Source organism: Sebastes fasciatus, chromosome 8 (assembly GCF_043250625.1).
Source record: "Sebastes fasciatus isolate fSebFas1 chromosome 8, fSebFas1.pri, whole genome shotgun sequence".
Classification (NCBI taxonomy): Eukaryota; Metazoa; Chordata; class Actinopteri; order Perciformes; family Sebastidae; genus Sebastes; species Sebastes fasciatus.
In genome coordinates, this window is record NC_133802.1 from 24,598,941 (window position 1) to 24,841,635 (window position 242,695).

The following is a 242,695-nucleotide window of genomic DNA, read 5'->3' on the forward strand; positions in this document are numbered from 1 at the left end:
GTATAAACCTTCAGAATATAGAGAGGAATGAAACTGGAAAGTTTGGTGTATGTAGGTGCTACTGAAGTGCAGATTTCAGGCTCAGAGTATGAGAGAAGATCATGGGCATATTTCACAATAAATCCAGGCTGTTGGTGCAAATGACAAAGAGCAATAGCCCCCCCTGTGGGACACCAGCTAGAACTGTCATTACCATGTCCTACTGTCACATAACATGGTGTTTGTGTCTCTTTTCAATGTATCTTGTTTTTCCATCGTCAACCCTCTTGAGATTGTGGCTGCCAACAACAACACTAGTAGGTTCTCTGAATGAGAGACTATTTTTAGATAGAGGTGCTCAAGCACATCTAAATTTCATCTCAGCACCCCTAACAAAACAATTCCTCTGAGACCCCCGTGATCGCCGGTGGCCAACATTACTGTCTTTAAGAGGCTGTAACGGGCTCAGTCTCAAAATACTGTTATCATATGAAGCTAGAAAACCTAAGGAATCCATCGGTACCAACCATGTCATGCTAGGGGGTCTAAATAATGCTCACAAGTTAGGGGGTTCAAAGGGGTCCGTTGACCTCTGACCTCAAGATTTTGAGGTTTGTGAATTTAAAGTATGAGGCAAGCTTTGATTGACAGTAACAACTGGCAACGTGGTGGAAAGTAACTAAGTGCATTTACTCAAGTGCGTTTTGATGGCACTTAATTGTGTATTTGCAGTATATGCTACTTTGTACTTCTATTCCACTCCTTTACTAGTAGCAGTACCACAGTGTACAATACTAATTAAGAGCCTTTACTTCAATAAAAGTAGTTCTTCCACCACTGATGGACAATGATTGATTGATAATAAAGACTGTAAGCATTGTTGGTTCAAGTCAAGACTGTGTGATTCAGTGTCCTACTTTAGCTGGAGGAACCCAGATGTACATGTATGCTGTATGATACAACAGCTTTTAGCCTCTAGGGGGCAGTAAGATCCCAAAATAAAGTCACAACATAATGTTTTGAAGTACCTATAGACATCTGACAGAAACAGAGCTGCCCACAGTTTTATATGAACCAGTATTGTTTTAGTTTTGTCATTAAAGGTACTATATGTAACAATTTACATGTATTAATGCTCTGTATTACCATTGTGTGAACAGATTGTAACTTATAAACTGAGACCTTCCCTGATTTTCTCGGTTGCCTATAACCGCCTGTGGACTGATTTCTGTGTAAAGAACTCGGGACGGTTTTGCTTCGTAACGTTAGCTGATGAAGTAATCTGCAAATGGCGAGCTAGTCAGTATCATGGAGATTAGACATTACAGAGAGTAACAGTGATATATGATTGTAATGTAATGTCACGTCAATGTTTTGGCCGATGCCCAGGATGATCGATCACGCCTACGGAGCAACAGGAGGCTGACTGCAGTTCACTTAACTGCCACGGATGTCATTAATAACAAGGACCTAATGAAAGTTACTTATAGTACCTTTAAAGGGGCGCTGCAGCAATTTTATTATATTGCATTTCCATAAAGTTATGAGAGACAGATTAATAAAAACAATGGTTAATATTTGGACCCAACATTTAACATTATGAATAGTAATACCCATACCTGAGTCATAGTCTTCAAGCCCAACCTTGATGACATCACTATGACGCCATCAGGATTAAGACATATGCTGCAATCCATTGTACTTGGAATTCGGAAAAAAACTACCTCCAAAAAGTACGGAAAAGTACAAAGGAACAGCCATTCAAGTTGGAGTCAAACTCGGGCAAAATGTATCTAGCCGGAGTTCAGCTAGATACATTTTGCCATTCAGTCTTTGCGAGCATGCGGTTCTAGTCTACTACTTGCGGGCGGCTGTGGCTCAGAGGGTAAAGCAGGTCGTCCACCAATTGGAACGTCGGTGGTTTGGGTCACATACCGATGTGTCCTTTAGCAAGACACTTAACCCCAAATGACTCCCGAAGGCATAGCCATCGGTGTGTGAATGAGTATTTAGATTAGATCCTGATGGGCAAAGTTGGCACCTTGCATGGCAGCTTCTGCCATCACTGTATGAATGTGTGTGTGTGAATGCTCACGTAGTGTAAAGCGCTTTGCGTGGTCGGAAGACTAGAATAAAAGCGCTATATAACGCAAGTCCGTTTACCATTTACTTCCTGCAGATTCTTAAAAAGTCTTAAATGAGATTTTTAGAAATATATTCTTGTTTAATTCAAAGTTGGCTACTTTATATGCCGTTACTCTTCGCTATCTATGCTTGTGTATGTATACTTGCCATACAAACATCAATTTACGACGTGCTGCATGTTTTCCCGAGCAGATGTACTGGGATGCATTTAGATTGGAAGTCAGGAATACCGACTATAATTGAATATGCTTTGATAAAAAACAGACTTTGTGTATTGGTTGCACCTGGAACCACATCCAACAGTGATGTCACAGGGTCCAGGAGTACACTTTTACATCACTGCAGTAAGGTGAGAAGTTAAAGCGAAAACAAGTTCAGTTACTCTTTTTCTATTTTCTATTTTCTATTTGAAGCTGTTGTTTTAGCTTGTATTCAAAATTGAAGGCCTGCTGTCATACTATTGTATCAGAAGTTCCATTTTTCCAATATGCTGTGAATGCAGCACTGTTTCTCATATACTGTATATACATTTTGTCAATAAGAAAAGAGCTATTTTTTGCCCTTTTTTGGCAAAAATCTGACACATTTACAACATATTGATGTTTTTTAATGTGTGTTGTTCCCAATAAATAAATTAATAAAATAAAGAAAAACAATGGGAACACCCCTTATAAAGAGAAAATAAATGCAGGATCTTCGGTTTCGTCTCTCGAGGACTCTACTTGGCGCTTGAGAACAATGTAAAGAATGTGTTATAGAAATATTTCCATCAGTTTCTCCCAAATATTAGCTTTAACATCTGGACATTTTCAAAACTTTGACCCAGATAATTGAGTCTCTCCAATCTATCTGCACGCATAAATGTTTCATTTTGAAATAGAAATGTGTCTTTACATGATAACTGTACAATTGTATACAGAATAGTAGGTGGATGTATTGTGCTTGACAGACGTATCGCTGGCTTTATCTCATGCTCAATGCACAGAAAATAATCTCCAAGAATAGCAAACCACCCTAGATAGAGAAGTAGGACGTGTGGTGGTGTGATTCTACAAAGGATCATGTTTCCTCCTTCGTTTTCTGCAAGGCCCTCATTTCATATTACGCATGAACAAATGGGATATTCTATGCTGTTACCTTGGAAACAGGCATGTATCTGGTCTCTGTGTTGCGAAGCAGGAGAAAAACCATCCTTTATGTGCCTTGTAATGGCAGAAAAGCAGCATGACTTTAATATGCTCTAATGTGTAATTTCTGTTCCACTGCAGAGGGGATTCTCAGTGCATACGAGCATAAAGCCTCAAACTGAATCAGTAAAACACAGTAACCTGTTTGTGATGATTCAGAGGGACCCTCAGTGCAGCACCCAAGGCTTCAGGAGTGACTGTGCAGAAGTCTTAATGAGTTACACAACTGATTTAGTGTCACACTTCAGCCATCCTGGCAGACCAATGGAGCACGCTTCTTCTTATAAATATTTGTTCTAGATGAATCTCTTTCATTTAGGCTCCATATTCTGCAGCTTCTCTGAGGCCTGGACAGAAAATGACTATCCTTTAAAGGGTGACTTCGCTATTTTTCAACCAATATTATCTTAAATTGGTCCAGTATTGAGGGAGAACGCTTTAGATGGCGGCTGCTCACGGGCTACAATATGGTGCTATTTACGTCCATGGTGGAAACGCGAGCTCCAGCCGGGCAGTTTGTTGTGTTGGAGTACAGAAAATGTAGCTCAGTGTTATCTAATAGATTTTCAATGTCATGGCTAAATATTTGGATGATTTTGCTTTCATTCCTCGCTCCAGCCTCGGTCTGGGTCTCATTCACATGAACAGAGGAAGAGAAATAACTCTGGATTCAGCTATTAGTGCATTTAATAATAATAATAATAATAATAAGGGTTATTCAAGTGTTCATGCTGGGAAGTTGATTTACCTAATAAAAAAAACAACCCACTGATTTACAGACTTCTCTTTCCCAATGTAAGTCTATGGGAAAAAGTATTTTTGGGCCCAATGGCATCACGTGACAGACACAGAAGTTGTAATTCCACCGTTTGGCTTTTGTTTGAAAGCCTGGCGCTCTTTCTGCTGGCTTGGGTCCAGTAGCCTAAATATTACACATGCTAACATCAGCATGTTAGCATTATCATATGCTAGTGTTAGCCTGTAAAAATACATCATTACAAAAAAAAGTCCTGCATTCAAAATCTTACTTAAGTAAAAGTAAGTATTATTGTCAAAGTATTATTGTAAGTATTATTGGCAAAATGTACTTAAGTACCAAAAGTAGAAATACCCATAATGCATAGTGACTCCTTTCATGGTTTAAAGGTGCTATACGGGATTGGGAGCATTTCTATTGCCTCTCAATGGCTCTCAACATGGCGACGGCGAGCAGTGCAAACAACGACGCAATTGCTGACGGAGCTAACATTGTTTACCACAGGGGGAACTGAAGGGTGACGTTATCAGCTGTAACGTATGAGAGCAGGGCGGAGCGGCGGCCATGGGGCATGCTCACATGCACGAACATGCACTAAAATCATGTGAGGCCGGCCTGGCGGTGACTTCGTTCTCTGCTCAGGTAGACATTACTCCTCTATATTTTGACATAGACAATAGTTGTTTGCTGCTATATTAATGCTCTGGGTATCGAATTTAGCACTTTTAAAGTATCCCATCTATTATTATAATTATTAATAGTATAATTACCGATACATTAACATTTAGGCAGCATTTAAATGCAGAAGTCTACTGTATAAACTGTTGCTCAGTTTGATCAACAGCTATTTATCATGTTTTATAAGATGATCATATGTTTTATAGGTAAAATATAAATTTGTAAAGTAAGTCTGTTGCTGTTAAATAAAAGTAGTGGTACAGTAGTACAATATTTCCTGTAGTGCAGTAGAGATAGCATAAAATGAAAGTAGGCTACAACAACCTCAAAGTTGTACTTAAGCACAGTAGCCTATAAATGTACTTAGTTATTTTCCACCACTGGTTATCTAACTTCTGTTGTTTGTGTTTGTGTGTGCTGCCTGTCTTGAAACACTCAATGACGATTTCCTGGTTAAATAAGGGTAATTTTAAGAAATCTCACATCATCATCATCATAATCATTATTCTCATCTTTGTCTCCTTATCATCATCATCATCATCATCATCAAAAGCAGCATCATTCAAATTCATCACAAATACCTAAAAAGAACACACCCAACAGCCGTTGTTATATTAATATATGTTTAATTCTTCTCCATTTTTATTATCATTATGTTTTATTTTCATATTTGCAAATCTTACAGGTCCTTTGTGCATGGACCTATCATCACGGCACACACATTGGCACAACAAGATTGTTCAGAAATAGATAAATTCTAATCACACTTTAATAGCACACCATTTCATGACTTTTGCAAGGACTTGGGAAAGACATAACAAATAAACAAATTTGATCATTTTTTCCTCTACTGAAATCAGAATTTGTAGTATGATGTGCCAAAAATAAAACATAATAGTAACATGGACATTCTCGATTCTCAAATAAACAAAGCATAAATAAAAAGGAAATTAAAAACATGAGATATAACCATAAGATGTGCAGCAGTTGAATAGAGCTCTGATGAATGTGATGAGTTTTGCCATAAAGGTGCCTTTAAAGCACAACACTTCCCCTAACATGAAATAAAATAATCTCTGTCTTTAAATAAGAAACTGCTGACAATATAAAAATACATGGCATTGTACTGTAGTTCATTAAATAAACCAACAATTCATATATAAAATATTATATTGACGTGTATAAAAATATGCCTTACAACTTTTTGAAAAGGGTAACAGCCGTAAGCTTTTTGTCTGCCACTTCAGAACACACAGTCGACCACAAAAATCCAACATATGTACAAACAATCAACTAATAAGCAGTCAGAACGCCATTTTGACAAATAAAATGAACAGAAGCATCCAGGATCATATTCGTATGACTATTTTTTTCTGACTTGACATATATATAAGATACTGTAAGATTCAAGCAGTACTTGATGGAAACACATACTCAAAAATAAATTAATAGAAAAGAAATATTCTGTCAATTAGGTATGTTGATATCAGTGTATCTTTGGAGAGAGGGAGAGAGGACGGTGAGGGAGACACATTTTTCAAACATTTGTGTCACATCACCTGCGTTAACAGTATATCAGCCCACTGAGATCAGAACAAACACAGGCAGTGTCAGCTATCCTAAAGTAAAAAGTAAAATAAAAATCTACCAGAAAGCCAGGACAAGAGCCAGGGAATATAGAGATCATTCGGAGTAATACCGCTTGGATCACTGAGGCAGTTCACAGAGCATTAATGTGAGCATGCAGCATGTCGCCAGACGACGCAGAGGACGTTGCTGCAACTGTTGAACATTCAGGCAGATGTTATTGTTGCTGCTGCTGGACTGTGAGAGTGTGTGTGTCTTGCTTCTAGAGAGGACATGAACGTTAACTGGTGTGTATTTTCCATAGGAAGTGGTTTATCCCTGCTACCTCCTGTCCAGGCAGTGTCTAGCACATGCTAAAGCCACCCCCTCTCCCTGTGCTCCTGCTTCTCCACCACCACCTCCTCCTCCTCCTCCTCCTCCACCTTCTTCCTCCAGGCTCAGAGCAATAGGACAGACCCATCCCTCACTCCCCATCGCACGGTAAAGTACCATCTTCGCTGGCACGTGATGGCACGGGCGTGCCGAGTTCATCCACGCACCAGCAGTGGCCACGCTGCATGCCCTTGGAGGAGCGGCACTGTGTGACATTAAGAGACAGAGAGGGAGATTTTGAAATGGAAGGAGGGTGGAGATTGAGTGGGAGAGTGGGGGAAAGGTGGTGAGAGAGGAAGAGAGAGAAAATGATATGTCATCATAGCGCAGTACTGATTCTCTGAGCTCACAGCTGAGAGGCTCAGAGAGAGAGAGAGAGAGAGAAGTGTCAGTTATTCTCAGCCCCATATGGTCACAGACAAATCTGTGGATGCACCGAACAGAAAGCTGCAGTGGAGTGCAGCAAAGACACATTTTCACATCACAGAAAAGTTCCCATCATGATGTTTCAGTTACCTGCTTTTTTCTGTAGAAGCCACGGGTGTCACAGTTGGGTATATAGATGTCACGGTCAGACTGGAAGATTGTCAGCTCGAGACCCCTCAGGACACTATTGAGCAGCTTGCGGCAGGGTGCCTGAAAACAGCAACAACGCAGAGTGTGAATTCAAACATCACCAGAGGACCTGTCTTCATCTAAAGAGTGGCAGTGGCAAGCTGCTATCTCCCCCTCAGGTGATTGTGTTGGCAGAAATCCTCTTTGATCACAACACATGTCGATGTGAATCACAAAGGATTCGCCACAGTGATGCAGCATTAGAGCCAGAAGCAGGGAATATGTATATTTATATCAGATGTCACATATTGTATAACATTATATAACCATATTGTTACACAATGCTTTAGCTTTTCAGGTCACTGAATGGTTTGAAGTGACTGTGCGTTTTTTTGTGTCACTTTGTGAAATTAATCTGTGTCATCTTCATCAATTATGTGAGTATTGTTGTTCCCATGATGATATACATATTAGTCCAAATGCTGCAGCTCGCAAAGTGAGAAATCTGTGGCGTCTGCGGCCGACTTGAAACTTTCCTGATTCACATCATGCTCAATTAGTTCTGCCGCATAGCAGCACACACATCATGCACCATAATGCATGGCTTCAGGGCAGTGTGTGTACATGCCACTGCAACACCCCAAACAGCAGAGAATCTATGGCAATAACTCTCTATAACATAACGCAGCTCGATGTACAACCCTCTCCATCACATATGATGTGCATTAACGCAATCTTGTTATATAAAATGCTTTATACATCTCCGTTTTTTGCTCACGCTCCGTCAGCTTCACTCATTAAAGACTGTAAATTAAGAGCATGAACTTACTTTTTCAATGTCACCACTGTGTGAGGGATGGGGACCTGAGAGGAAACGACACACCGGCATGAGAATGTGACATTAAAAACCATTGCAGCCGTTAACATCAAACCACATCCAATGTCACATTTTACAATATGGGCTGCATATATATAATATTTAGACATCTATCTTTTTTTTTTGCACAAGACATTACTGAGCAGATGGGATCTATATCTGGGTTGGTCATTCAATGAGAGACCTAATTTCCATCAGTATGTTTCCTTTTCAGATAGTTCATCGCAGTATCCCAGTTTGAACAGTAGATGGAGATCACTGCAATAAAAAGCAGCTTGATCAGGATGTAGGTGACTCTGTGACAGTTTCACATCCATTCTGATTTCTCTACAGAGAGGCTGACTTGTAGAACAGATCATTGTCATGCACCCTGTCATTCAAATGGATGAAATATAGAACACTATACAAATCGTATAAACGCAGGGATATGCATCTTCATTTATACACTGTTGCAACACCCCGAGACTAAATAAAAGCTCCTTGTTTTATGTGATCTGCCATAATTTCTTATAAACAAATCACAGCCCTTTTACAATAATGACAAATTAAATTTTTTATCACAGTGACTCCAGAGGCACTGCTGAGCAGTATTGGATGCTTGAGGTCTGCAAATTCATCTGTGGTGTACACAAATGCATCCGGGCTTAAATGTCACACACTAATTGGCCTTTCTTTTTTTGTTGGTGAGTGACACAGCATCACATGCAATTCACAGCAATACAGGAGGTAAATGTGTGGCGGATATGCCTCTGCACTGCAATAGCTGTACCTGCAATCTCCATGCATGTGTGCATCTAGGTGCATGCATACATGATATCATGCACATGTGTGTGTGTGTGTGTGTGTGTGTGTGTACAGTATCTTACCTGTGGGGTGGGGCCTCTCAGTGGGACTAGTCCTGCTGTGCTTGGCGCAAATGCCCCTTCCCTGCAACAGAGCCTGGAGGGGGCTGTGCTCCCTTGGTGGGGGAACACAGCGGAGCCCCTTGGCACAGCTCAGGGTGTACACACCACAGGGCTCTCCCTGGGCCAACACTGACGTGCTACCGGCAACATTATGGTCCCTGGGGGGCCGACCTGCCCCCAGTGGATCCCTGCAGGAGGGACAGACCTTGAAGGGGCCCAAGCGGTTTGCCCCGGTCCATGATCCGCAGTGTGCAATCAGCAACAAAACAACGGTTGTTAAGTTAGAAAGGATAGGCATTTTCTGTCCAGGTCTCAGGTTCTCCACTCTGTCACTCTCTGTCAGTTAAATGTGGCTGATGCTATTTCTGGATATATATTTCTCTCTCTCTCTCTCTCTCCCTCTCTCACTCTCTCTCTCACTCTCTCTCTCTCTCTCTCTCTCTCTCTCTCTCTCTTTCCCTTTCTCTCCCCTTTCCTCAGTCTTCTTCCCGTTTCTATACAGTAGCTCTCCTTGGTGCTTTGCCGGTTGAGTCCCCTGCAGTGCCAGAGGAGACAAATGGAGATCGAGAGAGACACAGCAAAGCACCAGCTTTTAAAGATCTGAAAGGCGGTGATAGAGAGTGAGTGAGTGAGAGAGAGAGAGAGAGAGAGAGAGAGAGGGAGAGAGAGAGAGAGAGAGAGAGAGAGAGAGAGAGCAGTTATGACACCTTCAGGGGCTGGGACTCAGAGAGAGAGAGAGAGAGAGAGAGAGAGAGAGAGAGAGAGAGAGAGAGAGAGAGAGAGGGAGGAGGGAGGTAGCAGGGAGGGACAGAGCAAGTGGGGGGTGGATTATGTTCCTTTCAGAAATTATCAAAATCTCTCCACCCTTTCCTGTTATATACTCACACATACATCCAACCCTTCTTCTCATGCTCAACATTACACAAATGCTTAAACAGTAGCAGTCACGTCCAGCTTTTTGCACTTTCTTTCCAGTGTCAGAGACCTTTCTGGAATAACATTTGCCATGGTAACAAATACAAATGTATATGTGCCTCCATCAGCCTCGCCACTGCAATGCCATTTGCGACAATAAACGCACAGCTGTGTGATTCCTTCTCGCTTGGATTCAGAATATTTCCAGGACAAATATCGACAGCTTTTTTGTCAAATTACAGACACACAACAAGTTTTGAGCATGTTGAATTCAAGAGTTGTATGCAAAATAAACCCAACGGGAAATACTTGTGGAGCATACACTAACTGAAACTGTGCCTCAGCAAAATCAAATCACTGCTGAGTCAGATTTGTAATGCCTCCACAAGAAGCCTTTAATAAACTTTTAGGTTATCTTTCAGCAGCTATCAGATATTAACTGACTTTATGGACTATATAACATGTTGAAGTGTGAGGGCAGTGAAGGATTTTGCTCACCAGTTGTTTGAATTGGAAGAGTAATCATCTGGATAATTAGGAGGAGGAGGAGGAGGAGGGCTCACTTTTGCAGGAATGCACATCGACCAACCCGAGCCAAACTGCTAATAATGCAATCCATCGCTCCACTCAGCCAGTTAGGATTTTCTACCCGGGTGCCATCTTCAAAAGATCACTACTGAACATCTACTCAACACACAACACTTGATCCGTCATGTCTGCGCTGTTCTGCGAGGTATTCTGAGGAATAAAAACAGGTTATTTGTTGTGTATAAATGATGATGTTATACTCAAATATACATATTTTACTATTCTTTTAACAACTTTGCAACTACCGCAGTTAAAATACTTCAGAAGTATTCTCCAACCTCCAGTTCTGAGTACTTTATAAAGTCTGTACTTTTATGTGAGCTAAGTCTTCTGTTATAACCACAATACAATTTAATTATATTTGAGCAAAGTATTTTATTAATTGTTCTACTTTTCCACTGCGTATTGATGCTATTATCCACACAGCACATTATGGCACTGCAAGAATATATGAAATTGAAAGCAAAGTCAAGGATCTGCACATGAAGATCATTGGTAGAGTGTTGAGGAATTCCTTTCTTATCTGGAGTCTCATTGTCTCCTGTGTTATCTGACATTGCTTTGCTGCTCTGTGGCGCTCTGTGGACAGATGCAACGTGAACACGACGCCAAAGAAATGACAGAATTTGGATATCAATATAACAATGCTGACTTGTAATGATGCCCTTAAAATAAACAGGACATGTATGTGCACACACACTAAATGTGCTGTGTGGAGTTTGCCTGGCACTGGGTCATTTGCTCCAGCAGTAGTAGTGCAGATATTAGCACACATACAGACATACCCAGTAAGCTGTGCTTCCCACTGGAATGCGGGGCTACATGAGGCCAATCTGCCTTGCCATCAGCAGCCTGTTGTTCTGATTAATCTTGGCAAGGAGGGCAGAAATCACCTGCCGTCTTGTGTTCCCATCAGCTCTGTTTCCACATATCAGGAGAATGTTCCAAGACACACGCCAGACCAACGGGGGCCCTCTTTTCCACACTGCCCTTGGGTTATTCATTTTTCCTCCTCTCTGCCTCCCCGGCTCAGGTCTATCCCAGCTGGCTCAGAGAGTCCCTCTGCTGCCACTTCAACATAGCAACCAGAATCCACACAAAACCCTGTGGTGGGACGCTGCTCTGCCCTGTTGGGATGTATCCCCCTGACCTTCTGTTAAACTGTCAACATTTCAGTTTAGGATTATGAAACCAGTGGTGGAATGTCACTATAAGTACATACTCAAGTACTGTACTTAAGTACAATTTCGAGGTACTTGTACTTTACTTGAGTATTTCCATCTTATGCTATTATATACACTATATCTTGGAGGCAAATATTGTACTATTAACTCCACTACATCTTGGAGTTTTGCAGATTGAGATTATTTATACAAAATATAAATCAACTAATAAATGATTATGTATTATTATAGATTAAGCCACCCAGCAGTATATAAAATAATAACAATTAGCTCCACCTTTACCAGCTACAACATTACACATGAATGCATCACTAATTAGAATCCAGTGATTATAATATATGATGCTGAAATGAGCCATTCTGCATAATGAGTATTAACTTTTGATACTAAGACTTTTAAAAACTTACTTGTAGCAGAGTATGTTTTTTAGCTTGTCACCATTTCTTTGGACTCGATGCTATTTGCGGGCGTTTCTAGAAGGTAACCCGCAAATTGCGAAATCTGATCTGAGATCTGCGAAAAACTTGCAAAAGTTCTCGCGAGACTTGCTGCCCCGACGACATATCCTAACCTTAAATATTCTCGGTCAATGCCTAAACTTAACTGTTTTGAGGTCAATGCCTAACATTAACTATTCGAGATCTGATGTGGAAACCGTTCATACATTTAATGAACGGCCTGACTGTAGATCCCAGTGATCGGATAAGGATTGGTGATACCACCGTCTCTCCAAGGTAGCTTGTAATTTGTATCATTGCTGGAGCAGGACGATTGTGAATAGGGGGATAGAATAGGATGATGACTGAATTGTACACTGATTTTTTTTAATTGATTATATGTATATGTGTTTTTGAATGTGTATATACTGCGTGTGTGTATATGTGTATGTATGTATATATGTATATATAAATAGATTTTATTTTATTTTATTGTTTTAATTTTATTTCTTTTACTTGTGTATATTCATTTTACTTATATATCTATTTTTTGTATATATTTTTTTTCTGTATCTATACTGGCTTATTTTTTTATTAATATTAGGTTTATGAAGTTTCTTCGTACCGAGAATGTTATTATTGGGGACGTTTGTGAATGTTTGTTCTGTTGTTTCAAAATGAACAAAAAAGGAATAAATATAATATTAAAGAAAAAAACTAAAAAACACGTATTCGAGATCAATGCCTAACCTTAATTATTCGAGATAAATGCCTAACCTTAATAATCTCGCGAGAGTTTCCCCAATTTGCTGGTTCCCCTTCTAGAAACGACCAATGATTGGCTACCTCAGAACGAGGGTGTGAGGTCACTAGGAAGCGCCGAGCTCTAGTTCCTAAAGTTGTTGTTGTTTATGAGGCGCTATGGAGAGCTGATCTGTCGTATCAGCCGCCTAGAGAACAGGTAAGCGATTGACTCATCGATAACGATACCTTTTAATAAATCCTTGTTCTGTGCTCGTCTTTTAGGGAGAATCTCATCCTCTTTGCTGTAAAACACCGAGAACCTCAGCTACAGAGCTAAGAAGCTAACACAATAGCTGCTAATGTTGCTAACCCATGTTGAGCTTTGACACTAAATTAACCCCCCTTGTCACTAAACTGACGAATAGATAATTATCTTTATTAAATGTTCTTTAAGTAATACTAAGTTATTAAATGACAATTGTCAGTTAACTGCCCGAACATTGCTAGATTAACTGAAGTTAGCTTCATCGTTAGCATCAGGTTTCTGGCTAGCAGAGCTTGGCAGCTCAGATGTAAACATTGGCACGCCCACCACCTCGCTGCGGCAGTGTGACGTTTTCTCTTTTGTTTGTTTTAATATTGGATTGATTTATTTTATTTGAATCATGGGGGGGGGGACATATCTGAATCTATATTTCTGATCTTCTGCTATGTTCTGAACCATCCAGACCTCTCAGGTCATCTGGATCAGGTCTGCTTGGTGTCCCCAGAGTCACAACTAAACATGCAGAAGAAGCAGCGTTCAGTTTTTATGCACCAAATATTTGGTACAAACTCCCAGAAACCTGCAGGACCAACTCCAACTCTGAGTTATTTTAAATCAAAGCTTAAGATTTCCTGTTTGCTGCTGCCTTTTATTAAACCAGATAATGATCTTATATACTGCACTACAGCTTTTACTCTTATGTTATATTCTCTTTTAGGTAAGATAAGATAAGATATTCCTTTATTAGTCCCGCAGTGGGGAAATTTGCAGTGTACAGCAGCAAAGGCGATAGTGCAAAAAACAAGATGCATCAGCTAACACAGTAAAAAAAAAAGATCTAAACAAAGTAACAAAATATGAACCATTTAAATAGAAGGAAGTATACAAATAGGAGCAGTATATACAGTATTGACAATAAACAGACTATTAACAAAATTCCACAAGTGGAAAATGATATTGCACTGTAATAATAATAATAATAATAATAATACATTTTATTTAGTGGCGCCTTTCTGGACACCCAAGGACACCTTACAGAAATCAATTAAAACATTGACAGATAAAACAATATAAAAACAACATGACATGACAGAGACATAATTGTACAGACACATATGATGGGTGATGATGAGTACTAGAGAGAGTAGGCCAGTTTAAACAGGTGGGTTTTGAGGAGGGATTTGAATGATGTGATATTGTCAGACTGCCGGATGTGTGGGGGGAGTGAGTTCCATAACCTGGGAGCAGAGCAGCTGAATGCCCTGGCTCCCAGTGAGAATGAATGAATGAATGAATGAATGAATGAAATTCCACTTGAAAATATCAGGTTATTGTCAGTTTTTTGGTGTGTAAGTGGTCTACTGGAGCAGTGCTGGTTGTGGAGTCTGACAGCTGCAGGAAGGAAGGACCTGCGTTATATGTTTCAATGACACATATTATATATATATAACCTTTATTTAACTAGGAAGTCACATTGAGATTAAAACCTCTTTTACAAGTGAGACCTAGCCAAGACGGTCAAATAGCAGCATCCAACAAATAAAGACAGCATTGAATCACGACCGCAACAATAGGTACGACAAAATACATTGCATCATTATACAGTGCATTAACAATGCAGCATGTTGGTCATGTGTTTGCTATTAATTGAAACAACTGCAGCTTGCAGTGACCACTTCCTTTATTCTATGTTTCAAATAATTTAAAGAGATAAGGGTCTCAAGTTTAAGCTTGGCCTGCAGATCGTTTCCAGGACCAAGGACCGTAGTGGAACAGGCTTGTTTTGCCAGCCTCTGTACTGATAGAAGGCACTTTAAACTGAAGCCATTTATGTGTCCTTAGATTATAACTGTTGTGGAGAATTACAAACTTCCGGCTTAAGTAAGTCGGAAGTTTGCCAGAGATGATCTTAGAGACTAAAATGTACCAGAGTGAGGGATGACCATCCTACCATGCTGTGTAAGGTACAATAATGGGTCCTGAAGCCAGAATTAGTGACATACCTCATGGCTGAGTGATACAGGGGTAAAGTTTAGACAAGGTGGAAGGTGAGCTTATATCAACCCCTCCTATCGTTTTTTTATGTTATATTGACAAACAGCATGTTAACTATATAACATACATAAACCGAAACTGAAAGAAATCACAAATCAGTTCATAACAATATTATTCATAGATTGAAGGTATTAAAGGAACATTGTATCGCAATTCAGGGGATCTTTTAGCAGAAATTTAATATAATATTCGTTTCTATGTTTTCATTAGTGAATATTCACCTGACACTAAGAATTTTAGTTTTTTCGTTATCTTAGAATGAGCTCTTCATATCTACATGGGGAGCGGTTCCTCCATGTCCACCATGTTGCTCTAGTATTGTCATTCAGTTTCCTCCTTTCTGTGTCTTCCTTCTTTCATGACAGCAAATATTGCACACAGACTGCTGAACTTGTGGTAATGTACTAAATATGTCTCCCACTGTCCCATTTTCTTCATTCAGATGGATGACATCAACGTACTACACCACAGATGCCTCCTGAATCTGAGGCGTCGAATCAGAGATATTGGGGACGGGCGCCCAGCACAGGAACGATACATGAGGTTGCAGAAGGATGGAGACGCACTCAGGTCAGCCTGTTCTTGAACTGAAGTGTTTTATGTGGCTTTGTTGGTTTGGGTTTATCTCAAAAGATGCTTCTGTGTTAAATTGTGTTGGTTTCTCTGCCTACTCATTGGCAGCCTTTTTATAATGAGTGGCAAAACGTTTGTGTGCTATGTTGGGTTAATTACACATTTTAAAATATTTTCTGTATTGTGTAGGTTTTGCCTGGCAAGAAGTGTTTCCTTATTTTATAACCATTCTTACTTTATTGTGTTTTTCATTTAAAGGGATAGTGTTGGCGATTTGAAGTGGGGTTGTATGAGGTACTTATCAATAGTCAGTGTATTATCTACAGTATATGACGGTCGGCACGCCCCCAGTTTGGAGAAGCAGACAGGAGTTACTGCACGGAAGCAAAGCAATGTAGAAAGTCCCCCCTATAAAAATCAATATCAGTTTAGGTGTACGCAATATTTAGAATATCTTCACAGTCTATGTTTCAGACGGGGAACTGAAGCCGTTATCTATGCTATCGCCAAAGCAACCAACACAACCAAAACAGTAATTTTACCTTGCAGAACACAGTAGTCGATCAGTTAGTTTATTAGTCTAAATGCGCAACTTCAGTAGACCAGCAACCCCCCGTGTTCTGTGAGGTTAAGTAACAGGTTTTTTCAATGGAGTCTTGTGGTTTTAGCGAGAGCATAAATGGATACAATGGCTTTAGTTCCCCGTCGGAAAGGGCTGTCTGACGGCAAGGTAAAGCTGTGAAAATATTCAAAATAGCATACACTTAAACTGATATTGATTTTTTTTTAGGTGAGCCTTTCTCTTGGGTGGCTAAAATAAGATTTTCTACAGCATTACATTGTTTTGGTTCCGTGTGGTAACTCCTGTCTGCTTCTCCGAGCTGGGTGCGTGCCGATCATCATCTACTGAAGGTAATCTGCGCTGCTACGACAGTTCAGATCGGTGCATTTCTAGCTAGGAGGTATTTGGCCTATGAGAGGATTTTACTAGTTTCTACTACCCGTCTCAAAACTTTTAATGTTTGTATTAGAGGAAAGAGTAGTGTATTAATGTCACTGATTCACAGCGGAGGTAGAAGATGGAAGACAGACAGCTTGAGGGCCATAGATAGTATGTGTTAGCATTTGTTTTGCCTTTCACATTAATAAACCCAAACAGGTCTACTGCTTACCTCAGAACCAGCGTCAATGGCGGCTTGTTTCTAGGTCAGCATAGCATGAAAGGCACAGTATGTTTCTAAAACATCAAAGCTATCCCAATAGAAAAAAGTTTCTGTAAGTAGTTCAGTTTGAATTTAGTTTCTTGTTTGACTGTAAACCTCAGAGAGACATACTGTACCTACGTATCATACAGTTTAGTTCTGTAGCTGTGAATGTTCCTTATTCTAAAGATGTTGGCATTTGATCTAGCTGCTGTAAAACACAACACATGACATTGCTGATACAAAGCCTCAGAAGCTTCCGTAGTTCTCAGGAACATCTGTATTTGTCCTTCTACATTTCCCTTCCTTAACAAAACATCCCATCCCTTCTTATATAAAGCTGGTTGACATCATGTGCATGTCATTTGGTATATCCTCCTCTAACCATTCCTGCTAAAGAGCAGTTCTAAATCATTTAATTGTCCTATAACTGTTAATAATGGGTATATATTTTAGTATCATTTTTGTTGCACGTGTGGTGCATGTGATTATACTGAAAGTCAGTCTTTCGATGAAAAGATGAGGTTGTTCTTCGAGATGTGTTTTTGATTATGCATACAGCACTTGGACCTATTAGAAGTCACCTATTGTTAACCTGTAATTTCTTCCCTTTAGTTACCAAGGGAACTCTGAAGAGGTGGGTTGCTATGTGGCTGGCCATCCTTTATCAAAGGGAAATTGCTACTTTGAGGTAAGGCTCATTGATAGTGATGCTGTAAGTCAGCGGTTGTATTCGAAACTGCCTACTGCATACTGCGTTCCTCAGGAAACAAAATTGTACCTCTATTGCAATATTGTTGAAAAATACAACGTATTGAGCTTTGATTTTTTTATGTTTATGACCAGTGTTTGTTTACTCTATAAGAGACTGCATGGTTTAGCTCCACCACCCCTTAAACAATTTATTCTAACAGCTCATAGTGAAGTAAGACAAACAGGATCATCTATGATGCGAGACGGAAAATATAAACATTTCTAGACAAAATTTACTCAAACTGCTTTTTCAGTTACAGCAACTAAACAGTGGACTGCTCTCCCTACAAAAATTAAAGTAATGTTAAAAAGGGTCATGTTGTCTTGGCAGGTATCTCTCTGCCCCGTCAGAGGCTGCTCTTTGCCTCGCCACTGCCTGCTGCTCTGTAGTCGGTCTGTGAACGTCACTGGCTGGCTCTTGAGCGAGCTACGCCTAAAAAATTCTCAGAAGTGAATTTAGTGATGAAATAGCTTTGAAAAATTAAAAAAAAGTTGCCACTGTTGTGACCATAGATATATATAAATATTTATTACACGGCTGTATTGAATACTCGATTCCGATAGGTCAATCACGCCGTTCTGCGGTCTGTAATTTCTGTATAACAGACCGTTGCTATGGGCGCAGTTCTGATGTCGGACTCTGGCGGACCGTTTTTGTGTCAAAATATTGATTTCTTCAGTAAGTAGCGGTGTAATAAGCGGGATAATGTACAGCGAACGGGTCATAGTTGTGAAAGAATCCCCTTCAGGGTGATTCTTTCACAACATTGACTGACTCGCTGTACATTACCCCTAAATATATATCAATGCTTGTGACCATAGCCTGTGCCGTTACAGCGCTTTCCATTGCGGGATACAGTAGGCGAGGTAGACTGGTCCAATGCATACTGGAGATTTTCAGTACGTACTAGTATAGTATGCAGTTTTGAATACAGCCATTGTTATTATAACGGAGCAAGACCTGACCTTTTGCTCTCCAAGATGTTTTTTGTGCATCAATAGATCAACTGCTATCTCTGTTGCTTTTTGATTATCTACTTTTTGGGGATATGTGGTAATCATTAGAAAATAAGTAGACTGTTTTTTTTTGGGTTTTTTTTTGCACAATCATTCATTTTGAAATGTTGGGGTGGGGGATTATTCACAATATGATAGGCTTACCACATACCATCGTCCCTGTGTGTGCCCAAGATTGCTTTACCATCCGGCCAGCAATTTTATCCCCTGGAATCCCATTGCTGACAATTTTCTCAACTTCATATTAAATTCTGAGTGCCCCCCTACAGTCCCAGTTCACCAGTGCAAAACCACTACCTCAAGAATGTCCGAGCTGCATTGGAATGAGGGATAGGGTGTGGGTTAGGTGGTATCTTTGAGCACAAAGATTAGTCTAACACACAGTGTTTTTCAGCAGGCAGACTGGCAGCAGGAGAAACTATTGGACATTTATTTAGTGAATCTGCATCAGGCCGTTCTAATAGTTCTCATACATACAGAAGAGGAAAAAAGTATTTTGGTGATTTAGCACAGGAAAGTTGCAAGAGTTCAGTCATAAATAAGGTGCAGAGGGCTGCAGTGTGTTATTTATGAGGCAGCGTGTTTGTTGATAGTGCACGTCAGACCTTGTGACGTGTGGTTATGAGACGGCAGGTGAGGCAGACGTACTTCCTCGTCTGGCTTTTTAGGCTTCAGGAGGAAACATTAGGGCTATACATTATCCTGTGAACCTACGTCATTCTGCTGTGCTGCAAATAGAGCCAGACAGGAGGACCATGCAGCATCAGCGTAAATGATTTACTTCTTCCGCTATTCTTTTCAGATTTGTTTTTCTTTTTTTTTGAGGCGAGAAGCACCACTTCCAAAGTGGATTTTAAACAGGCTGATGATGTGCTTTGACGTTATTTATCGTGGCTGAGAGTTGTGCCAGATGTGACATTTCTATTAAATGTGAAATGTGTGATGTCAAACTCTCATCTGACCTCCAGATCGCTCCCTCTCCTCCCCCTAGCAAGAAAATCTGAACAATAACAACGTTTATATTGAAATGAGAATCACATATAGAGCCTGATATATCTCTCTGACATTTAAACAAGTGGATTTTCAGTGTGGTCATTACCCAGAGTTTTATGCTACATTATTCTCCACCGTGTGACGCACATGCTGTCAGTTTCGCAGATATCTCGAAAATTTGGGAACATTTATTCTGATAAAGGTCAGGCTGCTGTTGAAGTATGCGTCACTGGTGTCCTCGTGTTTCTCCTCGTTCTGCTTTCACAAGGAATCCATTTCACCTCTCTGTCACTACCGCTGCACTTTCTCCAGTTTTCATCTGTCTTCTTGAAGTCGAGCTGAACATCTGCAGCATTCCACTTGTTTTAATAGATTTATTAAAAAAAAAATCACATCAACATAACTTAACGGCTCACCAGTGAGAACATTCCTGCTCTTTCCTCATCTCACATGTTTCTGTGACTTTTATTAATATCATTCAGACACAAATGGTATTTTAACAGTTTACGTGTGTGGAAGTGAGGACCTGCCAAGAATTTAGCTCTTTAACAATGCACGGGTAAATAGTATTATCCTTAAAGTACCCGGCTGAAAAGGATTTGGGCCTGGAATTTTTAGTAAGAGAAACCCAAGAAGTTTGGTTTCACGTACTGTCATACAGGAGCAGCGATTTGGGGGTCTGGGCTGAAGAGGGAGGTAGAGAATGAGGGAGGCAGATAAGTGGGGAAGGGGAGAAAAGACATGGAAGGAATAATCGAGAGGAAGGAAATTTAGAGGGGTGGGAAATTACTTAGAGAGGTGACGGATGGGGCTGTTCTCCTGTGTTTGCCTGCATTACCTTTCACCTAATTCTGCTTGGTAGTGTGTCATTTCGCTCTGATTGTGCTTAACTAACAGGCTGGGGTCATGCAGAGGGGAGGAGGTGATTGTGGAGGTTTTCCTCTGCTTCCACCGGGGCTCTGGACGAGGAATGTGCAGGCATAGTCAAGTCAATTTTATTTATATAGCTCAATATCACAAATTACAAATTAGCCTCAGGGGTTTAACAATCTGTCCCTTACAGTACAACCCTCGCATCAGTTGAGGAAAAACTTAACCAAAATGATCCAACCCACCTGTCTATAAAGGCCCAGACACACCAAACCGACATCAGACAACTAGCCCCGACAGAGGCCGCCTGTTGCATCGCCTCACGTCGCCTGTGACTTGGCTAAAAAGTCACGTTCGAACACACCGCAAAGACTACAGCCAACAGCCAACTACCATGTACGTTCTGTGCCTGCATGAGAGGAAATAACTCTCCCTACCAGTAGGTAGCGGTAGTCTGTATTCGTCAATAGGAAACCGTAAGACCTAGGGTGGCGGATATACAAGCTGTTTGCCGACCATTTTCACACACCGCTCTCACTGAGGCTTCTGTGTTTGCCCTCTTGACTTTACTCGTTGGCTTGATTTCCTCCTCCCTTTCGTTTCTCTCCTCGTGCACTAATTCGCTTGAGCTGAATCAGAGGGATTTCTCTCACCGACGGACTCCGCCGCCAATTCAACATGCTGAATCAGCTAAAAAATTTCAGACATAGGCAGATTAGAGCCAACGGTGTGAGACACAGCGCAAAAACTAGGCCGACGGCCGACTGTCGGCTTGGTGTGTCAGGGCCTGAAGACTTCTGGGGTGCAAGAACATTGTTGTAAGGGTTTCCTGCTGGGTGTTAATAGTTAAAAGGCAGAACGTTAGAACATAATAGCGATGGACTGTGGCACAGTTGTATTGTGTTGTGTTCACGGTGCCCTCTGAAAACAGTGTTAATCACAGTAATGACAGCAATAGAAATAGTTGGCGGTATGTAGTAAAAACTCTGGCCACCTGTCCACCCGCACAGGGAGAGAGACCGACACCGACCAGACAGACTGAAGGCTGAGAGAGGCAGAGATTTACTAGGGGGCTTATGTTCCTGAGTCTAGATTTTCATTGAAGGTGAAGTTTCTCACAATATAAGACCTGTGTTTTGATTTTGGCTCTCTGCTGTTTTTTTTGCTTTTTTTAATACCTTTTCATTTAACCCACATAAGTGAGTAAGGTCTATAAAGGCCTGCTCCAAGTGTGGCAGTCAGAAAATAGCTCAGTGGGGCCACAGTTGTAGTTACAGTGCTTTGTGTGTGTGTGTGTGTGTGTGTGTGTGTGTGTGTTTGTGTGTGTGTGTAGGTGACAATAGTGGACACAGGGGTGAGGGGGACCATTGCTGTGGGCCTGGTGCCTAAATTCTACAGGCTGGACCACCAGCCTGGCTGGCTGCCATACTCTGTAGCTTACCACGCTGACAACGGCAAGTAAGTCAAACCACAGACATCTTTTCACTACGGTACACAGCGTTGGTTTCTTGCATGGTTTGAGAAAATGGATTGCGGGCTGTTGGTGCTGCATGCACACATAACTGCAGCAGTCATTCCCTATATGATTCTCCTTAGCTCTTACTTTTTCTTTGCATTTTTCACCGGCATAAAACTTGTCGCTCAGAGAAATAGAATTTGTCGGAGTATTGATATGCCTAGTTATTGTTTTTAGGGCTTAAACCGAATTTTTTTGTTGCTGGATTTAGTCTGTAGATTAGGGCTGTCAAATGTACGGAATAATAACGCGCTAACGCAAATTTGTTTTAATGCCACTAATTTCTTTAACGCATTAACGGATCGATCTTTGTAGCGGGCTCAGTTTTAAAGTTAGAGTGAAGATACTAGCACCAATAAGCATTAAACTAGAGAAATCTAAGGAATCCATTGGTACTAACCATGTCATAGTAGCTTGTCGCGACGGAGGTTAAATAACGCACCAAACATAAGCTAAATTTTGACGAAGAAAAACTGGCATGGCCATTTTCATAGGGGTTGAGGATTTCAGTGGTACATCTTTCGCGATTGAATATTTTAATCGATTGACAGCCCCACTATAGATACAGTATATATAATGATTTTCAAATTCTTGAATTGTCATTAAATTATAAAAAATCAAATAGTTTAAGCAAATTTCTGGTCTTAAAAAATATATTTTCCATTGTCTTTACCGTCGCAGGCGCTGCCTTGTAAAACGTGTGTGGCACGTTCAGTTTGTCTCTTTTCCATCGGCGCAGATGTGTGTGCATGGGTGCGGTGCGGCGCCCCTCATAGTTTCAGCTGGGAGATTTGTTCGAGCGGCGGAGCATCGTAAAACACGCTTCAACTCGACAGAAACAAAATAAAACTCGCCAAAACCGCCTCGGTTAGTCTTTACACTGTTACAACAACTTGAACGTTGTTAGATTTGAAAGTGTGCCGACTCTACACACATCGAATAGTTCCCAGCGATTATCGAATAGTACTTTTGCTTGAAATGCCCACCTCTAGTAGAAAATAGAGAAAAATGCATATTACAATTTCTCACAGCTCAAGATGACATCTTTAAATTGCTTGTTTTGTCTGACCAATAGTCCAAAAGCCAAAGAACCTAAAGAAAGCAGCAAATCCTCATAACTGGAACTCGTGAGTGTTAGGCTTGATAAATGACTTGTGTGTTACTCTACTGGTATCGTAAACTTGCAGGAGAGAATACAAGCAGGAAGCTGACCAATGACTCAGCAATCACTCTGTCAATTCACAAGCAAATCATCGGAGTTATAAAAAGAGTAAAGATTGAATGGTTGTTGTTTTTTGCAGTAACTTTTATATTCTATTTCTTCTTAGGTTATACAATGGTAACCCTGTGGGACAGCAGTTTGGGCCAAAGTGTGCTCGCGGTGACCGCATTGGCTGTGGAATACACTCAGAAAATATTGAAGCAGGTTTTATTATAGTCTTTTTCACCAAAAATGGCAAAGAGGTAGGTGTTTTTAATCTGAATGACAATCTGTAATGCTGTATTTCAAGCATGCACCAGCACTAGTTTTGCACTGGCACAACTGTCTGTTTGTATATTGTTGTCTGTTGTTTCTTCACCTATCGTTTCTTTACATCCCTCTCCTGTGCAGGTCGGTTCAGTGGAGGTTCCCGTTTCTGCGGAGGGGCTGTTCCCTGCCGTAGGGATGCACTCCATGGGGGAGGAGGTCAAGGTCGACCTGCAGGCGGAGTGGTTCCTGGAGGAAGATGATAGTATGATGATGGTGGACAGCCATGAAGATGACTGGGGGCGGCTTTACGACGTCAGGGTCAGCGGCACGGTAAGAAGTAGAATAGGTCCCTCCCTGTTGTTGGGAATAGAGATACATGTTGTGTGCAATGTCGAGCCTAGCTTAGTGCAAAGATTGACTCTTTGGTTGAGTGAGCTGTCAGCAGCTCGCCAGGAGAGACGTTCTGTGGGGCGCTAGTGATTTTATAACTGAACTATGACCGGGACGCACAGTGAAGTGTTGCAGGTAAAACAGACTCATAGGAGTTTAGTGTGGGGCTAAACTGCACTGAGACTTGGTAGAGGCCATGAATAATACATTATAGGCTGAAGAAATAACATCAACACCCCTTTCAGCGCTGTCAACTCATATTCAGGTACAGCCGTAGAATCTGTTGACTTTTTCATTTTTTAATTATTGTTTATATGAAATGTGAAAAATGACAATTACATTAGCAGAGCCCAAAGTGAACTTCTTACCCAATTCTGACTTGTAGCCAAACAAACTACAAACCACTCATTCATATGAGACAGAAAAGCAAACAGATCTTACTCAATTTTGAGGCTGTACCACTTTAAGATCAAGGCTACATATCATATATAATCTATATCATTTTCTCAGTTCACTAAATGATTTATCACTTAAAACACTATTTTCAGAAATAATGGCGTTGCATACTAGTATATGAGTGGTTATTTGCATTCCTTGTGCTGTGAACACAGAGACAATGTATGTGAAAACACATCACATATATTTACTGTGTTTTTTTTTTAGCATGTCTTCTAAATGGGACAGATTATAGTGTGTCTCTTCTGCGTGGTCGTTGCCGGTTCCTCTGGTTTGTTTTGTGCTCTTACAAGATCCTTCAACTGCCTGTTCTTTAGCAAATCCCTCTTTGTTGACAACTGTACCTAATGATTTAAGTAAGAAATTTGCATAATTGAAAGTGCCACATTAGCTATATTTCATGTTCCTGAAAGGCTTTTTTTGCCTTTATTGGATAGAACAGTCTAAGAGAGAGAGGAACGGGGGAGAGAGAGGGGAAGACGTGCAGCAAAGGGTCGGTTTCGAACCTGGACCGCTGCGGTAAAGACTCAGCCTGCACACACGCTGCTCACTCCAGCAGCGTGGCCCAGGCGTCCTTCTTCCAGGATGGACAGACGTGCAGTAGATGTCACATTTTGTGTTTTCTGCAAATTAACAAATAGCTTGTTAATACGCTAAACTGAACATGGTAAACAATATGCCTGTAAATAAAAATGTTGAGCTCTGAGCTCATCACTATTGTACTTTACCTTTAAACCATCACTTTACTCTTATGTACTTTTATTATACATATACAATTACTACATTCCTGTTTGCATTCAGTTTATTCATTTGCAATACTGTCTATACAAATTTATATTACTTGTTTTATATTTTATTTGTTTATATTTTAGAACTTAGATTTTGCTTTTACTTGTGTGATTTCCTTTTTTATAGATATTTAAAGAGCATTGTTGGAGGGAGCCTGAGGCCTAAGGTTTTCATTGCCAACGACTGCTTCCCTGTAATTGTCACGCGTATGATAATAATAAAGCTCAAAGCACTTCTGTGCCCGAGTACAGATTCTTAGTCTCTCTTTGTAAGAGGGTAAAGGCAAGTGTTACACAGTTATGAATACTAACTGATTGTGTTCGAATGGTGGCTTTTGTGGGAGCCCCCTAGGGCTCCAAGCGCATGCTTGAATACGCCTGCCTACGTGCAAAAATACACTATCAATACATTCCCTGGAGTGAACATGAGCAGTGTATTTTACTGGTATGACCGTGAGTAATCCACGGATGTGTTTTCCCGTGTGAGTAAGACGATATTTCCCTAGTGTCAGACTTGATACTAAATTATAACACTGACGACGTTATCGCCAGCAAAATACCTCCGGTAATTAAATCTATGCTCTACTTTATAACCGCAGTGTTTATGTCAAAGCAAGCCACTAATGCATCTATTTGGAAATTACCTCCTCTGTAAGTGAATTTCACCTGAATTTCTCACCGCGATAAGCTGCAACCTGGGTTTGTTTTTCCAATGAACCAGAGTGTATATCACTGGTGTTTCTGACTGTTAGTGGTTGCGACGTGGGTGTGTGTGACTCAACTATGTCATGGCAGGTGTATTGCTGAGGACCCAAGGAAGCGCATTGTGAACTGTGAAGTTGTTCGTATGAGCGGTTCTTGAGAAAGCTGCAAGCAGCAACATCTCAGCTCAAGCGTTCAGCCCGTTCTGAACAGGCACTGCACTAGTTTCTCAAATCAGGATTTCTGGGGAGCTCATGTCTCTTTCAGGGGAGTCGAGCTCCTCGTAGCTCCCCCTGATATTTGGCCTTGTTGGTGGTAGAGGGTTAGAGTTCAGCTTCAGGGCTGTTTTCCCTGACACAGACTAAACTATGATTCAAGTAGCTGTTGTGAGCCACTCGAATGGAATTCATTGTTGGCAACAGCCGTGTTATCAGCGGTATCACAATGCTCTATTCCTACCACTTTACAGTAGTGAAACTGTAGCACCTTTGTTCTGTGTGAAGGTGTGAGCTCTCATCACCGCCCCCTCCTCCAACTTCAAAACCACAAGACTACAGGCAGGTCTCTCATTGACACAGGAGCGATGGAGGCCAGGCTGTGTGTGGGTCCCATATGTGGTTACGTGATAAACATATCTGTCCACGGTGGTACACTCTATCTGCCACACACACACACACACACACACAAATGTAATACAGAGGCCATCATCGTTTCTGAAAGTAGACAGAGGTCATAAAAGCAGAGAGCAGTGGGTGAGAGGATGTTTCAACCAGCTGCTCTCTGTCTTTCTGCCTCTCCCTTTTCTGGACCGAGGAGTGGCAATGGCACGAAACGTGTTGGTGGAGCCAAGTGCCTGGCAGTCCACCAGGTTGTAAAAATTCAATAAGTGGAGTAACGGGACACTTAGGAATCTTTTACTCTTTCTCATGTGGCTGGAGGTTTTCACAGCTGGGGTGCCGGGCAAGCGGCAAACTCTAGTGCGGAGAAATGAGGCCAAGTGCCAAATAAACTGTAGTTTTTTGAATGGTCACTTGAGGCTGGCTCCAAAAGAGAGTCAATCCCCGTAGACCACCATGTTAAAATGCCCAACTTAACAGCAGAGATAAACATGTTTACCGCCTGGTACAAAAAACGGTTTTGGTCTCTATATTAATTTCCGAGTTCATAACAAGTGTATGGGGTGAATTTTCATATAACTAACCTGGCATAATTGGGGGCATGGCCGCTTTGAGTGACAGGTGGGTGCCGTCTTTGGCCGCTAGCTGCTAGCTGTCTGCTCTGCTGCGTCACCCGGCCCGCCTCAGCTCCACCGACGATCCACCTCTTTGCCCGTTTTTGCATGAGCCGGGAGAAAAGGCCAAAGAGTGCAGAAGCAAACAAAACTTTTTTCACAATAGCAGCTACATGGCGCTGCGGTAGCGCTGTCGCCATTTTGGACTGAAAACATCAATGAGTGTGTGGTCATGGATGTATAAAGAGACGTCTGTAAATCAGAGGATACTTTTTTTTTTAGGTAAATCAACTTCCCAGTACGAACACTTAAATATCCCTCATTTAAATCATTATGTCCTAAAAATTATAAAATTAACTAATAGCTGAATCCAGAGTTATTTTCCTCGGCATAATGAACGTGCATCAGACCCACAGGACTGCACCGCCCTGCACATTCATATGACGTATCCGGTTCTGCCAGCTTCCTGCTGTATACAGCTGTAATGCGACTGTTAGCCTTCTAGATCCATGATGCAGTCATCATTGAGAGGGTTTAAGCGGGTGATAATACTCATACTGATAAGGCTGTCAAGTTTTGACAAGTAAAAGGATTTAGTGTAGACACTGAAGACCGGGAAGGGTGTGGGACAACAGTAACAGTAGCTGATTCCTGGAAGGACAGGGAAAGTTTGGTTTGTAGAGCAACAAGAGAGAGAAAAGGAAAGTTTGGCAGAGGAAGTGAAAAGATACGAGGAGGCGGAGGAGGAGGAGAAGTAAAGGGAAACGAGGTTTGTTTTGAAGGCTAGAAGTCTTTGAGTAGCAGGTTTAGTGTGAGGTAAGATCATGCTTTAAGGGCAGAACATGTCAGATACAAGGTGGTCTCACTTAATCTCTTTCTTGGTTTTGACTTCTCACGGTCTCAACTTTTCCAAGTGTCTACTTTGAACACAAAACTCTCCTCTACTTGTTTCTCCTCTTCTATCCTTGTCTCCTCTCCTCTATTATCCTCTCTCCTCTACTTGTTTCTCCTCTTCTATCCTTGTATCCTCTCCCCTCTCCTTGTTTACTCCTCTTCTCTCCTTTCCTCTCCTTGTTCCTCCCTTTCTATCATTTTCTCCTATCTCCTCTCTTTTCTTCTCTCCTTGTTTCTCCTTTTCTATCCATGTCTACCCTCCTTTCTTCTCCTCTCTTCTCTTGTCTCCTTTCCTCTCCTTTATCCTTGTTTCATCTCCTCTCTTCTCCTTTATCCTCCTCTACCCTCGTCTCATCTCCTCTATCCTTGTTTCCTCTCCTGCTCCTCTCTCCCCTTGACTCCTCTCCTCTCCTCTCTTCTTGACTCCTCTCCTCTCCTCTCTCCTTGACTCCACTCCTCTCCTCTTTTCTCTCCTTGCCCTCTCCTGTCCCCTCCTCTCGTGTCCTTGTTTTTCCTATTCTATCCTTGTCTCCTCTCTTGTCTTGTTGTTTCTTCTCCTCTCCTTTATCCTCATCTTGCCTTGTCTCCTCTAACCTTGTTTCCTCATCTGCTCCCCTCTCCCCTTCCCTTGTCTTCTCCGGTATCTTTGTCTCTACACCTTCTCTGTATCCTAGTTTCCTTTCCACTCCTCTCTCCTTGACCTTTCTCCTTTCCTCTCCTCTCCTCTCTTGCTATTTGCTCCATCCAAACAAAACTCCTATGGATTTCAGTAACATTTCACTTGTCAAGTCCATTAATAGCTGTGAGCTATATTTTAAGGGGCATGGAAATATTTTTCCTCCTTTCTCAGATGTGCGGCTATGCAACAGATATTTCCATTCTTGGTGGTTTCCGATGATTTACACATCTATCGTTCGGTTGCCATAGATGAATTACACCTCCCCGGCTGCTCGGCGGTTTGTCTCACCTAACATCACCTCACGAACATTTGGTCAAAACCGGGAAGTCGTTTTCACTCGTTGCTATTTGACAAGCAGGGATAATAACTGTTCCGGATGATAGCTCCGATTGTTAAAGGGTGACGGAAAAAGATTGCTGCAAGATAAATGACTTTTCTGACTGGTATGCTTTTGATGAGGCGGTTCTGAGAAGTGCAAAGCCGCAGAATGCACAGTGCACAATGGTGACGGCAGTGACTTGTCTGCAGCTAAGTCTTTGCCTTTGTGAACTGCTTACATTACCGTCAGGGGGATGGCCACTCCTGTTTAGATAGGTGGGTATCTGATCCTGGATTTCTGCCCACTATCATCACATCTGCCTTGCCAAATATCCCCTTCTCTTGCTTCTGTTCTATGTACTCACGTGTTTCTCTGTTTTATAACTCTCTCTCTATTTCTTGTCATCAAATATTGCACTTGCATCACTAATCTTGGTTGTCCTTGAATCCGCTCTGATAAAGTTAGCATAAAAGGAAACTTTTCCTTTTCAGGGATGATACTGTTTCCACTCTGGCCTCTTTCATTTTATTTTGATCATCCTTTATTTTGCTACGCTCTTTGTTCCTTTTCAACTTTTGAATCACTCATCTGAAGGCCATTTGTTCAGGGTAATGAATACTCGGCCCTCATGGTTCTACTTCAGTGGAAAACCAAAGTAAATGGAGTGAATTTTAATTTGATGGCTGTGCCCTTGTTGGCTCTGTGTTGCCTTATAAAGAGTTTCACTGGCAGCTTGATATGCGATGAAAGCATGTTTTGTCATTATACAAAATGTACAAAAACATGAACTTGCCAAAGCAGCAGATATCCTCAATGTATTAACTCTCCTAAATAGCAACACCACTTGAAATAAAGGTATATCTCTCTGCAGTTTGAGGACCCTCAGTGTTAATTTAGGCTCTATTTGGTGATCAAATACCTTATTTAACAATAAATGAATGGTAATTAAGAGTAGAGGGTCAAAAATATACAACTATTACTACAAAAAAAGGGAGAACTACTGATTTTAACAATTTGAAACATGACATGTATACTTTGATTACATCCCTCTTTGGGGGTTCAAAAATATTGCATTAGATTAGATGTCACTGTATTTATATGTAGCAATATGTGCAGTACATAAATACTGCCAAAACTGTGAAACAAAAACTAATCTATTCAAACTTTACATTGTTTCATATAATGAACCTGTTTACATGACCATTGTGGTATTTGCACCAATTTGACCGCTGCACTGGTTTTGCAATCCCTGATTGTTTGGCCCTAAGAGCCAGTATGTTGATGACTGTACAAAAGTTAGCTGTAGCTAGCGAGCAACATGAGGTGTCACAATACCAGAAATATAGTATTTGATACCAATACCAGTAAAATACCACGACTTTTTTAATTCCAATTTGATACCACGGTGAAAAACAAAAAAATTATATTGCTGTGAAAACGTCTTCAAACATCTGTATTCATTCAAGTTTCTCACCAAAAACTACAATACACAAGATTACATTTGAACACATCATGATACCGTTATAATTGACCTTCGTCCAATACTCATTTACTGAATAGAACTTGAACGCATCATAATGTATATCAGTGGCACCTCCCATTAACGTTAGCCGTTAGCTCTGTGCTGCTCACCGGCTGCTAACAGCTAGCGTTAACTAGCTCTCGTCCTGCTAATTTCAAAACAGATTTGTTTTTCACAATGTAGCATTATCAGGGGGAAAATAGGGTGCGTCAGAAGTGAGTTTACTGTGCCCCAAATGCATTCTCTATATTCCTTGGGACGTCGTTAGTCTCAAGCCCTGACGGTACGTACTGTAGAAAAACGAGTACCGTCACGTTTTCACAATTTTGGCATTGACTTGGTACCGAAGTGTCAATTCTTGTGACATCCCTACTAGCAACACAAATGACTCAGATCTCACCTGAAACATCAGTTCTTTTATATGTTTTCTCTCCTCCTTTTTCCTCTTATCTCTCTACATTTACGAAGTCGAGTCATAAAGTCTCTAGCCAAAACATTTTTCAGAGCTGCTATTACACTTACAGAAATGATGTAAAACTCCCCCATCCCTTTAAAACATGTTAGAAAGTGATTTACAGCAACCAAAACTAGAAAGTTAGAGCTTTAAATGGTACCTCACGACAGCCCCCACCTGACCACGCCCAACAGGTTCAACAGACTTTTACCTTTCGACCAATAGATGTTAGTGCAGCAACGTTTTTTTATTTTAGCTTAGTTAACAATTTACTCTTTTAATAGAGGAAAGAAAATAATTTTGATCACATGCCATTAACAAACAGCAGTTTGGATCCTGAGCTCCTCTGACGACTCAAACCACTAACACTGTTCAAAAAGATTTGATTGAGCTGTTGGCTTTATTTTCCAAGGCTTTTGTTTAACACCAATAAATTAAATGTTCCTTTACAAGTGATCCGATTTGTATAAGGTTACCTCATCGCGCTTACATTGAAGTATTTATTTTCTCAACCAGCTGCCATGACTGTCAGCTGAAGGTGTTTTAGGCAAACACAACACGTTTGATAAAAATCCACATGCCACCATGCTCCTGCTCTGCTGTTTTTTCTTGAGAGGAGACAATGGCTGCCTTTCCACTGCGTACGTGCGGCTCAGTGCGAACACGAGCATCCAATCCTCTGCCTCCTGTTGTCACAGCAGTCACTGTGCCCACCAGCGTAATCCCCTCAGCTGCGGATGAGCGGGCCGACAAGTAAGTGGACGGCACCTGAGTCTGCAGTTATCAGTTTTCACAGCCCATATCTCACGTTCATGTGGAGATAAAACTTCAAGATGTATATATCATAACCCTCTGACACATCTTTTGTGCTGTAAAGGTGCACAAACATTTTTAATTCTTGGCTCCACATTGCAGTATCCTCTCCAGAGCATCTCCTTTTACGTAAGTTTGAAACACACCAATCATTGTCAAGTAATAATCGTCATTGCTCAGTGGCTTCCAATTGCCAGAGCCAGCTGTAGTACCAACGCCCCTCTAAAGTTGCCTGCTTCCTTCCTTCCTTCCTCTGGGAACAATAGTCAAGAATCCCAACATGACACTGCTCTTAGATGAAGTTCACAACTTTCCCATCGAGCTAGCAGTGGCACCATCACGTTTGACTGAGCAGCGTGAGAAAAGAGGAAACTACGAATAACTTAATCCAAGGAAAGTTGATGTACTGACTGTGTGGAGGCTGGCTGGCTGGTTGTGGCACAGGGGACCTGTGTCACACAAGATGACCGGAGTAAAACCTGTTTTATAGTCCAGGCTACGCGAGTCCCACCGTGATTTAAGTTCAGCAACCATAGACTGTATATAAAGATGGATGACACGTCCCCACTACCAAAATTTCCCGGACAAAGGAGCTGTCATCTTGAGATTTAGACGTCATTTGGAGCCAGTGTCTGCGCAGTAGTGATCGCCGTGGTATCGAGGTCCCGCCCACACACCCGCCTGAGCCAATCACGAGCTGAGCACGACCGCAGCTTGTTAGCGTGAGCCACCTAGCTGCTACGTTAGCACCACTGTAGATGTTTGGCTAGAAAGACACAAGCTGCCTTGTCGTCCATCTTTATATAGAGTCTATGCACTAGACGCATGTCTTGTACACGATGACGAAATCGCATACTAAAATACTATTCATACTAAGTATGACGTAAAATTTAGTATGCAGTGTGAACACACTGCATCACAATGTAAGTGTTCTCTTCAGCCTGCTGCTAATTTGTATCTTTTAAAAATAATTTTGTCATAGTATGTAATACTGTGTCATGCTGACATTGTTATGTAACGTCTGCTTTTACATTAACTTTCAGCAGTGGCTCAGTGTTTAGCACTAGAAGGTCCTGGGGTTGAACCTTTCTTTGTGAAGTTTGCATGTCCTCCCTTTTACTGAATGTGTTCAAGGAAAGAAATCAACACGCTTATCCGAGTATATCTATTTTCTGATTATTTTCCTTAAACATAACTCCAGCTGTCTGCATAGGCAGCCGTGTTCAAACAAGTACAGTCTGCGTGGACATTATGCATCGAACATCATGAGGACCCCCGCGGATATGCCGACATTGAAAATATAATTTGTGCTTGGCACATTCTGCACCTCGAGTCATGCATGTTATTCATCAAACCTGAGAATATACTGTACCTATTTTATTGAATAGCACACTTTTTTTCTCAGACTCAACTCAGTAAATGTTTTTGAATCTCTTAACTGAATGGATCCCTGTGGAGACTTGGGAGCGATTTTCTATGAATGGATCACCATTTTATTTATCACGTGCATGCGCACGATGCATGTGAGTGCATGCAGGTGACGCGATACACAGTCCTACCAATGGTGTCACACTATTCCACTGATCTACAGGGGAAGAAGACTGCTAGCAAATGACAATGGATGTAACAATACTGGATTATAAAAACGTGGCTTTACAAATGCTTTATGAGAAAGGAAATGCATTCAACGTGTTTGTTAGAGCTCAAGGATGCACACTATATGCTTTGGCAAGTAACACTGAATGTAAACATAACTTTGTTTGTTTACAAGAAAACCTCTTGGGGCACATCTCATTTCTATTTCAGCATCACAAACACCTTTTGTTTTTTTTACTTGGTGAGGTTTACGCTTAAAGACGTCTTCTTCACTTTTGCACCTCACATGTTCCTACATGGGAGGAACTGACTCCATCATGAGCTACTGTCTTAGTAAACCCGGTGGTAAATACTCACAGATTGTGAGTGCAGATTTGACCTGTGTCTTCATATTAGTAAAAAACCTCTGAGGGCGCTTTTACATGCCAACATTTAGTCCGTTTTAATTGAACTCTGGTGTGGTTCGTTTGGGCAGTTGTGAACGCAGTATTCATACTCTGGTGTGGACAAAAACAAACGGTCCAAGACCACTTGCGAAAGGTGGTCTCGGACAGTTTGTTTGGTCTCCGATGTTTGTTGACATCTGGGCTGAAGAGAACATACGGAACATGTTATTTAAAGTACACAAAAATAGTGACGTTTGTAAAGTCAGTCGAGATAAGCGGGAGGAGAAGGGATTCGTGCGCACAGTAGATCAGTGCCGAGTCAAAGTGAAAACACTTCGACAGTAGTATATCAAAGTCCACGTTCCCCTGCATAGAAGTGGGAGCTCTCGAGACGAAAAAGATACATTTGTTCCTTCGTACACGTCCCTCAGCAAATTATTTTTTTGAATTTGGTCTGCTTTGAATTATGCCGAACCAGACTAAATAGAAAACAAACCAAAAGTTTTAATTTCACTCTGATTCGGACTAGCCAAACGGACTATGGCTTGTGAAAGCACCCTGAGACTTTGTTGGCAAATTGCAGCTTTGGCTGAGGTGAAAGTTATTTTTAAGGTGTAGTCTGTGGACAATAGTATTGACTTGGATCCTAGAGGATTGTTATAAAACAACTTCCTCATCGCACTTAAAATAAATGACTGTGAATCTGTTATTCTATATCTATATGTCTTGCCATCTTTTTATGGCATCCCCTCTCTGGTGCTATTTAGCTCTCACCCCCGAGAGTAAAATGTTTTTCCGAAGGAGGCAACCTTCCTGTAAAACTAACTTTTTACGACTTTGTCCAAATAAATCAGCACTGGTGGCAATACGTGCTGGCATCGGAGCCGCAAGTTAATTTGGGCAACATCTTCCCAGCAGTGGTAATGGTGATAATAAATGGAGTGTATTAAAAGGTGTTGAAAAGCTCCACATGGCCAGTGAGTGATGAGGTGTCAGTGAAGGTCAACAATGTGGGTCCTTGGTTCTCACAGGTTTCAGAAATCTCAGAGGGACGATTGATTGATTAAACCTGCAGAGTGACTACGCATGTCTATTGTTTTAGGGCGTTGTTTCGTGAAATAACTTGTGGCGGTTGCGTAGTATTCAAATGTTATTGCCAGTGTGTCATACCAGATCAGAGTTTGAACACAAAGGCAGCCACTTGCTGTCTTGCAGAATTACAGTGTTGCTGCAGGTGGGGATGTTGCCGTAAGGCATGCTGCATGCATCAAGACAAATTCTATCTTGTCTTCTAACAGTAAATACTTGTTCACCTTACTCCACCTCACTTACTGTGTCAGTGCTATGGTAATTACAGGTTGTGTTTTGATTTTTTGCATAATGTTTTGGTGCTAAATGCCTCTTTGAACTTCCTAACTCAGTGAAACGAGGACAGAAAAGCAATTGTGACATCACACGAAACATTACACGCTTGAACAAGAAAGTTGTAAATAGTGAGTGATTTGTTTTGAATGCACTGACACCACAATTTGTACACATATAAAAATGAAATACATTTGAGGTTTTTGAGTTGAGTTTGAACATGTTATGCTGTTTCAATCAACCAGAACCTTTAATGAATAAGCGGTAGTAGAGTTATAGCGGTTTAGTTTAGGTGATTTATAGCTCCAAAGAACGAGCTGATGTCGGGTTTTTCAAGGTAATATAAACAAAGTTGTGACATGGATTAGGTAAGTAAGTAAGTCATTTTAACACCGTTCAGCACTAGTTGGTGTATTCAGTACAAACATCACCTGGTTGCTGCTTGCCCATTAAAAAAGCTGTAATGACAGAGTGGCTGTAACCATCTGTGGCATTATGGCATCCAGTCCATCAGGATATTCGTTTTAGTCTCCTTATGCACAAAAAAGTGACTGATGGACAGATTTAGCTACAGGAGGGCATCCAACCCAAGTGAGAGATGAATTAGCACAGCCTCTAGACAAGGACAAGGCCAGCTCATATAAACTGGAAAAACAAAGTTCGGAAACTTGTGTTTGGTGGATTATTTCTCTGTTGTTACAATGCTAATTGGCATTGTATTTTACATCGTTGGAAAGCCTGTTTATTTACCTTCGCAATGATGTCCAACTTGTAAGGATCATGCATTTGTGGGATGAGCAGCACAGCTGATTATGTGGGTAGCGCCCAAGAAAAATTTGCCAAAATGCTCCGTCAATGGTAAACAGTGTATTCTCCTGTTGGTGTTGACTCTTGTTTTGAGTTGTTTGGTGGATTGGATGATTGAACTCTCTATCAGTAACAAGGAACAAACAAGACATATTGGCAATTTTACACTTTATTCATTTAATACACCATCAGGAGCCTCAGTAGCGGTGGAAGATCCATACGCAGCCACAACAGCCTGGCACCTCCTCCTCATGCTGGTCACCAACCTGGTCACACGTTGCTGTGGGATGGCGTTCCATTCCTCAACCAGAATTGGTTGCAGGTCAGCCAACGAGGTTGTGTTGGTCACTCTAACACGTACAGCACGCCCAAGCTGATCCCACAAGTGTTGAATTGGGTTGAGGTCTGGACTCTTGGCAGGCCGTTCCATTCTCTCTACTCCCACATTGTGGAGGTAGTCTGTGATAACCCTGGCTCTGTGGGGGCGAGCGTTATCATCTTGAAGAATGAAGTTAGGTCCCAGATTGTGGAGATATGGGATCGCCACTGGCTGCAGAAACTCATCCCGATATCTCACTGCATTGAGATGGCCTTCAATGATGACAAGCCTTGTTTTGCCAGTGAGGGAGATGCCGCCCCACACCATGACACTGCCCCCACCAAAAGCTGTTACTCCATCGGTATTTTTCCAGTATAGTTTCCAAAATTAAAGTGGCACATTTGGCCCAAATCATTCACATTTTAATGTCCATATTTTAGTTTAAGAACATAAATTGTAAGGATTTATTTTGAGAGAAGAAATAACAGCGAAGAAAAAATGTGCAGGACCAGGAGATGAAAGAGAATTGGACAAAAAAGGACCACAATGGAAAACAATTAGAAATACATAATGAAATGAAAAATTAAAAGAATCAAATAGAAATGCAATAAAAACAAAAGTAAGTAGCTGCGTTATATGGACTCGACAGCTGTTGCGTGATGTCTAATCAGATCACAGTTTTGTTGACAAGTGTTTAACCACATAATAAAGAAGAGGTCTCCTAATTTCAGTTTCACCTTTCTTGAAGTTCCCCTATTAGGTGTGACAGGAAATTGGCAGGACCACTCTCTGGGCGTTACATCTGTTTCCCAGGCAGCCGCTCAACAAAACACGGCCTTGCACACCACCATTACCTTTCTCAGAACACTCAGAATTATAGGAGTGAGAGAGAGAAAGAGGGAGATTGTCAGCTATCTCAGTGAGGCATGCTTCGCTCAAGGCTACGTCTCTCTTGTTCCTGCCCTCTCGTCTCTCTCCTTCTTCCATTACTCAGCAGCGAGAAGCACAAAATAAAGGTGTGATTGAATGCTCATCGAACCGAAACTCTGTTCTCGGTATCCCAAAAGAGATGTTGTTGTCCAGGCATGAAAGTTCAGCAGGTTAAGGAGACTCAAGGTTACTCATGAAAGGGCAGTCTGTTATAAAGAACCGCCGAAGGCTCTGTATCCATGTGAACAATTAATCAGCAGATTACTATAAAGAAATATGATTTTGTCTCCGGGAATGTGAAGAGATTGTTTTTGTCTCCATTATTGTAAAAATGCACAGCAACGGCACTCTGCAGTAGGACGAAGCTGGCACTAAGTTTCATTGTGGTGAAATATCTTCAATTACAGAATGTTCAACTGTTCAACTGTATAAAAATGAACAGACATCAAGCAAAAGCTTTAACAGAATGAGTTAAGTTGAATGGCGCTAGTGTGAAGTTATTGGTGCAGAGGTGTGTGTACTCTGTGGTCCAGGCCCATTTATGACATTTTCAACAGCAGTATTTCTGCAGCTTTATGCAGCTAGACTGACAACTAGTAGCTGATGAAATTACGTAACCGTAGACACAAGCTTTAGTTTAGTAAGCCTGCAAGGCCAACTCACTGTTCAACTCATAGTTTTCATATTGTGTCACCGTGTGACCACCTCATATTGTCTCCCAGCACTTTAATTTTGAGAAATTGTTGAATCTAAAAAAAATAAATCCTGTGAGTACTCCCTTAAGTCCCTTTCACAAATGCAGTCCATCCCTGATTTGTTCATGGTTTGTTACACAGAATTACTGAGAAGCCGTCATTGGAAACTGTTTGGAAAAGTGAGTTTCCAGGGTGCTCTATAATAGTTATTATGTTAATGATGTCCATTAACAACTAGAGTTGTTCCGATACCGATACTAGTATCGGAAATGCGTCCGATACTGGACAAAATTCAGTATCGGGTATTGGCGAGTATGCCAGTCTATGCAACGATCCGATACCATAATTTATTAACCCAGAAAAAAACTTGTTTAACCGGAACGCAAATCTTCTTTGCCTCCCCAAAACAGTGGCCTTCACTGTGCTGTCGCCTTGGATGTATCATGGCTGCCACTGGCAACGACTGGTCTATAGCAGCGAAGAAGAACTGATTGCAGGTAGTTTGTCACGTGACAATAGCAAACAACAACAGTACGGTGCTTGTGGAGAGTGCAACAGTAGTCAGAGCGAGGAAATGCTTGCCATTTTGCAATATTTCACAGTGAAAAATCCAACAAGTAAAACGGTGATATGTTCAGTATGTAAGGCTTCTGTTTGGAGGGGTGACAGCACCCTAGTAGGGTGTGTGAATATTGCACCCTGCAGGACAAATTAGCAAACAGGCTGTCCACCGAGGAGACAGCTATTTATTCCTACCTTCATTTATTTATGTTCTTTGTAGCTGACAGACTTAATTACGAATTTTGATAACCATAATTATATATTTTTTTATCACGCTAGTATCGGATCGGTATCGAGGAAGAAAAAATGGTATTGTAACATCTCTTTTAACAACCTGGAATTAAATTGAGTTTTACAGTTTGCTGTGTATTCATTAATGTTTTTGAAGATTAACACCTGGAAAATATGTTCAATACAAAACAATACAAAATAAAAATGAGCTCATCGTGATGGTTCAATAAGGACACAAAGACCGTGCTCGTTTAACAGTGCATAAGTGTTGGCCCTTAATCTTGTACAATATATAGCAACACATCAACTATACAAGTACAGTTCTCAGCAACCAGTTTAACTTCTTATCAAGCTCAGAGACTGAAATGAAACTTTTTGACGGCCTCGGCTTCATTTCTGAGTTATTTTCGGTTTGATGTATCACTAAGCAACAGGGAAAATAACAAAAAGGGAAAATGGTAATAACTTAATTGAGACACTTGACTTTTTTTTATGTAGATGTTGAATAGCTGTTCCCACCAGGTGTGTCCTTCAAGTGGCTGGCTAGTGAAACACACACACACACACACACACACACATACACTTAAACACAAAGGCTTAATACAGAAGTGATTTTGTCCACCCCCACCTTGTCTGTCATTCTAGCCTTTCACACTGGGGGCGTATTCTTCTTTGTGCACGTGCTCACACAATCACACACATGCACTCACATGGCACGGAAACACTGCTCAGCCTAAAGGCTTTGTGGTTGCCTAGCTGCCCACCGTCTCACCTGTACCCGCCCAACTGCACCTGCTTAGATGCTTAACATCAAAATAGACCTGAAAGTAATTGCGTTATCATCGGTTACAATCTCAAGTGGCTGTTGATACTTGTAGGAGAGTCACCGTGGGCGGTTCAGTGAGGGTTTGACTGGGTTTTGAAGTGTCAATCTGTCATGGTGCCCACTCACTTAGGACACAGTTACAGAAGCTAGATGCGTAGTTAACTCCCTCACATCTGGAACAACATTGGGGATCCTGCCCAAGCTTGATCTGCTGTGACGTCGGTCTTTTGTCTCCATCTCAACTTTCCCACTTAAAAAGACTTGCATCACCGCCGGCCCTTTGGGCCCAGTCGCCAAATAAAGTAAACAGAGAAAGTCAACAGCAGTCAGCAGCAGTAAATGGGTTTACTGGGAAACTTGAGGCTGAGGTATGCTTGAAACAAACTATTTTGTACAACATGTCATCCCTCCACATCTGAGGGCAAAAGTGTTTATAGCTGTTTTGAATGGCCGATCTCAAAGACGGAGTAAAAATCCTGTCGTCATAGAGAGGGGCGAGACACTTTTGTGTTGTTCAGTTGGCGTCAAAACTCCTCTGAGCCATAACTCGGTCTAATCTGAACGCAAAAATGATACACACATTTCAGCTGCAACCAGCAGCTCTATAGACCATTTCAATACCATTCAGTTGCTAGGGCAACAGCTTTGGTCCAAGATTACTTCCTGTCAGCTACTGCATTAACAAACATTGCAACAGGAAATACAAAGGCCCATTTAGACGGTTTATGATGTCAAGTTTGAAAAGGTCTGTAGCTCGCTCAGTTGGTTTGTTGGTCGGTCGTTCCACAAAAATGTTTCCCCTCCATTTTGCAGCCACCGTTTTTTCCATAGGAGGCTGAAATTTGGAGTGGAGGTTGAGTGTTTGTGAGGTTGTGTGTGAATGCATGAACACTAGGGATGTCACGGTGAGGAGCACTGAATTATTGCCAAATAGGCACTTTTGCTTTTTGCTTTGACACCAAATCCGCCATTGTCTTGTCTGTCAACTCTCTCTCGTCCTGTGATAAGTGTGAAATCTGACTCCTGCTACTCTGTGCTCTGTACAGAACTGACACTGTCACTTTCAGTTTATAATTGTAGCGTCCATCGTCCGACTCTGTATTGATAACATGCTTAGTATTTTACAAATTTGAGTTTTTTTTATTTGATGAACACAGGCGCTGATACACAAAAATGAACTAAAGGAGTTTTATGTCTATAAATCATAGAAAAACGACAGGCGGGGCGGTGAGCAAGTAATGTAATCAGTGTATCCCCGAACACCGCGTAACACCGGTAACACAGACTACCGCGGCAAGCCTATTGAACGCGTTGATGCATGCGAGTACGTAGTCGCAGCCATTGCTAATTCACGCTTGATAGATTCAGTGTGAGTCACACTTTCCCAGGATATCATTATCTCTGATGTCCATTAATAAACTTAGAAATCATAGAAAAAAGACCCTCCAGAACTTGCCCTAGAATAATCACTTTTTTTCTTGCTCTAAAACTGAGCCCGCTATAACCTCCGAAATATCGATTGCGTTAATGCGTTTGAACAAAATTAGTGGCGTCAAAATGATTTTGCGTTAACGCGTTATTATCGCGTTAACTTTGACAGCCCTAATTAAAATCCCAAAAATGTCAACCTGATGGTGGCGCGAGAGGAAAAGTCGGGATCACCAAAGTCAGCAGGCTTCTTGATAAAAGGACCATGAATGTCTGTACGAAGTTTTCTAGCAATGCATCCTATATTTTTTTAGATATTTCAGTCTGGACCACAGCGGTGGACCGATACACGCTGCCATCCCTAGAACCATGCCGCTAGGTGGCTAATGAAAGGACATTTTGAGAGAGAAGTTCAAATCCTGCCTTTACTCGCCTCCGCACATCTGTGTGTGAAGTGGGTGTGCTTCTTGGATTGGTTTTGGAAAGTAATAAAAATTGTCAGACGCAGCATTTTCGATCCCAAAGTTGGAAAGGTGTGAGGGGAGGCGGTTTCAGATGAACCGACGATCACTTCGTTGGAGGCATGCTAACTCCTTTAGTGTGTTCTTTTATGAAAGTTTAACCAACAACATGTCACGATAGTGATCATCATTATCCGTTTAGGGGTGAATGAACCTTATGGTTGGAGTTTATTGGTCAATAACTCAGGTGGGAATGTGAGTCTGTATGTTAACATGTTTGTGTTTAATTAAACCCTTTTTTATATTGTTTATTTCTTAACATATTAACCCCCATCCTTCTATCTCTCTCTTTCTATTCATCCCTTTCCTCTCCAGCTCTTGGAGTATGTTGGCAAAGGAAAGAGCATCATGGACGTGGGTTTGGCTCAGGCCCGCCAGCCACTTACCACCCGCTGCCACTACTATGAAGTGGAGATCGTTGATGCTGGGGAGAAGTGCTACATTGCCCTGGGCCTGGCGAGAAGGGTGAGCTTTCTAAGAAAAAAAACAACTTTTGACAACTTCACACACACAGACACACACACGCAGACACACACACCTACACTCGGCAGTGAATTACGTTTTTTTGCTTTTGGCCCTTTCCCCCATTTTTCCACACTGTTATACAAAAGGCAGCGTAGCTCGATGAACTCAAGAGATGTGGACTCCAGGAATAAGCTTCCTATTTGCTGACTCTTCCACTCTCCCCCTTTGGTCCCCATAGTTCAACAAGTTGTTGAGCTCACAACATGCTAATGATGGAAAACTTTGACAAAAAACCTGAATTGGGAATAAGGCGGGTAATTAGCATCGGCAAAATGTTCCTCAGGCTCTGTCCTGGGAATGCTGTAAACTTGTCCTAATGGAGGAGAAGCAGCGCTCCTGTCATTTTAAATGTAGGATCACACACATACGTGTAAATCTCAGTGTGGCTTAAGGCCGATTAAGTATATTCTTTTGAACTTTTGTTTTTGTCATGAATACTTTCCCTTCACTTTCGGTCATTTTCAAAATGTACACCATAGTGTACAACAACATGGAGGCTCTGTAGTCCGGACCAAGACGGCAAACTTTATTCTTTTCAACCTTGACAAAGGCAGCGCAGATCCACTCCTTCTGTTCTTACCTTTTACAGTAAAAATCCCACACATACAGTATACACTGCGTAACTGTAGGCTGTACAACAATTTACTTCAGACAGACTGCCAGACGCTGCTCTTGGTCAGTAGTGTCCCGGTACTTGGTCCTCTACCTGCACAAATCTATTTGAATCCGTTACTGAAAAAACTGCCGGTATGAATCGTTTTGATGCGTAGTATTCACAGGTGAGTATTTGGCACTTTGGTGATGTTTATCCGTCACACTCCCGGTGTGTAAAGGCCTTTAGCCAGTAAAGCCATTTTTAGAGGACACAGTCTTTGTGAAATAGACTCTACTAGTAGTAAACAAAGTGGTACTGTGGAAAGCTTTGTTTTCTTTCCCATTATCCAGCAGCTCAGCCATTCTCTTTGGATCTAATGGCCTGCTTTTGGGTAGATTAAACACCTTCAAGAGGAAAATACAATTAGAGAAATTTTAACACCTCTCAATTTGAGCCTTTATTTCTTTTTCCAAAGAATGCACATGCGGTTCCCATTTCAGCCTTAGCACTGCAGCTCTGCGAGTGACTATTACCATGTTGAACTGCTTTGAAGAGTAGAACAGACAAACCTGTAGATGTTTGGCAACTGAGTGAGACTGATACACATTAAAGGAATACTTCACCCACAAAACAGCCAATTAAACTGTTGTCAGGCCATTAAATAGGCGTTATCGGTCGCTATAAGCATGATAGATGTGGGTAAATAGGGGCCTACTAGATCCAATATTAGGTTTTATCATCTATTCACATGGTAGATCATCGAAAGAAGGTATAAAACGACACAACAGCGACCTCTACGGACCGCAGTAATTATGACTTGATCAGCGCTGCTTAGTTTGACTGTTTGGTCGGAGTTTGCGAATGATGACAGCAGACCTCAGATCAGCTCTGACTGCTTGTTTTCCTCCCGTCTGTGAAATCTTGCAGATGCCGTTAGGAGCACCAGAGGACACAGAGGCACATGCTTTTTTTCAGGTTACCTGTTTCATGTACTATTGTCACGATATAGCGACCGTTTTATAAAAATAACTTTTTTTAAATCATATTTGCTCCAATCTCGCCTACTTCAGCTTTAAGCATAAACCGCGTCACGTTTGCGCAGGCTCGCTACTCGTCTGTGCGAGTACTGTAATAAATTGTAAGGTTTTAGAGAAAATGCATGTGTTAGGGAAGTAGTGAGCATACGACTGGATAAATGAGACTTGGATTAAACTGCACAAGTTGTGTTAGAGTTCTATAAACAGATGTTTTGCTGTTGTTAAACGCGGCCCCCAATTTACTTCAATGCATTAAAACTTTTCCCCATTTTTGGATTTTTCATTCGCCATGGAGGCATGAGAGAAAAACAAAGTTTTCTTCACACCCTGCTAAGCTTATTAAAGGCAGGATTAAACTTGCATAAATGTCAGCTTTCTGATAGATTGATTCTCTCATAAAACCTATTTGCATTACATTTTACCTAATATTATTCTTCTGACTCAGGAACTATTTCTTCGACAGTATGGGTTCATGATTTGTGAGTTTTTTACTCCCTGTAAGTTTAGCCTCGAAAGTGTTATGAATGTGAAATATTAGTGACTGCCAAAGCCAAGGCCTGTGGAGAGCTGCCAGCACCGTCTCTCCCAGGGTCAAAACTCTGCTCCTTTTAATAACAAAAAATAAAAGATGAAACTTGTACATCTCTCAAGGTCTCAGAGGCACTTTATATAAAACAGGAACAGAGGGATGCACGCTGAATTACATTAAGACAAAGACAGCTATAGATGCATACAGATAGGGGAGGCTGAGAAATATACTTACATTGTATGTGTGAGCTCTACTTACAGGTTTCCAGCCAAGTTGTGTCATGTTGTAAAATCTGAACATCCTTTTTGTGGACGGTCTCGTTAGGGTTGTTGGCTTTTGCAAAGTCGTTGATGTCTACCACCTGACATTGAAACAAGACATAATAAATCAGTAATGCTGGTGGTATTACCATCTTCATAGATGTGTTACTTGCGAAACCACCTGGAGAAGTTAGTGTTGCCCATATTTCACCCTTAAAGTCAAACTCTAATACTGCAGCTACTCTGCATATTTATTTTATTTTTCAAGAGAGGATAAAACTGTTTTGGACATATTTGTGGAAACGGCCTCTAAGCTTCAGGCTTCTGGGTGGGCGTTTCCCTTGGCAGCGGTTGACTGACATCTGAAAAGCCGGTGTTACTAGAAGACACACTACCAATATCCGTGCTGCACTACTGAAATCAGCACGTCATATTGTACTTCCTACGTATGTTGATACAAAACGTTTCAACAAACCCACAAAACAGTGATTATTAGGGGAGGGAATCTCCAGAAGCCCCACCATACGATATTATCATGTTACGATACGTTACGATACGTTACATTTTGCGATACGCTGAGTATTGTGATGATATATTGCGATTTATTACCTTATTTCGACGTCTGTTTTATCTAATAAAATACAGTTTTCACTCTGTTCATCTCAGAGTTCTTCCTGACAAGCTAACATGACATGGTTGGTACCAATAGATTCCTTAGGTTTTCTAGTTTAATATGAAACCATCTTCACTCTAGCTTTAAGATTTACCTGCCGTCGGATTGTTAAGATGTAAATAAGTTTATATAATAAAAGGTCGATACTTGACGTTAGTGTATCGATGTTATATTGCCACGCAAAATGTCGCGATACTATGCTGTATCGATTTTTCCCCCACCCCTAGTGATTGTGTACCGTTAGCGATTACAACATTAAACATTTGCGAGAACCGTCGTGCTGTTGTATTTGTAATGTATTCACGCGGAAAGTGGAAGCTAGCACACTAGGATAACTAAGTTGATGTTAATAAGCCTAGCTTCCTCAGATAAGCACTGATTCCCACTAGACTTTACGTTTTGTTCATGATTTTTTTAAACTTGACCTTACTGTATAAAATGACCTGTGGTGACCTCTAGGATAATCACAGTCTCATGAAACTTTACAGCCACAAACTAGAGACCTAGGGCATTCAGAGGATTGATGAGTTTCCTAGGTAGATTGACAATAAGGGGGTTTCTGAGCAGTTTCCATAACAGAAGTGCTCGCCCTCAGATCGCCAAAAAATGCAATTCTTGCAGAAATCTCCAATTGTCAAAAGTTTTTGATACCAAATCACAGCACGGCTTTTTTATGGTGTTCCTCAAGGTCTTGGTGTCTTAATGTGGTATTTTGGAGGGGATTATTGATCATTTTTTTATCAATTCTCGAGTGGTAAAAAATGGTTAAATTTAGCACCAAATCTGTGTAACAAATGGTATCAGCCCAAAAATTGCTGCAACAACTTATGAGACATTATAGAGCATGGGAATCGTCATCATATCCAGTATACTTCTATCATAATGTTCTAAACCTTTAGACACTTTTAAACTTTTACACATTTGAATGAATTGATTAATGTTTATTTCTTATTTAGACTAGATCAACTTGACACACAGTGCTCAAATTAAAGAGTACATGTGCACACACACATGCTCTCAGTTAAACACACGCAGACGATGCTCCCATGGGTGAGGAAGAAGTTGAGTGGTGATAACTCCAGTCCCATTACCTCCTCAGAGTTCCTCTCTCTGCTACTTCTCTCTCTGCATCTGGGTTTCATTATAAAGACATTAAGCTTAAGTCCAGGCGAGGTGATAAAGCAGCAAATTGAAGGGCTTGGGTAATGACTGTTTACTCAAGAGCAGTCGCAAGCTTGCATGCTGGTCTTTTTCACACAGCGTCCCGTGGTACGAAGGCCTGAATATAAACACAAGTCCACTCATTAATGCCCGACAGACTGCCAGATTCGGCCTGTCTGTCTCGTTCTTTCTGTTTGTTGTGGTTGCTGTCTTCAGGCTCAACTTTGTAGTCAATTTTCTTCACTTTACAAATCTCTTTCTCCTCCTTTGCCAACTCGCTCTCTCCTCCCATCTTAACATCCGCAGTAGCCGGTCACCGGTCAAGAAAAGTAACCATTTAATTAGCAGCATAGCTCCTGTGATGGCAATTGCTACGTTTACAGGGTCATGGGTCATGTAAACAACATATTCCATTTGTATATTCTGAATTAGGCCTTATTCCAAATGGAGCATTTTGGGTGCTGGAGAGGTGATTCGTAATGAACGGACACAGCAGCATCAAAACGCAGCCGTTTAGGGGGAGAGGGCCGGCAAATGTGACTTTGACTTACGTCTTCACTCGCACACACAGAGGGATGAGGAGACAATGAGCACAGACAGAGCGGTGGCGGTGATCTCTCTGGTCACGGCGCGCTGCAGGTTGAGCCCTGCCCCCATCGCCACACACACCGGGCCAAAGCTTTGAATATACGCTGTTGATAACTACCGAAGCTCCGGAGCCCCAAAAAATGGTACTCAGGATAGCCGTATTTCCGCACACGTAGTTGTTTTATGTGTATTGAAAATGTAATTTAATTTACACTTGTTTTCAATGTGGTCACACTGCGTCCCTGACCGACTCCGGAGGTGGTTTGGCCGATCGGATCACAATCCAAACACTATCCGATTGCGATCCGATCACCCAAAACCCATTTTAACACCAGGTGTAAAGGGGGTCTCCCATCAGCCTCAGTTGTGCTCTGTGTTTAGTTTACACTAAGATGGCGAACATGGTAAACATTATATTTACTAAGCATCACCATTGTCAGTACAAAAATGTTAGCATGCTGACGTTAACATTTGTCTCAAAGCACCACTGTGCGTAAGTACAGCCTCACAGAGCTGCTAGCATGGCTGCAGACTCTTAGTCGTGACTGCATGCCCAAACATTGTCCCATTTCACTGCACTTTGTTTTAATTCTGGTCAAAGTGCAAAGATAAAATGAATAAAATAAAGGTTGAGGTTTGAGATGTTAATATCAAATTGGCTGTTTAGAAAAAGGTGGAGGTACATTTTTGAATCCCCCTGTCCAACAGGGAAGTCAGAGGAATTTGTGCAATGTGATAAGTGTGAATGCTTTGTTGTGTGTTCGTAATCTTAGATCTGTTTTGACCCCACTGCAATTCCAAGACCTGGCATGACCTCGCGCTTCTCTCTCTCTCTCTCTCTCTCTCTCTCTCTCTCTCTCTCTCTCTCTCTCATTCCTCTGAAGATAAGGGTCTCCATGAATGTACAGCATGCATATGCACGGTTGTTTTTCATCCGGTACAAACAGCGGTTGCTAGGCTGTGGGACAAAGAGAGATCTATCCTTAGTTTAGGGTGGATGGAGCGTAGAGGGTAGATGGGAGTCTGGGGGGGGGGGCGGTTGCAAGGTAGAACGTCAGGAGGTAGAAAAATCAAGGGAAGCTATTCAGAATATGAAAAACACAGGAAAAAAGCAGGAAAACCCTCATGTCCTGAAAAACAAACAAAATCCGACAAAAAAGAAAAAGATCATAACCCCTCCGTGAGGACAGGGAAGTGAAGAAGCAGGTAGGGGAGAAAGGTTGAATATGGGAAGATGGATAGAGAGATGTTATAGTCGTGACTGAAGGGACAGACATGTGGTTCAGTGTCTGAATGAAACTGATGGCTTTCTCAGACCACCCGTGAACCATCTGTATCTGATGACTGTATTTCATTCACTCTCTGTTCATGTGCATAAATAAAGTCGTAAAGCCGCTCAGGCTGGAACGGCAGTGCTTCCTCTGTCCTGGTATGACCCGGGCCTGGGATCAGCTCTCTTCCTCTTCCTCCTGTGATGCAGCAGTCCTACTGACTGCTGCTGCTGTGAACCTGTTTATTCAAGCAGGGTCATTTTAGGATAAAACAAAAGACCGGTCACTGTGCCAAGGCCTGATCTGGAAGCTTAAGAAGACGCAGCACCACCAGCACTATAATATGCATGAGGTGTAACTTGTATTTAGAACGGCAACAATTTGACAGACAATTAATCTACTGTTTTCACATTTGCTGTTCCCGGCCTCTCCAATGTGAGAATTTGATAGTTTTCTTTGGCATACATGACATTAAACTATTTAAGATGGGTTTTGGACTGTTGGTCGGAAAAAGCAAGACGTTTGAGGACAATGGGGAAATTCTCACATGCATTCTTCACTATTTTCTAACATTTTTAATACAAAACATTTAATTTATTAATTGAGGAATTAATCAGTAGATTAATTGATGATGAAAATAAATGGTAGTTGCAGTCCTACTTAGGAGGGACTATGGACCACAGGACCTCACTGTCAGGGATTAAAGGGGCGTTCACAAGCCATAGTCCGTTTAGCTAGTCCGAATCAGAGTGAAATTGATACTTTTGGTTTGTTTTCTATTTAGTCTGGTTCTGTTTCACAGCGCACAAATTTAAGCAGACCAAAAGAAAAATTAATTTCCTGAGGGGCGTGTGCGAAGGAGCACGACCAGAGTTTGGCACTGATCTACTGTGAGCATGAATCCCTTCTTCTCCAATTTATCTGGAATGACTTCATAAATGTCACTATGTTTGCTGACTTTATTCAGCATGTTCTGGGTGTGCTCTTCAGCCCAGATGTCAAACAAACATTGGACTTCTGCAGAAGTCCAGGTCAGTCCTCTCCCACTCATGTTAACTTGTAGTTTATGTGTCCATCTCGACAAATGCCTATGCTGGCAGCCCGTAAACCCCTGCCGTTTGGTTCCCTTCTTAGAAGTGGATCGGATTATGTTCTGACTGCAATCGAACCGCAATAGGGTTCGCTTGGAAACGGTCAGAGACCATTTGCGAGGACTCGCACCAGAGGTTGAACCTCACCAGAGTTCCATTAAAATGGACTAAATGCTGGCTTGTAAAAGCACCCAAAAGTTTTCTTTATCACATTGGAGTTTGTGTTTTCACATTGGATACTGTTTTGGTTCACTCTCACCGCTATCATAGTGTCGTTTTCACCTTCAGCAATCAGCTGTTTCAGGCAACATGTGCAACATAGTCTGCTCTCTCTCTGACTCATGGATGTATTATAGAACACAAAGATGCTGTCTACACCGGCTCCGTCATGTCCGCGAATTTCAAAGTGTCGAGCAGCAAAGGCGCAGCCAAACTTTCGGTGCAGTTTTCCTTTGATGCGTAGCATTCCTGATCTATTTTTCCATCGACACCGTTGCATATGATTGTGTTATAAGAGTAGCGTGGCTCGATAGGGCAGCGCATAGTGTGTGTGCGTAGCGAGTGTGTGGTTGAAGAAGAGAGAGAGAGAGAGAGAGAGACGGTGCCTGCACTCAGGGCAGACAGCTGTTGGCAATCGGAGCAGAGGAGAAATTAGCAGTAAAGTTGTCAAGTGGGGTAGTAAACGTACAGTGTAGGTTACAGTTTGCCCATGAATAAACACTGCAGCTCCTCAATAGCCAAGAAGCTCCTGTGTCTTGCTTCCCAGCTGCTGGGCAAAAAGAAGGGAGAGTCTGTAGGATTAGAAACCAGAGAGCAGCACACTTTGCTCCGCTGCAAAATGTAGATAAATATATGTATTCAGTACCTTTTCATTGGGCAACAACCTTGCATTTATGCGTGTATTGTCAAAAAAATAGACCTGAAGCTTAAATAAAAGCGAGGAATCTTTCCGTATGTCCTTCGCATATCTTGAGAACCGCTCATCCGATGTACTTCACACTCGGCGGGTGTGTTGTGGGGACCCCGTGGAGTGCTTTGTAGAATTTGGACCCTCAACATGTTCAATACTAATAAACTTTTAATAAACAAGCGAACAGCGCTCTGTGCAGCCGAGGGGGCGGGGCTTCAGGGCTCTGCAGACTGAGACGAGCGTGTCGTCCACATCGGGCAGACTGCGGCTCATTGAGTGCATTTCAGTTTTGATGCTGGATATACTAACGTCACAACCAAACTGTTCTTCACTTCCCTGGAGACAACGAGCGATGAGGGCAGCTCGACAACGCTGCAAGTAGCACTTCCTTGGGGCCAAACAATCAGCCCGCTCAGAGCGGTTAGCGCTACGAACAACGCTGCAAACAGCAATATCGGTACGCCACCGGGAGCCAAACAGTCAACCCAATCCGAACTGCCACGCGTCCAAATGGGCACGCCACGAACGGGCACTGCACTAGTAGATAAAAAAGAGAGCGTACCGGTTGGCTTGCGTGGTGAAGAAATTGTCTTGCATGTTTTGCATCTTCTGATCAGACCACCGATCAAACTATTTAAAACGAATATCGGCCGATAACGATCAGTGGCCGATTGATCGGAGCACCGTTAGACGCACTTGGGCAAAAACTTGTATAATACGAGTAGAACACAACAAAGTGTGAACTCCGTCACGTCACCTTTTCTGACAGTCAGTCAATAACACAACAAACTTTATCCGTTTTATGTGTTTGTATCAAGAAAACATTTGCATATGAAACTTGCATCCATACAAAGTGATGAACATGCCCAAACACATGCACACAGATAGGCTGTTGTTGTCTTCACTAATGTCAGACGCTTTCTGTCATCGTGTGAGGAGCTGGAGGATTTAGCCCGATGACACGAGGTTAGACAAACAGACCTGCATTAGTTCCCTACACAGTCTCTGCCCAACCCCTATAGGTGAGGTTGTGTGGGCACGTACAAACAGAAACGCACTACTTTCCCTCCTTACAAACTGTACCTTCAGCACACACACTCACACACCCATACACTCACATCTGTGGTACTCCACATTTTTAGACAGCTCTGTGATATGCCAGAGTGATAGCTGCTGGAGATGATGGGTATCTGCTTCCACACGGTTCCCCACTCGGCCCGCACCTTTCCGCTCTTCCTTCTTTCAGACTTGTTTACTCTGCCACCGTGTGGAAATGCAGGCTGCTCTGATGACGCCGGTGTAGCAGCTGTGGATCTGATACTGCAGGGCTTTGCTCCGCCATGCCGTGGACACAACGCCAGTGTTTGTTGTTCTTAGAAGCAGCTTGCATTTCAATGACTGCTTCTGCAGGCCAACGGTTGGGTAGGGACCATGTTTTGAAAGTTTTACGGTACGTGAGAGCGGACTAGCTGGTTAACCTGGCGCTCTCTCTCTAAAATGCATTCCATCATATGTTGATAGAGAAGGAGTGTAGGTGTAATTTAGTGGCGCCACCACTGATTGAAAAACAGAAATCACAGCATTAGCTGTTGTAATTTCCAAACCACAATAGGTTGGAATGTTTCTTTTATCAGAGAAAGGAAAGCCGTTCCAAGTCCCACAAAACAATATCATCTGCGCTTAACAGAATTTATAGCTAAAAAAACACCTTTATTTTCACTCTGAAGATTGAAATCCTATTTTTACACCATCAAATTGTTTCTCAGGTATTTAGACATCCTGTATAAAAATATTATGCCCCTACGTACCACAATGAATGCAAACTATTTGGTTAAAAAAAAGAAAGATATCATGGTGATGTATTTTGATGGTGTTTCTGTTCTACGTTGTTGAAGCAGCTGCAGTTTGTCAAATTAATTTGAAGACAAAATTGTGTTGTTTTTTTGCCAGTTGATTGTTCAGCCCTGTCCGCCTTAGTTACTGTTGCTACACCTGTCAAGTAGGGCTGGACGATATGACGTTATACCGTTTCCACCGTGCAGCGGTAGAAATGTGTACACCGGTAGAGTTTTGGCAATACCGTTTCCACCGTGGTAGCAAGTCTCGCGTGATCTCATGGTTCTTGTGTGAATCCAGCTGCTTCGCAAGGTAACGTGATTTGGGCAGACATGGAGAAGGAGGAGAGTGAAGATGTAAACGCAGAGCAGGAGGAGACATCGCAACCAACCCAAGATGAGGAAGAACTCTGGTTACATGATTACCAGACATTTGCACACTAGTTTATTTTCTTTTGTCGGTTGTTTTAAATTAAAGATGAGCAAATCCTGCAGGAAAAGTCAAGTCCTTTTTTCTTTTGATATACTCCACAATACAAATTTGTGATTTTTTTTTATTTTGCACAATTTTAGTTTTACTGTTTTGAGTATTATTTTTTTTTTGTATCGTGATATAATATTACATATACCATGATAGAGGATTTTATCCATTTCGCACCTCCCTACTGTCAAGCTGTCCAGCATGGCACATATGCAGTTTGATGACAATGACAGATCTATGACTCAACATTTTTAGTAATTAAAAAAAAAACAATTGGTCCTTGATTTTAGAGGTAAGCTCGGCTGAAATGACGACTGTCACTAGCAGATTTTGCAGATTTCAGCTGTCACTAGCTGGCTGATTAATACTTAACATTCGCTCTGAGTCGGTTGAAAATGTTTTTTCCAGCTGACTTTATAATATTTCCAGCTGCCTCCTATTTATAACAAGAGTCTTGTGTAAATGTTCTTACATATGCACATGTTATGCTAAAAGCCAGCCTTACCAGCTAATGAATATGGATGTTCCTAACAACTAATTTCCCTGATGTTTAAACGTAAGTTTAAACTTAGAGTAGTCGACTGGTCTAAAAGTAAGAAAACACTCAGAAAACAGTCAAAATTGATAAAAATGTAATCAATAAGGTTAAACATTGTGTATAAGAGCCATTTAAAATCATTAATCATATTCTTAAATATCCAAATTGTATTTTAAATGCCGCTGAAGTCAATATTTCCCCAGTGTCCGCTCTGGTTGACCGGTTAGGAATGCGCCTCACAAACCTGGTGTGTGGTCTAATATTTGTTGAAACGCCAGCAGGGACTGTAGTCTACGAGGAGTCATGGTTTGGCATCGCTTATAGGCTACCATTAGTATCTTAGTGTGCAAGTTGTATTACCTTACATCTTCTCTTCCCTCTATCTCTCTCAAACACACACACACACATAGCTTGATCATCTTTGTAACTCAGTCCAAAAGTCAAAATCTACTGAAAAAAGGATAGATGTAATCATTTCCAAAATTCACAACATGTTTTTATGTAACAAAATATTCTGCTTCAATTCATATTTGTTGGCATTTAGCCTTTCGAAAACAAGTTTTTCACTGCGGTCAAAAAGCTGTTTACGTAAGAGGAGGTGTGGGCTGCAGGAAGAGCAGCAGCTCTCCACAGCAACGGCTGAGACAGCATATGGCAATATGTCATTTAAATGTGTACATATAATAAGTTTAACTGACTAGTATTTCTGGTACCGTTTAATCGACCAGTTGAATAATTGCCCACATCCCTACTAATGATCCATGTAGAAGACATGGAAGTAAAGGAACGGCATTGCTCTTGTATTGCAGTGTAGATATTGTTTCTTTGTCTCTCTCTTCCATAGCTCTTGAACTTCTGCGTCCGTTCTGCGCACACGCCGCCGAACCAAAACACGGAACCCGACATCCTTGTTTGTACAGAGTCGCTGTGATTGGCTAGTTACGTGTTAGCTAACCCTGATTGGTTGTTTGATTCAGACCGGACCTGTTTTTTGAAAAACTAAATACAAGGGGGCGGGCGCTCACAGACACAGACACATATTTTTTTTAAAGGAACCCTTCAATTAAATATTATTTGTGACATGCAATGGTCAAAATTTGTTATTTCAACCAAAATTATAATTAACTAATATCACCTACTCCAGCTTTAACTGTAATACATGTTTTCATATTTAGCATTACAAGAGAAAAGGCTCCTAAGATGAGGACTATATAACTAAATTTATATTTTGACGTGAAAATGGCGCTTATGATAATCCATCCAACAGTTTCAGTTCACTCTGAGACATATATGTGTAAGAGGAAAAGCTGGAGGATCACCAAAAGTCAGTCAGCTTGTCTTCTGGGGACCATGAATGTCTGTATGAAATTTTATTGCAATCCATCCAATAGCTGTCGAGGTATTTCAGTCTGGACCAAAGTGGTCGACTGACCAACATCGTCATCCCGCTCTTCATAAATAAGTGATACTGTAATGCTTCATTCTCAGCGTGTAGGGAAGGAAGTGCTGCTTCTGTTTTTCTCACTAACCCACCATGTCTATCTGCTGTGTAGAGCACACCGAGTAGATGTTTTGAATTAGAGATGATGGCCACAACAATTACCCAAGAAGATGGCTATGAAAACATGCATTTAACAGTTGATCCGGTCATCAGACACAAGTCTGCGGTTTACATTAAAACACCATAAATCTACCTGTTATTCGTTTAGCTGTTCCTAATGTTGTCTTATTTCAGAGTGTTCATCCAAATCACTGATCAGATCAGAGCCTGTGGGTCATCAATCAGGGAGCAAAACACCCAGACGTTACTCTCCACCTCGTGGAGCGTCAGCCCACACGCCAGTCAGCCAGAGGAATCCTCGGGCTTGTGGTTGAGACGAGGGGGAAGAGGAGCAGACTTGGCGGATCAAGGGGTTTCAGGCTTGGAGGAGTAGCTGCATTCCTCCATGTCTCTCTGTCTTCCTCTGCTGATGTCTCACTCTGTCCTACTCTCTCTCTCTCTCTCTCTCTCTCTCTCTCTTGCTTTCCCCCCATCCATCTCCATTTCCTGTTCCTCAAGCCCCAATGGGGTTGTCAGACAGGATCGTTGATGTTTCCCTGATGTCCTGTCTCTAAATGCTGCACTCTTGAATGCCTGGCCCGACCACTATGTCTGTCTGCAGTGTCCCGATTACTCATTCCTGCACACAGGTGCTAATAGTAATAATTTCATCGGCCCTGTTTTGTTTTTGAGTAATGTATCGCCTCTTCAGTCATCACTGGATGTTCTTTTGTTTGGATAGCTTCTCCCAGGCTGACGTTCTTTCCTTTTTTAGACGTCATCCTGGTCATATTTTGGATTCTTGCGACAAGCTGACAATGAAAGGTTGTCTTTTTTTGTGTGTTAATACAAGCTGAAAAGAAAAGCAGTAGGGAGAGTTCATCTGAGAGAGAACGTGAACAAGAAAGCATTTAAGATGTAGCCTACTGAGAGATGAAAGAGGAGCGTAATGTCATTGCCCTCCTCCTCCTCCTTCCTATCCTGTTCTGTAATGTGTTTCTACGGTAATGTAGGTGCAGTCAAGATGACAGATAAAGATCTCTGGTAATTACCTCTGAGTCATACTCTGATGTTATCCGAAAGTTGGCCCGCTAGTTATTTCTGTTGGCACGGTGAAACCTGGAGAAATGCATACATACTGTACATGCACACAGATGGAGAAAGAGTCAAACACTAGGTGCGTTCACATCCACCTGTTTTTATGCGCATTTTCAATTTGCGCGAGAAAAAAACGTCGGAAAAAAACTCAAAATGTCGCAAAAAAAGTTTTTACACTTTGCTGAGGTGCAAAAAAAACCCAAAATGCAACAATGGAAACAGATTTAGCGTATAAATTACGACGTACGTGAAGCATGTGACTTCCAACGTCCGCTGAAGAGATGAAAAATAGCGGCAGATTAAAACATCGCCCCTTCCTCACGTTAATACATGAAACAAACAGAAAAGTCATATTTCCATCCAGTTTTCTTTATTGTATTTCACTGTTTGAGGTTCGGCTGAGTTTATGGTCTCAATCGCTAGTTTCACATCTTCTTCAATACAGCATGATGTTCATTTAGTAAATGATGGTCCCATTTAGAGTCAAATAGACCATAAAGCAGGGGATGCTTTAGGGCGTGGCTACCTTGTGACTGACAGGTCGTTACCACGGCGTTGTCTGGTCTGGGAGTTGTCCGTGTTTTCATCTTACAACTTTAACCCTTTCACAGTGTGTCTTCAGTTCATGAAAGTTAATTGTATCATTTTGGTCGCCCTAAACATGTCTTATTCAGCGTTCGGTTGTACTTAGCTCCACCCTCTCGTGTCTCTTCTGGTTGCAAAAAAACAAAACAAGATGGCAACAGCCAAAATGACGAACTCAAGGCTTCAAACTGTAGTCCACAAACCAATGGGTGACGTCACAGTGACTACGTCCACTTCTTATATACAGTCTATGGCCATAACTCAAGAATTCATATGCTAAATTCTGTATGACCATTTCACACAAATGTCTAATAAAATAAAATGATGATAATGATGAAGTGATGACATTTTGGAGAAACATGGATGTAAACTGCAATTTGCCTGGTTGGCAGAGGCATACAACCGTGAGGCGGTCATTTTTAGTTTTTTTTCCTTATATTGATGTTAGGCTATATAAATGAAAATTGACTTGACTTGGTAGTCAGTGAAATTACCTGGTGCAGTTTTTATTCGAACAAAACCTGCAGACTCTCAATGGCACATTAGTTCAAATAAATCATATCCATGACTGTCAAAATGCGTATTTGTGTGACCTGTGTAACTTTGTGTGTGTGCAGGACTACCCCAGGAACAGACACCCGGGATGGAGCCGAGGGTCGGTGGCGTACCACGCTGGTGAGATATCAAATCCATTTTCTCTCTTTCACTTCTTCTCTCAGTCTTTAGAGTTATATTTCTCAGAAATAAGGTTGTTTATTTCCTTTTATGTGTGTGGAATTCCCCCTGTAGTCCTGCTCGGATTAAATAAATAAATCTACTTCCTCTAAAGCATCTATCTGCTGCTTTTAGATGCAAACATCACAGAGCGCCGCCTCAGCTGGATGTTAAGGTGCCTAGCACAAAGAGAGATCAAGGAGGATTAAAAGCACAGAGAGACGATAAAAGAGACGGTGACAGCATCAGAAAGAGGAGAAGGATCTTATCTCCATCTCTTTCTGTGGGAGTTTGGACATCTGAATATCTCTCTGAGCAACGAACCAAAAAAAACAAGACACAAAAAGTGTAGTTATCTTTATCTTCCCGAGCTCCCACAGACACATGTTAAGTCTTGGTTGTTTGCGACGACAGGCCTGTGAACATTATCTGTGCAGGCATCTGCTCAAAACCCCCACAGCTCCCATTCCAGGCCTCAGCACCCCTCACTATCAGCGCTAAGAGATTAAACGCTGCTGCCATGATATGAGGATAGCGGTGAGCTAGGTAGGTGGTTGTTATTACACCGTACAAGCTACAGTAGGTTCACCGGCACTTTATCTGACAATCCGCTGTCACAGTCATGATCTTGTTAGTCCTTATCAAACCGAAGCCGGCTTTTTTATCAACGTTATTTTGGTTTGAAGCATCCCATTGTTGATCTCTCTCACAGGGGATCTTACTCGAATGATTCACATGCCGCAAATGTCACTTTCTGTCGTATGATTTTCTCACCAGGGAACGTATATGATTTTTATTTTTAGAGGAAGGTTTATATACTTTCCTCCAGTTGACCTCCAAATCAGCTATCAAAACACATTTTCTTGTTCACTCCGCACATTCCATTCATGTTTCGAGGTGATGTTTATAGTCCTAAATCCCCGTATCCCTTCGCAGATTCCATTTATACTTTGGATACATTAATAATAATAACAGTTGATGCTGCGCGTCCTGCCGGGGTCTGTGGACGATACCTCACTGCTGAGTGACAGACGAGGCCGGTCATTCACAGAGGCTCACCATGTCAGTCCCAGAGGTCTAGCGCTGCGGTCTGCATGGTTTGGCTCCTGTGCGTCGGACACCACAGAAATGTGCACGCCCCAGCACAGCTCCCATTAATCTTATTTGTTAGAGACTAAAATGATGTATGTGGTTTTCCACGCTGTGCGTATGAGGTTTGCCTTCCCCATGCTTGGGTTAAGGTGCAGGCTCTGATCCAGCTACTTAAAATCAACAGCCGGGGCCTCTTCTTCATGTCTCCCCTCGCTCCTCCACGCAGCCCAGACTTTCACCCAACAGCTCAGGAACCTCAAGAATTGCACGCAGACGCTCTTTGGCAGAGTGACAGAAACTGAATGTATACACAGTATTGTATGCACTAGGTCATATAACCGCAGCAGAAATTGCTTAAAAAAGGAATGACTTTGTTACCTTGGTTTTCCTGCTCTGTGTGAGCCAAGAACGCCGTGAAGAGGTGCTTCTGTGACACATGGGACCTCTGTTTATTAACTTTTATGGTTCGTTTTTGTATTTGACCTCAGTATCTAAAGGGGCAAATGCCTGCCAGGATATTCTTGGCAGGGCTTAGCTTTGTATAGGCTCATTGTTATATACTTTTGGGTGCTTTAAGTGTAATTGCTTTGTGGTGGGAAAATGGTTTAAAGGTTTAAAAACAAAATAGAACAAATATTAGTATAAATACATTAATCAAACAATTATGTATGCTAAATATTATTCCAACCTGATATATAGTGCTCTCTTAAATTCTTCCTGTGCAAAAAATGGCACATTTTGAACGGGCACTGCATTAATATTTTACAAATACAATCCTGTCCAAGAGCAGTAACGCAACATCAGTTAGTCCCTTCTCTACTCTTAACGCTCTCCAACGAGGAAAAGCTACACCGATGGCGATCCGTGTGCGTCCTCGCAGTTGATCGCTTTCTTCCTCTGAATGTCAAGTTTCTTTTTTATCTGGAGCATCCACTCCAGAAAGTTTTCTTGGACGCTTCTTAGGATTTTCCGCCATAGCTTCCTCCATACTCCTAGCTGCTGCTCCGTTGGTCTCTCCCCCCTTCACCTCTGCCTGGTTGGCGTAAAACGCATGACTTCTGGTGTGCAACCGCGGGAAAGTCACCATAAATGCCAGACACCACAACTCCGGTATACTGTGAAATACAGAGAGCTTTCCCTGGTGGTGATGGGCTTAGTCAGCATTGTGTGAACTTGTTTGGCAAGGTCTTAAATACGTTCATTTATATGTAAAAGTCCCGCACTCTAGCTTAAACTTAGAACTTAAATTCCTTGATCTAAATAAAACATAATCCATGATAGATCAATTAAAAATGCATACAAACCTATAAAAAACTGTCATGAAAAGACGACATTTCAATGTCTTCTAAATGCTATAAACAAATAAAATGTGCAATTGCATTCAGCAACAACTATTTACACAGATAGATATCTCTAATAGAGCAGAAGTTTCCACACATTTCTAAAGCCTAACAAAGCGGCACACTGTACAGGTTGTAAAATGATGCAGATAGAATTCAGCTACGAAATGAAAGTTCAGTGTGATGCACGTGTACGTAGCGGCAGCGCTGCTCACGCTGGTCCGTAGTGCACTATAAGTCTTTATAATGTTTTTACCACTAGCTTGGAAGGAAACAGCTGCTGTACTTCAATGTTTTTTTTGACTTACCTAGTTGGGCAGGTGGGTCAGAAATCTACTTGCTCCAAGTCAGTTTTTACTTACCCCTACACAAATTGTTTTACTTATTAGCGGTTATCAAATATCAACAAAGACTAAAGTTAATTGTCATGTTTAATCCTTATTTAAGTAAATGAATCTGGAGATTTGCCCACATCCTCTCTAACGCCACCCAACTAAACTCCTGTTCCAAAGATTATGGAAATGCTGCCTTGCGCTTCAGCTCATAAACTTTGTCCTTACCCGCTGCCATTTTGCCCGATCGGTTCTGCACATGTGCAACTCTCAACAGAGATGAGAAGGAAGCGAGATGCCTCACTCCTTAGCTACTTCCATCATCAGCTCAGGAAAAAACTGTGTTAAATTACTTTTTACCACTTGCCCGAGTTGTATTTTGTATATACTAGCCAGACATGGCATTTTACTTGCCCCGGGCAAGTGGGCAATCCTTCTTGTTGAGCCCTGTGTAGATAGTCTTTTGATTTATATTATGCAGCCTACAGGCACATAACACAACATAAATTACATAATGATTCAATGCAACATTCCTTCTTTTCTTATTTGTACTTTGCATCTACAGTTTGACTCCTGAGCTCTATTTCTGTCATCCTGATTGATGGTGCGTTGTAATGGGCACGCGACCAGTGTTGACCTGGATCACATGTGATGTGTGTTATTGACTTTAAAGGTTGTGATTTTACTCCAGATATATTCCAGTTATATACACAAATGGCTGCCAACCATATCGCTGCTCCTTTGTATAGCTTGTATAGTTTGAGAGTTCTTTGGCCTGCGCTGGTGTTACCACGAGTGTTTGTGTTGGGAGCCGGCCCAGTGTGGACCTCCATCCTGTGTGTTGGCTCGGCTTGTCTCCGCAAGTTAATGGGCCGTGGGGCACTGCGGGCCCCTGTGGGCCCTATCAGGAGCAACCAGCCATCCAACCGGCGAGTGCTCCTCAGCAAGCCTCATTAACCCTGTCACCCCCTCCAAACCCCCCATCAGTGAGTCACACGTGCTATGACTCAACACCCGCAGCTGAAGGTTGTGCCCCACCACCACCGCCACCCTCTATCCCTCAAGACCAAGCCAACCTCACATAATAGGGCTCAGTCTAACTTCTGTGACGGGGTCTAATCTGATTCCAGCTCAGGTTCTGCAAAAACAATTATTCAACACCAACATGTTGTGTAGGGGGATTACATTACCTTCTTACCCAATGGGACAAAAATGGGTCTGGATGACAAACTTTCTATGACTCTAACAGGCTCAAACAAAGTCTGTTAAAAACACAAACCACTATCTAAAATCAACATGTACCTAGACCATGTGTGTCCGTACTGTTGATATCACCACACAACTACGGGAATTAAGGCTGCAACTAGCGATTCTTTTTCACTGTTGATTAATCTGCAGATTATTTTCTCAGGTATTTGTTAAATTAATTAATCGTTTGGTCATTATAATATCAGAAAATTACAATTACAATACATTACAATTGCAAAAAGTGCAGATTTTGTCCAAAACCCAAAGATATGCCATTAACTATCATAGAAAACAAAGAAGACAAGCAACTATTGACACTGGAGAAGCTGAGACTTTATAGTACTTTTTAAAACAATTGCTTAAACGATCATTCGATTATCAAAATCGTTGGGGATTAATTTCGACTAATAGTTTCAACTCTAAAAGGAATATATCTCTCACTCGCTTTGCTACGATGTTCGAACACGTAGTGTATCTGCATCACCTTTGTACAAGCAAGTTTGGCGATCAACCTGGTTGTAAACAAACCAACTGGGGGGCTGCAGCTAACAATTATTTTCATTAGTGATGATTCATCTGCTTATTATTTTCTCAGTGAATTGTTTTATCTATAAAATGTCAGATTTAGTGAAAAAAATAGTAAAAAATGTCCATTACAATTTCCCGAAGCCCGCGGTGATGATATTGTATTTTCCATCCAACTATTTAAAACCAAGAGATTTTCAGTTTATCATCACATAAGACAAAGAAAAGCAGCAAATCCTCAAGTTAGAGAAGCTGGAACCAGAGAATCTTTGAAAAAGTAACATAAAGAATTTATAAATTATCAAAATAGTTCGATCAGATAATCGTTTGAGCTCTAAAACCAACACAGTGTTGTACGTTACATCAGCACCGCCCAGGTGCCAACCTCCAGGTCTGAGAAGTGAAGCCAATGCTGAAGTGCCTTGAACTTGCATTCTTTCTGATATCCAGCAGGGGGCGAATCCTCTGGTTGCAAAAAGAAGTCTGATTGTATAGAAGTCTTTGAGAAAATGACCCTACTTCTCACTTGATTTATTACCTCAGTAAACATTGTAAACATGAGTTTATGGTCTCAATCGCTAGTTTCAAGTCTTCTTTAATACAGCATGATGTTCATTTAGTAAATTACGGTCCCATTTAGAGTCAAATAGACCATAAAGCAGGGTATGCTTTAGGGCGTGGCTACCTTGTGATTGACAGGTTGCTACCGTTGTCCAGTCTGGTAGTTGTCTTTATTTTGGTCTTAGAAAACTTAACCCTTTCACAGTGTGTTTTCATTTCATGAAAGTTAATTGTAACATGGTATGTATCAGCGTTCGGTTGTATTACCGACACCTTCACATGTCACTTCTGGTTCCAAAAGACCAGGATGGCGATAAATCGAAACCAACATGGCGATGGCCCAAATGCAGAACTCGAGGCTTCAAAACGGAAGTCCACAAACCAATGGGTGACGTCACGGTGACTACGTCCACTTCTCATATACAGTCTGTGGCATCGCCATAAAGCCTGGAGCTAAAACAGAAGACGGTAACCTGACCAGAGTCTCTGCTGCCTCATAGCCCAGTAACACTGCTCCTCATGCTGCACTACTTCATTCGGGAGAATGTCTAACCAGAGATTATTTGAATTTATTGTTCATAAATACTTGTGCTGTACATTCTTGCGGATTGGCCCAGGAAGTAAATTGTTTATTATATATCAACAGCTCAACACTTTGTGATAAACTCACATGGCAGCTGCAAATGGAATTTAGAATAAATTCTTAGGAACGTGTGCAAACTCACATGTGTGTGAAATCATGGAAGAATATAAATATTTTGTTTTAATTTTTCATGTTTTAGGAGTGTGTGAAGTCATTGTTCCCTGGGCAGGGAAGCCCAGTCTTTTCCAGACAAACTCTCATGTTACGAGAAAGTCTGTTTTCCTTTTTCCCAGCTGGTCTCAGTCCTCAGTCAGAGGGCCCGGCTCCAAACCCAGAACTCAGCTCCAGTTTTCACCTTCTGGTTGCTGCTAGGATCAACCTTACATCCAGCACCTGGTGGCGGTCACAGTAGCTAACATTGTTAGCTTTACCAACAACTTCCTTGGTTTATGATCTTGACTTTTGCATTAACACCATCACCGGTATTCTGCTCCATCAACAGCCTCGGAGCCAAACCGTGGTCAACACCTCTAGGCTAATTTTAAACTCTCTGGTCTCCAACACAAATTTTAATATTTTCCGCCACAGCCGAGCTCCAAGTTGAGCCGGCTTTCCGATCTTGAGAAAAGGTTTATGAGAAAAGCAATAGAACATATTAATTGTATATGCTCGAAAAACAAAGATAGACTCACACAACTGCCAGCTAAAAAAACTAATTTTACATGTTATATCATATGACTAGTTCATTTAGTGCTGTAATCAAATATTTATTTCTTCCAAATAATTGGTTAAATTGTAAAAATTCAGTTTACCTATCATGAGGGGATTGGGTCTAATGAAAAACGCTATTGAGTTGCATTATGGCGAATGTAGAATCCATGGAGTTTTATGGAGCTTGACCCATAAAAGTGACTAATTCAGGATATCTCGGCCTTTACGGCTGAAAATCTGTCTCTTGTGAGTCCCCCAACTTTATGGAAGTGCAATACGAGATTGCTGGAATACTCTTTTAATCTACGACTAAGGAAAATAGTGAAAAAGTGAAAAATGCCTGTCATATGTTCCCAGAGCCGTTGGCGATGTGTACAGGTTGCTTTTTATTGTCTAATCAACCAGCCCGTTCGCACGAAAAAACATTAAAACGCCACAATAATGCGCAAGGCATTTAGCATGCAGTAAGTATGCCTTTGATTGATTTTCGCGTGTCATTTGTACATCATGTATCCTGTACTGACTGCAATGTAAACGCATGCGCGTATAAATGCTACGGTGAGAGTTAGTGACGTAGAATAAAAAGCAAGAAGACCACTTATGGCGGGGCGGGACGGGTGGGGACACTTTTAACCTTTTAACCAGGAGACCCGTGTTCGAGATCGTTGTTGACCGGTGTTTTGTTTTGTAAGTTATGTTAGGGACGTTTATCACGTTTTTTATTGACGTTTGTGACGTGTTAGTGGTTTTCTTGCCTAAATTTACCTGCGGACGTTTGCGTGGCGTACAAATGACATGCAAAAAGCGACGTACAAATGACACGGGGAAAGGCTAAAATGCGTCTGTGTAATCTTCCCCTGAGACCGGGTTGAACCAATAGTCCAAACTCCAAAGAAATTCACTTTCCTGTAAATACAGACTATAAAGTGAAATATAAACATGATAAAAGCAGCAAATCTGAGAAGCTGGAAATGGAGAGTGTGTTGCATTTTTCACTCAATGAATGACTTGTATTGTTTATCAAAATTGTTGGAAATCCATCAGTGGTGTGTTTTAAGGATGATTTAGGGGCTCAACCCGTTGATTTAGTCGTAATGTATTTAAAATCGTTCAGGTAGTTGGAGCCAGTGAATCCATAAAAATAATCTAAATAAATCTGCGAAGAAACTGCGAGACTTTTGACTCCAGGAAACATCCCTAAGCGTCGACGCTCCGCCAGGCTTCTCCTGTCCCAGTGAACTAGCTCCATCCTTAGGCCCAAACCTGGACTTCCACCCCCCGGCTCACCTCCAGCGCCCTCCCGTGTCACTCTCCAAAGCCGCCATGCTCTGCTATTTTTAGCGGCGCTGCGCCTGTGCCGGCGTGGCTCCACTGTTTGCCTAGTGTGTGGTGTTGTGACAAGGGCCCGCATGGGAGCCGTAATGATACAGTGTCTCCGTCTCCCTCCCGGTGCTCAGATAGAGATTGTTTAAACAGTATCCTGAGCCGGGGACGGGTCCCATGACAACTCCATAAATATTTACCAGCAGCAGCCACGCCGCTTCGCTTGAGGAGAGCTCGTCTGCAGGCTACCTCTGCAATGTTTTTCTTTTGCCCTTTTTTTCCATTGTTGTCTCTCGCAACTGTAGTATGTGTTGTTTTGATGATTTCCTTTGGATGTTGTTGATGGGGTTTTTTTGCGGAGGTGTTTTTACTAGCGCTACTTTCGCCTTTCTTTCACATCATCATCTGACAGGAATGTCAGGACGTCCTGTATGTTAGCACTACATTGTATGTACATATGTTGCACGTCGTGGTAAACACATTAAAAAACGCAGTAAAGTCAAGTTCAGCAACGGGACACATAACAGAAGGACAAAGATGATCTATTTAAGGCTTTTTTAAGAGTTTTGAAGACGTGCCGTTTCCTTAAAAATATGTTGCTTTTTTGTAAATGTATGTATACAGTATATTTATTATTGGAAATCAATTAACAACACAAAGCAATGAAAAATATTGTCCAGAAACCCTCACAGGTACTGCATTTAGCATAAAGAATATGCTCAAATCATAACATGGCAAGTCCAACAGACAACAACAGCTGTCAGTGTGTCAGTGTGCTGACTTGACTATGACTTGCCCCAAACTGCATGTGATTATCATAAAGTGGGCATGTTTGTAAAGGGGAGACTTGTGGGTACCCAGAGAACCCATTTTCATTCACATATCTTGAGGTCAGAGGTCAAAGGACCCCTTGAAAATGGAGATGACATTTTTTTCCTCGCCAAAATTAAGTGCAAGTTTGGAGCGTTATTTAGCCTCCTTCCATGGTTGGTACCAATGGATTCCTTAGGTTTTCTAGTTTCATATGATACCAGTTCTTCACTCTAGCTCTAAAACTGAGCCCGCTACAACCTAAAAATTGCAAGTTTTGTTAATGCGTTAAAGAAATTAGTGGCGTTAAAATTAATTAACGTTAACGCGTTATCATCGTGTTCATTTTGACAGCCCTAACTATTATATATTATATCATTAGACTATCATTACTCTACTAATCATTATTTTCAGTATGGATTCATCTGTTGATTATTTTCTCCATTAATCAATTGATTAAAAGTCCAGTTTTTCCCTCTGAAATGTAGTGGAGTAAAAGTAGAAAGTGGCATGAGAAGAAAAGTACCTCAAATGTGTACTTAAGTGTACTTTCCGCAACTGGTGTTAAGTAATAAATGATCTAATAGTTGCAGAATTGAAAGTTTCTTCCTCCTCCTCTGACAGATGATGGCAAGATCTTTCACGGCAGCGGGGTTGGAGATGCTTTCGGTCCTCGCTGCTTCAAAGGTGACATCATGGGCTGCGGCATCATGTTCCCACGAGACTACATCCTGGACGGAGAAGGTGAGGGATGAGGGTTCAGGCGCGGCAATTACACTGTCACTCATTAAAGTGGTTGGTGCGTCCGTGGGTGGTTTCGCTCTTAAACCTGCTTATCGTGGTTTAGGATAAGGCAACATTCGGTCTTAACAGAGATCATTGTGTTGCACATGTGGGAAAGAAACTGGATGCAAACCAAGATCCCCCGCACAGCAAACAGAACAGACACTTAAAGCGGAAATTCTCATCCCCCGCTGCTCTCCAAGAGAGACAAATATAGGCTTTCCTGCTCTCAGGTGGTTTCAATATGTCCGTTTCAAATTACCAAACCTGTCTTAACAATTCAGAGATGCCAACTAATGTCATCTAACCTTTTAAGTGCCCACAAATAAAACAAAACATCTCAGGTTGTGCCATTAATTAACATGTTTTGCTGTCTTACTGCTCAGATCTGTGTTTCCTGGCCCGGTGTTTTGTCAACTCTGCTCTGCACGTGAAAGCCTTTATTCACACTGTGCTCCGTTTTGTCCTCAGGTGATGTGGACGACTGGGATCGGCTGGAGGTCCGTCCGGGTCACGCTGGCGTCCAGAACGTCCTGTACCTCAACGACGACGAAGAGGAGGAAGAGGAAGATGGGGAAGAGGTAGAGCAGGGACAGGAAGGCAGGAAAGTCACGGTGAGGAAAACACAACACATCTGTGTTAACCATTGCTACACATACGTAAACTATACATCTTATAGATTCATTAGCGTTTTATGATTTAAACAGGAATTCATATAAACCTGCAATGACTTGTGTTTCTTGTGGCCACTAGGGGGCAGCGTAACAAGCTGGAAATACATCACCTTTTAAATGTTTGTCCGGTGAACTTGTTGGCTAACAGTTGCTTGTTCAAGCATCCAGCAGAGACCGAGCAACATTATCATTTGAGTCGTGTTTATGTCCATCTGATGAATGTGACAATATTTAACTGAGGGAAATGTCTGTCTCTTTGGCTGCTAGATGCTTTGTTGTGTTCATAAGCTAGTCTCTAACTTTGTCTGTCTGTTGTTTGGTGCTGAGCTTGGTAGTGTACATACGGTTTTAAGAGCTTCTCTGCTGCGGCTGAAAATGATGCTGCGAGAGCGTTGAGAGTGAAAACAGTAAAGGTTTGGGCTGGAACAGCTAAACAATGATCTGAAACTCTCTATAAAGCTCCGTAAAGCTTACCTTGCACAGCAGCTTGGTTCTCGTGATATCACTAGCTCACGCGAAGATCACACGAAAAACCATCTCGTCAGACTTCAAGTAGTCTGACTCATAAAAAAAATTAATATTTGCCAGCCTATATCATACAATTATGTACAAATACATAGTAACAAAAAAAAAAAGCCCATCAAAAGTATCAGAGTCCAAGATGATGTCTTCAGATGTCTAAATTTGTCTGAGCAACAGTCCCAAAATCAAAGATATTCAGTTTACAATCATAGAAGAGTATAAAAACAATAAAGTATTTACATTTGAGAAGCCATAACCCATACATTCTGGCGTGAAAAATGACTTGGACAACTAATAAATTATCAAAATTGTTGGAAATACATTTTCTTTAGCTCAACTAATCGATTAATTGACTAATCTTTGTAGCGTTAAGCCTTTCAGCCATACATGGATACATCCTTACTGTATATAGAGTGTTTACAGCCTAAATAGTACAATACTGTTGCTCATTTTATTGTATATAGAATATAAGATTGAACAGAAGCTCAGCGACTTGCATCATAATGAGTACTTTAATATTCTGGGTCAGTGTTTCCGACAGGATTTAGTGAGACTGTGGAAGGTGGACCTTGAACCCTCTAGGGGGGTCTGGTTGGTATGCTACCCCGAAAGAAAATATAGTACATTTTAAAGTTAAATGCATCAATCTGGTGCACTTTGAGAACAAAATTAAAAGGCTAGATCTATGAAGAACTCTTGTAAACAGTTTTGTGCTCTAGTAAACAATTTAATTTAATCAATCAACACATTGGTTGTTTAGGTATGAATGGGGATGACACGGCAACAAAGTCACACCCATAAAGCATGGTAAACAAGACGGGGTCCGTGTTTCATGATGGGTCGGGTGGGTTGCCGACATGCGCAGTGAGCACTAAGTCCACGTGAAGCGGCGAGGTCATCCCTGGCGTTTCCAAGCTGACCTAGAGCCGGGGGCCATGGAAGAGGTCCCACGAGGAGATCCTCCCACAACGAGCTGCTGTCCCTGACCCAACAAATTAAATCCCCCAGGCAAACTGCACGGACGCCACCCGTTGATAGGTGTAAAAATATTTTTGGTTCATTATGAAACTGTGGCGGGACAAATTGGATGTCTCGGTAATTAAAGGAGCTATATGTGAGGATCAGAAATTGCTTGTTAACAGTGACGCCTGTGGCCGTTAAGTCAACGACAGTCAGCGTCCTGTTGCTCGCGCTTGTGCTCGCACTACGTAGACATGTGTGAGCATCGGTCAAAAGACTGAGGCTGAACTTGATTGACAGGCATCACGTTTATATACATTAGCAACATTAGCCAGCTAAAACCACAATATCACTATATATTTCACATGCTTGGCAGTAATGTTAGCTGACCTGTCCAATAGGAAGTTTTCCAGCTTGGGATCCGTTTTGATACACAAAACCAAATGAAGGTCCCTCCATGAATCAATGGACCGGTCAATGTTGATCCTAGTTTCCCCCCCCACATCGGTTACATTCCTGTTTTGCAAGACGGGCTTCACTAGATACAACTTTTCTTTTTGTGCTTCTGTGGAGTTTGTGTTCTGAGAGTCTGGGTTGTGGTGGGGGCTGGTCGTTTGTTGGCGGACTCCATTTCTTTTTTTGAGCTTTTAATGATAGTAACAGAGTTAGTATTGAAAGGGGGAGAGAGAGGGGATGACATGCAGCAAAGGGCCACAGGTCGGATTCGAACCCTGAGCCGCTGCAGTAAGGACTCGGTCTTGTACCTTGGTACATGACATCTACCAGGTGAGCTACAGCGGCGCCCCCGGACTCCATTTCTAACTGAATGTTAGGTATCGTTGCATACTGTTAGCCCTGTAGCGGAGGTGAAGAGAGTAAAGGTACTCGCGAGCGCGCATAACATCACATCCGTTGGATTTTCCCAGAAAAATAGCTCTCATTCTTCACATTAAAAGCAGCCTACAGGCTGATAGAGGAAACCCAGAAAGTCGCGGAAGGTCTCATCGTTTTAGGTTAGGTTACAACCTGTTCACGCATTGGCAATAAAAAACATTTATATGTGTAAAAACATACATACAGTCCCTTTAATGAGAAACACTGCTGGTGTGACATCACTGTGACCTTTATACATCAATCCAGCCCTCGCTGTAACGTCCTTCCAGGAAGTCACTTTACACTAATCATCATCCGTTTGTTTGTTTGTTATTGTTTTAATTACTTGCGGTTTCCACTTTGTTTTGACACATAACCGCTGGACTAATTCACCCACAAAGTTGTGCAAGTGAAGGCCGGGGGGTCACTGAGCGGGTGTGAGTGCACGCAGAACTGAAACCCAACTGGTTGAGAATAGAACAGGTCGAGTTGTAATCCAGGGATTTGTCAAAATGTATTCAGCAGGACACATTACCCTCAATGCACTGCTCCTTGACATCACAGAGGTCTCCGTGAGCTTGGCTGTGCGGGGTCGGGAGGTCGGGGGGTCGTTGGCGTTGTTCAAACTAATGAATCCTGTTGCAGCTTCACTCACCCTTCATCTGTAATTGAATAGCGGTTAAGCTTTTTCTTTTTTTTCGAGTGGGTGGCACAGTAAATGTTTGATAAGTGACTCAGCCTGATTTATCGAACACACACACTCCACAGTACTTCACTTGTTGTTTTAGTGTGTCGTATTTGCTCTCAGACTTGGAAGGAGGCCCTCGGTATTAGCATTGAAAAGCTTGTTGATGTTCCTTTGAGAACAGCTGGATAATGTTTGATCACTCGCTGATTTAGTAGAGACATGCACTGTAAACATTGACTTTTTTTCTCCCTCCAAGAACACAGACATTACACTGTCACCTATTTGTTTAACGATATTTCCTAACTGCACATAAGTCCTGTTTACAACTGGCACACTGTGTGCTCTCAAAAGAAGTTTGTGTTCCTATCAGTCATTATGAAAAGACATTTCTTTTATGAGTTATTGTGTATTTAACATCAGTGAAAGGTATGTGTGTGTTTTAACTCACCGTCGCCCCACTGTGGTCCTGCAGGTGTTCTTCACCAGGAACGGGAAGCTGATGGGCCGGAGGGAGATGGGGGTTCCTCCCGGCGGCCTCTACCCCACCGTGGGGATGCTGAGCAGCGGAGAGAAGGTCAAAGTGGATTTGCATCCCCTCAGTGGATGAGCTGAGTGCGTGGACTGGACTAGTGACGCCCTGCAAACAGCTGGCTGCACTGCAGAGCTCACCCACGGTAGCCTAGCATGCTGCTAACACTCGCCAGAGCAGTTCAGCTGCACACATGCACGTCTCGCTGTCCTCGACGCTGCCTCTGCTTTTATTTATAAGACCTGTACAGTTACACAATCTCACAACCAGATCATCCTCCTGGTTGTAAAGTAGCAGAGAGGTCGTACATGAGCTGCATGCAGGAGTAGACAGCTGCACCTCAAAGCTAAAAAATACTCCTGGAAGATAATTAACTGTTAATTCTATGCAATCTGTACTGCTATCATCCTCTCATCTAACCTCCCTCTGCATGCAGTGAAACACTGAGCTGTTAAGTCCCTCTCATGAGGTCTGGCACACTTAGTTTATTTCATTTGTCACGACCCCAAGCAAAGCAGAGCGAGGCCAACAGTTGTGCCGAGTCAGAGCTCGTTGGCGGTTTATGTTTCAGGGAATAGACCCTCTCTCTCTCTCTCACACACACACACACACACACACACACACACACACACACACACACACACACACACACACACACACACACACACACTCTTTCTCAACCTCCCTCTCCCTGTCCTCTCTCTGGGTGAGGCTGCCCTCCTGTGAGCGATCAGGGGACCTGCTGTTGCCCCACCTCGCTCGCTGCTCTCCCGGAGCTGGCTGGAAGTGAACCGAGGGATCTGTTGCAATATTTCAGAAATGCATCCACGCTCAGATTATCGTGGGAATATTATTACAGGTTTGGCAATCATAACCTCACATACGATGCTGTTACTGAGCAGCATCAGATCAGAGTGGATGAACACATTTCTGAGTGTTTTTATAGTTTCGTGTTGGAGCCAGACTAGAAATAAAAACACGTCAGGTATATTTTCTATAAGGGGGATCTGGAAAGTACACATTTAAAATGATCTACGTCAAAAGTTCAGGGAATGTGTTTTGTTTTTGCACTTTTGAGGAGGCTGAGGAGACATTTAGGGCCGACATGAATACAGTGGGTGGACAAGATATATAAAAAACACCTTCCAGTATAATGCAGTCCGATGCAACACCACAAACATCAGCCATAAAAAGTAAAGGTAGAGTTAGATTTCTTTTTTTGTTGCCTGTTTGTTTATGTCATCAAGGTGGCCGGCTTATTCGCCCCTGCTTTTCTTGTTTTGTTTTGTTTTTTTGTTAGGTAATATAATATCTTTATGACTACGATTATGATTATTATTAGTATTATCATTTTTCTTGTCCTTCATTGGCTACTAGTTTGAAAAAGAATAAAAACTAAGTAAATGAAGTCCTTCGAAGAGGAAAAAATATTTATCAGGGCTGTCAATCGATTAAATATTTAATCGTGAGTAATCGCATGATTGTCCATAGTTAACTGCGATTAATTGCAAATTAATCACACTTTTTATCTGTTCAAAATGTACCGTAAAGAGAGATTTGTCAAGTATTTCATGCTCTTATCAACATGGGGGTGGGAAAATATGCTGCTTTATGTAAATGTATGTATATTTGTTATTGGAAATCAATTAACAACACAAAACAATGACAAATATTGCCCAGAAACCCTCAAAGGTATTGTATTTAGTATAAAAAATATGATCAAATCATAACATGGTAAACTGCAGCCCAAGAGGCAACAACAGCTGTCAGTGTGTCAGTGTGCTGACTTGACTATGACTTGCCCCAAACTGCATGTGATTATCATAAAGTGGGCATGTCTGTAAAGGGGAGACTCGTGGGTACCCATAGAACCCATTTTCATTCACATATCTTGAGGTCAGAGGTCAAGGGACCGTTTTGAAAATGGCCGTGACAGTTTGAAGCGTTATTTAGGCTCCTTCACGACAAGCTAGCGTCATGACATGGTAAACGTTGGTACCAATGGATTCCTTAGGTTTTCTACTTTAATATGATCTTCACTCTAGCTTTAAAACTCTGAAAGTAAAATGTAACTTTCCAAACCTCACACAGAAGTATCAGTTACAGGGCTGTTGTATTGGATTGCATCATACTGTAATGTGTTACACTCTGTTTTAATATTTTGCCCTCCATTAGTTTTACTCGCTGGGCATGTTTGCCCTCAATATGAAGGATTATTTCCCATCTTACTTTTCTTTTTTTCCCCACATTTTAACCATAAAGTTAGAATAATGTGATATTTTTGAGAATGAAAAGATCCGCTCAACTTAATTTCTGGCTTTTGTAGTCAGAAGAAGTCCTCACCGTGTCGCCGTATGTGATGTAGAATTAACTGCTGGATGTGTTTTTTTGAAGATAAAGACAATGATGTTTGGTTGCTGCATGCATGTGTTTGTGTTTCTGCACAGCATTCGAAAGCAGCACCGGGGGTCTGTATCACAAAGCCACATTAATGTTTTAGCCGTTTATCTTTGGGCTTGACTCTGGCTTTCAGGTATCTCAATGCTGGCTCACTTTTAATTGGGTTAGATCACCATGGTAACCCATGCTCATGCACAAGCACAGGGCTGCAACAATTATTTTTCATTATCCATTAATCTGCTGATTATTTTCTTGATTAATAAATCGTTTTGTCTATAAAATGTAATGTTGAAAATACCAACCATATTTAGAAAGGCTTAAATGAGAATTCTAGACTTGAAACGGTTATCGATTAGTCGATTGACAGAAAAATAATCTACAACTATTTTGATAATTGTTGTTTCCAAGCAAAAACGGTGCCAAAAACAATCGAAAAAAGCCAAATATTTTCTGGTTCCAGCTTCTAAGATGTGAGGATTTCTTTATTTGTCATGTATCGCTGTAAACTGATTATTTTGTGGGTTTTGGAATTGGGAAGTTTGATGGGCATTTATGATGTTTGACAGACTAAATGATTAATCGTTGAATCAAAAATTGATAATAGGCAGATTAATCAATAATGAGAATAATTGTTAGTTGCAGCCCTAGATAATTCTCACATCTCACATCGATTAGTTGTCAACTATTAAATTAATTTGCAATTATTTTTTAGAATTGATGAATTTCTTCGAGTAATTTTTTATGAAAAAACTGTCTAAATTCTCTGATTCCAGCTTCTTAAATGTGAATATTTTCTGGTTTCTTTACTCCTCTATGACAGTAAACTGAATATCTCTGAGTTGTGGATAAAACAAGACATTTGAGGACGTCATCTCAGGCTTTCAAGTGTCTTGTTTTGTCCACAACTCAAAGACATTCAGTTTACTGTCATAGATGAGTAAAGAAACCAGAAAAGATGACACCAGTGTCAGGCTTAGTTAAACTATGTGTAGACTGAGTTGTTTTGTGATACAGACCTCAGAGTTGAAGCAATCTGTGCAGATGAATGATAAATACTGTAGAGTTTGAGTGTCAGTGGGAGCTGGTTTCCACACAAATTATTCAGAATGATATCAACATTATTATATTGTATCAGCTAAAAGTCCTTTGCATCCTCCCACATCTGTATTTGTCCATTACAACATCAGCAACTATAATGTACATTCCTCTGCACCTTCCTATGAGGTGCACACAGCAGGTTTCTGTAGTGTTTCATCACTCATACTGCAGACAGTGATGCTAGAAATATACCGTATACAGGGTCAACTATTAAATCACATATCTGCTGGAGACTGTATGTTCGTAGCTGTTGTCATGCATCTTGTTTTAGAGCCATTGGTGATGTGAAAACAAATATGTAAATCAGTTGTGTTTTTCTTCTCCTGCAGGGCTGGATATAGAGACTTAAGTTCGGGTTGATTCAGCCTGAACTGTTAAACTTATTATGCTAGACAGTGCAAAGATATTAATGAGACACTGATGTGGACATTTCGGACCACGTCTGAGTTCAGGGTATCACTTTTATTAAAGTTTACGCAGAATTTCAGTTTACAAAGTTTCACGGTTCAACCAAATTAGAGCTAAATATTAAAGTTTTTGTAGTGTCTCTGACTCCTGTAATAATTCCTCGCCTTGTTGACTTGCACTATAATGGCCTTGTTCAGTACATGTATGATCATCAATAAAGGTTTCAGTAATGTAACAAAGTGATGGTTTTGTTTGATATGCACTTTTAAGGAAATAATAGCTGTCTGACTGACTTTGGTACCACTTTCTGATAAGTCACCGAGTATAAAGGGTTTAGAAATGGTGCTATGTTAATGATTCCAAGCCAATAATAAAAGTTTTTGGTTGCCAGGTTGGGAAAAATCCCTCCCACTGCTTTTTAGTCTTTTTATTTTCTTTTATGTTATTTTTATTCTCTGCTTGTTTTTCCAAAAAGAAAGTGGTCCATCAGAGGGTTTTCTTAATGAATTAAAGCTTCAGTAGGCAGTATATTTTTGGCATCATTGGGCAAAAATTCTATAATAACCTTTCAGCATATTGTAATCCAAGTGCTCTGAGAGAAAACTAGACTTCTGCACCTCCTCATGGCTCTGTTTTCAGGCTTTTTAACAAATCGAGCCCATGACAGGAGACTTTGACTAATCGCAGGTCATTTCAGAGAGAACTCGGTACCGGGTTCGTCGGGTAAAAGAAGTTAATGGCTTTTTTTTGTTTTTAGCATTGGATCAGATGGTGCTATATTGTTTGAATTCATTAATAAAGTTCAGGAAAGTTGGCTTGGTCCCTGACCACTTTTTTTCTTCTGAATATGGAATATTCCAAAAATAATATATAATTGTATGATATACAGCATGTCATTTCCAATCTTATCTTGACTAAAATATAGCATTACATCAAACATATTCATTTCAACATTCAACATCTTCTTTTGTAGAAAGTTGGCCACATTAATCCAGAACATTCTTGTATATATGCAGTGTGAAGTACTCTCTTTTTCTAGTCCTCAGAAATCACACTTATAATAAATATCTAGCTTGAATTTTTCTAACACTAGTTTCACTTGATAAATTCTATGTAATATCTTGAAAGACACTTCATTGTTATTGTTATTGATACAGTATTTATCACAAATTAAATCCCTGCTAAACTAATGACACAGCACCTAAATCCTCTAAAGAACCCAGGGAAAACACTGCTATTGGTCCATTTGACCAGGCCACGATGAGTGCAGTACCACAATTCATCCACCAGAGGGAGACAGACGGTGTGCTAAAGCTCCTCCGTGCTGTCATCCAGCTAAATGAATATAGACGGCTGGAATCGAGTCTAAAATGACCCAGAGACATTGAACTAGCCCAGGGGTCAGCAACCTTTACTATCAAGAGACATTTTAGGCAAAAAAAAACAAAAAAAAATTTGTCTGGAGCCACAAAACATTTGATCATTGTGATGAAGGTAACAAAGTTTATAGTCTAAGTATATAGTATAAGTCTAATGTAGTGAGGGCCAAAGTGCAAATTTACCACAGAGTATTAGGTCCACACTGAGGGAAAAAAACATCTGAGATTTACAGAATAAAGTCATAATATTACAAGAATAAAGTCGTAATATTAAAAGAATAAAGTCATAACTTAACGAGAAAAAAGTTGTAATATTACGAGAATAAAGTCATAATATTACGAGAATAAAGTCATAACTTAACGAGAAAAAAAGTTGTAATATTACGAGAAAAAATCATAATATTACGAGAATAAAGTCATAACTTAACGCAAAAAAAAGTTGTAATATTACGAGAATAAAGTCATAACTTAACAAGAAAAAAAGTTGTAATATTACGAGAATAAAGTCAGAACTTAGCGAGAAAAAAAAGTTTTAATATTATGAGAACAAAGTCACAACTTAACGGAAAAAAAGTCATAATATTACGAGAAAAAAGTCATAACTTAACGAGAAAAAAAATGGTAATATTACGAAAATAAAGTCACAACTTAACGAGAAAAAAAAGTTTTATTATTGTAAGGCAGTAGCCTAAATCAGCCACCAGGTGTCGCTGGTGCGCTGTAATTCCCATCCAGAATTGCGCAATAGACATGTTTGTCCCTTACAGGACACCGTAGTCAAGAGTTACGTGGGGACGCCATCTTTTTTTCTGTTTACTTTTCCTTATTGCTTCGTAAGGTTGTGGACGAACAATGAGATGACAGCAGATGTTGTGGACAAATAAAGTCTTCCCGGTCTCAACCACAATCAAAAAGACTGTGCCGGTGTTTCCCTTAATCTGCACCACACCCTATAACACAACTATAAAACACAACGCAGAGTCCCAGGGTGTGCAGAGAGGCTCCAGCACGTGGGTTACATTATTATGAGAACATAGTCACAATTTAACGAAAAAAAAGTTGTAATATGAGAATAAAGTCACAGTTTAACGAAAAAAAAGGTCATAACTTTACGAGAAAAAAATAAAATAACTTGTAGAATTACTACTACTATACTACTATACATATATATATATATATACTAATATTATGACTTTATTCTCTTAATATTACGACTTTTTTCGACGTAAACTTTTTACTTTATTCTCATAATATTATGACTTTATTCTCTAAATCTCAGATTTATTTTTTTTCCTCAATGTGGCCCTTATTCTCCGTTGTACCGTCGTACCATACACCTACAACAATGATAAAAAAAAATGAAAATGTAAACAAAGAAACAGTTATTCATTTCCACTCATTTTAAAAAAGAGCCTCGTGAGGCTCCGGAGCTGCAGGTTGCTAAGCGACCCCTGAACTGCCATTAGCTGCGTTGATTTGCCCTCCAACGCAACTGTTGAGCACAAAACAGCAAAGGTAAGACATAAGTTATGGTTATGGCTGTAGCTAGAAAGTCAAGTTTATTTTGTTCTCTTCTTCGGCTACTAGTTCAGTGAGTTTTGTTCGTAGAGTGATAAAGACTACCGTTTGTGCGAGTAACGTTAGCATGAAGCTAGTTAGCATGAAGCTAGTTAGCATGTTTTTGCTGTGTGCTCAATTAGTTAGCTAGTTGCTTGGTGTTGGAGTTTCGTTTAGCTACTTAGGAAAAATGGTTATCATGAAGTTTTAGCAGAGTTCCTCCAGTTATGTGGGTATAAAGGATGCATAAGTTACTACATGTTTAACTGTCCCTACAGCAGGGGTCAGCAACCTGCAGCTCTTTAACTCCTCTCCAGTGGCTCTCTGTGGATTTATACAAATAGAAATGAATAACAAATATATTTTTTTAATATTCTTTTTTTCCCTTCATTTTTATTTATCATTGTTGTAGGTCTATGGTACGATGGTAGTATTAGGGCCACATTGAGGAAAAATAAATAAATCTGAGATTTCGAGAAAAAAGTCATATTACGAGAATAAAATCATAATATTATAAAGTAATTTTCCGTTATGACTTTAATATTAAAGTATTAATATTACGACTTTTCTCTTAAAGTTATGACTTTTTTCTCATATTACAAGTTTTTTTCTCGGAAAGTTTTGACTTTATTCTCGTAATATTACGACTTTTTTTCTCGGAAAGTTATGAATTGTTTCTCGTAAAGTTATGACTTTATTCTCGTAAAGTAATGACTTTGTTCTCGTAAAGTCATGACTTTATTCTGGTAATATTACGACTTTTTTTACTCGTAAAGTTATGAATTTGTTCTTGTAAAGTTATGACTTTTTTCTCGTAAAGTTATGACTTTATTCTGGTAATATTACGACTTTTTTTCTCGTAAAGTTACGACTTTTTTTCTTGTAATATGACTTTTCTCATAAAGTTATGACTTTATTCTGTAAATCTCAGATGTTTTTTCCCTCAATGTGGCCCTAATACTCCATAGTACATTTGCTCTTTGGCCCTCACTGCATTAGACTTACTGCATTAGACTTATATACTATATACTTAGACTATAAACTGTGTTGCCTTCATCACAATGCTCAAATGATTTGCGGCTCCAGACAGATTTTTATTTATTTTTTTTGCCTAAAATGGTTCTTTTGATAGTAAAGGTTGCTGACCCCTGGGCTATCTGGTGTTTTTTTGCAATGTGCCCTCAGTACAGGAGCGTTTGGGATTGTAAGCATGCTACGTTAGCATTTAAACTAGCTCAAGGCACCACTGTGCCGCCTTCAGGGCACATCAGCTTTGAGGTTAATTATGACCGGGAAACTCCGATAAATCAGACTTGGCACTTAATAACAAGAAACTATATACATGCCGACATCTCATATCAGCTAAAAGACCGACGTTCAATGTGATTGAACCCCGATTTAATAAATATGGTGTTTTATTATTGTCATTGTTCAGTATTTTAATCCTCATAAGACCAACTGTCATAAAAAACCCAGTTGTCCCCAGTTGACACAGGATTAGCTACTCAGACAAAACATTTTGTATAACAATTTATTTAAACAGTAGTAATCTAGGATATTTGGTCCCCTGATTTAAAAAAAACAAAAACAGTACATTTTTCAGATCCAGTTATAACTCCTGAAATTGTAAAACAGCAAGGAACATAAGTGTTTTTTTAACATGTACATACAGAATGGCTATTGAAAAGAAAGTGACAAATGTATTCTCTACAGAAATTGTCAAAAACTAACCAAACCTATTACTTAGAATAATGGTAACAGATGAAAGTGCTGGGCTTTATTTTCTAAAAACAGAATGGGATGTTTTCTTTTAGCTTACCTATTAAAAGTGACTCCATTCGGAAGCTACATTAGCTGTAATAATCCCATATTTTAGTATACTAATAACAGGATCATGTTATCATTTCAATCCAGATTAAGAGGCTTTCAATGAAAATAGAAAATTACACAAAAATAATTCTCTATATGTCATAACCTTTGGACATTTGGTGCTAAAAACATTCATTACATGGGGCGTAATTTTAAATATTGTACATTTTAAAACACGATGTCAGAGCGACACAGTCTTGTAAAAACTATCTTGTAGGAATGTTTGAAAAAGAGGCACAAATAAAGAGTTCAGTAGAGTTCACACTAGACACTGCAGCAACTCTCTTTTAAGAAGAGAAGAAGAATCTAAAAAAAAGAAGGAATGGCGAGAAGTCCTCCCAAGTGTCCATGGTTGTCATCTTGTTGATCAATCAGTTTATACATCCTCTTCCTCCTCTTCGTCCTCGTAGTATCGGTTTCGTTTGATCATTTCCTCCACCGTCAGCACCGCCTCCTCCTCCTTATCTTCCACCTCCTCGCTGTCCCAGAACCCCACATCCTGAGACGACCGGCTGGCCTCCACCTCACCTTCAGGAGACGGGATGTCTGCTGGTGTCTCCTCCTGTTTCAGAGGCGGCATCTCCTCCTCCAACACACCTCCGTCTTCCTCCTCCTCCTCCTCCTCCTCCTCCATCTTCTCCTCCTCCTCCTCCTCCTCCTCCTCTTCCTCGGGTTGTTCATCCGGGGTGTCTTCATCCTCTCTTGTGAAATGATTCTCCACCATGTTTTCAGCCTTCATCTCCCCCTCCTGCTCCTCCTCTCCTGAGCTGGTGTGAACGTCCACACAGCTGTCCTCAGTGGGTGTCTGGCTGTCTGTCCACGTGCCGCCGTGCTGCAGCTCCATATTGGAGGGCTCAGGATTGAGCTGCCTGTCGTCTACGGGAGGAGGTGGACTCTGTTTTCTGGCCTCAGGAGCAGGAGCTTGTCCTGCCAGTGTGAAGGGCATGCTGCGCTCCTTCAGGGAGGAGGTCCGGCGCAGGCAGGGCGTCTCTCTGGGCTGTTCAGGGGGTGAGGAGAGGGAGTCCTCCTCTGGGGGCCACTTGGCTCTGATGGGCTTACCGGCAGACCCCTCCTCTGCGGACGCACTGCGGCCGGGCGTGTCCCCCAGCTCGGTTCGTGGCGGCCAGGAGATTTTCAGCCTGCGGGTCTCAGTGGGTTTGTCGGACTTCTCCGATGATCCCTGTCCCAGAGCCTCCATAGTGGCCATCAGCACGTTGACTTTAGCCAGCGGGGAGTCCTCCACACTGGGGCTGTCCAGGTCTGAGGCCTGAGCCGGGGCTGGGGCCGGGGCCGGGCTCTGGGTCTTTGGCTTGGTCTGAGTGTTGGACTGTGGGGAGGTCTCACAGCTCTCCCCTTTGCTCTCCCACAGCTCTTTGTGGGGCCGGTGGCCGAAGCCCTCGTCGTAGTTTCCTTTGGCCTTGAAAAGCTGGCAGAAGTGCGGCTTGCAGTAGACGTTGTTGTGCAGGGAGGCGTAGTTCGCCAAACTATATTATAAAAAAAGGGAACCACAATTAGAAAATACAAATGGGTTAGAAATTATTTCAGCTCTCATGTAGGGCTGGGCGAAATGGCCAAAATCTTCTATTATGATGTAGGTAATTTCATATATTGATAAAGATATATATATATATATATATATATATATATATATATATAGCATGTTTTCTGGTAATTCAATAACTACATAGTCTATATGAAATAACCTCATGGTAAAGCCTATAGTAGAGTATTTTCTCATTTTAAGAACTTGAAATCAAATAACAGTATTATAAATTATATATATATATATTTATTAAATGAAATTATAGAGAAAAAAAAACTATAGGCCCAATACCCTCTTAAACCTACGACCTCTGTCTCTTTTAGAAACCGTCATGATGTTTGTGTCGTCCTCACCTCAGTTTGGTGTTGCAGTGCGAGCAGCGGAAGCAGGAGCTGTGGTAAACATGCTGATTGGCCACCAGCCTCTCCAGAGGATAAACTGTCTTCTCACAAGACACACAGGTCTCCCTCACAGGCGGGCGGAAGCTCTGCACACACAAGTTAATTCATTAATTCACAACATAACTTTAATGTGTATTTTTCTATCTTAAAGGTTGTTTCCTGTGAGGAGGACTCACTTTAGGAGTCTTGGCCTGAGAGGAGTCTCTCTGATTGGAGGATGCAGGAGAGCCGTTAGCGGAGCCTGTTGGGATCACAATATGACCAGTATGAGGAAAAAGGTAGGGACGTCATCTGAACACTAGGTGGAGCCGTTTTCATGTTTAATACAAGCCGAGTACTTGACTTTCATACATAAACTGACATGTTAGAGGCTCAGAAATCCCAAATAAAGCAGTGGCTATAGTACACTAAATGTACTGTATGTAGAAGATACATTTATCAAAAATAAATAAATGTAGATTTCTGAATAACTCTTACAGACTGGATTCTTTGGAATAATCAAATTTTCCATTAACTACACCCAAACATCCCCTCTAATGATGGGCCAATTGCCAAGTTCTCATTAGGGGAGAAAATTCCCGTCATCTGGAGTCATAATATGAAGACATGGAAAGTAAATTACCGTTGGTCTCCGAGGTAAAACCTTTCCTGCCGTTTGGTTCAGACTCTGGACTCTGACTCTGTAACAAGAGGAGAGAACAAAATCAATCCTGTTTATTTGCTAAATTATTCTACATCATAAACTGTGGTGTGGCAGGCTTTACAGATAAACCATGCAGCGAAACATCCACCATGTCTGAAATATGAAGTAATTTATAATCATTTAAAATCACATAAATAATAATAAGTCAGACTCCTCACCAAGTCCAGAGTGCACGGAGGAACGTTCTCCTTCTGCTTCCCACAGAAACTGTCCAGCTGATCACTCTGAGAGAAACAAGAAATGAAACCATTAAATCCACAGTGCTCCTTTAAACTAAGTTAGTTTGTGTGATTGGATTTGACAACGGGATAAACAGTCACCTTGAAAACTAGTAGAGTAGTTAGTTAATAGTTAAAGCAGCACTTATGGGATTTAGGGTTGCACGTGCAGGACATAATGAGACATTACATGCAATATTATGGACATAATCATTGAACCATTTACACTTACTAGTACTTAGGATCCTCACCTCTGACCTTGTATATATTTTGGATATCTGTTATATATTTTTATACTTGCACACTTTCGTACTTTGTATTGCAACTGCTGCACAATAATTTCCCACCCCCCACTGCTAATACTTTTGTTTAAAGGTGCTCTATTCAATATCCAGAGCATTAATATAGCAGCAAACAACTATTAGCCATGTAAAGATATAGAAGAGTAATACCTGAGCAGAGAATGATATCAATCTCCCTCAGTGTGTGTTGTAGTCAGTAGTAGTAGTCTTTTCCGTGTTGTGTTTACGTTACCGGGCCGGTGCCTGTTAGTGCAAGTTAGTGCACGTGAGCCTGCTCCACTGGCTAGCTCACGTACACTGCTCTGCACTGCTCTCATGTCGTCGCGGAAGCATAGCACCCACCATCCAGTTCCCCCCAGGTTAACACAGTTAGCTCTGTCAGCACTGTTGCCGTTGTTTTCACCATTAGCTGCGAGCTGCTGGCTCAGCTGTCGCCATGTTGAGAGCCGTGTGGAGGCTCAAGTAAAAGATCTGAGTACCTCCTCCACCACTGCCAAGGGTGTAAGCACGCGGTATCTCAGTAGTCGCCATAGCTTTGACGTGTAGTTATGCTTTTAAGAAAAAGCTTATCAACTGCAGCGGTTACACGTGGTGGCTCTATGGCTACACATAACCGTTCATCGAACATCAGGCTTAATTTTTTCAGACTTTAGAAAGCTCCTCCAGAGCCACAGAAGGCTTTATATAACCTATTTTCACAGACTGAGTAGTAATATGACCAGTAAACTGATCTTCATGTGTAAAATCAATGGACTTTCTCCCTAGATTCAGGGACTTTTGGATCTAGTGCTGCTAGCTACTTTTATTGGAAAAGAGTTGTCAACACTGGGCTGTGTTTTTCGGTTGGATTATTTCAAAATCAAGTGTACTCTTGCTAGTTTCTTCAATGTTACCGGCCCCAGCTTTAAGCAGAATATCGTAGTACTTTGTATACCACTGTTAATGGGTTAAAACATGTCCACAAAAAACCTGAGGACTACTGGATTGAAATGCATTGTCATGGAGGATGATTGGCAGGAGTACTCACACTGACTGAGGTGGGAGTGACTTCCTGTTTGGAAATGGCAGCTTGGTAGAGGGCCATCCTGTCCCGGAGAGGAGTCGACTCAGCGAGACTTCCATCTGGTACAACAACACACAATACTGATAATGTAAAACTGATGATTGATCATAATAATTAAACCACAAATCACACCCAGCAGCTTGTACTTCTTTAGAAAACTAATTTGAGGTTTTCGAGCACAGTTGACCTCGTTTGAAGCACATCATGGCTGAGATTTGTTCTTTCAAACTGGTAAGAAATATTTTTTAGCTTGCCAAATCATTAAATGTCCATTAATTGTTGGGAACGTTTTGTGAATTTTGTATCACAGGACAACCTGTTCCAGTTCAGGATATATATTTTTTCCACCCATCCCAGTTCAGACCGAGTGCAGACTGTGCTGGTTAGTCATGCAGGCTGTGGACAGGAACATGAGGTCAGGAGTCGTGTGCAGTGTGTGGAGGGAAATGGGGGGGTTCTGTCGGACTTCCTGTGCTCTCTGAAACAGTCTGCTGATTACAGTGGTTCTACAGCGTTCACTTCTGGGAAGGATGTAATCCATCCAGAGGAAGGCAGGACGACACAACGTGTTTTGTGGAGGACATTGTTTTTGTGACTAACTGAAAAGTCCAACAATACTGGAAGTTAAGATGAAGGCTTTGTGAATGTGAGACCATTAGAGCAGTGGATGTTTTGCCTTTAACAGAAAATATATATCCATTTGCCTTTACATTAATGAATATTTTGATGGTAACAATGGATCAGAGAGTCATTACTGGTGTCTGCAGCTTTACAGAGCGTTTTTAGCGTCTTTCAGCTCGTTTTTTAGATTTTCCTGCCCCAAACTTGACATTTTGTTTCCATCATGTTTACAGGCGCTGCTCAGCAGCAATCGACAAACAGACTCAGTTAGAGACTAGCTGGTGAACACAGTGGAGAATTTAATAGCTAAAGAGACAGTTTTCTTTCTGAGGTTGAGACCAAAACATAGGTAAAAGAGAGTGAAACATCTCAATATAGCGTACACTCTAAGAGATATTGATTTCTTTAGGTGGGCCTTTCTTTTAGGTGTCTAAAATATGTTTTGATGGCGGCCCCGTCCACAGCAGTACATTGCTTTTCCTTTCGTGTGGTAACTCCTGCATGCTTCTCCAAGCTGGGGGCGTACCGACCGTCATCTACTGTAGGTAATACACTGACTATGGATAAGTACCTCATACAACCCTACTTGAACTCAACACCTGAACTGTCCCTTTAAGTGCTATATGACCCTGGTTTGACTCTGGCCAGGGACATTTGTTGCATGTTGTTCACCATCTCTTTCTAACAAATTTTAGCTCCCTAACAAAAAGTGCCTTAAAAGTGAACAAAAATACAAAATATATACCTCCTAGTAACTGGTCCATGTTGGCAGTATTAGTGCTGTTTCCTCTGCTTGTTTGCTCCCTGGACACCTGCAAAAAACAAACAAACACATACAGTCAGACACAAGGCATTAAAACAGAAGTCAAAAAGACAAAAAACAACCGCTTCAATGTGTCCTACATGACCTCTGCAAACACACTACAGCACACTCACAGCCTGCTGATGCTCACATGTTTCAGCCAGTAGAGCAAACAGGCTAGAAGCAACAAGGTCCATCAGGAAGATCAAAGTGTAGAGGCAAACCAAAGACTAGAGAATCACAGAGGTAATGAGTGTGTGTGTGTGTGTGTGTGTGTGTCCAGTCCAAACCACTTTAATCCCCTTATGAGCTCAGAGAGACAGAGCCTCACACAGCCTGTCAACAACCGCCGGCCAGAAAACAAACTAAACTGATCATTTATCTCTTGTGGTTTTACACTAAAAGTTCAGATCTTCCATTTATAAACCTCAAAAACTATAAATAATAATATTAATATAATCATTAAACCAGGATCTTCTTCTTAAAACTCTGCCTCTGGACCTGATACGACTCATGGGTGTGTGTCCGGTCAGTCTCTAAAGAATCGGATAATTAAATTAGAGTACAAGCATGAGGGCTGTTGTGGTCAACCCCCTTTGTTATTAAAACGGAAAATATTTTGTTGATCTGGTGAAGTCACATTCAAGTCTGAATTCTCCAGCAGCAGTCAAACCGACAGTCATGCCAACATGAGAGCACACATCGTACGTCACCAATTACACAATAGGTCAGATTACGCCTACACATTTAGCCTTCTGTCCGTGAGAAACCTCTCAGGTCCAAACACCTGATCACCACTAGAACACCGCATGTCCAAAAGTTTTTAGTTCTCCCTTCTGTGTTTTCTACAGATTGAGTGCCAGTGGTGGAGGAAGTACTCTGATGTTTTACTTAAAAGGTCCATTATTTTTGGGTCATTTGAGGTTTTTATATCATTCTGTAGCTTCACAGTGGTGTTCCTTATGTATTCAAATCCAGGATTTCAAATTTTGGTTTTAGTATGTATGTTTTAGCGTCGAAATGCTATTTTCCCCAAGCCCTTCTAAAAAAGTTTTCCCACGTGACTTGACGTAGGTTTCTGCACGATGGCGCTGCTACATATACAGTATATATACATCCTTATAGTCAGTTTATTAATGTCACATACAGTAACTTAGATTGGCAAGCTCCCAGTTTGGAGAAGCAGACAGGAGTATATACTGTATATAAGTCATTTAAATTAAAATCTTACTTGCAGGGCCAGAAGTGTTATCAGCAAAAATCTTAAAAAGAAATCTTAATTTTATAATCAACTATAACTGACAAAATAAATGTAGTGAAGTAAAAAAGAAGTAAGTACATATATATACAATTACCTTTAAGGGCCAGTGTTTAGGATTTCAGGGAATCTATTAGCAGAAATGGAATATAATATTCATAACTGTTTTCATTAGTGTATAATCACCTGAAACTAAGAAAGGTTATGTTTTCGTTAGCTTAGAATGAGCCCTTCATATCTACATAGGGAGCGGGTCCTCTTCATGGAGTCCACCATGTTGATCCACCATGTTTGTACAGTAGGCCAGAACGGACAAACCAAACACTGGCTCTAGAGAGAGCCTTTCACGATTACATTACCTGAAAACCACCGTAGGTTATCCGACACGCTTGTAAAGGGAGGGGTGAGTGGAGGGGTATTCAGTTGTTTGCAATCTGAAAACTCACCGCTAGATGCCACTAAATCCTACACACTGCTCCTTTAAGTACAGGTCTCGAGTAAAAGCACTTGGTTATTTTCCACCACTGTTCAGTGCCAGGTTGTTTTCTAGCCTCATACACCTGATGAACACCTGAGCTAGGTGCCCACTGAGTCCTGACAGGCTCAGAGCACCTGCAGGCTGCAGCAAGTAAAAGTTGGGAAAGATTTCGCAAGGGGGAACAAAGCAGAGGTCGAGGTGAATACTGAAAAAAAACACATACGGTTCAGACAAGTTAATACTCATCATTATTACTAAGAAAAAAAACAAAAACAGTAAATCATGGTGCAGTATTGCGGCCTTTTTGACTTCTCTCGAACAAAACACCACACCGTCGCTCAGTGTTTTTAAACTACACCCAGTGCTCTATTTCTCTGTAAAATGACATTATCTACAGCAATTTTTGAAGGATAAGGTATATTTTATTCCTCTGTGCCATCGAGCTCCATTGTTGTCCAAACAAACTATGAAAAACATCAATGAGCCACACTGTTGCACTGGGTGACGGTTTATTTTGACTCCATCCCACTTACACCAAATACTCACTAGAACACCAAATGTGTATTAATCCACCGCTGAAAATAGTTCCCAACAAATGCACCATTTACTCCAGTTTGAGTAACATTTGTCAAAAAAAAAACAGCTGTTTTAGGAAATTATAGCATTAGAAAATTAAAGAAACTATATATTTGTGATTTAACGGTTTACGTCTTCAGGTAGGAACCAATGGGCTTGGGGATTTTTTTTGTTGGGTTTGGACTTTTCATGGGATTAGTTGACAATATGAAAAATGGAGAGATCTATCCTTTAAAAGGTCCAGTGTGCAGGATTTGGTGGCATCTAAATGTGAGGTTACAGATTGCAACCAACTGAAACTTCTCCTGTTTGCCAAGCGTGTAGAAAAATGCACGCTCCACTAAATGCTCCACTATGTTCACCAGCTAGTGTCTGCTATGTGTGTCAGCTTTGGTGCTTTTTACAGATTTTTCACTGAAAACAGACGTATTGAGTAGTGTTGCACGGTATACCAATACTAGAAAAGTATTGCAATACCCTGCCATCAAAAACAGTACAATTCCCCATTTTATTAGTACCAATACTTTAAGAATAACCGTTTTTTAATTCATGAAAAAAAGAAGAATTTTAAGTTCCATTTCTTGTCAACTGGTATTCCATTACTTTTCCTGAGGTTTTAGTTTTTTGCCGCAGTATCGTTTCAGTATCGGTATCAAGATACTTTAGGCAGGTATTGTATCAAAGTCAGAATTTATAATTTTGGTATCGTGACAATAGGACTTAAGAGTCGGGCGATTGAACCAGAATAGTAAAGTTGTGACCAAAAAAATCAACACAATTGGGTGAAAGACACTAAACACTTCGTAGAGCTGAGTGGATATGCTAATACTCTGTGGATTAGTCTATGAGTGACACAAACATGATCCATTTGATCCATTGTTGATAAATACCTTGATTATAGCAGCTTTAAGCTATATGATTTTTAAATCTTGAGAGCCTGGCACTAAACTTTTATCCTTTTACCAGGCGAGTAGTATGAGCATGAGGCTATCACAGACGATGTCATCTGAGGGCGGGTCTTTGCCAAATCTGAGCATCTGAGTCAGGAGTGAGTTAAACATTCAAGCACAGTCATAAATAATACATATGTGTGATAACACATGCTGACTCTGAATCACTCAAATGAGCACTCAGAGTTGTGTCTGGCACTGGAGAACAGAGTCAAATCCCAACAAAAGAAACCGTCATCATCATAATAATGGATCTATCCCCAAGGGTGGATTATCTTCCAGAGACTGAAGGTGCAGCTTTGTATGAGAGGGGGTGTCTGAGACTGGTTTGCATGTGTGTGTCTGTACACGAGGAGGGGGTGTAGACATGTGTGGGAGGGGGGCAGTGGGATGTAAACAAGCAGCCGGGCCATGCGAGGCCAGGTTGGGTCTCAGGAGGCTGGATCAGCGGGCTAGACAAAGAATCTGCCGCTAATCCTGATACTATTAAAGCTCTCTTACAGACTGACTTGCAGTAATAACCCCACCCTGTCCCTGAACCCACCTCTCACACACACACAGTTCACCAAAGACAATAACATGCTTACATTAAGCAAAACAAATGCAAAAGAGAAAGGTACCCACATCATGAGTTGATAGCCTTTAAACAAGGTAATATATCCAACCCAAGTCATGTAATAATATTGCTAAAAGTGAGCTGACACAGTTCAAAGGAGCTACTGATAAAGGCCTCTTTATGGGCTAACTTTGAGAGGCGGTTTTCATTACAGACACTTCTGCAGCCGTGTCGACTAAAAGGCGTCTTTCAGCTGCAGAGAAAACATCCTAATCTAACAGAGAAGTCAACAAAAAACAGACAGAAAAAGTAAAAGTAGACAGTGTGTCTATGGGTAATGAAGCCGGGCGCCTGTTCAGAGGCCAAACAAAGAAAGCAAGAAACCCCATATTGAACGGTCTGAATGGAAACACCATAGCTACCTCTAGCGAAGGCGACCGGAGAAAAAAGGCCACAAGGGATAAAAAAAGAGTCAGCAGAGAGCCGGGAGGTGAAGCCAGTTCGGAGGGATCGTATGACTGAATCCAGCGGACTTTTACAGCAGCAGTGAGGAGGTACAGACTGAGCAGAGCAGCCCCGATCTGGCTTATGACAGGGGAAATGGAGATGGGGAGGAGGAGGGACCGTAGACTGGGTGGGAATAGGAAAGGCGACGGGGAGCAGGTGTTCCAGGGGGGGCTGCTCAAAGGGGGGTGTGGCCGGATGAAGGTGGGGATGAAGACGGCAGGGGAGGCAAAGTGTGCCATAGTATTACAGATGGTTCAGGGGATGTGTGTGCAGTTTTTTTTTTTTTGTGTCACGGTCCCCCAGCCTCAGAATAAAGCGGCAGGCGTTTGGGGGGAGTCATTTGAGACAGAAGGGTGGTGAATGAGCAGCTGGTGCAGGGGCTGACAGTGGGAGTAAAGGCGGGAGGGAGGAGGATAGGTGGGGCTGAGCAGTGTGTAGGGGGGGGGGGGGGGGGGGGGGGGGCTGGTTTGCTAGAAGAGTAGGGTGAGGTTCAATTAATTTCAGAACGCCTCGTGCCTGCATGCTTCGCCCAGCCCAAGAAGGGGAGTGAGTGGGGAGGGTTTATGAAGATACGGCGTGGGGGAGGAGGGGATTGTTAATAACAAGAATCTACAACCATGCTAGCAGCTCTGTGAGGCTGTACCCTCAATGCTAATATAGCATGCTACTATTCTCACTATGGCAATGCATTGTGAGAAAAACATACTAATGTGTAGCATGTTCATTGTTTTAGTTTAGCATTTTAGCATGCTAACATTTGCTAATTAGCACTAAACGCAAAGTGCAGCTGAGGCTGATGGGAATAATGTCATTAGCTTAATAGCATGTATTTGGTCATAAACCAAAGTACTGGACTGATTAAAATTTTGACCTGATGATGGATCACCAAAATTATTACAGTTCATCCCGAGGGGGGCATGAATGGATGTACCAAATTGTATGGTAATCCATCAAATAGTTGTTGAGACAGAGTGCTCCAGGGATGATGTATTTTTGTTGGCCAACCGGGAAGTTAGCATCGCCCTGGTTCCCTCGACAAAAAGCCAAAGGGATTTTTCCATTGGGTTTTGGATTGTTGCAGAAAATAAGCTCTGTGGCAAAAAAAAGGTTTATGATACTTACACGTTTTGTTCAGCAAGATAATCTCCACAAATGAACACCACTTTTATGATTTTTGAAGTGTGAATACAATCGCCTGAAGTGAAAAGTTAACGTTAGGCTATAAACAAACTAAACCACGGTCGCATGAACGCGAGTATACCCAACGAGGCTGTAAAGGCGGACGAGATCACTAGTGGGGTATTTATTGATGTATTTTATGTCGTAGAACAAAACGTTAAAATCTCTTAAGCTTGTTTTAACCACAGAATTTATTTCATCTAACTAAAAACCCATTCAAAAAAAACATTGACTTCCAGAAAAGGGAACCAGAAGTGCTAAAATGCTAACTCATTTCCGGGTTTTAGGACTCATTCCTGTAGCACTTTACTTCCGTCAGGACCAAAGTTGTGGACCGACTGACCCCCTAGAGCCACGTAGTAAAAAAAAAAGGAGAGAGTGGAGGTCGAGGTCTAGAAGGAGGAGGGAGGGTTGAGAGAGAAAACAGGGAGGAGATGGACGGAGGGCTGAGGAGCAGAGAAGTGGACAACAAGGATGATTGATGAGGTGGGGAGGGGAAGAGTAGAGCTTTGATGGCTTGAGGGGGAAGACGGTCTGAAGAGGCTCAGAGTGCAGATCAGCTGTCTGCAGTCATGAGCCTGCCAGCCAGCACCATTACATCATCGGCCCTGATAAGAGGAGCTCAACAAAGAGAAGCAGAAGGCCTGGCCTCAGCTATACAGTGGACGCTATTGTACAAATCCTTCTACTGTGTCTACAGAACTGTATAGATCTTGTATTACTGCTGGAGGATTTCCCTAAGCAATCCCTCTTTTGGGAAGACTAACTATGCAGCATGCAGTGAAAGACTCTCAAACTCCCCGAAGCGCTCCTTGATCTCACTTTTTAAAAAGCCCACATACTGTAGGAGGTCAGTGTTGAGGTGAAAGCGGTGGAAAAACAAAGTCTTTGTTAGAACAGCACATTTTTCAATGTTTTCTGACTACAGGTCTCTTTTTTTGCCAAGAATCACTCCTTTGTTAGTACTGGATCCCATGAAACCTCCACAAAAACCATCTCAGGTTTAAAGTCTGGTGATATTCTGTATTTGTTACTCTCAATCCACACGCCTTCCTATAGCCCTAAATACTAATGAGAGCACCAAATGTGTATTAATCCGCATCTGAAAATAGTCCCTAACAAATGCACCATTTATGCCATTTCGTTTGTTAAAGGACATTTTGGGAAATACACTTTTCAGATTAGATGAGAAGGTGCTGTACAGTAAATATGAAGCTACAGCCAGCAGCCGGTTAGCTTAGCATAAAGACTGGAAATGGAGGAAACCACTAGCCTGGTTGACCAGTAGATAACTCCCAGTAAAACCACTACTCATCATTCTTACATCTTTTGACTGTTTTCTGAGGGTTTTCTTACGTTTAGATTCTTCAACTAGTCCAAGTTTAAACTTCCATTTAAACGTCAGGGAAATTAGTTGTTAGGAACATCCCTAAGACTAAAACGCATTGTTTGTTTTGGTCTCTTCGTGGGATTTGTTGACAAAATATGGAATAACATCACCCCTATCCTTTAAAGAAGATCCGTGCATGATTGGTGATGGGTAATGTTTGAGCCTGTTTGGCTGGCAGACCTGACTGAAAAAAAAACAAGCATGTTCCTGATCATAAGAAAAAAGATTTACAGGAATGGACAAGCATAAATTCTGTAGAGGAGTGGCTGTTTGCCCCGGGAAGTTGGCTTTGATTTACAGGAGGTGCTGCCTGCTCACTGAACTTCTCTAATGAAGCTACTCGTACCTCACAGCATCCAGTCAGGCAAAAAAGGAAATTCAAAGAGAGTCGAGTATGTTTGGTTTCACATTTCTTTTGTTTTTACGCCCTTCAGTGGAGTAAAGCTTGGAGGACATCAGATTTGAAACCTGCATTAACTGATTCAGTATTTGGCAACTTGGGGCAGCAGAAACAAGCTGTGAATACAACAAAAGACATATTTTAAGTTGAAATGGTAAGCGTGTTAGTGAACAGTTTTTGTTTGAGTCCAGCTGTTTGGGATATATATATTTGTGATCTGATTTTAAAGATTTAAGTCTTCAGTAGGAACGAATAGGCTTGAGGCTGTGAGACAAAAATTGAAAATTATTTAGAGATGGACTAACACATTTTTGGTTTCATAGGATTTGTTGACAATAAGAAAAAAATATAGAATATCACCAGCTTTGTCCTTTAAACTACACCCATTTGTATGTATACAGTAGATGTAAAGTGACATCTGTATATAGTTTTAAAAACTATGTGTGATCATTCATTTGGAGACGTGTTTGTGTCCACCTGATGATCATAAGTCAAATATTCTCTCTCTTTTAGATCCGTTTTTGGTTTCCACCAACTCCTGAGGGAAATATCTGTCTCTTTAGCCTCTAAATGCTCCACTATGTTAACCAGCTAGTCTCTAACTGTGTCTGTCTGTCGTTTGCTGCTGTGCAGGTAATGTACAGTGGGTTATCACAGCTTTTGTTGCTAAAAGAAACGCTGCTTGCTACAGACGAAAACAACTCTAATAGAGCGGCGAAAGTGAACCAAATAGAGTTGGGGTAAAACCAAAACCATGAGCTCATAGACTCAAAAACTCTGAAGCTGAATGAAACTGCAAAGTTGTGACGAACCCACAAAAAAATGCACCACCACAAGTGATCAAGTCATGCGATTCATTGTTAATATAAAGATCTTAACGATAGCAGCTTTAATTACTGTGGTGCCATATTCTCTAATCAATCATCTACAGTAAAGTGCAGAGGATAAAACACAAAGCACTGTAGTGTTTTGCGAGTTGTTCATTTTAAAACACACTGAATATTGACACACCAGTATGCTTCTTAACGCCTCATAATGGCCTGTAATGTTCTCTTCCTGTCGTAAATGGGCGCTCTGTTTTGAGGAAACACAGCACGGCCGTTGTTAATATGTCACACCTCAAGTATGAGCACTTTATATTTTACACGCCTCGAGTGAATGCATGACTGGATGTTAAATGACTTTTATGCTCCACAAATAACAATTAACTGCCCCGGGGTGCTTGAAGCTCTGGTCACTGATGCCTGCCGAGAGGATGTGCAAGTCAGCTGAGAGTGTGTGTGTGTGTGTGTGTTGAGAGAAGGGATGGTGAAGTGAAGCTGCACCATGTGACTAGCAGCATGACAGCACTGGAGGGATCTGACCTCTTTGAGAACAAGCAGACTTTTTTACTATAACAAATCGTGATCCTGTTCCGTCCGATGTGAAACTAAAAAAAATTCAGACTTTTAACTTTTGATTCCATATCAAAAATATTGTGATATTTTATTTTGCCCAGCCCTAAAACACTACTTAGTTAGGTTTAGGCAACAAAACTACTGGGTTAGGTTTACCAACGAAACATCATGATTTGGCCAAGACCTATGGAAAGGAGGCTGGGTCACGCGTCATATCCTCGGGGGTAGAACACGTGTGCATAAAATCTGGTCTGCACTCTCCGAAACTGAGCCAATCGCAACGCACGACCGCAGCTTCGTTACAGTGCGCATGTGCCATACCCCAAACCCCGAGACCTATGTCCGACCGTGACCCAGCCTCCTTTCCATAGGCCTTGGGTTTGGCTTAAAATGACAACGACATTGAAACAAAATGAAAACGCAACAAAGGACAACATTTCACACGGGACACGAGCAGCGGTTTCCTGGGGGAAAGTCCTGTGTGTTTTGGACCCATCCACCTCAACACCCGCCAGCCAGTAGTGGACTTTCTCGCCTGTTCTACTCGTTTCCACATACATTTCATTGATGGTTGCTTGATACACTACGTCACCTGCTCTGCGCGTCGCTCATTGCACTACGTCAGTTGCTGCGGCCGTCCGCGGACTTACAAACGTATTTGTGTTACGTCAAATACAAACCTAATCCGCGACAAAATACTTTTCCTTAAAAACGTAATTGAGAATGCAGTTCAGTTGTATGGGAACGTAATTTTATGGGAGACAGTGTTGCATGACCATGAGGTTTTGCACCATGACACTCACCTTGTCGGTGAGGTTCTCTCCCTTCTCAAACATCATCTTGAGGCTGTTGAGGGGAACACTGGGCTTCTCAGAGTCAGGTACTTCAGCTGCTGCTGCTCCCTCCTGCCCCTCTGAATCTCTGCTGGGCTTCTCCTCCATGTTGGTCAGATCCTCGGGTTGAGCTGACTGCAACTGGTTGGTCTCAGAGTGGACCTGTGTCTCCGGCTCAGTATCCTGGTCTTGTGAGAGTGTGGTTGTTTTTAGGGCGTTGGACTGGTTCTCGATTGGTGATGTGGGTCTACGTTTGGGGCCTGTTGGTTGACCTACGTGGGTCTGAGGTTTGGCAGGGATGCAGGCTTGAGGTTGGGCTCTGTAGCTGGACGGCTGCTGCTGCTGTTGTTGTTGTTCCCAGCGTTTCTTTAAAACACTCAGACTCAGTGTGGAGGGAAGAGGTTCTGTAACCTGCAGAGAAAAGTAAGCACTCGACTGTTATTTACACTGAGATCCAAAAAGATGAGGCTTGCAGTATTCTGTATTTTTTAAATTGTCACCAAATGTCATAAAAAGTCCAAAACCAACAATGTTTGCCCATTTCACAATAATTTCTGACACACCCAGTGTGTGGTTATCAGCTCCAAACACATTGGTGGCTACTGAGCCTAAATCTTTCAAAACAGCTGGTCACTGTAGCTTTTAGCAAACGTTACTCAAACAGGAGGAAATGGACTATTTTCAACAGCAGATTAACACACATTTGTTGCTCTGGTGATTATTTCTGGCAGCAGGACGGTGTAGATGTAGGACTGGAACTAACATTCATTTTATAATTATCTGCTGATTATGTTCACGATTAATCAGTTGTTTGTTGATAAAATGTGAGAAAACAGTGAAACACATCCATCACAATATCCCAGAAACACAAGATATTTAGTTGACTGTCACATAAGACAAAGAAAAACATCCCATTTTCACATTTGAGAAGCTGGAGTCATGAAATGTTTGCCATTTTTGTTTGAAAAATTACTTAATGGAAATAGTTTTCAGTCAATCGAAAAACAAAACAAAAATGAACTGAATCAACTAATCACTTCCAACTCAACAGGTTGTAGATCTAGAAGATGAAAGAGGCCTGTAACTTATTTTGTGTCAGTGTCAATGAATAAACGATTAAAGTTAGGGTTGGTAATGTTGAGAAACCAGCCAGAGTCCGCTAGATTTTTAAAATGATCCAACAGAAAAACCCAGCTCAGTGTTGCCAGCTCTTTTCCAATGAAAGTAGCTAGCAGCACTAGCTCCAAAAGTCCCTAAATCTAGCGAGAAAGTAGTCAAGTCGGCAACACTGACGGTCCGTCCCTTCCAAGTCCCCAGGAAGAGAAATTCTACATAGTGGCCAAACTGTGGTACTACAACTTCCGTGTCCGTCAAGTGATGCCATTGGGCCAAAAAAATACTTTTCCCCCATAGACTTACATTGGGAAAGAGACATTTGTAAATCAGTGAGATGAGGTAATCAACTTCCCAGTATGAACACTTGAATACCCCTTATTTAAATCATTAGGTCCTAAAAGTTGTAAAATGCACTAATAGCCGAATCAGTTATTTCTCTTCCTCTGTTCATGAGAATGAGACCCAGACTGAGGCTGGCGCGAGGGCTGGGAGGCGGGGTTAAAGAAAATGCTACTGCGCCTGCTCTGTGGGCCCAATGGACTCGGGAGATTGCCGGATGATCCGGGTAATTTTATACTCGGAAGTAAAACTTATTTGCTTCATGCAGCACTGAGTAACTTTCTTAGGAATGAATGGGGCCCCGCCTCCAACGCTGTATACAGGTACCAGGCAAGGCCTATGGAAAGGAGGCTGGGTCACGGGCGGACATGGGTCTTGGGGTATAACACATGCGCAGTGTTACTGAAGCTGCGGTCGTGCGTTACGATTGGCTCGATTTCGGCGAGTGCAGGCCAGATTTTATTGCACATGTGTTGTACCCCCTAAGATATGTTGGTTGATGACGCGTGACCCAGCCTCCTTTCCATAGGCCTTGGTACCAGGCAGGTAGGCCGTCCAATCATTTCATTCGGGCTGAATGAATGAAATGATTGGATGGGCTGCGACAGCCACAGATAACGTATTTTTCTTTTCTTTTTGTCAGCGCATATCATTTATTGATTGCTGACGGGGATGTAATGAAAATTTCAACAAATATAACAGAAAATGTTTTTGAAGAAAATTACCTAGCTTTAATTTAAGCATAAAAGTTGATTCATTGATTATTTGTCTGTAAATATTTCCGAAAAAAGTGGAAAACATCCATTACACATTTCCCTGAAACCAAGATATATCCAGTTAAGTTTCACATACTGTACATAATAGTAAAATAGTTATCTAATTGCTTAATCGATTAACAGCAATAGTCTGATGTTGTCTCATGCAGATGTGCAATATATGAGCATGTAAGAAAGACTTTGGAGTATTTAAACCGAACAGCGAGAAGTCTGAAGATAAACTGCCAGCAACACAAACAGTTACATACCAACACTTTAAAATAGGATGACTCACTATTTCTATTAAAGCTTTGGCGGTGAACACACACACACACACACACACTGAGGGATGTTAGCTGCTCTCTGAATCTGTTTTTAGTTTGTTCAATGAATTCCTTCAAAGTTGGACTGATGCCACCTGATCCTCCAACTTCTGAATGGAGCTAAAAACACTCAATATAACACTATCCACACACACACACGTTAAACTACATGTTAGCATTCATGCAAGCAAACACTTTCAGCTATGAAAGAAAGAAGGCAGGAGAAACAGAAAGACAAAAGACAAAGAGCTGCTCAGCATGCAAGTCTATAAACCTGAATCTGCTGGACACAGAAGAAAAACTCTGGAAAAAACACTAAAGTAAAGTAGAGAGTTAAAAACCTGAAAGAGACGCTGAAGACCCGGCTGTCCAGTTGGCGTTGTGTGTTAAAATGTGTGTGTGTGTGTTGAGTGTGTCGGCTGGTCGGCTACAAGCTGTCCCAGATGTGAGCGCCTTGAGAAGTGATCAGAGCAGCATGAAGTAACTATCCCACCCCCCTCCTACAACACAGAGGGGAGGAAGAAGTGAAGGAAACAGAGAGGGAGTGAAGGGGGCGAGGGGCGGGGAAGGAGAGAAAATCAGAAACAGAGACAGTCAGTGAGGGAAAGAGGGAAAATAAGTCCAGGAAATGAGAAAAAAGGTAAAAGGGGAGAGAGTCCTGGAAAGAAACCTTTTCACAAAGAATGCAGAGAGACTAAACCTGGATGAATAATAATCTTCTGATAAGCCTACTTGACTCGTGTCTCTATCAGATGTTTATTTTAGGGATTGGATTTCGACAGGAACACCTTTGACTACCTTCCTGTTTCACTGTCTCTTTAATTTTTCCCACTGAGACGGATGATGAATGCCAGAAAAATGCTAGAGAACATTCATTAATTTACAGGAGTGAAGACAAAGAAAAAACCTAGGTCAAAAACAAACATTAAAGAAAAGTTTCACATAATGTGCTGGGTTGAAAATAAGTGGGAAGCACGGTTTAGTTATCTAAAACAAAAATGAAAATAAGCAGTGAAAAATGTTTTTAGTGAACTGAAACTAAATAAAAACTACATCCTTTAAGCAAAACTAAACTGAAACTATATTGCCTGGGTAAAAAAACTAATAAAATAAAACAAAAATGTACGTAAATTCATTTTTTAAATCTATAATATATACCGAAAAAAGGAAGACGGCATCAATTCCCGTCAACTCTTAAAAATTAAACCACAGAAACTGAATGGACTTTGTATGTATATAGCTACATACTACTAAGACCTTATAGCTGGCACTAACAAAAACAAGCTAAAACTACTGTAAAACTGAATATACAAAAACAAACTAAATTAAAACTAGCAAACACACTTTGAAAACTAACTAAAAACTAAACTAAAATGAAATAGAAACTAATTGAATATTCAAAACTATTATAACCTTGCTGGGAAGTTACCAGCAACACAACAAGACCAACAGTAAATTTGTGTGCAAACATTTGCTAGTTAGCACTAAAGACATAGTACACAAGAGGCTGATGGGAATGTAATTAGTTAACCAAAGTATTGGACAAATTGAAATTTTGACCTGATGATGGCGGTAGAGGAAAAGTTAAGGTATGGAAAAAAAAGTCCTTGAGATTCATCCTGACGAAAACATGAATTTCTGAACCAAATTTCACGGCAATACATTCAATAGTTGTTGAGACATTTAACTCAAAACCACAACTGTCTACTTCATGGTGGCGCTGGAAGAAAAGTCAGGATCACCAAAGTAATTTATCCTCTGGGGAACATGACTTTCTGAACCAAATGTCAAGGCAATATATCAAATAGTTGTTGAGACATTTCAGTCTGGACCAAAGTTGTGAACGACTGACAGACATTTCTATCCCCAGAAAAATCAACATGACAGATCACCTTGTAAATGAAAATGTCCGCATAAACAGGCTGCATTAAGAATAACTGGGAGGTAAAAAAAAGAAAAGCAGGAAACTTATAAACTTTCATTAGAAAACAAAGCGAGTTTTAAATGTCCTTGAACATGAAAAGAACTATAAAAAAGAATCTGAAGAATGAGCACTGAATGCAACCAAGAAGGCAAAAAGCAAAAGCAATATTCGTACCTGAGATTGTAAAGAAGCGCTCTGACCCTGCACACCCTCCCTGCTGGACTCCATCTCTACAATGACAGCGTCTAACAAGCCTTCCCACACAGATCAGGTGGGATGGAGGCGTCACGTTACCGCCGCTGCATGACAGCACATGCTAATACGGCTCGCCTACTGTTGCTGCTGGCGTGTGTGGAGATGCTAAACAACAAACGTCTCACCTTAAGATTACATAAAGTTTTTTCTAGCCAGAGGCAACAGTATGAACGAGCAGTGGTGGAAAGATACTAAGTAAATTTACTTAAGTACTTATGTTTCGGCTACTTTATACTTGTATTTCACAACAATTCAGAGCGACATATTGTACTTTTCACTCCTCTACATTTATCTGAAAGCTATAGTTACCAGCTACTTTGATGATCAACTAATAAAATATGATGCATTATTATAAAACTACAGGCCCTGCATGCCCACACAGGTGTTTTGTTGCCGATTAGACGTCATCTGGTTGGACTTTGCTGGGATTACAAAACGCCATTCAGTAATAGGATTGATTAAGTTGTAACTTGTCTTGCAAAACACTAACAGGAGAGTGAGCAAGGTTGTTAATCAAGCCCTGTCTGTGCATGCCCGCACAGTCCTGAGAAAAAACACATCTCATAAGGTAAAAAAGTAAATTGAACAACAGCTGTCAGTGTGCTGACTTGACTATGACTTGCCCCAAACTGCATGTGATTATCATAAAGCGGGCATGTCTGTAAAGGGGAGACTCATGGGTACCCATAGAACCCATTTTCAGAGGTCAAGGTTCCCCTTTGAAAATGGCCATGATCGTTTTTCCAAGCCAAAATTTAGCTTAAGTTTGGACCGTTAGTTAGCCTCCTTCCCGACAAGATAGTATGACATGGTTGGTACCAATGGATTGGTGGAGCCCGCTACAACCTAAAAATCACAAGTTGTGTTACATCCGCCAAGGCCAAAGGCCTAGGAAGGAGGTTATGTTTTCACCGGCGTTAGTTTGTCAGTTTGGAGGATTACTCCAAAAGTCCACGATGGATCTGAATAAAACTTTTTGGAGGGGTGGGGTGTGGCACAATGAACAATCCGTTCGATTTTGGTGGCGATCCGGGGGTTGGGGGTAACACAAGTTACCGTGTTAACTTTGACAGGATTGAATCCAGACATATTTCATATTAGAGTAAGGTACTTACCGCTTTCTTCTTCTTCTCTGCATTTCCCTCCTCTGCTGCCATCTGGTACCTGAGGAGGAGGAAGACAAGTTAAGAGTGAATGAGAGATTTATGGTGATACCGTCATCACAAACTGATACTCTTGCGCTATCTTGCTGTACACACCCAGGAATATATCTGCTCCTCTCCAAAAACATTAGATGATTTCATGTTTCAGTTAATCTGGATGGAAAATCTTCGGCCCACATTAAGTCACACAGAGGCGGCACAGGAAGTGACAAATGGATTGTTTTGTTTCACCCCTGCTTCTAAACTAGAAGACAATCTAGACGCTGTTGTCTCACAGTCTCAAGTTTTCTCAAATAGTTTTATTGGAGAAGTTTCAAGAGACCTGGAGAGGCAAAACTATTCAGTGTTTAACAAGAAAGGAGCAGATTACAAAAATGTTAAAAGTCTAGAAACATTCTTTTCTTTCCTATAATCAGGGCTTCTGCTGTAACATGATCTGGGAGCAGCACCTATTTGATTGAATCCAGCACCTCCTTTGTCACTATCAAAATCTGTAAATACATTTTGTGTAATATTTAATGTTATCTGTCCTGCCTAACATGTTAAATGTAGGTATATTTTGAGAATGTGTAAAGATGTGGATCAGTGACAAAAGTCCTGTGTTGCTGTTCCTGAATGTTATTCCATGTGAAAAGTTATCTGGAAAAAGAAAAATTGGACCATTTCTTATAAAACATGGAGGAAATAATATACTAAGTGCTAAAATATTGTCCTCAAATAGAGCAATACTATCTCCTAGTGGTCAGATGGGGTAAGTGCAGAGAGAAAACATCCTACCCTGAAACCACCTCCTCCATTCACAAATGAGTAACTTGATATGTTTAACAGGTAAAAGAGGGAAAGCCCTGGATGGTGGTGCGCTTATATAATAATATAAAAGTCTGTGGACCAGAAAATGACACGAATGGAGTTACTGGTTGGAGCTGATGGTGTGATAACTTTACAAAAAAAGAGGAAACTAAAAAAAGCTGAGTGATGAGAAAATGTTGTGAGGAAGACCCATGACCTAATTTCTGAGGTGACAGATAAAAAAAGAGACTTATCTGCTGAGTGGCTGCTGGTGAATTATTCATTAAACTCATGGTCAAAGCCAGAGAGGCAGAGTGAGCGAAGGTTAGACTTACTTGGAGAAGCGCTCTGCGATGGCGGTGTTTTTACCCCGGGCAGAGACAATGGTCAGCTCCTTGGCGGTGACCCTCAGTGACTGGGACGCCCACTGTCTGCGGCTGAACGGAGCGGCGGAGGCCATCTTTGCTGCACGTCTGAGTGATCAATCTGTCTAGTCAGCTTGCCAGGAACACACGTCGTAACTCTTGAGGACACAAAAAGGAGCATGTTGAGCCAGACGAAAACGACAAATAAACACACCAGTGTACTGGTGGTAAACTCTTGATTTCACCTCCTTCTCTGCAGTTTTGCGGCTCTAAAACTGGAGAGTTAAAGCTGAAAGAAACACCCTTCCTGTACATTTACATTTTAATGACACTTCCCTTCTCACACTGCTAAATAAATGTCATACTAACCTCTTTTCTTCACACATGTGCGTGGTTAAACTTTAGATCAGATGTACCAGTTGGGCTTTTACATCAGTACAAAACCTCACCCAGAAATCAATACATTTTGCCAAACTCCACATTTGACTGTGTCACCGTCACTGCAGGATGGCCCCAGTATCTGAGTCAGTAAGTCAATAGAGCGTGTCACACAGCCATTGACCATCTGTTCCCTGTGTGACTATGCTCTTACTGAGAGCCTGGAGGGCGACTACCAGCAGACAAGACAACTGATACGCCTGCGTCACACAAACACCCTCTTGTATAAACACACTTTCACAACACACACATGTCTCTACCTGCTTCTGCTGCAACTTCACAGCCTGGAGGCCGACCGCAAGCAGACACAAGCAGTAGCACCGTCAGCTTACAATACATAACTGTCGTCTGTGAGTTATACACGCTCCGGATGAATTAAACAATGAGGTCGATGAGCGGGTCGGTAACGGCAGAGCCTCCAGGGGCTCGACTCATAGGCTCGACGTCACCCAGCAGGTGGACTATTGTGGGATGTCGGGGCTCGTTAATTTCTACAACACTGTTTCCTTTGTGTTAAGTATTCCTCCGCCATTGGGGTTGTTAAAATGACATTTATAACTGATAATGTGAGGTAGTATTTTTACATGAAATAACAGCATTAGACTTCAACAAAGGATTTTCTTGATAAATTGATTCATCTTTTGGTCTGAAACATCAGAAAATAGTGAAAAATGAGTTAAAGGTTTCTATTTTTGTCTGAATAACAGGTCGAATCCCAAAGACGTTACATTTTCTACAAGTTAAAAGACAAGAGATCAGCAAATTCTCTCGTGAGAAGCCAAAACCATCAAATGTTTGGTATTTTTGCTTGAAAAATGGTTTAAATGATTAATCAATTATCACACACTGTGGGATGTTGCCCAATTAGGATTTGTTGAGCCATATCTGCAACCACAAGAATTTGGGAAAGTTTCTTTTCTGATGATTCAGATGAGATGGGCTGCAACGATTTTCATTATCAATTACTACTATTAAGAGAATAGTGGGAATGCCCAGAGCCCAGTTTTCGGTCTTCAAATGTCTTGTTTTGTCCGACCAAAAGTCCAAATCCCAAAGACACTCAGTTTAAAATGACAGAAAAGCAGATCGCAAATGCAAATTATCACATTTGAGAGCCTGCAAACAGCGACCGTTTGGTAATTTAGCTTCATTGATGGCTTAAAATATGAATTGATTATCCAAATTGTTGTCGTTTTAATTTTGGCCGATCAACTGATTGATTATTTTACTAAATCATTTGAGCTCTAGCTGAATGTCCCTGCACTACAGTCATCTCAAACTCACCTCATCACCACACTCAGGATCACAAATTGTCTCCTACCAGGTCAAATACAAAATGAAGGATGCTAGTGATAGTGTCTCCTCTGTCACAAGGTTTAGATTACAAACAAAGCAGCATGTAAAACTGATGCAGACTCATGCAAAGTGTTAAAGTCATGTGTCAAAGACAACAAAAGGACCACAGTATCACCAACATTTAACCCTGAGGTTAAAACTTACAAGGTGCCTTAGACGCCTCATTTCAAATTTTAAAAAGATGCATGTATATTTGATTTCAAACTTCAAAGAAACACACAGTAAAAAAACTTTTTTTTCCACTTCATCAAGTCAAAAAGGTGAATACATTTTAAAACCGCCTACCTGTGTGACTATCACAGCTGTTTCTCTCCCTGATGTTTGTTTCAGATGTCCACTACTTGAATATTTCCTTCTCTTCTTCACTCCTCAGCTGCTGCCACCAGTGCTTTTGAGTAGACAGGGAAGAAGGAGGCGTTCCCTACACGCCCATTTAACTCCCACCAGCCAATGATGAAGCAGCATTCACATCCACCTGGCAGGTACGAGCTCTCTCCCTCCTCGTCCAATCAGCAGCGCTCGGTGTGAGCACAGAGAGGTAAGTGAGCCGAGCAGCCAGGGAGCAGGGAGGAGGGGGCAGAGGGAGGACTGAGAGGGGGAGGGGGGATCCCACACTGGATTCCTGGAAATTGAGAGTGAACTACAGAGACTGACTGCCCACTTTCTCACAAGGTCAAGACTTCAGAGGATGTGACTCATTCACAATCCTGGATGACTACACTGAAAGAAGGAGGGGGGTTGGAGAGAGAACACAAGATGTTCCTTTTAAAAAATAACCATCTAACCTGCGTAAAAATGAGATAAAAAGGATATGTTTGCGTGTTTTCAAGTCTTAAAGCAATACTGACGTGCCCATATGTTCACTGAAACAGGTTTTGCTTGCTGTAACCATTCCTCCGGTCCATACTGCCCATTAAAGGATTATTGGTGCCTTAGATCTTTGTTTACTTCCTGCAAAAAGAGTTACCTCACTCTGCTGGACTAATTGGATTAAAGAACAGTCTTTACCTCTACAATACCTCTGGAAAAGATCAATTACATTATTAAAAGGTAAACAATCGCTCTTTAAAAACATTTGGGGTCCTTTATAAAATATATGGAGATTGTTGATCCAAGCAGGGTTATTATAGTAAACTAAAATGAAAATAAGTAGTGAAAAATATTTTTAGTATCCTTTAAGAAAAACGAATAAAAATGAACTTAAATTCATTTCTGTTTTAGTTTTTAGCTCTAATATATCACTACCAAAAAAGGAGAGCATGTATTTCCATCAACTCTCGTGACATTGAACTACAGAAATTGAACAGACTTGACCTTCCAGGAGATGGCGCTATGCTGCAATTGCTTCAATAAAGTAGCACGAAGACTAAATATTAAACACTATCGCCATTCCTACACAGTTCTCCAACCATATATTTTGTATGTAAATATAGCTAAATAATTCTGCAACATTATACCTGGCCCTAACAAAAACAAACAAAAACTATTGTAAAACTAAATATATAATACTAAAACTACATTTCTGAAAAACTGAAACTAACACTAGCAAACGCACTCTGAAAACTAAAACTAAACTAAAAGCAAAATTGAAAAGTCCAAACTAAACTGAAATAAAAACTAATTGAAAATTCAAAACTATTATAACCTTGGTTAATAGTCTCTGGTTTTTGAGGTTTGGCTCCTCTTTTCATTGGTTGTTGCAGCCTGTGACTTTAGTATAAACATTATATATTTTTATATTGTGAATGTGATACCGAACAAAAAGTCCACGATCAAAACGTTGCATCTCTAATAAACTCAGTGCTGAAAGTGTGCAGGAATAACTCAATAGAAATTCAGTCATAAATACAATTTGAAGTGACTGTAATTGTAGTATTTTTACATGAAATAACTGCAATCCATTATTGATTAATCTGCTGATTATTTTTCTTGATTAATTGATTTTGGTCTGTGAAGGGTCATCAGAAAACAGTGAAAACACAATCATAACTTCCTAGACTCCAAAGTATCATCTTAATGTGTCTTATTTTGTCTGACCAACTGTCACATATGAGAAGCCAAAACCATCAAATATTTGGTATATTTGCTTGAAAGAAAAAAATTCTATTCAATTGTCAAATAGTTGCGGATTATTTTCTGTAAACTAATAGTTCTATACACAGTTGTCATTCATCATCTTAAAACAAATTCTTCTTCTATTCTCTCTTTTACCACCACGTTTGAGGTGGTTACATTGAGGCCCTGTGGGATAATTAAGACTTCAGCTTTGTGGTGGCCCTGAAGACTTTCAGCTCCATCAGTGTCACATTAACAGTGAGTCTAATCCCAAACACATGATGGCTGTGGAGGGAGAGGGACTGGCCTCATCTCCCTCTGGAAAATCCCATCAACTGCACTCAGGATTCCTGAGTATTTCCAAAGCGAACGTTAGTTTAATTTTCACCTACAGTATTTATGGCTGGGAGGAGGTGTAGATAGGAATTTGTCTTTCTTTTTTTCTCTCAAACATCAGCACTTAAACAAGAGAGCGTACAGTATAGAGACCTCTGTGTTTAAGAGCTACAACAATTAGTCTGCAACTATTTTGATGATCAGTTAATTGTTTGAGAACATTTTAAATAAAAAACTCCATTCAGTCTTTGATTCCTTTCCGGCTTCTTTATGTGAGAATATGACACATTTCTGTCTCATAAATGTTAGTAAACTGAATACGTTGAATTTTGGACTGTTTGTTAGACAAAAGAAGACATTTCAAGGTGCTATCTATCTTGGGCTTTGGGAAACTGGCGGACATTTTTCACTGTCTTCTTACATGAAATAATCTGTAGATTAATCGACAATGGAAATAATCGCCAGTTGCAGCCCTACTGTCTTTATTACAGACCGCGGTGGAAGAAGTACTCAGATCTTTTAAGTAAAAGTAGAAATACTCTGTGACAAGTAAAAAACAAGAAGACAAGTACAAGTCCTGCATTCAAAACTTAACTTATTATCAAGATATACTTAAAATACCAAAGTAAAGTACTTATTATGCAGAGTGGGAAAATAAATGTAGTGAAGAAAAAGTACAAATGACCTCCAAAATGTAGCGAAGTAGAAATTTAAAGTTTAAATTTAAAATAGAAATACTCATGTAAAGAACTAGTACCTCATAATTGTACTTAAGTACAGTACTTCAGTAAAATGTACTGAGTTACATCCCACCACTGTTTACAGAGCGCATGTGGTTGTATGTCTGTACACAATGAAACACAATACATCAGGCTCAATACATACAGTACATTATCCTTTATGACCCAGTTACCCATGTTATAGGCTAGACAATGAGCGAAACAGATAAATTACGCATGCCACGGTGCATGCTGGGACACGCTCCTCAGATATGAAATCATCGGCATAGATCAGCGTCTGTACCGTGACTCAATGTGTCATTAGGAAAGAGAAAGGATGAGTCTTCTCTTGTATTCACTCAGTCATCTGTTCAAGCACAGGAATCTGTTTCAATGTTCAGATAATCTGCTGACAGGTGTAAAACAAAAGATACAGGCTACTGGCATCTTCTCACACAAATATAAGTATTTTAATCTAGTAATCTGTCCGCTTTGTTGTTTGTTCTGATGATTACTATTTTCATTCTGTGCAATAACAAGACTTTTGTAATACCCAGTCGATGTTGTAATATCTACAGTATGACTTAGAGGGGAGTCCAGATTTCACAAATCAAGATCAAGATTATTAATCACAGGAAGTACCTATCAACAGTTGTACGATGTCTTCTGTGCCTTTAGAGGAGCTGAGATGAGTCAAAGTCGTCAGGGTTATCTGAGGGTTATCTCAGTTTGGGAGTCAGTGAGGGACCAATATTAGAGACTAAAAGTCAATATTTCTCAGCCTCTGCCGCTTTGATTTTGACAAGTATTTCCATAACCTTGCAAGTTGCCCAACTTTATAATACTAAATCACTGGAGTACCCCTTTAAAAACAGTTTATAGCCACGCTAGCTGCTCTATGAGGCTGTAATGCTCATTGTAAAAGAAAGTCAAACTGTTTTGATGGATAAAATCGCAGGTCAAAATGTGTATTTGTTTGGCCAGAGAGTGGTGTACTGTAAGAATCTACATCTGAAGGGTTTATCATGACGTGTGCATGAAAGTGTTAAGAGATGTTCGTGGCAGTGTTTATTTATATGAGGGCGGTGTAAAAAGAAAAGGTCAACACATGAAGACACTTGTGAAATTTTATGATCATAAGTAGAGAAGTGAAAGCGAGGTGAAGAGATGTAAACATACAAATGCAAAGTGGCACTAAACACAAGACACAGCTGAGGCTAAGTGGTGGAAGAAGTACTCAGATCTTCTACTTAAGCAAAAGTATCAATACCACAGTGTAAAAATACTCACATATATACTTTAAGTACCAAAAGTAAAAGTACTCATGCAGAGTGGCCCATTTCATGTATTAGTTGATTAATATTTTGTATTAATAATCTGAATCTGAGTAACTTAAGTTATATAAATAAATGTAGTGAAGTTAAAAGTACAATATTGTCTTCCAAAATGTAGTGGAGTAGAATTATAAAGTAGTATAAAATGGAAATACTTAAGTAAAGTACCAGGAAGTTAAGTTTATAGGCTCTAGTTGATCATTATAGGAGTGAGCAGCAGACAGGTTGTCCTCCAGACTGAGAGACAGGTACAACTCAGGTGAACTCTGACTCACCATCTTGTCTCGACAAGAAAGCTCTGAATTACGATAAGTCTTGATAACACCTGTTTCCTCGTCACACAATTACTTAATTTCTGTCTAAGTTGTACCTCATCATGGCTCATACTCACATGAGCTGCGACAGGTAGTTTCTCAGGGACTCACTCACTTCAGACAGTCATCATTCATCTAACAGGAGGTGCTGCGTTACAGCACGTAACACATGTAACAAAGTACAGATACTAAAATACTGCAGTGACGTACAAATTTGAGGTACTTGTATTTTGATTGTGTATATCCATTCTATGCCACTTATACTTCACTACCTTTATGTGGCAGCTATAGCTACTACTTCACCAATTAAGATTTTACTGTACATACAAAACATATGCGTTTATAAAACCATTTTTATAGATTAAACTACCGAAGGACATTATCATTATATATTACATTATGCCAAAAATGTGTTAGACAGAGAAAATGAGATTGAGTCAGGTCAGAGCAGTCTGAGTTTTGTGGTTAAGCTTTCCTCTTAATTTTCTTAACCTGGATTGGCAGCATTTCACATCTCACATCTCCTCCTCACTGCCCTGATTTCTTAAAAGTAGCAATCCTTGTATTTACATAAGCACACGTCAGCTGATGTTCCTCCCAGCAGATCTCTGATGACATGGTGTGGTAAAATAAGGAACTGCATACTAATTAAAATGCTGAATATAAAATCTTGTTATCCCAGTGAGAAAAAACATTTTGTCATGAAGTTTGACATTTTTTATTACTTTCTTGTCTGTACAACACGGTACATAACAGACACAAAACAAACAAAAACATTAAGAGGGAAAATAATAAAGGGCACAATCCAAACTTATGTTTACTGCACTTCTGAGGGCTTTTATACCGGACGTTTGTAGTCTTGTTTGTCTTACTACAGCAAGAAGTGACTAATGGTGAAACATTTTACCTCTCAAAAGCCATAAGAGTGACTTTACAAATATTTTTACAATCTCCAAGCTTTGATTTGTGGTGAAATGTCAGTGAACAGATGTTTGCTAACTGTGAAGAATGAGAAGATCAATGTCTATATTTCAATCATCAGAAAAAGACCTACGGATCACCTAAAATATCAAGTGAACCATTATGATTTGTCAAATAAAACTCATTTTACATTGTTAAACCCAAATGTTAAACTTCAAATTTAACACTTCAACTGGACCCAACATACAGACTATTTACAACTGAGGCAACAAAGAAAACACAAAAACATTTTTCTTCCGGCGATGAACTTCAAATGCACCGAAAAAGGCAGATTTCCATACATCAAATGGTAACATCTTCAAGCATGTCTGTGTAAAAGGCAACACAATAAATAAAACAAATGGCACAGAAGGTTTAGACAATCAAAACTCAGAAGCACAACGTCTTGTGAAATATTCACAGGAAACTAAACACTAAAGCAAGCACGCGAAAAATCTTCAGAGTCGACGTCCCTGCAGACGGCAACACAAGCTGGACTAAACAGAACTGAGATAAACAAAAAATCACAATCTAATTACAGTGAGAGGAATAAGAGAATGACATTTATAATTCAATATAGTATTTGTATTTACAAGCATTTATACAACTGAGGGCATCAAACGGGGGTTCAAGCTTATTACTACATTAGGACATGGAGCAGAACAATCAGATCATATAATGCACCAAAATATAAACCTTGTAAACATCTCACCTTTTATCTCAGATATCAGTCAGATTAAGTTTCTATTAGCCAGGTTCATAATATATGTGTCCTTACTTTAAGGCATAGGTATCAAGCTTAGGAGTGAGCCTCTTATACGATTTTATTTTAAATAAGCCAGATTTAATCTGAAGGTTTCACTCCAACGAGGAAATCTCTACTCGTCACGGCAAACCCCCTCCCAGGCAAAACGTCCCTTCTTGTCTCTGGATCAGCTCAGTTAGCTGTAAAGTTATAAGATCTCCTCCACTCCATGCGCAAAGATCATGACGAGGCCGGGCTCCAGGATCATGTCCTCCCCCATATGCTGATTCTCACAGGCCATCACCACCACTGCCTGCTTGCCAGGGATACGCTTGGCAACGTAGTTCTCATAGTAGCGCCTGTTCATCTGCCGCGTCTCGAGCGTGGCCAGTCCCTGAGGCCAGTTGCGCTCGTGGGCGTTCTCGATCAGGTCGTTCACAATTGAGAGAGGACAGCCGCTGTCGATGAGGGAGCGTTTGATGACGGCCTGGAGCACAGCATCGGGAGTGGAGATCATCCCGCCCCAGCGTGTCACCCTGGCAGGCTGCATGGAGTTCACCCACCTGAAGATGAGAGGAAGTGAAAACCACAAGAAAATTAGGGCCTGACCTGCCGCTCCCTGACAAAGTTAATGAGTAACTTTGGTATTGGTCAACCCTATTTTCTCATGTTTTTTGTGTGTAACTGACTAATGGGGAAAACTATTTCTGAAATTGGTCCAGTATTGAGGGAGAGCGCTGTAGACAGCAGCTGCTCATGAGCTGCAGTATGGTGCTATTGGGGCAAGCAGGCACTGTCATTTTGGAAAGAGTCTCGCTCAAGGAGAAGTCTCGTTCTGAAATCTGGCGAGGTGATGTGTTGCTGGAAGACAATAGTGGAAACACAAGAGTTTGTTGTGTTGGAGTACAGAAAGCGTAGCTTAGTGTTATCTAAAAGATTTCCAATGTCCTGGCTGAATATTTAGACGATTTCCACAATGTGGATGAGGTCTTGGAATTCGATGGCCGCCCGTATTTATTTGAGCCAGAGTATACGGATAGACTTCTCCTTGAGCGGGACTTGGACACAATAACAAACAGACCGGATCAAGAGAAAGGTAAGATAAATGTATCATTTCTCTGTAGGATATTTTCCATAATGTTGTCAAACACTGATAATAACAATCTGAGCCTTGTCAGTGGCAAAAACAAGCACTTTCAGTGAACGTAACGTTACATTGACGCTGCTCACTTGACCTCGCAGCTCGTTTCACGGCTGCTGGTTACAGCGTTCTCCCTCAAAACTGGACCAATTTCAAAAATTGTTGTCCGCATTTGTCACTTAGACTTAAACACATGGGAAAACAGGGTCCAGGTTGAAACATACAGAAGTTACCCTTTAATATTAGAAACCAAGCAGAAGAGAGGATGAAATTTCACTTACTCCAAGATCTCATTGTACTCTATGCTCTCCTCGAGGTTTTGCAGGTTGGGGTTAGCACTGCGGATTGCTCTCATGTAGGCTTTTAGCAGCTGAATGTCCCGTTTCTGGAAATTAAAAGCATCATCTTCAGTGATTGATTTCACAAAATCTCCTAAAGCTAAACCGGAATTTAGAAATGGCTAATTTACTACAGTAAAGTCTGGTGGCTGCCTCAAAAGCTGCACATATAAGGATGTAACACATTTCTCAATATCTTTGGATCCAGTATTCTGCCCTTAAATCACTTTTATTGGATTTTTGGCAAATACTGATCCTCAATCGTTTTAGCTTCAGATTCCAATCTAGCCATTAAGAATATATATTGTAATATAAGGCACTGCTTATAGAGTTAAGTGATAATTGTATATAATATTCTTCTTCTCCTCCTTTATATATTGTGACAAAACTGTCAGGTCTCATGTCCAAATGACAACACACACAACATTAGACCTTAAAAACTTGACTGCGTTCAACTAGGGTGCCAATTATACAGATATACACAGTACCAAACACAAATTAAACAGAACATATACAGAAACATGCACCCATACCATCCTGTACCACAAAGACATATCACACTCAAATTATTAATAAGACCCAGTCAAGCAAACATTCTACAAAACAATAATCATAATCTGTACCCAAATATGTTGAGCCCTTTATAAACCCAGATCCCAAAAAGCATTTTAGTAACTGAATAATAGTAAGTACTCAGTAGAAAACTCGGTCAATACAAAGTGGTTGTTATGGAAAATAAATATGCTCTTGGCTATTTCAAAACCTGTTCCACAGAAAACAAGAAAAACAATATTTTTCAGAACTAGGCTCATAAAGTCATTTTTAGTTTACACATCAGTGAGCAGGCAAATGTTCTTACTTGTTCCCCCAACTGGTGTTTATGCTCTGCAACAGTTTTCTCCAGATCTGAAATCTTAGTCTGTTGCTGCTGGACGACGCTCCGCAAGTGTTTGATGCAGTTATGGTTGGGCACCTCGTCTTTGGGCATCTCAAGCCTGCAAGAGTGGGGGAGATAGAATAATTGGAGATGGAATAATTGGAGAGAAAATAGAGGATTTAATACCATACCATACAGAGGACAGGTTATACATTTTTGTAAATCATTTATTTAGATTTTACAGCACAAACATTTAATGGTGATAATTATTATTATTCATTTTGGTTGAGCAACTGTTGTGTTTCGATTAGCTGTTACTTGACCTGTCTCTAGAGTTCAAAGGGTGACTAGAAATTCATAATCAATGCACAGTTACAATGCAGTGTACATATCTGCCAAATGAAAGCCACTCACCCACATCCCTCATCACAGTTGACGGGCCTTTTGGGGTTGTGCTCACAGTCCTTGAGGTGTGACTGCAGCTGGTCCAGCCGCAGAGTGGCTATGCAACCAAAACCCGCATTATCACAGCTGATCTGAAGCTTGGACAGCATGTTGCGCATGATGCGTGGCACAGGCCGGAGGTGAGCGAGCGTCACTACCGTGCGGTCAACAGGACATATCTGCTGCTGGGCGAACCACTGTGTTATACAGGCATTGCAGAAGGCATGCTCACAGTGTGGAGCCTGAAATGAAAAAAAAGGAGAACACAGAGCCCCAAAAATGAAAAATGCGAACGCTGATACGATTAAGGTTTGGGTAATCTTTCAGACAGGAACTTGCCTGCACTGGTTCTTCAAGCACTCCACTACATATAGGGCACAGCAGGTCTTCATCCACCTCCCCTTGGAACCTCGTAACGTCGTACCCCATGGTACATTACTGGGATCCACAACCTCCTGAGCAACACACAGCCAAAGCAAATTAGATTTTCAGACAACTTAAACATGTGACTGTAGATATTACACAAATATATACTTTGAGCCTACCTCACTCACAAAGGGCCTTAAATGCTTCCATTCAGCTCTTGATGTTAAGCTGATGCGTCACATCTGGCAGAAATAATCTGTCTGGTGAAAGACACAGACACTCCCTGCAAAACAATTATGATATTCACACTGATTATTTAGTTTTCAAAAGACTATTGGATAGCTGATTGTTGGAGCTGAGTTATGCTATATAATCTAAACCCACATGATAAACACAATATACATGCAGCTTATCTACAGACATATATTTAAATGGAAGGAAGATCAGTCAAGATCAAGCATTAGCAAACTATACTCTACTACTAGACTCTATAAAAAAAGGAAAAACGAGAGGAACATTGCTAATAAACATATATTATGATATTATTAAATCAATCAAAGCTATAAAAAGGTACAATGACTCAAGAAAGTTTAGTCATTTGAGCCAGGATGACTCTATAAAAAGGTAAAAACGAGGGAAACATTGCTAATAAACATATATTGTCATATTATTAAATCAATAAAAAGCTATAAAAGGTACAATGACTCAAGAAATTTGAGCACACAGCCATATTTAATACATCCCAGAGCTAAAAAGAGATGCCCTTGATCAGTGTGTGGTTTCCTAACATTATCCTCAAGCCGAGCTCCATCATCTTGAGGAGAGCATCCTGTTGTCCCAGGTGACTGCTGGCTGCAGGCTGACCCAATTTCAGAGAAAGCAGCAGCAGCACACCGGTCTGGAGGCGTTTTTACAGACAGATCCCTTTTTTCTCCCCATCGCACTCAGCATGCCTTTGCACACAAGCTAATGGTAGCTATGATGTATAAGGTTAGTTCACTGTTACAAATAACACTAAACAATACCTTTGGGTTTATAATGAGTTCAACTTCTTGACTAAACACTCCAATGCTTTGAGTTCAGATGTCAGTACAGCTTTGCTCGCCATGAATTAAATGTGGCTAACGCTTGCTAACAGGCTAGCAACTGGTACCGTTGGTTTCCTCTGGATGTTAGCCATCAAGCTAACCAGACAGACCTCAGTCCGGACCAACTACACCCACAAATGTCTCATTACAATCACACACATTTGAAGAAAACATCACAACGGACTGATATACTTACTTGAACATGTAGTAGAACAGATCCTTATCACGATGTTTGTGTATTTTCGGACGTCCTACTGTAACTAGTAGCTCGCTAGCCACGTCTCTGTGCTACATCCTCTCTACACCTTCTGTACAGCGGTTGCAGCCGAGTCTGAGACCGGAAGTGCCACTATAGTGATGTGTCGGTCAAGAACGAACCGGCTAAAAAGAGCCGGCTCCCATGGTTCACTTAAAGGGACTGTTTGTAACTTCTTGCACGTATGAATCTACCGGGTCGGTGTCCCATGCGCGCTCGCGTGTGGCTACGCTGTTCAGACTCAGACTCCAACACAAACTACACGGAAGCACCAAAACCGCAAAGTTCTATCAAGTGAAGCCCGTCTTGCAAAACAGTGTTGGCGGCAGTCGTAGTAAGCGGGGGAAACCGTAGCTTTGGTCTCCAGGGCCGGAGTCTCTGCTGTACTCTGCTCCTCTGCCTGCTTGCCTTCACTCACACACTGCGCGCGTTCTCGCTCCACTCTTACGTGCATGCGCGCACACTACACACTGCAGAAGAGTTAGTTTAGCTCTGAGAATATCTAGTAAATGGACAGTGGACGTTTGTGCAGAAATAAATGCTGCAACTCCTCCAGACCAACTGAGGTTTTCCGTGTCTTGTGAAGTGACGGGGCTCCGCAGAGAGAAACGTTATCGTCTCTGACTGGGTGTCGGAGGGAGACACCCAGGCACCCGGTCAGAAACGATAACGTTTCTCTTCCTGCTTCAGCCCCGGAGGCTGAGGCAGGAAAAGCCAACACTATGATCAGCAGTGATTCATGGAGAGACGTTCGTCTGGTCAGTTAACATTACTGTCAAGCAGGTGAAATATAGAGCGATATTGTGGTTTTAGCTGACGTTTGTCGCCTCACTGTGTTGAGCGATGCTCGTTCATGTCTATTTAGAGCGAGCACAAGCGTGAGCCTGACGCTGACTTTCGTTGACTTAACGGCCACAGGTGTCGCTGTTAACAAGCATTTCTGATTCTTACAAACAGTCTCTTGAATTCAAGGCAGAATGATAACATGATCTTCTCCGCGCCATGGGCACTCCATGCACTGATGGTACGTGTCCACAGCCTACGTGCTTTCCACGCTTCCCCATTCATTGTCTATGTAAGCAGCCACGCAATGCATTTCTGGTAGCGTCGCGTCACGATTCGTGAGACAGAACGTCACGATGCCCGCTCCTCATTTGCATGAAGTTGAGGGCCAGTCTACTTTATGTAAATCTCTGTGGTGTCCACCAAGCGTCCAATGTTGGGAAGCGTCGCGTCCCCTCGCGATAAAAAAACGCCCCTGTGGAGACATACCATTACTGGGATTGACATTGTGTTATTGACATCCGTGCGACCAATCAGGTGATGACAGACAAGGACCATACCATCAAGCAGGGAAGGGCGGGGTTGCGCGGCGTGCTGACGGTCTACAGGTACAGAGCAGGAGGGAGAGGAGAAGAAAAAGAGAGAGAGGAGTGCGGCGCGCGAACAGCAGACAAGATGAGTTACAGTCGGAAACGAAGCAGCATGTAAAATTACGGTATTCTGGAAATTATACGGTTTAGTATAATTATATTGAATAATTTAAGTGATATATGTGCACACATACTTATCATAGGTCAAAACAACTAAAGCTAAGTTTGTCTGAATTATAAAAGGCAGAAGTAAAATGAAGAGCCGTTTGGGAGCCGAAAGAGCCGGCTCCTCTTGGTGAGCTGAGCCAAATGATCTGGCTCACTAAAAAGAGCCGGAATTCCCATCACTAACCGGAAGTGCCACTGCTAGCTGACGCAGCCTCCATTTGAGCCAACCCTCTACTACTGCTGCTGGTTTATAGCTGAGAGACACAAATCAAACTAGACTAAACAATATATAGACTGATTCAAATGGCCGGGACGGCTTCAGTAGCTGGCGAAGTGTTCGTCGATGCGTTGCCGTATTTTGACCAAGGTTACGACGCAGCAGGAGTCCGAGAAGCGGTGAGTAAACAGAGCGCTAAGCTAACTGGAGCTAGCTGTTAGCTCACCATGCTTCACTCAGCTAATGGACAAGACACACTGTAGAAACACTTTAATGCCACACTTGGTGGTTAGAAACTACAACAATTAGTCTGCCCACAGTTAGATATGCTGATGTTTAGCATGCTCGTTTGTTTTAGTGAGTTATTTAGCCAACAGTAGGTAACTGTTAGTGTTTCAATTGTATGTTAGCTAGCTATCTGCTTCCTGTGAAGAGTGTAGTCTGTGTAGTAGCTGATACTTCTCACATTAAAATCCATTGAATATTAATGTGTTTTGGTTACTACAGAACTCCTCAGAGAACAAGACCTTTTATTAAGTGCTCAATTACCCATCATCACTCTTTCTCAGACAGATATGTTGACAGTTCATAGTAGAAGAATCACAGGTGTGACTTTATTCTCCTCCATTTAGACGTACCAATAAGTTACGCTAGTCAGCCAGCATTTACAAGCCCAGGGAAAATGGAAAATCTATCTCTTATTATGTGTTATTCCGATAAGTAATTAATAAGAAGCCAAATAACTTTCATTGACTTAACAAGCGCAGCATTTACACACTCCGATACAGTAGTCGGCGGTATTGTATTCACACTTTCTCCCCTGTAAGAGATCTCTGGCCCCCAAACAGTTTGAGGATCTCTGGTTTAAAGTACACCTTCTAAGCTATCACAATGGAATATTTCCACATGGTAGAAACTAGTATAATTTCTAGTGGTGTAAGTCAGGTATGAGAAATGATGTGTGCTTAAAAAGTCCCTTTCTTTTTCCATTTAAAGATGACATGACACTGATAAGTTTGCCTTCAGCCAGAGAGTGAAACTAGCTGTTGTAGTCTTTTTATTATGTTATTATATTTATGTTGGGTCTGAATACTTTTCTACTCTGCCAAAAGATAGGATTATGGGGAAACTGAAAAAAAATGTTTGGATATTTTTTTAGATATTCAGAAATCACCTGTCCCGGTGGATTCTCAAGCCATAGTAAAATCAAGGATTTCTTGGTAGATGTAGTGCTTTTACTCTGCAAAAAAATAACTTATTATCTTTTGTCCTCTAGGCTGCAGCGTTGGTGGAGGAGGAGACCAGAAGATACCGACCTACCAAGAACTACCTGAGCTACTTGCTCACACCTGACTTCACTACTTTTGAGGTGAGAAAACTCTTCAGACCTTCTGAAACCTTCTTCACATCTCAGCCAGTGCGACAGAAATAACAGCATTTCTTATTTATTCTCACCCATTAGACAGAAATTATGAGGAATGAATTTGAACGGCTGGCGGCTCGTCAACCCATGGATCTCCTGAGCATGAAGAGGTAAAAACCCCACGCACTGCAAGAGTCTGTGTTTATATGTAGAGCAACAGAATCATGTCTCTTTGGGCACTTAAAACATACACAGTCATGCAAAATAACTGCTGCATCCAACATGCTGATAAAGTTGTGCCTTTTCCTAATTTGCCTCAGAAAAAGAGTTATACATAACTTACTGAGTATTTGAAGGATATAATTTAAACGATTCTAGTTTATTCACTTTAGGAATACCCTGAAGTCAAACTACTGTTTGAAAAATAAACTTAATCCTGTAACGAACCAATGAGTGAGTTCAGTTAATGGAAACAGACCCAGAAGTTACAACATATATCACTAGGCAAACAGCAGGGTGCGGTGACTGAGTTTCAAAGACTTAGACACCCAGCCATCCTGTAACATCACACTAATAAACTAAATTAAAGCTGCAACTAATGATTATTTTCATTATCAATAAATATAACAATTTTTTCCTCGAGGCAATCATTTGGTTTAAAATGTCAGCAAATTGAAAAAAAAATGTGTGCTCATGTCTTGTTTTTTTATATTTCAACAAACAGTCCAAAAGTTAACTATCATGGCAGACTATGAAGAACAGAAACACGTTTGTGAGGATGGAACCTGTGAATTTTAGTTGGTTTTTTTGCCATTACTTTTCAGCAAAAAGTATTGACCGATTATCAAAATAGTTACCAAATAAATTTCTGAATATTGACTAATTGATTAATCCACTGATTGTTTCAGCTCTAAGCTAAATGTCTTTTTGTATGTGTGTGTTTTTTTGCAACCAGAAGTGACCCGAGAGGGTGGAGATAATACCTTTTAAGGCGACCAAAATGCTACAATTAACTTTCATGAACTGAAAATACACTGTGAAAGAGTTAACATTGTAAGACGAAAATGCAAACGACCTGTCAATCACAAGGTAGCCACACCCTAAAGCGTGCCCCTATTTATGGTCTATTTGACTCTAAATGGGACCGTAATTTACTAAATGAACATAATGCTGTATTGAAGAAGACTTGAAACTAGCGATCGAGGCCATAAACTCATGTTTACAATGTTTACTGAGGTAATAAATCAAGTGAGAAGTAGACTCATTTTCTCATAGACTTCTAGACAATCAGACTTCTTCTTGCAACCAGAGGAGTCGCCCCCTGCTGGCTATTAGAAAGAATGCAAGTTTAAGGCACTTCAGCATTGGCTTCACTTTTCAGACCCGGAGGTTTCCTGCTGTTTATAGTGTTTTTTTATACAAAAAATAATTGATAGATAATGCCAACATTTTAAATTAAGTCAACTTTTTTTATAATGATTTTTGCTCCGTGGCTTTAACTGTTATTTCATCTGACCTTTTCCTGTGTAGATATGAGCTGCCAGCGCCCTCATCAGGACAAAAGAATGACATCACAGCGTGGCAGGAGTGTGTTAACAACTCAATGGCCCAGCTAGAGCACCAGGCGGTCCGCATAGAGAACCTGGAGATCATGTCGCAGTATGGAACCAACGCATGGAAAGTCTACAACGAGTATGTGACAGCAGCCGTTTCTCACAGACATTAACTCAGTGTATAATTAGTCTAAAGACTTCTAACATGTTATCTTGTCTTCCTCCTTCAGTAACTTGGCCTTCATGATTGAGATGGCTCAAAAGGAACTTCAGAAATTCAGGTGACCGATCACTGGAACATTTGTGGTTTATAAAAGTGTCATTAAACAAGTGTCACATGTTTACCATTACATTTTCTTTGCCTCACAGGAAGCAAATACAAGACTTAAACTGGCAGCGTAAGAATGATCAGTTAGCAGGAGGAGCCAAACTGCGAGAGCTGGAGTCAAAGTATGTCGTTTGAAGTGTTTATATCACTCTACATGGGATATCAGATTTTCCGGTGTTGTAACATCTGTTTCTGTTCCTCAACAGCTGGGTGTCTCTGGTCAGTAAAAACTTTGAGATCGAGCGGGCCATCGTCCAGCTGGAGAACGAAGTGACTCAGCTCAGACAACAGCAGGGGGACGAGAACAAAGAGAACATCCGACAGGACTTCTAGAGCAGCAGCAGCAGCTTTCACCCTCGTAACACTGATCCAAAAACTGATGATCCCTCAATCAGAAAGATGTCATTTTGTTTCATTAGCTGACTGCACTAAGAAGCAACCTGATGGAGATTTCATGTGAAACTGTATCATCAGGTTACTTAGACATTCAGAAGGAGTGGTCCACAAACCTCAGTGACAACACACATTTTACGCCTCTATTCTAAAAGTGGTGGGATGTGGTATAATGCAACTTTTGGATCCTACCTTTCACAGATTTTTAAAGCGAGACTATGTATGGCTGATAGAAGACATTCATTTTACAAATGGAAAGTTGAATTCATAAGCAATAAGTCACAACTGCTCACCCAGTAGCTTATGGTGGCTAATGCTAGCAAGCTTTTCTTCTGTTATACTAGCATTTAACACACGTGACATTATTCAGAAGAAGTTACGTAATCTCGCTTTAAAGTTTGATTTATACCAGCATGTAGATTTCAGTCTACCACCAGGTGTGTTTAGAATTTATTGTACATAGTTTGTCAAGTCTGTCGGAGACATTATCTCTGTGAGCCCTGCCTTGACTTCATCTCCTTTTTTTTAATGCTGTTTTAATAAAATAAAAATTTCTTGTATTTCTTAGTGTGTGGACTGGACTTTTTTCATATTATATCAAATAGAAATGAGTGGGAATTATGAATTATGAATATTCACCAGTGCTCAGTAAATGCTAGACATAATCTGCAGGTAAACTATAGATGTATCCCAGTGGATCAGCTCTGTGTAACAAATGTAAGAATCAACCAATTCTGGACATGCCTCAACCTCCACACTGGGATGAATGATCAACAATAAGAACCATCTAATAGTGGTAGCTGTATATAGACGTCTACTTGGTTGTTTTATAATTTTTTTTAATCTCTTGTATAGCTCTCTTTGTTTGTGTTCTTGTTTACCAACATGAGTCTTGCTTTTTGATGTGTATAAAATTAATCAAATCATTTTAATTGTACGTTCTTTTACGCCACTATAAAGTTATTGGGAGAAAAATAACATTGCTTTCATTTACCAATGTAAATGAAAGCATTCATCGATAACCTGCAAAATATTCTTAAAAAAACTCCACTCTCAATATGATAACCAGGCAGCTTCTGAGCCGGCGGACAGCATCATGGAGTTGGCTCAAGCCTCTACTCCAAGTCCTCCCTTCTCATTTCCTGCATCACATTCAATTACGGCTCTAGTTTGTCAGAAATCATGTCTTTCTTCTTGTGTGCAAATTCTGAAACCCCATTTGTCAAATTATCAACATGCCAAGAACTGAAGAAACGCTGCTACTACACTGTATTGTGTGTTAAATCATCGGCACGCACACCAGACGGAGCTATCACACATATTGCTGGTGCGGGTATTCCCAATGTTGAGGCTTTTTATCATTCATCTACCTTAGTTAAATAATTACAATGAACTGTTTGACCACTCAAGTCCACCGTATCTGTAATTAGAATAACAGCCAGTCAAATACTTGATTATATGTTAACTGATAAGACTAGGCAACATTTGTACCCTGTAACACATTGACGGAGCGACTTTAGACATGAGGGGGGTAAAATCCCAAGAAATAGTTTTGACAAAGGGGTCGCCATGTTTGTTTTGTATGTAGTGACACCTCGGCTTCTTGCTAAAATGTGCCTTATGTCTGTTGAGCTCAAGTTTGTTGTATGTAGGTTATTTACTCCAACACCTGAGGAAATAAATAACTTCACTAAGATCTTTAAAGATGTCACAAGATGAAAATGTTTGACTCAGGTACCTGTAATTTGAGAAACACATGTCACCCTGGATAATATCTGATATATTATCTGGTGCACAAAAACAGAAAATTATCATTTATTATTATTTATTGCCACATTCCTTACACAGTGTTCATAACATTCATCCATCTGCCGCTCTTCCTTTATCTTCCTCCTCTGGTCAGATTGAACAAACAGAACCATCTGAAGGAACTCAATCTTGTGGCAAATGAAAAAGCCCAGCTGCATGAGATTATCTGTATGGTTGTCATGAAAAGCCTGATGTCCAGCATAGAAAGGGGGCTATAGGTAGCGTGGTAGGTAGATCTGTAGGTAGATCTGAGGAGGTTCTGCGTATGCCAACACCAACCAGGGATTGAACTGAATCAAAACCCAACAAAAAAACTGAAAGTCATGCTCTTTCACTCTGTCTTTTACAACTTTCACACATCTCTCACACACACAAGTTTGCAGGCACCGTTATACCGTTTGCAAAGAAACTATAGGAGTCTCTTTAGGAAAAGTCATCCACTGTGACTGAATCAAATTGGACTATGTGCAAAACAGCGTCAGCCACCGATAGCAAGAGTAGCAGTAGGTAATTTTGGCCATGCTCCAGTCTATATACTGAGAGTGTTTAGAGCTGGTACTAAAGTAACAGCCTCTGGCACGTTCTGGTTCTGGTCCTGACTTCCTTTACTCTGGAGGAACTTCTGCCGATGCCTGTCCTCCTGGCGCTTCTTCTTATCGTGCCGCTGCTGCTCTTTCCTCTGCTTGTTAGATACCTGAGAGTGAGGGAAACAAATAATGTTTTTAACTCAGTAATTTCACTTAAAAGGGACTGTTTGTAACTTCTTACACGTATAAATCAGTCCAGGTCAGTGTCCCATGCGCACTCGCGTGTGGCTACGCTGTTCAGACTCAGACTCCAACACAAACTACACAGAAGCACCAAAACTGCAAAGTTCTATCTAGTGAAGCCTGTCTTGCAAAACAGTGTTGGCCGCGGTCGGAGGACGCGGGGGAGACCGTAGCTTTGGTCTCCAGGGCCGGAGTCTCTGCTGTACTCTGCTCCTCTGCCTGCCTGCTTGCCTTCACTCAGACACCATACTCGTTCTCGCTATTTCGCTCCACTCCCACGTGCACTACACACTGCAGAAGAGTTAGTTTAGCTCTGAGAATATCTAGTAAATGTTCAGTGGATGTTTGCGCAGAAATATAAACTGCAGCTCCTTCAGACCAAACCAGGTTTCCTGTGTCTTACGAAGTGACGGGGCTCCGCAGCGAGAAACGTTACTGTCTCCGACCAAAACTCCGGTGTCTCCCCTGTTCCCTCCGACCGCAGTCGGGAAGCTGAAGCAGGAAAAGCCAAAACTAGGATCAGCAGTGATTCATGGAGAGACCTTCGTCTGGTCAGCTAACATTACTGCCAAGCAGGGGAAATATAGAGTGACATTGTGGTTTTAGCTGACGTGTGTCGCCTCACTGTTTTGAGCGATGCTCGTTTCATGTCTAGGTAGAGCGAGCACAAGCGCGAACTTGACGCTGACTTTCGTTGACTTAACGGCCACAGGTGTCGTTGTTAACAAGCATTTCTGATTCTTACAAACAGTCCCTTTAAACTGAGGTGTGTTTTGACCTGCTTCCCTACATTGTCACACATCTTGTTTAAGAGTAAGAAATGCTGCAGTCTGTCCATGATGCAGTGGTGTGAGGACTGGTCATTTTATGAGTGAGGAAAACGTTCAAGTCAAATAAAAAATGGACTTGGATTGCAAATGAATATGACAGTAATAAGTGAGTGTACCTTTGGTTTTTGTACGTTGCAGCCCTCTGCTGACTGTTTGTGCTCACTGCAGTCTGAGGCTGCAGATCTGCAGGAGGAGCAGGATCCTGAGGCACACTGGCCTTGGCACGACTGACCCAGCACGGAGCCTACAAGCCACTCAGCATTGATGGTCGCTGCACTCAGCTGGAGCAGGTTCTCCTCATCACCTGAGGCAGAAAATACACACACATGAACACATGAATAAGAGCCTGTGACTCCTGTGAAATGTTGAGCTATGTTACAACGAATTACTTCCCGCCTGAAACACATGAACACGACTCCCGGCCGCAGAAAACAATGTAATTATAGCAGCAGGCTGCACTTAGACGCTGCTTGGAGTGAACTACCTGTCGCACAATGCATTATGGGTGAAATAATACACGTTGCCACAGCGACACCACAGCGCACACAAGTACAGGTCAAAATAACAGAAAAGGTAACATAAACAGCATAAATGTGATGGTTAGACAGTTGAAATAGTTAGCTAAAAGTTAGTTAAAGTAAAGGATAAACAGTTGAAATAGTTAGCTAAAGTAATTGGTAAAGAGTTGGAAGAGTTTGATAATTTTTTTTTTTTTACTAAACTTAATGGGTAAACAGTGGAAATGGTTAATTAAAGGTTAGCTCAAAGTAATGGAAAAAACTGTTTGACATAGTTAGCTATAAGTCAGCTAAAGTAATGAATAAACAGTTGAAATAGTTAACTAAAGTAATGGGTTACAGTTGAAATGGTACTGACCTTCTAACAGATTGTTGTCATAGCAACAAAACTCTCACCTCAGGGAGAGGTGGCTAACTTTCCCACCTCAAATTAAGTCAGTCTTAATATTTATGAAACAGACAGACTTTAGAGACTAGTCTTAAACAAATGTTATGCAACTGCCCCCTAGTTGTTCCCTTTTGCACTGACGGTCTAATTCTTACGGCAGCTAATGAATCAAGTGTAGCTTCTGACCCTGGATTCCTCGATTCTTGATGGAACTCAGGATCACGTTGTCCTCCTCTGAGGCTGTGGGAGAAGGGTTTTTTCGTCTGTCCCTCTGACCGTCCCCAAACTCACGCTGCTGGCCTTGTGAATTCTGCAGATTCTGGAAACGGCAAGAGCGAGAAACCATCAGAGACACATGGGTAAAGGGTGCATCAATAGCTGTAAACATGACATGATGCACTCTTGACTATCTAAAGAGGTGGACCTGGAATTTACTAAATTGGGGATATATGTCCATTGTATATTACATACCTCTATGCGGAGCTGAGCAGGATTCTCAGAGTTGTCTCCAGTCCGCCTCACACTGTCGTAGTGATCTCCATAGCGGTAGGCAATGTGCAGTTCTCTGCATGTCTGCTTTTCTACACCATTTATCTGCAATGAGAACAGAACATTTAAACTGTGGTGTCCCAAAAGGGAAGATTTCATCATTAGATTATGCGACATCATTTCAAAGTCTTTGCCTCTGCCTCTGTCCCTACCTCCCACAGTGGCGTGTTGAGCTGATGGATGACCACTTTCACCTGTTGACTGCGAGCAAAAGCCACAATAGCGTCGTTGCCAGCAAACGTACCAGGTTGCGAGAGGTTGGACACTGGGTGGAAAGAAGAAAAGAAATGACTCTCAAGGTAATCTTTGATCACACAGTATTTTTTTCTCAAACTTTCTATGGTGCCATCACAGCTGATCTACAGTATATCTCCTAAAACACTATCATTATCGTTGTGACCAGTTTAACCAACGTTTTTTTTCCCCTTGTTTTATTTATTTTTTAGAATTTTTAGAGGCCTGAAAATGTTAAATAATCCCACAAGTAAAAAAAGCAAACATTAGAGGAGCATCTGGGAAAAAAACACAATATTGTGTGCAGCAGAAATGTTTTTCTTCTCTCCTATGTAGCAAACCTTCAGATTTGTCTTGCAACCCCTTATACAAGGTCTCCACCCACAGGTTGGAAAACACTGGTATACAGCATCTGTAACTCCATTGCAAACAAAACTGAGGACCACCAAGGGTCACTGCATTTCTGCTGGTCAAAATGATCTCCCACTCAATTCAATGGACTTCCCCATATACAGTAATATGACAGAATAGTTCATTGTGAATGAGGCATCAGTAAAAGTCTCCTATCTGATCACAGCATTTTATTGTTTTTACTTTGTAATTTCTTACAGTGCTGTGAAAAAGGAATGTCGTCCTCAACAAAGGGTTCAAAGTCTTGTCGATGGGACATCATAAACTGGACAGTCTCCTGTCTAAGCCGCAGATGACCCCGGGAGTGACCCTCTAACTGGTCACCTAGCGCTCTGAACAGGCAGTTCCTGCAAGAAACAAAGACAGTGACTGGTAAGTCCCCACACACACACACACACATGACTGCTTATAGTTAATGACTCAGTGTCAAGGTTCTTGGCAAGTATGAAGGTAAAGTTATGTTTAAATCAAAGGCTTATATTCCACTGGTGCATTCATTAGAGATGGCATTAGCTGGCAAGTTTCTGGGCTTTGGCCAATAACACTGACTGCACATCACAAGGCTTCCTGACCTTCTGCCCAGTAGTAAACATGATCGATAGATGCAAGACTGTATGGTAAATCAATTCCCATCTTTTCATTAAGCTAGAGAGATCTAAAGACATTTCTTTTGTTGTTTTTAGGGCTGGCCCCTCTTGGTCGATTAGAAAATGAATTGGTCGTTTTTGTGTTAGTCGACTAAGATTTCTTTTGTCGATTAGTCATTTTTAAAGTTTTTTTCATGCTGAATTACTCATTTCCAAGAAACTTATGAGCACATCTCTGGTAAACACAAGATTTAAAGTGGTGCTTTTGTGTGATTCTTTGTGGAGAAACTCATTTTTACAGATCTGTCGATTATATCAACTATTCGATTAGTTGACGAAATCCTAGGAGTGTTAGTCGACTAAGAATTTCTTTGAGGAGAGGACAGCCCTAGTTGTTTTCCTATCGTAATGGCACAATACTGCTCAGTTGGGGAAGACAAATGTTTCAGTATTGATGAGGATTATCAAATTATGGCTCGTGTCATTTGCTTCTACTACGTAGCCGTTATGCAGCTATAAACTGTACATTGTTATTGACTTTGGGCTGGGGAGATGTAGGCACAGAGGTTGAAGACATTATGTTCCTCTACCAAGGCATCCTGGTTACTCATGATGGGACAGTTGTGTCCAGCTTGAAGCTTTCTTTATTAGTGATGAGAATTACAGGTCTTTGAAGGGAGCCGGATCTTATGGCTCCGTTCCATTCCCCTCTCTGTCTGTTTGTCTGTCTGCTTTTGTGTGTGTCTGGCAGCGCGTTGCGGCGCTTCCACCTGTCTCCCGGCACTGTGGATCTAGGACAGGGAGTAAAATTTGGGCGTAATAAAATTTAATTTGTACCAAAGAGTCGTTCAAAAGATTTGGTTCGTTTGCGAACGTGACATGAGTTTTCTGTACATACTAAGACTTAAGAAAAATGTGTTGCAGTATCAGTGATGGTAAACAGGTAAAGGACAACACGGAGGGAGAGAAAGCACAGCTAGATCTCACAATCTTTTTCTGGCTCTTACCCATCTCCGGGGACTTCTCTCAGCTTGAGCCCCAGGGCCTGGAGCTGGTTGGAGAAACTGACAATTTCTGCTCCTTCATCGCCATCCTGAGGCCGGTTCTTGCGGTCCTTTACGATGGCCCTGCGTGCTGCCCGCTCATCCCTCTTGCGTTCCAGTTCGCTCTTCTTGTTGCTCCGTAAAGGTTTCGGCGTCTGCTTCCTAGACATGTTGGCTATAGTAGTTTTTGCGGGCCTACAACACCAAAGTATGTCTTCTTATAGGAATGAGCTGGCACTTGCATCAACCACTGCCAAACATCTGGAACCGATTTAAAAAGACACAGAAACAGAAATGAAGTTTTGTCATAATTTACCAAGGTTGTCATTTCAACCAGTTAGTCTTCTGTGAAGCTGTAATTTGAAAGAGATAAACATCCTGTCATAGTCTGTCCCTGATATAAAAAAGACATTATGCAAAACTCCATCAGGAACTGTGACACTTTTATGCGGAAATTTTTAGACTATACATATGGAGACATACATATGCTTTGTACAAAAGAGTGCTCAGGGTGCCGATTTCAGGCTACGATTCCCTTAATTTAGTGTTATTATTACCTCTAGTTCTTGATTGCCTGAGGAGCACTCCATCATTAACACAGACCAATATGATCATGTGGAGCACAAGAACCCGCCCTAGTAGTTACCGGCATTGTGTTGAGTACTGTTTCCCGTCGATATGCGTTTCCCCCTACCTAAACCTGAATCAACCCTTATCCCTATCACTACATGCGCTGCCACAAGAGGGCATTGTGAACTTGGTAATTATTCCTGTTTTAAGAAGGCAAGCTATTGAGGTGCCCATCATTCTAGCTTATTTACCATTGGTGCTGTGATATTGTTACTCTTGCTGTACATATTTATATCCTTCCCACTTTGTTATTATTATCAGTAATAATATTATTATTATATTCTAATTAGTTAGTGGACTTGTTGTCGTGACGAATCACAGTTTATAGTATTGTATTCTGCTTCCTATAAACCACACCTACCAATGATGCATCTTCCTGTAACCTTTACATACAAATTCTTGCAATAAATGTGAGAAAGTGTTTCCTAAGCCAGCTACCCAAACAAACCCATATTAAGCTTAACGTTACTACTAGCCATGCACTATGTATTTTGTATGATTCTCTGGTGCATACTGGCAAATCCCAGATATGAATAATATATTAAGCAACATTTTGTTCCAGTGTTATCTCAGGCTAACTGCTGCTATCCACTGTGTGATTTGATGAAAGCATATTGTCTGAGTATCAGGACAGCTTAGTAGGTAGGTAGGTAGGTAGGTAGGTAGGTAAGTAAGTAGGTAGGTAGGTAGGTAAGTAAGTAGGTAGGTAGGTAGGTAGGTAGGTAAGTAGGTAGGTAGGTAGGTAGGTAGGTAGGTAGGTAGGTAGGTAGGTAGGTAGGTAGGTAGGTAGGTAGGTAGGTAGGTAGGTAGGTAGGTAAGTAAGTAGGTAGGTAGGTAGGTAGGTAGGTAGGTAGGTAGGTAGGTAGGTAGGTAGGTAGGTAAGTAGGTAGGTAGGTAGGTAGGTAGGTAGGTAAGTAAGTAGGTAGGTAGGTAGGTAGGTAGGTAGGTACTTTATTAATCCCAGAGGGGAAATTTCTGAGTTACAGCAGCAGAAGATAGAACAAGCACACAACAAGATTAAGAATAGAATAAGAAAAAATAAGATAGAAAATAGGCATTAGCAGTAAATACTCTTAAAAGCTGGTTAGAAAGTGCAAGAGAAGTGGTGTATAGGGTAAAATGTTTAGCTAACAAATTGAAGACTGCATCCAACATAAAAGGAAAAAGTCTTATTTCGGATTTTCTCACACTTAAGGGATGATGTTTGAGATATTATGTGATGCTAAAACAATATTAGCGTTAACTGTATTAGGTTGTTGTTTATTACTGAAGCTACGTTAACTTAAATAACAATTAGACGAGTTTCGTTATGTAGCTAGCTAATGTTAACTAGTTAATAGTATTGACGTAAACTAATATATATTTTTTTTATTTCAAAACTACAGTATCCATAGTAACAGCAGAAAACATTAAAAACATTTACATACAAAAGAAGCATAGCGAAAACATAAACAAAGAGCTGTGCCAAACATAAAAGGACAACAAAAATGTAATAAACATAAAATAATAAAAACAAACAATAAAAAAAAATAATAAAAAAAGACCACGTGAGAGTATGATAATAATTTCACCTAAAGAATTTAAAGATATTGAATATATTCATTGTTTTCATTCAAGAAATTGTTGACAGATATAATTTAATTTCTTTCATAAATACAAAGAAATTAGGATTTTTTGGGGGGTAAATTTACAATTTGTGAATGTGAAACTTTGCGAGATTTAAAATTAAATTAATAAGAAAAAATGCATTACTGTCTATAGTACAGTGCAAAATCTGATAAAATGTTAACAAGTATAAAATTATTGACATCTTTCCACATTCACATGTAAATCAATTTACAGGACCAGAATAAATGAGAGTTTCAGGATGTGATTCGCAGAAGGAACAATTTACATCTATATGTCACTCTATAACTTGTGTAAGGAACGTTTCAGTGGATATAATCACGTTAACTAGTCACAAAGTACTGAGTACTAGCAGTATAGTGACTCCTCAGATGAGCTGTTAGCGATCATGACAGCTAACGTTAGCAGCTAGCTGATGTTACGTTACATAACAGATCACATCTCCCTGCTTGTAACACTCACTACAGAGTAAACAACTGGACAACTCAACAGGTAAATATACTAGATGCTTACCTTTAACGAGCTGCCTTCTACAATATATGAATATGATTCGTTTTCTTAGAAGATAAATGAATGTAGTAGTGTCCGCTTTTGTTTACAACTGAGCTTCCGCATACGTATGTCCGTGTACGTCACAACGTACGTAAGGCGGAATGGGCCAAACTGCAGACAGCGCGACTGACGTCTGCACGGTGTGTAATTACTAATTTACTAACTACACTAAAGCAATATATATAATCACGTCTTGAGGAGTTTTAAAGAAGGCTTTGGAGGATTTTTATGTAGATTATTACGGTATTAAGGTAATCAATTAAGCAATCACTGAAAAGATCATCATCAACAACTATCTATTTATCTATCTATCTATCTATCTATCTATCTATCTATCTATCTATTTATCTATCTATCTATCTATCTATCTATCTATCTATCTCTCTATCTATCTATCTATCTATCTATCTCTCTATCTATCTATCTATCTATCTATCTATCTATCTATCTATCTATCTATCTCAGAATCAGAATCGTGTTTATTGCCAGGTGTAAGAGGTATACACTAGGAATTTGCTTTGGTTTTGTTGGTGCAAATAAGCAGTATAATAACAAAAGAATAGATAAAAACTTTAGAATAAAATAATAATAATAAAAAAAGAATATATCTATCTAAAAAATAGATAATAGAAATATATATATATATATATTATATATATATAATAGATAGAAAAATGTATCTATCTATCTATCTATCTGATAGCTGTCCCAAGTCAAAAAGCTCTGAGTCATCATATATATATTGCAGACTGTGACTCAGGACAAAGTAGGAGGTTGAGTTACGGTTTTGAAAGAAATGTTGCTCCTGAAAATCACTCCACACACTCTGCTCTCTCCTCAACTCTTAGAAAATCTGCTCACCACCAACTCCTTCTGACTCCACACGGTTGGTGGAAATAATGTGGGGGAGGAGTGGGCTGAGAAGCAATAAACAGGATATTTGCTATGTAAAAAGAACAGCAGACACACTGAGACGAGAGAAAAAAAATAGCCTCGAGACATAAAACTGCATCAGAAAAACAGAAGGAAGCAGTAAGACTACTCTATTTCCTAAAACTAGAAAACACCAAACCAGCTGGTGTAACAGAAACCGGACATACATATGCAGTAGTCGGTTGGTTTGTGGTTTATTATGGACCTCAGTGAGTGATGGCATTGTGTGTTAACAGATGTAATAGCCTGAAGGCTCACCATGCATTTGTGCATGTGCAGCAATCAGCGTCAGTCACCTGAGTGGAACGGAGGAGCGGTCAGCCAAGCGTGGACAACAAATCATTTATACTGTAGGGCTATGACATTTACAGTATGTTTGTGTGTGAGAGAGAGAGACTCAGATCATACAGGAAGAACCTTATGACTTGATATCAGGCTAAAATAGTAAGCTACATTATGTCAACTGATTTCACAATGTTATATTTATGACTGAAGACATTTTTTAGAGACACTTGCAATCTTTGTCAGCTTTACTGACTGGCTTCACTGTGTTTTGGACTGAGATTTGTAGCGGGCTCTGTTTTAAAGCTAGAGTGAATATATTGCTATCATATGAAACAAGAAAACCTAAGGAATTGGTAGCCTACCAACCATGTCATACTAGCTTGTCAAGAAGGAGGCGAAATAACGCTCCTAACTTGCACTAAATTTTGGCGAGGAAAAATTGGCATGACCATATTCAAAGGAGTACTATGACCTCTGACCTCAAGATATGTGAATGAAAATGGGTTCTATGGGTACCCACGAGTCTCCCCTTTACAGACATGCCCACTTTATGATAATCACAAGCAGTTTGGGGCAAGTCATAGTCAAGTCAGCACACTGACACACTGCAAGCTGTTGATTTGAACATATTTTTATGCTAAATGCAGTACCTGTGAGGGTTTCTGGACAATATTTGTCATTGTTTTGTGATTTCCAGTAATAAATAATACATACATTTGCATAAAGCAAGCATATCTGCCCACTCCCATGTCGATAAGAGTATTAAATACTTGACAAATCTCTCTTTAAGGTACATTTTGAACTGATAAAAAATTTGAGATTAATTTGCGATTAACCGCAATTAAATATTTTAATCGATTGACAGCCCTACTTGGTACACTTGAAAGGCACTCCCAAACCAGCTAACTACTCCGCACATAGACAGACTGAACTGCATATTTTATACATTACGGCTTACAGCTGTTATGGTATCGGTGATGGTATGGTATGGTTGTTTATGGTTGTTTTTTTTAATGTAAGCATGTTTGGTCACATTTATCTGGAGCTTTGTTAGTTGTCTCATGTTGCTTCAGTGATTGGCTGGCCACTTTTGACAAAACTCTCATTCAACTTTGAGTTTGTAACTACACGAATAATTGTGATAGTTCTGGGTTCAAGTCATTTGACTGTTAAATGTTTACATTACCCCCATTCTACCTCCTGTAGATTTTAATTAGAGGCTGCTACACTGGCGCCCAGCTTGGCAGTGTTTCCTCACTGGGGGAGGTCGAAGTGAAGTAACACCAGCAGTGTGCCTGTGGGTGATGACAGCAGATGTTTTCAATTCTATACCAGCAAAGGTCACTTTATAAAGAATACCATAAGATTGGTTGTTGATTATTTTGCCAAAATGTTTCCTTTTTAATAGTTAGTACAACATGTTTTTACAACAATTCAGAAAATGTATTCTATTAAAGCAGCTGGTAAATGCAGGCTGCTGTGTGGTTGCTGTCCGCGGTGCTGAAACAATGTATGTCACTGCAGTGATTATTACACAGATGAACAAAAACATTTCTCTTGTTCACATTGTTTACTGAGGCTGGTTGGTTGGGCTGCTTGCTACATTTGGAGACTGTTGGTCTAGATTTTACCTTGACCTTTCTCCTCAGGTTCAAATTATATTGGATGCTTTGTAGTTTTGTCTGAATAAGGAATGGTTTGCATTTGTTTGTATTGTCCAAAAGTTTAACCTGACACACGTCCACATTTGATATTGCACTTTTTAAAACAATATTGCTTTCAGGACTGATATCTTCTCTAAGATAGGTTAGTGAGCTTTATCTCATAGTTGTCACAAGATAACATGATATTATATTATGTTTGCAGTCAGTGATAACTGTTTCGCTTTGACCAGAGAAATTTAGTCAGCTTTAAAAGGTCATTAAGTTTTTGAGGAAAACTATTTTGAGTGTGATTCTCAAAGAGGGGTCCGTGGCACCCTGCCAGGGGGTCTGCGAAATAATTGACTATAAATGATAAAATTATGCTGTATCATTAAAAATTGCATAATCTACAGATTGGGACCAATAAAACACAGATATATTGTCCATTACTCCAACCCACGTTAGCATTGGGCCAATAAAAACCCTGATATGATTGTGATCCATCACGTCAATCTGTCATGAATCACCTCACTCACTATAATGCAGATATTCCAATCAAAATTTCCTGAAGTAATATTCTTAATTCCTATGATGTGCTTTGCAACACTGTTATGATAACATCTGTCATGATTTGTTCAGAGCCTTCTGCCAATTATTTGAACAAGGAGCAATACGTTTTAAAGTTGAAGCACTTAACTGAAAGTCAGCATTAAACATAATAGTTTTAAATGTCTGAATTCATTATAGGACATTGGTAATAACATGATTCAAATTGAAATGTGTTTCTGTTTATCGCTATGAAACAGGTCTGAAGGATTTAAAATCAAAAGTTTAACAATACAAATAGTTCCAATGACTAAGAGTACAAATGGTAGTAAACATATTATGCTAAATTACGATTGTCGATTAATTGTTATGATTATGAAAAGTTCGAGAACCTCTGTGTAAGACGATGCCAATTTGTGAAACTTCATTCCTGTGGTTTTAAGAAAGAATATAATCCACAGAGAGAGGAGGAGGATTGATTGATGATTTTTTTTTATCAAAGACTCACTTTGGGACATGCAGGATAGTAGGAGTAGAAACAGCAGGGATGGCACCGAATCAGAAACAATAAGAAAGCAAGTGTGTTTGTGTCTTTGTGTGTGTAATAGTGGCGGTATTGAGGATATAAAAGGGGGTTAAGCCTCTGGAGGAAAAAAGAGGTTAAATCATCATGAAGAGTGCCATTCTTATAAAGCCCTCCAGTGCATCTGCAGGTATCCACTATAAATAATGAGCCTATAGGCCGATACCATAAAGGCAGTTTGCAGTTCTCTCATACCGCCCACTATACACACTATCTCTCTCTCTCTCTCTCTCTCTCTCTCTCTCTTTCTTTCTCTCTTTCTCTTTCTCTTTCTCTTTCTGTCTCTCTTTCTCTCTCTCTCCTTCTTTCTCTCCATCTCTCTCTTTCTCTCCCTCTTTCTCCCTCTCTCTCCCTCTCTTTCTCTCTCTCTCTGTCTCTCTCTCTCTCTCTCTCTCTCTCTCTCCATCTCTCTCTAACTCTCTCTCTCTCTCTCTCTCTCTCTCTCTGAAACACACACACGCGCGTGCACACACACGCACGCGCCCGTGCACTGTAGAGGTGGGAGTGGATGGATGCTCGTGTAGCTGCTGGAAGAAGCCAGGATGGGATAATCATGCGTGTCTGGCTCCGGGCGTTGATGCAGCTGCTGCCGTTGCTGGATCCGGACTGGACGTGGACCTGGACTCGGGTCGCAGCAGGGTGGGTCTACTAGTTCCCCCGGACTGGAGAGCTATATCTGGACCTCCATGTCGATGTTATTATCAAGCATATTCCGAGAGAAAGAAAGAAGAAGAGGGCGATGGCCGTGAGAGGAGTTGGTGCAGCTCTATAGAGAAATCGACCCTTTTTTTCGCCTGATGGAGGAGAGAAGAATTGGCCGGTATTAAATAAAAGCGCAGCGCTGGTTTGTTGGAATAACTTGGATAAAGGAGGAGAGAGAGAGGAGACACACAGGATACAGAGGGAGCTTCATCACTTGTTTTTCTTTATGTTCTTTTTAAACTGGGATTAGAGATAGAAAACCTGGAAGAAGGGCTCACTTTTGCATCGGTAATTAGGAGAGAGGACAGCCTCCTTTTGGAGCGAGAGGAGCCGCATCTTACCGAGGAGGAGGAGGGATACTTGGATGGAGAGAGCGCAGTGAGGAGCCGAGAGAGAGCGGGCTTGCGGGGAGCCAGGAGAGGCGCGGCGGCTCCATGAGCTCCTGCAGCCGGGACAGAGCGCCCAGAGCCCAGCCGGAGCGTCTCCACCGCCGAGGGTAGAAACAGAAACCCTCCGGAGGCTACAGGACTGGCTGCCAGTTTGGAAGTTTTGATGCATATGATCACAACCACCATGATTTTTATGATTCTTGGTGCTTCAATTGTAATGGTAAGACATCTTCACCTCCAATCAAAATAATTCACTCACTGAGTAATCACATCATTGTACAAAATGTGCACATTTATAGCTAGAAACCACCTTAAAAGCAGGCCTGTATCAGTGCCATGTGGAAGTAGGTTAGCCTACCTATAATTACCTGCTGTCATAAATAAATAATCTATTTTGAGTCCCCCCTCTTAGAATCAGGGAGGATCTTGCCAAGGCTCTCTCATTTTTTCTTTTACGATCCTTATTATTAATCTGAAATAATGATGATGAGGAGAATAATTCGCTGTCTGTATAGGAAAATAGCCTAGCCTATATATATTTGCTTGACATGTCCCAGCTGACTTGCATGCTTCTTTGCAGGCGATAGCCTGTTTAATGGACATGAACGCACTACTGGATCGCTTTCACAACTACATCTTACCGCATCTACGAGGGGAGGACCGCGTCTGTCACTGCAACTGTGGAAGGTAAATGCCATCATCCTTTCTGTTCAGTATTTGGGGATAAACATGGTGGTGTTTGTGCTCTTTTTTTTTTTTACCCGTCAATTCTTAATTGCTTGGAAGAGGCCTCGAAGATGAAGCCCTGCAAAGCCAAGCTGCTATATCAGCCTGTCTGTTACATAGCGACTCATGTTTTCATAGACGGGTTGTTTTATAACAGACAACGTTTAGTCGAGGTTGTTGTTTTTTTCTGCAAGGATTTCGGCTTTTGCTGCATATCCGAAGGTGTGTGTCGGAGCCATAAATAGATAATGAACTATGAGCAATATATAAGGCCGTTCAAAAACAATCTGAGCATCAAGTGCGCCTCGATTCAACACAACAGGCCTATACACACGGTGTCGGAGACAATATAAAGCTTTATTATGAACATATGAAGTGGTGAAGTGAAGTGGTTATGGCTTAAGAAGTGCTATGGGGCTGCTCATCAGCCTACCTGCTGTTTGCTCCCTCAGTGAGAGCAGGTTTGAAGTGGTGGTGGTGGTGGTGGTGGTGAGGGGGGGAAACAGCAGCAAGACACTCATTAATAAATGAATCCGGATTTAATCAGCAGTATTATGCATTTTACCATCAATAAGCATGTAATATAGCAGGCTGTATAGGCTGTGTGGATGAGCAGAGACACAAATGGGCCTGTTTTTTTTTTCTGGTCATAAGTCTACAGTGCCTGAGGGTATGGCAACAGTGTTGTTGCAAGATTTAAAGTAAGAGTCCTTTTTATCCAATAGATTCACACCTAATATTAAGTCCTCAGATATTACATCCTGATTGACCCATGTCCTGCAGGCAACCTAGCTATACAGACACGAGGACAGATCAGTGTTTTAAGGAAGGGAAAATGTTGTCATGTTGGTGCAAGCTGAACAGATGCACATTAAAACAAAACAGCAGTGTATACTGTGCATACTGCAGTGAGGGGGTTGATGTACTAGCAGTCCATTAGCAGCATTTAAGAGGCCAGTTCCACTGTGTTTTTTTAAGCCTGTAAATCAAGAAATGGGTCATCATCAGATGCTATTTAGATTATGCTTGTCAGAGAGGGATAATCAAAGTTTTGAAAGGCCTCTGTGATGTGATATAGACTGATCAAGATATAAAACTATATGTTTGGAGACAGGATTTGTGATGAGATGATGTATCACTGACTGACTGTCTTATTTTGTATCTGGCTGTATCAACTAAAATATTTAATCGTAATTAATTGCAAATGAATCACATTTTTTTATCTCTTCAAAATGTACCTAAAAGAGAGATTTGTCAAGTATTTAATACCCTTATCAACATGGGAGTGGGAAAATATGCTTACTCTATGCAAATGTATGTATGTGTGTATATTTATTATTGGAAATCAATTAACAACACAAACACACCACAATTTAGCGCAAGTTTGGAGCGTTATTTAGCCTCCTTCGGACAAGCTACTGTGACATTCCTTACGTTTTCTAGTTTAATATGATTCCAGTATCTTCAATCTTCAATCAGCTTTAAAACTGAGCTACAGCTACAACCTAAAAATCGCAAGTTGCGTTAATGCATTAAAGAAATTAGTGCCGTTAAAACAAATTTGAATTAAACGTGTTATTATCGCGTTAACTTCGACAGCCCTATTTTTGTAATATTTTGACAATCATGTCATCCTTGCTACTGTCAAAAGGGCTCAGTTATGAATGTAAGCAGGATTTGTAGAAAATAAAGTATTATCAGCAGCATTAAAGGGACAGTGTGTAGGCTTCGGCGGCAACTAGTGGTGTGGTTGCATATTGCAACCAACTGAGTACCCCTCCGTTCACTCCTCCTTTTCCAAGACTGCGGTAACGTGAGTCACCAAGTGCAAAACTGTGGTAACACCATTCGCCTCGCTCAGAGGCCATCCTTACCATACTACTACCACTACCACTAGGAGCAACGGAAGTCAGACGGCGGCTGGTGGTACCACGGTTTTCCACTCTGAGGCTCACGTTACTTAGGGTTGTGTATTGCCAAGAATCTGGCGATACGATACGTTTCATTTAAAGTGGCAGTAGGCAGTATATTTTTGGCATCATCGGGCAAAAATTCCATAAAAAACTTCACAACAGTTGGATCTGCTGGATCACAGTCCCTGTAAAATTCAACATCATACAGTATCACAAAACATAATATTGCAATATAAGTTTTTTTCTCCCGATATTTTCCTACACTCCTAACATAACTGCAGTTTCACAAGCGTGTCGGAGAACTACGGTGGACTTCAGGTAGCGTAAAAACGTGAAAGTCTCTCTTTAGAGTCAGTGTTTGGTTGGTCCGTTCTGGGCTACTGTAGAAACATGGCGGACTCCATGAAGAGGACCCGCTCCCTATGTAGATATGAAGGGCTCATTCTAAGCTAACGAAAACACAACGATTCTTAGTTTCAGGTAATAATACACAAAAAAAACATAGTTATGAATATTAAGTTACATTTCTGCTCATAGATCTGTGGAAATGTTGCGCACTGTTCCTTTAAAGCAGTGATTTCTATAGGCCTATTTATAATATCAAAAATGATCTCCAGTACGAGTATTTAGCAATGCACAGGCACTGATAAAATAGTAAACCACTGGACAGTATGCACAGTCAAACCTCTGCAGAAAGAGAGAGATGTACGTGGATGAATAGAGCAAGCCTGAGCTTCGGATCACTCGCCTGCCCTCCCATGCGTTAGACGTGGAGGTGTCGTGACGCCCACAGCGCTCACCTTATCAGGCTTGAGGACACGGCCGGTGTCATTTTTATTTGGCAGCCCCTGTGCTCTGATTTGGATGTAGTTGTAGCCTCTCTGACGGGCCGAAGCCTGGCCCACGATAGCTGCCTCTGCCTCAAGGAGAGATCTAGCAGACGACTGTGCTGGGTGCACCCTGCTGATTAGTGTCACGCTGTTGTGAGAGGCTGCAGGATAGTTGTCCTAAGATGATCTAAATGCTCTCTTTCTGGCATCCTAAATTCTTACAGAAAAACTGAATAGTTTTCATTTTTATACCAGAAAAGAAGACCGTGAGTTGCAGGGCGCAGGTCAGCAGGACTTTAAAGGTATACAGGCAGCATAAAATAATCCTTTATTCTCCAGGGAAAAGAAAGAAACCAGGAGGAAGATTTTGGCTTATCTTTACACGTAGCTTAGCTTTTGATGTTTTGGCGTTAATGGACCTCGGTGGCTGTAAGGCTCAAGTCAGTGAGGTCCAACAGGGGATCTGATCCCCCGTGTGGCCCTTCTACTTCTTCAGTACTAAGTGCTGCGGTGTTTCTGCACTGGACTTCCAAGAGATCATCTGTCAATCAAACGGCATTGATGGATTTTCTGTTAATGACGTTGCATTCCTGTAGGTGGGGATTTTTCATTTCTTCCTCAATTACCAACAGACAAGTCGGATACATCTGTAAAACTTCCAGTTAGCTTCCAGTGCATCATACGGTTTTGCCAGTAAAGACGCTTTAGATACTGGGTGTGAAGCATTAGGTGTGTAACGATATATCGATCTGGATCGCCATGTTGATTCAATGATCCAATATCATCGATGCAAAGCAAAAACATCGATACATATCATCATCTTTAAGATGCGCCTTTATCTTAAAATTCCCATGGCATGTTTGTGTCACCATATCCATCCAAGCGCACGCCACCTCCTTCCTACAGAGCACTGTAATGCAATTGTCAAATCATATTTGAGTTGCTTTTTGTTTGGTTGATATAAATGTAACGGATTGTGTTAAACGGGCATATGATATCGTCTCATATCGATCGCAGGCCCCTGAATTAAATCAAGTCGAAAACGTATCGTGACAGACTTTGATATCAGCAAATATCGTATCGTTATCCAAAGAATCAATATAATATCGTATTGTAATGAAACTTGTGATTTACACCCGTATTAAGCATAGTAGATTTCATTAATGAGGTGTTATGTCAGTCAGAGATAGAGATAAGCAAAGCACACATTTATTTAAATATAACAAACTGGGGTATTTACCAGGTAGGGAGCATCTACAGTACTGAAAGATACTATCATGTTGCATTGGAAATGTAGAATCTAGGGCTTTCCTCGGCCAAAGAAATTCTTTGTTGTCTAACACTCATACGATTTTGTCAAGTAATTGATTGGTTTATTTAACAGATTTGTAAAACTGAGTTTCTCCACAAAGAATCACACAAAAGTACCACATTAAATCTTGTGTTTACCAGAAATGTGCTCATAAGTTTTCTTGGAAATAAGTCATTCAGCATGAAAAAAGCATAAAAATGACTAATTGGCTAAAGAAATCTGAGTCGACTAATGCGGGCTACACATTACACAAGAATCAAGCTGATTTCAGGCTCACTTCCCCTCCTGCGACGATGGTCAGCAAAGCCATGATTTCTTTGATGGTTCTAAAGATTATCTTGCCAGATGTTCTTGTGGTGTGAGGTATGTTAAGAGTGTTTTTTACATCCCCTGATCTGCTCAGAAGTCCATCCTGGCTGCACCAATTTCAAATGGCAAATATTAAACAGTGTGGGCCAGCCTTAAGACCAAAACAACCATTAGTCGACTAATCAACTAAGAGGGGGCAGCTCTAATAGAGTCCAGAGTTTTTGGAGCTTGACTTGGACTGTCAAGACATCTCAGTCTTTGCTGCTTGAATTCTGACTATTCTTTTCTTAAATCTGTGTGTTGCATGTCCTTTGAGTTATTATAATTTATTTAAGTGTAATACTCTTTTTATTATACAAAAGTCTTAATGGCATTAAAAACCTGCATCAGTCCAAACCTGTTATCAATGTAATGTCCCAGAGTGCGTGCAGAGGGGTGTCTTCCATCAGTTAAATCTCTCAGCTCCCACTGTGTTCCCTTACAGTGTTTGCCAGACAACTGTTCGTGTTGTTAGGTTGGAAAAAGCCGGGTGATACCAGTATAGTAAGACTTTCATATCAAGCGGATGTATCTGTTTTACAATGTCAATGCTGGACAATGTGGCAAAGTAAATGTGAGAGACTGGATGATTGTTGAACAGTAGCTGCTGCAACAGTTGATATGCGGAGATATATGCGATGTTAGTTGTCCTTTAGCTTTCACCGATCTACTACAGACATCAGTTGTCTTTTAATTTGCATTCAATCAGCGTAACATTTCTATATTTTTCACCTCTTTCTTCTCCTGAGAGATGTGAACACCTGGTTAGTAGCAATCACACATCCTGTGGATTTGTGGGAAAACAATTAAAATTGGATTCGTATTGAGTCCTTTCATGTCTCTCCTACTTGGAAGAAATTTAAAGAGATTTTCTAGTAAGAACCTGTTTAGATCTAGAATCATTTTTATAAAATGAAAAAGAAGGAGCCCATGTTGACAAAATATTGCTATTCGTTAGATATATTAACTTGCAGACTTGGTGCGTTTTAGATGATGTATTTGTCTTGGCAACGTTTTGTTAATCCAGAAAGGATTTTACTGAGCAGATATGGCCTTAACCTGACAGGATATTGGAGTAAATGCCTTTCTAAAAAGCACCTTAACAGTAGTCACTGAAGGAGGTAGCGAAGTGTTTGCTTATTCTTCTTTCAGGCCGTGAGCACAAGCCGGTCTCCTTAAACTTTTCTAGCCGCAGCTGCATAAAGTGCAGCCTGGGGACACCCAAGGGTCCTTGAGAGGGCTTCAGGGGGTTTCCAGCAAAGTGTGGATTAGTGCAATTTGATTAAAATTCAGATAGAAATCTCTAGATATCATCCAAGTTGGTTAAAGAATATAAAAACACCATATATAAGGTGAACAGTGTGTAGCATTTAGGGGCAGAAATGGAATATAATATTAATAAGTAAATTTTCTCTAGTGTGTAATCACCTGAAAATAAGAAACGTTGTGTTTTTGTTACATTAGAATGAGCCGTTTATATCTACGTACAGAGCAGGTCCTCTTCACGGAGCTGGCCAACATGTTTCTACAGTAGCCCAGAAAGGGAAAAACCAAACACTGGCTCTAGAGAGGGCCATTCACATTTTCACGTTTTCGCGTCGGCCACCATAGTTCTCCTACATGCTTGGCTCTGGAACCTCACCGCTAGATGCCGCCAGATCCTACAAATTGCACCTTTTAATATACATAAATTAGGGTAGTCAAAAATATCAAAGTATTGATACATATCAAAACTGAATATTTGAAACTGTTTCAATACTCATATTCTGCAGTATCGATACACGGGTACCAGCTGCACTTTCTGCTCTCTCTTCTCTAAAAGCCTGGACTATAGAGCTCCAGAGAATAAATGCCAACCGGCATTGAAGCTTGTGGTTGCCCAACAGTTAACTTTATTTCTCACCTATCTGTATGTCTTTGAGACGGCTAAGAAATGTTCATTTGTATCTTTGATTCTATGTTGGTTTATATCTAACACTTCCATCACACTCTCCTGTCTGTCCTCCCTTCAGGCATCATGTCCACTATGTAATCCCATACGATGGGGACCATTCCTTGGTGGACTCCTCAGAGAACTACTTTGTCAGTGACAGTGTGACCAAGCAGGAGATGGACTTGATGTTGGGGCTGCTGCTGGGCTTCTGCATCAGCTGGCTGCTGCTGTGGCTGGACGGCGTCCTACACTGCGCCGTCAGGGCCTGGAGGGCGAGCCGGTACTATGGTAAGATGCAGATACACATGAACTCAACTCAAACAAGAGCTCAGCAATCCCTAAAATATCATTAAAAAATCGTTCTTTATTCATTTCGGATGTCGGTCATACGGAGGTGTGAATGCACTGCTACATGACAGGAAATGACAGCATGTTCACAGAAACTTGAATAATCTTAATTTGACAGGTGAAATAAGAAAGTATCTATGATTCAAAGCAGGATTTGTGGTAGCAGAAATATATGTGTTTGTATCTATCCACCATGTATCTGCATGTGTCAGCGTTTGCCAGGTTAACACAGCAGTTGGTGGAGCTCTGGTAAATGACCTTCCCCCCGTTGCTTGGCTCATTTTTGGCTCTCCTCACTGGTGTTTTTTCTCAGTTTACTGCGACCTCTTGGAAAATCACAGCTAAACCTTCCAACTGTGTGATGATTCAGATGAAGGCAATCTGTTGAGGTAGAACTAAATTTAAATTGTTGTCTTCTTTTTCGGACAACCGAAAAACCTCAAACCTTATTTCACAAACCTGATTTGTTTTCAGGAAACAGCAGCAGTCAAAGGCTAACGTAAGAGCACCATCATCAGGTTTTAAAATGGGGTTGTATGAGGTACTTATCCATAGTCAGTGTATTACCTAGAGTAGATGACGGTCGGCACGCCCCCAGCTTGGAGAAACAGACAGGCGTTGTATTTTAGCCACCTAAACAAAAGGCCGACCTGAAATCAACCAGTTTAAGTGTACGCTATATTTAGAATATTTTCGCCGGTTTACCTTACCGTGAGACAGCTATACAGTCTATGTTTCCAACTGGGAACTGAAGCCGTTGCCAAAGCCACCAGACTCCATTGAAAAAACAGTGATATCACCTCACAGAACACGGGAGTTACTGGTCTACTGCCGCCTCGATCGGTTAGTTTGTTTGTGTTATTGTGTGACTTTATTAGTTCGGATTCACCAAAGTCAGACAATGGCACAAACAAACTAACCGCTAAAGGCAGCGTTAGACCAGAAACTCCTCTGTCCTGCGAGGTAAAATTACAGGTTTTTTTCAATGGAGTCTGGTGGCTTTGGCAAGAGCATAGATGGATAAAACGGCTTCAGTTTCCCATCGGAAAGGGCTGTCTGATGGCAAAGTAAAGCTGTGAAAATATTCTAAATATAGCGTACAGTTTTTTTGGGTGGGCCTTTCTTTTGCCGGCCCCGTCCACAGCAGTACATTGCTTTGCTTCCGTGCAGTAACTCCTGTCTGCTTCTCCAAACTGGGGGCGTGCCGACCGTCATCTACTGTAGATAAAACACCTACTATGGATAAGTACCTCATACAACCCCACTTCAAAACACCCAAACTATCCCTTTTTAATAAGACAATATAAAATCATACCTAATGAGAAATGTGATAATGTAGACTCTCAAAAGTGATTGTAATTATCAATTTATACAAACCCAGGATAAAGAATATGATTTTAAAAGTAGCACTTTTATATAAACACGTCTTAGTGATAAAACAAATCTAAGCCAACAAAATGATTGATTTATGCCTTTCTTGTAGTTTCTCTTACGAACTACTAATTCACATTAAATTCTCAACAGATATTTACTTTAGTACATCATTCTTAAGTTATTTTTGGCTGCATACAGTAGTAGTCTAATCACTGCACTATATTGCTATGCCCTAAGTCTTTCCATATTAGCATGTTAAGCTAAAATGTTGTGTTGGCATTGAAGCAAACAGAAAAGTTAGTGTCCTTTTGGCAGCTGATGTCAAACAAAATCACTTCTCAGCATGTTTGGTTGAATTACTTCTCAGTAACGGTCGGATTAAATATCAAACGGTTAGTGTTTCAAACCAGGTCTGATAGAACGACCTCTGCTTAACAAAGCTTCTGTGCACAATTGTATTATGCTATGTTAAACCTTTAATGATCTCATTGGGGACACTGCAAGAGCAAAATAGCATCGCAGTGCAGTCAAGTGAAAAAGAATATTAATAGGAGTTGAAATAATGAAGATGATGCAACCCCCAATTAACATTTGGTTGAGTTAAACCTCAATGGGAAGACTAAAAAACTGCTCTGCAGGGTAGCTAACGGGCAAAATGGCAAATCTTTTAATTTATATTCATGATCATGGCATTCATGGCTAGATTACTTTACTTTTTTTGTCGGTTGTGGGCTGGAAATGTTTGAAATTTGAAAGTTTAGCTAAAAAGAAAGAAACAGATCAAGTAATTTACAGTGTAAAGGTAAAGATAAGGATAATAACTTAGGGCCTGGACAGTAAACATGGTCTCCCATGGTGACAAGGAGAGACTCACTAGAAGGGCCCTGAAAGAGGATCTCAAGCAGCAATCAGGCTCTCTTGGGTGTTAACAAATCACTCAAATAAGCTGACTTAAAACCTTAAAATCAATTCTACAATTGACAGGCAATCTGTGAATTGTATGACGGTATGACTGCGCCGTGGTTCAGTGGTTCACACTGTCACATGGGGGATGGGTCCTCGTTTGAACTCTGGTCCAGTGGAGATACAGTACATGAATGCTCACACTATGGTTTACATTGTAGTTACTTGAAAGCCTGGTGCGTCTCATACAGACGCTAAAGGTACCAAGGGGCGTGACAAAGCGTCGGTATTTGCCGCCCTGGAAATGAGAACGGGCTGAGTGTCTTGGTGTGTAGATGTGAATAAGTGAATTAATGCGTTGTCTAGTGAGAAAGTCTGGCCAAGCTGTTATTTGTTTTGAACAAGCATTGCTTTTGTGTGGTAACCAATACAATACATATATGAGTACACATACAGCAGTTACCAAGACTGGTTCAAACCAGGCTGCAGAAACAGAGATTGAGAAATGACTTCACTCCCACCATCTGCTGTGCTGTAGTGAAAGCTACATTCCCACATACCATGTGTTTAAATCCAACTGATAGTTGCTCCTTAATTTCCTGTCTCCTGTCAGCATTTTCTCTGAAATATCTGTTTCATTTCTCTCACCATCTCCTCCTGACAGATGACGGATGCATGTTACTGAAGTAAAAAAAAAAGAGGAATGCGGCAGATTTAATGAGACGGAACATGTGGTGTATAGTTCACCAACATTTGGCTTGATGTGGTGATTGTGCAGACACGAGCAAAGAAATAAAAAGGCTTTCAGTGACACTAAAGCTAAGCAGATATGTGACACAAAATCAGGACATGGCAGCGCGAAATCCCTCATAGTCTGACGCTCGGCTGAAGAGACAACGCAGAGGATTCATCTCTGTGCACTGGTGAGATGTTCACTGATGAGCTGAGTATTAGCATCCTGGATTACAGTGTTTTAGTTTCTCACGGTCTTGGCGGTTTCACTGGCTTTTCCACCCAGCCAGGATCAAACTCTAGGGGGAAACACTAACAAAGATTTTGCACTCTTACGGCACAAATGAGCTAAAGATACTGAATACTGCAACAAGGATTTTGAGATTGAATATGCTGTCAGTGTCAGGGCAGGCCGGCATTGTGGAGGTGGCCTGGATCTTCAGTTTTAACGGGGACATATCGTGCTAGTTTCCAGGTTCTTAGTTGTAATTTGGGTTTCTACTAGAACATGTTTACATGCTTTAATGTTCAAAAAACACTTTTTTTTCATACTGTCTGTCTGAATATAACTGTATTCACCCTCAGTCTGAAACGCTCCATTTTAGCGCATGTATTTTTAAGCCCGCCAAAACCTAAAAATCGCAAGTTTTGTTAATGCGTTAAAGAAATCGGTGTTAAAACAAATTTGCATTAGCGCGTTATTATCGCATTCACTATGACAGCCCTAGTTAAATCTAAAAGCTTTTATGTTAGTTATTACAAATATGGTATTTTAGGATAGAAAATATCATGTGGTATTTGGATTTCTCAGTGTTTTTTTACGAGCTGCTAAGGAATGCTTGAATTGTACAAGCTTTGATAGTTGCAGGCTGCTGCTTTGCTCAGAGGTGTGGAAGGTTTTGCAGCAGCGAGTCAGACAATGCTGTTAGTACAACAGTGTAAAATACATCATCATAAAAAACAAAACACCCAGAGAGGAGGAGGGAGCATCCATATTCATTAGCGGCAGTTATAGAGTTGGCTTCTTCTTTTGAACTGGGAGGGAATGCCCCTTTCTTCTTCTTCTGTGTGTCGACTGTGACGTTGACGCTAGGTCAGACTCGTTTAGCCTCCACAAGATGAGGAGTGAAGGTGAGGCTGACAGAGCGGCGAAGGGAGTGTGTGTGTGTGTGTGTTTGTTGGGGGTGCAGGATGGAGATGCTGTCACATCCCCACCCCCACTTACACACACAAACACACACACACACACACACACACACACACACACACACACACACACACACACACACACACACACTCTCCTCCAGAGCTATAAATAGAATGAGAGAGAGCAGCTGGAATGGCAAGTGAGAAACACACACACACACACACACACGGTGCATTGAGATGCACATTGATTCCCATTGCTTTTTCCCCCCTCGTAATTCCATCTCTTGCTCCTCCCTCTCCTCCTCCCTCTTCACTTATTGAATCTACTCCTGGTCATTTCCTTTAAAATGCTTCCTGCTGCAATTACTTTTTTTTTTTTTTCTTATCATTGATGCGCTGTGAATATCTGATACCTGATCTGAGTCTCTTTTGTAAAAACACCAGTGAAAGAGAAACACATCTCAAAAAATGGAGAAAATGATGACTTGGCATTCAGCATTAACCCCCCTCCCCCCTCTCCCTTCGCCCCTCCTCTAAAGGAGCATAACAATTGTGCCTTCGCCTCACATTTTCTGCCTTGCATTATTATCCTTTCCCCCGACTCCATCCCTATCCTTTTATTCAAATGAGAGAAACCTGTCTTCGTTGCCCCTTTTCCTTTGGATACCCTTCAGAGCAGTCCTTGTGGACAGCATACCCATTCACAGCTATAAATAACTCACTCTCTCTCTCTCTCTCTCTCTCTCTCTTCCCCTCCTCACCTCCCCCTCCACCCAGCACCTCACCCCTCCTCCTCAACTACACCACCGCCACCACCAGCACCACCCCTCCTCTCGCTCATCCTCTAGCAGGGCCATTTGCTGTCTGGGGCTCTCCCCTCCTTCTCTCTCTCTCTACTGTCTCTGTGGACCTCGCTCCGCCTCGCCAGGTCCAGTTTATAACCCGACAAGCACGAACATCTGCTCCGCCATTCCCCTCCTCACATTCATGAAATCCTACTTTGTCTCCAGACAGTCACTGATTTCACGGCAGGCCCGTGTATTCTGTGTGTACAGCACGGTGGCTGCTAAGTGGTCAAAGACATTGTAGATACATTTGACACTTCAGCCTTAAAGGTGCAGTGTGTAAGATTTGGCGGCATCCACGGGTGTGGTTGCACTGTACTGCGGTAACGTGAGCCGCTTGAGTGCAAAACTGTTGTAACGCCATTCGCCTCATTCATCCTTACCATAATAACACTACTTTAGGAGCAACGGAAGTCAGACGGCGGCTGGCAGTACCACGGTTTTGCATTCTGCGACTCACGTTACCGTAGTTTCACAAGCGTGTGAAACAAGAACTACAGTGACCTTCAGGTACCGTAAAAAAGGTTAGAATGGGAGAAAGTTGGCGAAGGATTTGGTGTCAAAGCGAAAAACAAAATGGCCTATTTGGCAATATTTCAGATTTAGACTCAGTGCTATAGGGGAAACATATCGTTAATGAGGCAAACAGCGTGCGATGGACTAGCAGCCAGTGTACGCGGCGCCGGGTGGAAACCTGTGGCCCCGCAGCGAATTCTCAACCGGAGAGGCCAGGCACATAGACATCCAACGTAAAAGGGGATGCAAATTTTAAGCACTTTCCTTAATCGATTATTGGTAACACTAATGATCAAACAATCGATTAATCGTCATTAAAAAAACATACAAATCGTGCGTATACCAAACAATACCAAAAGCCCTATTTCCACAGCAACATATTGTATATTCTCTGACAGCAGTGCATAGCCTATAAAACATATAAAGATAGAGACCTCGATATGTAAAAATACATTGAATATAACTGAATATCAGATAACATAAATACACAAATTCTACACCATTCTACTGATATCTAGAATGTAACTACACACTGTTGATATTTCAGATCATTATTTGATAGTAGATCGATTAAATGTCACGTGCTTGATCAAATTCTTAACGACCAATTTGCTGACCGTCGATTAATCGTTAACATCCTTACTACATACATCGAGCATCATCTTTTCTCTAAAATGTCCGGTGTAATCGGTAACACCGGTGTTGTCACAAGTTTATTAACCGGTGGGAAAATGTCCTCCCTGTGACATCCCTGGGCGTTACTGTAGAAACATGGCAAAGCAACGTGGCGGACTCCGTGAAGAGGACCCGCTCCCTATGTAGAAATAAACGGCTCATTCTAAGCTAACGAAAACACAGCGATTCTTAGTTTCAGGTGATTATACACTAATGAAAACATACTTATTAATATTATATTCCATTTCTGCTAATAGATCCCCCGAAATGTTACGCACTGGTCCTTTAATCTCACCTGTAAAATCCTCATGACTGTAGAGAAATGATGCCAGGATGCAGTCACATGTGCGACAGCCCAAACAAAAAAAAATCAAGGGCACCACCACGGTGCACTTGAAGAGATTGACGCCATTTACCGTCCTCATCCAATATTCCTCTGTTCCAATCTTTTATCTCGTCTCCGTCACGCTGCCCTCACTGATAAAAAGCCCCCTCCCCCTCCCCCTTTCCCTTTTACTTCCCAGAATTAAAAGTTGTTACGGCTACGATGACGCTGGTGACTAAAAGACGAACTGTATTAAACATCAGCTTTTCCTGTCTGAGGTCTGTGTGGAGCTACTAACTCACCTTTACTCCTCAATGCATCTGATTCTGGGTCATGTTCTGGATTCATTTTGTATGGAGGATATTTTTGGGTTTAGTTTCAAATTTGACCATTAAAATAACATTTTGCTCAGAGTTGTATTCATGTCAGGTAACAGCTGAAACTACATGACAGTGGAAAAAAAGGTATTATAGCAAAGATGGACAAAATGACAAGCCACTATCCATCTTTTTAAAATAGAAAGCCAATATCAGCCTAAATGCATACAGTATTACAGGAGGAAATTAGTGTGAAAGAAGCACTTGGACTCATTCACATTGGCCTTGAAAAGAACAGTTTACAGCACAGAGATCAGTCCTCTGTGTTGCTGGTTGTTGTCTCTTGTCTGCCTCTAACTGGATTTAGAGCCTGAAAACCAGGCTAAGAAGGATTTTACACTATTGTGTGTCTTGATCTCATGAGGGTGTCGTCTAGCTGAGTCGTCCTAGAAAGCCTTGCGTCTTTGCTCATGTCTGCACAGCTACAAAAGCGAGGCAATGTTGGTTTACAATAATAAATTAGCACACATGTTACACTATGTCGTGTATACTTGTGAGTAGGAGTAAAGTGACGTGTTGTGATTATGACAAAATATCACAGATTTCTGTTGATGAGAGGTGTTTCCTTCTTTTCCTGTAGACCTTTGAACTCTACTTTCTTATAGTTCAGTCTTTTGCCAGTTTATGTCTGCTGGTGTCGTCATGACCTATAGTTATCTAAGACACATAAAGTGCAATGTAACACAGTAGATGACGGTCAGCACGCCCCCAGTTTGGAGAAGCAGACAGGAGTTACCGGACGGGGCAAAACAATGTACTGCTGTGGACGTGGCCGGCAGCAAAACGTATTTTAGCCACCTAAAAGAAAGGCCCACCTAAAAAAATCAATATCAGTTTAAGTGTACGCTATATTTAGAATATTTCCCCTGCTTTACCTTGCTGTCAGACAGCCCTTTCCGATGAGTCTGGTTGCTTTGGTGAGAGTATAGATAACGGCTTCAGTTCCCCGTCAGAAACATAGACTGTATAGCTGTCTGACAGCAAGGTAAAGCTGGGAAAATATCCTAAATATAGCGTTCACTTAAACTAATATTGATCTTTTAAATACGTTTTGCTGACGTTTGTCCACAGCAGTACATTGCTTTGCTTCCGTGCGGTAACTCCTGTCTGCTTCTCCGAACTGGGGGTGTACCGACCGTCATCTACTGTAGGTAATACACTGACTATGGATAAGTACCTCATACAACCCCACTTAAAAACACTTGAACTATTCCTTTAAGAAAATTCCAATTTCAGCTATTGGTCAGACACTGACACCTGCCTCCTCTGACCGTCCTGTTTCCTCTCATCTCTTTCCTCCAGATACCCCGTCCTGGTCATGGCTGCCCCAGTTCTGCAACCTTCGAGACCTCCGTCGCCGAGCCCAGCTCAGACAGCTGGAGGACTCCAGCGGCAACATGGTCCACATCAAGCAGAAGCTCTACCACAACGGCCACCCTAGTCCCCGCCACCTCTGACTCTAAAAAAAAATAAAAAAATAAAAAAACCTAGACCCCCTTCCCCTAAAACACCTTCTCCTCTCCTCTCCTCTCTAAACCTTCCCAAACTGCCCCTTGGCCAACTGTTGCCTCAGAGACCCTGGAAAACTGCCCTCCCTCTGTTCATAACACGGCCCCCTTAAACCCCCATGACAGGACTTTCTTATGACTAAACCCGGCCCCTGTCAGCACTAAAAAAAAAAAATCCCCAAATGGAGCAAGATGACGATTATTTGTTGCCACTGAAATCTTGTCTTATGTCCATGTCCACCATTGTGGGAGGAGGAAGAAAAAAAAACATTTTTAAGGGTGTTTTTTCTGTATAGAGACATTTTCTGTGTTCATTGTTAAACTTGGCATGCTCTTTTAGAACAGGGTAAGATGTGGGCAACGTATGGAGCGGGCGGCAAGACGGGTGTCAGGATATTTTTTTTTTTCTCTATTGGGTGGGAGTGGGACTTTGTCGGCATGGGGAGGGGCGAATGAGACTGGTGGGTGGGTGGTTTTTTGTGATGGTTAGATTGCTGCTTCTGTAAATAGTTATAAATACGGGCAAGTGGGATTTAACTTTAAAAGGGGGTGCGTGGGGGGATTTTTGTGCGAGTCGTTTATCAATAGAAAACCTAATGATGGAACCGTGTGGTTAAAGATTACAGGAACGGAACAGGAAGTCTGTTTGAAAACTGGATGTGAAACCATGTGATTTCTGCTAAAAACACAGATTAATTAGCTTTGTTACTTAGTGAATTAACTGAATGTATTAATTTTCCCTGTAAATATGTGAGGGGGAGGGGAGCGTGTGCGGTTGCGGTCGGGGTTCTCTTTGCTATATTATCATTCTTTAGTAGACACGGGAGAAGAAATAAATGCCAGCCAAGATGAGTTCAACACACGCCCTCCATTTTCCCCACACTGTGCTCAACAAGCACAGTTCAATTTTCTTTTCCAATTCCCTCTCACTTATCAGGAGCAACCAGCCTATCAGCAGAGGGAACCCTCACCCAGCCCCCCCCCCCTCGTCCTCTCTGTCCAGACATTGCTGTTGTGAGGATGAAATGTCTGTTTTATTAAAAGTGCCATTGAAGCACAACAGTGACCTCTGATGTTTGATTGTGTCGCTCCACTCGTATGAGCGAAGATGAGAACACGTTCTCATAGCGAGAGGTTATTTCAACAACAGACAGATTATACAAAGAGGTCCCGCTGACAACTTCAGTTCGGTTTGTTATAATTCTAACAGGAATTTCATAAGAACTGACTAACAACACTTCTGAAATGACTAACAACGCCAATGAAACACCCTCCACTATTCTCCACTGGCACAATATGATACGTTCCAGCGACAGTGAGGGCATTTAAATGAATATTTTCACCATGATTGGGTATCCTTTAACGTGTTCCTCTTCAATCTGCGTACAGGTCTTCAAAATATTAACCATAGATGAAACGGATGATTTCCATTATTGATTTATCTCTTGAGTATCTTTTAAAGTCGTCTAATCTATAAAAGGCACATCATTTTCCAGAGCAACCTTTTGCCTTTTCTATCCTTGAGTTAACCCCTGACTAAGACACATATTTTAGGGATATTTCATATCATATTCAATAACAGTACAGAACTGATGAACAGTACAATTAACCCAAATAGTGAAGGCAATAACTGCAGGAAGTTTGTGTGAAACGAGCGAGTTGGATGAATTTTGAGCAGATTATTCCTGTGAATGTTGCATCAGGGATGAGTTTTCCTGTAATTTTTAGCAATGTTTAATACAATTCTCTGTCTGTATGATTATTTTTTTTAACAATCATACATATTTAATAAGCTTCTTTTTTTTGGGGGGGGACAAAAATAGTGCTCGCTTCTCCCTGACCGTTAGCCATTGTTCTATTAGCTCCTTCGTGCGCTTTAGAAGTGCCAGGGAAGAAATATTCTGAACTAACACTTTGCAGATTGAACTCTTGCCAGAACCGCTCAGCAAACATGCAAGAATATCCCTTTTAGAAGGTAAATTTTCAAACTGTCACACAGAAACAGACTTTGAAAATGGCAACAACGACCAAAGGAGAGAAAGAAAGAAAGCAGAATGAAACAGTCAGACAATTGTAATGGTCCACACATGATTTTACTCAGACTTTTGCAGATATACAGGTCATAATCACACTATTACCTTTATGTTGACATACACAGTAACTGAGTTTAGGGCTGCCCTCTCTTAGTCGATTAGTCGACTAATCGGTCATGCTTTTTTCATGCTGAATGACTTATTTCCAAGAAACTGATGAGCACATCTCTGGTAAGCACAAGAGGACAGCCCTAATTGAGTTACAAACATATTGACAAAAGAGTAGACAGAATTCAAGGTGAACGTTTCACGCTTGAGGGTGTAAAAAGTGTTTAACAATTACAACAGCCCTTCATTCACAATAGCATCTCATCGAGGCTTTCAAGTGATCATTTCTTTGGCTTGGCTTGTGGTTTCTCGCCATCTCCGCTCTGTGTGTCTGAAAGAGGCTTCTCGGTTTGACTGGGTTCAGCTTCTTCAGTGCTGGGAGGCTGAGAGGCAGCGGACTTCTCGGCGGCTGGACTCTCAAGTTTCTCAGACTGTTCCACTACGACGGTCTCTGGATCAGCCTTGGTTTCTATGATGGGAACGGCTGCTGAGTTTGTGTCATCGGTGACTTCAGTTACTACGGTCTCCACCTCCTCTGCAGCCTTTGTCGTTTTGGCCTCAGCTTCCTTGGCAGCAACTTCAGTGGTCTCGGGTATTTTCACATCTTCTTTAGCCACAGAGTCAGTCTCCTTAGTTGTTAGGACTTCGGCTTCAATGGCAACCTCTGCAGGTGCGACTTCGGCTTCCATAGAAACCTCTGCAGGTGCGACTTCAGGTTCCTTGGAAACCTCTGCAGGTGTGACTTCGGCTTCCATAGAAACCTCTGCAGGTGCGACTTCGGCTTCCTTGGCAGCGATCTCTGTAGCCAAAGTCAGACCCTCTGCGTCAATGGCGGTAGTCTTAGGCTCCTTGGCTTCAGTTTCAATGGCAGACTCTGTTGAGAAGACTTCAGCTTCCTTGGCGGCGGTCTCAGCCATCGCAGGTTCGACCTCCTTAATAACCTCTGCGGCAATACCCTCAGACTCCTTCACCACTTCTGCCACTACCGCTTCAACCTCTTTAGTAGCCTCTGATGTTTCAGATGCTGTTTCCGCTACAACCTCAGTTGGCTCCTTGGCAACATCACTTTCCACCGCTTCAGCCTCCTTGGTGATGACCGCCTCAATCTCCTCGGTGATGGTTACTACGGCATCGGCCACCCTGGCCACGTCAGTTGTTATTGCTTCAGTCTCTTTTGCAATGTTTGCCAGGGACTCGGACACTTGGGCAACGTTGGTTGCAATTTCCTCGACAACCTTTGCAGCATCAGTCACTACTTCCTCGGCAGCCGACTCAGTTTCTTGGACAACGGTCTCCTGGGAGAGTCCAGCTACTGCAGCCTCTGACTCCTGGACAACATTAGAGACCTCTAATTCCTTCTCCGGAGCAACAGCAGAGACTGACGTTTCCGAGTGTGCTACAACATCCTCCTTGACTACTTCGATGGCCTCTTGAGCAGCTACATCAGCAGGTGGCTCTTCTTTACTCACAGCAGCAGTCTCCTGGACGGCTGCAGCTGGTATACCCTCAACCTCTTTAACCTCAGAGACGATGTCCTTCACCTCAGGAACAACAGTGTCTGCAGCTACAGCTGTGCCTAGAACAACCTCCTCTGTCAGGTCCTTGATGGCCTCGACCTCTTGCACCAACGGGACAGCAGCAGCCGTCTCAACAATGGTTTCACTCAGGACTGGAGTTTCTACAGTCATCGCAGCAACCGCTTCACTCTCTTTAACCAAAGTGGCGGCCTCTGTGAGGATAGCACCTGCCTCCACTTCTGTAGGTAGAGCTTCCGCCTGGGCAGCGTTGCTCACAACTTCGATGAGTGGAAGGACTTGTTGTACAGTCGGCGCTGTATCTTCGGTTTGTGCGAGTGAAGCAGCTTCCTGGGCTGCGATTCCTGCAGCCATTTCCTTAGGGAGGAGCACGCCGACCTTGCCAACCCCCGCACCTGATTCCATCAGCAGCCAGTCCATTTTCTGTGCGTGCTGCTTGATGGCATCATCAACTCTTGCGTCAATCATCGCTTCGGTCAGGACTCCATCTTCAGAAGAGTATGCAGCAGCCTTCCAGGAAAACAAATTTAATAAAAAGCTTTGGATTTGTTTCGAACGAGATTCATATTTTGTGTCAACGGGTTTTTTTACTCACCTGCCAGGCCACGCCAAGTTTGGAGATTTCACGACCGGACATGCCTTCTGCTCGCACCGCAATGTCTGAGCACTTCTGGCCATAGTCGAACTGAGCCAACTTTAATCTCCTGTTGAGTTGAAGCACAAGAGGTTTGTACAGTAACTGAGCCTTGAGCTTTAACTAAGGCCCTGTTTACACATATACAGATATTTTTAATAACTGATATTTTCCCCTCCATTTAAAATCTATCCACAACCTTCGTTTTACAAAAACATCTCCGTCCACACTAACATAAAAACGGCTCCAAACACTCGCCGTAATATTTACATGTCACCACAAGTGTAATCACAAGATAAGGTTCAAGGAGTTTCTCACTCCCTTTCCTTCGGCTTCATTACGGTCAGTTTGATAACAGTTATTGTTGTTGGGGGGCTGGGATTCCTGGTCGAACTGCATGACTGTCATCAACTGTCTCTTTATATGCATACATGAAGGGAGGTCATTCGGGTTTATGTCCATCGCCCTACTGAGTACTCCAAACCTCGCCTTCAATCGCCCAAAAGCACATTCAATCATTCGGCCTCGATGTGTTTAATGTGTTCCTGCTTTGGCCTCCTGTGACTGCAACATCAGAGCAAGTCGGGATCAAGTCCGACACAAATCTAAATCTGAACCTTAGAAGACGTTTTCAAAAATATCTGTTTTTGTGACCCAAAACTCCCTTTGCGTGTGGACGAGAGGCCAACAAAACGCAGAGGAAAATATCAATTTTTAAAAATATCTGTAAACGTGTAGACAGGTCTTTAACCAATGCACTCTGCAGCGCCTTGTGTGCTACACTTCCTGAGGACTTAAACACCATTTTATGAAAGCAATAAGTAAAGACTCATACTCCACTTTGGTTTCAGGACTGAACACATTATACACACCATTATGCAACTGGAGCTAGCAGGGCGACCTCTAGGGACCAATGCTTTCCTTTGTGGTAGTAAATCATCTCTGGTACGGAGCATCAACAATAGCCGTTTGAATCTGAAATACAATAAGAGTACTCACTGTCTCCCTGTAGTGGCAGGACCCAGCACAAATTTGTCGAAATACAGGCGCACCAGTCTTTCCCTCTCGTCCAGACCAGGTAACGCAAAGTTCACAATCTCATCAATGCGGTCATTAATGGCCCAGTCGAACTGTTCCGGTTGGTTACTAGCGAGCACCAGCATGAACCTGAGGAGACAGAATGAGACTACTTAGACTCGGCCGGTGACCTTTTCAGTCGTGGCAGTGACCTTTTCATGCCCAGCCATGCACGGTGAATAGATACCGACTTGTTGCTCTGCTCCCCGGTGCGGTAGAGGAATGCATTGAGGGTGGCTCTCAGGTCCTCACTGATTTTCTCCTGTAATGCAAAAATCATGACTCATGAATATATAATTAAAGCACAGGGCATCATCACCATGCATATGGCACTGCAGCTGAACTCACTGTGGCACGCTTACGCAGGAACGCGTCAGCTTCATCTACGAACAGCAAGACTCTGCAGAGAATCAGAGCGCATCGAAGAGAAGGAGCTTAAAAACTGCCATTTTTAATGTAAAGGCCTTTAATGTAGAATAACAGCAGCTCAGTATGTAACATTAAATAGAGTTCATTAAACAGCTGATATACACATAGTACTAATTCATTGAGTGTTAATGGAGCAGATTAAAGTGCCCTACCCTCGCCTGCTGGTGCTGGCCCAGTCAAACACCTTGTGCATGGCAGTGACTCCATCGCGCCCCATGGGTGCCACGTCCCCACCTGTCATGATGGCAAAGTCCATCCCCGAATGGAGAGCCAGTTTCTGAAAGGCAACGGAAAAAGCTTTGTTGAAAAAAGGAACAGAGAGGCAAACAGAAATGCACAACAAAGTCTTACATATATTAAGTAACAGCTCAGCTAAATATACAGAAAATATACTGCTTTACCACTACATCTTCAATGCGTGAAAGAAATACCTTCGAAATGTATCAAAAAATATTGTAAATAGTATTATGTACAATGTAGGGCTGCAGAGCTTCGGTAGTAATGAACAGCGAATATTCGGATGCGCTCAGCATCTTGTGGGCCCTATCCCCCTAGACGGCAGCGTTTTGAGGCTGCTGCCTCCAGCAGTGCCCGGCTGCAAGCCCGTGTGTAATGCAGCCTGCGGAAGGTTCCTATCGGTCCTTTCGGCCCGAGCCTCGCATGTGTTTCGCTCTGACATATGCAACGGCAACGAGGGCTCTTTTCTTGTCTCCGTGACATGACTCGGGAAGGACTCACGGCATAACGCTGCAACACGTGTCTTTCGGTTTAATTGCAGGCATTCATTTTTAAGGATCCTGTTATTCTACAGTGTTGTTGTTTGTTTAGTTATTTGTTATTGAATAAGAAGTATTTTCCAAAAGGTTCGGTGTGTTTTATGCATTTGTAATCCCAAGGGGTAAAAAAAAAAAAAAGAAGAACGAATATCCGACTACCAAAATTGAAAATCGATTACCTACCCAACGAACGAATAACCGAATAGTCTAATATTTGGGTCCAGCCCTAGTACAAGGACAGAAACAAAACATGAAAAGAGAGAGAAATCAAAAGGTGTTTGACTCGTACCTTGGCGAAAAGTGTTTTTCCAGTTCCAGGAGGTCCGTACATCAGGATGTTTCTGTACAGGCCTCGGTTCTGCCTGGTGTTACGAGTGGCGATGGCAATGTCCCTCACACGCCCCTCCAACCCTGCCTGTGTGATCCACAGCACAATGACAGCGTTTTTCACAAAGTCATAAAAAAAACAAGTCCATGAATGTTGAATTCAGAAGATATCAATACGACAAAAAAAAAAACATGACTCACGCTGAGCACCACGCCCTCCAAGGCGTCCTGCGGTCGGCTTCTCAGACGCCTGGTTGTCTAAAAATAAGGAAAACAACGGGAATAGCACGGTGACTTCAGCACAAATCATTTCAGTTAATTAACAGGTAGTCACAGGAATTATGTCTGAAATCTGAGAGCTTATAAACAGAATTTCTTATTATCCAGTCACAGAAAAATCCACATCATTTTAACACTTTATTACCAATAAGTGACTCTTCTGCTCTGACTGCTACAGACAAATTCAAATGTTCAGCTTTTTGTCAATGACACAGATGTTAGGGGTAAAAATGTGAAAAGCAATCCTGAAATTAACTATTCAGCACACATCCACCCGCTCTTATCTTGGTGAATGTGCTCATTCATTTAACACACTTCATTGGTATAACCGATAGCGTTTTTGAAGTTTTTGCCAGTTTCATGTTAAAATTCTCCCACATTCAGCTCATTTGGCCGGATTAGCTGGATTTACTACAGTCGATACACGAATAAACAAATCCATTTAAGCTATTTCTTGACAGAAAATAAATTTGATGCGCTACCAGCTGTTACAGGCTGATGTCGAAAATCTCAATTACAACAAGAATCCAGTCATTTCACTCTTATTTATGAACAGTGCTTTTCAAAATTAACAAAATAATCCCTATGCTGAACGCATTTATTTACATCTGAAGCTGCCTCATTAAAATATACTATTTACACCAGTGGTTCTCAAACCTTCCCCCCTTTCGGAGGATGGCTGTTTCTTATAGTTCATTTAGTCGGTCGTCCTAGTATGTTAAATAAATTGGTAGGATGAGGGTAAAACTTTATCAAACCACTTTTTTATTGACGTGACTGGAATGTAATGTTTCTAAATGTCTTCTAAATTTGTTGGGTCTCGTAATGTCAGCTGACATAAAATACACACTGGTCTCTCCTCATCTCCAACCACCTTCATTATTATTTATATATATGATAATATATATGTATAAAGAGACGATTTGTTTACTGTCACGCGTAAAAAAGACGTCAAAACATTAATTGTGCATCACATTTTCCCCCGGCTGTGCGCCCCACAGTTTGAAAACGACTGATTTACACACATCCTGCATGATAATGAGGATGTAGTTTGACCTTGATTGGGTGCTTGATGGCCTCTGCCACAGTTATCCTGGAGGTCTCTCGGACCAGCGACGGTTTGCCCAGACGAGCCTCTATGAAGCGCCCGCCCACCGCCGTGGCGTTCCTGGCAGTATACACTCCTGCCGCCAACAGGGTCAACCCAGCGACCTGTGAGGGACAAAAAGGCGAACACATTGTACAGCATATCAAACCACTGCTTCCCATAATCCTCTGCAGTCCTCCTGTGGTGAAAATGTGACAAAGCGTGACAGGTCTGACATGGATTTACCGTGGCGGTGAGTTTGTCCCAGTCAGAGACGAAGGCCCTGAATCCCTCCCCGAACACCGCTCCCGCCGTCCTGCCAGGAACAAAACACAATTATCACACAGACTGCCGCCGCCGTGGTGGCCACACTCGCTGCCGCCCTCTGGGACTTTACTCGCAGCCGAGAGAGATACTAGGAGATAACATGCCAGTTACTCTGAGGATTAAGGGAAGTGGAAAGTCATTTTGGCCTCACTTTATAGATTCAAGGACAGTTTGTCGGTGTTCAGCAGCTTTCAGGCGGATCTGCTCCCGGATCAGGTCTGCGTTCTCCCGCTCCACGTGGGCGCGGGCTTTGGCCTCCGCTTCAATGCGATGCAGGTCATTCTTGTGTCTCAGCTCCATTTCATGTTCGATGGTAGCTGGGAGGCAAAGAGGCAGATATTCATAACTACAATGTTACCACTTCTGACAGGGCTGACCTATTTAAATCATTATGGTTTAACTGAACACTGTGCCAAAACTAGATTGAACTAATTTAATAACAGATACAGTTCCTTTGTACTACTCTTCTAATATGGAAAACCTTCTCTGCATTTTACTGTTACGCACGGCCGTTCACTGTGTTTACCTTCATTAAATTGGCTGAAAACAACACCAGGCTGCTACAGGGTCACTATACAGACCTCTACACACATCAGACTGGTCGGTTATAACTCTACTAAGGAGACGTCCGGTTACCAGAGCGCATTATAGCCTCTTTTCCAACTATGAGTCCAGTGATGTGACTGGCTGAGAGAGTATTTAATAATCACAGCACCCGCTGATCTATATTCACGTTCGCTCAGCTGTTTTGCACGTTGCGCTGCTGCACATATACTGTATGAACCAAAATAGAAGGTGCGCATGGAAGACGCCTAGAAGACCTTCCACCTTGCACTTGGCAGTTATTATGCAGCACCACAATATTTCATTTAAAATGCTATTTTGACACACATTTCCCCTTTGAAAAATATTGCCCCTCCTGTGATTTGAAAACTGCAGCAGGCCATACTGCAATTTAGATAAAATTTTGATTCATTGTGCAGCCCGACCTGAAAGTTCACCAACATTCAATTTGACGCATAGCGAAGATGTACACTGACCTGCTGTATGTTCACGTCATTGTAACATAAGTCTACCTGGCACAAAAGACAAAACGCGCTTCGGTGACGCAGTAACGCATTGGATTAATAACTGTAATATAATTACTGTTTTGTAAATTATAATCCCCTACACTACTCGTTACTATAGAAAGTCATGATATTACAGTAATGCATTACTGGTGGTATTTATCTGTGGGTGTTTCACTAGGAACTCAAACAAAAAGAACACTTTGTTTTGCTGATTATTACTGTATGCACCCCTATACTATTTATTAATTTACTTATTTTTGGTTTATTTACTTATTAAGACACTATTACAATGGTCTATTCGTGTCTCTGTTTTTGGTTGTACAATTAAAAAAAAGAAAAAGTGGATAATCAAGTTAATTAGCGCAGAGAACCAATGCAAATGTCTAATGAAGAGCTAATTCATCATCATGATAAATACTAGAATAATGTTAGTGAGTGTCATGAAACTCCACTGGGTTGGCTAGCTTTCTTCCAACACAGATTACAGGCCCAGGGGAGACTTTGGTGAGCCACAAATCTCACAGTGAGCCATGTAATCTCTGAGTCATCATCAGTGCTGATCAAGAGCCGTATTGACACCTGCAGATATACAGTATCATGGTCACTCTTTGCTTCGGAGCAGCACAAATCCTACTTATTGCATCTTTAAATTGGGTCAAAATGAGTTTTTACATGACAATATGAGTGGATGAATAATGTGTAAAATGTATTTGGTTTCATCTTCTACCTTTTCTCATGGACTCTTGCTTCACAACCGATTCCTCTTGTTTGCGAAGGTTCTCCTCGTTGAGGAATTGCTGTGGATAAAAAAGAAACATATGATGAGCATTCAGGTATTCAGGTGTTGATTGCAAGTGTCCATTTATAAAAGGTTTACCTGTTGCCGCAGCTGCTCATCATACCTCTGTCTGGCAAGTTTGTCTTGATATTGTGCCCTCTGGAGGTGAAACAGAAAATAATTCATTACATTCACATACTGTATATATCTTGTAGGTGAAACTTGTGTTTTATTTTAGTGTTGATTCCATACAGCCTGGTTTTGCTTTGTCTCCTCTGCCAGTGTTTTGCGTCGCTCCTCGCCCTGGAGGTGGATCTGCTCGCTCTTCAGCTGCTCCAAAGCCGCCTCATATTCCTGTTGGGGGAGTTTGTGGTTTGTGTTATATGCTTACTGACATCACGGTTTAGCCTGAGCACAGTATGAGTTGATCACACAATCACATCAGAGACGACAAAATCGCCCTCCTCCAAACACCTACTTTCACTTTACTCTGATGCTCCAGCTGTACAGTCTGCTCCTGCATGCGAGCCAGATCCAGTGCTTGTTTGGCATTTCCTGTTGAAATACAAAATAAATAAATAAATAAAAAACAGTGAGTGGTGCTGCTTTATTTATTCAACTATTTAAATTTTTAACCACCAGGATAATTATAGTTACACTTTTGGGTATAACATGCACAAGATGACGTGGACCCTGAGTCTGTTTGTAGACAGAACTGCAGAAATTTAAAAAGGGGAATGAATCAAATATACACTTGGTAAAAAAATACCCCCACACAGTGAACAGCTGTAAGCATGTTCATCTGCACATACATACTGACATGAAAGGCATGTCTATGTGGCAGAAGACAGGTGATGAACGGGGACACTTTGTTCCATCTGTGCTCCCTGACACGCCCACCAAAGCTGTCTATATAAGCTGCAGACTGTGTGGAGGTCACAAAGGTTGGCATGCTTCTTGCAACCATGTGCATATTTATAAGTAACTCAACACCCTCATTTGTTCTTTTCTCCCTCGACCTGCAAGCCAAACTCTATTTAAAAAACACCATCAAAATTACACATACTTCAGAACTACTTTAGACTAGTTTTCTGATAGTCACATAACATTAAAACAGATTAAACCAGTTGAAAAAGTTGAACTCTTATCTATATTGTGCTTCTAAGTTTGATAAATGTATGCCGAATTAAAGAATAACACCTGATAGTTTAGCAGTAATCATAAAACATAATATTTAAAGTGTGCAAATTTACCATTTTGAAACTTCACTTTCAACTTCGCATTTTTTGTGTTTAATTTGGCGTGAGGGACATTCATCCAAAAAGAACACAACGTACCGACATGGGAAAGTTTTTTTCCAGTCCATTAAATAAAATACTTATAAGCAAGTATGTATGTTATATGCTGGTAAGAAAAAAAATGAGTACACACTTGATTTGTCGAGGTCTCTTGCAGCTTTTGCAGCTCTCTCCAGTCCAGTCGGGTCAAAGTTGCTCCACTTGTCTCCTGGTTTGTCTCCCCCGGAGCCTCCTGCTGCACCGCCGGCTCCTTCAGCTGCAGCAGCCCGTATCTGCTCCTCCAGCGGCGGCGTGCTGGAGCTCTTCCCCCAGCCGAAGAGCCACGACATTCTGCCTCAAAAGTGTCCGAGCAACAGTTTGCACTACCGGACTGTAACTTTGAGTTTCAGAGCCTCTCCACGGTGGACTAGTCTAGTAAACCCATGCTTGCTTTTTTGGACCAGCGTCAAGTAGTTAGACACCAACAGGTGATAGAAACTTCCGGCCAAAACTTTCAAAATAAACAAGTATCGATTAAATATAGCCTGCAATATTTTACAATAAATACACAGTGAAACAGGAGGAGGAATGTATAGTTGATCAAGTTATAAATTATTATATAAAATGTCCCCTTCAATGCATGTTGTGAATACACTTGTCTGTGCAATATATCCTTGATGCAATATACACCTCAAGTGCAACTTTGTTTACATTTTATTTATTACATCTACCCTACCTATTTTACAAGTGCAATTACCTCTGTTTACATTACATCTATTTTTATATTTTATACTTCTAGTGTAACACTTCTGTTTATATTTATTCATTACATCTACTTTACCTATTTTATTTACTTTATAACTGTGTGTGTTTTACCTGTTATATGTTTAACCTGCCTCGTTTAGTCTTGTCAAGTATTTGTTTTAAAGCACTGACCAGAAGTGGCAACTGTGAATCTCGTTTTATTTAATACAATGACAACAAAGCTTTCTATTCTATTCTATTCTATTCTATGTTTTTATAGTTATTCATATGGCCTGTTATTCCATATATCCATGGCAGAATTATAGAGAATTAAAATAAACCTAAAGAAACAATATAAAAAAAATTCAGACAGATGTTTGTTTGTTTGTTTTACACTGAAATGTCAGTTTCTTTTTTTAAAAGTACTTTTATTTTGGAAAAGCATTTATTTCACATTACAGAATCAGTATTACTGCCAACATACTGCTAACATTGTGCACATTTAAAACAAGACTTTATGCAGTACAATTGACAACCTTTTAAATGCCTGGCTCCTCCAGAGGTAATAATTATTAACAGTTGAACAATTGAACATGGGAATCTTTCACCTTATACGCATACACACATATACAATACACATATACACACATACCCATACATATACACATAAATGGATAAAGAGTGGGTTGTTAAACGTGATAAAGTAGCCTAATATATATCACATTACGTTCTCCCTAAATTATTCTATCAAATTAGCTGAAGTCTGTGAAATGTCAGTTTCAACCTATGTTTGTTGAGTGGAGTGCTATACATCCAAGAAATAATCCCTTTATTTAGTTTTTTCATATGCTTTTATTCTGAAAATTTGAAACAATAAAATCACTTTAGGCTGCATCTGATACTGTCCAATATTGCTTATTAATGCTTAAGCCATGTATTATCATTGTGGGTCCAAGGGATCCTTATTATTGTATTGTTTATTTGTGTGATTGATAGATACATAGTTTTAAAATTCAGACTGAAAATAATAACATTAGACAACAATTTATCTAATGGGGAAACAGGAGTAATATATTTTAGGGTCTGAGCCAGGGGGATGTTTGGGCAGCCCTGTAGGTTGTGTGCACTAATATGATGAGGGGTGCAGATTATTTCTAATCTGGAGAGTGAATCATGAATGTTCAATTTTGTATACTATACAATCAGTTTTTCCCTCAACCTTCAAATTCATTACCATCTGAATAGCTTTATTGTGTACATCTCTGTCCCAGTGATGTCATGGATATTGAATGACAACAGACAGGCAGTCATTACATTACTACACTACATACATAAAAATAGACATAGTGTAATCACACAGAGTGGCTCCTATCTCTTTTATTGGCCTTTTATTAAGGCAACATACACTAAGCTAAGGGGTCTATCAAAAGTGACTGTTGATATTATTTAGATTAAAGTGATTTCTTTGGGGAAACTGGGCTATTGCAGCAAAAAATCAGTTACGGCATATTGCATATATATTTAATTTTTTTGATACTTTATTTTTTCCCTTTTTTCGAGGTTGTTTTCATATATGCAATTTACAGTTTGTAATTACAATAGTTTATAAACCAATTTTTTAAGTAGTTGAGCTTATAGACAAACTCATTAAGTACGCTAGAGAAAACAACTTCAACATTCAAAATTGAAATAAAATTAAGAAAAGAAATAATAATAATAATAATAATTATAATAATAATAATAATAATAATAAAAAGAAAGAATAGAATTAAAAAAAACACAACAAAAATAATAATAATAATAATACAAAAATGAGAGAGTAATAATAAATTAAATAAACAAATAAGTTAATAGAAAATAAAAAAGCCCCCCCCCCCCCTTTTATATGTGCACACATATTAATCATAGGTCTCATATATATTTTATAGGGTCAAAGACATATTGAGTAACTGCACACTAAGTATAACACAAGATCTAAAGTACTTCATTAAGATGGCCTGAAAATGATATATTGAGACAAAAAAGAAATTAATAAGAAACATGTACAGTATTAAAATATACCCCAAAATGGAATACATTCAGTAAAGGGCAGAAAAAAAAAATATATTTTTAAATCAATATAAATTCATTATCATCAAATAAGAATGATTGGGGGTAAAGTAAAATCATTATTATCATAAACCTGATCAAATTAATTGGATCAAATTAATTAGACCTGCATTAGCTCTGTATGTTAATTAGGGGTACATATATAAATATATAATCATTATATGTAACTGACCCTGGTTTCACAATGATGGTTGTGAAAGACATATGGTGCCTTCATGTGCTGTCGGATATATACGCAATTAATGGTTGTGAAGTGTGCATTTACGACCTAATTAAGTGAAGCATGTGTTTTTATATGGAAACATGACATATTCATGCTTTAGGCTAATTTTTATTCTCCAGCTGCGGCAAAAAAAACAACCTACGTGCCAGTTTGTGGTATGAAAGCCGGTTGAAAGAGCTGGGTGAGAGCTATGGTTGTTCTATACTATTGATGTGTTGGTCACGAACGAGCCGGTTCAAAGAGCCGGCTCTTTAATTGAAAGATAAGAGCCGGCTCCCGTCCGAGAGCCGTTTTTTTCTTTTTTTTCTTTCTTTAATTAATTGAAGGCAGAATGATAGGACGATGTTCTCCGCGCCACGGGCACTCCATGCACTGACTCTGACTGAATGTTGTGTTAATGACCAATCAGGTGATGACAGACAAGGATCATACCATCAAGCAGGGAGGAGAGGGGTGCGCGGCGCGCTGACGGTCTACAGGTACAGAGCAGGAGGGAGAGGAGGAGAGAAAGAGAGAGAGGAGTGCGGTGCGCGAATAGCAGACAAGATGAGTGACAGTCCGAAACAAAGCAGCATGTAAAATTATGGTATTCTGGACATTATAAGGTTTAGTATAATTAAATTGATTAATTTAAGTGATATATGTGCACACATACTAATCATAGGTCAAAACAGCTAAAGCTAAATTTGGCTGAATTATAAAAGGCAGAAGTGGTAAAACGAAGAGCCGTTTGGGAGCCGAAAGAGCCGGCTCTTCTTGGTGAGCTGAGCCATATGATCTGGCTCACTAAAAAGAGCCGGAATTCCCATCACTATTCTATACATCCATGGTGGGAGTTCGTGAAGGCAACGCAACAGCAGCGAACACTCCAACGTGCTTACGTCACGCGGATGCACGTAGAGGGCGTGGCTTAGGCCTACATAGAAGGTAGTTGAGACAACAGTGAGCTGTCCTGTCTGCTCTGTAGAGGAGTTAAAGCTACTACAGTCACAAGAAAACAGAAAGATGTCTGTGGTTAGCTGCGCCTTGAGCCGAAATGTTTTGGCTATAAGAAACTCTGGCATGGTGGTGAGTACAACATATTTTATTCAGTAACAGACATCTTTATCTTTAAGAAATGTGTATGTTATTGTGTGTTTGTGTTGATTTATTGACCTTTAGGTTTATTCTAGGCTACAGTGAATCATCCCAAAGTGTGTTAGGTAGTTTTGTCATCAAACGACCTGTAAAAACACACCCTGCTCCCAGGCTATATGTGTGTAAATGTCTATTGAAGAAGCTTATTCTAGTATCATCTGCTTCACTGTAAAGTGTAAACTACATTAGTAATATTTACATTCAGCAAAACAGTCCATTATCAATATACTATAATAAATGCTTAGTAAACCTATGCATTGTGCATGAGCTGAGCTGTTGTACAACCCCATCCCATTAAAGCATTATATATATATATATATATATATATATCAAATCTAAACATTTAGGGTGCACAAAGATGTGTTTACTACTCACAACTGTATAGATATATTTAAGTTATTGTGCTGAAGTCCACTTTTCATTGTCCTCGTAGAGTCAGTTAAGTAACTCAAAGACTGTGCAGTGATGTAACACTCTCATGTTAGTTCATCCAAGCTGCCACTAGAGGGAGACTCCATACCTTCTTATGAAATGGAATAAACTGCATTATACTGTATAACTTATAGTATAACTGGCCAAAACATGACACAATATAATATTAATTTCTGCTCTGAAAGATTCAAACTGTAGTTCTTACAATTTACAATATCTATATTATGTTGTGTAGGGTACATGATGTGGTTTTTAAAGGCTTTCGTTGAAATTATTTTATTATTTTTATTGTTTTGATTTTATTGCACCTTTGTTTTATTATGTTAGTTCGCCTCTTCCTTTTACTGTAAAGCCCTCATTGTTAATCACTTAATGTTTCCTCTTCATGGTGTGTTATTATAACTCTATTGTATTATGCTTTATTGGCATTCTATCTGACTTATATGAGATTACTTCTGATATTTTCATCTTCTTTTTTTAATATATGAGGTTATTCGCTGTACTTAAATTTCACCTGCTTTATATGAGCTTATTTCTCTTATTTATCCACGTTACCTACCCATATGAACTATTTATTTTATTCTGCATCTGTTTATGTATGGGCTCAGTGCTGATTGATACATGTGCTCTCATTTTTTATTATTATTATGTAAATTTTTTTAACCTGGAAAGCATTTAATGCCTAAACTAAAATTATTATTAATATTACTACTATTATTAATATTATTATTATTATTATTCATAATGATTATTATTATATTAGATTCATGAAATACAAATAAAGCTTAATATTTGTAGTTGTTTGCATGAGTTGATGTAATAGTACAAGTAGTATCCTCTGGTGTTACAGGATCAAATTACCAAGTGCTTCCCATTTTAGACTCAGTCGACATAAACAGCAACTAGGTCACATGATGACGTGTTCTGTTGTACATAACTCTTGCATTTATTGCTCTTTATTTTACTAAAAGAAAGTGCTTTTAGTAGAAGGAATGAAAGAAAAAAACACTTGGAGGAAATAAAAATTGAAAAAAGTGTAGAATCTCCATGTGATACTTCTGTGGGAGCCATATATCCTGCCTCACTTGTTTATTATCTGTGATACAGATGGTACGGCACGCCCAGACGGCCGCTGCCCCGGCTCCTGAATCCAGGATCAAGAAGTTCCAGATTTACCGCTGGGACCCAGACACCGCCGGAGACAAACCACGAATGCAGACATATGATATTGATCTTAACACGTAAGTCATAACCGGGTCCATGAACGGAACATTGTTGAGCTGTATTTTTCTTTTTACACAAATCAAAGTTATAATCTATTGACCTGTTCCTGTTGATATATAGCTGTGGTCCAATGGTCCTGGATGCCCTCATTAAGATCAAGAATGAAATTGACCCCACACTCACATTCAGACGCTCCTGCCGTGAAGGTAAGAAATAAATCTAGATTCAGCTTGCACATAAAAATTTCAACAATTTCCACTCAGATAAAAAACAAATGAAACATATGAACTGGTCTGTTTAAATTAACCTTTGTGCCAGATGTCAGTGACCCATTGATTGCGTATTCCTTCAGGTATCTGTGGCTCATGTGCCATGAACATAAATGGAGGCAACACACTGGCATGCCTTAACAAAATTGACACCAACACAAGCAAACCGACCAAAATCTACCCGCTTCCACACATGTATGTGGTCAAAGATCTGGTGCCTGTAAGTATTGCAAGAGTAGAAAGTTTAATGTGCTACAGCAGGTGATCATGAACTGTGTGAATGTCGCATGGATTTAAAAAAAGCAATCGTATATGGTGCATTTATTGGTTGTTTGAGTTCTCCCTCCTATGATTTCCACCAGGACATGAGCAACTTCTATGCACAGTACAAATCCATCGAGCCCTACCTGAAAAAGAAGGATGTAGCTCAAGAAGGGAAGGAGCAGTATTTCCAGTCGGTGGAAGACAGACAAAAACTGGTAAATAAACCAACGTCTTACTGTAATAAATACAGACCTGATGCTGTGGCAGCCATGTTAGAGATCTTCATATCTTGGCCACAGTGGTCATTTCATCACTTTCACACCACAGAACTGGTCAGCCGACCTGTCTTGTGTCCGATGTATTACTATTATTATTAATCATAGTCTTCTTAACCCAACAGGACGGCCTGTATGAGTGCATCCTCTGTGCTTGCTGCAGCACCAGCTGTCCCAGCTACTGGTGGAACGGAGACAAATACTTGGGACCTGCTGTCCTGATGCAGGTGGGTAATCAGATTTAGTTATGAGATGCAGTTCCAATAAGTCAGATATTTGATGTGGTAACAGGAGTTCATAGCAAAATGAAGGGCCAGGTGAGCCTGTAATGCTCATTGCAAACCACAGAGAAAACTTTGGTAGATCCACTAGTGAGGCAAATAATGTGACGTTTAGCCTGAAGGTGGTGCCAGACCAAAGGCCATGTTGTTAGTATTTAATGAGATTGTAAGCGGAGTACCTCGAAAAATACAATATACTACCTGGAACACGTACCAAAAGCCTACAAAAGGAGGAATTATATATTTTTGGGATCCTGAGAATTATAGCACTCAAACAAATAACAAGAATTTGGAAAAAATTGGAACCTCCCAACGTCAACAAATGTCTGGAAACAGTAGAAGACAGATATAGTATGGAAAAGGTAATTTATAAAATCAATAAGTATGAAAGGTTTTTGGAAACATCAAATTAAACCTTTTTTTTCCTGGTTATCATTTTCGTTTTTTTCATGATGGAGCAAACAGCAGATGACAACTGTGCTCCTTTATCCCACAGGCATACCGGTGGATGATCGACTCCCGTGATGAATTCACAGAGGAACGTCTGTCTAAACTTCAGGACCCCTTCTCTCTCTACCGCTGCCACACCATCATGAACTGCACTAAGACGTGTCCCAAGGTACTTTGATAGCGTTCTCACACACACACACACACATCATCTCGCAGAGTTAATGGAGTTTAAGTTTCTCACTGTCACGTTTGACACACAGGGACTCAACCCAGGAAAGGCCATCGCAGAGATCAAGAAAATGATGGCGACGTACAAAGAGAAGAAAGCAGCAGCTTTGTGAAAATCCAGCTGGAACCAGGAACTTTAGCCTAAATCAGCACCTTTTTATGATTTTCATAAGCGTGTGGATGTGTGCAAATGTGATTTTATGAGGGAGATAAAGACAGGAAATTGTGAGAGAAGGGCGCTGGAAAGAACTGTTAAGCAAAATCTTTTGAGTGATGCAACATGTTGGACCACACCTCTGCTATCTGTCTGCAAAGTGAAAATACTAAGCTCTGTTGTAAAAATTGTAGACTGTAAATAATTAAATATGTGTTCATTAAAGATGTGCTGGGCTCATGATGGAAACTAAATAAATGTTTTTGGATGAGGAAAGAACAAATGACTCTTTTGTTGATTGTCTTTGCAACTTACATTGCAATAAACAATATTGAAGCCGCTAATGGGACATGTTTAATTGCTGAAAAGGTCATTTTCACAGTAGACATTTTGACTTGTCAAATTAGTGGAATTAGTAACATTAATAATGACTGCATCCCATTAACTTGAGCCAGTTCCAGGGCTCGGGTAGTATCCATATTCACTCACTGACATGGTTTTATGTTGTTATTACACCTGTGCTTTTACTGCTTCGACAAAGCAAATCAGTCTGCTGGGGAAAAAGGCTCTGTTGGAATGTGGTCACTTTTTGTATTTGTTGAACTGGAGAGCTGCATATAAACAGGAACTCTACAGTAACAAGATTAATATTACAGTTCATGTAACACAAAAGTTGTTCTATAAATGGCTGATAATAAAGCTACAAAACATTAGTAAATGGTTCTAAGTTTAAACATATCAGCACTTCACGATGGAGTATTAGGGCCACATTGAGGGAAAATAATAAATCAGATTTCAAGAATAAAGTCATATTACGAGAACAAAGTCAAAGGTTTATGAGAAAGAAAGTCGTAATATTACGAAAATAAAGTCATAATATTATAAAATAGTAATTTTACGAGTTATTTTCTTTTTTCCCATAAAGTTATGACTTTTTTCCCTCAATGTGGCACTAATACTCTATAGTACATTTGCACTCACTGCATCAGACTTATATACTATATACTTAGACTATAAACTGTGTTACCTTCATCACAATGATCAAATATTTTGCAGCTCCAGACAGATTTTTTTATTTATTTTTTGCCTAAAATGGCTCTTTTGATAGTAAAGGTTGGTGACCCCTGGTATATACAGTAGGTGTCAGGCTGGCCCACCAAACATTTGAGTGAAGCTGGTGTGGTGCTTTTTATAATGTTGAGGGTTGTTTGTTTGCTAATGGAAATAATACTAATTTAAATAAATTTAATAATTTTATTTATTAATTGACAAAGAAACATTCAAATAAAACCACTATAATCAAACGTATAAATACTATAATAATTAAATCTATTGTTATATAGAGAAAACGATCTGCTATATGGAGGAACTTAAAATGTTGTAAACGATACGAATGTAGCAGGGTTGGTACTATCCTGACGGTGTTTCTACTCTTTGGCACGTTCGCGTCTCTTTTGTCCTACGTGACTCTCCGTAGTAGAGTGTTTGTTTGTAGCTGTAATACCTCAATGTTTGTGAAAGGATCTCGTCTTTCTGGTTCAGGAGACAGTCTGTCATGTAGGTTTCGATGGTGTGAAGGAAGGTAACGTTTAATGCGAAGGCTGTGGTCGTGAGCAGAGAGGATGGAGAGCCCCGGTGAGTGTGTTTGAATGCTGTTAACGAACCTTCACACATGAAGATGAACAGATGTTATCTTTGATGTTCGCTTTAAAACCAGACAAGACAAGTAGGGTGGTAGTTGGTTCTGAGCTGACAGATGTTGACTGACTGCAGGTGTTATAGTGGCAATAACCCCCAGAATAGAGGACAAAATGTACGTTATTAGCCCTTTCTTTGTTTGGTAGAACTAACTAACATACTAGCTGTATGCTGTTTAATATACAGTTTATATACTGTATATTATACAGTTTATATATTGTATATTATTATTATGGAGTATATATACTATATATTGTAACTGTATATTATATATTATATATTATTATACAGTATATATACTGTATATTATTACTGTATGTATACTGTATATTATTATTGTATATTATATATTATTATTATACAGTGTATATACAGTATATACACTGTATATTATACAGTGTATATACTGTATATTATTACTGCATATTCTATATTATTATACAGTATATATACTGTATAAAACTAATAATATAGAATATACAGTATATATACTGTATATTATTACTGTATATTCTATATTATTATACAGTATATATACTGAATAATTATACAGTATATATTTTGTATATTATTACTGTATATTCTATATTCTATATTATTATTTTATACAGTATATATACTGTTTATTATACAGTATATATACTGTATATTCTATATTTTATATTAGAAATAAAAATATATTAAAAATATTTGTTCCTTAACAAAATGTGAGGAAAAATGAGAGTTAATCGTGGACATGAAATTTTAATATTGTCCCATGCCTAGTCTATACAATCCTACTGCCTTACTAATACAGGTATTAATTAGGGATGGGCAATATATCGATATTATATCGGTATCGTGATATGAGACTAGATATCGTCTTAGATTTTGCATATTGTAATATGGCACGAGTGTTGTCTTTTCCTGGCTTTAAAGGCTGCATTACAGTAAAGTGATGTTATTTGCTGAACTTACTAGACTGTTCTAATATTTGTCTTTTACACTTAGTCATTATAGCTCTCATTGTGTAAATATTTAGTGAAAGCACCATTCCTACAATATCGTTACAATATCAATATTGGGTTATTTGTTCAAAAATATCATGCTATTTGATTTTCTCTCTCAATTAGAGCATGACTGAAAAATCTGCCTTTATTAGCTTCAGGGTTGACGTATATGTTGGACGATAAGTAATTGCAGTAGAGATGACTAACATTAATAGAGCCAGATACTGGTTTGACGAGTGACGCTGGTGTGCTGCTATTTGATGTTGTTTTTGCATCCTCAGCACAGATGACGGTCTGGTGTCTGTCAAAGTCATGTGTGGAAACTCGTTTCCCTTTTTTTGACATCGTGGAAATTTTGCCCTGTAATGGTCTGACTGAAGATGAAACGGAAAGCCTGGACAGGTCATTGGCCAGAGCAGGATTTATAAAGTCATATTTGTAGGGATATAATGTCCATTGTGGCCTCTCTCCTCCAAATGTAGCTGGCCCTTTGAACAGTTATTGATTGCTGCCTGGGACGAATGTAAGTTTAAAAGGGGCATAATTATGACTTTAGATGGCTTTTGAGTCTATTTAGGTGAAGTATGTACATGAATTGGTTACGTGAAATCAGCTGGAATTCAATACCACTTTAGAGATTAAGGAAATACTGGCTGCTATGGTGTAGCTTTATTGTCAAAGTATTTAAGCAGATCTTTCCAAATAGTCTGACCCACAGAAACCCAAAAGGAATGATCTTTTTGGGTAGAGATTGGCCAAGTTACCACAAAGCAAGCATGTGATTTGGCAAAATAACTCACATGTAGTCACATTAGCCTCGATGAGCTTTCACATGATTATTATACTACAATCATCATGTGTTGTGTTTTATGCCAAAACAGATGACTCACTTCTTCGGTTTCCTGTGCAGTGTAATATGAATGTGTGTTCTGGTGTCCTTTATCATGAGGAAAGTACTATCTTGTGTGTACACAGACACAAATTTCCCTTTTTTCCGCACAAATTTCAACAATATATTTTTCGTGAGTTTTCATACGAATGTCCAGCACCACGTCTTTTCAAAATAAACTACTTAGGTTAAGGAAAAGATCAACTTGGTAAGGCTTAGGTCAGCCCCCTCGCTCTGACATCCCTCCATTAATGCATGTATATAGGTCCTGTTTGTGCATGTGTGTATTTCGGGCCTGTGTGTATGTTCTATGTAAAAATAACAGAGTGTAAAAATTGAATTCCCCCTCGGGATTAATAAAGTGCCTTTCTTCTTCTTCTTCTTCTTCTTCTTCTTCTTCTTCTCCTTCTCCTTCTCCTTCTTCTTCTTCTTCTTCTTCTTCTTCTTCTTCTTCTTCTTCTTCTTCTTCTTCTTCTTCTTCTTCTTCTTCTCCTTCTCCTTCTTCTTCTTCTCCTTCTCCTTCTTCTATTATAGTTGCAGTACAAAATACAACTTGGATGTTAACTAGTTGTGTACTCTAAGTTTACTACTCTTACATTTAAAGTATATTTAAAAGTATACTTTTATAAACTAAAAAGTGGGCCTATTTAGTACACTTACAAGTATACTACTAGTACATTGATATTAGTATAGTTATTACATAAAGTATATTTGGGAATACACTTGAACTAATTATTTTTTGTAAGGGTAATAAGACTGACCGACCGCAGCCAACACTATTTTGCAAGACGGGCCTCACTAGATATAACTTTGCGCTTTTGGTGCTTCCATGTAGTTTGTGTTGGAATCTGAGTCTGAACAGCGTAGCCTCATGTGAGCGCTCATGGGACACCGACCCGGATTGATTAATACGTGTAAGAAGTTACAAACAGTCCCTTTAAAGAAAACTTATACATATACTAAAAAATAAAATGTACTTTCATGAACAAAAAAGTGGGCTACACGTATATAACTAAAAAGTATACAAGTTCACTTGTAGTTCATATTATATTTGCAGTACAAAATACAACTTGGATGTTAACTAGTTGTGTACTCAAAGTTTACTACTCTTACATTTAAAGTAAAGTAGTAAAAGTAAGTACTTAAAAGTATACTTTTATAAACTAAAAAGTGGGCCAATTTAGTACATTTACAAGTATACTACTAGTACATTGATACTAGTATACTTATTACATAAATACTTTATGTATTAAGTAGTAGTATACTACTTGGGAATACACTTGAATAGTATAATTATTTTTTGTAAGGGTGATAAGACTGATATGTTGGTGCCAAAGGGATTAAAACTATAAAGTATTGGTTCAACTTGGATGTTAACTAGTTGTGTACTCAAAGTTTAGTACTCTTACATTTAAAGTATACTGAATATATTATATATATACATATATATTATATTATTATACTGAAAAGTACAGAAGTATATTTGGCTAAGTACTATAAGTTAACTTAAAGAAAACTTACACATATACTAAAATATAAAGTGTACTTTCATAAACGAAAAAGTGGGCTACAAGTATATAACTAAAAGTATACAAGTTCAAGTATACAAGTATACTTAAAAGTATACTTTTATAAACTAAAAAATGGGCCAATTTAGTACACTTACAAGTATACCACTAGTACATTGATATTAGTATACTTATTACATAAAGTGTATTTGGGAATACACTTGAACTAATTATTTTTTGTAAGGGTAATAAGACTGACCGACCGCAGCCAACACTATTTTGCAAGACGGGCCTCACTAGATATAACTTTGCGGTTTTGGTGCTTCTGTGTAGTTTGTGTTGGAGTCTGAGTCTGAACAGCGTAGCCTCACGTGAGCGCTCATGGGACACCGACCCGGATTGATTTATACGTGTAAGAAGTTACAAACAGTCCCTTTAAAGAAAACTTACAAGTATACTAAAAAATAAAATGTACTTTCATGAACAAAAAAGTATACTAGTTCACTTGTAGTTCATATTATATTTGCAGTACAAAATACAACTTGGATGTTAACTAGTTGTGTGCTCAAAGTTTACTACTCACTCTTACATTTAAAGTTTACTTAAAAGTATACTTTTATAAACTAAAAAGTATATTTTTTTAAACTAAAAAGTGGGCCAATTTAGTCCCAAGATGTAATGAATTAGTACACTTACAAGTATACTACTAGTACATTGATATTAGTATAGTTATTACATAAAGTATACTTGGGAATACACTTGAACTATATAGAGTATAATTATTTTTTGTAAGGGTAATAAGACTGATATGTTGGTGCAAAGGGATTACAACTATAAAGTATTGATGTTTGTCTGCCTTCATCTGTCAGGTGTTTGATGTTGTCATAGTTATAAACAAACCATTAATTGATCATATTATCATGATAATTTATAACAGAACTGTTCGTCTTTGCTTTGATGTCAGACATGGCTTCGGGGAATCACTTTAAAAGCCGGTTGAACGAGTATTCCCAGGTATCAGGCCTCACAGCCTCTCAGCCTCTCAGCCAGGTATCAGACTCACCGCGCTCAGGTAGATCAGGAAGGTGGGCTGCAGCTGCTGCAGGAATCTGGAGAGAGGTGTGCTAGTGAGCTGGATATCTGCTCTCTCTCTAGTCTCTATCTTTATCATTTCGGGGATATATTTATTATAAATTAACGGTAAAATTGACGGTAAGCTCATTTGTTTTCTCCTTAAATGTGTTTTTAACGGTTTTGTTTCAGATCTTTGGAAGCGGAAGTTAGCATCCGGTTAAACAAACAACTCACTTTCCTCCACGTATTCTTTAATCTCCTCTGTACTGTTAATATATGGACTTTACTGTGAGTTTATAGCAATACTTTATGTAGTATTTTACTGATGTTAAACTGGGATTTGTTATGTGGAGGAGTTACAAATATTAAGTCTTTTACTTTACAACAAAATATCAAAGAATAAAGACTATTTAGTGGTATTTTCTTTTTAATTCATAAGCGACACGTTATATACTTCTTGTGAATATAATCCATGTAATCTTATTTCCATATATTATATGTATTTTGTATCATTGTTAACGTCTTATTTTGAAAACCGGACGTAGTCACACGTTTATCCTTCCGCTAACTTCACGTCACTCTTTGATCCTGTCTCTTAATACATCTATGGTTTCGGTGCCGTTTGACTTCACCGTCGGATCATTTGGCCCCAAACACATAAAGTAATAAGAGGAAACGCCCTTTTGTTTTCCTAACCCGTGAGAACCAGCTCATTATGTTGTTATCCTGAGATAACAAAGCGTGTTTCCTCAAGATCACGAGTTAATGAGTCCTCTTAGAATGACTCTGGGCCATTTGCAGAGGGATTATCTGAATTGAACATTAAAAGACACAGTTTTAACTACTTACACAGACTATGTAGTTGTGCTGTAAAGTTTTAATTGGTGTCTGACTGATAAGTGAAGCTTATGAGCTCACCTTTGCTCAGTTTAGGCACATTGCACTACATGCAGTTGTGGAGCGAATACTCATATTGTTTACTTGAATAAAAGTATTAATAAAACAGTAAAAAATACTCCTCTACAAGTAAAAGTCCTGTTTTAAAAATGTGACTCAAGTAAAAGTATTATCATTTAATGTAGTTAAAGGGACTGTTTGTAAGAATCAGAAATGCTTGTTAACAGCGACACCTGTGGCCGTTAAATCAACGAAAGTCAGCGTCGGATTCGCGCTTGTGCTCGCTCTAAATAGACATGAACGAGCATCACTCAAAACAGTGAGGCGACACACGTCAGCTAAAACCACAATATCACTCTATATTTCACCTGCTTGGCAGTAATGTTAGCTGACCAGACAAAGGTCTCTCCATGAATCAATGCTGAACCTAGTGTTGACTTTTCCTGCCTCAGCCTCCCGACCGCGGCCGGAGGGAACAGGGTAGACACCGGCACCCGGTCGAAGACGATAACGTTTCTCGCTGCGGAGCCCCGTCACTTCACAAGACACAAAACCTCTGTTGGTCTGGAGGAGCTGCAGCATTTATTTCTGCACAAACGTCCACTGTACGTTCACTAGATATTCTCAGAGCTATGAAGTCTTCTGCAGTGTGTAGTGTGTGCGCATGCATGTGAGGTGGAGCGAGCTGAGTGAACTCTGTACTCTGTATGAGCCAAAACCCAGGTATTGATTAGGGTATCGGGACAGAAAAAGTCAGATCGGTGCATCTCTACTACTGCTACTCTATTTTACTCTACTACTCCATCTGCAACATGAACTCAACTTGTTGCAGCTTTTGAGCTTTACATTGTGTGTTTTGTCAGTACAGTATTGACTTTGAGGGTGTTTGTGTTGTGCTGCTCAGATCATGTCAATATTGTAACAGAGGAATTGTCTGTTCTGCAGGTAGTGTGGTGGAGCCGCAGAGCGGACTCCCCTCACCCTGTCCACGAGACCCCCTGCTCAGTCCTGACTCACACATGGTAAGAACCTCCATGACAATGGCCACAAACAAGTGTGTCAAATGATGTTTGCATTAATGAGTTAGATATGGACAAAGAGGAACAAGTAGGGGGAAATACAGCAGTCTTTGTTGACAGATGTAGTGATAGTGTGCTTCGCTTGATGTGGTGTGAAAACATACAGTAAGGGCAATATGATGATATGAACCATCAAACAAAAAAAATTCTATCGTTTATATTTTTGTTATTGTAATGTCGAAAAACCAGTGGCCGACCTGAGTTACAACAATATTTATGTCAGTTGGACGGCGCTTTATTCATTTTTTCTCTATAATTTCAATCGAAACTGTTCTATTGTTTTTACAATAAAGTTCTTAATGAAATGAGAAAATACTCAGTACATTTTATTTGTCAAGTATTTAATTCACACAGGAGTATACAAACTTAGACATTACAATGTGGTTATTTCAGATAGACAATTTATTTATTGAATTAGCAGAAAACATGCTATATCATGATATATATATATATATATCTCTTTCGTTATCGAGATATGAAATGATCGGGATGGAAGATGTTGGCCATGTTGCCCAGCCCTAGTTACAATGACACCTGTAGATGTAGAACTCAGAGATATAGACAACATTTTCTGTCACGTTTGGTTCATCATCACTGTTGAAAGCCGCCGTCACAATCGGGCTTCATTTTATCATCTAATATGTGTGCTGATCAGCTGTATGGAAATGAACCTTTGTTTGAATCTGAATGGACTGTGTGACTCCTTTGCCCCATCAGGATGTTCGGGGGTATAAGTGGGTGTGCTGGCGGGTGTGGTTGTGTCGTCTGGCGGCCGTGCTGTCCTTGGGTCTCCTCCTGCTTGTGTTTCACTGGCGCCCGCGGCTCGCTGTCCTCTTCCGCTGCTGCTCCTGCTCTCTGGCACTGGCAGATATTCTGCTAATAAGAGTGAGAAAATAAATTCATTCCTACTTTGATTTAAAACCCACTTGACACCTGGCATTATTACTGAAACTGGATATCGCTTAAAGTTGCAAGAACTGACCTGCGTTGTAATATATAAAATGTTATAATGTGTGCAACAGGTGACTGTAAAAATAACATAAGTTATAGCATAACTAATAATAATTAAACATGATTAATTATCATTTTATTGTTTAACATTAAAATAACTAATAACTAAGTTTAATTACCCTACCATCTGTTTGATTCACACGTCCTCACTGGGTGGAACGCTGGATTAAGATGTTAAGATGTGTATTTATACCTTGATTCCATCCTTTGCTTCGTATTTGTTGGTCCTGTCTCCTGTGAGATGGAAAAGAGGACCATGTCTATTGCCGTATTCTGTGTTGTGCTCTGATTCACTGCATATCTTGGTTGTTCGAGTGCCTACAATAGTTTCCAGCAATCACATACTCTATGTATCTGTGTCGTTTTCCCTTCCAGGACAGTTTTGACCAGCATCATGTGGTGGAGGTCCTCACAGAGGAGATGGAGGACGGCAGGTCAGCTACATGTCTCTGTCCTCTGACAGCATCACCTTTAGCCTTATGCAACACTAAGCACATATCTACGAAAGGTGGAACTAACAAAAAATGAATTGCTAAAAATGGAGGTGATGAAAATGCAGACAAATAAAAAAAAAATGGAGACGTAAAAGTGGACGTTAGCTGAAAAATGGAGTGATAAATTATCAAGTGATTTCATTAACTTGACTAAAACAGTCATGTTTCATCATTTTCGCCATCTTCCATTCATCATTCACAACAATAAATGGCCATTTTATCATTTAAGGGAAGTGGCCTCAACGGTGGTACGGTGTATCAAAAAATAATTGAAGAAAGGGGAAGTGATGGAAATGCTTACGAATTGATAATGGCAGTGATGAAATTGTATGTGAATTAAAAACTAGAGTGATAAATTGTCAATTGATTTGATAAACTTGGCGTTTTATTTGAAACGGTGTTGCTCAGATAATCAACTGACCCCAACGGACATTTATCATTTACAGCACGCAATTTTGAAAAAGTTGAGAGTAGAGCGGTTCGCTGATTGTTCTTTTTTTTTGATAGGGTGATAATCAATTCATTTGATAGTTTATCACTCCAATTTTCATTTCACCTTCATTTTTATTAATTAATTTTTGTTACTTTCAGCCCTCATACATATCTGAGAAAACTGAAGAAAACTGTATGCTCTATGCTCTACGCTCTACTTAACTTGGGTTGTCCCTTTCAGTTTGGAGTTGTGGACAGAGCTGGAGGACAATGAATGGAGAGATACAGTTCAGCTGCACAAGGAGGAGGTAAGGAAGAAGGGAACGTTTGGCAGAATAATGTGCTGAGTCAACTGATCTTCTTTCCCAGACTGAAAGTGACCATTATTGTGTTACAGAAAACACTGCTGCGCTACTACCTGTTTGAAGGGCTGCGCTACATCTGGCTGGAGAGGAAAGGAGCTTTCTGTCTTGTCAGGTACCGAAACAGGAAAACACAGGAACACAACACTGAGCAGCTAGACCCAGCCTGTATATCTGAATACTTTCTGCTCATGCTTAGTTATGTATTCAATGTATAGCTAGAAAGTCAAATATTTCCTTTTTATCAATCATAATGTTGAATTTCTTCGGTCTTCGTCTGTAGTGTCCTCAATGAGGACTGGACCTGCAAGGACCTGTATGGCTTCCAAAAGGGCCTGAGTCACCTGGAGCAGAGCTTGAGGTAGGAAAAGATGCATGAATGGAGAAATAAACTGATTCTCTCTTTGCATGCAGTATAAATGTGTTATTTTTGCATATACTGTTTGAATATTTCTGCATATTGGGGTCCCTAAACAGTTTTGATTTGCATAAATTGGGTATCACTGTAAAGCTGAGACTCTTGAGGATCCATTGAGCCCAACTGTATTCATGTGTGATGATGTTAGTCCCCATAGTAGCCATTTCATTGACGTGAGACCATTTTTGGAAACTTGACCTCACTGTATAAAATGACCTGTGGTGACCTCTAGGATAATCACAACCACATGCAACTTTACATCCACAAACTACAGACCTAGAGCATTCAGAGGATGGGTGGCTTTCCTAGGTAGATTGACAATAAGGGGGTTTCTGTGCAGTTTCCAGAACAGAAGTGCTCGCCATCCAATCGCTGAAAAATGCAATTCTTGCAGAAATCTCCAAAAGTTTTTGATGCCAATTATTTCTGATTTATGACTAGAACAACTTGACACAAGTGCTGGGTTGCATCTTAAAATTAATCTTCAGGTTCTCAGCTTTCAGATGATGTACACCACTTCTATGTGACATCTACTGCTGACCTGCTATCTCCCCCTAAAGAGCCCCTGTACCCCCCTAAAAAAGACAAAAATGGGACTATTGTAAAGAGGGGTGGAGCGGAAGAGGTTAATCTCAGAGGGCATTCATTGATGACATAAATTCTTTCAGGAGACGCATGTATGGGCCCAACCTCATTGATGTGCCTGTGAAGTCTTACATGGAGCTGCTGTTTAAGGAGGTGAGTCTTTTATACCGCCTGGCTCAGATTGATTTCTTAATGATGGTTGAATGTTTGAATTGATATTTTATTCAAAGAGCAGGTGATGTATCAAACTGAACCTTCTGTCTCTCTCTTTATCTGCTCCTTTAGGTCCTCAACCCCTACTATGTGTTCCAGGTGTTTAGCATCACCCTGTGGATGACCGATGAGTATTACTATTACGCCGTTTGTATATTTATCATCTCCGTTTTCTCCATCGGCATCTCACTTTGTGAGATTCGCAAGGTGAGCCTGTAGTGGGATACTTAACCTGATTATAATCTGTTGTGTGTTGAGCTCTGGATATGGCTGTAAATAATATTATATAAACCTTACTCCGCAGCAAAGCATCACTCTTCGCAACATGGCCCAGTTTGTCACAAATGTCACAATACGGAGAAACTCGGGAGGTGAGTTTTTACAAATATATTCTTTCTTGAAGTTCCAGAAAATGTTCTATGTGGATTTGTTATTTGATTGATATTAACTTGAGTTCTGCAGTAATGTGCTTCATCTGAAGGCAGAACAGTGGCAGAAATATAAAAAAAAACATTATGATCTAAAGGCTTTTGGCACAGAGAGAGTTTTAGCCTGCTAAAAGAAGGCAGATTGCATCAACAAAACACTTTGGACCACTTTGGTTTCCTGACAAGTTGAGGGGTTGGTGAAGAGGTTTCATGTAGAGATAAATACCCATAATTTGATTCGGGTCAGAAAGAGTAACAGATGGTTTTGATTTGTTAACGGATACTGTACCCAGGTGTTGTGTGAGATGGTAGACAATAATAATTGCCATGTATTCTCCATAAATAAGTGCATCTCTAGAACCGCCAATGTTTTAGTTCCCTTTTTCTCACACCTGAAAATCAAAAATAGTCTTTAGTAGAACATTAGGCTGTAACACTTTATAATATCCATCATTTATAACCATCATGAATTATCCCAATTCATTGTCTAAGGAGCAGCTCCACACTTTATACCCTATGCCATCACAAGTTTGAGACTTACTACTCTATGTTTTGGATTTGGGAGAGAGTTGTTCATGTTTATTAATATTTTTGGACTGTCTTAGACCAAAGGAATAACATGTAATTATGTATTTTTGAAAATGGAGGTAGTTCTCCTTTTTAAGAGAAAAAATAAGAGAAGTCAACTCCAGATGCACCAAACGTTCTTAACCATCTAAATCTGCTCTTACCAGGTGTGCTGAATGATAAATCCCAACGTGATTACAAATGGAATAGAATAGAAAGCTTTATTGTCATTGTACATGGTACAACGAAATTTGGAGGCATCTCCAGCTCAGTGCAGTTAAAATTAGATGAATAAAAACAAACAGACAGCTACAATACGCAATCATTCCTCCATTTTACACATAACATTCACAACATTCACAGTACCCATTCGTTCCCCACATGATACACATCTATTTGGAGTGCTTCCCCAGATCAGTGCAATTAAAAACTGTGTTTAAATAGTGTAGCTATTTCACTAAAAAAAAATAATAATAATAATTATTGTACAAGTATGAGGTGTTTACTGTTATTATGGCCCAGGGAAAGAAACTGTTTGTGAGTCTGGTGGTGCGAGCTCTGATGGACCTGTAGCGCCTGCCGGAGGGCAACAGGTTAAATAGGTGTTGTGCTGGGTGGGAGGAGTCCATGATAATGTTTTTGGCTCTGTTGAGGCAGCGGGAACTGGAAATGTCCTCCAGGGAGGGCGGAGGGCAGCCAACAATCTTCTGGGCTGAGTTTATGACCCTCTGGAGAGCTCTCTTGTCTGCAGCTGAGCACCCAGCGTACCACACTGTGATGCCATACGCCAGTGTGCTCGGAGGCGTGTCGGGCGTGTAAGGGCAGGTGTTGTGTTGCGTGCAAATACTTTGGCACATGACCAAGAATTTGAGGGATTCCATCAAAAAAGCACTTGAACAATGAACTTCAGTAGATAGAAAGAAAGAAGTAAACATGGTATTTCCTAGAGCGTCAGTACTGGAGTTATCTAAGAGCAGCGGTATGTAAGCTATTCGGAAGCTGAACGCACGCGATATCATCCAAGGGTTTTTATAGTCTTAATTGGGATCAATGGACCAATAGTATTTCTTTCATAATTGTGGTCATGAGGACAAACAAATAAGATGTCAACATGTTAAGAAAGAAGATTTTGTTTTGGTAGGTTGCAGCAAAAAAAAGAACTTGATTATTTTAAGAAAACTAATTTATTCAGATTTCGTAGGAATGTAAAAAATTAAAATAGGACCTATTATGCTCATTGTCAGGTGCATACTTGAAATTGTTTAGCTCTGCTCAAACTAGCCGCTAGGCAGGTCTTCTGCAAATGTGTTACTTGAGCTGGGTTTCCACCAAAAGTTCACTACTTTCGAGGTCACAACAGTAAACACAGTCAGCATCCTGCAGTTCAGTGTGTCCTCCTGTTTCATTTAAAAAATGCTGGGAAAAAAAAATACCTTTTACATGCACAAAACATTATATAACACACTAAAGGAAAAGGAAAAGTCACAAAAGCATAATAGGTCTTCTTTAAATTTGTACCTTTTGTGTCTGGATATGAATGTATACAAGTCTCCTCTATCTCTCTTTGTTAATGTGAGTACAAGTAAGGAAGTAAATGAGGTAGTTGTTTTGTTTTATTGAGCCCTGTAAAGTCATTCTGCATTAAACCCAGAACTCTCTACAAGGACGTTCATTCGTAGTTGTGTGTTTTCTCAGTGGAGGAGTGTGTGAGCTCGGAGGAGCTGGTCCCCGGCGACTGTCTCATCATCCCTCAGGAAGGTCTGCTGCTGCCCTGTGATGCTGCCCTGCTGGCTGGGGAGTGCCTGGTCAACGAGAGCATGCTCACAGGTGATCAACAAACCGTTTAACACTTTTTGTTATGTAGGATTTATTCTAAAAAACCTCTTTAAAACAGCAGTCATGCCTGCCATGGATGCCTTCCTGTGAGGAGTCCCTGTACTCACCTATTTTCATCATTCCTGTGTCCAGGTGAAAGTGTCCCAGTGCTGAAAACACCACTGCCGTCTGGTGAAGGGAGGTACAGCTCAGAGACTGAGCGTAGACACACTGTTTTCTGTGGTACCCAGCTCATTCAGGCCAAAGGGGGAGGGCCGGGAGGTGTTGTTGCTGTGGTCACAAGCACCGGTGAGTAGAGACACTGATGATCTGAGTATATAATCTTTTTGTGAGATGTCAGTTAACAGTTAAAGGTGACCTTCTATGAGCAGGTCCCCGCACATGTGTCTGTTGGTTACACAATACACAGTCCTGCCAACACTATTCCATTGATCTGGTGATAGTAACACACCCAAGATATAGAAGATATGAAAAAAGACTGCTTGCTAGTTAACACAAATCTAAACAACATGGGTTTCAAACTTTTGAGAAAACAATGCAGTCGACACATTTGTTAGGCCTCAAGGATACACACAATGCTTTTTGGTGAGTTACAGTGAATGTAAGCTAAAAGTTGTTCACAAGGAAACCCCACAAAATGACCATTTGTATATCAATTACCTTGAATTCTTGAAGAAAAACTTTGTTTTTCTCACATGCCTCCACAGTGAAAGAAGAATCAAAACACTGAGGAAAGTCTTGATGAATTGAAGTAAATGGGGGCGGCGTTTAACAACAGCAAAACTATATCAAAACATCTGTTTACAAACTCTCACACAACTCTTACAGTATATTCCAAGTCTCATTTATCCAGCCATATGCTCACTACTTCTCAAACACATGTATTTTTGCTAAAACCTTACGATTTAAAACACTTTCACATAAACGGCCTCACGCTTGCATAGGCGCGCTACTCGTCTAGACATGCACGTGTTTTAAATAGTAAGGTTTTAGCGTAAATGCATGTGTTTGGGAAGTAGTGAGCATACGACTGGATAAATGAGACTTCGATTATACTGTACGAGTTGTGTAAAAGTGTGTAAACGGATGTTTTGATAGTTCATCAAGACTTTTCTCCGTTTTTGATACTTCGTTCACTGTGGAGGCATGCGAGAAAATAGTTTTCTTCAAGAATTCAAGGAAACACAGGGTGAGTAATTGATAAACAAATGGTCTTGAAGTATTCCTTTTAAGAGTTTAAGTTTGCTCTCCAAGTCAAGCCAGTTCTCCTGCTTATATCTCATCCTCAGGGTTTTTCACAGCCAAAGGTAACCTGGTCAGCTCCATTATGTATCCTCAGCCAACAGACTTCCGCTTCTACCGGGATTCTGCCAAGTTCCTGCTGATCCTGGGTTCAGTTGGTAAGAGCTTTAACAAATGTTATCTGTATTTACAGCTGAGTTACTCAGATTATGTATTTCAAGCTAGCAATAATTGAATATTAATAAACTCTTTCCAATATTGTCCTTCAGCTTTAATTGGCACCATTTACAGCTTTGTGATCCTCTTCAGAGCCAATGTAAGTGCAAGCCACAATGCAAGGACCACATATTTTCTGTTTTTATCTGGCATGCCAACAATAAAGAAAGTGATATCACTGACTCTGTTTCTGGATGTGTGTCCAGGTGACGTGGAGGGAGTTGATCATTAGGAGCCTGGATATCGTGACCATCGCAGTGCCTCCAGCCCTGCCAGCTGCCATCACAACTGGCACAATCTACGCCCAGCGCAGGCTGAAGAGCCATGGAATCTTCTGCATCAGTCCGCCACGCATCAACATCTGTGGCAAGGTTTCGGTCTTCTGCTTTGACAAGGTGAGGGGGGAACTGACGCTCACTGTGTATGTGGAGAACAGTCGTGGCCACTCGTGAAGTCGCCTTTCATCAGACTACCTTTGTTCCTCCAGACAGGAACTCTTACGGAGGAGGGTCTGGATGTGTGGGGAGTGATGGAGGGGGGACCTGCTGGTTTCTCAGAGCTGGTCCCAGAGCCCGCACTCCTGCCTCCAGGGCCCATGCTCTCAGGCCTGGCCTGCTGTCACACTGTGACGCTGTTGCGAGGGCAGCCCCTCGGAGACCCTCTGGAGCTCAAGATGGTCGAGTCCACTGGTTGGGTAAGACGCCATAAAGCTTATTTTATTTCACTTTTGACTATAACTGGCTATTGTTTGAACTTTTTCAATAAGGCTGCCCCCTCTTAGTGGATTAGTCGACTAAGTGGTTGTTTTTGTCTTAGTCGATCAAGATTTCTTTAGTCAATTAGTAATTTGTTATGCTTTTTTAATGCTGAATGACGTATTTCTAAGAAACTTTTGACCACATCTCTGGTAAACACAAGATTTAAAGTGATGCTTTTGTGTGATTCTTTGATTTCTCTGTTATTATAACATTAAAGTGTCTTTACATTGTGTCTGATTTTCAAGTCGCTCCAGGAGCCGGAGGGAGATGGAAAGGTGCTGGATGCAGAGTTTGGAGGCCACAGAGTATTGGCTGTTATGAGACCTCCTACTCAATCAACTGTGAGTGTCCTTACCATCACATCACGCTCATTAGGACTGATCAGTAGGGCTTATTTGTTATTAACGTCAAATCCCCTTATAGGGGATTAGTATGAGGTACTTATCCATAATCAGTGTATTACCTGCAGTAGATGATGGTCGGCACGCCCACAGTTTGAAGAAACAGACAGGAGTATCAGCGCTGGAGCAAAGAAATGTACTGCTGTGGACGGGGCCGGCAGCAAAACGTATTTTAGCCACCTAAAAGAAAGGCCCACCGAAAAAAATCAATATCAATTTAAGTGTACGTTATATTTAGACTGGTGAAAATATTCTAAACATAGCGCACACTTATATATATTGATTTTTTTTTTTTAGGTGGGTCTTTCTTTTAGGTGTTTAAAATAAGTTTTGCTGCCGGCCCCATCCACAGCAGTGCATTACTTTGGTTCTTTGCGGTAACTCCTGTCTGTTTCTCCAAACGGCGACGTGCCGACCGTCATCTATTGTAGGTAATACATGACTATGGATAAGTACCTCATACAACCCCACTTCAAAACACATGAACTCTCCCTTTAACAACTGTAAAACTGTTGTACAGGCATTGATCTTTCCATTTCTTAACCTTAGTGTTAGATTTTGACATTGTGGTAAATGTTTGAAATTACAAACTTAATTAAATGTAGATGAAGAAAAGTTGGTGTGTCAATAGTTAAGTAGTTTAACCTCTGCAGTGTAATCTGTTTTTTTAACAGTTTCCAGTTATTCATAACTGATATTCTTCTCTTTCATTTTGCTGTCAGTCCACAAGCGAGGCGGTGGCCATTGTTCAGAGGTTTCCCTTCTCCTCGGCGCTGCAGAGGATGAGTGTGGTGACGGTGAACCGCGGGGGAAGCTCGGCTCTCGCTTTCATCAAAGGATCCCCAGAGATGGTGGCTAGCCTCTGCCTAGCAGAAACTGGTCAGTAGCTTAAAGTTTGGTACGTAACATTGGAGAAACCAGAAAGAGTACGCTAGATTAAAAAAATTATCCAACTGAAAAATCCAGCCCAGTGTTGCCAACTCATTTCCAATGAACGTAGCTAGCAGCTCCAATAGTCACTAAATCTATAGAGAAAGCCGTCAAGTCGGCAACACTGACAGTTTGTCCCTTCAGGCCTCCCTTCAAAGCCACTCCCCCAAAACTATCATTATAAACGTAAAAAACAAATGTGTGCATTTGATTTATTGATTGCTGTTGGGATTTAAAGAGAATATTTCTAAAATACATTACCCACCCTAGCTTTAATATTAATAATATCATAATAATAATAATATTCCTTTAAAGTGTAAATGTATAACTGCAGTGCAGCATTTTTAGTGATTTGGATCATCTACTCTCTACTCTGTTACATTACATTTATACTAAGGAGATGCTTTATGTTTACAGTGCCGACGCAGTTCTCCAGCAAACTGCGCAGCTTCTCCAGTGAAGGCCTCCGAGTTCTTGCCCTCGCCTATAAACCCGTAGACAGGAACACTGACTTTAGGACCATAGAACGGTGAGAACCCAGTCCGTGTTTCTTGCTTCTTTATGGCTCCAAAGCTCCATATAGACTCATTTTCCTACACCTGGAGCGTGATGTAACTCCAGTCACACTAAAACGCAGCTGTTTGTCTTTCCACAGAGGGGAGGTAGAGAAGGACATGCAGTTCCTGGGCTTGTTAATGATGAAGAATCTGGTGAAGCCAGAGAGTGCCCCGGTTATTGACATCCTGAGACTGGCAAACCTTCGCACCGTCATGGTCACTGGTGAGAGATATTTTGCACTTCCTCTATTTTTTATTATTAAGGCATCAACTTATATGACGTCATGTCAAATCTTGTTTTGTCCTTCTTCACATAGGGGACAACATCTTAACAGCAGTCAATGTGGCAAAATGCTGTGGCATGGTAGGATTGGATGAGAAGGTGATAATCGTCAATGCAACCCCCCAAACGGCCCAGTCCATGCCCACCCTGAAGTTCACCCTGGAAGACGGAGGGTTACCCACCGCCCAATGCGCCGTCATCACTCTGGTTGGTCCTGCTCAGACGCAACTCTGCAGTACACTGCTCCTCAGTCTGTTGACGTCTCGGGTGTTCTCTATAGTTAAAATATATCGTCTGGAAGGAGGAGAATCATGGTTCTGTTGTATGAGGATTTTCTTACCACAGCTTTCTTGACACTCGTGAATAAATTAGTCAATCCGTGGCAGTTTGAATTGTAGCGATACTCTGTAATAAATATTAAAGGGGATGACCTTCATTATATGTCACTTGTACTTGAGATATAAATAAATACATAAAATTATATATAAAATAAATAAGGGGTGAGATGCAAATTGGAAATTGTGCATTAATAAATAAATGCAAATAAATGCAAACATTTAAAATAAATATATATATATATAAATTAAAAAATAAGAAATAAATTAATAAATTGAATAATAATAATGTAAAATAATAAAAATGTATACATAAATAAATAAAAGAGAAAATTAAACAGATGAGGAAATTAATACAAAAATGAATAAAAAAAAAGAAGCAAATTACAACAGAAATATTGATTTATGTCACATTTTCTCATTTAATTAATGGCTATTTATTTTTTTTATAATATTTTTGCTACATTTAATGACTCATTTATTTATTTTTTGAGTAATTTATTTTTTTATTTTTTTATTTTTTTATTTTGGCAGGTTCCCTCCTACATAGAAAGACAGTGGTCTGGTTGGATTGGAAATTTAACCTTAATATTTGTCCAAGTCTTTGGGTCACATTATCTCTCATACAGCTGGAGCTGTGTTTACAGCTGTGATTTCTTTTGCACTTATTTCAAAAAAGACAATATTCCTACTAAGCTGTTTACATGGCTAATGAAAATGAATATTCCACTAATATTCCTGTTTACATGCAGCTGTGTATACGATTAACATAACCGATAGAGAACACAGCCTCCCTCTTTCATTCCTTCAACCACCTTCTTGAAAAGGTCGGCGTTGTGATATTTGCGCATATCCAAAAACCTGTTGATATCAGAGACTTTTATAATGTTTAAAAGTAGGTGTGTTTCTCCTTCCGACCAGAAATGTGGGCTTTTTTTGGGGCATGCATCTCTGCAAACTGTCAGCTAGTTGGTTTGTGTACAACACAACTCATATTTAATGACTAATGAGCTATAATGATAGCACACCCAATAGGCACATAAAACGCGTTCATGGCCTACATTTCTAAACTGGGAGGATGAATTTTGACAGCTGTTATTAATGCTTTTTCTTTTCTCCTGTCAGGGCCTGTACCAGAGTGGGTTTGACTATCACTTGGCTATTAGTGGCAAGTCCTTCGCTGCCCTCTGTGATCACTTCCCTGAGTATGTGCCAAAGGTAATGAATGCTATGTAATCCCAGCAGGGATATTCTGACAATGGACAATGCTAAACCAATAAAAGGATGCACACATACAACAGCTAGGGGAGAGGTGACAATGGTTTAATGAAATTATAATTTGGTTCCAACTGAGGCATTAGACTAACGGACTGTATTTGAAGCACCATTTTCCTTTGAATTACAAAGATGTTGATTGTAAAATCAAAATGTGATCAACTGTTTGTCAACTTTCCTGGACATGCTGTCATTGCAGGTTTTGTTGCGAGCCACCGTATTTGCACGCATGGCTCCTGACCAGAAAACCGAGCTGGTGAAGGAGCTGCAGAAACTGAAGTGAGTTCAGACACAAAAGGGGAATGATGGGAAACACACAGGAAGAACAGATTACAGCAACGGATGATTGATTATAAGGGGAAATCCAACCCTCATTAACCTGCAGTCCCAACACTCGAGATATGAATAAATGGATTGATAGATTAACTGTCAAATATATAAGTCTGAGATAGATTTCTTCAGTTCAGTCATGAGTCAAAACACAAACTAAAGAAATACCCAAACAACTCTACTCTAAATTTTACTATTTGACTCTAAATGGGACCATAATTTACTAAATGAACATCATGCTGTATTGAAGAAGACTTGAAACTAGCGATTGAGACCTTAAACTCATGTTTACAATGTTTACTGAGGTAATAAATCAAGTGAGAAGTAGGGTCATTTTCTCATAGACTTCTATACAATCAGACTTCTTTTTGCAACCAGAGGAGTCGCCCCCTGCTGGCTATTAGAAAGAATGCAGCTTCAAGGCACTTCCACATTGGCTTCACTTTTCACCGGAGGTTGTCCACTGCTTTAAATAAGACTCTCTCTTGTTACTACAGTTACCGGGTGGGCATGTGTGGGGACGGGGCCAATGACTGCGGGGCCCTGAGAGCTGCTGATGCTGGGATTTCCCTGTCTGAAGCTGAGGCTTCAATTGCGTCACCTTTTACTTCCAAGATTCAAAACATCAGCTGTGTGCCGCTGCTTATCAGGTGAGGAAGTAAGAGGCATTGAGTTAGAAGAGCAGGGTAAATATGGATAACGTCGTTGAAAACCAGTTGTGTTTTTATGGTACAGTATCTGTGGCGGAAGAAATAATAACACATTTTCCTCCTTGTCTGTGCAGAGAGGGCCGATGTTCTCTGGTCACCTCCTTCAGTCTCTTCAGATACATGGCTCTGTACAGCCTCATTCAGTTCTGCTCCGTCCTCATCGTCTACACGGTGAGCAGCAGTGGAGCTCAACACACCCTCATTGTTAAAATGGCCATCATATTTCTGCCATTCATTTATATTTCTGTCGAGACAATTTTTATTTGTTTAATGAACCAACAATATGTGAAACGATTGAAAAAATTATTAAAACTCAACTATTATGAAATGTTATTTCACCATTCATTTTTATTGGATATGAATTTATTTATTTAGAATAGTCCTTTTCAAAAGCCAGTTTGTGGGGCTAGAAAAATAGTAAGTAAATATTTCAGCCACCTTCTTGTAAAAGAGGCCCACTTAAAAAGTCACTTTCGGTTTAAATGTACGTTATATATATTTTTTTTGTCACTTTAGTCCAGATGTACGTTATATTTAGAATATTTTCACCACTTTACCTTGCTGTTAGACAGCTATACAATCTATGTTTCCAACTGGGAACTGAAGCTGTTATCTATGCTCTCACCAAAGCAACCAGACTCCATTGAGAAAAAAAACTGTAATTTTAGCTCACAGAACACAGAAGTTGCTGGTCTACCGCTGTCTTGTTCGGTAAGTTTGTTTGTGTTATTGTGTGACTTTGGTTAGTTCAGATTCACCAAAGTTACACAATAACACAAACAAACTAACGATCAAGGCAGCGGTAGACCAGCAACACCCCCGTGTTCTGTAATGTAAAATTACAGTTTTTTTCAATGGAGTCTGGTGTCTTTGGTGAGAGCATAGATGGATACAACGGCTTCAGTTCCCCGTGCAGTAACTGCTGTCTGTTTCTCCAAACTGGGGGCGTATTGACCGTCATCTACTGTAGGTAATATGCTGACTATGGATAAGTACCTCATACAACCCCACTTCAAAACACCCAAACTATCCCTTTAATGCGAAGCCATCTGTTTGCTGTATCGGCTGTCAACAAGTCACACTGAAAACTAAACACACGCCATACTGATCACCAAAGCATTGCTTACAGAACTTACAGTGAAGCATGTGACTTCTTGATGTGTGTGTCCAGGTGAAGACGATGTTTGCTGACTGGCAGTTCATGTTCGTTGACTTTTTTCTGGTGACTACGGTGGCCATCGTGATGGGGAAAGGAGGCCCCAGTAAGGAGCTGCACCCCTGCAGACCCTCAGCCAGTCTGCTGACCCTGCCTGTCCTGGGCAGCATCTTCATCCACTTCTGCATGATTATTCTGGGCCAGCTGGCTGCGCTCTTCATCACCACCTCGCAGGATTGGTCAGTACAAAGTCACACAGCTGCAAAGAGCTAGTATTTCAAAACCTGAAGAAACATTTTATATTTGTGTTGAAAAAACCCAATATCTCAGGTTTAGAAAAAGGACCATCATCCCGTCTACACTTGATACACTGTAAAATGTCATCCCCTGTATTTTTTTTAGGTACGTTCCACTCAATTCAACTTCGTTCGGAGAAGCCAACCTGCCCAACATGGAGAACACCACTGTGTTTGCCATGTCAGGTTTCCAGTACATCATCATGGCTGTGGTGGTCACCAAGGGCTACCCTCACAAGAAACCTCTCTACTACAATGGTGAGTCATCCGAAATGTCCAAGGATGATGATTTGGGGTTGGAAGGGTGGCTATTCATCGTTGTCAGATTGATTAAATATAGTATTACAAGTGAAGCTGACTTATGAACTCAGAAGTGTTTCTTCTTTTTATCTTTCCAGTGATTTTCTTCGGTCTACTGCTTGTCCTCTTCGGCCTGATGACTTGGCTGGTGTTGTATCCTGGGCCCGTCGCCGGTCGACTACTTCAACTGTACGACTTCTTTGATATGAATTTCAAAATGCTGCTTGTCGCTGTGGCTGCCCTCAACTTCCTCATTTGTTTTGTTGTGGAGGTGAGTGATGATATGAAACTTTAATATTCTCTCTCAGGACTATTGTTAATTTACATGACAATAAACTGACTCGATCCTTAACTGCAACGGCAACCAGATGAGACACATGACAGTCTGTGGATATAACTGATGCTGGGATTCTACATTATGCTTTAATGGTCACTTTTTATCAACCTGGACCCTATCTTCCCATGTTTTTGTGTCTAAATGACTAATGGAGATGACAATTTCTGAAATTGGTCCAGTATTGAAGGAGAGCGCTGTAGACGGCAGCTGCTAACAAGCTGCTATCGGGGCAAACTGGCACCGTCATTTACATCCACTAAAAAGTTTTTTTTTTTGTCATGACAGGATCTGATTGTTATTATAAGTGTCTGACAACATTATGGAAAGAGTCTCGCTCAAGGAGAAGTCTCGTTCTGAAATCTTGCGAGGTGACGTGTTGCCGGAAGACAACGGTGAAAAAGTGCCCCAGCCGGTCGGAGTTTGTTTTTTTGCAGTACAGAAAGCGTAGCTTAGTGTTATCTAAATATTTTTAGATGATTTCAACAATGTGGATGAGGTCTTTGAATTCGATGGCCACCCGTATCTATTTGAGTCAGAGTATATGGATATTCACATTTCACAACGAGACTTCTCCTTGAGTGGGACTTGGACACAATAACAAACAGACCTGTTTTATTTCTCTGTAGGGTTCTTTCCATAAAGTTGTCAGACACTTATAATAACAACCTGAGCCTATCAGTGGCAAAAACAAGCACTTTAGTGAACGTAATGTTACATTGACGCTGCTCACTTTTCCTCGCAGCTTGCTTCACAGCTGCTGTCATTAGTCAGACACAATAACATGGGAAAATAGGGTCCAGGTTGAAAACCTAAGTTACCTTTTAAAATTAAACTTACTGTATACCATATACCAAATATACTGTGTAACCAGCATACACGACACTGGGTGACAGCGCCATACTAACACTAGAGCTGCAACAAATAATCGATTAGTTGTCAAATATTAAGTTAATCGACAAGTCATTTTTTAAGAAACAAAAAGTCAAAATTTTCTGATCCCAGCTTCTTAAATGTGAATATTTTTCTGGTTTATTTACACCTCTATGACACTAAACTGAATATGTTTGAGTTTTGGACAAAACAAGATTATTTGAGGACGTCATCTTGGGCTTTGGGAAACACTGATCGTCATTTTTCACCATTTTCTGACATTTTATAGACCAAACAACTAATCGATTAATTGAGAAAGTAATCAACAGATTAATCGACAATGAAATAATCGTTAGTTGCAGCGCTAGACACAACGCATATGTATAACAGGGGTGAGTCAGCGTCTGCTCTCTGCATCAGATAAACCAAATTATAAAAAAGTAAGCATCTAGAGAGGCTGGAATCTCAGCTGTGAATGCAAACCTTTATTTTGGCTTATTAGTACAGTTGAATAAAACAGAGCCATCGTTAATGTGCTTTTCCTGCTATGACGATTCAAAACGTCTGCTCTAAGAAAAGGTCTGTTCATCATTAATGGATAAATAATCTCGTGGTTTATTCCTAAGAGACCTTGCTAACTGTACAGTTGCTGTTTTTTTTCCAGGTGCTGATAGACTTGGGTATCCTGAACTGTCTTCGGTTGCTGCGTGGGAGGCGTGAGTCGAAGAAACAGTATAAACGTCTGAACGCCTTTCTGGCTCAATCGCCATCATGGCCGCCCCTTAATCAGACCCTGACCCCCACAGATCACACAGTCATCCACTTCAGCTAACATCTGCTGGCCCCTCTGTTGGACACTTGTCGCATTCACCCAAAGCCAGAAAGGGCTGTGGATGTCTGAGCTACATCCTCAACTTTATTAACAATGCAGTTATGTTTACTTCTATTAATAAAAACTATTTTTATGTTAACAGAAGTGTGTGTGTGTGTTTTAAAAGAAGTTTGTATTTTCGGTGTGATTTAATAATGTGTTAAATGACCAAGTTGCACTGGTGGGTTTGTTTGGGGGATTGGTCCTGGGTTTGAGATTTCCACCTCCTCCCCAATACAGTAGAGATTAATGGAATTTTAAAAGGTGCTAAATTTGATATCCAGAGCATTAATATAGCAGCAAACAACTATTGTCTATGTAAAGATATAGAGGAGTAATGTCTACCTGAGCAGAGAATGAAGTGCCTCTCCCTCTGTGTGTTGTAATCAGAGCTTCTCTGTGCTTTGTTGACATAGCCGGGCCGCCCGCACATGTTTTTACTGCATATGAGCGTGCCCCACTGGCTGGCTCACGGCCGACGCTCTGCACTGTGCTCATACGGCAGTTGCAGCTGATAACACCGTCCCAAACCGACGGTGCTGTTGCAGAAGCGTAGCACCCACCCTCCGGTTCCCCTCAGGTTAACACTGTTGGCTCTGTCAGGACTGTTTGCCATTGTTTTCATTGTTTGCGCCGTTAGCTATGAACCATTGGCTCAGGTGTCGCCATGTTGAGAGCCGTGTGGAGGCAATAGAAATCCTCCCAATCTCGCATTTAGCACCTTTTAATTTGCGGTGCTCAAAGCTTCAAAAAATGACATTTACAATTTTCAACAGTACCCCTTTTTCCAATAAAAGTTGCTACTCTGGATAATCCAATGTTCCTACCAATTTTATGTAAAGTAATAACCACAAAATGAGCAAAATAGAAATGACATTTTTTTGCAAATCATTTTATTAAATCAGTATTTACAGGCAGTTTGTGTTCTCACTCAGAGCTCAGCTAAACCCGTCTGTCTCCTGCTCTGCTGCTTTATTTCCTCAACTAAAATCTCTTACCAGTATTGTGAATTCTCGCTCGGATATATTCAGTTTCTTGAACTACAGTAACAAAATCAACAACCAGGAAGCAGAGATGTGATACAGGAGGCACAAGCTGAATTCCACCGTTACAAGAACGTTTCTATTGATGTGCACCACTGAATATGGCTTTATTGAGATCTCTTCTCTGAACAAATAAAGAACATCTGTTGGGCACAATGGTCCTGGTTCACAGACAGCTGCGTCTCCATGACGACCATCAGTTACTGAACAATCACATGGGGTGACGTTACTGTTTCTGATGTGACCAAGATGCCAACAGTCAGACATAAAAATAAAATAAAAATGGCATTCATTCATCTTGGGACGTGGACATCTGTATCTTCTAACCCGAGCGTTAATACGGACATTCGCTGTTTGATCAATCGAACCCGCTGGAAAAATACAATCTTAGTTCATTTCATTCATTCAGTCTCGTTCACTTGCACCTGAGTTCCTGCGTACCGTACGTCAGCGAAGGACACGAAGAAACGAGCACGAAGCTGACGAGGTGGAGATATGACGGACAGGCTTGTGAAGTACAGCAGTAAATTCATTCCCCCATCTGACCCTCCCTTGAGTTGCTGCCAACACCACCTTCAAATAATGACATCTGAGTTCACTGATACACAGTATATACAGGTTGATTTTAAAATGGGATTTTGGTTCATTTTGATTAAAATACTGTTCTGACATCGCTACCACCATCTCATACAAAAAGGCAGAAAAGCTACTTAAAAACTGACTTAAATCATCATTCTCCTTTTCATGTCTTTTTTTTTTTGCGTTTACTTTTAAATAGAAATAATGATGTGACAGTCCAAGGAAGACAGCTGAAAAGCTCAATTAAAAAACAAAAGAGACAAACCGTAAACAGAACTCGTCAGATAAACAACTTGACACACATGACCCTTACCCTCAAGTTTTTAAAAACAAATGGCAATTTACATATTAGAGGTGCACTGATAATGTCGACAGCTGAGTTACTGGGCAGGTACCAGTTCAAGAACTCTGCTTTAGTGGTGAGGTAACTGGGAGATCTGACACCACAAGTTGCAGCCCAGAGTGTCTGTGTTTAAGGACAAAACAGTATTTTGAGACTAATTTACCACCAAACCAAGGTGAAAAAATGTGAATTCTTCCTATTTTATAAATACTGATCAAACCTGTTCGTGTGTTTTAACAAACAGGTTCTTGGTGGTTTATGTATAATGTGAAGTAAGTCTGTAGATATCAGAGCATCCCTAGTATAGATAATTAAAGACAAGCGAGAAAAACAAAAAGATAAAAATGTGAGCAAACATCTGCAAATTAAAAACATGTATGTAAAACGGTGTGAGAAGTGACCTCTGGTATTATTACTGGGGAGAAGCTGCTGCCCGAGGACCAGCTCATCTCATTTTGCTATGGCCCATCACTTCTCCTCCTCCTCTCTCTCTGCCATTCTTTGTTTAAGTCTTTGCTCCGGCCTTTGCAGGCGTCCTGAGACGGAGAAGCGAGGTGGAGGTGAGGGGCGTCTCTTAAAGGGATAATCACAGTGAGTCCAGAAGATGTCCATAATCACAGTGTCAAACAGACTGGAGTGGGGAGAGAAGAGTGCACATTTCCATTTGACTTCCTCCTGGAGTTCCTCGCTCCCGCTCAGTTCCACACGACTGCTAGTGGGAAGAGTTGCTGTACTCGCAGCCCATCTAATATAATGGAACTGAAGGAAGGAAGTTTTAAGAATACAGTGCTGTCTTTGCTCTCAGGTGGCCCTCGACCTCTCTCCCCTCGATGGCTGGGTGGCCCCAGGGCCCACTTATCTGTGCTGTTGGAACCCTTGGGTGCCGTCTGGGCCGGCTGGCTGTCGGACAGTATGATTGTTTGATCGGGTGTCTTCTGAAGGCAGTGTAGAGTTATTGCGCCCTGCCCTGGCAGAAAAAAGGACACAGGAATAAATTAGCGACAGCAGCGTTTTACACGTGCCAGATGCCGGACATAAACGGCTCACAACTCATTTCCAGTTGGCAAGTTTCAGCAGCGTGCAAAGGATGCCTTTCTCCTGAACTATCCTAATTACGGGATCCCTGTAGTCAGAACAGACAGATCCACACATGATTTTAATTATAATGTTCCCTCTCGGTTTTAGGGAGTTAGCGCCAAAACTGTATCTTTTTTTTTCATTTTCCATTCTTTTGGTTTTTTTTATATTAATTTTGGTACAATTCAAATCTAACTGAACACAAATGAAAATATCTTCCTTACTACCTTACTCAGTCAATTAACTTAGTAGTAGTGTTAACAAGAAAAAGTCAATCAAGTTCTCCAAAGTTGCTGGGTACTGGGTACCAGCTACTGGTATCATATGAAACTAGAAAACCTAAGGAATCCATTGGTACCAACCATGTCATATTAGCTTGTTGTGAAGGAGGCTAAATAACGCTCCAAACTTATATGCTAAATTTTGGCGAGGAAAAACTGACATGGCCATTTTCAAAGGGTCCCTTGACCTCTGACCTCAAGATATGTGAATGAAAATGGGTTCATTGGGTACCCACGAGTCTCCCCACGAGTCTCCCCTTTACAGACATGCCCACTTTATGATAATCACATGACAGCTGTTGTTGCCTGTTGGGCTGCAGTTTGCCATGTTATGATTTGAGCATATTTTTTTATGCTAAATGCAGTACCTGTGAGGGTTTCTGGACAATATTTGTAATAATAAATATAAACGTACATTAAGCAGCATATTTGCCCACTCCCATGTTGATAAGAGTATTAAATACTTGACAAATCTCCCGTTAAGGTACATTTTGAACGATAAAAAAGTGTGATTAATTTGCGATAAATCGTGATTAACTATGGGCACAATTTTAATCTATTGACAGCCCTAGTTTAAAAACATACTTTTTATAGAAAAAGCTATTTTTTCTATCTAGTTGAAGAACTTAGTCTAAAAGTAGTATTGATTTTGACATTTCAATACTCAACAACCCAAAATGTTATTACTGGAGTCAAGGTGGATTGAAGGTAATGTCTATTCATTTGCTGCCTTTCTCTCAATTGGATACTTGTGAAATACATTCTTGCACAATGTGGAATATTGCAAGTGCCCTTCAGCAAGGCGTCATTAGGCTGTGAGTAAAACCGCTAAACTGTCAATATTTGAGGATTATTACCTGTCAGTGTTGGGTTTGTCCTGAGGCGTCTCCTCTGGGCAGGCGCTGCCAAGTATTCTCTTCCTGGCCTCGGCGTACTCTGCCTCGCGCTGGGCCAGAGACTTGACCTGTGGCGTAGGCCTGTTCTGATTCGAGGGTGATCCCAGTGACCCGTTGCTTGAAGGCCGCTTCAAAATGCGTATCTGAGGTGGGGGTGCTGCTGGTAGGGAGTCGTCCTGTATCACCATGGTTGTCCTTAATGGGGATCGTGAAGAATTATTACTGGACTCCCTAGAAGCAGAACAGGACACCAAAATTAGTGGTATGACAGACAGACATGGCCAAAAGACCCCGTCCTTATCAAGTTACATACTTGGTACAACATGTCTGAATTGTTAGGATCCGCTCTAACATTGAGCTCACTTAAAAAAATGAATGGATGGATGGATTAAGTAGATTGAATTTGTGTATCCCAAGGAATAAAATTGGCTCTTGTTAGATCACGTGTGTGGTGAGCTGACTCTTAATAATACGTAGAAAAAAAAAAGTTGTAGGTTTTGTCCAGGTGTGTACTTTTACAGATGAGCATGTTTCTTCCACCTTCTATAGGGCCTTACTTTTCTTTCTGGCTGATCCTTAGCTTCTCTTCTAACCGTTTTTCCATTTCCTGTTGAGGGGGGAAACATAGTGCAAACATGTATTCATGTAAACAAACAACATGGTCTAATTGATTTGTGGTAAAAAGAGAAAAAAAAGAGAAAAGTGTAGCAGGAAGTAAGCAAGTCTGAGAGTGGATGGAAAAGCAATGCAGGATTTAGTTACAAGCTATTTATACCATGTGTAGGACAGCTGCCAAGTCATAACAGAAAGTGATCAACTAGCCACCATTAGCAGGGTGAGGTTGTTAATTTAAGGTTTGATGAGGAGCATTTTTATTCTGACTAACCACATGTTTAAAAGCTCTGTAACTTCAACCTGCTGGACTAATATCTCCTCAGAGACACGCTGTTGATGTCACGAGTTAGCTGCCAAACTAAGCTAATTATAGCTAAATGTTACCAACATAACCAGCCAGAAGTTCACAACATGGCCGAAAAAATTTTGTCACACAACACAACAACATGGCCTTGTAAACTAGAGGAAATCACAAAGTTAAGTTAAGCAAGCTGACATTACACAGTAGTAGTTTAAGTCGACTTCTTTAAGCCAGACTCCATGAAAAAATGTGCTAAATGAACCACAATTTCGACCTACTAAAACAGACTCACAACGCTGCTAGTCGTCTCCGGAATAGTTCAGGAAATATCGTAAAAATCAATCGAAATCTTAATATTAGTGTTATAAAATGTATGCCGAATTAAACATGAGAAATAAAAGTGTGTTTTGGAAGTCTCTTTAGTCTTGTCTGACATTAAACAGTAATAGTTAAAGTAGACTTTTAAACCAGGCTCCATGAAAACATGTGCTAAAACAGATCCACAACGCTGCTTAGTCGTCTCCGGAATAGTCTTAATCTTAGTGTTATAAAATGTATGCCGAATTAAATACGAGACATAAGAGTGTGTTTTTGAAGAGTTTTTAGTCTTGTGCGAGGTGTGTACATGAGCCGAAAAGTGAAACAAACACTCAAATAACACATTTTCCATGCTAGCCTTGCAATAGCTAGCTAGCTTAGCATTAGCTTAGCATTAGCTAACGTCAACTTAGCATCTCAACAGGAACTTTCGTGGGTTTATCTCTCGACATGTAGCTAACTACTCGTTAAACTACTAATAAGGCATATTGATTATTATATTTCACACGAAATTAGTTAGAAATAGCAACTTGTCTAGTTAGTTTGGCTTAAGTCCATGCTAAGCCTAGCTAGCTTAAGTTTCTTAGAAGCTAACTAGCATTAGCCACATTGTTGGCCCAGAGGGAGACACACATGAGAACTTCTAAAAGTATATATATACATGTAAAAGAAACTACTAAACAGGATATTCGTCTTTAGCTGAAGGTATATTGAGTGTTTGGTTATTTACCCCACTATCAGCAGCTTCCTCCCAACTTTCTGCGACCTCCTCATCCATGTTTCATGTTTGCTCAGACAGACAGACAGACACGCTGCTGGAGGAGCTGCTGGACGTCCTGGGCCGCTTCAGATCCAGATCCGCCTCTCTCGCTCTCTCGCTCTCTCTCTCGCGCTCTCTCTCTGACGTCACACTGATGGAGTTCCCAACCGCATGATTCTTCCTCTACACATCTACACAGCTGATTAGATGAGGGCCGCAAGTGGTTAACTACATTTCAGTGAAGTGACCGTAGACCGTTTTGTTTTTTTTAAACAATATTTTTATTAAATTTTACATATAAACATATAATGTATATTATTGGATTATACTTATTGATGCATTAATGTGTTCATCACTTTAATGTTGCAGCTGGTAAAGGTGGAGCTCATTTTAATGACTTTATATACTGCTGGGTAGTTTAATCTATAATAATACATCATTTATTCGTTGATTATATTTTATATTTTTATTTTATATATTAAATATTTCAAAGAATAATAATAAAAAAAACAAAAAACAATTTCAACAACAGCACTCAGCAACACACAGCAGTTTCAATTTGACTGTGCCCCTTGACGTCCAAGAAACTCCAACAAAGGTTTCCAAAAGTAACGTTATTTAGTAAGAAAAAGTATTAATGTTTTCATCACTTTAATGTTGCAGCTGGTAAAGGTGGAGCTCATTTAAATTACTTTATACACTGCTGGGTAGTTTAATCTATAATAATACATAATTTATTCGTTGATTATATTTTGTATTAATAATCTAAATCTGTTATTAAATCAATGTAGTGGAGTAAAAAGTACAATATTTCCCTCTGAGATGTAGTGGAGTAGAAATAGAAAGTATCAGAACATGGAAATACTCAAGTAAAGTACAAGTACCTCACCCACCAGCCGCCAGTAAACATATATACATATATACATATATACACATACAGACAGACTAACAATATTAATAATTAAATTATACAATGAAATGTTTAGTCAGAATTTCCACAGTAATCAAAGAAAGAGAGACATGACATTTCATGTATTTCACATATCTAACAAAGAAAACAAATAAAATAAAAGATAAGACAAAATAAATAATTCAAAGAATAATAATAAAAAAAATAATAATAATTTCAACAATAGCACTCAGCAACACACAGCAGTTTCAATTTGACTGTGCCCCTTGACGTCCAAGAAACTCCAACAAAGGTTTCCAATAGTAACGTTATTTAGTAAGAAAAAGTATAAGACGTATTTTATTCTGAGCATGATATATAGGTATGGAAACTGTGTTTAAAGCTGCAGTTGGCAGAATATTTTTTGGCATCATCGGGCAAAAATTCCATAATAACTTGAGTGTTTCGATACTTTCACAGTATTTATATAGGACTTAAACCTGCTTTATAATATAAAAGCCATGACCTTTAAAAAATCTAACCATGACGGGAGACTTTGACCAATCACAGGTAATTTCAGAGAGAGAGCGTTCCTATTGGCTGTGCTCCGGCTGGTGGGCGGTGCTTTGTATTTCTTCAACAGATCTCAACATGGCTGCCGGAACACAAACTTTCTCATTTTACCGCTAAACGGTACACTACAAGATGATTCTGAAAACATTTGAGGAGAGAAATAGGCATTACAGTTACAGAATATTGATTAATATTTGATCAACGCTGCCTAGTTTGACCGTTTGATCGGAGTTCGCTAGTGATTGACAGCTGCTCAGAGACGACAGGCTCCAGATCGGCTCTGATTGGTTGTTTTCTTCCGGTCTGTGAAATCTTGCAGATGCCGTTAGGAGCTGTAGATTGTGTTCATGTTACTTGTTTTTGGTTTGATTTACAGAAGAACTTCTCAAACCATTTGGAAAAAGATATCATATTAACAAAGATTGAGATATAACTCACTTTTAACAATCCCAGTTTTTCGGCCGATGAAATTTACATCAATTTGATTAAATTATTTCGTTTTGATAGGCTATTGAACCTCCATAAAGGTTAAGGTTTATTAAAAACATTAGAATATCAATATGTTAGAATAAAGCCAAACCTCATATACTGGCTAAATGCAAGTATTTTAACATGAAATGCACTAAAACACTGCTTTATATTTGATTTTGTGTCTTTAAATCTCTTTTAAAAATATAATTATTTCCAAGAACAACTAATTTATATTCTTGGTGGAGTGATTAGGAAGATTTTGGGTAGAATTCTTGGCACAAAGACACCATTGTTTAACAAGCATTCCCTCAGTTTTTACACATGATCCCTGAGTATGGACACATGAGGGCAGTATTGGTTTGTTGGACCACCACTGATGTTTTAGTCAGATTTAGTGCAGGTTGTTTTCATTAGAGCATAAACAAAATGAACTGTTAATTATGATAACATACATGACTGGTCCAAAAAAAAACATACTTGACCAAGAATATACATTTGTTGTTCTTGGAAATAAGAACATAATAATAATATAATAATTAATAATAATAATAATAATACAAATAATTACGTACTAATGTGAAGAAATCGACAGAAATAACAGCAAAGTAAAATCTGTAAAATCAACATAATGTCAAGTTGTAGTAGTAGAATTACCTGGAATTACTGTAAAGTATTGGGAAATTACAAAGTAAAATTAAAGCAGAATAAAGAGGTTTGGTGTGTAATTAGTAGCGACTTAAATTATTCTGTTGTCCGAGTAGTTTTAATATATATATACACATATATATATATATATACTGTATATAAAGTTACAGCACAGACATTCTTGTCTTGGTCAGTGGTGAAGTGAATCTGTTTTCTCAATAATGAAGTAAAGCAGAACTTCTGTAACATCATACTATCTTAAACATCTCGGTGGTTTACATGGTATTGTAAAAAGTTATAAAATGTTTTAAATGACACTGGGTGACAACAAAGTGCATCTTTTGTATTTTTTGGACTTTGTACATTGGCTGACTAGACCGGACTGGTTACACACATAAATGTTCTTTTATTGTTACCGGAATTATAATTGCTTCCTCATTATCTAAATTGTGTCTTCTGATAAGAGAGGCTTTTTTCCCCACTTAATCAAGATATATAAGCAGATATGAGAAAAATAAACTCAATAACCCAACTGATATGCATGTCAGCTTTTTTTATGCACCACATTGTCTTATTGCAGCCCGAGATGTTTCTGATTTATTGTGTTATATAAGTATTTGGCATATGCTATAATATAAATGTTTCCATGATCAGCCGATTGCACTGTCCAGATCAGAACCAGCCTGCAGACTTATAAAGGTGTCATAGACACTCTGATCATCATCTTCTCTGTCTCTCTTTTTCACAATTTTTCAAGCCTGTCCTAAAACAATATGATTAATTAGCTCATACTCTATAGACACTGAAAGAGTTTTTTCTCGCTAAATCCTCCTTTTCATACCTGCTATTAAAAAAATCCCTTCATAATGCTCTTTCAATGTAACTGAAGGTCTTTGGTTTGTGCAAAATCAAGTAGATGTCTTCCAAACAGCTCGATGGGATGTTTTCCCATCGAGCTGCAGTGGAAGAAGGACATATAACAAAAAGATGGCATTTGGCCCTAAAATGATTGTAACTATGGAAAATATCTACTTTATTTGTCCAACTCAGACTATTGCCTCATTTTATCTTCAGATAAACTTTGGAATATATTTTTGCAAAAGTGGAAGACTGTGGATTTTGTCTTTACAGTGGGAGCATGTTAGGAAGGGATCTTTTAAAGGCCAGTATGAACAGGATGAATGATAACAGCATAACCTTGTTCAGACTGTTACAGACAAAAAATGAGAACCTGTCCTTTAATGTCCCAGGGCCAGACCTTATCTGTAAGTTGACGTAGAGATTTCTGCCACAACTTCACTGCTTTAAGGTGCACGGAGAAGGGAAATTGTGTTATAGTTCAAAAGTCTATTTAAAAGTCTAACACTTGAATAATCGTATTAATTGTTCTTTGTAATATGTATGACGACAACAAGCCAAATGACAAACTCTATGGACCAGTCATTTCCTGCTCTGAACATCCATCCCACATAGGGTGACCAGGTGTCCCACTTTACGAGGGACTGCACAGCCTTTTTATCCCTTGTCCCACGTCCCACATATTGAGACGATGTCCCACATTTTCATTGGCTCTAGTTTTCAAAAGTCAAACCGCTGCAGGACAGACGCTTCTCTAAAATCTGGCTTTTATCAAATAGCTGTGTAGAAAGCAGGGAAGGCTGTCAACACGGGTCTGTGTTTGCTGTCAGACTGTTAAACTACTTATAAGTATTTATAAACCGGTGGAAAGCGATTCTCATAGTTTTGTTTTTTTAATTTTGCCAGTTATTTTTCTATTTCACACAGTGACATGAAGCAACACAGTTCATGTGAGTCTCACAAGAAATGTGCGCCTCAAAAAGAGTTGTGCCGATCTATGGATGCATTGGGGCAAAGCATAGAGATGTTACAAGATAAGAGGCAGAATATAAATGTTTATTATTTAAGTTAGATGGACATTATATAAAAATTGTAGACTACCTTTCAGCATTGGTAGCGTATCCCACATTGTCCCACACAAACATACTCTTTTGTCCCACATTTGGTTTGGTTTGTTGGGATCTGGTCACCCTAATCCCATATGTCCACAGTGTCAGATTACATATCCTCAGTGGTGAATATTTCCGAGATGTAATAAACACAAATAACAGATTTGACAGGTTTGCCCGGGGCGGAATGAAATGCAAAGAAAACACAGACAGTCTGTGAAATGAAGTGGTACAGTATGGTGTTCATTTGAATTGCTTTTTTATTGCAGAGCAAATCTATTTCAACAATTCAAAAACATTTTCCTGAAAAGACTTTTCAGACACTGTGTGCAAATTTGAGTTTCATGAGCTGCCTTTTGGTGAGATCATTAGTCTGTAATACAAACTGGTAACCAAACTGACTTTTAGTTCCAGGATGAATATCATGCATTGCATTAATACTTAAAGACATGAAAGACTTTTAAGTTCTATGTTGGCTGCTAAATGTTACTGAAAGGGAAATTAAATTAAAGTTTGATGCTCAACCAGCTGCAACATTGACCCTTGCAGCGATGACAAAATAAGAATCACACTAGTGACCTTAAAGCCAATGACAGCAGCAAGTATCTGGAAAGAAAAACAACTAGACTTCTTCGCAGATGACAAAGAGGCTGAGGAAGGGCAGCGGTGATGATGATGAGTACGACACAGGCCATTTTTTAAGGTGATTTTTATTTACAAAAAATCCAAAATGTCTGAGCTCTTTTCTCTCCTGACCGACTATGGGCACCTATGGACGTAGTATCCTGTCACGTATCCTATGATGTAAATGGACACCAGTGCAGCCAAAGCTCCCGCTGCCTTCACTGCTACTCCATAGTTGCCGGTACACACTCTGTCATAGATCCTGTGAATGTAACAGAGAGGGACGCAGAGTCAGCTCAAACAGCATCTGGTCAAATGTTTAACATTATTTCATGACCTGGTTTCACCACATTGTCACTTTGTTTTCGACTGTTGAGGTTTTCCAAAGCTTACTACTCATTCACATCGTCCTATGTCTCTATAGGTTTGTTCCTCAGTAGAATTAGAAAATGCTCAAAAAATTAAAATTGTATCTTTCTGTCAGGCGTCACTTTGACTCACCTCATCTTAGCAGGCTGTGATGCCTCTACGTTCATGTTGATGTTGTCCTCGTTCCAGCGGTCATATTGCACGCCCCCGGCGTTGTTGGAGTCCATGTGGGAAGTCCTTCCTCTCCTCAGAGGTTTATCTGCTGCCTGGAATCACTGCTCAGCCTGGACACAGAAACTCTGTGCTGTGAAATAAATCCTGTCAGTCACAGCCTTTAATCAGCTAAATCAGACCACATGACCGAGATAATCAGACTCAAAAGCAGTGATTTGATCATTGTCACACAAAGCAGAATTGACTTTATCTCCCCACATTCAAATAATCGGGATTAGTGCTCACCTGTATGAGTGTGAAACAGTTAACAACCTGTCTGAAGAGCTCTGCTTACCAGCTCTTATAAAGCCACGACTGAGTCTGAGAGAGCCGTGCCTCCTGCTTAGAGACCTTGGTCATAGTTCATGTGTTCACCGAGGTCAGCCTGTCATAAATGTATTGGTTGTACTCCAGCTTTTCTTTTATGACCCTTTCTCAGTGATAAAGGGCAAGTTAAGCTCTGTGTGATTTATTCATCTCCGGTTCCAGCACATCCTGTGCAGATAGTGGATTGCAAAGCAAAATACTTGATAGATTTTGATGATACTCCTTCCCCTGCATGAAAATGTGATTTGGTTGTTGTCTCACAGATTTTCTCTTTGGCTCTATTGCAGAAGAGAAACATGCTGAAGTTGTGTTTCTTCTGGAATAGCAGCAGCCTCTTCAGTTTTTACATGTAAACTCACTCATTTTATTACCGCAAATAATAATGTATCAATGAGTTATGACTTTTTAGATGCTAAAATGTCACATAAAGCACCTTTTAAACAGGAAAGCAGTCAGATGCCGTGTGGTTTCTGTATGATAAGAAAGATTACATTTGCAGATTGACTAGATGCACTTTTATTTTCTGTTCACTTGACTTTAACAGTCATGAGAGACAACCATTTCTGTTATTAATATCAGAAATGACTGTTACAATGTATGTAACATGAGTTATAAGAAATTATCAACGACTAAATTTAGGCACTCAGTTCTGAGGACTTGTCTCTTGTGTGTTCCTGTGACATTAATAAGGTCACAGCAGATGTAATGGGCTTCATAAAAAATACTTAACTCACAAAAAATTATTCTTTTAAACAAAGGGGAAGGAACACAGTATCTTACCACAAGGATGTCTTTGCTTTGTGTTTTAATGAACTCGGGAAAAAAAGTTAGGAAATTTGTGTTTGGTGGATTATTTCTCTGTTGTTACAATGCTAATTGTCATTGTATTTTACAAAGTTGGAAAGCCTGTTTACTTAACTTCACAATGATGTCCAAATTGTAAGGATCATGCATTTGTGGGATGAGCAGCACAGCGGATTATGTGTGGTAGCGCCCAAGAAAAATTTGCCAAAATGCTCTGCTCTTATTATATTGTATTGTATTACATTGTATTGTATTATATTATATTATATTATATTATATTACATTACATTATATTATATCATATTATATTATATTATATTACATTATATCATATGATATTATATTATACTATATTATATTAAATTATATTACATAATATTATATTACATTATATTATATTATAATATATTATACTATATTATATTATATTATATTAAATTATATTATGTTATGTTATATTTTATTATGTTATGTTATGTTATGTTATGTTATGTTATATTACATTATATGATATGATATGATATTATATTATATTATATTATATCATAGTTTATTATATAATATAATATTATTTTATATTATATTATATTATATTATATTATATTATATCATAGTTTATTATATAATATAATATTATTTTATATTATATTACATTATATTATATTATATTATATCATAGTTTATTCTATAATATGATATGATATGATATTATATTATATTATATTATATTATATTATATTATATCATAGTTTATTATATAATATAATATTATTTTATATTATATTACATTATATTATATTATATTATATTATTGGAGGAAGTAATTGTTTCACATCGGAAGTGTTACAGTCGTTACCACGCGTTGAGACTTCCGGTGTGGTATAATACCGCTGCGCATACTTCAGGTTTGTTTCACCGTTTCACCTGCTCGCTGCTTAATCTAACACTATTCAGTACCTAGGCTGTTAAACACAGCCACGGACACAGTTATATGCTCTCAAATGTATATCTCTACCAGCTGTACTGACTGTTCCTCTTAAAGTCATGTAGTTAGCTCTGCAGACGTTGCTCAGCAACAACCGACCATGCTAGCTAGCTAATGTGTTAGCATCAAGACTCACAACTCTCAGCGGGTTTAACGTTATTAACTCATCTAACGGGACCATTTCACTAAACGTGTTGGCACATGTACGTATCTTAACAACAACTCAAACACTGGTTTATCCAGAAACAACTGAACTACGTTAGCAGGCTATCTAACGTCAATTAGCCTGTTAGCAGAGTGCTAACTGTTGTGATGCACCGTGTTGTCCCAAGCTGTTTGATCACTATCAGCTGTTTGATCACTATCAGCTGTTTGATCACTATCAACTGTTTGATCACTATCAGCTGTTTGATCACTATCAACTGTTTGATCACTATCAGCTGTTTGATCACTATCAACTGTTTGATCACTATCAACTGTTTGATCACTATCAGCTGTTTGATCACTATCAGCTGTTTGATCACTATCAACTGTTTGATCACTATCAGCTGTTTGATCACTATCAGCTGTTTGATCATCACTGTATTATTGCTCTACTGTTTATACTGAAAATGAGGACAGAAGCAGCAGGTTAAACCAATGTTCATTTAACTTGAATAGAAGTTGGTTTATTATATTTTTTGTTAAATATTGCACTGCCTTGTATCTTGAGATCTGAATTTACTTGTTTATATCCATAATTAATTTATCCATGACCTGCACTGTCCAGTATCAGCTATTTATTTCACAGTCACGCTGACCGAATTTTTGTCAAAAAAAGTTGCTGTATCGATTTCAAATCATTGAATCGCATCGTATCGTATCGCTCTAGATGAGCCAAATATCGTCCTGTATCGTATCGTTGCACCCCTAACCGTATACTATAGTAAACACCGATAATTGGATGCCAAACTTCACCAACATATAATATCTTGACTTGTGTCAGTTTCTGAATTATTCGTATTATAAATATTCTCTGTTTTTTGTGTAAACATGACTACGTTTGCAGTAACCGTGTTTGGAATTGGTTCACGCATTGCATTTTGGTGGGACATCACTGGGAACAGCAGGCGTATAATCAGTAATAAAATTGATGTTTCATCAAAACTATTGCTGCCTGCTGGACTTGGTGTATGCCGAATGGCGAGTGAATATCTATACTTTAAGTTAAAGGTCTTAATTTCATGATGTGGTTATTAGATAACTGCTGATTTACAACGATGCCTTAAAATATCACATTTTAAATGGTGATTCTGTGAAGTCTTAATTTTTCAGAATCTTGTTTATTGCCAGGTGTAAGAGGTATACACTAGGAATTTGCTTTGGTTTTGTTGGTGCAAATAAGCAGTATAATAACAAAAGAATAGATTAAATTGTTAGAATAAAATAAAAATAATTGAAATTCTACCAATATACAATATACAAAATAAGCTATAAACATGATATAAACAGATAGTGAAAATATTGCCGGTGTGCAAACAATCAGGTACCAGAGAGGGAGAGAGATCTATAAAGTGGTGAACAATGTTGATCAGTGTTTCCCAAAGCCCAGGATGACATCCTCAAATGTCTTGTTTTGTCTACAACTCAAAAAATGTTCAGTTTACTGTCATAGAGGAGTAAAAAAAGAGGGAATATTCACATTTAAGAGGCTGGAATCAGAGAATTTACTTTTTTTTTTCTTAAAAAAATTATTCAAACCGATTAATTGATTATCAAAATATTTGGCGATTAATTTAATAGTTGACAACTAATCGATTAATCTTTGCAGCTCTAATCTATTAGAACTGTATTGGTTCATTTTGTTCTGTATAAGCCTAACTCTTCATGGTTCAAATGAAGCTGAGCTGAAATGACATGTTATGAAACACTTGTGTCTTGTATGTGTGTGTGTGATGCAGGCGGTGGAGAGTGGACGCTGATGGGGGACGAAAAGGAGACCTGGAAAGTTAAAACTCTTGACGAAATACTACAGGAGAAGAAACGCAGAAGGGAATTAGAAGAGAAAACCGACCCCAAGCGCCAGAAAAATGTAAAGTATATCAAAGCTAATCTCAGACCCATATGACCCCTACGTGTTGATACAGTGTTAAAAACAATTGAGTCACTCTAATCCTATAGGGGTTGTAACGGTATGCCGGTATCAAGGTATATGAAAGTTCACGGCTATCATGCTGTGTACATTTGCTTATCTAAGGTATTGAAAAAACTGACATAAGCGCTTGTGTGTGTGTGTCTTTTATCCCACAAAACAATTGAAACCCATAGTATGCCTCATTTCTTACTCTAAGATCTGAGTACATTTTAATGATGTCCCCCAAGCTTTAAACACATATTCTTCGCTTCTTGTTTTGCACAGTGCACACAGGGCCTTGTTCCACAGTCGGATGATCGGGAAGCCAAACGAGATACTCCGGAGGAAGGAGAACTACGGGATCAAAAGATGGAAATAACAATTCGTAATTCCCCGTACACACGGGAGGACTCAACAGAGGACAGGTGCTTGGAACTGTAGGGAACAAACATGAATGTATTTTCAATATAAGAATATATTCTATGTAAGAATATAGTAATCATAACTATGTTTTCATTAGTGTATAATCACCTGAAACTAAGAATTGTTGTGTTTTCGTTGGATGCAATCTGCAACCACAACATTAGATGCCACCAAATCCTACACACTGTACCTTTAACTTCAAAGTATGTACGTCATGGTTTAAAATTTATATGCAACACAGTGTCGCTTCACTCTTTAGAGTCTCACAATGATTTCTTTACATTTATGCAGGGGCGAGGAAGATGAATCATTAGCAATCAAGCCTCCACAGCAAATGGCAAGAAAAGACAAGTCTCACCACAGAAAGGAGGAGAAGAGAAAAGATAAAAGACGTCATCGCAGTAACTCTGCTGAAGGAGGTGTGGGAGTGCTGCTTAATTACATAAACACAAACATTTTTTGCAGCCGATAACAACATATTTGGAACCAATTTTTAGGATCTGCTTCCACTCATGGCTTTTTACTTCTACAGCAGCGAAACATATACGACCCAAAGACAAAGAAAAAGAGCGAGAGAGTGAACGCAGGAAGCGTCAGTGGGAGGAAGACAAAGCCCGGCGAGAATGGGAGAGGCAGAAACGAAGAGAAGAGGCCAGAGCTCATTCACGTAGAGAAAGGTGAGCACCGACCCTGGAAAGACACCACATTATATTAGCTTAGATTAGTATTAAGTATTTATTCTTTTTGATTTCCACTTGGGTTTTATCAGTATACATGTTTTTGAATGCCTGTAAGTATTCAACTTGCTTGTATGTTAAAGTCTTTGAGAAACATGAAATTGATTCTTTTAAATCTATAGCTAATCTACTGTAGGTGTACATGTAAATGTGATATAAAAAGTATCAGAAGTCACACAAAACAATAGTTGTTCACCATAGATTATTTAGACTTTTCTCACTCAAGTCAAGGTAGCAAGATTGTAGGTGTGTTTTCTTTTATAAGCAAATTAAATCAAGCCTACATAAACAATGCAGATTCAAGTGGATACCCAACAAGTGACCCATTTGGGCTATGTTATTGCAATATATGAATCACTGAGTACAACTGTGAAGGTAACAGAGCAATGCTGCAGCCACAAACTAACTGTATGTGTGAGTAAGACAAGCTTTAACAATCCAAATCAAAAATAAACATTGACGAGATTGGGCTTTTGGTTGTCTGAACAGACCCCGATTGGATTCTCCTGGCTTTTTTTTGGACCACAGGGACCGGCTGGAACAGCAGGAGCGCCAGCGCGAACGGGACAGAAAGCTTCGCGAACAGCAGAAAGAGCAACGGGAGCTGAAGGAGCGGGAGAGGAGGGCTGAGGAGCGACGCAAAGAGAGAGGTGGTCGACGAGAAGGTCAGTGAATCACCTGCTGGATAAGATGCACATCTATTCCTCTTGGATAGAGCCAGGCTAGCTGTTTCCCTATGCATTCAGTCTTTATGCTAAGCTAGGCTAAAAAATGTCCTGATTCCAGCTTTTTTGTTGACATACAGACATGAGATTGATATCTTGTCATTTCACTCTCAGAAAGAAAGCTAACAATAATATTTCCCAAAATGTTCAACAATTTCTTGGAGCTCAAAATCCAAAGCAGCCAGAGTCTCTGTCCTATTAGTCATAGCCTACTATTCATAAGCATTGTGTTTTAAACCCTGTGACCTGTGATGCTATATCATCAGCATTGATTAATAGGAGACTTTCCTGTCCACAGTGCCGTCTCACCATCGATTGCTACCTGATGAGTATGGTGACAAATCAAAACAAGGTCACCACAGCCGAAGTCCCAACCGCGTTCCCCGGGACAGAGCCGATCTCAGCGAACCACGGAAAAGTGCAAGTGAGTTTATTAAAGGCCTTTCAGAAAAGCTCTCAGAAAATCTGGTTACTTTATTACTTGGCATTCGAATCATTTTGGCTTCATGCGCCACTGAGCAACTCTCATAGGAATGAACGGGTGCCCACATCCAACACTGTATACAGTTCTATATCCATCTATATCTCTGTATATAGTTCTATAACTGTGTATATAAAATTATTTAAGAGGTGCTGGATTATTTACACAATATTATCATATGTGTATTAATAACATTGGGGCTGTCCTCGACCAAAGAAATTCTCTAAAACAGAGTTTCTCCACAAAGAATCACATAAAAGCACCACTTTAAATCTTGTGTTTACCAGAGATGTGCTCATAAGTTTCTTATAAATAAGTCATTCAGCATGAGTAATTGACTAACAGGGGCCAGCCCTAATTAACATGATATAATATTTCATTTGAACATACCTTGGTTACTACCGGTATATTGCAACACCCCTAGTTTCAGCATAACTCACACTGAATTTTGTCTGCAGCATCGAAGGAGGAGAAGCCAGAGGGCAAAGACCTGCTTGCAGACCTCCAGGACATCAGTGACAGTGAAAGGAAGACCAGCTCAGGAGAATCCTCCATCGGTAAAGTGTTATATAACCTACAGTTTAAGCAAAGCAGACACGACCATTATACAAGAAAGTCACAGTACTTGGGTTGTCCAGTTACTCATCATCATTGTAAATGGCTAAACACTCTCGGGAGGCCTGACTTCTTTGGTAGGACATTTTCATATCTGATGATAATCAGGAAGCTGGTATGGGAATAATCACCCACTTATTCATTAGAGATTTGAACTTCACAGGAATTGATAAGTGGATCAGCTCTGCTGGAAAGCACTGTTGCTAACACATAACCATAAACTGCAAGATGACGTAGCAGTTTCAGTATCGCAGTTGAATTTCTTCCAATTTTAATAATTGCTCTTGTATCTTATTCCACCGTATCTAGCATCAGGATCAGGCTCTGATGAAGAGGATGACGATGATGAGGAGGAGTCCAGCAGCCAGAGTGAGGGTGAAGAAGAGGAAGGGGAGTCTGTTTCAGGCTCAGGAAGGTCTGAGCAGAGTGCAGGTAAAACACTGCTCCATTACTGTGCCTTATGTCGCTGAGGTTACTCAGCATCACAGGTTTAACACGGTGGCTTCCTCCCTTTCAGAGGACGTGAGTGAGGACGAGCAGTCAGTGGAAGACTTTGAAGAGGAGAGGGAAAATGGAAATCACATACCTGCAGGTGGGTAAACATGTAACCTGTGAGGTCTGTGAAGGGACTGTGTTTCCAATTCTAATCTGAGATGTTGCTGAACTTGGAAAGTTATTCTCATGATTCACATGTCCTGCAGCTCTACATTGTAATTATTTGTGTTGAGTGTTTTTTTTGTAATGTAAACAGTTTATGTCTGGAAACTATATTAGATGGAAGAGTTGCGTTACCATTGGAGAGAGTGCTTGAATCACAGTTGGGTCAGTAAAAGCTTGGCTTTGTCTGCTTAGTATTTGGCAGTTTATTTATAATTCTTCTCTTGAAGGTTAATAAAATGCCTTACCAGGATTCATCTCTGCAGGGTTCTTAAAGGCAATCTGTGATCCAAATGCAAACGAAAAGGTAGCCCAACCATTGAAAGTTCAAAACACAGGACTTGAACCTGATGTCAGTAATACGGGGACTAATGCTGCCCTTCAAATGGGGTCATGTTTACCATGTTTGTTCATATGAACACCCCCCTCTTGTGGTATTCATGACCTCCTAAGTGGATCTTTTGTGAAAGCTCCGAGTTCACTAGTTGTGACGTGTTTGTTGACGTTGTCAGAAATGGTGGAGGCCATGGAAGTAAATTTTTTGGTGGATGATAAGTGAATATATTGTAATTTTAGTCACATAGAGTTTTTCTTCGTAATTTTATAATATTTCTGAGGAAAATGTTGACCAACCTCAACCCTGTTTTTCCTCGGTCATTATGTCTTTATATTTCCTGCATTATGTTACCCACTCGCTAGTTTGCTAAATTGTTAGCCTCTGGTGGCTTCTAGATGCCGACAGCGTCCGTGTTGCCGTTGCCTAACCACTTGACTGGGTCAGTTGTGCCGGGCCCTGGGTTAAGGGATGGCCCAAAAGGGCCCTCTAACCTTTAAATAGAGATCCTCTTGTCCTGGGCAAGAGCAAGACACACGGCGGCCCTGACATTTACCATCAACACTGATTGGACATCCACATAAAAAGTGGCAATTTCTCATTTAAATGGGTACTCCAACGATCTAGTATTGCACTTCCATATAGTTGGGTGACTAAGATTCAATTAACACAGTAAATATATAATCCAACAAATTATATCATAAACATAACAGTGACTCTTAACTCAAACATGACCCCGATGAAGGCCACAAGCCAAAATGTGTATATATGTCTATGAAGTTGTGCTTTTTACCTCCTCAATATCTAAATTCTAGCATCTCATATGCACTCACCAACACTAAACTGGCTTCACCCTTCGCTCAGTGCCAGAGTCCCGATTCGATCATAACTCCGAGGAGAGCGGTGAGGACATGGAGGATGAGGAAGAGGAGGAGGAGGAGGAGGAGGAGGAGGATGATGCAGGAGAGGGTGACCCCACACCTCAGTCTCAAACACATTCTCGCTCCCCAACACCTGAAGAGAACTACATCCCAGACTCGCCCCCAATTTCCCCTGTGGAGCTGAAGAAGGAGCTTCCCAAATATCTGCCTGCTTTACAGGTCGGTACCAACATACCGCAAATGTTCATCCAGCTAAGCCACTAATTATTTATGGAATCATGTAATGCAAGTTATCAGTATGTTGAGGTCTACAATTAGATTGTGTGTTGTTTTTCAGGGTTGTCGCAGCGTTGAGGAATTCCAGTGCTTGAACCGAATAGAAGAGGGAACCTACGGTGTGGTGTACAGAGCCAAGGACAAAAAGACGGGTATGAAAATAAACATTTAGGTCCATTTGCTTTTGGGGTTCTCACGTGTGTTTATTGGTGAAACAGTGAATACGTTCTCATGTTTACAGATGAAATTGTGGCCTTGAAAAGGTTGAAGATGGAGAAGGAGAAGGAGGGCTTCCCCATCACCTCATTAAGAGAAATCAATACAATCCTGAAAGCTCAGCACCCAAACATCGTCACAGTGAGGGTGAGAGAAGTTGAACATTACTTATTTAAGTATTAACACTTGGCATGTCACGATACCAGTAATGTAGTTGTCGATACCAATACCAGTGAAATTTCATGATTCTCTATACCAATTTGATACCACAGTAAAAAACAAAAGTAACACCATAAATCCCAGGTCATAATTCCCTTCCCTTATTCCCTATTATCTATTTTATATTGCTGTGAAAACATCTCCTTCAAACAACTGGATTTATTCAAGTTTCTCACCAAAAACCAAATATTTTACAAGATTACATTTGAACACATCATGATAACATTATAGTTAACCGTCGCTCAATACTTGTTTTTCCTGAATAGAGCCTGAATGCATCATAATATAAATAAATGGCACCTCCCGTAAGACAAAGACAAGAGCTAGTTAAAGTTAACTGTTAGCAGTTGGTGAGCAGCACGGAGCTAACAGCTTACGTTAACTAGCTCTCCTCCTGCGTCCCCTGGACACGTCGATAGTGATAGTTTATTGCATCCCAAACACATTTTCTCGAGCCCTCAAGGTACCTACGGTACTGTATAAAAACGAGTACCATCACCTTTTCCGAATTTTGGCATCAACTTGGTACTTAAGTATTGGTTCTCGTGACATCCCTAATTAACAGTTTTATTGATGGGCATTCTTAATTGTTCTAGCTAAATGTAACCCTTGTTTTTCCTCTTATATTAGGAAATAGTTGTTGGAAGTAATATGGACAAGATCTACATCGTGATGAACTATGTAGAACATGACCTGAAGAGTCTGATGGAAACCATGAAGCAGCCCTTCCTGCCAGGTAAAGAGAGACAATCTGTGTGTTCCAATACACCATACTATTTAGTATGCCAGGAAAAATATTTAGTATGTTCCAATACATAGTATGTCAAATGCAGTATGTCAAAAATACCATGATGTCCTACTACATCTGGTGGTATTTTGCAGTATGCAAGCCAGCATGCTTTTCTGGCTATTCTGACCCACAATTCTCTGCGCGATATATGAGCAAGAGGGTCGAATTGATTTATTTTATTAATGTAATTTCAGACAAAGAAAACAAAAAATATCCAAAGTATAACATGTTAAAGTGAAAACAGTTATTTCCGACATGGTCCCAAGAAGTTAGAAGACAAAGAAAACACAACGAAGCACAAGACATTCAACATAAAACTAAACAAAAACAATACTGAAATCCCAAAACACGTCACCACAATTCAAGAAAAACTCAAAATAACTCCCACAACAAAAAACAATAACAGCCAAATTATTGTCATGTCATTGCAAATTTCATTATAAATCTGTTACCCTGTTCCAAAGAAAAGCCCCTCTCATGTTTATAGACTTGATGTGTAGCGGAAGGCTGTTCCACGTCATGGCAGCAGTGTAAAAAAAAACTTGACATGATCACAGCATGACGTTTCTCTTGCAGGTGAAGTAAAGACTCTGATGATTCAGCTGCTGCGAGGTGTCCGTCATCTCCACGATAACTGGATTCTCCATCGTGATCTGAAGACGTCCAATCTGCTGCTGAGCCACAAGGGAATCCTCAAGGTATGCTAGGACTGTGGTTCTCAGTGCGAACTGAAGGGGCTAGCTAGTTAGTTGTTACCTTGCAGCAACTATTCTCCCTGGGGTCTGTGAGGGCAGCTCAGGGAGTCCACAGCAAGTTAAAAAAAGTAGCTTTTTTCCATTCACTTCAACATTAACGGTTGTTAGGGACTAGTTGGTCTACTAGATGTTATCATATGCCCACACGCTCCAGCTTTTGATCGAAAGTTCAAAATGTACATAGAGACAGAGCGCTTTTTTATCTATAATTTCACTTAAAACTGTTACGTTCATTTGCACTCAAGTTCTTAACATTAAGAAAAATGCTCCGTACTTTTTTTTTGCGAAGTATTTAATGCGCACAGGAGTATACAAATATAAGCTTTATCATGTAGTTATTTCATATAGACTTTTTATTTATTGAATTACCGGAAAACATGCTATATTGTGATATACATCATTATATATATAATATAAAATGACCAATATTGTGATAGAAGATTTTGGCCCAGCCCTAATTAGTAGTCTTCCACCAGTTTCAGCCCTATGAATTCATTAAATATTGCTTAAAAAATGTATTGAAAGAAAAAAGCCTGACCATCAAATACAGAAAAATATATTTTCAGAGTACAGAAACTCATAAAACAGGTTCTTTTATTCCATCTTTTGATGATGCTCAACTTTCTCCCGAGCTAGCAGCAATGCAGCACAGTTGCACAAACAACGCATGATTACTGAACGTCAATTAGAGCATGAATTTTTGGCAGAATTGAACGGCAGACGGATTCCATGTGTAAATAAACGTTTGTCAAAGTGAACTTTATGTAAGCTGACAACAGAAAATGTGAATCACACAAATCCAATGCGACTATGCTGTACCCTGCGGCGTATTTGATCTCCTATGAGACGTCAGAGGATCAGGAAATAAACACCTTTGGAGGAATCTTATTAATGCTGAGGTGTTGTTCTTTTACCCTAAATGAAATGTAGCTGTGTTAATGTTAGCCAACTGTCTTGTACTGTAGATTGGCGACTTTGGTTTGGCCCGGGAGTACGGTTCCCCCCTGAAGCCCTACACCCCTGTAGTGGTGACCCTGTGGTACCGATCACCAGAGCTGCTGCTCGGAGCCAAGGTGAGAGTTCAACTTCACACTACTTCCACTCTTCAGAGGAAATAGCTGAAACTACAAATATTGTGATGTACTTCATATATGTGGTTACACCATCTTGATAGATTTGGTTTACCAAGAGAAGAATTGTTTAAAAGATCCCAAATACCACTGAAGCACTATTTGAGTTTTACAGTATATGATTTATGCAGCCAGACGTTAGACGGACTCCAACTTAGACGCTTGCCAGGCAGACTGTCTACTTTGTGTTTCTGCGGACTGCCACTGTGTTTGTTCTTCTCTCCACAGGAGTACTCCACAGCTGTGGACATGTGGTCAGTGGGTTGCATATTTGGCGAGCTCCTCACCCAGAAACCTCTCTTCCCTGGAAAATCTGAAATTGACCAAATTAACAAGGTTTTTAAGGTAAATGCCCTCATTTTCCTTTATAAAATGAAGTAAATCCTCACCATAAAGGGTGAAGCTCTTTTGTTTAGAGCCTGTAAATCTTTTGAGTGTATCGTCTGTCAGAGGAGGTCAGCGTGAATATCTGTAGTGCACCACAGGGTGGAGCTGTTGCTAGACGTTTAACCCAGCTGATGAAGTTATTATGAAATTGAGAAGATCCCCATATAGGGTTTTTCCATAGTAGGGGAGGTAGTCAAGCCGAACCATGCTGTGATCGCAAGTAGTCAAGCCACGCTGGCACAGTGCAAGTGTTTTTCTACAGCACAGCAAGGTAAAGCTGTTTACCTTGATGACGTATTGGAGGTGTCACAAACCGGGCTGTGGTTGTTACTGTTTGTACTATTCCTCCCTGCAATATTAAAAACTGACCAGAAAGTGCAGAATATGTCCACATCTGGTTGATTAAACCCGTTTTTATTGAAGAACAGCTCCGATAATTAACCATTAAAGCAACCCGCCTGTTTGCAAGTGGAAAGCTTTTAATGTGAGGCTGGAACCGGAGGAGGTTCGGCGTGCATCATCAGCAAAAACAGCTCTGATACGGCTGAAAGCAATCAGCAAACTGTAAAATAAGGCTGATATGTGAAAGTGCAAACAGAGAGAAATTAAACTCCAAACCACTCGGGCTGGCCCCTCTTAGTGGATTAGTCTTTAAGTAATTGTTGATTAGTCATTTGTTATGCTTTTTTCATGCTGAATCAGTTATATACAAGAAACCTATGAGCACATATCTGGTAAACACAAGATTTAAAGTGGTGCTTTTGTGTGATTCTTTGTGGAGAAACTCAGTTTTACAGATCTGTCCATTAAATCAACGAATTGATTAGTCGACCAAGAATTTCTTTGGTCGAGGACAGCCCTACAAAAACCACAGAGATTCAGGTAGAAGCTACAAAAGTACTGCGAGCTGAACACAGAGAGACTTTTAAAAACAGTGCTTTCTCTCTGGTCTCCAGCTCAGACACACCGGTTTAGCTGCTGAGGACACAGCTAAGGGGAGGAGTGGGTAACGGGTCAGCCCTGGTTATGATCTGCTTAAAGCATGACAGCAGCGGGGACTGATGTCATTCAGGCCTCCCAAGTCATCCTACAGTCTTTACCAGTTATGAATTAAAGTATTGAAATGTACTTAGGACTGGTTTATTGCCACATGTCTGTGGTCGATGAATACTTTTGCCAAAGTGGGAATAGCTCATATCCATTTCTCCTTGCACTAACAATATGCTGTCTGCTGACTTCTGTGCGTGTGTGTGTGTTGTCTGCAGGATTTGGGGTCACCCAGTGAGAAGATCTGGCCCGGCTACAACGAGCTGCCCGCTGTGAAGAAGATGACTTTCACAGAGTATCCCTACAACAATCTGCGAAAGCGCTTTGGAGCGCTGCTCTCGGATCAAGGCTTTGACCTCATGAACAAGTAGGATTCTTCTTTTCTTATTCCACACACAGGACACAACATTGCACCTCAACACAGTCTGTCTGACTGAGCTATTACAACTGTTTTCTGTCTGTGTGTGCATGTGCCTGTGTAGCTGTATGGATAACTGTGTGATCTTGACAAACCACTATAGCTCTTGCGGCATGAGCAGTACACCATAGTGTATTTGTTCCAGTAAATAGAATTTGGGTAAAAAAAACAAAAAAAACACGATCTTTCCCTAAACCTAACCAATTGGTTTCCTGTGAAGACGGAAGTTTATTTTGAAAAGACATGCTTGTATGCATGTAACAAATGGAAATTGACATGTGCGTCACATGCTACTAGACATTCGTAGGAAAACGCACGAAAAATGAGGAATAACTTTTTGTAAGATAGCATATGAATTGTTTTATGAGGATACGTTGATCATTGGTGGAACACAGACCAATATGAACCACTAATATCAGTAACAATCATTATGACTCCTAACAGTGGAAATCGCCTTACTTGGATGAACCCATTTCTTCCCTGTCAAATATTGTTACTCTTTCCAGCTCTTTTCATCCAGTCAGTGCATTTCTGGCAAGCTGACTTAAAACATGACAACGGTAGCGGTCTGGTAATTCATCAACATGCCTCAGCAGCCGCCCCGTTCCATCCCAGTTTCACACGCACACTCACCATGGTGATGCTCCACACTGCAGGAAAATGTTTTAGAAAACACACTTTTAATACGGAAAATCGTTTTCACACAGAGAGTAATGGGTTCATAATTCTTTCCTGCACATTCCGTAGATCAGCATTGTTTTTTGCAGCTGCAGAGAGCAGAGACGAGATCTTTACCCACCCACAGAGCCTCTTGCCTACACCTGTAAATGAAAACCATACCGCTCGGTTACCTCACAGCTGCAGAGGATGGCAACAGCGTGTCTGCTGTGGAGGCATCACGGTTCAGTGGAAGTTTGGCGCCTGTCCAGCGCAGCTGAAACCTTCCAGCTGTCGGAAGACTCACGAGGCGTTTACCCAGAGAGACATACAGACCTCAGGAGGTCAAGATGTAGACAAGTGCTGTTTGTATACATAGTATACTTATAACATAGTATAAGTTTAGAGGCTACTTTCATGGTGAGGCGCAGTTCATTTCGAACAAGCCTATTATCTTGGGCCTTAAGACCCAGAATACTGCGGGTGCGTATCCCAGGTATAAAGTCAGCTCACGGGTGCAGGAAGAACGCACTTTCCTAAACGATAATGATGAGGACACAAGCGGAGGATTGTCCCTTTCAATGCCAGTAGTGGCCCCATGTGTCAGAAAGCTGTTATCAGTCTAATCCCAACCTGTAACCCTTCCCAAGGATTCCTTCCACAAAGACAATCGGTTCAGTAAAATCTTTTCAGGCTGGTGTTAATCATTTGCCACACTGGCCCCGCTAACACATGACGGAAGATTCCTATGAGACAAAGTTAGAAAGCCAATTATCACAATTGAGCAGCTCCCCATTATGCCGTGTTGATCCTGTCATAACCAATTAGGACTTTTCGCACAAACCCACTGGCCCCTCATGTCAGGCCTGCATCTTGTGTCCAGATTGTCTCTCTAGATGTACTATAGTTAATACAGCTGATGTTAAAGGACCACTGTGTAGCATTTATGGGGATCTATTGGCAGAAATGGGAAATTATGTTAATAAGTATGTTTTCTTAAGTGTAGAATCACCTGGAAATAAGAATCATTATGTATTTGTTACCTTGGAAGGAGCCGTTTATATCTATATAGGGAGCGGGTTCTCTCCACGGAGTCCAGCATATTTCAACAGTAGCCGTAAAGTAGTCGATAACATTACTCGCTCCCGTCGCTGCTCTCTCTCTCTCTTGCTTCACCACTCACTTCCCACCTACACACACTCTGTAAGCACTCTACTCTTACAACAACTGGCTATAGAGAGGGTCATCGCATTTTTGCATCAGCCACCGTAGCAATCCTACACGCTTGGCACACGGGAGAAGTTGTAATCTGCAACCTCAGCGCTAGATACCGCCAGATCCCACACTGTTCCTGTAAAAGTCACGCCACTAGGCCTATATTTTTTACTTTTTTATGCATTATTTTTCCTGTAGTCCGTCCATCCGTCTATACATACATGAACGCAATATCTCAGAAGCACCTGGAGGGAGTTTCTTCAAATTTGGCACAAATGTCCACTTGGACTCAAGGATGAACTGATTCGAACCATCTGTAATGTCAATGTCAGTTTTAGTCGATACAGAAGCAGTTGGTGGTATTGGCTGCTAGGGGCAGACTCACAACAACCTGTTTAGCTTCATTTCTGTGTGTGTTTAGGTTTATCCTGGTTATGACCATATTTGGGATATGGTGTTTACATGCTCAAGCACATAAACAAAAAGCTGATCATAAACAGGTTATTCATGTCCATGTGAACGCGCTCAGTGTCATCCCTGCTTGCATCATTTTTTGGCCGTTTTGTTATCACTATTTTTCTGGTTCTGGCACAGAAAGATGATGCCTCCATTGTTAATCCCTCCTTCAAAGCCCTGATTGGTTTTCCAACTGGGGAAATCGCTGTCAGTGATCAAAACACCAGATCTATGTGAACTGCTGAAAAAAATTAGAGATGAGAGCCGTTACTCGGGGGTCTGGAACCAGATTTACCTCTTTACCAAAATAGATTCAAAGGGAAGTTTTACCATTTGTAACTATTGCTCTACACACAGACGTCTCTGTATATACAATACAATTCCACACAACAGTTTGAGCTGCCTGGTTGCTTCTTTATTGAAACGTAGCTGAAGTGCATTAGCACCTCCATATGAACTCAATCATTGACTCATTGAATCACTGACTGTTTTCCAGATTCCTCACCTACTGCCCCAGTAAGAGGATTTTATCAGACGAGGGGCTCAAGCACGAGTACTTACGCGAGACGCCGCTGCCCATCGACCCGTCCATGTTCCCCACCTGGCCGGCCAAGAGCGAGCAGCAGAGGGTGAAGAGAGGCACCAGTCCTCGTCCACCCGAGGGAGGCCTGGGCTACAGTCACCTGGTAAGCACATTAGGCTCCACTTTCTCCATTACATACAGCTACCAGGCTTTCCGAACGCTGTCTGTGTTAAATAGATTACAGACCTACAGGCTTCTGCTTTGTGTCCGGGTATTTCCTCCTTGTGTTTTCCATGATGAGCACCCTTTAGTCCCTAATTTTTTCAGCAGTGGTCCTACCCACCCAGAAGCTTGAGGCTGATACTGATGTTTTTCAATGAAAGTTCGTGTTGATATTTGCTGTCTTAACCAACAAATGAGACCATTTCATGCCAAATGTTTTGGCTGTTTATCTCACATTTATTCTTGTCAAAGTAGAAAAGCTTGTGAAACATTAAAGCTAGGGTCGGTAATGTTGAGAAACCAGCAAGAGTACGCTAGATTTTAAAGGTGCTAAATACGGGATTGGGAGCATTTCTGTTGCCTCTCAACGGCTCTCAACATGGCAACGACGAGCTGGTGGCTCGCACCGAAGGGTGCTAACAGTGAAAACAACAGCAAAAGTGCTGACAGAGCTAAAAGTGTTAACCTGAGGGGGAACCGGAGGGTGGGTGCTATGCGTCTGCGACGCTGATCCGAATGCTTCGATGCTTCGACTGTTGCCATGATAATCGACCTCCAAATCAGTATTCAAATGCTTTTTTTTTGCTTTTTTTTTATATAAGTATTTAATAATAATGTATAAATCCCAAAATAGCCCATGAAATAAGGAATAATCCCACATTATCCATATTCAGCATTAATTATTATTAGTTATTCTCAGACGGATATCGCTGGTTGTTGTGTGTAGAAGTGCGTGTGTGTGTACAGTAGTGAGGAAGTGGCACTGTCCCGGGCACTGACAGACAGATGAACATGTCAGCCTTCTGCGCCGCACAGCGAAGCTTCGAATATTTCTCACTGAGGCTTTGATGTCCAAAATATAATTTTCGGGAAACAGCCCTGTATAATAAACATGTTCATACATACTTGTATGGAATACAATGAAAATGTCTCATTAGTATCATTTAGGTTCTGGATTTTTCCAAATGTAACCAGTGTAGTGTTAAGTGTAAGAAATGAAACTGTGTGATATCAGAAGAGTGACTTCCTGTCGTTAACCATGAGTTCATTTTCCATAATCTCTCCAGGGCGATGACGACCTAAAAGACACAGGCTTCCACCTGACAACCAGCAACCAGGGAGTGTCTGCAGTCGGTCCAGGATTTAGCCTCAAATTCTGAGCCCACACCTGCAGGATACGTGGCTGTCTAAGCTGGAGCAGAGAGTTCTGGGACTTGTTGTTCTTTTGGAATTGGACAGTTTCACTGGTTTACAGCTGTAAACCAGATCAATATCTGACCAATTACAATGGTTACTGAATAGTCAGGACTGTCTCACAGCAAGACTGGTGGTCTCACAGCAAGACATGTTGAATCTCCTGAATTTTCACTTGACTTTTCAGCTTCTTCCCTGTGTCTTCAAGCCATTTCACCGTTTTTTAAACGTCGCCATTTTAGCTGGTAAAGAGGAGATGCAACCATACATCTGTTAGAAGTTTAGCTCTCATGTTTGACTTTTGTTTTATTTTCCCTTTTATACTTCATGAGAGAGGACCAGATTTTCTAAATGGTTGGTATTTCCTGGCTGCCTGAGCTACTGTATAATGATGCAGTATTGGCCGTGTTGTCCATGCAGCATTATGTTAGAAACTTACTTAGGACTGTCAATGTCACTTGATGACAGGGGGACGATGTTTTTCCTAGAAATAAAGTTTGAAACTTTGTTTTGTCTGCCGCTTGCCCTATATTTATAAACTCTGTCCAAGCTATGCAAACACAGCCGCACGCTGCCAGAGGAGGAAAAAAATGAAGGGAAGTCGAGCCTAAAAAAAATCCAGCCTTGAACCCAGCTCGGTAGTCGCTGTCCAAAAGTGATGTCATTCTCTGCACTGCACACTTTGTCTCAGTACTTTGTTCTTTCAGGGGAAAAGAGGCCCAGACTTCGCTCTGCCTTTGTTTTTAAATGGCTCTGCGACTTCAGAATTAAACCAATAAATTCTTTGATTTTGAGCCGAAGAAAAATAAACAGTACAGTTTTCGTTCCCCGCAAGACCGCTCGCTGCTTTCACAGGAACGGGCGCGACGTCTAGAGCCAGCACTAAATGGAAATGTTCATTAATCAGTTTTATCCATCCCCTGCCCCCACCGGAGCCCGTCTGCAGATTATTACACCTGATGTGTTGAATAAGCTTGGAAGCAGAGCTGCTAGTGGAACTGACTGCTCGGTCTCTGGAGGCAGACTGCTGGCTTCGCTGAGAGGCCAGTAAAGTAAGCTAGACGTCTGAGGTGTTCCATATGTGGTTTAAGATCCAAATAGTTCCAAAGGCTGTAGACAACATTGCTTATTCTGGCTTAAGTAGTTTAGTTTGGTCAGTGCGTAAATCATTCAAATGGCATGCATCAAAGCGAGGGCTTCTGTAACTTTTTCAAGCCCCTAAACAAAAACCCATTATGGACATGGGTGCGTTTTGGGTGACACTTTTTCTTAGGGGACCTGTAGTGGAAGATTTTGTGTTCACTGTATATGAGAAGATACTCCTATACTATGGGGGTGATAGGTTGCCATAAAAAATAATGAATCTGAAAAGAATAAGAAAATAAATGTTGAAATATAAAGACAAATAACAATAATAGCATTTTAATTTATTTTCATATTAATTTGTTCATATATTTCTGTAAGTATATATATATTCACATGTACGTATTTGTTCATTTATTTCTGTATATATTTATATTATTTTATTTATTGCATATAAATTACTTTTTTAGTTTTACTTTAAAATAGAGTATATGTGTGCCTGTCAAAGCCAGTTGATTGACAGCTTTGCCATTCAAAGAATAGCAAAAACAATTGGGGAAAGAATAAGTAAAATTAAAGGGATAAAATAAATAAATTACATTATGTAAAAATAATAAATACAGAAAAAATTTGAATAAATGCAAAAAAATATATATTTAAAAATATTTATAAATAAATTAACAAATAAATGAAAATGCTTATAATTTTTCTTTAATATTTTGTTATTCGTCTTTATATTTCCACATGTACGTTCGTATTATTTTACAGATTTATTCTTTTTTATGGCACTCCTATGACTCCATACCATACATTATCCAACTTGGCTAATATCTTTAAATTAAACTACAGTGATATCTAATTAGTTCCCATTTTGTTGGAGGCACCCCAAGAACCCTTGGGTGGCCTTGGACCATGAATGTCTTAGCAGCAAGAGCTCTGAAGAAATCCAGGCTTGATGAACCCAGAGTGGACGTTATTGTCCCGAACAGCTGCAAGGATCTTTCATCACCAAATAAAATGGAAACCACAACGTCTGTCATGAACATCTTTTCACAGTCAGGTGGTATTTTCACTAGAATACTACTTGTCACGGAACATTTATTATTTGCACATATAAAAACGCATTTACACGATCAACGATAGACAGTTGTATGTGGAAGATACAGGAAAGACAGTTTTTAAAAAACAAATATGTGCCCTAGTGAATGAGGTCTTCTTGTGACCGTGTGTGTGAACGCTTCATGTTCAGAAGCGCACACGCACTCTCCATGAGTAGTTTGTGAGAACTTTGTCTTTTTTCTTCACGATGCAGGTGTATGTGCCTTCGTTGATGGCGTTGGCCACTATAGTAATGTGGTCGTCTTTCAAGGAGATGTAGTTGGGGTGAGAGAACTCCAGCAGCTCACCGTCCTTGTACCAGCTGAAATAGGAGTTAGATGTTAGACGGTGAAGTCATCACTGCGGTCAGGGTGGACTGATAACAGATTAAAGACAGATACTCACTATACTTTGCCTTTCTTCGATGCTATTTTCTTCCCACAACGAAAAGTGAGCTTCTTGCCCTCGACGACCAGCTTGTGTTTGGTCCTCGGGGGTGTTTGGGTGGGAGTCACAGTGGGGAAAGGAAATTCTGAAGAGGATTGGAGGGAAACAATTAAGCTGATGCTCCAAAATAAGAAAGATCAGAGCCTTAAAGGGATAGTTTGGGTGTTTTGAAGTGGGGTTGTATGATGTACTTATCCAAAGTCAGTGTATTACCTACAGTAGATGATGGTCGGCATGGCCCCAGTTTGGAAAAGCAGACAGGAGTTACCGCACAGCAGCAAAGCAATGTACTGCTGTGGACGGGGCCGGCAACAAAACTTATTTTAGACACCTAAAAGAAAGACTCACCTAAAAAAAAAAAAAATCAATATCAGTTTAAATGTACACTTTACTTAGAATATTTTCACTGCTTTACCTTGCCGTGAAACAGCCCTTTCCAAAAGGGAACTGAAGCCTTTGTATCCAGCTACGCTCTCACCAGACTCCATTGAAAAAACCTGTAATTTTACCTTGCAGAAGACAGGAGTTGCTGGGCAGCGGTAGACCAGCAACTCCTGTGTTCTGTGAGGTAAAATTATTGTTTTTTTCAATGGAGTCTGGTGGCTTTGGTGAGAGTATAAATAACTGCTTCAGTTCCCCGTCGGAATCATTGAATGTATGGCTGTCTCACGGCAAAGGGTAAACCGGCGAAAAATATTCTAAATATAGCGTCCACTTAAACTAATATTGATTTTTTTTTTAGGTGGGTCTTTCTTTTAGGTGTCTAAAATACGTTTTGCTGCCGGCCCCGTCCACAGCAGTACATTGCCCTGCTCCCGTGAGGTATCTCCTGTCTGTTTCTCCAAGCTGACTGTCATTTACTGTAGGTAATACACTGACTATGGATAAGTACCTCATACAACCCCACTTCAAAACATCCAAACCATCCCTTTTAAAACGATCCTGACCATACAACAATCATTAAAAGATTACCCTACACCTGTGTACTTCATAGTCTCTGGAGACGTTGCAACTTGCCCTCGCCAAAACTCTGATTACCGTAAAAATTTGATTCAAACCTTATCACGTCAGACACTTAGTACGCTTTTCACAACCCCTGACCTGCCGGCGCCGCGGCTGTCTTATCAATATAATCTCTCCCATCTGGTTTCTGACAAACACAACAGACCGCCTTGTGATCAACTCACAGTCTGCTTGAAAAAAACAGTCGCTCTCGTTAATGCCGCAAAAATCCAAATTGACCTTGTGTGTCTCTAACCCTCAAGCCACAGTCTGAAATTCCAGCGGTTTGGAGTCACTCAGGAATTTTCCACAGCCGTACAACGTCTCCCAATCAACAATGAGGAACAGATTACTGCGAGCCAGGAATCGTATCCTCTTGCCTCTCCACACTGTCCCTTGTTGCTGACAAAAATCTATGGGCTGTGATGGTGAAGAGGAGCCATTTCCTGTTGTGCAACGGGAGACATGAGCACCAGTGTGTCCCACAATAAACCTGAAGTGGCTTATGCTGTCAGATTGCTGATCAATACCTGGTGTGGAGACAGCAATCAGCAGGCACCTGCTCTGCTCTGTCTGTCAGTGTTCTGGGCTAAAACACACGCATTTCCTCCCTGGAGACGCTGGTATTCTCCAGAACTAAACACAAACCCTCTTCCAGTGGCAAGTGTAATCTCCCTTCAAATCAGATTCTTGAAAACCCCCATCACTGCTCTGCATGGCTGGACCTTTTGGCTCCCGTTGCTCAATTGGCAAACGGTTCACAGCAGCTCCTTGCGCTGCTCAATTGAGAGAAAACTAAACTTTTTTTCCCTCTGGACTGCTGCTGCTTTCTGCTTTCTGCTGCGTCTTACCGTAACAGAAATCACAGCTGGAGGGGCAGTGCTTCTGCATCAGCTTACGCTTGCTGTCGCAATAGCCTTTCCGAGCCCAGGCCGGACAGATAAATAACCGGTCCAAACATCCTGGAGGAGAGGGGGAGATGGAGTGAGTAGGAGGAGGAGGAGGAGGAGGAGGAGGAGGAGGATCACACAAGTCAGCAGCAAAAATATTTGGATCTCTGATCTGCTTTTTGCTCCAATGAAAATGACTCACTGTAATACACGCTAATGATGACTCATGAGTAGTTTATACAGCATTCATTAATGCCACGTCCAGTGTCAGTTGTCAAAGACAAACACTGGTCTACATTCTGGTCGGCCAAAAACGGATTATACAGTGAAGGTTTTGTACAGCTGGTTCTTCACTATCGAGACGTAATTCTTCAAATGTCGGGATCAGACCGCACAATATTTTTTGCCTTTGGAAATGGTCACTGTGTCAGATGAAGCCATCACTTAAATCCTTGACTTCTTGCCCTGACTTGGCCGAGAGACAATCCTACATCAGTCCGGCACATTATGGGTACTTTGCAAAAAGTCAAGGCAGCGTCAAGGGAAAAGAAAACCGAAGACTTCAATGCAGTTTGACGTTTGTATAGTTTGCAATTTTGACCAATTCGTATGCATTCATCTCTTGTTATACAAAGGTTTGTTTTATACACATGTCTAATAATTATTTTGCAACCTTGCCTGAGCCTGAGCATTCACGATACTTTAATAAATTAAGGTTGATCGCCGCCATGTTCCTTCAGTCTTCCCCGGTTCAACACAGTGGCCAGATAATGGTTATCCAGACTTCTACTCATATTTGATTGAATCACGTTCGGCTAAGTGTTGTCTGTAAATGACCAACCTGTTAACAGCCAGCTGTTTGATCTATAGGCTGAGATTTAGTTGGAGACGACAGTCTGATGCTGCTATAATGTTAATGTCTGACTGTATTACTGCAGCAGCCTCACACTCAGGCTAACGTTAGCTAGCCATGCTAGTCACTGTCACCAGCATCTTTTAGCCATTCACCACACTGACAGTGAATATTCACGTATCGTATGTGCCTCAAATCTCAGTATGAAAGCCTCGGTTAACCCGCTACACAACAGCTTTCGCCACTTTCTGTCATCAGAGATCGGCGTTTTGGGATTTATTGTTGGGGCAACCAACTGCACAGCAACTCTTCAGCATAGCGTTATTACTATTACCGGTTAGTTTAAAGTAGAAGTTTGACAGAGACGTGTTTAAACTTTTTTTTTTACTCTGTGTCCGTCAATAAGGGATGTGGGATTGTTTTCCCCCAAAAGGGGGCGTGGTCATGCAAGCCTACTCTGGATGACGTATTGCCGGTCCGATGTATAGCTTGCCTGACTTTTTGCCGGTTTGCAGGATTTGCAGGTGATCATTTTTCCACCAACAACATCCTTCCTTTTTTTTGCTTTGGCATGTTCAACGTTTAACGCCAACCTCATGGAATCTGTTGTAGAAGTTGTCAAACTGCTGTGAGGCTTCTCAGATGCTGCGCCAGTTGTCTTCCACAATGGCAGACTCTCTTTTCGTCCGTCAGGATCAGGATTGGGCCTATTATGTAGTCTGATCCCAGCATGAGAACTGGATTTGCTTCTTTAGGTCTTGAGGACGATTTCCAAACATTCAAGAGGCTTCAGTGGTTGACCTTTTGGATAAAATAAGTCCATTTGCCTTTGACTGACTACTTCTAGACATCCTGCATCCTGGAGGACTTGACAGGTTCGTCAGATGTATTTGCAATTGTCAAAGCCCCAAAAGAAGAGCGTTGTGAATTGGATTGAACAGGATTGTGAACTTACCGTAGAGACGGTGCATACCCCACACCTCATCCTGTGTGATCAGCTTGCGCCCTGTCAGAGTTGCATTCAGGTGCATTATAGCTTTCGGGTCCTTGGAGTGCATGAGTCCCAGGACGTGGCCAATTTCATGAGTTGCCACATGGACAAGATCCGTCAGCCAAACCCCTGCAACACAGATACTGTTGATTATTTGCTCTCTCAGTTGCCGTGCACTCCGCGTCTGCTGCATCCATCCACCTTATGGGTTAAATATTTCAACAAACATGATAAAGACACATGCCTTTCTTCCAGCTAAAGCGCATGTTTCCCAGAATCCAGTATTCGTGGTCGTCAAAGTGGATCTCGCCAGTTGGCGGGAAGAATGCATGAGCCAATTCTCCTGTGATGCCGTCGAAACAATGGTGCAAGTAGGACTGCAGACAGTCTGTGTGGTTGACGGGGTAGAAGCCTGCCAAGACAGAGAGACAGAGACATACCTCAGAGCCAAGGAGGGAAACCCTCACTCCATTATTTGTGCTCTGTGCAGACAACAACACGGGGATGATGGATTACAAAAGACAGAGCTTTTTCTTCAGCTCTCGGCCCGCAGGATGACAACCATTCCTCTCACTGTCACTGAGGATTTATGCAGGACCCTGGAGTTTGCACCCAAAGGGACAGATAAAGCATAATTTAGACTGCTTCACCGTGTGCTGACATGTATGGAAGTTGTTAAGCATTAATTTTTTCTTCATTTAGAATTATGAATCATGCTGAATATAAGGTTGGTAATATAGTCGCGGTGGTGTGATTTAATACGCTTGGAGGCGAAGACATTTCTGCGCTGACAGCACGGAGAGAAAAACAGCAAAGCCAAAGTCTGGAGCTCTTGGAGCCAAGAAACATCTGCTGGGGATTCCTGCAGCCGCATGCAGAGTACCCACCGATCTTCATGTCTGCTTCCTGGTCAGCTGGCACCTCTCTGAAGCTGAACGGCGAGACGTCGCTCCACATGCCAAAAGCCTTGGCGATGCCTCGACGCGTGTCGCTGGCATTTATCAAGTTTGTAGGGAAGGAGAGCAACCTGCTCAGAAACAACAGCGTTATGTAGTTATTACTGGTCTCTTCTTCTACAGCAGAGGAATCTGACAAAACACAATGACTACTGTTCAGACAGAAATCAAGTACAGCTCCATTACTCTCTTATATCTCAGTTAGAATTAGACCGATATTAATACGAATCAGATTGTGATCAGTTGGTAACATCCACTGTCAATATGAAGGATCTGAAGATATTATTTGACTAACCCATTTATGCCTGCAACTGACACTTCGGGTGCACTTTCTCAGAGTGTTTATTGTTGCAGCGGATCGGTTTACATTGTAGTTAATGGAATGCCCGGTGCGTTTCATACCGCTGCTAAGGGATGCCTTGAGCAGCGGTATAGAACGCTGACGGCTGTGACAAAGCCTCGGTGTTTGACGCCCTAGGAATGAGAACGAGCGGAGTATTTGGGCACATGATGGGACTACAGTTTTTGAAATCGAGTCCATTATATTTTAGGATATACTATATACTAGATATAGTATGATAAGAAAACGGCTGTATCTCAGAAACTACAAGGAGCACAATCAAGTATTTGGTATCAAAGATATGCACACATATACAGTGTAAAACAAATATATCACGTGGAAAACATTTAATAAACACATTGTTAGCTTTTTTTCCTAATTTTTCAAAAATGCTGATTTTGACTATTAATAAAAGTGTTATTTTTCATGTGATCTAATTTTCAATTTGTTTCTATTTTATTTTAATTTTGACTTTTCGATTTCATTTGAGTTTTAGTTCCTTTTCAGAGTGCGTTTGCTAGTTTTAGTTAGTTTCATTTTCTCAGAAAGGTTTAGTTTTAGTTTTATCCTCCCCCAGGGGAGTTGCGTGAAGACGGGCATCCGGTGTAAAACCTCTACCAGATCAAGACGAAAGACGAACAACACAATATGTAGTTTGTTTGTTTTTGTTAGAGCCAGCTATAATGTCTCAGAAGTAGCTACATACTGTAAATACAAAATACATGGTTGGAGAACTGTGTAGGAATGTCCACAGTGTTCAATGTTTAATCTTCACGCTACTTCAGTGTCAGTGATGTGAAGCAACTGCGGCATATCACCGTCTCCTGGAAGGTCAAGTCCGTTCAGTTTCTGTGGTTCAATTTCACGAGAGTTGACGGAAATTCGTGCCGTCTCCTTTTTTCGGCAGTGATATATTAGAGCTAAAAAAAACTAAAAAAATAAATGAATTTGTCAATTTTTATTTTATTTTTGTTAGTTTTTTTTACCCAGGATTATCGTTTCAGTTTAGTCTTAGTTTTTCTTAAATTAAATTATCTGTACTTAGTTTCAGTTTACTAAAAATATTTTTCACTGCTTATTTTCATTTTAGTTTCAGCTTTAGTTTACCTCATTACACGGCTTTGCTGAATACTCAATTCTAATTGGTCAATCAAGGTGTTCTATGGTCTGTTATTTCTTTACAACAGACCGTTGCTATGTATAACAGAGCGTTGCTATGGGCGCAGCTCTGATCTCGTACTCTGGCGGACCATTTTTGTGTGAAATTATTGGTTTCTCAAGTAAGTAGCCGTGTAATAAGCGGGATAACGTACAGCTAGCCGGTCATTGTTGTGAAATAAACCTCTTCAGGCGATGCAAGGCATGGGGGATGCCCCATCACTCTGTCGGGGTTTATTTCACAACAATGACCGGCTCGCTGTACATTATCCCTTACATAATAACCCTGGTACTGTTAGATACTTGCCCAAAGTACCACATTTCAAGACTTTTGACCAATCACAATAAATGTTGTTTTTTTTCCTTATACTAAATATAGATATAGATAATTCATGAACGACGGAAATTTGGTTAATTTTTTTGCCTACTCTCCGCTAAGGTTTTGTAGTAGTTAAATCCAACCTTCTTATGAAGGACTTCATGGGGTCATTCATCTTTTTAGAGAACTAAGTGTCCCTGGATCTACTCCAAACTGCACAATCCCAATGTGTAACCAAATAAATATAGTGTGGACAAGAGTCCACCATATACGCCTTCATTTTGCCCTCTGACAGATGCAAGCTGACTTTTGTTGGTCCTATAAACCTTCAATGGACATCTTGACTGACATGATATGAGTAGATAATTGGCAAACTCTTCAATTTAAGGTAAATGATTCAAGATCATCTATTTGTTTCCTTATTTCTACCACTGTACTTTGCTGTTGTGTTGACGAGAGGAAGACTTGTGAATGAATACTTGTATGTGAGCTTGAACTTGTCCCATTTGAGCTGCTCCGGTGTCATGGTGTAGCGCTTGTTCCTGGAGAGGTGAAGCACTTGTGAGCGGGCCTCTTTGCGGATCCCGATGAGCAACGCAGTGGTGTAAGCTTCTTCCTTGGACAAAGAAAAACCTTTAATTAATCACCTCACACTGAGGGGAAGTTAGGAACTGGACCTTTGAGGAGATTTTAGTGGGATCAGCATGGATTATTTTTTTTGGCGGATCAATGACACTCTGGAAAGGGTTTGACTTTTGAAGCTATGGGCGTTGAACTCTATTTGTTATCTTGACAGTTGCGCTCAGCTGCTGTTATTTCAGTTCTTTGCATCTGAATGTTACGTATTAGATTTTCATGCGAGGGCGTTCCATCTCATGGAAACAGGAAGTGGTCAGCAGTAAAAGTGCTTTCCAAACATAAAGTATGATCCTTTTCACAGATAGGTTGTGTCTGATGTTCCTTTGGAGATGGGACTCCAAATCATCACACCTGGATTCTACGATGTTTTTACAGCTTTTAAAGGACGTCTATGGGTGCTTTGCATTTAATGCTTTCATAAATATTCCGTGACTGAAGTTAAGATGTGGTTTTCCTTGGCTGCAATATTCCATAATAGTGTTCGCATCAGTAGATAAAATCTATGACTTTTTTATGGAGATGGGTTTAAGTGAAATCCATTTTCCAACACTTGATGTCGGGCCATGATTCTGACTCAAGGAGCCGAGGAAGGCTTCCCGTCCTAACTGATAAATTTAACCTTAACTACGTGCTGCGTAAATACAGTAAATCAGGTGTAAGATGTCCTGCCAACCATGTAGCCTACAGGGGGCAGCGAGAAGTGTAAAGGCTTCAATATGCTTTAAACTAAGTTATTACACGGCTTTGTTGAGTACTCGATTCTGATTGGTCAATCACTGCGTTCTACGGTCTGTTATTTCTACATAGCAAATTGTTCCTATGTATAACAGACTGTTGCTATGGGCGCAGTTCTGATGTCGGACTCTTGCGGACCGTTTTCGTGTGACATTATTGATTTCTAAAAACTAAGTAGCCGTGTAATAAGCGGGATAATGTACAGCTAGCGGGTCATTGTTGTGAAATAAACCCCTTCAGGACGCTCACAAGACCCCTTTGCTTTTCGTCAGGGTTTATTTCCCAACAATGACCGGCTCGCTGTACATTATCTCTTACTTCTTGTCAGATTGTCTAACAGCGTCAGAAACATCATCTTGGAATCTGAACTTCTTCCAAAGCAACAATCCAACACACGCTCACTTTACGCAGCGTTTAGCCGGGTGTGTGGAGGTGTGAAAGTCTCAAGCTTTTTTACTACTGCTATCACTTTTCAACAGATTCTCATCCTGACTCATCACGTACTGACGCTTTTTTGGACCCCTCGGCGTCGCTTTTCGGTCACAGTAAACACATGCTTAATTTTGTGAATTAAACAAAAAGACTTGTTTAGGGTAAGACAACAAAACCACTTGGGTTAAAATGAATACTTTTGTAAAGTGAAAGTGAAATTTAACGCTGTGAACACAAAGACAAACAACACGTTGTTGGTTTCACATGAACAAACAGCTGATTAATGTAACGCACGGGACACAAGCAGCGGCCTCCTGGATGAAAGCCCTGTGTTTGTTGGATTTGATAATTTTCCTTCTTTGTAACACAAAATAATTTAAATATAGAATAAACAAGGAAAAATCTGACTTGGGTTGAACTGATCACAACCAATAGACCTATATGCAACATATGCTCCAACGTATGTTTTCTCACTGCGGAAAAGTCCTGAAGATGGAGAGCACACATCAAACACACACCCTCACTTTGTATTCTCCACCATATCCTCTGGTTCCTGCTTCGCCCAGTCAAGACAAATAGATGCAGTACTTCCTTCATTTCCTAACCCAAATAGTGCAACAGGGGCCGACAGTCTGGCAGACTGTCCCACACTGCTGCTGAACCTGACGGCCTCTCTTGCTCTGATGTTAATTATAATGTTTCTGCGTTGCATTACGGTCATTGTTTTATACAACAGTTCCTGACCTCAGCTAACACACTGGAGTCTGGTGTTCTGTGATTTATGAGGTGTTTAAGGTAGGAAGGCCAGCGGCGCAGCTCCTTCACTGTCGTGTCTTGTTCATTGCAAATCTAATCTCATACTTTGGCACAAATAGAGATAAACCATAAGGGACGAAACAAACGCGCTAGACTAAACCTTGAAGCCAGCAGCGAGCACTGACTGAAACATCTGAGGACGAATCCCAGAGGATCCAGTCTGGAAGAGTTTAACCTCAGTCCATGAGACCATTAAAACAGGAATTATGATTTCCATCCTTATAAAGGGTATTTCCTGTTAATAATTCAACAAAGTTGAGTGTCAACATTGATAGAAAACTGTTAATTAATGAGGTATAGTAATATAGAAGTTGTTCTGATACATTTTGAATCATGCAAGAGTGCATTATTTCAGTAAGAAAACGCATTAAAAATGCTCTTTGGCTGCATTCTGATTTAACTTTGTTCACTAACTGATGAATTTAGACTCTAAAGTGTCTTTTACTTGCGCTGTAATTCATTCTGGTAGCCTACAAGAAGCTTATCTAAGGCAGTTATGTAATTCTCTCCAACAGCAGTCTCCTTGATTGACACATAATGAGAGTGTGTGGCAAAGGAAATGACATAAAGTTATCCTTCAGGCTCAGTATCACAGTGGGTGGGTGGCAGTCTGCAGGAACACATTTATCCAATTCACTGAGGACATTACTGTACAGGGATCCATTCCATCGCCTATAATCTAATTATGGCATTCGTCTAACTTCTCCGCCTTTATAACCCAAAATTAATTGAATCTGATGCCATGAGCTATAACAGTGATTTGATGTGAGTGATGTCCAACTATGATAGCCTACTTTTAAATATAATTATTGGAATTGCATTAACAGTTCTTATGCAGAACTAATGCATAATAACAATACAAGAAAATAATGTGAATGATGCTTATAGACTTCTTTGTAAAATCACTGACTCTGTTCATTCTGACCTGAAACCTGTCGTTCTCTACTGAAGACCATACTTCACTAAAAAAAGTTTGATTTTAATATTATTTTACTGACTGTTAAATGTACACGACTTGTTCAACACACCATAAGGCCGATTATTCATCTTTATGTACTTTTGGTGAATTCGGGATATATTTCAATATAATTTAAAACTTCCACATTTGGGTTCACAACTACTACTGTATTAGTGCAAGACAGTGAAAGGAGTTGAATCATTTACTTACAAAATTACTGTTTCAAATAAGTGATGCCTCTTGTAATAACAATACTTTATATGCCGAATTGAAAAGTGGTGTTTAATAATTAAAAATAAGTCCAAACAACATAGCATTTCTAGTACAAAGCTTCACAGAAATGTAGGGCAAAGTTTAAATCGCAGAATTTTTAATGGAGTTTGGTTTTGTGGGTTGTATTTTTATTTTTTTTTGCTCAAAGCCTTTTTATTGGTATTCTGTACAAAATCCAATAAATAATTGTATAAACAAATTATACCCCCCACCCATCCCTATAACAATATTACTGCACCATTAAATAAGCCGAGTTAATTTCATAAACAATTACATTTATACATATAAATGAATTAAATCCGATAGCAACATAAATTAAACCTATACCAAACAAAAAAATGGAATAAAAAAAAAGGAAAGGACCAAAAAAACCCCCAGAAAAATAAGTAAATTAAAAATAATAATAATAAATAAATAATAAAGTATAAGTTGTGAATTATATGTTATATGGGGTCAGCAGTTTAAAACTTCAATGTCAATTGTATCCATTTTTTTCTATATAGATTAAAAAGGGTCTCCATATAGCATTTCTGAGCACACCCTCTTATAGTATAGCGAATCTTCTTCAATACCAAATGATGTTTTGTTTTTTTTATGATAAAAACAACTTACTTATATAACTTAAAAAATGACAAACCAGACAATATGTTGGACTTCACATTTGCAGTGATATGATGGAGATGAAGTGGTCACAGCATACCTCTAACCTCCAGGATGGAAACGCTGTGGTTTGTTGCATCCCTGCAGACAGCAGACTGAGCAGCGCGGCAGCCAGCAGAGGAGCGAAGCCACTTTCTCCTCTGCGTAAACTTCTGCAGCTCACCATGGCTGCGATTCACACCTCCAGGGAACAAAAACAAACAAATAATCCCTCAGCGAAGACTACACAGGTTTACCATCTAGGAACACTACTTCTTGGCCATTGCACAGCTTCTGGTATAGCTTCTGGTGCTGTGTGTCTGTCTGTGTGCAGCAGCAGTCAGAGCTGCAGACCTGGTATAGTGGAGGAGGCAGTGTGTGCAGACTGCAGACTAATGCATCTGTTGGTGCTCTCCTCTCTCTTCCGCACAGTGCTGCTGCCAGACGGCTGGTTTCATATTACTGGAGATGGGGCAGGGGGTCAGTGTCGAGACGATCTAATGAAAACCAAACCATCAAACCACTTGTTGCAACCGCTGGAGCTCAAGTTAAAGCAGAATCAGATGGCTTATTTTGAACATGATTTTTCTGAGGTTTATGCAATGCATACTTGGGGGAAAAATAGTTTAGTCTTATCCCACTGTGGCATCATGCACAGAAAAACAACAACATGCATCATCACACGGGATTATTAGCTTACACTGTTAAGAATTTCCCAGTAAAATAACAGTAAAGAACTGGCAGCAGGGTTGCCTTTATGTTACTGTAAAATTAACATTATTATACTGTTGCTGAAATTAACAGCTTTATACTGTTAATGAAAAATACAGTTTGAACTGTTTTTTTTTTAAAATTAATTTCACAGTATTTTACAGTTAATTTACTGTTTAAAGATACATTATATAGCTGTTTTTCACCTTTCTTTTACATTATCTTACTGATAATGCACTATTTAGGTTGTATTTTTTACATACATTTTAATAAACATTATTTTTTGCCTAGATGAATAGACTTAGCCGGTTACAGATATAGGAATACAATTAAAGGCACTTGTTAGGAAAAAGGCTATAATAGACTTGTTGACACTTTTCCCAAAATGTCTGTCTATAGCTGGCTACAAGCACAGAATGCAAACCAGAACAACATGTGAGTGAAGAACAGAGCTAATTCACTGATTTTACAATCATGTACAATGTACAAGCCTCACATGTGCAGATCAGGTCCCAGAATAAAAAAAATACTGCATGAAACTGTTACTGATGATACTTTAGACAGTTGATCAGCAGTAAAGTGCTGTTTTTTAAGAATGCGTAATTTTAAGAATGCGTAATTTAACAGGTTTTCTTTTGTATTAGCAGTAAAGCACTGTTTTTAGCAATAACAGGTTAATACTGTTGAAATCCTGCTGTAAATTAACAGCAGTTGTTTACAGTGTACATATTATTCTTTTACCCATCATGTCAACTCCAAATGACCCCAGGACTCCAAATTAAATCCAGTGTAGCATGTAATCACATAAAACATTGCAAACGTTTTCAATTAAATAGAAGTGCAGCTGCATTGTATTTTCCTTTTAACTCTCTTCCAAAGAATTAGTTTTTTTATTGTTTAGAGTTTTGTAGTTATAAAACTTTCCAGCAGTTGTGTCTCCTCCCACTGTGACTTGCTGTGTGTGACATGGACATGGCAGGAGCTACAAGCCTACTGTAGATTGATTGTAGTTGATTTAGTTAAAGGGGACATATCATGCTCATTTCCAGGTTCATATTTGTATTGTGGGTTTCTACCAGAACAAGTTTACATGCTTTAATGTTTTAAAAAACTCATTATTTTTATACTGTCAGTCTGAATATACCTGTATTCACCCTCTAAGCCCCCGACCCGATAAAGCCCATCTGCTCTGATTGGCTTGGCGGAAAAATATGGTGCACGTCGGCGGTATATTCTAATGAGCCTGCATGTGACATAGGAAGGGGAGCCAAATCTGAATGGCTTATTCATTGAGTCACATGTTTTCTGATCTAAACAGCCCACAAAAACATATCTTATTTCATAGTTTGTGGGTTGGTAGGCACTCCAGATACCCAGATGTATGTGCACAACCACTGAAAAAGTGAGTTTTTCATGATGGTGACGGTCTTGGTGTATTTTGCACTATAAAGATCCCTTGTGCACGCCACTGCTTTCTCCATGGCTAGTTCTGGCTCATGTAGTCTACATGGGCCGCAACTGGAATGTGGACCACCATACTGATGGTTGGGTGAAGCATATGCTATGTGTGATTTTGGGCCTTCAGCCATAGAACAGTAGCTCATGTTATACGATTAAACTGAATAAAATATAATAAAATAGCCTCTATTTCTGGGAATAAAGTAGACCAATGACTGAGAAGATGTGATTGTTATTTGGACTCTGGGTGGTCAAAATAAGGTTCAGTTTAGGAACTCCCAGAAGTTTAATTTCATTAATATGCCCAAAAATTACAGAATATTTGAAAATCCCTTTCCTCATCCCAGTCTAATCTGTTTTCTTGCCCACCACCATAACAAACCGATGGATGATTGACCCATTGTAAATGATTAACTAGCAACATCCCATCCCATAGTCAGGTCTCTGAAACAAAAACAGCAATTCAACATGTTTATGATAACAGTATGTGATCTCTTGCTTGAGCGGTTTTAGTCTGATGATAAAGGATATCAGATCAGGACTCCTGCAGGGTCTAACACTTCCAACTGATGCTTACAGTAAATAGTAGTAATCAATATATATCAACAACAAACATTGATTATAGGAAAAGCACATGATTAATTAATGACATTAATCAGTCCCAGGATGTGATGTATACATTAATAATCCAATGATATGATGTACATTATTCTGAAATGGGGCATTCTGCATAATGAGTACTTTTACTTTTGGTCCTTTAAGTATATCTTATAGTGCTATAATTTTGTACTTTTACTTTAAGTAACATTTTGAATACTGGACTTTTACTTGTAACCCAGTATTCTACACTATAGTATTGCTGCTTCTACTTATGTAAAAGATCTGAGTACTTCTTCCACCACTGACATTAAATAGCTTCAACATTGTAACTCATGGTTTAAAATAATCTACTTCTGTTATCACATGAAATATTTTTCAGGAAAGAAATACTATACTACTAAACCAGTAGCTAACCTACCTTAACTGAGAAG

At 40.4% G+C, this 242,695-nt stretch overlaps 13 protein-coding genes and 3 long non-coding RNA genes across 30 annotated transcripts; 8 read left to right on the forward strand and 8 right to left on the reverse strand.

Moving 5' to 3' along the window:
* Positions 1–5,354: 5,354 nt before the first annotated feature.
* Positions 5,355–9,607, reverse strand: LOC141772983 (insulin-like growth factor-binding protein 6). The gene is made up of 4 exons (XM_074644574.1): positions 9,004–9,607; positions 8,090–8,124; positions 7,222–7,341; positions 5,355–6,910 (listed from the first exon to the last, which is right to left on the reverse strand). The coding sequence occupies exons 1-4, from the start codon at positions 9,338–9,340 to the stop codon at positions 6,797–6,799; spliced, it is 606 nt and encodes a 201-aa protein (XP_074500675.1). The 5' UTR covers positions 9,341–9,607; the 3' UTR covers positions 5,355–6,796.
* A 3,380-nt stretch (positions 9,608–12,987) lies between these two features.
* LOC141772988 (SPRY domain-containing protein 3-like) lies at positions 12,988–70,604 on the forward strand. The gene is made up of 11 exons (XM_074644589.1): positions 12,988–13,127; positions 15,673–15,800; positions 17,621–17,696; positions 21,972–22,096; positions 23,483–23,618; positions 23,767–23,955; positions 41,851–42,000; positions 56,870–56,927; positions 66,116–66,235; positions 66,746–66,888; positions 70,464–70,604. Exons 2-11 carry the CDS (start codon positions 15,673–15,675, stop codon positions 70,596–70,598), a joined length of 1,260 nt encoding a protein of 419 aa, XP_074500690.1. The 5' UTR covers positions 12,988–13,127; the 3' UTR covers positions 70,599–70,604.
* LOC141772996 (uncharacterized) lies at positions 66,082–70,580 on the reverse strand. Its single transcript, XR_012594987.1, has 3 exons — positions 70,440–70,580; positions 66,654–66,807; positions 66,082–66,222 (listed from the first exon to the last, which is right to left on the reverse strand). It is a non-coding gene; the product is annotated as an uncharacterized LOC141772996 (long non-coding RNA).
* Positions 70,605–71,969: 1,365 nt separating the features above from the next.
* Positions 71,970–74,665, forward strand: LOC141772997 (uncharacterized). The gene is made up of 2 exons (XR_012594988.1): positions 71,970–73,812; positions 73,871–74,665. It is a non-coding gene; the product is annotated as an uncharacterized LOC141772997 (long non-coding RNA).
* Positions 74,666–77,188: 2,523 nt separating this feature from the next.
* On the forward strand, positions 77,189–108,344 carry LOC141772995 (uncharacterized). Its single transcript, XR_012594986.1, has 5 exons — positions 77,189–77,320; positions 81,098–81,248; positions 81,327–81,453; positions 103,605–103,769; positions 103,904–108,344. It is a non-coding gene; the product is annotated as an uncharacterized LOC141772995 (long non-coding RNA).
* On the reverse strand, positions 78,880–103,672 carry lima1a (LIM domain and actin binding 1a). Of its 8 annotated transcripts, none has more exons than XM_074644581.1 (11): positions 103,517–103,672; positions 101,408–101,595; positions 100,236–100,284; positions 94,379–94,819; positions 84,828–84,894; positions 83,426–83,541; positions 82,037–82,102; positions 81,798–81,855; positions 81,352–81,416; positions 81,128–81,261; positions 78,880–80,715 (listed from the first exon to the last, which is right to left on the reverse strand). In XM_074644581.1, the coding sequence occupies exons 2-11, from the start codon at positions 101,530–101,532 to the stop codon at positions 79,608–79,610; spliced, it is 2,229 nt and encodes a 742-aa protein (XP_074500682.1). In that variant the 5' UTR covers positions 101,533–101,595; positions 103,517–103,672; the 3' UTR covers positions 78,880–79,607. The 8 variants fall into 8 exon arrangements, with proteins under 8 accessions (XP_074500682.1, XP_074500684.1, XP_074500685.1 ...); XM_074644583.1 differs by having other exon boundaries at positions 83,426–83,520; positions 103,517–103,671; XM_074644584.1 differs by lacking the exon at positions 103,517–103,672 and adding an exon at positions 101,807–102,025 and having other exon boundaries at positions 83,426–83,520.
* Positions 108,345–108,683: 339 nt separating the features above from the next.
* On the reverse strand, positions 108,684–114,309 carry rnf41 (ring finger protein 41). Of its 2 annotated transcripts, none has more exons than XM_074644592.1 (7): positions 114,145–114,309; positions 113,049–113,143; positions 112,834–112,949; positions 112,465–112,736; positions 112,033–112,168; positions 111,117–111,220; positions 108,684–110,257 (listed from the first exon to the last, which is right to left on the reverse strand). In XM_074644592.1, the coding sequence occupies exons 3-7, from the start codon at positions 112,921–112,923 to the stop codon at positions 109,903–109,905; spliced, it is 957 nt and encodes a 318-aa protein (XP_074500693.1). In that variant the 5' UTR covers positions 112,924–112,949; positions 113,049–113,143; positions 114,145–114,309; the 3' UTR covers positions 108,684–109,902. The 2 variants fall into 2 exon arrangements, with proteins under 2 accessions (XP_074500693.1, XP_074500692.1); XM_074644591.1 differs by having other exon boundaries at positions 113,040–113,143; positions 114,145–114,308.
* Positions 114,310–115,924: 1,615 nt separating this feature from the next.
* bcas2 (BCAS2 pre-mRNA processing factor) lies at positions 115,925–120,159 on the forward strand. The gene is made up of 7 exons (XM_074644593.1): positions 115,925–116,141; positions 117,239–117,331; positions 117,425–117,495; positions 118,856–119,017; positions 119,109–119,159; positions 119,248–119,328; positions 119,413–120,159. Exons 1-7 carry the CDS (start codon positions 116,049–116,051, stop codon positions 119,537–119,539), a joined length of 678 nt encoding a protein of 225 aa, XP_074500694.1. The 5' UTR covers positions 115,925–116,048; the 3' UTR covers positions 119,540–120,159.
* A 1,248-nt stretch (positions 120,160–121,407) lies between these two features.
* otud3 (OTU deubiquitinase 3) lies at positions 121,408–129,667 on the reverse strand. Its single transcript, XM_074644590.1, has 8 exons — positions 129,508–129,667; positions 126,703–126,999; positions 125,307–125,455; positions 124,616–124,728; positions 124,386–124,508; positions 124,101–124,233; positions 123,125–123,312; positions 121,408–122,102 (listed from the first exon to the last, which is right to left on the reverse strand). The coding sequence occupies exons 2-8, from the start codon at positions 126,906–126,908 to the stop codon at positions 121,938–121,940; spliced, it is 1,077 nt and encodes a 358-aa protein (XP_074500691.1). The 5' UTR covers positions 126,909–126,999; positions 129,508–129,667; the 3' UTR covers positions 121,408–121,937.
* A 4,318-nt stretch (positions 129,668–133,985) lies between these two features.
* On the forward strand, positions 133,986–151,501 carry tmem240a (transmembrane protein 240a). The gene is made up of 4 exons (XM_074644595.1): positions 133,986–134,847; positions 135,208–135,314; positions 141,769–141,977; positions 150,236–151,501. The coding sequence occupies exons 1-4, from the start codon at positions 134,791–134,793 to the stop codon at positions 150,388–150,390; spliced, it is 528 nt and encodes a 175-aa protein (XP_074500696.1). The 5' UTR covers positions 133,986–134,790; the 3' UTR covers positions 150,391–151,501.
* A 1,149-nt stretch (positions 151,502–152,650) lies between these two features.
* LOC141772986 (ATPase family AAA domain-containing protein 3-A-like) lies at positions 152,651–162,670 on the reverse strand. Its single transcript, XM_074644579.1, has 16 exons — positions 162,333–162,670; positions 161,380–161,456; positions 161,154–161,255; positions 161,001–161,060; positions 160,851–160,920; positions 159,205–159,370; positions 158,973–159,042; positions 158,696–158,851; positions 157,562–157,618; positions 157,323–157,448; positions 156,410–156,534; positions 156,177–156,228; positions 156,020–156,090; positions 155,751–155,918; positions 154,713–154,821; positions 152,651–154,627 (listed from the first exon to the last, which is right to left on the reverse strand). Exons 1-16 carry the CDS (start codon positions 162,526–162,528, stop codon positions 152,864–152,866), a joined length of 3,369 nt encoding a protein of 1,122 aa, XP_074500680.1. The 5' UTR covers positions 162,529–162,670; the 3' UTR covers positions 152,651–152,863.
* A 3,469-nt stretch (positions 162,671–166,139) lies between these two features.
* Positions 166,140–170,238, forward strand: LOC141772984 (succinate dehydrogenase [ubiquinone] iron-sulfur subunit, mitochondrial). Its single transcript, XM_074644575.1, has 8 exons — positions 166,140–166,322; positions 167,931–168,064; positions 168,168–168,253; positions 168,400–168,536; positions 168,679–168,795; positions 168,981–169,082; positions 169,633–169,755; positions 169,847–170,238. The coding sequence occupies exons 1-8, from the start codon at positions 166,260–166,262 to the stop codon at positions 169,925–169,927; spliced, it is 843 nt and encodes a 280-aa protein (XP_074500676.1). The 5' UTR covers positions 166,140–166,259; the 3' UTR covers positions 169,928–170,238.
* A 1,213-nt stretch (positions 170,239–171,451) lies between these two features.
* On the forward strand, positions 171,452–195,420 carry atp13a2 (ATPase cation transporting 13A2). 3 transcript variants are annotated; one of them, XM_074644576.1, is made up of 29 exons: positions 171,452–171,603; positions 177,969–178,045; positions 178,820–178,987; positions 179,489–179,547; positions 180,281–180,347; positions 180,437–180,516; positions 180,685–180,762; positions 181,488–181,557; positions 181,690–181,824; positions 181,922–181,988; positions 184,308–184,439; positions 184,581–184,736; positions 185,738–185,848; positions 185,960–186,006; positions 186,113–186,301; positions 186,394–186,600; positions 186,910–187,005; positions 187,788–187,944; positions 188,413–188,524; positions 188,651–188,775; positions 188,870–189,042; positions 190,296–190,388; positions 190,645–190,724; positions 191,273–191,425; positions 191,560–191,656; positions 192,657–192,880; positions 193,044–193,195; positions 193,336–193,508; positions 195,109–195,420. In XM_074644576.1, the coding sequence occupies exons 1-29, from the start codon at positions 171,591–171,593 to the stop codon at positions 195,274–195,276; spliced, it is 3,459 nt and encodes a 1,152-aa protein (XP_074500677.1). In that variant the 5' UTR covers positions 171,452–171,590; the 3' UTR covers positions 195,277–195,420. The 3 variants fall into 3 exon arrangements, with proteins under 3 accessions (XP_074500677.1, XP_074500679.1, XP_074500678.1); XM_074644578.1 differs by lacking the exon at positions 171,452–171,603 and adding an exon at positions 176,097–176,171; XM_074644577.1 differs by lacking the exon at positions 171,452–171,603 and adding an exon at positions 176,155–176,264.
* A 1,179-nt stretch (positions 195,421–196,599) lies between these two features.
* On the reverse strand, positions 196,600–201,683 carry szrd1 (SUZ RNA binding domain containing 1). Of its 2 annotated transcripts, XM_074644596.1 has the most exons (4): positions 201,499–201,680; positions 200,092–200,141; positions 199,496–199,765; positions 196,600–198,247 (listed from the first exon to the last, which is right to left on the reverse strand). In XM_074644596.1, exons 1-4 carry the CDS (start codon positions 201,544–201,546, stop codon positions 198,136–198,138), a joined length of 480 nt encoding a protein of 159 aa, XP_074500697.1. In that variant the 5' UTR covers positions 201,547–201,680; the 3' UTR covers positions 196,600–198,135. The 2 variants fall into 2 exon arrangements, with proteins under 2 accessions (XP_074500697.1, XP_074500698.1); XM_074644597.1 differs by lacking the exon at positions 200,092–200,141 and having other exon boundaries at positions 201,499–201,683.
* A 7,559-nt stretch (positions 201,684–209,242) lies between these two features.
* On the forward strand, positions 209,243–226,374 carry cdk11b (cyclin dependent kinase 11B). 3 transcript variants are annotated; one of them, XM_074644605.1, is made up of 20 exons: positions 209,243–209,315; positions 211,336–211,466; positions 211,794–211,933; positions 212,223–212,350; positions 212,464–212,608; positions 213,158–213,333; positions 213,692–213,817; positions 214,333–214,431; positions 214,799–214,921; positions 215,007–215,081; positions 216,345–216,580; positions 216,699–216,789; positions 216,879–217,000; positions 217,703–217,808; positions 218,439–218,560; positions 219,583–219,690; positions 219,976–220,092; positions 221,400–221,548; positions 224,424–224,613; positions 225,740–226,374. In XM_074644605.1, the coding sequence occupies exons 2-20, from the start codon at positions 211,356–211,358 to the stop codon at positions 225,830–225,832; spliced, it is 2,457 nt and encodes an 818-aa protein (XP_074500706.1). In that variant the 5' UTR covers positions 209,243–209,315; positions 211,336–211,355; the 3' UTR covers positions 225,833–226,374. The 3 variants fall into 3 exon arrangements, with proteins under 3 accessions (XP_074500706.1, XP_074500708.1, XP_074500707.1); XM_074644607.1 differs by having other exon boundaries at positions 213,197–213,333; XM_074644606.1 differs by having other exon boundaries at positions 209,307–209,598.
* A 1,655-nt stretch (positions 226,375–228,029) lies between these two features.
* Positions 228,030–239,905, reverse strand: mmp23ba (matrix metallopeptidase 23ba). 2 transcript variants are annotated; one of them, XM_074644610.1, is made up of 8 exons: positions 239,557–239,905; positions 235,483–235,615; positions 233,118–233,257; positions 232,475–232,642; positions 232,195–232,359; positions 230,348–230,458; positions 228,453–228,579; positions 228,030–228,369 (listed from the first exon to the last, which is right to left on the reverse strand). In XM_074644610.1, exons 2-8 carry the CDS (start codon positions 235,527–235,529, stop codon positions 228,195–228,197), a joined length of 933 nt encoding a protein of 310 aa, XP_074500711.1. In that variant the 5' UTR covers positions 235,530–235,615; positions 239,557–239,905; the 3' UTR covers positions 228,030–228,194. The 2 variants fall into 2 exon arrangements, with proteins under 2 accessions (XP_074500711.1, XP_074500710.1); XM_074644609.1 differs by having other exon boundaries at positions 235,483–235,619.
* Positions 239,906–242,695: the final 2,790 nt, after the last annotated feature.

Bases quoted from the DNA above. Each gene is read 5' to 3' on its own strand.
- LOC141772986 (XM_074644579.1), bottom strand. From the start codon at position 162,528: ATGTCGTGGCTCTTCGGCTGGGGGAAGAGCTCCAGCACGCCGCCGCTG. The intron at 156,229-156,409 runs GTAGGGCACTTT...GATTCTCTGCAG, and splicing joins GCCAGCACCAGCAGGCGAGG to AGTCTTGCTGTTCGTAGATG. The intron at 154,628-154,712 runs GTGAGTAAAAAA...TTTTCCTGGAAG, and splicing joins AACTTGGCGTGGCCTGGCAG to GCTGCTGCATACTCTTCTGA.
- LOC141772988 (XM_074644589.1), top strand. From the start codon at position 15,673: ATGGATGACATCAACGTACTACACCACAGATGCCTCCTGAATCTGAGG. The intron at 22,097-23,482 runs GTAAGTCAAACC...ATTTCTTCTTAG, and splicing joins TACCACGCTGACAACGGCAA to GTTATACAATGGTAACCCTG. The intron at 66,236-66,745 runs GTGAGGGATGAG...TTTTGTCCTCAG, and splicing joins CTACATCCTGGACGGAGAAG to GTGATGTGGACGACTGGGAT.
- rnf41 (XM_074644592.1), bottom strand. From the start codon at position 112,923: ATGGGGTACGACGTTACGAGGTTCCAAGGGGAGGTGGATGAAGACCTG. The intron at 112,169-112,464 runs GTGAGTGGCTTT...CCACTCTTGCAG, and splicing joins AACTGTGATGAGGGATGTGG to GCTTGAGATGCCCAAAGACG. The intron at 111,221-112,032 runs GTAAGAACATTT...TTTAATTTCCAG, and splicing joins AACACCAGTTGGGGGAACAA to AAACGGGACATTCAGCTGCT.
- szrd1 (XM_074644596.1), bottom strand. From the start codon at position 201,546: ATGGATGAGGAGGTCGCAGAAAGTTGGGAGGAAGCTGCTGATAGTGGG. The intron at 200,142-201,498 runs GTAAATAACCAA...CCCCCTCAACAG, and splicing joins AGGAAGCTGCTGATAGTGGG to GAAATGGAAAAACGGTTAGA. The intron at 198,248-199,495 runs GTAATAATCCTC...TTTTTCTGCCAG, and splicing joins GACAAACCCAACACTGACAG to GGCAGGGCGCAATAACTCTA.
- otud3 (XM_074644590.1), bottom strand. From the start codon at position 126,908: ATGTCTAGGAAGCAGACGCCGAAACCTTTACGGAGCAACAAGAAGAGC. The intron at 124,509-124,615 runs GTAGGGACAGAG...TTCTCATTGCAG, and splicing joins TCAACACGCCACTGTGGGAG to ATAAATGGTGTAGAAAAGCA. The intron at 122,103-123,124 runs GTACACTCACTT...CCTCACTCTCAG, and splicing joins GCAACGTACAAAAACCAAAG to GTATCTAACAAGCAGAGGAA.
- tmem240a (XM_074644595.1), top strand. From the start codon at position 134,791: ATGCATATGATCACAACCACCATGATTTTTATGATTCTTGGTGCTTCA. The intron at 134,848-135,207 runs GTAAGACATCTT...GCTTCTTTGCAG, and splicing joins TTGGTGCTTCAATTGTAATG to GCGATAGCCTGTTTAATGGA. The intron at 135,315-141,768 runs GTAAATGCCATC...TCCTCCCTTCAG, and splicing joins TGTCACTGCAACTGTGGAAG to GCATCATGTCCACTATGTAA.
- LOC141772983 (XM_074644574.1), bottom strand. From the start codon at position 9,340: ATGCCTATCCTTTCTAACTTAACAACCGTTGTTTTGTTGCTGATTGCA. The intron at 8,125-9,003 runs GTAAGATACTGT...GTTTCCTCTCAG, and splicing joins TGAGAGGCCCCACCCCACAG to GTCCCCATCCCTCACACAGT. The intron at 6,911-7,221 runs GTAACTGAAACA...AATGTCACACAG, and splicing joins GCTTCTACAGAAAAAAGCAG to TGCCGCTCCTCCAAGGGCAT.
- lima1a (XM_074644581.1), bottom strand. From the start codon at position 101,532: ATGGCCTCCGCCGCTCCGTTCAGCCGCAGACAGTGGGCGTCCCAGTCA. The intron at 81,856-82,036 runs GTGAGGAGTCTG...CTCTTGTTACAG, and splicing joins CTCCGTGCACTCTGGACTTG to AGTCAGAGTCCAGAGTCTGA. The intron at 81,262-81,351 runs GTGAGTCCTCCT...TTGTGTGTGCAG, and splicing joins CTCAGGCCAAGACTCCTAAA to AGCTTCCGCCCGCCTGTGAG.
- LOC141772984 (XM_074644575.1), top strand. From the start codon at position 166,260: ATGTCTGTGGTTAGCTGCGCCTTGAGCCGAAATGTTTTGGCTATAAGA. The intron at 168,065-168,167 runs GTAAGTCATAAC...GTTGATATATAG, and splicing joins TATGATATTGATCTTAACAC to CTGTGGTCCAATGGTCCTGG. The intron at 169,083-169,632 runs GTGGGTAATCAG...TTTATCCCACAG, and splicing joins GACCTGCTGTCCTGATGCAG to GCATACCGGTGGATGATCGA.
- mmp23ba (XM_074644609.1), bottom strand. From the start codon at position 239,682: ATGGTGAGCTGCAGAAGTTTACGCAGAGGAGAAAGTGGCTTCGCTCCT. The intron at 232,643-233,117 runs GTGGGTACTCTG...CTGTCTTGGCAG, and splicing joins GGAAGCAGACATGAAGATCG to GCTTCTACCCCGTCAACCAC. The intron at 228,580-230,347 runs GTAAGACGCAGC...AATCCTCTTCAG, and splicing joins CAGCTGTGATTTCTGTTACG to AATTTCCTTTCCCCACTGTG.
- cdk11b (XM_074644605.1), top strand. From the start codon at position 211,356: ATGGGGGACGAAAAGGAGACCTGGAAAGTTAAAACTCTTGACGAAATA. The intron at 213,818-214,332 runs GTGAGTTTATTA...TTTTGTCTGCAG, and splicing joins CGAACCACGGAAAAGTGCAA to CATCGAAGGAGGAGAAGCCA. The intron at 221,549-224,423 runs GTAGGATTCTTC...ACTGTTTTCCAG, and splicing joins GGCTTTGACCTCATGAACAA to ATTCCTCACCTACTGCCCCA.
- bcas2 (XM_074644593.1), top strand. From the start codon at position 116,049: ATGGCCGGGACGGCTTCAGTAGCTGGCGAAGTGTTCGTCGATGCGTTG. The intron at 117,496-118,855 runs GTAAAAACCCCA...TTTCCTGTGTAG, and splicing joins GATCTCCTGAGCATGAAGAG to ATATGAGCTGCCAGCGCCCT. The intron at 119,160-119,247 runs GTGACCGATCAC...TTTGCCTCACAG, and splicing joins AAGGAACTTCAGAAATTCAG to GAAGCAAATACAAGACTTAA.
- atp13a2 (XM_074644576.1), top strand. The intron at 185,849-185,959 runs GTAAGAGCTTTA...ATTGTCCTTCAG, and splicing joins GCTGATCCTGGGTTCAGTTG to CTTTAATTGGCACCATTTAC. The intron at 188,776-188,869 runs GTGAGAGATATT...TTCTTCACATAG, and splicing joins TCGCACCGTCATGGTCACTG to GGGACAACATCTTAACAGCA.